This window comes from Pseudonaja textilis, chromosome 13, assembly GCF_049901715.1.
Source record: "Pseudonaja textilis isolate UNSWEBS1 chromosome 13, rPseTex1.2, whole genome shotgun sequence".
NCBI classification, from domain to species: Eukaryota; Metazoa; Chordata; class Lepidosauria; order Squamata; family Elapidae; genus Pseudonaja; species Pseudonaja textilis.
The window spans coordinates 12,336,231-12,624,588 of record NC_142002.1 but is presented as its reverse complement, the minus strand read 5'-3'; the positions used below and the strand labels follow the sequence as shown (position 1 = coordinate 12,624,588).

Below are 288,358 nucleotides of genomic sequence, written 5' to 3'. Positions count from 1 at the left end.
CTTTCAGGGTAGGTCATATTTTCGGTGAAACAGGATATCTATCTATCTATCTATCTATCTATCTATCTATCTATCTATCTATCTATCTATCTATCTATCTATTGCAGCCTCGCCAAATGTTTATTGCTTCCTACTTGGATCGGTTTACGTGGTCCTCACCTTTGCGATTTCCACCACAGCCGTGAGAGACATGACTTCGTGCTCTTGATGTTCATTATTCTTGCTATTGGAGGGTGTCACTGGAACACAGCAAGTAATGCAATATAGTTCCTTCTCTTGGTAGGACCGTTGGCTTGCTTCCTTATCCTCAAGAAGATCACTGTCGCTCTTCTCATTATTTTCTTTTGCATGGTCTGTGGGTTGCTGGTCCCGATCCTCCACATGTGGTGGATGTTGCTCCTCTACATCTTGGGTTGCCTTCTTTTCATGTGGAGAGAGATCTCGCCTTCGAAATGGTTCCTCAGGAAATAAATTTTCAAGGGAGTCATAAAGTTCCAAATGATAAAACCTGGGACTGTCTGGCTCATCCTTTTTCAATGGTGCATCCATAGTGGAGAAGGAATATTGGACACCAAGTCAACAGGCCCAAGGTCTTGCGTGCTGCCTCCTACCTTTCTGCTAAGAACAATAAAAGTACAACATGCAATGGAATTTATGCTTAACCTCTCAAAAAGCTAAGAAGGTTCAAGTTGAGGAGCACCAGGAGACCCCGAGGAAATCCAACGAGACTGGTAATATTGGAAACTGGAGATGACATTTAGAAACATCCACCCACTTCCATTCTCTTGCCAAGAAAAATGCATAGGTGTACTTTGAAGTTATCAGGATGCACCATGGAAGAATTAGAGGCCTAGGACAGGGCTCGCCAACCTTTTGGACCTCGGGGACCACCAAATTCATAATTTTAAATCCCACGGACCAGAGAGCCTGGGAAAATCCCCCCAAAAGTCTGCAGGAGAATTCCCCACTCCATTTTCCTACCGATCGATCATTATTTATTTGGGATCGCAGGATTCGGTCTCCAGCTCCATTCTCACAGAGAGAGAGAGAGGTGGGGGGAGGGAGGGAGAGAGAGAGACTTTTGGCTTGATGCAAAGGAAAGCAGCAGAAGCAGCAAAGTCTTTCTTTCTCTCCCCCAAACTCCACCAGAAATGAGACTTTGTGAGATTTGTTTTTCTGGTGCAGCCTCTCGGAGCAGGATGCCTTGCAGGGTCCCAAAGACTCATTTCTGGCGGAGTTTGGGGGAGAGAAAGAAAGACTTTTGCTGCTTTCCTTGCTTGCAGCCAAAAGCAGAATAAGAAAGAAGCAGCCCAGTGGCACAAGGGTGAGTGGGGCAAGTTCTCCCCTTCTGCCCTTTCCACCCTCCCCTCACTAGCTCATGTTCACAATGCAAGCGACGCAAGCCTTGTGTTCCCGTGGGCCATGTGGGCAGCGCAGCCTTGTGTTCCCATGCAGCCTGGATTAATTGCTTTGGGGGTGCTTTGGAGATGACATTTCTCTGCGGACTACCAAAATTTTCTCACAGACCACCAGTGGTCCCCGGCCCACCGGTTGGCAACCACTGGCCTAGGAAACAGATAATAAGGAACAAAAAAAATGCAGAAACCCCAGTTAATTTCCTGATAGTCAGAGGTTGCTGGGTTGGAACAATGATTTTATGTGGGTGAAGTTCTATCATATAAGCAGATGGACTTCGTATTTTTTAGCCCCTTTCCTTTTATGGTTAATTTCCTTTCCTTTAAAAAAAAATACATCATTTTGGGCTTCCAGTGTAGCTTTTCTCTTTCAGAAAAACCAGGCTACCAGTTTTAAGCCAATATGGTCTATGGGGCCTCAGAACTTGGTTTGCTCTTAAGGGTTTCAAGGAAAGTCTTTGGCCAACTTTTCCTTTTGACTGAACTTTGTATAATAATAGTGTGACAAAGACAAAGGCCTGAGACCTTTGAATGCATACTCCTAGGACTCATGTCCCTGCTCAGTCCAAGGGGAAAGAATGCCCAATAAGAGTAAATAACAACAGCAAGGGACAGAATCCAACAATTTGGACCTTTAAAACCGGTTCTAATTTAAATAGAGAGCAAAATTTCTATTTTTCTCGTAGCCTTCCATTGAAGGTTGCTCCTATCAGGCAGTCAAAGAAACACTAAACGCCATTATATACTATAAAGCCAAGCATTAGCTTCAGTTTGATTTATAGAACATAAACCCCGTGGAGATTTCAAACGTTTTTCCTACAGGCATTTGGAAAAATACGTTTGTGTGTCTAGAGCATTGTAAAGGAACACACTGCTGTTCAATGGCCCCTGATTGAAATCGATCAGCAATGAGATCTTAAGGAAAAATTGTGCACTGGGACCAACTACATGCAAACGCAGCGGCAGCACTTTTAAGCAGCTTAACTTGAAAAATTTGCATCCTTTTTAAAGTGAGGAATTATGTTCTTAAAAAGAATACTTGCCTCTTGTGTTAAGGATCCATAATTTCTTCTTAGGGTCAAATGATCGTGATGCACTTCGGTTCCTCCATATCCAAACTTGATTTTCCAAACCTTGCCATCTTTCTGTAACTGAAAACCTAGTGCTGTAACATTAGACAAGGGTTTTCCCTCCCCTCCCCCATGAATTGCATGCCAGGGAGCAAAGATAGACCAGCACCTGACACTAAAGCTCCCTTAAATGTCATGGCAGAAAATGTCACATCCAAATCCTACTGAAAACATCGAGGCCTGAAAACTTTGAATCCCAGACCCTAACCCTAACCCTAACCCTTTGAAAACGTCTTCTTTAAACCCTCTGGATGAAAGAGTGTATAAGTAGCATCCATTGCCAATGCTGAAGATGGAGAGAATTAGGAATTCGTACACTCCGTATTTTGGGGAAAAAGTCAGATTGGCAGTTTCACAGAATGCCATCTATGTATTAGCAAAACATCTACTGTGGTAGAGTTGCTAAAGAACATTAAAGGAAAGAATACCTCAAAATAGTCAATCTCTTAGCAGGAACAAATCTGAATATGAGTAATTTTGAATTTGCCTCCCAGGGTCTCTCAACAGTGAGATGGATGGCATACAAATTGAATAACTAAATAAATAAAAATATTTTTGGTTCCCCAGAGGGTGTCGTTTCTCCAGTAAAGCACAGCTTTTTTTAAGAATCTGAAGCATAGCTATTATATCCAAAAACTGTAAAAATAAAGAAAGTGTAGAATACTGTACATTCATGCTTAGTGATATGCATGGTTTATATCTGAATAATAAATGATGTTTGTCATTATCATTATCTTTCATGCAATGCTGCCAATGAAACTGTGGGAAAAAATCTGGTCCAAAGTTCCAGCCTTTAATTTCCTTTTGCTCCCATGTTCAATTTTCTTTTTCTTTCTTTCTTTCTTTCTTTCTTTCTTTCTTTCTTTCTTTCTTTCTTTCTTTCTTTCTTTCTTTCTTTCTTTCTTTCTTTCTTTCTTTCTTTCTTCCTTCTTTTCTTTCTTTCTTTTCTTCTTTCTTTCTTTCTTTCCTGCCTGCCTGTCTATCTCTCTCTATCTACAACTATCTATCTATATCTACAACTATCTATCTATCTAATCTATATCTACCTATATCTACAAAAATCTTCTATTTATTCATGTAGTAGGGCTGTAATGCTATTTATCCTTCTTAACTTTCCTGTTACCTTCTCTAGTTGGTATCTTATGATTTATCACTTTGTTTTTGCGTCTCGTGATTTATTATTGTATTTTAGGATTTATGATTTATCACTTTGTTGTTTGAATGTACACTGAGAATGTATGCACTGAAGGCAAATTCCAATCACACTTGGCCAATAAAGAAGAATTCTATTTGTGGGCAACTAGCAAAAATCAACAATTTTATATTTGTATTAACACCAGCTTGAGCTACCTGTGTCTGATCTTGAGCAAACACAACCCTTCCCCCGAGAAGCTATAAAAGTATCACAAACCTCAGTGTAAAACTTGTATCTCTAATTCGATTGGGCTTTGAAGAGCTATTATTGTTTGCTTGTTTTCTATGTTTCAATCTTACTAGCCTTGTTTACCATTTACAAACCATTTGAGGGACAATGTTTAAAATCCCCTAGAGGTGAAAAACTTAACATTTTCTTTTTCACACTTATTTTTATTTTATTTTATTTTAAATACAAACCATTCATCTTCCATTTAATGCTGTGTCACCTGGGTACAAATATCTTGTGCAATAACAATTAAAATTTACAGCCATATTCATTACTTTGGTATTCATTCTCTATTCTTATCTTATTCTTATCTTATTCATATACATCATATCTCTATCACTACAACACTCCCCTTCTTAACATATTTAATCCTATTAACGTATTTTCTATATTTCACAAATCTATTAGCTATTTCTAGCCTTCATATTTTTTTCTCTAGCCATCGATAAAACAGCATTTTCTAACATTGGAAAATCGAGCTGCTTGGTATTATGAACAAAATCCAAAATGAGTATTACTATTTTTTTACAGCCAGGGAGGGATGCACCCGTGACAGCCCAGCACATTAAAAGCACAGTGTGTTTCTTTTCTGATTTATTCAGCACGGCCCTTTGCAATTAGGGAGATATTCTTCCTTTTCCTGCCAGTCTGATCCAAGACACAATGGAACCAATTTTCATGTGAGCATTACATACTTAGCAAAGCATGAAAAACCTCTGCTTTCCAGTTCTTCACAATTTTGGGGGTTGTTGTTAACGGAGGTAGAATATAGAATAACAGAGTTGAGAGGGACCTTGGAGGTCTTCTAGCCCAGTGGTCGCCAACCAGTGGGCCGGGGACCACTGGGGGTCTGCGAGAAAATTTTGGTGGTCCGCAGAGAAATGTCCCTCGCCAAAGCAATTAATCCAGGCTGCACAGGAACACAAGGCTGAGCCACCCACATGGCCTTGGTGGAACACAGGGCTTGCATTGCGAACAACATGAGGTAGTGAGGGGAGGGGGGAAAGGGAAGAGAGGGGGCACTTGCCCCACATGCCTGGCCTGGCCACCGGGCTGCTTCTTTCCGCTTCTTTCTTCTTCTGCTTTTGGCTGCATGCAAGGAAAGCAGCCAAAGTCTTTCTTTCTCTCCCCCAAACTCTTCCAGAAATGAGTCTTTGGGACCCTGCAAGGCCTCCTGCTCCAAGAGGCTGCGCTGATGCGACAAGTGTCACAAAGACTTATTTTGGGGAAAGAGAAAGAAAGACTTTTGCTGCTTCTGCTGCTTTTCTTGCATGAAGCCAAAAGTCTCTCTCTCTTTCTGCCCCTGGGAACCGAGCTGGAGATGGTATCCAGCGATCCCAAATAAAGAATGATTGATCGGTAGGAAAACGGGGTGGGGAATTTTCCTGAAGACTTTTTGGGGGATTTTCCCAGGGTCTCAGGTCCACGGGATTTAAAATGACGAGTTTGTTGGTCTCCGAGGTCCAAAAGGTTCTTGTCCAACCCACTGCCCAAGCAAGAGACCCTGCACCACTTCTGACAAATGGTTAAGATCCTTCTCCCTCCTAAAAAAAAAAAAAATCACAGCCGGGTGGGGCGGGGGGGGGAGAGAAAGAGGCGTTTTTGGCAGTCCTCCCGAAAGGCCGAGCTCCAGTTTGCTGACCAAATGCGGACTGGCAGCCAAGCGTCCCCGCGAGTTCAGAGCTCGCTTCCCTCCACCCTCCCGAAGCTGCCTAGCCAATGAAAGAGTCCAGACGGACGCGCGTGACGTCAAGCAGGAGGAAGCCAACCAAGGGGACTCGCTGCTGTCATCTTGGACACTTTCTCTTTCGTTCGAGGGGTAGCAAAGTTTTCCGGGCGTTCCAGACCGCTGGGAGACCCGCCGCCGCCGCCGCCGCGCGCTTTGAAGGCCCCCCCGTCCCCCGGGCGCGCGTGGGAAAGCGCCTTTTGTCCCCGCCCCCACCGCTGAAGGGGTCGCCCATGGAGCTGGAGGAGGAGGAGATGCAGCCGGACAGCCTGGAAGGGTGGGTGGCCATCAAGGAGAACCTTTTCGGCCAGCCCGAGCCGCCCCACAAGCTGCGCTTCTTGGTGGCTTGGAACGCCGTGGAGAGCAAGTTCGCGGTGACTTGTCACAACCGGACTTTGCAAGAACGAGCCGGCGGGGAGAAGGAGGGAAAGGAGGAGGAGGAGGAGGAGGAAGACGAAGAAGAAGGGGAGGCCGGCGATGAGCAGCGGCTGAGCTGGGCCGGCTTGTACTCCCCGCAGGCCTTGGCGGGCGTCCACCGGCAGCTGGCGGCTTTGAACCAGCAGCTGGAGCCCTGCTTCCCCGCGCTGCCCCCCGCGCTGAGCGGTCCCAGCGGGTTCTGGGCGCTGCTGTTCCCCAGCTGCCCGGTGTTGGGGGAGACGGAGCTGGAGACCCTGTGCCGGCGCTTGGAAGTCTACTTTGGCTGGGCCTTGGAAGTCTGCGGACGGAAGACGCTCCTGGATGCGCTCTTCGCCCACGACCAGGAGGAGGAAGAGGAGTATTTCGAAAACTTGCAGGAGTTCCGGAGGAAAAGTCTCAAGGGGCGGCTGACGGCGGCCAAGGAGACCTTGAGAGGGGTACGGCATTGAAGGACGAGGAGGGAGGGAGGGAGGGAGGGACGGGTCACTGCACAACGCATCCCTCGCAAAAAGGGGCGGCGGGGGGTAAGGAGGAGGCTTGTAGTAAGAGGGGCTCTGGGGGGGCTTTTGTTTCCCTACCCAGATGGGCTAAAAAGCAACCCACCCTGAAAGTTAATCCAGATCTGGGGGCTCCAACCTTGGCAACTTTAAGACTTGTGGACTTCAACTCCCAGAGTTCCTCAGCCAAAATTCTGGGAGTTGAAGTCCACACATGTCTTAAAATTGCCAAGTTTGGAGACCTCTGATTTAAAGTTTGGTTCTTTCAAGCTTTGCTGGCTGAAGAACTCTGGGAGTTGAAGTCCACAAGCCTTAAAGTTGCCAAGGTTGGAGAGCCCTGATCCAGATTGTTGCGTGAGTCCAGCTGCACAGGAGTACAGTTGTTTTCCCCGCCTGTGAACTACAGTTCCCAGCATCTTTAGGAATAGTGAGTAATACTGAGAGACGCCAGCAGTTGTAGCTCAGCAACTGTGGCGTGCTACCAGTTGCCCTTTTCTTGCCAAGGGGTTTCTCAGCTTTGGGACGTCTATGAGGAATGGACTTCAATGCCCAGAATTCCCCCAGCTGGTGGTGGAAGTTGGAAGTCCGTCCTTCTTAAAATCCCTAAGCTTGAGAAACACAACAATGGGTCTTTAAACTACCTTTATGAAGCAGACGCTCCTGAGCCAAAGCAAAAGAAAGCACAGGACTTTAACCCTGACAAAGTCTTTCGTTAAGAGCACAGTCTGGCCTCCCTGACTGACAGGTTCCTTTTCGACTTCCATTCCTCTTCATCTGTATCCCATGCATTTGTGGCGAGAGCGTAGCCCATCGGCAGATGGGCTTCACCTCAACCAAATCTGGCAGAAGGTTGGTTTGGATGTGGGGATGTTTTGAACATCTAGAACAGTTAACATTTCTTTGGAGCTTCGTGGTCTGGTGACATGCTGCTCTCGAACATGGAACCCTATAAATTAGGAGTCTCCAACCTTGGCAACTTTAGTTTAGTTTAGTTTACTTTATTGTCACTGCACCTACAACAAAATCAAGCACCATCTTCAGTGCACATCATGACCATGAAAATAAACACAAACATACATCCTTCACACTTCACACATTGAATTGAAAACCCCTGACATCGCACCAACACTGCACTATACAGCAGAATTCAAGAGAGCTACTGCCCTGGGATAGAAACTGTTTTTCAGCCTATTTGTCCTTGTTTTTATTATTCTGCACCGTCTGCCAGATGGTAATTGTTCAAAAAAAGGGTTCCCAGGATGAGGTGGATCTTTGAGAATGTTTTGAACTTTCTTAAGGCAGCGGGAGCTATAAAGCTCTTCCAAAGAGGGGAGAGGGCAACCAGTGATCTTCTGGGCAATGTCATTAACCTCTGGAGTGCTGTCCTATCTGCCCCTGTGCAATTGGCAAACCATACACAGGTGCAGTAGTTAAAACGCTCTCTATGGTGCAGCAGTAGAAGGTCACCAGCAGTTTCTCATTCAGTTGTTGTTTTCTGAGAAGTCTCAGGTAGTATAATCTCTGCTGGGCCCTTTTGATCAGGGCTGCAATGTGGGCACCCCAGGTCAAGTCCTCTTTTAGGGTAACACCCAGAAACTTAAAACTGGCCACTTGCTCCACTCGGTCTCTACTGATAAGCAAGGGCTGGATGTCTGATCTGTTCCTTCTATAATCCACTATAAACTCCTTGGTCTTATTGGTGTTGAGGACCAAGTTGTTGTCTCCATACCACGAAAGCAACTGGTCCACCTCATCTCGGTAGGCAGACTTATTCCCCCCCACCCCCCAGAGATAAGTCCCACCACTGTTGTATCATCTGCAAATTTAGCAATAGTATTACTAACATGAGTCATGCAGGCAGTCATGCACATAAAGAGTATAGAGTAAGGGATTCAGCACGCAACCCTGTGGTGTACCAGTGTTAAGAATAAGGGCTGAAGAGGTATGATGACCTAATCTGACCCTCTGTGAGCGGCCAGACAGGAAATCCATAATCCAAAGGCAGATTGGAATTCTGGGACTTGAAGTCCACAAGTCTTCAAGTTGCCAAGGTTGGAGACCCCTGCTATAAACCATGAACATCACCTGTTCTTTCAGTGGGCAGTCCCTTTGCTGGCTCATGTCAAAAGATTTTACAGTCTGGAGTCTCTTGCCAGTTTTCGACACAGCGGCAACATTCTCAGAGAAGGGGTAAGAGAGAACAAAGGAAAAACTTTTACTTTGTGCATAGCTTTATTTAAACTTCTATGGTATCTTATTCTCCCTGTTAGATTTTCCATGCCTGTGAAAAGTTAGCAAGGCAGGAAGAACAGAGTATACTGTCTTCTCCTTAAAAAAAAAACAACCTCAGTATCCAGTCTCCCTTGCAAAAAGGAGAACTGCTGGTTGATTCTCAAATAAATTCTCTTTATTATCGTCTTGGTAGGTTCTCCATAAGCACAAAGATGCTGATAAGCTGGTAGATTTAATGGAGCTGTACAAGGAGGAAGATGAAGCTTATTGGGAGCTGGTGACCGTGGCAACCGAATTCTATCAATATTTATTGCTACCGTTCCGAGACATGAGAGAACTGGCCACGTTATACAGACTTGAGATTCTGGTAAGTTTCTTTTTCTACTCTTTCAAAAAAACCCACCATATTCCAAGACTTAAGGAGGTACATACTTAGAATAGAATATAATAACAAAGTTGGACGGGACCTTGGAGGCCTTCTAGTCCAACCCCCTGCTTAGGCAGGAAACCCTACACTGCTTCAGACAAATGGTTGTCCAAACTCTTCTTAAAAACTTCCAGTGTTGGAGCATTCACAACTTCTGGAGGCAAGTTGTTCCATTGACTAATTGTTGATTTCTCCTTAAGTTGCTTCTCTCCTTGATTAGATTCCACCCATTGCTTCTTGTCCTGCCCTCAGGAGCTTTGGAGAATAGATTGACTCCCTCTTCTTTGGGGCAGCCCCTGAGATACTGGGACATTTCCATCATGTCACCCCTAGTCCTTCTTTTCACTGGACTAGACATACCAGGATTTCAACAGTATAGCTTTTCATATAAAATATCCCTCCAGAAATTTGGGTTTTTGTACAAAAGATAATAATGCAAGAAAATTTATATCACCTTTTCATCTAGATGTTCTGCTTTTGAGTTTTTGAGTTTCTTCATCTGGCAAAATTAAAAATCCAAGGTAGATGTGAGAAAAAGAACTGGGGCTTAAAATGCACCAGCACCAAATAAAAGTTTGGTCTGGGGGTAGGGAGTCTATGGCCCTCCATGTTTTGTCAATCATTCCCCTGGAGATCAATTTCTGGTGGTCCTACCATCCATGAAGTCAAGCTCTGCTGATAGAGTTAGAAATCTCATGGGAAACAAGCCCATTTGTCTGTGAGAAAACTAAATTTTGTTTCTTGAAGCTGAACATATACACGTTGACTTCAAACAATAAACTTTTCTAGGATAAGCCATTCAACTGTAATATATGGGCCACAAGAATCTGAACAGATCTCCCAAGCTTGTCCCAAGAGGCAACTGGACTTTCTTGGCCTTTTTTTTTTCCTTGAAAACATTTCACTTGTGATCCAAGAACCTTCTTCAGTTCTGACTGACTCTGAGGATACCAATAAACCCCCCAATGGCCTCAACAGCTCCCAGAGAGCTGACAGCCAACCTTCAGAGTGCTAGCAACCAGATGACTGCAAAGAATGTAACTCCTTTCATCCCTCACCATTCAGTCAGAGCTGTTCTGACCCAAACCTGGTTCCAAGAGAGCAAACACAAGACAAAGGCAGCAGCACAACCTTTTAATGTTTCATCTGAATTTTGTTTCTTCACAGATAAAAGGCTGCTTCCAACTAATTAGCTCTGACAAGAAAGAGCCTTGCCAAGTTTTTGCAAGGCTGCCATAAAAACAACAGAGAAGAAATAGTTTACAACACAAGAGACTTCAAATAGCAACTGTAATGTCCACAAGGCTGAGTTTCAAAACGTCTTTGCTTCCTGCAAAGAACATTTGCTTCACAGCTGGCTTTTATCCTCTTGAGGGAGAGGCCATTACCTTGCAGCCTTACTCCTGAGTCACCCATGCAGCTGCTCTTTGCTGCGAGCAATCCTGAGTGCACGCACACTTGGCACAGGCTCCTCGGGAATCTTCTCATTGCTGCTGCAATCTCTGAAGGCAGCAGTCCACTCCCTAATGGTCCTGGCCCCTCATCTGAGTCTTCGCTCTCCTCAGCCGTCCGCACCTGCTGCCGACTAACCACAACAAGAACTGAAGAAGCTTCTTGGATGAGAAGCGAAATGTTTTCAAGGAAAAAAAACAACCCCCTAGAAAATCTAGGGGCCTTTTGGAAAAGCACTTTGGGACACCCATGAGCATTGGATGATTGAGAATCTTCGGAGACACGTCTCAGCCTTGAAACCTGCTTTCCTTTTGCATAGGGCACAAGTGCTGAATGGAGCTGTATTCATAGATGAATGCAGGTTCTAAGTGGAGGCTCTTGGTTTTGGGGAATTGACGGTCAACACCGCTTTGAACAGAGGTGTTAAAATGTCTATCCTTGCAGAAATCCTTGCAGGCCAACCGTCTGGGCCCCAAGAGGATAGAAGCTTTGCAGAAAGAAGCCAAGGAGTGGACAGACCAGGCTGAGGAAGCCGTGTGCTCCATTCGAAACATCACAGTTGGCTACTTCAAAGAAACCGTGACGGCGCTCGCAGGTGAGACAGAAAGAAGCAAAACAGACTTTCATCAACAACAAAAAATCTATAGTGGTGGCCCTGGTGGCAGTGTAGGCCGGGGTAGGAGAGTAGGCACAACCCAAAATATGGTATATGGAAAAACCGGTGCATTTTGAATCTGTTGCTAACCGTCTCCTAAATACAGTATATTAAAAACAAGAGATGCTCCATTCATTAGCAATTTGTAATAATTTATTTCCTCAGCAACTCTTAGTTTCCTAGTTGTTTCTCTTCCTCCTTCTCCTCCTCCTCCTCCCCCGCCCTCCTCCTCCTCCTCTCCTCCTCCTCCTCCTCCTCCTCCTCCTCCTCCTCCTCCTCCTCCTCCTCCAATACAAAATTCTGATTCTTGCCTTTCTTGTGATTGTTAATCGATGCTGTTGTAGTGTCTCTTTGATCTTTGTCTTTCCATCTTCTCCTGGGTCTGCCTCCCGTTCTTTGACCTTCTCTTTTTGTCTATTCCATTCCTAACCAATGTTTAAAATGAATTCTTAAGAGTCGTTTAGTTATTGGGCCATATCCTCTCCTGTTTTATATAGCTCAAAAATTCTTTCCTTTGTCCAGAGAAGGGAGTGCAAGATTCTTCTTAGTCACCTTGAAACTTACTTCAGTTTTGTCTCTTATTTGCCCACCAGCGATGCACAAACAGATGGAGCAAGATCAGAAGCGATTTGGCCAAGCTGCCTGGGCCTCTGCTTCTCCAAGATTAGAAAACTTAAAATATCTGCTAGCAAAAGAAACCCTTCAGCACATGAGAGCCAGAGAATTGGGCCTGAAGCACAAAACAGTTGATATCAGAAAGCAGGTAAGGCTGTTTCTCCCACTCCCCTCCGTCATATGCATCCATCATCATCGTCGTCTTTTAATGACCCCATAATCCCTTGCGGGGTGGAGTCTGGGCAACTGAATGGACCTAGGTTTTTACTGACCAGATGCCTTTCCTGTCACCGATGTGGAGGTTTTTTTTTCAGTAGATATATTCTCATTGTGCCCAGAGAGAGAAATATCTGCCTCTACCTAGGATCGAACTCACAGCCTCCTGATTGTAAGGCGAGAACTCCACCTTTAGGCCACTGCACCACTCTGTCATGTGCATCCATACTCTGGCCAATCCAACAGGCTTTGTGACAGACAGAGTGTCCAGTTGCTGTAACGGCATCGAAACTGGAAAAAATGGGCAGAACACCAATACAATGACATGCTTGCTAGACTAAAATTAATTGCTCAGGAAAAGTTTGTTCAGATGCTTTCTTGAGGATACTGTACATTCAGATTTATGTATTTATGGTCATGGACCAAAATCCAATATAAAACATCCACAACAACCAGTGCAGTAAAATATTAGAAAAGTACATCTCGAGTAATACAACTAACCTTAATTACTCAGACTTTCTTTATTGCATTTTCATGATAGATTAATATCTCGCCAACTTCTTGGAAGTTTCTGGGGATTTATTGCCTAATAATGAGCGATCTTCTTGAAACCCAATAGGAAGGTCAATCTGATTTCCATCAGGAGACTTATTTCAGAGCACCTCTTCCCACAACCTAGAATTGCAATATAAATTTGAGGATCATCATCACATTCCTACATGCCAGATGACCTCCCCTTATACAGGTGTTAAAAGGAGGGGGGAGGAAGACCAACTCTCGGAGACTCCAAATTTCAAGTCCTACCAGCTAAACCTCTCATCCCCCATTCCCTTGCAGCTGAAACTGATCTCAAGGAAGAGTCATTACAAATTCCAACCCGCCAGGCAGTCCAGCAAGATATGATGCTTGATAGTATCAAAAATCATCAAGAGGTCTAAAAGGACCAGAAGAAATGTCCTACCTCCATCTAGGTCCCAACAATGTCATCTAGGACAGCGGTCACCAGCCTTTTGGACCTCAGGGACCACCAAACTCATAATTTTAAATCCCACGGACCACTAATATGAATTTTGACTGACGGGTGGCTTGCTGACATTGGTAGGAAAGTTGGTCCCATATCCCAGAGCTGCATTAGTCACAGGACTGGCCCTTTGGTCATCCCAGAGTAGAAAAAGCAGAAGCAGCAGAGACCCTGGAAAATCCCCCCAAAAGTCTGCAGGAAAATTCCCCACCCCGTTTTCCTACCGATTGATCATTCTTTATTTGGGATCTCAGAATATCGTCTCCAGCTCCGTTCTCAGGGGGAGGAGAGAGAGAGAGAGAGATGTTTGGCTTCATGCAAGGAAAGCAGCAGAAGTCTTCCTTTCTCTCCCCCAAACTCCACCAGAAATGAGTCTTTATGAGACTTGTCACACCGGGGCAGCCTCTTGGAGCAGGAGGCCTTGCAGGGTCCCAAAGATTCATTTCTGGCAGAGTTTGGGGGAGAGAAAGAAAGACTTTTGCTGCTTTCCTTGCGTGCAGCCAAAAGCAGAATAAGAAAGAAGCGGAAAGAAGCAGCCCGGTGGCCAGGCGAGACATGTGGGGCAAGTTCCCCCCCTCCGCCCTTTCCCCCCTCCCCTCAGTACCTCGTGTTGTTTGCAATGCAAGGGACACAAGCTTTGTATCCCTTGCATTGCGGGCCAGGTGGGCAGTGCAGTCTTGTGTTCCCGCACAGCCTGGATTAACCACTTTGCGGGGTGCTTTGGAGATGACATTTCTCTGCGGACCACCAAAATTTTCTCACGGACCACCAACGGTCCCCGGCCCACCGGTTGGTGACCACTGGTCTAGGACAGCACCCAAAGCCACTTCTGTCCTGAGTCTAATTCCTTACTGTAAAGGATCCCGTAACCTCATTTCTTCTCGAGTGCTATAAAGTTGTCCGCCATTATTATCTTCACCTTCTTTCCTCCCAGTGCCTCATTTTGCATGTAATATTTGTGGCCTTAATAACATTTCCTGTTTTGTTTGGAAACTTCCCAAGATGGAGATGCTCAGTGAGCAGAAAAATGATGTGGCTCAAGTGGAAAAACTGGAACTAGAATATTACGAAACCCAGTTGGAGCTGTATGAGGTACAGTTTGAAATACTGAAGAATGAAGAAATGTTGCTGGTTACGCAGCTGGAGACGTTGAAGAGGCAAATCAAAGGTGAGGACTGAAGACAGGATATATTTATTGCCTGCGCTTTGCATTTTAATCTGAACCGGGCTATTTCTTGTTGGCACTGGAACTAAAACAGGAGGATTTGCTTCCTTTGCTGCATTTCTCCAAGTTCTACAATGCAATAAATGTATTTATTGAGGAGAGAGGATAAAAGTTTGAAAAAAAAACATGTCAGAGAAAATTGCAGTGGGAAATAGATCACATTTACCTATAGAATCTACCATTTAAATCTGACTGTTCTGAGTTTAAAGAATTCTTTTTAAAAATCATAGTAAAGAAACTACAAAAAAAGGAGGTTTTTAATTTTTCAGTCTGCTAATTGTGGCCCAGCCTTAAATCACTGAAATATCTAATTCCTCAAGTCCCAAAATGCTTTTCCAAAAGATAATTGGATTTCTTGGGTTTTTTTTCCTTTGAAAACATTTCGCTTCTCATCCTGAAGTTTCTACAGTTCCTCAAAACTGAAGAAGCTTCTTGGATGAGAAGTGAAAAGTTCTTAAGAAAAAAAAAATCCAAGAAAATCCAGTTGCCTTTTGGAAAAGCACTTTTGCAACAACCATGATCTGGATGACTGAGAATCTCTATAGACATAATTCCCCAGGTATTACTGATACAATCAGAATGTAGCAACAAACAAAATAGATCTTCCTCCAGCAGCATGAATGAAAGAGGTTGAAACAGGAGAGATAAGGATGAAATGTCACAATGCAAGCCCCGCCCCTTTTGTAAATATATCACGATTGTACCCACCCTTCGCAGTTGCCACTGTCTCCAGTTACAGTGGATGCAAATGGAAAACCAGTCATTACTCCTGGTATTGATCCAGTAAAGGTAAAGGTTCCCCCCGCACATACGTGCTAGTCGTTTCAACTCTAGAGAGCGGAGCTCCTCTCCGTTACAAAGCTGAAGAGCCAGCGCTGTCCGAAGACGTCTCCGTGGTCATGTGGCTGGTATGACTAAACGCCAAAGGCGCACGGAACACTGTTACCTTCCCACCAAAGTGGTCCCTATTTTTCTACTTGCATTTTTTCATGCTTTCAAACTGCTAGGTTGGCAGAAGCTGGGACAAATAATGGGAACTTACTCCGTTACGCGGCGCTAGGGATTCGAACTGCCGAGCTACCAACCTTCCTGATTGACAAGCTCAGCATCTGAGCCACCGCGTCCCTCTCATTGATCCATTAGGCACTAGATATTCTATTAGTGGATCTTGCTCTTGAAGACTTCTGGTTGCTTACCTTTCACCCCAGGTTTTCAACTGACATTTCTCCCAAGAGTTGGGGGCAATAGGTTGACTCTGTAAACCACTTAGTGAGGGCTTTAAAACACTATAAAGTGGTATATAAGTCTAAGTGCTATTGCTATTGCTAACAATGAGGACAATCAACCAGTGGAACAGAAGTTATGGGTGCTTCATTACTGGAGGTTTTTAAGAAAAGACTGGACAACCACCTCTCTGAAATGATAAAGGGTTTCCTGCTTGAGCAGGTGATTGGACTAGAAGACCTCCAAGGTCCCTTCTAACTCTGTTCTGATTGATTGAGCTAAAGGACAACAACTATCAGCAAATGTCTGAGTTTTCTAGTAAGGCAGCAAAGCTGGTAGGAGACGCGGGGTTGCATATTTTACTCATTGAAATCCTTGCCCCTTCCATAGAGATCCAGGATGAAGTAATTTACTATGACACCTGTGAAAACTCTGAGGAGTTAGAAGCCATGGATCGGGCCCTGGAATCAAGCAGTGCCTCTTCTTCTGAAGTGGCACAGCTCCGGCAGAAGACCCAGCAGCTGGAGACCAAACGAGGGATTATTTGCGCCAGGAGAGCTTATCTCAGGAACAAGAAGGTAACTAGTCCAGAAAAATCTTTTATGAGTTGGTGTGCACTGCATTGTTATAGGCCACCTCAGCCGGCCTCGGAAACCATTCCGAGGGGAGAAGGTCTACCTCTCTACCAAATACTTAAAAACTAAAACTGCCATGCAAGAAACTAGGTGCTAAGTTTTTAAGACCATTCCCCATTGTGAGAATCATCAACCTGGTCTCAGCGGAATTGAAGCTTCAGCTAAAGTCATTTCGAGAGTTGACAAAACCTTTGACAAATCTAGAAAATGTGTTGAGACTTGGGATGTGTCATGCCCCTGTCGGAGTCTGAATCCGAGGAGGAAGACAAACAGCTGACAGGGAGTGGGAGTGTGGCTCCGTTGGCTGTGGAGGAAACTGGGGAAGGGCAAAGTCCGGCTGGGCAGAGATAGAACAAGGGAGAGGGAGTTCAGAGGAAGACCCAGGCCCACCCCCACTTCATCCTAGGGCATGCAGGGAGGAACGGAGAAGAGAGCAACGTGGGTTGCATGGCTTATGGGGAAGGAAAGGGCCCTGGTTCCCTTCATCAGTCACAGCTGGGAAGAGAGTTTAAAAGAGATGCATACTGAGTGTGGCAGCTGCTGGGAGCAAGAATTCCAAACTGTGTTGAGTTATTGCCGTGCCTTCAGGTCTGGAATTCTTGCTCTTGCAATTACCTCATTTTTGCCTTGATTGGACTTATAGTTACAGTTTTTGTTGACCATGTTTTGGACTTGATTCTCTTGAGCCAAAGGCTGCTCCTGGGAGTGAGGTTTTCTCCAACAAGAAGGTAACCAGGACATTTGGGGCAAAGTTGGAGCTAATAAAGGGATTCTTATTATCTGACTGTGTTGCTTTTGTGCCACACCCCGGGTAATCACAGGATGCTTCTAGATTCTTCTTGAAAAGCAGAATTTAAGATTCCATCTCTGCTGTGGATTTCCTTCCTTGGGAAGACAGCATCTCCTAGACATAGCATCTCTAAACTATAGGTAGTTCAGATGTTGTTGAACTACAACTCCTAGTGTAATCATCCATATTGTCATGAAGGAAAGTTCTCGGGAACCAAACCAATCAAAAGGATTGGAGGATCACAGGCTGTTTGAGGATGGCTGAATTTGGATCCCTGTTACCCATATCACCAGGATTTCAGACCCTGTAGCTCGTGTTGTTGTGTTGTTGTTTTTAAATGTGTGTAAATCAAATACTAGGACCATAATTCATATATTAGAAAATGGTCTAAAAATATGGACTTGGGAATTGTTGGTTCTTTTTGAACGGAATCTGCACAGCTGTAATGTATGTGTTCTGCAAAAGAAGGCTTGTTGGACTTCTCTTAGCCTGGTATTGGGGATGGTTGCACAATTATTCCTTTAATTAAGAAATAATTATTAAGCAAAGTGGGGGCAGAGGGACAGCATCTCCCTTGGGTCAGGAGAGAGGATCAAAGGCTTCAAGGAGTCCTTTGTTAACCTACTGCTGATAAACAGGGGCTAAAGTACATATAACCAGTTAGCAAGAGTCTGTATGTAATCTAACTTCTTTCCCCATGCAATAAATCTAACTAATGAGAATGAGTTGAGAATCTGTTTTTCTTGGTTGGAAGTCACCATTAGACTCCAGCTTTAAGACTTGTGGACTTCAACTCCCAGAATTCCTCCTCCAGTCATGTTAGCTCAGGAATTCTGGGAGTTGGAATCCACAAGTCTTAAACTTGCCAAGTTTGAAGACCCTTGCATTAGAGGTTCCGTAGAAATTCCCACCCACCCCCAACATGACGCTGACCTACCAAGCTCCTGATTATCATCAGTTGGGAGAAATTCTCCAGAATTGCAAAGAAAGATTTTCTTTCAACCCAACCTGCAGAAGGCAGGTCTTAGGGCTGGAACAACTTTGTGCTAAGTTACGTCTTTTCCCCACAATCCTTTGCATGGGGGCTTGAATTGTATTTTTTAGAAAGTTCAGTAGGAAGTGAATAGAAAAGCTATGAACCCAATATTCTGATTCAATGGATTTAATTTCTGCCTGAATCTTCAGATTCCGGCTAGTGGAATTTTTGCACTGGTTTCTTTCCTCATAGGACCAATGTGAAGAGAGCCGGCGTTTGAGGCTCCAGCAGGCCCAGGAGACCACACGCTACTTCCAACAGCATCACAACATCCAGATTGTACGTATTAAGAAGTAAAGAGAGAGAGCATTCTGTTTCCAGTAATAACAGTGTGGGTCGATAAAATGTGGAATTGTTCTTCTGAAGGCAGTCTAGGTAGCCCTCATACTACAGGATGGCTACTGCTATTCCAAAACCAGAAAGACACCTATTAGGTGGAAGCTGTACTACCCCACAAATTAATGGGGTGTAGATGTGGTATAGATTGGTATATATGGGGTATAGATTGGCATGATGGCTCAGTGGTGAAAGATGCTGAGCTTGTCTGGAACTGGCAGCCCAGGTTCAAGACCCGAGCACTGCATGACGGGGTGAGCTTCCGTTCCTTGATCTTGCTCACCTAGCAGTTCGAATGCATGCAAATGCGAGTAGATAAATAGGTACCACTTTGGTGGGAAGGCAACAGCATTCTGCACACTTTAGAGTATAGTCATGCTGGTCACATGACCACAGAAATGTTTTCGGATAATGCTGGCTCCCTCAGCCAAGAAATGGAGATGAGGTCCATACCTTAGAGTTGGACACAACTGCACAGGGAAAACCTTTATCTTTTTAGATTGATTCCATTTATATGTTGCTCTTAGTTATAGACTTTTGAGTTTCCTGGAGCTAAGAACACAATCTTACTTTGTCCATTTGTAAGCAAGTTTCATTGTGGGCACTTTGGTTTTTTTCAAGCGAATACACACTGAGTGTGCTTATGAGTGGGTGAATATCATGGGAAATTCTAACACAACCATCATCATAATATTTATTTATGGTCCCAGACCAATAAATGAGAATCTAAACAAGGTAAACAACTGTTAAAGGAAGAGATATTTATATAGACTCGTAATGAACTGTATATAAATTCTAGGGCTGGACAGCACTTATTTTTTTAAAAAAACGTTTTATGCAAAATTGCAAATATAGCAACTGTCTATAACTCTTTAAAACAGCCACACCTTTTCCTGGGATTGCACATCTACCTTTCACAGCTGCTTTCAGGTGTGGCACATGGGTTGAGGTGTGGCACACTGGAGTTGAGACTCCAGAGCAGTTTTTGGAAATTAGATCAATACTCTTAATTTCCTCTTCTCTTCGCTTCTCTTCTCTTCTCTTCTCTTCTCTTCTCTTCTCTTCTCTTCTCTTCTCTTCTCTTCCCTTCCCTTCCCTTCCCTTCTCCTCTCCTCTCCTCTCCTCTTCCCTCCTTCTCTCCTTCCTCTCTCCCTTCCTCTTCCATAATTTAGGCAATCTGTTATCAGGCCCCCAACCATTTTGCAATGTTTGAAACTATTTAGTTGCACTGGAAACAGAGTCCTATATGTGTGCATTAAGGGTTGTCATTCAAACTGCAGAAAAGAGAGAAGAGAAAAGAAGATGAGAAAAAGAAAAAGGCCTGGATAAAGGAAGAGCGCCAGAAAACTCTGGAGAGGCTCAAATCATTCAAGGAGGCAAGTATCACCATTTATCTTGTCCCTCAGCACCCTCGCAGAATATTTTGCTTTGGAAAACAGAAACAAGGACTGATTATTATTGATCCAGCCTGGTCAGCCACAAGGACAGCATCCATCATGAGATAACAACTCTGGATTTAGGAACCGCCAGGAGGGCACCAGGAGGTTTTTGCACAGAATTTAATCAGCGTCACCTTGACGCAACTCTGCTCCTGTGGTCTGGAAGAGAATGAAAGCATAATGGCCTGTACAGGAAGACGATGAAGCTCCAGTTTCTACAAAAACTGCTGCTTTATTATCACAGCGGTGGGGGGAAATGAGCTCTTTACTACTAGTTGTTGCAGGGTTACCGTCACGCCCTCTAGATATAAATCTGAGTAAGAGACTTGCTAGAACAGATTGAAGCTCCACTACTGTTATGTACACCAAGTCATAAACTAAAGGGACAGGCAGAGATGGCATTCAGCAGGTTCTGACCAGTTATGGAGAACCAGTAGCGGAAATTTTGAGGAGTTCGAAGAACCGGCCAATCCCACCTCTGACTGGCCCCGCCAACCCCATCTCTTCTCTCCTCCCGAGTCCCAGCTGATCGGCTGGTCTTCTTTGGTTGCCCTGAACAGGAGAATGGAGCTGGAAAGCAGGTTAGTGGGGTGGGGAGGGAATGGGGATTTTGCAGTATCCTTCCCCTACCACGCCTACCCAGCCACGCCCACAGAACCGGTAGTAAAAAAAACATAAGTCCCACCACTGGAGATGAGGCTGGGTTGAAAGAGTCACAGAAGCCAGAGAGAACTCTCTCCAAGGTTAACACTCATCCAGCTTCACGTGTTGAAACAAACGACGCTGTTCAGCCTTTCACTGAGCTGGTTGGACATGTTATGGGAAGCCCACCATGACTCTTAGAACACTATGGGATACGGAAAACATGTCTATGGGTTTGTCTATTGAGATACTCCAGGTGATGGTTGTCCCATTGGTGCTTTTCCAAAAGGCAACTGGACTTTCTTTTGGGTTTTTTTTCTTTTTCTATATCTACTATGCATAATATATTGTTGTAACCATCCCCTTCTTAACTCCTTTCCCTCTATATTCATATGTTCATATATGTTTTATATATATATATATCTTCTGTGTTCGTATGCTTAATTTCTAATTTCTGTTTTTCTTTTCCAACCATTGATAAAATAATCCCCGTATCACATAATATTCAGTTGGTTCTTTTTTTCTTTAATTGCCAACGTTAATCTATTCATTTCTGCACATTCTAATATTTTCCTGATCACATTCTCTTCTATCAGAATCTTTTCACGTTTTTTCCCTTGAAAACATTTCGCTTCTCACCCAAGTTGCTTCTTCAGTTCTTAAGTCTTCAGTTCATGAAGAATCCTCTTGGATGAGAAGCAAAATGTTTTCAAGGGGGGAAAAAAACCCAGATAGTCCAATTGCCTTTTTGAAAAGCACCTTTGGGATATCCAAGGGTTTGATGGCCACCGTGGATCAATTGCAGTCGGCTCTCACCTGCTGTTTTCAAAATGGATGCCTTCTCACCTTGCAGAAATGCCCTGCGCAGTTGGTGCTGAAGACCTCCCGCTCTCAGCCCATCAACTCCAAGCAGGCTGGACCACGACGACCTCCAGCGGTTCCCCCACAAGCTGGTCCACCAAGAAAAGGTCCAGCTGCCAAGCAATCCAGGAGTGTCCATCCAACACAAGTCAGGACTTCCAAAGCAGCATCTCGGAAGCCTCCCAGAGATGTTCCCGTCCAGATTTTTGTATCCCCGCAGGGGCCAGAACCTCCCAAGGAAGGTGTGGGGGCACCACTACCTGTGCCCCCACCTCCACCTCCTCTTCCACCACCCCCACCTCCGCCCCCACCCCCAAGCATCCAGACTGTTGGCCTAAAAAGCCCAGGAGCCCAAGAAAAACCACGGCCTCTTGTGTGTGAAGGCTCCGCTAAAGAATGTACTTCTTTGGAGAAAGCAGATGCTGAATCCAGAGGCCCAACCAAGAATTACACAGGTAAAGAGAGAGAGTGCTCTTTTTCTTACACACACACACATACACACACACACACACCATGCAGTCCTCAACGTATAACCACAACTGAGCCCCAACATTTATCGTTTTTAACTTGTTCTACCTCAGGAACCATGGATGAGGTCTTGGCTTCCCTCAAGCGCGGTGAAGTCCTCCTTCGCAAAGTAGACCTGACCCAACAGCAAAGTAGACCTGACCTCAACGACAGCATTCTCGCCGCCATTAGGCAGGGGGTAAAACTACGGAAGGTCAACCCAGAGCCCAAGGAAGGCGTTGCGAAAGGTTCGTGCAGTGAACTGGAGCAGAGCATCAAGGCAGCCATCCAGAGGATTAAGAAGGTCTCCGCTGACTCCGACGACGATGAAAACGGAGACTGCAGCGGTGAAGAGTGGAACAGTTAGTCGAGCCGTTGGCCGGTCCAGAGCTCCTCAGAAGCTCCCGAGGGATTCTTCGGTGAGAAGACAGCTAACCGTAAAGGAGTGCCAAAAAAACGGAAGAGCGGTCTGGAGCCCAGCAAGCTGGTGAACGTCCCGCACGAATCGGGCATCCCAGAATTCTTAGCAACACTCTGGAGTTTGGGGAGCCGCTGAAAGAAGTGTGGGAAATGCTCCTTGATCAATGCCAGAAGGTTCCAAGCAGACAAGTAAATGTAGGACGAGTCCTTTACTGACACCGAGTTTTATGCTTTGAAGTTTGCACATTTTCTTTCCTTCTCTCTCTCTCTCTTTTTTTTTGCAAGGGAATCGGCGCTCCTTTGGGCTCTGGGCTGCGAGGGGTTTGCAACTGGGCCGTGGAAATGGCCAGGCGTGTATCCTCATTTGCACAAGCAGTGGGTGAGTGTGTGTGCCACTCACCAAATGCAACCGTGTGCATACACACATGCTTGCACGAACCATGCCTTCCCTTCTCCCCCCCCTCCAGTCCACAATGCTGAACCATTGGGGAACCGTGGCCTAGGGGATTAGGGATCGTGACAATTTAATTTAAAAAACCCTCTTGATTCCACCCCAAAAGTACACTACTGTATGGAAACAACATGCTTTTGAGTAAGCCTGTTCCAAAACCATTATTAAAATTGTCCCAGGGGAATGAATTACTCCACGGAAATTGCTCCTCAGGCGCATGGGACAGAGATAAATTATCTCCACAGGACACATTTGGAAAATAAAAAAAACCTTTTTGAGTATTCTTAGATCAGTGAAAGGTGAGTACTTTGAATACCCTTTTCTATGAAACTATGGTTTAAATAGAAATGGTTTCATTACACACAGCCAAGACAGGGAGATCTGAGTTGGTAGTAATATATGTGGGAAGGATTGGGTGCCCTTGTCAACCACAGGAAAATATGAGCCAGCAGGATGATCATTATTAATTTTAACGACCCCATAATCCCTTGATGGGTGGAACCTAGGCAACTGAATGGAGCTAGCAGAGTGTTTACTGGCCGGATGCCCTTCCTGTCACCAATGCAGAGTTTTGTTCAGCAGGTATATTCTCAGTATGCCCAGAGAGAGAAATATCTGCCTCTACCTAGGATCTACATCCGTAAAAAGAAAAATACTGATTTGTCTCAGCACAAAGTTCAGATCATGAAAAAGAATAGATCAGAGGAGAGCTATCAAGAGGATGAATTCTCGGAGCCTCTTGGGCTGCTGAGAGCAAGGCATCCTGAGCTGGGTGATGCACCTGGATGTTACCATGCCAGGAACCCCTGCTGGAAGTGTCTACACATTAAACGTGACCTCCTCATTGAAGGAAAAGGGTCTTATTTGCATCAGGCTTATTGCATTTGCCAGATTCCATTTTCATTACCTTCACCGCCATCTCACTGACTAGGAATATTGGCTGAGATAAGAAATAATGTTATTATTTAATGTTTGCTTTGTCTGCCATGGCCAGAGTCTTAAACTGAACTTCAACTTCAGTCCATGTCAGAAGAGATGGTAGACCTCATCTCTTTTACCATGTGTCACATTTCTGTATATTTCTTGTGGCCCCACCAGTGTGCCAAACATGAAATCTCTTTTATTTGGTTAAATATACTCTTGGTCTGTGTCAGGATGTTCCTAACATGATTGAGTCAAGACTTTTCTTCAGGATCTGTTGTTTTCCATGTGTTTGCAATGCCAGTGTTACGTTGTACCAGAAGGCTTAAAACGGATTTTTAATCTTTTTAAAATTAGCAGTACAGTATTTCTAATGCATCCCGAAAGGCAGTGATTGTGAAACTAATCAACAGAGTGTTATAACACAGGTCTATTTGTATCCACCAAGTATTCTAATCTATAAGAGGGACTATGAATCTCTAGACCTTGAGATGGTTTTCAACTGTAGCTCTCATAATCTCTTTTGCTAAAAATGTGGAGACAGCAATACCGGGGAAAAAATTCTCTTTGACCACTTTCTAAAACAGACATGGGATTTAAAGTTAATTTTAAAGGATTTGTCTTGTAACAAATATTTAGCTTTCCAATTTAACTTGGATAGAAAATCCTTTCAGATCTTTACAAATGTAAACTTTTTCCCTGTTCATAATGTGAAGGATAATGTATTTGTTTGTAAATTTACAAAAAAATGTACACCAATAATCAATTGTAAGATGCAATATGGTTAAAACCTATTAATTGGATGGTCTTTCGCATTGTCAGTGATAAACTTTCATCTTTGAAGACCCTGGAATAATGTATTGTTATGTTATTCTCAGCATAATAGTTTTCAAATATGATGCTCAGATGAAGAACTACTCAAGAGTAAGCACTACCAAACATCTTGGAAATTGTTGGCAACTGTGCAGTCATTTTAGCACTTAGACTTATATATAGCTTCACAGGGCTTTACAGCCTTCTCTAAGCAGTTTACAGAGTCAGCCTATTGCCCCTAACAGTCTGGCTCCTCATTTTACCAACCTTGGAAGGATGGAAGGCTGAGCATTTTACTTGTTGCATGTACCATTCTCAACGTACATTATTCAACGTATGCTATTTTTCATGGTGGCTTACCTTCATTATCGGTCCAAGAATCGGTCCAAAGATTTGGGGGGGGGTTGGATTAGATGACCTACAAGGTCTCTTTCAACTCTGTTAATCTGTTTTAATCTGTTAAATCTGTTAAGGCAGCAGAGAAGGTTGCAAATGGTGATCACAGAAATCATAATTGGCAGATGGTTGTTGAGTGCTCAATGGCAATCCTGACTTCAGGGATGCTGCAACTTTCACAGGTTTACAGACCCATCGTAAGTTGCCCGGTGTACCTTCAAATGCTAACTGAATGAGTAGCCCTAACCTGAGGACCATAACCTGTAAGCAACAAGAACTAAATTGTTCTGTGGGGTTTACATACCTATTTTTCAATCAGGCCATGGGCACCTCTGATTTTAATTGTTAAAAAGACAGATCTGAAAGAACCCTGGAGTGATTATGTATATTTCATATATAATTACATACATACATACATACATACATACATATTCATCGATTTTCACGGGTCCAGGTATGTAGGTCTAGGTGTGTTCGGGTCTTTTCTTGTGTAAGATTGAGAGTATCTTGGTGATGTTTTGGCGAGGTCCCACTCGCCATCCTCAGGCTGGTGCTTTCAGTTTGTGTGCCAGTAGCAGTATGTGATCGGAGCTGCCGATCACATACTGCTTGCACTGGCACGAAGCCGAAAGCACAAGCCTGAGGATAGCGAGTGGGACCTCGCCAAAACATCACCAAGATACTCTTAATCTTACATGGGAAAAGACCTGAACACACCTAGACCTACATACCTGGACCCGTGAAAATCGATGAAAACATATATATATATACATATACATATATATGTGTGTGTGTGTGTGTGTGTTAAGTTTTCACAGGTATTTATGTGTATGGTATTCAGCTTTGTTCGGGTATTTTCCCACGTCATTATAGTTGTGCTTTTAAAGTTGTAGCGAGATATGTATATGTATATGTATGTGTGTGTGTGTGTGTATATATATATATATATATAGATAGATAGATAGATAGATAGATAGATAGATACTTCGAATCTTACGCGGGAGAAAACCCGAACAACCAAAGATCCTCTCTATATATATATAATTACACACACACGCATATATATATATATATATATATATATATATATATATATATATATATATATATACACACTGCTATATATATATATATATATATATATACACACTGCTCAAAAAATAAAGGGAACACAAAAATAAGACATCCTAGATCTGAATGAATGAAATATTCTTATTAAATACTTTATTCATTACATGGTTGAATGTGCTGACAACAAAATTTCACAAAAATTATCAATGGAAATCAAATTTAGCAACCCATGGAGGTCTGGATTTGGAGTTACATTCAAAACTAAAGTGGAAAAAAACACTACAGGCTGATCCAACTTTGATGTAATGTCCTTAAAACAAGTCAAAATGAGGCTCAGTAGTGTGTGTGGCCTCCACGTGCCTGTATGACCTCCCTACAATGCCTGGGCATGTTCCTGATGAGGTGGCGGATGGTCTCCTGAGGGATCTCCTCCCTAGACTAAAGCTTCTCCCAACTCTTGGACAGTCCGTGGTACAACGTGGCATTGGTGGATGGAGCGAGGTCTGGGGAACGGGCAGGCTAGTCCATAGCATCAATGCCTTCGTCTTGCAGGAACTGCTGACACACTCCAGCCACATGAGGTCTAGCATTGCTGTGCATTAGGAGGAACCCAGGGCCAACTGCACCACTATATGGTCTCACAAGGGGTCTGAGGATCTCATCTTGGTACCTAATGGCAGTCAGGCTGACTCTAGCAAGACATGGAGGGCTGTGCGGCCCCCTAAAGAAATGCCACCCCACACCATTACTGACCCACTGCCAAACCGGTCATGCTGGAGGATGTTGCAGGCAGCAGAACGTTCTCCACGGCGTCTCCAGACCCTGTCATGTCTGTCACATGTGCTCAGTGTGAACCTGCTTTCATCTGTGAAGAGCACAGGGCGCCAGTGGCGAATTTGCCAATCTTGGTGTTCTCTGGCAAATGCTAAACATCCTGGACAGTGTTGAGCTGTAAGCACAACCCCCACCTTTGGACGTCGGGCCCTCATACCGCCCTCATGGAGTCTGTTTCTGACCGTTTGAGCAGCCGCATACACATTTGTGGCCTGCTGGAGGTCATTTTGCAGGGCTCTGGCAGTGCTCCTCCTGTCCCTCCTTGCATAAAGGCGGAGGTAGCGGTCCTGGTGCTGGGTTGTTGCCCTCCTATGGCCTCTTCCACGTCTCCTGATGTACTGGCCTGTCTCCTGGTAACGCCTTCATGCTCTGGACACTACGCTGACAGACACAGCAAACCTTCTTGCCACAGCTTGCAATGATGTGCCATCCTGGATGAGCTGCACTACCTGAGCCACTTGTGTGGGTTGTAGACTCTGTCTCATGCTAGCACTAGAGTGAAAGCATCGCCAGCATTCAAAAGTGATCAAACCATCAGCCAGAAAGCATAGGAACTGAGAAGCGGTCTGTGGTCACCACCTGCAGAACCACTCCTTTATTGGGGAAGTCTTGCTAACTGCCTCTGCTTCCCACCTGCTGTCTATTCCATTTGTACAGCAGCATGTGAAATTGATTGTCAATCAGTGTTGCTACCTAAATGGACAGTTTGATTTCACAGAAGTGTGATTGACTTGGAGTTACATTGTGTTGTTTAAGTGTTCCCTTTATTTTTGTGAACAGTGTATAATTACACACACACACACACACACACACACACACACACACACACACAGATGAGAAAAAATAGGCTCCGGTTTGCTCCATTGCAAATCTTTTGTATTCATCAAACTGCTGCCGCTTGCTGGTTTTTCTTTTCAGAACTCGGAGATGGAATACCTCTAAAGGCATTTTATTCACTCACTTTGGCAAGTTCGGTGATGCATTCACAAGATTTTCCTTGCACCGCTGTTGGTCTACATCCATCCATCCTTCTTGCTTTGCTTGTCGGGGATTTTGGTTCAGAGAAATGAGTGCTTAATACAATTTTCTAAAAGGATGGCAGAGACAGAAGTAAAGTGCTGAGGTTATTTAAGTTGAGGGTTTAAAATAGAAGCGAGACAGCCTTAAAAGTCATTGGTAGAAACCCAGGATGGGTTGAAACTCCAGCAGCTACTTGGAATAACAGAATTATGGAGTTGGAAGGGACCTTGGAGGTCTTCTAGTCCAACCCCCTGCTCAAGCAGGAGACTCTATAACTGTGATGCCGAACCTATGGCACACGTGCCACAGGTGGCACACAGAGCCATTTGTGCCAGCATGTGAGCTGCAGGCAAACTTACCTCACTGCGCATGCATGTGCCTAACAGCTGATTTTCAGCTGGTTTGCCTCCCAAAGGCTTGAGGAAGGCTTCTGCAGGCATCTGCAGGCTTTGCAGGCCGAAAACTAGCCCCGTTTCATCACTTCTGATATTTCCGTGCATTGCCTTCTGGGTGCTGGCACATGAGCACAAGCGTGCAAGCGCACACAAAATTTTTGGCACAGGAGCCCAGAAAGGTTAGCCATCACTGCCCTATACCATTTCAGACAAATGATTGTCCAATCTCATCTTTAAAACTTCCAGGGTTGGAGCATCCACAACTTCTGGAAGCAAGTCATTCCAGAATTGTTATCACTGTCAGGAAATTTCTCATTTCTAAATTGCTTCTCTCCTTGATTAGTTTCCATCCATTGTTTCTTGTCCTGCCTTCAGGTGCTTTCGAAAACAGGTTGACTTTCTCTTCTTTGTGGCAGCTCCTCAGACATTGGAAGACTCCTATCATGTCAATCTGAGCCCTTCTTTTCATTAAACTAGACATGCCCAATTCCTGCAACCATTGTTCATATGTTTTAGCCTTCAGTCCCCTAATCATCTTCATTGCTCTTCTCTGCACTTAGAGAAAAGTCTGTTTCCATATAAAAAGTCATTTTACTACAGAAAGTTGTTTCCTTCTTTGGGATCCCTAAAACCCTGCAGAGGGACAGTAAAAAAAAGTCTTATATGCTGATGGAAGATTGGTGTTTTTTTTAAATTCAGTGGCAACCTAGGGAGGATAGAATATAAATCATTTCTCCAACTCGGGCTGGGGGGTGGGGGTGGGGAACCAGTTTGTTAAGAAACCCATCATAGCCAAAACAGAGAATACAGAACAAACTGTAGCCTTATTTAACCTTCTGTTGACAGAAGCAAAAATACTGAATTAATCATACAGGAGACAGACAAAGGAATATGAGCATTAAAGCATTTTTTTTAAAAAAAGCAATTTTGTTCCATACTTTTTGGATGACTATTAGGATTTCAACCCCAGCATTTTCCTGAATATATATTTGGTCAAGAAATACTTATACTGGAGCTCTTAATAAGAGGTGGAATGATTTAAAAATGCTGTAATTCCCCAGTACAGTGTCATCTGAAGAAAAACCAATGTCTGCATAGGTTATCATTGTTTTTATTATTTCATGAAACATCACATCCATTCTGAGCTCCAAATCATGGCTTCAAATGCAGCTTCTGAATAATGGCTACCATGACTATTAATTTTTTATTATTACTTATTAAATTTATATGCCTCCCATTAGCATTTCGAGGCAACCCCAAGTGGCTTTGAGTAATGCTAGAATAAAGCACGGGAATCTAAACTGAAACCTAAAGGATGAAAATAATTCTGAAAAACCAAACCACTGCCAGAACATTTCACAAAGATGTTGGTCTCATCAATAAAACATTTGATTAAGCTTGGAAAGTCTTCATCTAATTGCTAAAACTAGATGTGGGTCTTATGAATATGACTCCATTGGCAGTCATTTCTGGAAATCTTTATTGGCCAAGTGTGATTGCACACACACACACACACACACACACACACACAAGGAATTTGTCTCCAGTGCATAAGCTCTCAGTGTACACACAAGCAACAGGTGATCATAAAATACATCGTAAATCATAGATACAACACTCAGTCCTAGGATACTAAAGCAATCAACATAAATCATGAGTTACAACAAATTATAAGGATCTAAGGACATAGGTAATAGGACAGGTGAGAAGGATAATAAGTAACACAGCCCTACTAGGTGGTTTGATATCCCAGGGCATAGACAGAAGTCTGTAAAGATTCTCAAGATGCTTTTTCAGGAGGCAGTTGGACTTTTTTCTTTTTTCTTTGAAGACATTTTGCTTCTCATCCAAGAAGCTTCTTCAGTTCTGACAGGATAGCGGGAATAAATAAAGTATAAATTCTTCCATTCCCCTACTATCCTGTCAGAGCTGAAGAAGCTTCTGGATGAGAAGCGAAATGTCTTCAAGGAAAACAGGTAAGTCCAGTTGCCTCCTGAAAAAGCACCTTTGGGACAGGATGTAGACAGTGTTGCGGGAATTAGTTGTTTAACAGAGCGATAGCCTTGGAGGGGGGTTGTCTTTGTGTCTGGTTGTTTCTTATTCCAGAATAAGAGAGTTGGAAGGGACATTGAAGATCTTCTAATCCAAGCCCTACACCATTTCAGACAGGTGATTGTCCCGTCTCTTCTTAGAACCCTCCAGTCACGGGGCATCCACAACTTCTGAAGGCAACCCACCAGATAACCACCTGCCAAACTCCATGGGAATCTGCATCAAAATGGAGGATAAAAAGATTCCGAGGGCTCGTTCCTGTCGCATGTCTTAGAAATAGCTAAGGCAGGATTAGAAATAGCTCCTCACAGTGAGAATGGATTAGCAGTGAAACAGGCTGCCTGCTCAGGGGGAAGAAAATATGTCTTGAAAGTGAAAGCGCGTATCGATTCACAAAGAGAATAGCTTTGGAGTAAAAGGGTAAATGGGGTGAATTCTTACAGCCTGTGAACTCAGTGAGCACCTCAGAGCCACCTAGAGAGCAATAGGAATCCAACAGGAGGAAGAGACGAAGCCTCGTTTCTGCAAGAAAACAGAAACAAATAGTTGTTGTTTGTCGTGTAATGACCCCATAATCCCTTGTGGGGTGGAGTCTAGGCAACAAGAACTGGCCAACAGTCGCAGGCCAACCGGCCAATATATTTCCTTCCTCTCCTTTCTGCATTTCTAGGACGACGTCTTTTGTAAACCATCTGAAATCGAATTCTCCTAATTCATTTTAATCTGAGCAGAGCATAGAAACATGGAGATGTCATCAACACGACTATGCTCTTTTGTGTCACTCTGGCTGCCTTTTTTTTTTTTTTTGCAGAAGGTTAGAATTTATGTTATGTACTTTGTATGTGTCATCATCATCTTCATTTCCAGAATTCGTTCTATGCATCATTTCTTTTAATGACCCCATAATCCCTTACATCGGGGTGGAGTCAGGGCAACTGAATGGAGCTGAGCGTTTACTGGCCGGATGCCCTTCCTGTCATCAATGTGGAGGTTTTTTTTTTCAGCAGATATATTCTCACTGTGCCCAGAGAAAGAAATATCAGCCTCTATCCTAGGATCAAACTCACAGCCTCCTGACTGTGAGGCGAGAGATCCACCTCTAGGGCCACCATACCACTCAACAAAACAGAAGCAAATAACCTGATAAAATGAACCGCTTATCACAAAAGCTCTAATAATCCAGAAGGTTTATTAATCCAGAAGGAGTGACTCGATTTGGTGCTTACCCAAGAAAACAATCCTACTCAAATCATCAAGCAGACTCGGGGAAACTGTTCAGTTGGGCTCCAAAGTGGGAGGAAGAGATTTTGAGTCCTGTCAGATAGGGAACCCAATCTTCCCTGCTCTTCATTACAAAGCTACAGCTGGCACTAGTTCCAGTCGATATTATTAAGGGTGAGTCATGGCAGCCTTGTCTTCCCCTTCAGAATGGCTCTAATAAGGATACCCAAGAGCGGTAGAAGAAGCAACTGCAAATTATCAGCTCCCCTGCTCTCACCAACACAGCCCCTTCCACCTCCTCTTCCCAATAAGCCAATTAAAACTAGCATTGGAGTACACAGTGAGAAGGCCATTTCTAAAGAGCTATAATCGATTGAGAGGCACAGAACAATCTGAATATCGTTTGGTTTGGAGTTCTTCTTTTTCCCCCTGAAATGCTTGTATGCAAGCTAGGAAATCTGTGATCTCTAGGACAGTGGTTGCCAACCAGTGGGCCGGGGACCACTGGTGGTCCATGAGAGAATTTTGGTGGTCCCCCCAAAACACCTCCCCCAAAGCAATTAATCCAGGCTGCGCAGGAATACAAGGCTGCGCCACCCACATGGCCCGCGGGAACACAAGGCTTGCGTCGCTTTCATTGAAAACAACACGAGGTAGTGATGGGAGGGGGTAAGGGCCCCATGTGACTCGTTTGGCCACTGGGCTGCTTCTTTCTGCTTCTTTCTTCTTCTGCTTTTGGCCGCATGCAAGGAAAGCAGCAAAAGTCTTTCTTCCTCTTCCCCCAAACTCCGCCAGAAATGAGTCTTTGGGACCCTCCAAGAGGCTGTGCCGGTGTGACAAGTCACAAAAAGACTCATTGCTGGCGGAGTTTGGGGGAGAGAAAGAAAGACTTCTGCTGCTTCTGCTGCTTTCCTTGCATGAAGCCAAAAGTCTCTCTCCCCCCCACCCCCATCTGAGAACGGAGCTGGAGATAGTATCCTGCCATCCCAAATAAAGAATGATCAATCGGTAGGAAAACAGGGTGGGGAATTTTCCTGCAGACTTTTTTTGGAATTTTCCCAGGGTCTCTGTTCCGTGGGATTTAAAAGTATGAATTTGGTGGTCCCTGGGGTCCAAAAGGTTGGCAACCCCTGTTCTAGAGCTAGGATGCGTCTTGATTAGAACCGTGGACTGAAGTCCATTTTTAGACCTTGACTCTCAATGGCTAGTATAGGCCCACTTCTTCTGTATCACCATAGCTCTTGGGTCTTCTCCAAATGCTGCTTACATTCTGTGGCAAGGATGGGAAAAAGACATGTCCCCTTCAGAGAGGAAAAACAGCCCAGGAGAAGCATAGTTTTGCAAAGGGTTTTTTTTTTTGGGGGGTGTCTGGCCATATGGCTCTTGGGCCTTCTCCAAGGACACATCCATTTCATCAAAGATGTGAGTGGTTTGGAGAGCATGGCTTCTCCCCTGCGGTCTGTTTAGCCTTTCCAAGGAAGAGACTTCTGCCTGTCAAACTTCCTGAATAGCTGTTGTTCTGAGGGGGTGATTTGGCATCCTATAATTAGGAGACCATTTCAGAACTGTTCCTCAGGCCTACACCCTCACCCAGTAGGGTGTAGCCATAGCAACAGTGGTTGCCTGGATTCCTCCTGCAACACTCTCCAACTGGAACCCTTTAGGGGGTTCTTCCTGAGGCAGCGTTTCCCCCAAGGCGATTTCTGGCTTGGTGACAGCAGCGAGAAGAAACTGGATGCTAGAGAAGAGACCAGCAGGCACCAAGTAAGGGAAAAAAGCACCTCCAACTCTCTTTCCTCATCACACCTAGGCAAGTGATGGGCAAACCCCACTGTTTCATCCAGATGTGCATGCAGCACTTGGGGATGCCAAGATGGCAACTCTCAACATTGGACCTTGGAGTTCTCACATCGAATGATCTAAGTGCCAAAGCTCACTACAACAGTATTGCCCAAAAGGCTTTAAGAGTTGTAAATTTAATTTAATGAAGCTTCTCCTCTGGTAATACTGATTTGCTAACTAGGGCATTCAAAACCTTTGCTAGACCAATACTTGAATTCAGCTCTGCTCTCTGGAATCCGCATTGTATATCTGACATAAATACAATTGAGCGAGTGTATTTTACCAGAAGTACTACATTCCTCTGTTCACAACAGAATACCGTACAGCACTAGACTTGAGACAATCTTGAACTATGCCGACTAAGATTAGACTTAAGCATAGTACATAAAATCATATGTTACAACATCTTACCAGTTAATGAATATTTCAGCTTTAACAACAACAACACTGGAGTGCACAACAGGTATAAACTATATGTAAACCACTCCAAACTTGATTGCAGGAAGTATGATTTCAGCAACAGAGTGCTCAATGTCTAGAACTCTCTACCTGATTCTGTTGTCACCTGCTCAAACCCCCACACCCCTTTACCCTCAAAGTAACCCTCTGTTGACCTCACCCCATTCCTAAGAGGTCTGTAAGGGGTGTGCATAAGCACACAATTGTGCCTATGGTCCCTATCCTATTGTCCCCAATTATTAGTTCCTATTTCTTGTATTTAAACTTAAGTTTATTCTTGTTTCTGTTATATTGTAAGCTTTTGACAAATAAATACAAATAAAATAAAGAAAGAAAGAAAGAAAGAAACATTTGGCAGGGAGAAATGGCAGAGAATGGCTTCCAGGATGCTCTAAGGGCCACATCATATTTACAGGGAAGGCCTGTGTGAACACAGACAACTACACACTGCTGACATAAGGTTGACGACCAGCCTGTCAAGTGCAAATAACCAGACTCACTTTGTGAATAGTTTATTGCTGATCACCTATTTTATAAGAATCTTGTCAGACTGTCTGCTTTCACTTGGGAAATGATAGATGTAGGCCTAATGGTTTGACCTCAGACATTTGCTTTCCTAAACCAACTCTAAGCTAGGATGCCTCTTTACTCTCCCTAGAGGGGCTCCTTCTCCTCGAGTTGGTGGTTCCACCACATAGCCAGATATACCAGATTAAAATTTCCAGCCTTAGTACTGGGCAAAAGTTTGGCGAATGAGGCAATCCTCTGTTGTGAAACACACACTGTCCTTGCATACGTGGGATGAAATTTGAAAGCACTTTCCAGCACACATCACCTTGGCAAGGATTTTATTTCTCCAAAGGAATGATCTTCAGGTAAATGTTAAGGTTTGGGGACACAATGCATCCATCCCCTTTCTCCCTGACATTGCTGAAGAATACAACTTTCAGCTACCCAGCCAGCAAGAAGGATAGTACCAGGTGCTGGGAAATGTAGTTCTATTACCTTTGAAGGGCTTGGGGGTACACCTGTTCTTTTTCCACAGACACAAGCGAAACTATGTCAGATCAAGAAATAAATGTCTGTGTTCCCAAATCAAAACTAGGCAATCAGATCTCAACCCACTCATTTAGGAAGACCTCTGATTTATTGCCAAGGAATGTTTCTAGAAAAAAAACCATATCAGTAGGAATGAGAAGAGGCTATGAAATTACAAGGAAATACACCTAATAGTAAATAATTCACAGAACTGGCCCAGTGCAATATGCCAGCTTACTTACATTACCACTGACCATCATAACTATTTTACCATTGATTATCAAAGCAGCAAGTTGTCCTTTCAGCTTTGTTGATAAATGAAAAAAAAATGTAGTTCAGGGTATGAAACTCTTTTGCCTGCATTTACAAGAGAAAACCTTTATTGTGGGATTTAGACATAACTTAATAAAAACACCCCCCCCATAAAATAAAACAGTAAGCTATGATGTCAAAAAGCAGCAGCAACGTAGTAATTCCATTGTATACTTTTTCACAAAAGGCCTTGGATTGTAGATTTTCACACAATGATTGTTTTAGATCCTAAAAGACACGTGGTCCAGATATAGGCATATATACCACTAATTAGAACTTGATCCAAGAACATGACAGAACCACACCTTTTGTATATCTATGATACACCTTGTTTGGACAATCTCAAAACTCACCAAAGATCTGGTTCCCTGTTGCAATCTAATTTCACAGTGGTGCAAACCAGAGGTAGAATTCTGCCGGTTCTGACGGGGTCTGGAGAACCAGTAGCGGAAATTTTGAGTAGTTTGGAAAACCGGCAAATGTCACCTCTGACTGGCCCCACCGACCCCATCTTTTCTCTGCCTCCCATTGAGTCCCAGCTGATCGGCTGGTCTTCTTTTGTTGCCCTGCACAGGAGAATGGAGCTGGAAAGCAGGTTAGTGGGGTGGGGAGGGAAGGGGGATTTTACAGTATCCTTCCCCTGCCATGCCCACCAAGCCATGCCCACCAAGCCACGCCCACAAAAATGGTAGTAAAAGCTTTTGAATCCCACCACTGGTGCAAACGGTTGTGAAATATGGTGCAATTGTGTCTGGGGCCCTACAGTTTGGGGAGAAAAGTGTGCTCCGAATGAAATTTTAGCCAATAAAAAACATGGTACTTACCGCACCAAATCCAATCTCTCCCCCTGACAACTGTTTTTCTGCAAATCTAACTTCCAGCCACTTCTACGTTGATGTGTCTTCGGCGCACAGCCCACATGATAGGATTCTTGAATAACATCTTCATTTGCTAGGAAACTTCAGGGACGGGAAGGAGAACTCAAAAGATTTTATGCCATAATTAATTAAAACAACACTTTCCGCCTCAGCTCAGAGAATTTCCTGCATAGACAAGCAGCCTGCTAAAATAATTTGGGCTAAGAAAAACAGGGGGCTCCTTGATAATCTTAAATACTGCAGGGCTAAACAGATAGACCCACCTCCACGACAGGCTTCTGTCTGTGGACTGACAACAGGCTGCAGCATGCCAGAAATTGGGCCATGCAAACAAATGAAGTCCCATCTGCGGGATGCAGGCAGTTCACAAAACCACGACCCCTCTGGGGGTCCATGGAAAAAACTCTCTCCACGGAAGTTGGGGGGCATAATTGCTTTACAAGGAAGATGGGTGGTTAAGAAGTTTGATTGATAGATGTTTACCAGAAAACATTTTTCCTATGAGTAGTGGGAAAATACTACTAGTAGTAGGAAAATACCACTACTAGTAGTAGGCTGGGCTCAAAACAAAATACAATTGACCTAAAGCTTCATGAGCTTCCATGGTTGAAGAAGGACCTGAACCTTGTCCTCTGAGATCTTATTCTACTACATCATCTGACAGAGAAGGATGTTGTGCAAAGTAGTAAAACAAAGCAATGGAAACAACTGAGACATCTTAAAAAGTCACTTTGGACAGCAAGATGGGCAGCATGTAAATTAAATAAATAAAGAGTCCTTGGAGTTATCTGAACGTGGTTATTTGCTTGCTTGGGGAGCATGAAGGATCCTACTGTTCAACCCCGGGCTACAAATATTCTCTTCCTTTGAAATAAATAAATAAATAAAAACACTAAGCCAACTTCAACCATGAACAAATCAACTTCGGCTCATTTTCTGACTCTGACTCAAGATATGGGGTTCCTGAAAAAGTTTTAAGGACATCTTGAACCTCAAATCTGCTCCACAGTGTTTTCTGTCCTTGAGCAAACATAAAAGATGAAAACAGAAAAATGAATTCATTCTGTCCGTAGATTCTCTTTCAGACATTAGATAAAGCTCTTCTTACAGACATCATACAAACTTATACCAACAGCGAGGAGTCAATGGTCCTCTAAAATATTGTTTGGTGACTGCAGTGATTGGACCTTGTTGCATTCCAGATGTTGAAGAAATAGAACTTGGCCATGTGTCCTAAAGTTGCTGAGGTATCTAATGTTGCCTTCATTTGGCTGTCATCATCAACTAGAAGGTACATTAGAAGGTGCTTTGGGGAATCCACCAACATGAAGAAAGCACTCTGCATTACTCATTATACTATTTTGTCAGATGAAGGCAGATTGAAATCTTGTATTTGAACCAACAAATATTATTTATTATTCTGCAGATGTTTACTTTATCAGATCCTACTCTTCATTCAGGAGTTCATCTTGATGTATATACCTCTTCTAACAAGAACCTTGTGAGGTAGGTTGAGATGAGAGGGAGCAAAATCATTCAGGGAGCTTCCAAAGTGGATTAGAACTTGGATCTCCTCGCTACCTCAATCTAGTTTTGAGGCCGAAAGAGCAATTAGATGCAAAACCATCCTGGAGTTTCTGCAGCTAAGAGTGGAACCCAGGACTTCTCTCTCCTGGCTTAAGACCTTCATCACTACACCAACCTGGCTAGTGAATGGGATTGAGAAAAACCCAATTCTATGGCTGAGAGTAAACTATAATGTGGCTCTCCCTCTTATGCCTTCCCCATGTCAGAAGTCCCAGATTAACATCTGCCTCTAACAAAAAGATGGACAAAACCATATAGCTAGCTTTAATTTACCTTTTGCCTTTTTGCCTATAAGAACCGTGCAGTGGTTAGAATGTAGTATTGGAGCCCAATTCTGCCCAGTGGCAGCAGTTCGATCCTAACCGGTCAAGGTTGACTCAGCCTTCCGTCCTTCCGAGTTTGGTAAAATGAGGATTGTTGGGGATGAGATACTGACTCTGTAAACTGCTTAGAGAGGTCTGTAAAGCATTGTGAAGTGGCATATAAGTGTTAAGAGCTCTTGCTATTTTCATTTTGCCTATCATATACAGATGATCCTCAACTCACAGCCACTCCTTTAGTGACTTTTCTAAATTAAAATGGCACTGAAACAGCTGAATTATGACCAGTTCTTGCAATAATGATTGGTGCCGCATCCCAATGGTCACCTGATCAAAATTCAAGCACTTGGTAATTACCATGTATTTATGACGGTTGAAATGTCCCAGGATCACATGATCTTCATTTGGGATTCCCCTTAGCTGACTTCAGATCAATGGGGAAATATTCTTCACAACTGCTTTGCTTATCAATGCAAGTTCTGGTCTCAATCGTCTATGGAGATTCTCTGTCATCCAGGTCAGAGTTGTCTCAAAGGTGCTTTTTCAAGAGGCAACGGGACTTTCTGGTTTTTCTTTGAAGGCGTTTTGCTTCTCATCCAAGAAGCTTCTTCGGCTAGACTTGAAGAAGCTTCTTGGATGAGAAGCGAAATGTCTTCAAAGAAAAACCAGAAAGTCCAGTTGCCTCTTGGAAAAAAAAGCACCTTTGGGCCTCAACTGTAGTTCTAAGTCAAGGGCTATCTGTGTAACAGACTGGATAATCCACATTAACAGATTAATTTGAATTGGAAGGGATCTTATAGGTCATCTAGTCCAAACCTCCACCCAAGCAGGAGACCCTACACCATTTCTGACAAATGGCAGTCCAGTCTATTGTTGAAAGCTTCCAGTGATGAAGCTCCCACAATTTCCAAAGGCAACTTCTGTTCCATGGATTGATTGTTCTCACTGTCAGAAAATATCTCCTTATTTCCAGGTTGAATCTCTCCTTGTTCAGTTTCCATCCATTATTCTTTGTCTGGCCTTAGGGTGCCTTGGAAAATAGTTTGACCCCCTCCTCCTCTCTGTGGCAGCCCCTCAAATATTGGAAGACTGCTCTCATGTCTACCCTGGTCCTTCTCTTCCCTAGACTAGCCATCAGATATCCACAGCCTGGATCAAATAGAAAGGTCTTCCTTATAAAAGCTCCTTCCAACAAATGTTATTTTCCTACTAAGGAGTTGTTTATGGCAAAGAATATTTCCAGGGGGAAAAATGCAGCAGTCGTATCTATGAAGGTGTGTTCTATATTATAGCACCTGTTTAAACCCTAATTTAGATTTCCTAATAAGAAAAGAGAGAATTTCCCAACTTGCATTAAACCAAGAATGTGTAATTCAGGAAACCGAAGTGATGAAAGCAGGACAGAATAAATATGAGAGTTTTGGGTTTTTTTTTTAACTTAAACTATATAGATATATATTTACATAAACAACTATAATACAATAAAATCAGATAAAAATCACATAAGGTTTTTTTTTTCTTAAATTTTGCTTTTCAAATATATAAAATCTCAGGATTTACTGCTACCGTAGGAAATTCAAAGATCAGCCTGTGCTCAAAATTAATTAATTTCCATAATTAATAATATGGAATAGAAACCCCCCTGTGTTTACAACAAACAGATAACAAGGTAAGACAATTTCACTCCAATAAACCTGAAATAATTTCTTCAGGTTGATTAATTATCTTTTATATACCTGGATAAAAATACACTTTATTCAATAGTATTTCCCCTTACAATCGGTTAATTTGCTATTGACTAAACTTTATTCTGAACATTAAAAAGTAAATAAAGCATGTTCCAAATTGATTACTAAAGTTATATACAGGGAGTCGTTGACTTACATCCATTCATTTAGTGCCTGAACAGAATAAGAGAGTTGGAAGGGACCTTGGAGGTCATCTAGCGATTCTAGTCCAACGTCCTGCTGAAGTAGGAAACCCTATACCATTTCAGATAAATGGTCGTCCAAGCTCTTCTTAAAACTGGCACAGTGGTTAGAAAGCAGTATTGTAGGCTAACTCACTGCCCACTGCCAGGAGTTCGATCCTGATCTGCTCAAGCTTCCATCCTGCCGAGATGGGTAAAATGAGGAGCCAGATTGTTGGGGCAAATATGCTGACTCTGTAAATTGCTTAGAGAGGGCTGTAAAGCACCGTGAAGCGGTATATAAGTTGACGTGCTATTGTTATGTCTTAGCAATAATTATTCCAGTCCAAACTGCAGTTGTAAGTCAAAAACTACATGTAAATAACTTCTAAACACCTTTGGGAATCATCTTAAAATATCCCCATCTTTGTGAATTACCGGGAAAGGATACAGCTGATTTCTTAACCTGATGTGCTATATAGGAAAACACAATTTTAAAATATACAAAAAGATGGAAGTACTTGTTTTTCCAGGATTCTGACCGCACTGCCATTCACGAAGCTTACTCAAGACAATTTGTGCAGGATTGAGAATTCAGCCTGCACCTTATTGTTCCCGACAACCCTGTCTTCTTGGATAAACATATGGCTAAATAAAATTATTGCTGACCAGTTTTAGAAAATAAGGTGATTGATCCCCCGCACGTGTCTAAATCATAGAAGCCACCCCACAATTTAAACTGAGTCAAGCGGGTGATCCGGATCATCCAATATCCCATTGACGCATATAACTCACTTTACCAACGTCTCAACAGCAGACATTTCGGGATCAATTGTGGTCGTATGTCGAGGACTAGCTGTACACATAAACATTTTTCAGTGATTAGGCACCTTGTTTTTAAAAGCTGCTTTCCTATCAGCCTGGTTTGATCACCAGAATATGTCAAACGATAAAATTATTCTGTGATCTATGAGGATATTGAAATAAGCAGCTTAGAGTCTCTTTTCCCCCCTCTGCAGACTGACTATTATTAGCTGCATTTTCGGATGCCTCATTGTACCATTTCTCACCTCTGATATTTTATTACTCCTCAATGTATCATAAATATTTAAGACAACTTTATAAATAATCTGACCAGATTACAAGCCTATAAAGCCAATCCATGTGACAAACTCCCGTCTCTCAAAGAAAGAGTCTATATTTCCATTGTAAGTCCAGATACCTAATCATGAGAGAAAGTCTACGAAGGCTGAGACAATTAATGAGAAAGTGTTTTTTTTAAAAAAAAGAAACAGCTTTAAAAAAAACTTTCTTCAGCTTCAGCTGAACCTTATTTATAATTGCTTTCAAAGGAACATGCCTAGTTGACATTTTCAAAGGAAAAAATAGGAGGGGAAAAAAAATCATTGGTTTCAAACACCTCCACAAAAGTGCTTTTAATATAGATTGTTTCAAGAAGAGCTGGGAATCAATCCAAGGAAAAGAGGATGGATAAGAAGCAAATGTATAATCCTAGTAGGAAGACAATGTAGGAGATGACTAGACTGAGCCTGAGGGAGAGGTCAAACATGTCATCAAATATGAGTCCTTTCGCACCCACAAGAGATTTAAATCCAACCCATATTGGATTCCTTCTACCCTTATCTCCCGCTAATTTCCCTTGGCTGTTACTAGTTCGGATTCTTATAGAGAGGTTAAGCTTACAAAAAAACAACCTTTATACCCACTTGAACTATCTGGATCTCCTGATTTTCCTGATTGACCCAAAGACAATATGTTATTTCCTAAAGAGGGCACAAATCATGACACCGTCCGCAGCTAACACTTCTTCATCAGTTGGTGGGTCTCTCAAGCCACTGTGGGGCTGCTCATTTGCCACCTCAATAGACTTTCATAGTGTTTTCAAACAAGTTCACCTGTTGGTGCTCTGTTCGGTCAGAGAGAAGTCTCCTGTTCGACAAATTCTCTACATACGAGAAGGTCTTGAGGCCAAGGGGAAGAACTTGGAAGATGGAATTGAATCTGTTGATGAACTTGGAGATCATGCAGTTGCAAGAAGACCAGGTTTTGAAGGTCTGTCCTCCAAAGGGAAAAATTTGGCTCTTCCTACCATAGAAAGCTAGGTAGCCAGAGATAGAAAGATAGAAAGATAGAAAGAAAGAAAGAAAGAAAGAAAGAAAGAAAGATAGATAGATAGATAGATAGATAGATAGATAGATAGATAGATAGATAGATGATAGATAGATATCAGGGGTCTTCAAACTTGACAGCTTTAAGACTTTTGGACTTCAACTCCCAGAATTCCTCCTCCAGTCATGTTAGCTTAGGAATTCTAGGAGTTGAAGTCTACAAGTTTTAAACTTGCCAAGTTTGAAGACCCTCGATATAGATAGATGGAATTGAATCTTACATGTTACATCTTCAAAACATATGTTCTGTTAAGAAACTCCAGTTTCTTACTCTAGCCACACAGATGCTATACTTTATGGTTATTCAGTGTGGAGAACAAGATTTTCCACCTTAATTTCCCTGGCTCCTATCATGTCGCTATGATGTTTATTATAGAGTATATTTTAGATCATCATGATTGTTACAAGCCAGGCAGATAATAAATGTTCTAAAATAAATGTATCTATCCTGAATACAAAAAAATCTTGTGATAGACAGTGGCTACCGGACCATTCCTGAAGAGCACCTATTGGTCCCACCTTCACTGTTTTTGGGGGGGTGTTAAAAGAAGTCCCAACTTCTCTATGCTGTAATAGCTAAAATATCATCCACACTTCTTAAAAAATTCACCGATGGCATCATAAAGTACACATTCATTTGCCAAAAATGACAGGGGAACCTTCACTTAATACGTTGCAAACTAAAACATATGGGTTTTAAGTGCACCTTTGTTGAACATGGCAAATCCTCTAGAAAAGGCATCGCAGGTATTTGAAGGAGGAGGAGGAGGGACAGTAGTACTAGGAGGAGGAGGAGGGGAAGAAGAAGAAGAAGAAGAAGAAGAAGAAGAAGAAGAAGAAGAAGAAGAAGAAGAAGAAGAAGAAGAAGAAGAAGAAGAAGAAGAAGAAGAAGAAGAAGAAGAAGAAGAAGAAGAAGAAGAAGAAGAAGAAGAAGAAGAAGAAGAAGAAGAAGAAGAAGGGGTGGGGAGGAGGAGAAAGATGTTGCAATATGGACATTTTTGAATGTGGCTTTTCTCATTTGTTCCTTAAGGCTCGGAAGATCTAGTTGCTACTCTAGGGTTGCTCCTAAAATCTCTGTTCCATCTTTACCGCTGCTCTGCACTATAAAATGAGGCATAAATCAGCAGCGGCTGAGCATTTTGGGAAATGTCTTCATTCTACAGTTGCAGCACGCCTTTAAACCAGTCTCCATACAACACCCACTGCAACTGCAACTTTACCTTAAGGTAAATTGAGGTTCAGATCTCCTGAGACAAGAAAATCCCCCCCGTTTGTTTATATAAACCCAGAATGGGCTAGAGCAGTAAGATTTTTAAAAATGGTCACCTCTTTCTTAAAGAAAGGAAGGAAGAAGCAAGGAGAAATTTTTAGAATGGGGGGGTGGGTGGGAAAGGAGTGGAAAAAAATATCTTTAGCCTCTATGTACAAATCCCATTGTAAGGAAGAACACCCATCTTTTCACTTTTTGTAGAAACATATACCTAGGTTTAGAATACATACACATACACATACGCCAAATATTTTGGGGTGGGGGGAAATGGCTGTCCCCTTAATTGTCGACCCCCAGTTTCGAGAGGCCTTGACGAAAATCCTGCAATTCATCTATCTTTCCATCGAGTACATCTAAAAAAGTTTGTAACTCCATCTTCAAGTGACTCTGCCTGTGTTTGCTCTCTTCTACTTCCGTCCGCAGAGCTCTGACTTTCTCTTCCAGGTCTTTATTTCTTTTCTCAGCTGCCTGCAAAACAGAAAGTTTGTTTGAAGAACAGGCCAACAGTCGCAGGCCAACCGGCCAATATATCGCCTTTCACTCCTTTCTGCATTTCTAGGATGACGTCTTTTATAAACCATCTGCATTCGAATTCCCCTAGCTTATTTTAATCTGAGCAGAGCATAGAAACATGGAGATGTCATCAACACAACTATCCTCTTTGCAGGGAATTGTCACTCTGGCTGCATTTTTTTTTTTTTTGCAGTAGGTTAGAATTTATGTCATGCACTCTGCATGTGTCATTATCATCATTATCATTTCCAGAATTTGTTCTATGCATCATTTTTTTTTGTCTTTTAATGACCCCATAATCCCTTCATCAAGGTGGAGTCAGGGCAACTGAATGGAGGAAAGCATTTACTGGCCAGATGCCCTTCCTATCACCAATGCAGAGTTTTGCTCAGCAGATACATTCTAAGTGTGTCCACAGAGAGAAATATCTGCCACTACCTAAGATCGAACTCACAGCCTCCTCATTGTGAGGCGAGAGCTCCACCCCTAAGCCACCGCACCACTATTCATCTATACATCATATACACTATACATCATTTGAACGTATTAAATTGCCTTCCCAATTCTGGCAGGCTCCAGGTGTGCTTTGGAACGGCTGAGATGGGAACTGCTCCTCAACTTTTAAACCCTCCAAGCTCAGGGAAGGTACATTAAAATCTAGATTTCTTTTACTTCTCTTGCAAAGCTCACACAGTATCTATGAGCCAATGTGTCTTGTTTGTGAATTCAATTTTTTAAAATTAAACATCAATACACCTAAAGTTTTATTGGCTAATATGAATAAAGGCAGTGGTGCAAGTTAAAGTTCTCCTTCAAGGCAAATCTACACTCAAGCATTTTGCCTCTGTGGGTCCAATTCCACCTATTCCTAAGGCAAGGTGAATAAAAATATCTATTCCTGAAGTCCTTCCAAAATTGAAAAACAAAGTGTGCATTCTACAGAATGAACTATTCTTAAACTGAAGTCATCAGCTTTCAGTAGGTACAAAGTTGGAATGAAGGTGCATTGTTTTATTAATTTTTTTAACACAATGAATATATAAACTAAACAAAAGATACTGGACAAAATACCTCTAAGGAAAGAGGAAATATACAGGGACTATCAAAAGAATGGGAGTAAAATCGTAACAAATAAGGACAAGACTGAATGCACATTATTGTGTGTTGTCTATGGAGATTCTTAGCCATCCAGCTTGTGGTTGTTCCAAAGGTGCTTTTTTGAAAAGGAATTGGACTTTGTTTTTCCTTAAAGATGTTTCGCTTCTAATCCAAGAAGCTTCTTCAGTTCTTCAGAAGGCAACTGGACTTTGTTTTTCCTTGGAGATGTTTTGCTTCTCATCTAAGAAGCTTCTTCAGTTCTGATAATGATGGAGAATGGAAGGATTTATATTCCTTGCAGTCATCTAGTTGTGAGCACATTTTCTGAGAGTTGTTGAGGCCAGTTGGAGGTTTATCTGTTTCCCCACCTGTGTTGTAAATAGACTCCTCTCAACAGTTCCAAGAAAGTTCCACACCCATTTGCACTACTCAAGAGAGCCCGAGGGCTCTTCAAGTGGCCTCAACAGCTCTAATGACCAGATGACTGCAAGGAATTTAAATCCTTCCATTCTCCCCCATTCAGTCAGAACTGAAGAAGTTTCTTGGATGAGAAGTGAAATGTCTTCAAGGAAAAAAACTAAATCTCATTTCCTTTTGAAAAAGGAATTATCGGGTGTTGGTTTTGGATGGCTGAGCTACAAATGCCACTGATGATTATACAACACAGCCTTATTGCCTTGTGACTTTATGGTTGGTATGGTTTCCAATCAAGAATGGGAAGAACATTTTCAAATCATAAATGGGAAGAATAGTTTATACGTATAAACGAGATGAACATATTGTAGCTACATCTTCTTACAGAGATTAGGAATCTATAGAGATGAGGAATATGTAGGTAGCCAGCCCTCTAGATATCACCGAATGACAAGCAGCTACCATCAGCCACAACCCGTAATGGTGCTAATGGTGGGCGATGATGGGAGTTCTAGCCATGCCTGGAGGGCTACCTAGTCTCAATCTTTACCCATGGAGATGGCTTCACTGAGAGCCTATTTCATTTTCCTGACGTATCAGAATGAATCACAGCCGTTGTCCCTGTTTCCTGCTTATAAAAAAAAAAAGATATTGGCTGAAGATTTGAAGCAATATTTAATTTAAACCGCAAAATGTTTTACCAAAGACTAATAAGTATTCCTACCTGCAGTTTCTGAGAAACCGTTTCACATTCTGTCATGAGCTGAGGTATAATTTCACCCTGTTTCCGTAGATCTTCCAATTCCTGGAGAAATATGCATGCCATGAAATTATAATCACATACATCCTCACCTCTCCCACTTTCTTAAATATATATTTTAAGACATTAGAAGAAAGCATTAGCACCTGAATGCTCGGGGAACTTTCCACTTGTCAAAGGAAATGAATCATTAAAATGTTAACTTAAAGGGGAAACATGTCTTCTTGCTGGGCTTTGCCTGCAAACTTAGCAATAATTTCAACATATAATGATACCTTCTGCTTTAATAAATAGTCCAAATACACAGATCTATTTGTACATTAAAATGTTGGGTTATCCTTGGGTGGCGCGGGGGAAGAGAATGTATTAAAATAGCAGCATCCATTGCAAGCGAAGATTTTGCTAAAAAATAGGGTGATTCTTAGCCTTCAAGGCAATATCTTGAAGAAGAAAACCAGAATGGTTGGGGAAGGGATTTCATTAAAAAGTTGTTCCATTACCAATGGGACAATGTTTGGATGGACTGGCCCCAGAGAAGCTCTTTCCAAAAATAGCAAATCAGCACCAGCCAAATGGATAGCGCCAACTAGCTGATAGGGGAATAAAGTGCATTCTAAAGTGCAAGGTAGAAGATAGCATTTTTAAATGGCTGGCTGGGAAATACTCTTTTTATTTATTTATATCCTGCCTTTATTATTTTTATAAACAGCTCAAGGCAGCTAACATCTCCAACACACATTCCCCACCGCAACAATCCCGGTGGGTTGGGTTGAGAGAGGGACTAGCCCAAAGTCACCCAGCTGGCTTTGATGAGTAAAGTGGGACTAGAATTCACAGTCTCCTGGTGGTTGGCTCAAAGTCACCCAGCTGGCTTTCATGGTGATGGTGGGACTAGAATGCACAGTCTTCTGGTGATTGGCCCAAGGTTGCTCAGTTGGCTTTCGTGGCTAACTAAGGTGGGACTGGAACTCACAGTCTCCTGGTGATTGGCCCAAGGTCACTCACTGCCTTTCATGGCTAAGGCAGGAATAGAACTCAGGCGTCTCTGGCTTTCCAGCCTGATGCCTTAACCACTAGGTCAAACTGGCTCTGGGTATTCTTTTAAGTGGCCACTAAGGGAGGGAAATAATAAAGCCAATTTATTAGTAGAGCAAGGATTTCTTGATTTAGGAAAGGGAGCATTTTGCTAGTCCTATATTGCTGCTTATTAATTTCTGCTTCCTGTAAGAGGTGTTTTTGTATGTACAAGGGGGACGCAAAACCCTCCGGTTGTTGCCCATCTTGCCTGCCAGAGATACTCATGCCACTACAACATATAAAAAGTCTGCACCCGAAAAGGAAAGCCAATGTTTTCTCCTTTTCCTGATGCCCCCACCCCCCACCCCCCACCCCTCTGGCGTTGCATTCCCACTCCGGAAGTGCAGGTTTTGCAAAGGTGCTCCTCCCGCCCTGGCACACATTCGGAAGGGAATTCACACGGACTGGGTTTGTCTTGCAAAGGCAAAATTAGCTTTCCGTCTGGCACTTGCTGGGGCTTGCTGAGGCCAGGGTGCTGCCTGAGAAGCAGGCGCAAGGCCAAACCCTCGCCCACAAACGAAAAGGCAGCTCGTCAGATTTACGAGCCTTGAAAGTTACAAAATGCTACGATGGATGCTATTATCCATGGCGAAGGCTGGGTGAAAAAGGCTCGGTTGTTGTTGTGTTTTTTTCCCCCTTTGAAGCTTATTGGCAGAAGATGTTTGGAACCGGGCATTCACGTGTCTGAACTGATTGTGTGTCCAGGTAGTCCTCGCCTTATGACCACAACTGAGCCCAACATTTCTGTTGCTAAGTGAAACACTCGTTAAGTGTGGGGGTTTTGGCCCCATTTTTTGCCCTTTCTTGCTACGGTTGTTAAGTGAATCACTGCAGCTGTGAAGTTAGTAACGCGGCTGTTAAGTGAATCTGCCTTCCCCATGGACCTTGCTGGTCAGAAGGTTGCAAAAGTGGGTCATGTGACTCCCTAGGACGCTGCAACTGTCATAAATATGAGTCAGGGGCCAAGCGCCTGAATTTGGATCACGTGACCATGGAGATGCTGCAAAAGTATGAAAAATGGTCCTAACTCACTTTTTTCAGGGCCGCTGTAAGTTCAAACGGAAACTAAACGAAAACTGTCATAAGTCAGATAACAGATAACAGATGATCAGAGTTGGAAAAGACCTTGTAGGTCATCTAGTCCAACCCCCTGCCCAAGCAGGAGACCCTACACCCTTGATGATGAGCCTATGGCACGTGTGCCACAGGTGGCACGTAGAGCCCTCTCTGCGGGTATGCCAGCCATCGCCCCAGCCCAGCTCCATCGCGCATGCGTGGGCGCCTCCTGCCAGCCAGTCTCTTTTGGGGGGCAATAGGGGCTCCAGACTGATGATGTGCTTGACCCCACTCTCAAGCTCAGCCTGGTCATCTCCTACAGGAGGGTGACCAGCAGAACTTCAAATCCAGGGTGTAACTATGGGCCGTGATGGTACAGTGGTTAGAATGCAGTACTGCAGGCTACTTCTGCTGACTGCCGGCTGCCAGCAGTTCGATTCTGACGGACTCAAGGTTGACTCAGCCTTCCATCCTTCTGAGGTTGGTAAAAATGAGGACCCAGATTCTTGGGGGTAATACGCTGACTCTGTAAGCCACTTAGAGAGGGCTGTAAAAACACTATGAAGTGGTATATAAGGGCTATTGCTGCCCCTAGGCAGATTCATCATAATTTCCAACAGTCATTAAGTGACCATCATATTGTAACTCAAGGACTACCTGTATAATCAAAGCCAGCCAGCCTGCTTGGCTCTCCCTCCCTCCCTCTCTCTCTCTCTCCTTCCCTCCCTCCCTCCCTCCCTCCCTCCCACCCTTGATCCCCCTCTCTCTTTCTCTCTCTTTCTCTTACTGGAAGGCTATGAGTCAGTCATTCACTCTCTTAACCAAAGCTACCTCACAGGCTGGTTGATGTGGAGATAAACCTGAGAGAGAAAATATGTCTATTGTGAGCTTCTGAAGGCAAAGCCAAGCAGATACGAAGGAATCAATGCCTGGATGAGAATGACCCAATGCAGTAATTCTTCCCCCAATAATCTTACCTTTGCGTCTCTACTGTCCCAAAGATTTGTTTTGACCAAGCGTACAACTCTCATAGCTCTTTCCTTCCATCCACAGCTTTACTTACCAGCTCTTTATCCTGAAGTTCCGTTTCCAGGTCCTGAAGACGCCTGCTAAGCTGTGTGTTCCGGTCACGCTCCTTATCAATTTCGTTGCACTGTTCTTCCAGCTCCTCGATCTGAAAGAAAGAAAACACATGGCCTCTTTAACTTTGTCCTTGAAGTAGACTCTTGGCTGGAGTAACAGTTCATGTCAAGCGCCATTGTTCTCATGGCGCTTGACGTGAACTGTAAAAACTATAGATCCCTTCTAATAAGGCCTGCCTGTTGGTGCAGGGGTTAGAAATACAGCATTACAGGCAAACTCTGCCCACAGCCCGGAGTTTAATCCTGACTGGCTCAAGGTTGACCTTCTATCCTACCAAGGTCAGTAAAATGAGGATCCAAATTTTGGGGGTCAAGATGCCGACATTTTTAACTGCTCAGAGAGTGCTGAGCAGAGAGTAAAGTCTAAGTGCTACTGCTATTACTAATGAAATAAACTATCTGTCAACTCATAAAACATTCCTATGCCTGTTTTAGTAGTTGCCATAAAAAAAAGGGGGGGGGAATCTGAAAGAGTAGTGCAGCAGTTTGAAAGCAAAAGTACATTCCAACTCTTATCTTTAAAAGATTGTGACTAAAATACCAGAACTTTTGCCCACAAATATATTTAATTGGAGAACGTGAATGATGACACGTAGCCCATGAACATGCTCAATTGGAGAATTTGGTTTATGAGATACCCAGGGGGGAAACACGGTCATAGGTGACTATAAATTATGTATGCCAGAGTTGGTTTCATACAGGGCAGGGCCAGTATGTCGCCTCTAATAAATCCTTTGAAGTTGGTTGAAGTTTGGCTCGAGAATCATGGTTTAACTAGAGCAATTGCTGGAATCCTGACACTATTATTATCCCTCCAATTTTGATGGACACCTTAAGAAAAGCAACCTCCGTCTTTAAAGTGTTTTAAGCTCTTCACCCTCCACGGATTTAATGAGGATCTTAGCAATAAATAGCAAAAACAGACGCTTTCATTGATGGCATCCCATACCTTACTCCGCAGCTGATCATTTTCGTCTTTGCTAATGGAAAACTGCTTTTTCCAGTGCTCTATGCTGGCCGCGGATTCCTGGAGAGCCGTGGTGAGCCTTGCATTGCTCTCTCTAAGTGCCTGCAATTCTGTTTCCCATTTCTTGACATTGGAGGTACTAAAGATGAGAAAACATGCACAGGCACTTTTGAAATTTGTTGATACAAGCTGAATTGTGATTTTTTTTTTCTTCAACAGGAGCAAAAGAGCAATGCCCCCTCCCTATTCCACCTTTGCAATTAACGTTTTTTTCAGGGTAAACAAAATAAATTAGTGTTATGCATCGTGACGAGGTTCCTCGTTTTCACTGCATTCCTATACTCTTGCAAATTAAAAGAGGGCATTCTCATGATTATTTGATATTGTTTAGTCCCCTCAAGCTGCAAAAAAAATATAATCATAATCAGCATTATCCAAACTTGTCTACAATTTGCCTTATGCATTGTTAGTTAATTTACATCCGTCTGGCTGAAAAGAATTCTTGTAAAAGGGATATTATAAATTTGCCCTAATCGGTATAAATCTGGTATGAAACAAAATGTGTGAATCTGTTCAGTATTTTACATGACTCTTCCCCGAGAGCAAAAATTGAAAACAAACTGAAAAACACTTCGTTATGTTGGGTTTGTCTAGCACCATATGTGGCCACCAGATGCTGGGTGTTCTTTGGTCCTCAAAAGCTCTTGGAACAGACAGAATTTTTTTCAGTTCAGAACATGCTCACATCATGGAGATACAGTTATAAACTATCTCCCTGCAACGGTGGCACTGGAAGCAAAAATGGATACATCCCAATTGTGCCATTTTATTTGATTTTAGGATTGTCCCAGTAATCCATTCCTGCAAGAGGAAATGTCCTCTCTCCACAGTGGAGAAACCAATCATGAAGTTAGTAGAACTTGCAAAAAGAAAAAAGGCTGCCTTGACTTGTTTGATTAGGGATAGAAAAACTACAATTACTTTTATGAAAGACTGGAAATCCTTTTTGGATTTTTTTTTGTGAAGATGGATAAGAATGAACTGGTGATTTCCAAACTGATCATTGAAAAGGGAATGTGTATGGGAAAAAGGGAATACATTATGTAATTTTGAGAGAGGAAAATGATATTGCCTATAAATGCAATAAAGTCACTTCTTTAAATGTTTATTTTTCTTTTTCTTTTTTTAATGTTTTTCCTTTCCTTTCCTTCCCTTTTCCTTTCCTTTTCCTTTCCTCTTCCTTAACTTCTTAACTTACTTAACTTCCCCCTTTTCCCCTTCCCTTCCTTTCCCTTCCTTCCTTCCTTCCTTCCTTCCTTCCTTCCTTCCTTCCTTTCTTCCTTCCTTTCTCCCTTCCTTCCCACATTTTTCTTTTAAATTTGCAAAGCATTTCTTTTCTAAAATTTTATTTGTTTGTTTAATGGATATACCGCTTATCTCATTGTTTGGGTGACTCTTATATACACATAAAAAAGAAGGAAATGTACTCTTGCTCAGCAATATTCAAGGGATGTACCCTCAGCCAAGAAGAAGCAACCATTAACCAGGCCAGCAATGAAAAAAAAAAACCCACCATCATCATTCCCCTAAACTTTACAAAAGAGAAAATAACTCTTTACATGTCTTTAAACAGAGGACAAATTTGCTGGTGCAAAGAACTGGGAGCTTTCTACTCCTCCTTCTTCTTTTTAATTTTTCTCAGCATCTACTTCTGTCCTACTACCGTAGCACCATTGAGAGTGTCCTGACACACAGCATTCTTGTATGGTACGGGAGCAGCTCTGTAGCGGACAGAGAAGCTCTACAAAGAATCATTAAAACTGCCCAGAATATCATCAGGCTCCAGCTATCAGCCCTGGATGACATCTTCGCTTCTCGCTGTTTGAGGAAGTTGCACAACATTGTCAGAGACTCTTCCCATTCTGCTCACAATCTTGTGAACTGTTGCCTTCTGGCAGAACATACAGAACAATGAAAACTTGGATCGCACGTTTTCTGAACAGTTTTTATCCCAGAGCTATAATTGCACCTAACAATAAACGTAAGGACCACCATCAGTGAGCCGTTGGACAGTATTACTTGGTCTGTTGTGTGAATGCTTGTGTGTTTTAGGGGGAGTGGAATTTTGGTGGGTGGAGGGAGTGTTTGGGGATTGTCATGTGTGTGCGCGTGTTGGGTCTGGTCTCTGGGTGTTATGTGAATTTCGTTGTATGTGTATACTGTGTATATATGTAGAATGACAATAAAGAATTCAATTCAATATATGCTTTTTTATGTCACAAGAGTCACCCATAGTTCATGGCATGATGTGAAAACTGCTTCACCTCTGGGCCAGAGCAATCTTAAGTTTGTCATTTTCCATTTTTAGCTGCGCATCCACAGGAACCCCGTGTGAGATTTTGTCCTCATCCGTTCCATTCACACTGGACGTTCGAGTAGAACAGGGAGTTTCACGGCCCGATTCCTGCAGGATAAGATTTCAAGAGGGCAGAAGAAGAAGCACATAAGCAAGGCATTCGCTTCTCGACATGTTAGATCCGGTTGCAAAACACACAATAACACCCCTACAATAACACCCCATCTTTGGAATCAGCTAATGCTTACCATCAAGGTTGACACCTTCCCCGCTATTCCAGAAAAACTTCAGTATTAAATTGTAATACTTTAATATTTAGAATAGAATAAATTAACAGAGTTGGAAGAGACCTTGGAGGTCTTCTAGTCTAACCCCTACTTAGGCAGGAAACCCTATACCATTTCAGACAAATAATCTCTTCTTAAAAACTTCCAGTGCTGGGGCATTCATAATCTCTGGAGGCAAGTTAATTGTTCTAACTTGTCAGGAAATTCCTCCTTAGTTCTAGGTTGCTTCTCTCCTTGATTAGTTTCCATCCGTTGCTTCTTGTCCTGCCCTCAGGTGCTTTGGAGAATAGCTCTTCTTTGTGGCAGTCCCTGAGATATTGAAACACTGCTATCATGTCACCCTGAGTCCTTCTTTTCATTAAATTAGACATACCCAATTCCGGTAACCGTTCTTTATATGTTTTAACCTCCAGTCCCCCTAATCATCTTTCGTTGCTCTTCTCTGCACTCTTTCTAGAGTCTCAACATCTTTTTTACATTGTGGCGACTAAAACTGGATGCAGTATTCCAAGTGTGGCTGGTAACTAATTTATTTATTTAAAATAACTTTTTAAAATCTCCATTATTAAATTTAAAAGCTGCCCGTTTCACTGTCCAGTGACTCTGAATAGCTTACAACATTGTAAATGCACATATAAACCAATGAAGATATTTCAACAGTAAGAATTAAAACATTAATAATGGACACAAAATGACATAAAAAGGACCAAAGCATTAATGAGGTGAAGGTGGAATCTTTTCCTGATCAGCTAACCCTCTCCAGAGTAGATGACCTCATAGGGACCCAGGTCCATTTGGCAGAAGCAGGTTTTCAGGCACTTTCAGAAGACCAAGAGGGTGAGGGCAGATAGGGGCCTTCAAAGAACTTTTTGGGTTTTTTGCATTCACAGGTTTCTTAATTGAAAACTTTTTCTCCCAAGCATTTAGAATCGATACAATATGTTCAAAAAATAGTCTTGTCAATGCAAACTGATCCCTTAGCAAAATCATAGGTTGCATTCATGGCAACTTAGTACCCAAGAGAAGGTGTGACAGGTTTTTTAAAAAAATTCCTAGTATATAAAGAAATGCAAATGACAAGGAGGACAGATTAAGAATCTTTTTCTCAGGAAGTGTTAACTTTTTTTTTTAATATGGGGAGAATTAAATCTGAGATGGGAGGATTAAAACAGTTCAATATGATCCCCCTCTTTCTAATCAAAAGGATGCAAAATATCTGTAGCTTGGGGTTGAAATGAGGGGGTCCTTGGTGCTCTCTGAGCTTGGTTTTGTTTTTCTTGCAAACATTTTGTTACCTAACTGAGTAACGTCATCAGTTCTAGTAAGGAGTGCAGTTTGCTCTCAAGCCTTACTAGCACCTATGACGTTACCTAGTTTGGCTAATGAAACAGGTGCAAGAAAATGAGCAAGCTCAGAGACCACCAAGGATCCCTCATTTTTACATAAGTTGAAGCCTCGCCTTCAGTTCTGACAACCAGAAGTCAAAGGCTGCATTCACAAACAGAGCAGTAAATCACAATTTGCTAATGAAACAACAGATTAGCTTGGCCCAATGTTTAAACTATGGAGTAGAAAGTTGGTCTCTGACAGGAAGCCACTTGAAGAGACTAGAAGCATTTGGAATGTGGATTGACAGGCAGCTGTTATGTATAAGCTGGGTTGACAAAATCAGAAATGAGGAGGTGAGAAGCCACCTGGGAAAGCCAAGGGAAAAAAACATAAAAAAGAGAAAGTTAGAATATTTCAGACATGGGATGTGACACCCGGAAAAATACGGCCTACTTCACTTAATCCTCCAGGAAAAGATAGAAGACAAATGAGGTCCAGGCAGCAGAAGAACACGTGGCTTCAAAATCTAAGGGACCGGTTTGGACAAAACTCAGCAGCACTTTTCGTGCAGCTGTTGATAAAAATAGGATGATTAATAATAATAGGACAGCCAGGATGATTAGGGGACTGCAGACTAAAACATATAAAGAACGGTTACAGGAACTGGGCATGGCTAGTCTAGTGAGTAGAAGGACCAAGGGAGACAGGATAGCAGTGTTCCAGTATTTGAGGGGCTGCCACAGGGAGGAGGAAGGGGTCAAGCTATTTTCAAAAGCACCTGAAGGCCAGGCAAGGAATAATGGATGGAAACTGAACAAGGAGAGATTTAACCTGGAAATAAGGAGAAATTTTCTGACAGTGAGAACAATCAACTAATGGAACAGAAGTTGCCCTTGAAAGTTGTGGGGGCGTCATCACTTGAGACTTTCAAGAAGAAATTGGACTCCCATCTGTCAGAAATGGTATAGGGTCTCATGCTTGGGCAAGGGGTTGGACTAGATGACCTACAAGGTCCTTTCCAATTCTGATTATCTGTTAAGCAATCTGTTAAGGACTGCCAACATGATCGCCAACGTCTGATGATGGGTATGGCACAACAACAAAAAGAAGAAAGTTTAAACTCAACCAATCTACAGGAAATCATTTTTTTCTCAGCCAATGCTTTATTTTAAATTCATTTCAAGATCTTAAAGCTTTCAGTCAAAACTTGCCTCTTTGCCTTTTGCAAGCTTGACATGACAAGTCAGTCATTCCCTCATCCTTGAATTAAAGAACAGATCATGACTTACTTGTGAATGGTTACTGGAAGTTTCCATTTTTTCTTGTGACCGGTCTCTGGCCAGTCGAGCGGCTTCTTTCACCTCCTGGAACTTCTCAGCAAACTAAACAGGGACACAAGGATCAAAACATTGCCTTAATTTTTGGATTTTAGAGCTATGTAAGTGGGAAAATGCATTTTACATTGGGGTGTGTCTTGGTCTCATAGGTGGCTGGTCACAAATTGCAATAAACTTAGACATACATAAGACTTATTAAACTTAGTAGACATATTAACTTGCTCCAATTCAGAATTCATCTCCATGAATAAAAAAGAGTAGGAAAGAGAAAAGAAGTACTCAACCATTGGAAAAACAGTAGATAAATGCACTTTCTGTTCCTCTGTAGAAAGTGTCCTAAACAGCACCTTAGAACTATTTTAACATAGCATTTGCTGGCTCTTAAGAATTCACCCAACAAGTTAATCCATCATTCAGTTTTTGCTTAGCTTGCGGCTTGCAAACCATGGTTTATGGTTTAGTATATGCAAAAACACCTGTAGTTATTCAGCAAATCCTGATTTCCCACCCCTGCCCTGAAAATCTATAAACCATGCAGTTCATTACCATCTTATTTTCTTTTTCAGTTGTTGGCATGTGGTAAGGAGCAACACTGCCCCCTCACCCCGTATGAATGAAAGCAGTACCTTTGATTCCAGAGTAACTGGAGTATCATTTTTTGCCATAAGATTTTATGCCAATAAGTACAGGGTTGCTGAAAGATAAAATTTGGATGCAAACTGGTGCCAAACCATTTGAATGCGAAGTCCAAGAACCACATCTTCAGCTGCATTCTAATGGATACCAGTGGGTCTCTGTTTTGCCACAAGACTGAATAATTCTAATTTTAAGAATATTAAGAGAGGCAAAAACAAGTGTGCAGTACATTGCTGAACTGAATTTCAAGCTTCTTAAAAGGAGGAGGAGAAGGAGAAGGAGGAGAAGGAGGAGAAATCCTTAGTGCTGTCTCAGCTTGCTTGTTTTTTTTTGCAGATGTTTCATTACTGGAACTAGGTAACGTCATCAGTAAAGGAAAAAGGAAAAAAGGAAAAGAAAGAAAAGAGAGGAAGAGAGGAAGGAAAAAATTAAGGGAGGGAGGAGGAAAGAGAGGAAGGGAAAGGAGAAGGAGAAAGAAGAGATGAAGGTGAAAATGAATTGCAAGGAGGAAAAAGAAAGGAGGGGGAGGAAGAGAAGGAGAAGAAAGAAGAAGCAGAGAGAGGAAGATGGAAGAAATGAAGGTAAAAATAAAGGGGAGAGGAAGAAAGAAAGGAGGAGGATGAAGAAGGAAAGGGACAGGAAGCTGAAAATAAAGAGGAAGAAGAGGAAACAGAGGAAGGAAAGGAAAAAGAAGAGGAAGAGATGAGGTGAAAATGAAAAGGAGGAAGGGGAAAGAGAAATACATAGAACAAATACAAAGGAAGCAATATTTAATCCACTGCCCATCATTTTATGATCACCCACACACTAACCTACAATTAGTGTCAGAGGGAGTGGGGGAGAGAAAGAAGGGCAATAAAAGAGCAGATAAAATGTAGAAAGGAAACAAAAAAGATGTTTTTTGTTTCAGCTGAAGTGCAAATACTCATTATTTTCCCCCTCCCTTTGATCGTGGCCCTCTTCCAACTCTCCAATTTTCCACCAAAGCATCCTTTTATTGGCTATAACAGGACAGGGTGAAAATGGGAATAAATATTCATTTGAAAGCAGAGTTATAAATCCTGGCTGTGAATATAATTTGTCAGTTAGCCTTATAGTAACCCTGTGGCTGAGATCACATTTAAAACTTAGATTTGTGTCATCCATCACTAAAAGTTATTGCTAGATTTGAGGAGAGGAAAAGGAAACAAATATCCTGTTTTTCCACCACCATTATCTCTGCAAAAACTGACTGAAATGGATGCTGCATCATAGCAATCCTCTTTGCTGTTTCAATACAATTAAAATGAAATGAAACTAGTACATTAAGGACATTATTACATTTTCCTAGGTTTGATCATTTTCCTTCTGGGTCCTCTTAAACATACATTGGTGACATTTGACAACTGTAGGAAGACAAGCAGAGGTGGTACTTAGCAGGTTCTGACCAGTTCAGGAGAACCGGTAGCGGAAATTTTGAGTAGTTCAGAATCCCACCTCTGACTGGCGCCCTGCCCCCGTTCCTTGATTAGTTTCCACCCATTGAAAATTCCAGATTTTTTTTTTTAAAAAAACCATTTTCACTGCTCTCTCACAAAATGCAAGGTGCATCACCCCTCCTCTGCAATCCAGATAGGAGACACAACTAGATGGATTCATTCTTGTTTATTGGAAAGCTACTTTAGCAGAATCTTGCGAGTCAGAAGGGACAGACTTCTCATCATCCCCTTTAACCCTCTGACCTATTAGGGAGGGTCCTTCCTAGCTTTCAATGCAGTGATTGGGACATCTGTCATAGAAGGCCGTTCATTTCCTTATTCCAGCAGGACTCTTTTTAAAGCTATATCTGTGCTCAGTTTTTCTTGGCCCCTTTCCCAAACACTTAGACCAAGGATCCATAACTCCCTCAAAGGAAGAACATACTTGAACCTTGAATGGGGCTTTTCTTCAGAGTACCATGCACAGGGTTGCTTCACTAGCCATAGTTAATTAGTTAGTTTACTTTATTGTCATTGCACCTCGTACAATGAAATTAAATGCCATTTTCAGTGTACATTATACATAAAAGAAATGAAAACACAAACACACATCCTTCGCGTTCTACATAATTGAATTGAAACCCCTGATATTGCATTAATATTGCACTATACAGCAGAATTCAAAAGAGCTACTGCCTTGGGATAGAAACTGTTTTTCAGCCTATTTGTCCTTGTTTTTATTATCCTGTACCGTCTGCCAGATGATTCAAAAAAAGGGGTGCCCAGGATGAGATGGATCTTTGAGAATGTTTTGAACTTTCTTAAGGCAGCAGGAGCTCTAAAGCTCTTCCAAAGAGGGGAGAGGGCAACCAATGATCCTCTGAACAATGATGTTAACAGTAGAGGGGTTGCCAGCAAATTGGCCATGCCAGATGGTAGGAACTCACTTGGAAAAGTACCGTGATCCATCTTAGAAGAATCGGGAAGCCTTGTTTAGGCTTTTCAGAGGAAAAACAAAACCTGGAGAGGTTATCTATCTTTCCAATCCATCTCAGGTGGAGGAGAATGACAGAAAAAAATAGTGCAGTGGTTCTGATTAAGGATCTAAGAGAATTAGTTGTGAATACCATTAATTCTAAGAAGAATTAGTTGCGAATGTATCTTTTCTTTTATGTATACTGAGAGTATTTACACCAAGACAAATTGCTTGTGTGTCCAATCACACTTGGCCAATAAAGTATTCTATTCTATTCTATTCTATTCTATTCTATTCTATTCTATTCTATTCTATTCTATTCTATTCTATTCTATTCTATTCTATTTTATTCACATGCCTCAAATCTAAATAGAAAAGCCATTTACAATGAAAAAAAATATAGAAACAACGTTGTAGGGCAGTCCAAACTGGCTTCATAAATATGTACAAGCACCCATCCCTGAATCACAGGCCTGCATTTCAATGACCCCAAGACATTCTCTGACAGACATCCAATTAAAAGACTGATTAACTCCACTTCTTCAGAGAACATCCAAGACTTCTGTTCAGCAACCACAAAATAGCCAACTATGAAATTATTCAACAGCTTTCCCCAAGCTGATATATTGGAACATTCATCTTCATTAGTGGGGCTGATGGGAGTTGAAGTCCACCATCTTGAGATAGAATTCTCGGGGACCGAATACCCTGAAGAAAAATCCTGCTTTCCCACCCACTTTGAAGAATTCTCACTTTTCCTAAGGAATCCTGGAAGCTGCTACCTCTCAACCGTTTTGAGAATTCTCCAATACTAGTAGAAAAGAATATTTGTAGTTCAAGGTTTCTCTCATCAGCATGAGATTATCCTCTGTACATATTGAAGGGTGTCTTGTGAGATGGTTTAGAATGAATAACAGAGTTGGAATGGACCTTGGAGGTCTTATAGTCCAACCCCCTGCCTAGGCAGGAAACCCTACACCACTTCAGACAAATGATTATCCAATCTCTTCTTAAAAACTTCCAGTGTTGGAGCATTCACAACTTCGGGAGGCAAATTGTTCCACTGATTTGTTTGTTCTCCACATTCACACTGAGTGTCTTCTAAGCCTCATTTTCTTGGATTGTCCTTTGATCTCCCCACTTCAGCTCAGTCTTGAATGTTATATGTCTACAGTTTATAGGTATTTCTGATACAAATAAAGAGAAGGCTCAAGATTGAACCATGGAGTCCTTGGTGCTCTCTAAATCTACCGCAGTTGGGTAAAATTGGGGCAATGAAATGTCAGCAAGAAGATAACCCAGCTCAGAAGGCATCAAGGACTCCACAATTTTCCATTAGACATCCCATAGTCCTTTCCCGCCTGTTTCAGTAAGACTAAAGCAGGCCCAATCCAAAAGCAAACATGGATTCTCCTAGTAAATATTTCTTTTTTTTTGCATTTCAAATTGCTTCTGGTCTTTGGCTGTTTGGAATGCCTAGGGTAGGGTCTTCTGGGAGATATTACCCAATGGCCACACTTCTCTTATTGGAAGGGGGAGAAATCTATAAATATAAAAACGAAAGACCAATCATGCATCATCACATCAACCTTAAAGCCTACAAACTTGAAATTTAGCACGCATTAGTAGAGCATTAGTATTTCCTATATTATTATTAATGCTCTGATGCTAAGGAGTTCTACTCCCCCTCCTCACCTGAAAAAACATCTGTTCCAAATGCACAACACAAGCAGAGGAGAGGTTTTAGTTTCATGGCAGCAACCAGCTTTAGTACAGAACAGTTGAGCTAAGCCACGCCCAGGCTCCTTGCTGTCTCTGTCTTGCTCACACAGCAAATACTGTTTCACTTTCCAAACAGCCCTCAACTCTCTCACACACTGACAAGACACTAGCCAGATGAATAGAGATGGATGCTGGTAGACAGAGGCAGAATCCCCCCTTTATTTTCCTCCCCCAAAACTAAGCCCAACCACATAGTTTTGTAGCGAAGCACTGGTATCAAGCTAGTAATTAACTATGCCATGGATTTAATGTTTAATGACATCAAAACAAGAAGTGTAAATGTGAATGAAGTCAACTACAGTTTACGACACAGGCACCAGCCTCCCCCATCACAGCTGAAGGTGGAGAAATGTTGCCTGGGGAACATTATACATTCAGCCACAAAATTAGTCCCCTGTTTCTAATTAAGAAAAAAGAAGAAGAAGGAAGTCTGGGGCACACAAGGGCAGAGTCACACACAGAAAGGCTGCAAACTCCATAAAGGTTTGGCTTGTGCAGCAACCAGGCTTCCCCTCCCGCTTAGGGAAGGGAGGTGGCAGCTGAACTGGCTGGCAACGTGGCCTCTGCTCTAATGCCTCGTAGCCTTTCAAGCTTTCAGGGTTGAGAAGGGCATGATTAACAGGGACTTCTTAGAAGGCTCAAGGGCATTTCATCCAGGGAGCCAATGCAATCTCAGGCTGTTAATGGCTGAATGCTTTGCATTTTTTACAGGACCTGTTTGCTCTGTGTCAAGATAAGTGCCTTTTTTAGAGCAGAGACCAGCACTATGATTATTTGCCCCGAGTTTTGCTTCAAGACAGAAAGGAAAGCTTATTCCTGATTCTTCGTTATTAAACTGCTGCTTACCAAACAATCACTTGGCTTGGTTACAGCAATCTTTCTTCTACAACTTTTGCCAACACTCAAAAAGGTTACAGTCACACAACCACCAATACACCGTCCTTGTTCCCTCCTGCTTAAACAGCAAAGAGAAGCTTAGACATGTCTCTTCTCTTGCCAATTTACCTGCCACTTGTTGCCTTATCCCAATCCCACAGATAATGGTCAATTCCCTCAACACTTGTCAAACTATTTACTAAGTCTGCATTACTATTACTATTAATCCTCCCATCCTTCCTTTCACCCATCTCCTCCCACTTATGACTGTAACTTTATTGCTTGTATCCTAACAATTTTATCGACTGTTTCCTAGTATAACTTGATTGCTTATTTGTACCCTATAACTATATTAAGTGTTGTACCTTATGATTCTTGATGAATGTATCTTTTCTTTTATGTACACTGAGAGCATTTGCACCAAGACAGATTCCTTGTGTGTCCAATCACACTTGGTCAATAAAGAATTCTACTCTATTCTACTCTATTAATATCAATTCGCATTGGTTTCAGTGCATCATCTTTAAATGATGATTGGTGAAGCTAAGCTATGAGGGTTTTGTTGTTGTTGTTGTTGTTGGTGGTGGTGGTGGTCCAGTTGGAGTTTCGAGATATTCTGTGTGGTGGCTGAGCCCAGCCAATTATGCAAAACACACAGGGAGGCAGGGAAGCATGGCTAAAGATAGAATGTCCAGGGACAACGTTTCAGTCCAATGTATTTCACAGGGTTGGCTTTCAGGAGATAAACCTCACCAAGGAAGTATCTGGAGTTCCTAGAAGACAGACAGACTAGGGAACTAACTAAAAGAATTTATTTTTTTTATTTGTATTCATTTGATTTGTCAACCGCTTACAAGATAATAAGTATAAACATGAGTAAGAATACAGGAAATAGATACGAATAAATGGGGACAATAGGACAGGGACAGTAGGCACGATTGTGCACTTATGCACGCCCCTTGCAGACCTCTTAATGGATGAATCTGTAATTATCTCCTTCCTTTGATGAGTAAGGCTACTTGATAGTTTTCTATTGATAGTCACTGAAGGGAGAAGAATTTAAAAATCAAATCTACCCCAATGAAACCGTCTTGGGATGGTCTAGAGAAATAAAGGTTCCCACATACAGTGATTTGCAGGGGCATATTATCACAAAGTAGGGGTACAGCATCAGGCATTCCCCAAAACAATTAAAATAGAAAAAAAGATAATTAGCACCACCCACAAGCTACTTCCCACCAGCTAATTATAGGAAATTAATCACCTTCCCAGGGAGAAGTTGCTTGTTAATTAAGAAAAAAAATGGAACAAGTTCCAATTTATCAAGTAAGACTCCCACTGGATCCATATGCCTCTTCTTTTAATTTGGTGAGATTATTGCAGAGCTTACCAAAAAGAAATAAAAACTACCCTGACAACAACCACCGCCTCCAAACACATGCAAAAGTAAACTCCAATTTACCTACCTTTGTCAGCTGCTGTTCAGAAGAAAAACCCAGGCCGAAGACGGTGTTGGCTCTGCTATCAGCCCACTGGCCAAACTTCTGGGAGGTTTTTGTGAAAGTCATGTTAGGTGTGATGGTGCTATTTATAATCACCTGAAAAAGAAGACACATAACATACAAAGAGCATGTTATTTGAACGTGAACATTAGGCCTGCAATGCTATCACGGAAGCAAAGAGTTGATTGCAAAGCGTAAATATTCAAATGAATTTTGCACACTCTTGATTGAGGCATTTTTCAATCCTGAATTACAAAGATGAAAATTCTTGGCATCCAGCTGGACTGCAAATTCACAGCCCCTTAATCTTGCTGTTGTTAAACTGGGGTCTATTTTGCCCCCATCCAAATCTCCCCAGCAACAGACGATGAGCACTTGAGTATCGTCATTTAGTTAGCCAGGGGTTGAGATGGATCACTGAGCATTATCAATGTACTGATGATATTTACCGTGAGTATGGGAAAATATACTTGCACGACAAACAGAAGCTTACAAAGAACACAGAATAATAAAGTTGGAAGGGACCTTGGAGGTCTTCTAGTCCAACCCCCTGCTCAAGCAGGAGACCCTAGACCATTCCAAACAAATGGCTTTCCAATCTCTTCTTGAAAACCTCCAGTGTTGGAGTATTCGCAACTTATGGAGGCAAGTTGTTCCACTGGTTAATTGTTCTCACTGTCAGGAAATTTCTTCTCAGTTCTAGGTTGGCTCTCTCTTTAATGTGATTCAAACTAAGCAGAAATTAAGGCAAACAACAGGGACTCAATTTGAACTTGAGAGATATTCAGTCCTGTCCATCAGATATTGGAAAAGAGCTTTGCCTTGTTATTACGATATAATAAGGGAAGAAAGAAAATGCTTTAAGGCGATAGTATGTCAACTCATCAGGAGCAGGACATCCCATGGCTATGGAAAGCACATCCATCTAGCTTGACCTAACTCCCTTTACTTCAACTAAGTCTCAATTAACTAACTCAGTTCTCTATTTAATCTGCACACCAATTCTCTTTGCCATAGTCATTCAGAGAAGGACTAACTGCTGTAAGGCATTATACAAGTATTCCAAAAAATTGCACATAATTCTCTTTAATACACCTCCCATGTTGCCAACAGATGTGCAAAGCCTGAATCGGAACCAATATTCCAGGAAGACATCAAAAGTAAGTACTGTATATTGCCTCGCCCAGCTGCTGTAATAATTTCTGTACTTCTCCTGATGTGTTTCAAATGACTGCAGTATTGGATGTTTTTCAGTTTTATTGAAAACAAAGGCAATTGCTTCATGGCAGTTTGGATTCTACAGGTGTATGTTTCTTTGATGTGTGTGTGTGTGTGTGTGTGTGTGTGTGTGTGTTTGTAAAGCCTTGCAGCATTTTTAACATTTTTCTTTCTTTTTGGGGGTAGAAATTAGGTTTTTAATGTCCTCTTCTGCTTCTTTCAGTCTTCATCAAAGGAGACTAAAATCATTTGAAATGGAGAATAAAATGCAGAAACCATTATACAGTGAAATTGAAACTGGATGACCTAAAATAGAAGGAAGAGAAGTGTGGAATCTCCACTAATTTCATTTTTTATAATCTTTATGTAAATTTTATATAAATTACATAAGATATATGAATTCAGATTTGGCCTGTTCCATCTGAAATCTACTTAACCAGTGTGAACTTTTGTGTGTGGGGGGGATAGAGAGAGATAAAATCAAGGTTTTAGGTTACTGAGAATTCTAGGAACTGTCTACACTTATGGAGAAGATCAGTGACAGCAAAGATTATTTTTGAGCAGTGTTTCTCAAACTTAGCAATTTTAAGATGTGTGGACTTCCACTCCCAGAATTCCCCAGCCAACGTGTTCCAGAGCCTAGAAGACAAACCCTATGCATATATAAAATATTTGGCCCATTTAATGCAGAGATATTTCACAGAAAATGACCACCACATTTGACTATGGAGATTTTCAACCATCCAAGTCATGGTTGTTCCAATGGTGCTTTTTCTAAAAGCTTCAAAATTGTTTTGCCTCTCATCCAAGAAACTTACTCCAATTCTTAAATTGGAGAACTTCTTAAGAACTGAAGATGCTCCTTGGATGAGAAGCTAAATATTTTCAAACAAAAAAAAAACCAAGACAATCCATCGGCCTTTTGGAAAAAGCACCTTTGGGTCTATCATACTTCCAAGCAATAAACTTAAGAACCGTGGTGGTGCAATAGTTAAAATGTGGTATTCCAGGCTAACTCTGCTGACTTCCAAGAGTTTGATCCTGACCAGTTCAAGGTTAATTTAGCCTTCTATCCTTCTGTAAAATGCTTAGAGAGGCTGCAAAGCATTGTGAAGCGAAGCGGCATATAAGTTTAAGTGCTATTGCTATTTTTCCTTATTTAATATTCTAGAAAATATCCTCCAGGTTGCCAAACTAATGCCTAGCACTGAAGGCAGAAACACTTCCCATGCTTGGTGACAGTTGTGTGAAATTCCAGATTGGCTAATATATTATCCATATGAGTATACAAAATAATGGCATATTTTTATTCGTTGCCAAAGGAAGACACCAATAAATCTTTTTCAGAGTGTACGACAAAGAGGCATTTCCAACAAACCCACATTATATTCAGCAAAGTAGAACTCTTCCCCTCCCACCTATTCTGGGGCTTAATACAGTTGATAAATGACAAAAGAGTTCAGGTTAGAATTTATCAGATTTTCACATCCATCTCCCGTTTCCCAGATGTATTGCCAGTTATTGCTCTGGAAGTTCCTGGCACAGTGGAGTTCCAATTATCAAGGAAAGATTTAGCAGGATTTGTTCCGCTTTTGATATCTGGGTATCTTCTTACAAAGGGGAGTTTCAGTCCAAAAGTCCATTATCACAATGAATATGATGTGGTTTCAGATTCCCTGGGAGTTTTTAAATTGCGGGTGAATTGGAAATCATTTATCAATGTAGATCATGCCTTCCTACTTTGAGTGGTTAAGAAGGCCCATGTCACCTGAAATAAAAGAATATATAATTACACAGAGGATAACTAACATATCATTTGCGGAAACAGCAGTATCAGTTAAAGAGCCAAATCAGCCAGAAATGTGCACGAAAGGCCAAAATTCCTCCTGAATAAATACCTTTGTGTTTGATGAAAGAAGTACAAGCAAAAATGTAATTAACTAGGCAACCCTTGGCTGAGAGTCCCAAATTTTGGAAACAGCTCCTGGAAAATATAAGTTGTTTCAATTCAAATTTCACCTCCAGCTATTCTCCCATGAAATGACCTTTGCTTTGGTAAGAACCTATTTTTAGTAGGATGACCTGTAATACATATAAAACTCCATCCTTCTTTGCAGGTTTGTATGCCATCTATGCAAACACTCAAAACCATTGTCCAAATAACAATTATTATTAGTGAAGAATCAGCAGTGAGAAGATTGCTGGAAGCATTATAGAAGTTATACTTGAAATGAATATACAAGTAGTACCTGCAGCAATTTGAAAATGAAAGGCAAATACCAATTTCCAGAAATCTGCTAAAACATAAAAAAAGAAAGAAATAACTGTAACTATACTGCAATAACTATTTAGCAGAAGATCTTGTATCCGTAACACAAGACCAACAAATACGAAGATGCTCTATGACATGAAGAAAGAACGAATTAAAAATTCAAAGATAACAAGATGCAAAATTAGAGAGAGGTAATTACAGTGGCAAAGCAACCCATATTAATGGTCAAGGTGTTCAGCTTTCCTGATCAACCATGTATTCATCTGGAGAAAGTGGGGGAAGGAAGTCAAGATAGCAGATGGCTAACCACAACATCTGCTGCTTCTTCCCCGAATGCCATCTTAAGACTAACTAAATATAGCGACTCAAAAATCAAGCCAGCTTCCCACCCACACCAACATGCTTAATATCTGACTTGAAGAATCAGATCTGAAGAAGTTGGAGGTTTTGTTCTGTGGCTCCATGGAATTCGGATTGGTTCCAATGAAATGTCCAGCCATTAAGCTTGGAGATCAAGTCACACTCTTTGCTCACCTAAATCAAGTCATAACTACAGAGACGCCCGTACTGTGCTCCAGCCCAAAGAACAGTCTACATAAGCAATCACAGAAGCTACAAGGAAGGGGAAAGTGTTCCTGGCTTGACCTTTTGAAATCTAACTAATATACATTTGTTTTTCCTGGCATCCTTCTGTGAAACTGAATGAAGGCAAAAGAAAGGTGGAATTTACAAATGGCTTTCATTCTTTGAGATAGACGTTGACAAGTGATCTGGCACCAAACCAACCAGAATGCATCTGTTTGGCCAAATTTCAGCACCTGCTTGGATAGAACATATACTCATTGCTTCATCGAGTTCCTGCAGTATGGGCTGAGAAAATGCAAGGCTGCAAGTCAAAATATACCCATTTCCCAGAAGAGGAATTGATGAGGTTTGCTTTCTGCCACCCATTTTTACTTCTGTTATTGTTTTGGTTTCTTTTGGTGGGGGCATCCTTCTGCACTACAGCCAGCCAGCATGGTTATTTTCCAAAATTGCCTCTGAAGACTTAAGCGGAGGTTAAGAGGTATGCTTGGAATAGCTTTCTGTTTTATCTATGTGTTAACAAATTTATTGACCATTAAAAAAAATGAGAATCAAATAAAATAGAAAGCCTAGCTCCTGCTCTGATTTATAGTATAAATATTTTAGGTCTTGTGAAAAATGGCATGACAAGAAGATTTGATTAGTACGAGAAGCAGTTTGCTTAACCACAATTTATTAAATACATTAGACCCCCAACTGACTGGCTTGCATAATAAATTAAGTCACAAACTTTGATTTATCAACCACATTGATTAAGTTCAAATATATATCACTGCATTAAGCTGCAAAAAGCAGATGATGATCAAATCAGCCTGTAACTCAGAGCAATATTTCTCAATATTTCCTAAGATGTGTGGACTTCAGCTTCCAGAATTCCCCATGGTGGCTGGGAATTCTGGGAGTTGAAGTCCACCCAATTTAAAGTTGTTGGGATTGAGAAATTATGACTTTGTAAAAAAAATTATTAAGTAAACATTAAAAACAGTTGAACACAGTGGGACTTTCTTGGCCATCATTTCGGCCATTCATACTATAGCATAGAAATAGATATAACATATAAAAATAACATATAAAAAAGAGAGAAATTATGACTTAGAACAATGTGTGAACCGGAATTTATTACAGTTATCTAGAAAATATGACTTCCATGTAGAAAGGAAGCAGGTACACATATGAAGTTCAACTCCCTGGTGGATAATTGGTCTTTCTTTGAAGGAAACTACAGAGAAGAACCTTAATAAATGGTTTATCAAAGGAAACAAATGGATTGATTTAGAAATTAAGTATCTTTTTTAGAAGATGCTTTACCTTGCTTTGTTGTCATACAAATTGATGAAAATCTTATCCTCAAATGTTCGTCATGAAATTGTCACTCAGTTTGAGCTACACCACCACAAAACATTTATTTTATCATTACTGATGACTTTTTTCCCCCAGAAATGTTATCTTATTTGCTTGCTACTGCTAAACACTCTTGAGACAGAAGAAAAGCTGGTAATTTTAAACAGTAATCATCTTGTTGCTCAGTTAGCACCTAGGAAATTCATTACTGTAGCAGCATTCAAAATTTAAGAGCACTGCAGGATTCTTCATTTATTTTATATTGTACCTTACTACGTGTGACTGGTTCAGCAACTCTCTCTCTCTCTCTCTCAGAAAACCCCTAAATATCAGCTGGACAGACCACTGGGAAATACGCAACATAATGAGAAACAGGTAGCATCACATCGGGCTGCGTGAAGAGCTGAAGAGGTCACTTTTGCTCTTGTAAAGCTCAGACCATGGCACAAAATTAGCTTTGTTCAATAAAAATCTCATAAGTCAACCTGACCAGCATTCCTTCCTCATTCTGTCTATCATCACCAATAACTCTTCAGGATCATCAACATGCTGCCATTTTGATTCAGGGCAAAGAAAGGGCCTCTTTGAAGGCAACTCAAGGTTGTATGGTGGGGTGGTTTTGCTAAAGGAGGCCTGAATTCTGGAATAAATCTTTAGATTTGAGTTCTGGAAGTTGCTGTCTGCGGAGCAACACGAGGCTATCGGAGAGGAAAAGAGTCAATCATTCTCTCCACCACACATTCTTCCTGTTACTTTGTCCACTTTCTTCCAAACGAGGATGCAAAGTTTCCAAGTTTGCAGATGTATTTGTGCCAAGCCAATGTTGAAAATGGGGCATAATATAAGGTGTCCCCTCACCCACTGAAAAACCACCATCCATTTCTCCCTCCATTGAGCCTTTATTAAAACTTGCATTAAAACAAAAGGGCCCTTGTTCTGTTGCACAAATATCAAAGGATAATGACAATACAGTCCAAACAAAACAAAAACCTTCCAGCCCAAATCTAATGCATTAAATGACTAGTATATATTTTTATTAATACAGAACAGAGACAGCCTATTTCTCTTTCCTTCTTTTCCTCCCTTTCCTCTTCCCTCTCCTCTTCTCCTTCCTTCCTGCCTTCCTTTCCTCTCTTCCCTCTTCCCTTCTCCTCTCTTCCTTCCTTTCTTCCCTTCCCTTCCCTTTTTCCTTTTCCCCTTCCTTCCTTCCTTCCCTCCCTCCCTCCTTCTTTCCTTCCTTCCTTCCTTTTCATCCTCATAAGAGATGGACTTTACATGTTCAGGCTATACAGCCAGAGGGAACAGTCAGACACAAAAGGAGTCAGGACCACAAAGACCAGCCTGGACTCTCTTTTGTGGGCTGATAAAAAAAGACAATTAAGGATCAGAAGTGGTATGTTCAGATTTTGTTCTTTATTTTGACCCCCTCCTAAAAATAGGAACATTGATGCCATCTAAGCAGCCTGTTGTTCATATTATCCACCCCTGTAATCTAAAGTACCTATCAAGGAACACACAAGTCCATAAAATTAGATCAGGTGGTTTCAAAGTCTTTCAGATCTTCACACACTCAGCTTCTGAAACCATGGTTTCACATAAGCCTAGTTTCACCCTTTAGAGTTCTTGAGTCTCTTTCTCTCTCTTTGGGAAAATAAAACACACAAAGCCAGCATGGACCAAGAAGAGTCACCCAGGGATGTTTTGCATGGCTGCCAGGTGATTTGGAGAACGCCAACATCTGCTTTTCCACCCCCACCCCCCAAAGTTGCTTCCCAAGTGGTTTGGCCAAGATACAGAAGGAGCTTTTAAAAGATTTCCCGTGGGTTGCAAAAGGAAGAAATTCAAAAATTCAGGGCAGGGAAACTAATTTAGCAAGTGGGGAAGGGGGGCGGGGAAGCAGAAGAAGCAAAATCAACACCTATTCTTGTAATTATGAGCAATAGCTACAGACTGTAGTCAAAAGCAATCAACGTTTGAACTCAAAAGGGGAAGAAATCAAGATTTTTGTAGATTGGTGATAATGGAAGGGACAACAACAGATTCAATGGGTGTGAATAACTTCTCAGCATCCAAGGGCCACACGTGACTTATTTTGGGGTGTGTGGAGGCCACATTGGACAAGATAGCCATGCAAAATAGGTGGGCCAAATCACACACAAATCAAATTTCTGCTTGATTTCTGGATGGTGGATAGGCAGCTGTATCTTTGTTGACTTGGTTCAACTTATTTTAGAACACACTGTAATTCGTGTCCTCAAATAAGAGATCATGCTCTGATTAGGTAATTGTGATTGGAGGACAATCCAGAGACTATAAAAGAGAGAATGAGGCCACATCTATTCCCAAAGCTTAGGCTGCTGTCCAGAATTTGATTAGTCCTGGATGATTAAGCATTGTACAGAGATATTTCATGAGAAGAGTCCTCCGCTCCTCTACTCACAACAGAATACCTTATGCCAACAGACTTGAAATTTTACGCTTAGACAACCTAGAACTACACCGCCTTCAGTCCAACCTAAGTGTAGTACATAAATTATCTATTGCAATGTCCAACCCATCAGTGACTACCTCAGCTTCAACCACAACAATACACGAGCACACAATAGATACAAACTCAAGGTAAACCGCAACAAATTCGATTGCAGGAAATACGACTTCAGCAACAGAGTGGTCAATGCCTGGAATACTCTACCTGACTCTGTAGTTTCTTCCCCAAACCCCCAAAACTTTAACCTTAGACTGTCTACTGTTGATCTCACCCGATTCCTAAGAGGTTTGTAAGGGGCGTGCATAAGCGCACCAATGTGCCTACCGTCCCTGTCCTAATGTTCCTTCTTATTCATATCCATTTCATGTGTTCATAATCATGTTTATACTTATACGTTATCTAATACATGCTTGACAAACAAACAAAAAAATAAATAAAAATAAATAAATAAAAACTGAATGGATTAGAAGCAATACCCAGCCACAATTCTTGGCTATAAGGTTTATCTGGCTTCCAGAAGTCCTGCTGACTTTCAGCCATGTGGGTGAAAGGAAAATAACATCAATAAACGTTGTTTTCAGACAATAAATATCAATGTGAATTCTCTGGATAGGTTTTCAGTTAGCATGCTGTGCAAATGCAAACTGTTGTAACTACTAAAACCAAAAGTATGGTTGTTGAACACATCTTTGCAGCTACTTCCATGTACAGGTTGCCCTCAACATATGGCCCAGGGTTGGGATTCAATTTTTTTAACAACCGGTTCTGTGGGCGTGGCTTAGTTGGTGGGCATGGCTTGGTGGTCATGTGACTGGGTGGGCGTGGCCAACTCAACATCACTCACATTGAGGCACACATCTCCTCACCTGGCCTCTCATGACAGTGGGAATGCTGCAATGGTCATAAGTCACTTTTTTCAGTGCCATTGTAACTTTGAATGGTCACCAGTTTTAGACCAAAATTTAGAAAGGGTATGTAAACTCACATTTGAATGTCAATCTTTCTAGCTGGCCAAGAAGCCTTGCCGAATGTCACTCATCTTGGTTCCTTGTCATTAAAAGCTTCTTTCCGGCAGCTCTGCTTCAGTATTCAATTATTTCTTCAAAGTGCTGATCCCGGCTGGAAGAACTCCAACAGGGGAGTATTTCCTCCCAACAGCAGTGTAAAAAGCTTAAAACAACCCTTTCCCGTTAAGAAAGTATCAAGAAAGAAAGAAAAAACCTCCTTTGGAGACAGTAAGTCTAGGCATACTGCCAAGAATGTAATATGGGTGGAAAAAATAAAAGATTTTTTTTCTCAACAACCGGTTCTCCAAACTGCTTAGAAAGTGAACAACCGGTTCTAGAGAATCGGTGAGAACCAGTAGAACCCTACCCCTGGTATGGCCACATCTGAGGCCCCAAATTGATGCGGCTAAGCGAGGAATATGTTAAGTGAGTTTTGCCCCATTTCACGACTTTTCTTGCCACAGTTGTCAAGTGAATCACTGCAGTTGTTAAATTAGTAATATGGTTGTTAAGTCAATCTGATTTCCCCACTGACTTTGCTTGCAAAAGACATGACTCCGGGACACTCCAACCGTCATAAATGTGAGTCAGGTGCCAAGCATCTGAATGTAAAACCACATGGCCATGGGGATGCTGCAACGTGTGAAAAATGGTCATAAGTCACTTTTTTCAGTGCCGTTGTGTTCTGACCCAAATCTTGTTCCAAGTAAGCAGACACCAAACAGAGATAAAAGCAAAACCTTTTAATGCTTCTCTGAGAATTCCGTTAATGCACGGTTAAAAGGCTATTAAAACTAATTATCCCAGATAAGAACAAGACTTGTCAAGGTTGTGCAAGGCTGCCATGAACACTAGATAAAGCTACTAAGAAATATTTCAAACAGGAGTCTCCAAACACAAACCAGGATAGTCCGAACTTCCACAAGACTTGAAGTGCAAGAACTTCCTTGTTTCCTGCAAAGAATCCCACCTCTGAGGGCTGGCTTTTATCCCTTAAGGGAGGGGCCATCACCTTGCAGCCTTACTCCTGGATCGCCTGTGCTGCTGCAGCTGCTCTTTTCTTTGAGAAGCCCTGTGCACACGCGCACTAGGCACAGGCTCCTCGGGATCCTCTTCCTCGCTGCTGCCAGCTTCCACAATCTCCGAAGGCAGCACCCCACTCTCCGATAATCCTGGCCCCATCCCTGCATCACCCGCAGGCCCCTCATCTGAGTCCTCGCTCTCCGAGACCTCAGCCATCAGCACCTGATGCTGGCAAACCACAACACACTGTAACTTTGAATGGTCACTAAGCAAACTGTTGTAACTACCTGTGCTATTTAAACCAAATTAAGTCTTAGTGCAATGGATGAATTCAACGAATGTTCATGACAAGGACACAGCATACATATATCAATTTTAAAAATGCACATATCGGTATCTCCTTCTTCTCCAACACCATTGGACCAGTGTCTGTTCTCAAACACTCAGCAACTATCTATTTATACCCACATTTGAAGCACATCTATTCTTCGATTAGGAAAATATGTGGCAAACAACAACAAAAAACTGAGAAAAACTATTTGCGGATTTGACAGCCTTTTTTTCTTTTAAGTTGCACTAGGGATCCCGCCCAAGAACTAGACTCTGTCACAACTGCTTTAATGTGCCAATATGATGATTAGGTTTTCTTTATTTCTGATTCCACTCGACCAAACGAGAGAGCAGGTCAACTCCTACGTTGGTGAGTTTGCCAATTGGCCATGCTGACTGGGGATGTGTTCTAACCTAGGCTTCCCCAACAGCGCGAAGCCAACTCCTCGTCCCGATAAACCTCTTTTATTTAGTTTACAGTGAATTCTTCTCCAGCAATGTCTCAGCCAACAGACTTGCAAGATATTTCACAATTACAGACCTTTATCAGGCTTGGAGAGTTGCCAGGCTGTTATCTTTTAGATGCCACAATAATTAGCAAGAATGCAGGAAGAGATCTTCATCCGAATGAACTAATTGTCTCCTGCAAAACTTTACTCTCCTTTCGCTCCTCTTTTATTCCCTCTGGGAGGGGCCATCCACCATCCACCTGTGGCTTTACTCCCAAGTTGACCCTTGTTCCTTAGCTGTTCCCTTCTCCTGGCAGCTCTGCGCAGAGTGCCTGGAGACCATCAGCTTGGGGAAGGCTGAACTGGAGTTCTATAGCAGTACATATTCATTGTTTTTAAAAATCCTCAAAATCGAGAACAAATTAAGGACAATGTAAGAGGAGGATTGAAGCCATATTGAACTCCAGCCAAATAGAGTTAATCAACTAAAATAAGATAAAATTTAATTTAAAAAAAATCTATCGATAGAATATATACACAGAGCAGGATTGTGTTCCTTCTTTAGGCTGTAAATTGGTGGAAGAGAAAGAACAGAAGCCTCCCAGCATCCCCAAAGAATCTGTTCATGACACAAATAAATGAAATGAAGTCATTAAAAGCCAAGGAAACCTTAGACTGGTGATATGTCACTATGGATCCCTGGAATAGATATTCATGGCCACTGGAAGGGAGAATACACATTCAGGTAAGTCCTGACCCCATGAGCATCATGGGTACTAGAACTTCCATTGCTAAGTGAGGCAATTATTGAGTGATTTTGCAACATTTTTGCTGCAGTTGTTAAGTGAATCCCCATGACTGTTAAGCAAATCATTGAATCTTTAACCCAAGGGTCTTCAAACTTGGCAAGTTTAAGACTTGTGGACTTCAACTCCCAGAATTCCTGAGCTAACATGACTGGAGGAGGAACTTAACTTAAGTTTGAAGACCTCCTGCTTTAACCAAACAAAACTCCTCCTATTGACTTAACTTGTAGGAACCTCCATGAGAAGGTCACAAATGCCCTCCAGACATTGCAACCTTTGTATGGTGCTTGCCGGTTGCCAAGCGCCTGGCTTTTGGTCACATGACCACAGGCGTAAGTGTGAGGACAGGTCACAAGTCACTTTTTTCCAGCACCATTGTAACTTGGAATGCTTGTTAAACCAACAGCCATAAGTCGAGCACTATCTGTAACCGCATCAAGCCAGCCAAGCTGCAGAACTGTGGGTGGCCCATTACAATCTTCCTTGGAAAGGAATAAAATATGCATGTCATCCCCTGAGCCTTCACACATTTGCTGCAAGTCAAACTCCCTGAAATTCACGGATGTAGAGGCATTAACAGAATAACAAAGTTGGAAGGAACCTGGGAGGTCTTCTAGTCCAACCCCCTGCTTAAGTAGGAGACCCTATGCCATTCCACACAAATGTCTGTCCAATCTCTTCTTAAAAACCTCCAGTGTTGGAGCACCCATAATTCCTGGAGGAAAACTATTCCACTAGTTAATTGTTCCCACTGTAAGGACTTTCTCCTTAGTTCTAGGTTGCTTCTCTCCTTGATTAGTTTCCACCCGTTGCTTCTTGTCCTGCCTTCAGCTGCTTTGGAGAATAGCTTGACTCCCTCTTCTTTGGGGCAGCCCCTGAGATATTGGAACTGTTATGTCCTCGGGACTGACACAAGTTCCCCATCCGGTCCGTTCATCCTGCGGGGGCGTTTGCAGCCCCCATTGGCTGGCTCCCTTCGACAGCCGGCTATAAAAGCTGGCTGCTAGGTCGAGCCAGCCGCTGTTCGCTGGAAGGTCTGCTTGTTAGCATGCAGACACGACAGCCCCCTTTATTCCCTGAATAAAGCGTGTTATTGATATGCTCTGGTGTGGCCTCCCCTTTTTCTCGAACTTAACATTGGCGACGAGGATGGGATCTGGCCAACCAGCAGCAAATATCAAAAGAGCTGAAAAACACACACCGAAACGCTGAACCGTAGCCGCGCCTGCCGTTGAGAGCTCGGTCAGTCGTAATTCGGAAGTGAAAGTGGAGCGTGTACGCTCAGTTAAAAAAGCTACGTGAGAAGTAGGGCACTGAGAACCTCAGCCGCCCAGCATTAGAGCACAGAATTCAACCGCTGCTGTTCGGATTCTGTTGTTAGCGAAACTCGCGCTGCGCTCACAGCCGCCAGAACACATTAGGCGCCAATTTGAATAGCTGTCAGCACGACGCTGCAGCTATAGCCGCCACGCCCTTGTAAGGGCGCGAAATTCAAACTGAAGTCAGTTACGGCGCTACAGCCATAGCCACATAGAGCGTGTAACCCAGAGAGATCCTCTAAGAGCTGAAGCAGCACTGCGAGCTGCAGTTGCCACACCTACCAGGGCCTTGTATTCCCAGTGAGATTGGTCAGTCTACCAACAGGCTGAACACCCAATATGAATTCAAATCCGGCATTTCCACCATTTAAGCCTGATGAAGACAAGTGGGACTTTTACAGAAACCGCTTCAATCACTACCTTGATGCCATCGGTCTGGCCGACGCTACAGAGAACAGGAAGAAATCGTACTTCCTGAGTTACTGCAGGGCCACAGTATTCGATACCGCCACAGCGCTACTCGCCCCAAGAGAATTAAAGAACGTCCCTTGGTCCGAGCTGTTGGAGACACTCTCCAACCATTATTCCCCAAAGCCATCGCAGATAGCGAGACGTTTTGCCTTTCGTATGAGGAAACAAACAGATGGAGAATCTATCAATCAGTATATGGCCGCCCTGAGAACCGCAGCTCTCCACTGCGAATTTAAAAATTACCTAGACGACATGCTCCTGGATCAACTCATCTGTGGAGTCAGAGATGTAAGGTTACAGAGGCGGTTGCTGGCCAGAAAAGATCTCAACCTCACCCAGGCGATCGAGGAAGCCTTGGCCGCAGAACTAGCGACCCAGTCGGCCGCTGAAATACAAGGAAGCGCAGCCAAACCCAGTCCGGTCACTGTTCATTCCGAGGAAGCAGTGAGCGAAGAAGTCCCCACCGAACACTTAGAAGTGCATCGCCTCAAACCCTTCAAGCAGCCACAGGTAGGAGCTAGGCCTAAAAACGGCAACGTGCCTAAACACATCCTGTTGTGCCTCTCCTGCGGGGGGTCCCATGCCAGAACGACTTGCAGGTTCAGGAACACCACCTGCAACAATTGCGACAAGAAAGGCCACATCGCCAGGGCCTGCCAGGCAACGCACGCGGCTCCACAAAAGTCATCGTCCCCTTACTCCCCTCCGGGGCCACCCAGGCAAGTAGAAAATTGTTATACGTGCTACCAAGCTAACCACACTTTTTTGACACCTGTCAGCCTCAAGATCTCTTCGGGTACCCCAACTATTATCCTTTATTTCTCCCTTAGTATCTCTACTACTAGGCTTACTTCTTCGGCTGTCATTAGCAACGGGGGAGGGGTAATTGTGGGGGAGAGAGCTGGAGGTGTTTTGCATTCTTTTACTGTGGGCAGAAGAAGGGGGATTTCTTCTTTCCAATTTTCCATTTCTTTCCTAGCCTCTATCCTTTTGCGCAGCTGCGAGGTCTTATCAAAATATGTCAAGGTCAACGGACAGAGGCCTCATCACTACCTGAAGATGCTCACATGATCATATTCAGAACTTTTAATTGGCAGAGACTTCTGGACTTTGGGGGTGGGAACAATTCCATTTCTTTGTATGTGTGATCTGCGCTTAAATTCTCACTTTCGAATTCCATTTGTAGCTTCCTTTTCATCTTCCAGTAAAAGAAGAACTTTGCTCTGAACCATGGAGTCTGAGTATTTCTTTCTTGGATTTTGAAAGGAGCACATACCGACATTATTCCGAAAGTCCCCATCAGCCCACCGGAGAAAACACCAATTTTTCTTCCGAGGGGTTTTCACATCATGTCATCTCCAGCCAGCGAGGAGGATGAGCAGGGAGCTGTGGGGGCAGCAAATGCTGTTACCAGAGATGCCAGCCACCGATTTGTTAGCTGACCTTACACTGGAAGAAACTCCAACCGAGATGCCCAGATGGTCGTTAGGAGTTGGATGGAAAAATCCGGAAGACCCCCCCTCCTGGAATCACTGTAAGTCGAAGAGGTGCGAGGGAACGGCTGTGGCAGGGGGGAGGAGATGGAATGCAGGCTGGATCAAGCGGGAAAAGCTTTAAGGATGCTTCTGAGAAACCCGGCAGGGCTCCAACATATGAGGGGGAAGAGAGAGCGAGTTCAGCCTGGGAAGTCGGGCTGCCACCACCCCCTGGCCCATCCCACGCCGGGCGCAACCACCAGCTCCCGTCTGGGAGCCCCAGCAGCGGGGTAATGCCTAGAAGACGCCACCCGCCCTCCTTAGATGTGAAGTTTGGAGGAAATCCCAAGGACTTGGGGTTTTTCCTGGTGCAGGTTGGAAGCTATGGCAGAATATGAAAGGGAGTTCACCTCTGAAGCAGCCAAAGTAAGATGTGTTACCAGAACCCTGGAGGGGATGGCAGCTGACTGGGTGGTGACTCTGTATAATGATAACTCCCCAACTGCGAAGCCTTGATGTTTTATGACTGCCTTGAGGAGGAGGTTTGAAGACCCTCTGGCAGAGAGAAGGGCCAGGATCAGGATGAAAACCATAACTCAAGGGGGAAGATCAGTTGCTGACTACACCCAAGAGTTCAGACAGCTGGCATATCGCATTCGAGGCTGGTCCCAGGAAGCTCTAATAGAAGCCTACAAGATGGCCTAAATGAAGAGGTATACCACATGTGCATCTCCAGAAGGGATCCCCATGACTTGCAGTTGTGGTACCTGTTAGCGGAAGAGGTGGAAATAGATCTAGCCGAAGTAGACGCAGAGGAGGCTCCGCATGGAGCACCATGCTCCCTCCTCGGCCCGAGAGATCCCTAAGCCCGGAAGGGAGGGGTGATGACAAGGGCCAAATCCACTGCCTGTTTCCGTTGTGGGAAGGAAGGCCACCGAATTGCGGTTGTCGAGTCAAACCAGATCCAAAAAAAAGACGGGGCCCTGGAAGGAAGCCCGAATCCTCCCCAACCAGGCCTCGAACCGGGCTAACAATAGGGAGGTTGTAGAAGTCACCCCCAGCGGAAAAGAGCTGGGACCCCGACTCCTCCCGGACGAGAGTGAGACCGACTCGGAAGATGACGTCTCGGTAAGTCCTAACCGGGACCCCTACCATTCCAATTAAATTAAGGGTGCCCACCTCGGTACTGAGGGGAAATGCTGGCCTTATTGGACTCGGGTGCACGAGGTGCCTAATTAGCATGAAAGTAGTTAAAGGCATGGGCATTGGACTGAGAAATTTGAAAACGCCCATATCCTTTTACCAATTAGATGGGTCTGAAGCGGGGGTTGCCCTGCACGGTTTATAACGGAGCCCTTAGAGATGACCATGGGAACCCACAGCGAGACCTTGTGCTTTATTGTGGCTCCCGGGATGGAACACTCCCTAATCTTGGGATTGCCCTGGCTTCGGAAATGGAATCCCCAAGTAAACTGGAGAAAGGGGTGGATACGGATTCGTACTGACCAACCTCCAGGGAGGGAGGAGCAAACCCCCTTAAACCGGGGAGAATCCCCATCCCAAGCCCCAAACCCCTGCTGAGACAGCTTCCACAGGGGCGAACGCATAGAAGGGGAGGAGAAAATCCAAAGAGTACTGGGACCTAAGAGAAGTTTTTAGCGAAGAGGCCTCCGATGAGCTCTCCCCATCGGTCAACCGATTGCAGCATTGAATTTCTACCGGGGTGACACTACGAAACCAAAGATGTATTCGATGACCCCAAAGGAGTTAGAGGAATTGAGGTCGTTTATCGACAAGAATTTGAAACGAGGGTTCATCCAACCTGCCAGACCTCGAGTGGCGGCCCCTGTGATGTTCCGCGAGAAGAAAGATGGCTCCAAGCGCTTGGTGGTGGACTACCGAAATTTGAACGCGGTATCCGTGGAAAATGTGTACCCCCTCCCTCTAATGAAGGACATGTTGGCTCACCTGGCCAAGGGGAAGATCTTCCACGAAACTGGACTTGAGGGAGGCCTATTACCGAATCCGAATTAAAGAGGGAGACGAGTGGAAAACTGCATTCAATTGCCCAATAGGTTGCTTCCAATTCAATGTTCTCCCGTTTGGCCTACAGGGGCACCAGCTGTCTTCATGCAATTGATCAACCAAGTGCTCCACGAACATTTATACAAGGGGTTTTGGTCTACCTTGACGATATCCTTATCTACTCGGAGACCAGAGACCAACATGTGAAACTGGTACGGTCCGTGCTGCACAAATTGCGCGCTGCCAAATTGTACGCCAAATTGTCCAAATGTGAGTTCCATCAAGAAAAGATTGACTACCTGGGATATCGTATCTCACCGAGGGTCTTGAGATGGACCCGGAGAAGGTACGAGCCGTATTAGAGTGGGCCCCACCAAGAACCCGAAAACAACTTCAAAGTTTCTTGGATTTCTAACTTTTACCGGCAATTCATCCCATGTTTTGCTAAAATAGCCATGCCTATCACCAACCTCCTAAAAACAAAGGGAGAAGCGAAGCCAAAGCCTAGCCAGCCGTTGAATTGGTCTATGGAGTGCCAAGCCGCTTTTGAGAAGCTAAAAAGACTATTTGCTGCCGAGCCAGTGCTAAAGCATCCGGACATGGATGTCCCCTTCGTGATCCAAGCTGATGCAAGTGATGTAGCGGTAGGAGCGGTCTTACTTCAATTAAACGAGAAGGGGACACTACAACCGTGTGCTTACACATCCCGTAAATTAACTGACACTGAACGTAGATGGGCTGTCTGGGAGAAAGAAGCTTTTGCAGTCTGCTGGGCTCTAATGACCTGGAGGCATTTTCTGGAAGGCGCGAGGTACCCATTTGAAGTTTGGACTGATCATAAAAACCTGGAGGCCTTAAAAACGCCTGGAAACTATCTCCTAAGCAAGTTAGGTGGGCCCAGTACTTCAAACGATTCAATTTCTTTCTGAAGTACATCCCAGGAGGAAAGAATTTTATGGCGGATGCTTTATCTAGGATGCCACAATACAACAGTGTTCGAAAAGAAGTGATAAGTCCGATTGTGCCCACCACACAGCTGGCAGCACCGGTGGTCACCAGGGCGCAAAAGAAGAAACAAGAGGCAGATCTGTCCAATGATTTGATCGAACAATTTAAAGAAGCTTTGAAAACAGATGAATGGTTCCAGGCAAATGCAAATAACTGCACTGTTAGAGATGGGTTAGCCTGGATGGGAGCGAAGCTGTATGTACCTAAAACACTGAGGAGCCAAGTATTACAACAAACTCATGATTCCAAGGCAGCGGGTCACTTTGGTTTCGTGAAGACCTTACACCTAGTGAAGCGGCAGTTCTGGTGGCCCTCTTTGAAAAAGACATTGAAACTTATGTAGCAAGCTGCCCAGTTTGCGCCTCAGCTAAGAGACCTCCCGGTAAGCCGCCAGGTCTGTTGCAAAATGTGGCCAGGCCAACTGCCCCTTGGAAGGAAATCTCTATGGACTTTATAGTAGATTTACCTGAGAGTGCTGGGCACCACGGTGATCTGGGTGGTGACCGACTTGTTTTCCAAACAGGCACATTTCATACCTTGCACCAAGATTCCTCGGCAAGTCGTTAGCCAAACTGTTCATTATACACGTCTACAGACTGCATGGTGTTCCTGAGCGTATAATATCAGATCGAGGAGTTCAATTTACCTCGAACTTCTGGAGGAATTTTTGAAGTTGATAGGCTCCACCCAAGGGTTAAGCTCGCCCACCACCCCCAAACTAATGGGGCCTGCGAGAGGACTAACGGGGTGCTAGAGCAATATCTCCCGATGTTACATAAATTATCAGCAAGACAACTGGGTGGACCTGCTACCTTTTGCAGTAGCGTATAACAACTCCGTTCACAGCAGCACTGGTTTTACCCCGTTCAAAGTGGCCACGGGACAAGATTTTGTACCCATACCTGAACTTCCTCGCGAGAAACCCAATATCCAGTCATTGGATGACTGGATATCTCAACTACAACTCAATTGGCCAGTCGCTGCAAAGCTCTGGACGAGCGCATCAATCCCACTAAGAAATTTGCAGACAAGAAAAGAGCCCCACAACAGTCGTATCAAGTAGGCGACAAAGTATTCCTCTCAACCAAGTATCTGCAAACCACTCAGAGATCAAGAAGTTAGGCCCTAAGTATGTGGGGCCCTTCCCTATTGAGCTAATTGTGAATCCCGTGACAGTTCAATTGCGCTACCAAAGACTCTTCGTCGCATTCATCCTGTTTTCCATGTCAGCCTGCTAAAACCCGAACACACCTGTACATTGAGACCGACCCAGACTGATCCCCCGTCCCATTGTTGATTGAGGGTGAACAACATTTTGAAGTTAAAGAGATTTTAGACTCTCGAAAAAGGAGGGTCGCCACAATATCTTGTAGCCTGAAACATTTCCCCCTCTCATGCTGAGTGGGTGAGCAAGAAAAGACGTTAGGGCTCCTGACCTGCTAAAGAAATTTTATACTAAGTATCCTGATAAACCATAAGAATGTATGCAATGCTTAACATATTTTTATTCTCTCTTACAGGGACTAATGTCCTTTTTCTAGGGGGTCCGAATGTCAGCCTCAAGATCTCTTCGGGTACCCCAACTATTATCCTTTATTTCTCCCTTAGTATCTCTACTACTAGGCTTACTTCTTTCGGCTGTCATTAGCACGGGGAGGGGTAATTGTGGGGGGAGAGAGCTGGAGGTGTTTTGCATTCTTTTACTGTGGGCAGAAGAAGGGGGGATTTCTTCTTTCCAATTTTCCATTTCTTTCCTAGCCTCTATCCTTTTGCGCAGCTGCGAGGTCTTATCAAAATATGTCAAGGTCAACGGACAGAGGCCTCATCACTACCTGAAGATGCTCACATGATCATATTCAGAACTTTTAATTGGCAGAGACTTCTGGACTTTGGGGGTGGGAACAATTCCATTTCTTTGTATGTGTGATCTGCGCCCAAATTCTCACTTCGAATTCCATTTGTAGCTTCCTTTTCATCTTCCAGTAAAGAAGAACTTTGCTCTGAACCATGGAGTCTGAGTATTTCTTTCTTGGATTTTGAAAGGAGCACATACCGACAACACCTAATAAAATTACCCTCTCTATTCATTTAGAAGGTAAACCCTGTCTTATGGAAGTCGATACCGGGTCAGCGCTCTCGATCATCTCATGGAGCACACTTAAGAAAATACGACCCAGCCTGTCCAGGAAGCAACTCCAGAAGAGTCGTCTCACCTTGAGGGATTATCAAGGGAAGAATATTCCCGTACTCGGAACAGGCAAGTTCCTCGTTAGATTCAAATCCTTTAAAGGCCATCTGCCTTTAGTGGTGGTAGATGGTACCCTCCCTAGCCTTTTGGGGTTGGATTGGTTCCCCTATCTCGGCCTTAGCTTAACGGGAGTACATGCTGTCTCACCTTCCGATATCGACTCACTATTTTCAGACTATGCTGATGTGTTCAGCAATGAATTGGGTTGTTATAACGGTACGCCCATTTCCTTTTCGGTAGACCCCCAAGCAGTTCCCGTCCGTTTAAAACCGCGCAGAGTACCATTTGCTCTGCGCGCTAAGCTGGATGCAGAACTGGACAAATTGCTCCAACAGGGGGTGATCGAGCCCACGGATTTTGCTAAATGGGAGACTCCAATTGTCACACCCCTTAAAAAAGATGGTAGTATCAGAATGTGTTCTGACTATAAAACCACAATTAACCGCTATCTACAGACTAGCGCATACCCAGTCCCAGTAATCCAACACTTACTACACACATTTGAGCCGGGAACCATATTCGCCAAATTGGATATGTCACAGGCTTATCAGCAATTTCCTGTTGACAGCCAAACGGCCGAATTACAAACTATTGTCACTCACAGAGGGGCATTCCGATGCAAGCGCCTCCAATTTGGCATTAGCGTCGCCCCAGGCATCTTTCAGTCATTAATGGAACGGATACTTCAAGGCCTCCCTGGCGTGGTTCCGTACTTTGATGACATTTTAATTTCAGCCAGGGACAGACCCCAACTCTTCCACAGAGTCAGAGCGGTATTGGATAGGTTCAGGCAGCATGGCCTCAAACTAAAAAGGGAGAAGTGTGCCATCGCCACTAGGCAGGTGGACTTTCTTGGGTATAAAATAGACGCCTCTGGCATCCACCCGGTGGAGTCTAAAGTCAAAGCCATTCACGAGGCACCCACTCCGTCTTCCAAGTCAGAATTACAAGCTTTCCTGGGTTTGCTAAACTTCTATGCATCGTTCCTACCCCACAAAGCGTCAGTAGCTGAACCGTTGCATAGACTTCTAGACAAAAACACTCCATGGCATTGGGGACCCAAAGAGGAATACGCCTTTAAGGCAGTCAAATTGTTACTCACTTCGGACGCTGTCCTGATACAATTTGACCAGCACCTTCCTCTAGTCTTAGCTGCAGATGCCTCACCTTTCGGGATTGGGGCTGTCTTAAGCCACAGACTTCCCAACGGCTCCGAAGCGCCAATCGCATTCTTTTCTAGAACCTTGTCAACAACCGAGCGTAATTATAGCCAAATTGACAAAGAGGCCCTAGCCGCCGTTGCTGCGGTCAAAAAATTCCATGAATTTCTTTTTGGTCACAACTTCGAACTTGTCACAGATCACAAACCACTGTTGGGGCTCCTCTCAGGAGAAAAACAAACACCGCAAGTCTTGTCCCCCAGGATGACTAGGTGGACCCTATTCCTGGCGGCTTACTCGTACAAACTGGTTCACCGCCCAGGAAAAAACCTCAGCCACGCCGACGCCCTCAGCCGCTGCCCGTTGCCAGCACCCGTGGAGGACCCGGCCCCGGGCCATGCCATTTTCGATGCCAGTGAGTTCGACATCCCAGTCACCGCTGGCGACATCGCCCTCCACTCCAAAAAAGATAAACTTATCGCCCAGGTTCTGGACTGGGTACGGAGGGGGTGGCCGGGCAGTAATCTCTCAACTGAATTCTCACCGTTTAAAACCCGCCAGCAAGAACTTTCCAGTTTACAGGGCTGCCTGTTATGGGGGACCAGAGTTGTCATTCCAAAACCGCTGCGCACACCCGTCCTGAAGGCGTTACACGAGGGGCACCTGGCATCGTCCGGATGAAAGCGTTGGCTCGGAGTTACGTCTGGTGGCCGGGCATGGACGACGAGATCACGAAATGGGTAAGCTCCTGCCGCCCCTGTCAAGAATCCAGGCCAGCACCACCGATCACCACCCCAACCAAATGGGAAAGTGCCAACGCACCGTGGTCACGGTTGCACATTGACTTGGCCGGGCCCTTCCACGGCAAGACCTTCCTGGTGGTCGTGGATTCGTTCTCCAAATGGATCGATGTGGCTCTCCTACCCACAACCACCACCCGAGCAATTGCCCAGGCTCTGACCCACTTATTTGTTACACACGGTCTGCCTGACACCATAGTCTCAGACAATGGCCCCCAATTTACGTCCACAGAATTCAGCCAGTATGCCACCAACCTGGGCATCCGGCATATCCTAACGGCCCCTTTTCATCCCGCTAGCAATGGGTTGGCGGAGAGAGCCGTTAGGTCAGCAAAAGAGGCGTTGGCAAGATTCACTCAAGACGACTGGCACTCCAGACTCTCTTGCTTTCTTTTAAGCCAACACTCGACCCCATGTACTGTCACAAACAAGTCCCCAGCCGAATTACTGATGGGCAGACGTCTAAGGACAGTGCTAGATAGACTTCATCCCCACTATTGCCCAGACACACCAATTGGTTCTAACACTAGGGCCAGGAGTTTTGTATTACAGGACCAAGTTTTTGTCAGGAACTACGCAGGCGATCCCCTGTGGGTACCTGGGGAAATCGTGGCCATCACCGGTCCAAGGTCATACCGCATCCAGTTGGGGGACGGGCGGATCTGGCGGAGGCATCTGGACCAGATAAGGAGTCGCCGGGGCGAACATGCCAACGCTGACCCAGGGACTCCAGTGACTCTCCAATCGCCGCACCCGAATCCTAGCTGGGACCTCCAGAGTGACCAGTCTCCACCAGCCGAGTCGAGGGAACGGACGGTAGACCGGGACCGTCCTACAGAGTCATCAGCTGTACCACCTGACGACACCACCGGGTTGCGTGACAATGACAATTTAACAATCCAACCCGAGGACTGTGACCACTCCCAGACTCCAGACCGGACCCCAGATCGACCCTGTTGTCCGGCAAAGCCAGTTCCTGACTCCCAGAACTCTATGCCACTTTGTGCATCGCCAGAATTGCGCCGGTCACACAAACCACCCGCTTACTTAAAGGACTATTCATGTTCATATCTAGGGGGAAGGGGTGTTATGTCCTCGGGACTGACACAAGTTCCCCATCCGGTCCGTTCATCCTGCGGGGGCGTTTGCAGCCCCCATTGGCTGGCTCCCTTCGACAGCCGGCTATAAAAGCCGGCTGCTAGGTCGAGCCAGCCGCTGTTCGCTGGAAGGTCTGTTGTTAGCATGCAGACGCAACAGCCCCCTTTATTCCCTGAATAAAGCGTGTTATTGATATGCTCTGGTGTGGCCTCCCCTTTTTCTCGAACTTAACAGGAACACTGCTGTCATGTCACCCCTAGTCCTTCTTTTCATTAAACCAGACATACAAGTAGTAGGATTCAAAAGTTTTTACTACTGGTTCTGTGAGCATGGCTTGGTGGGCGTGGAGTGGTAGGCATGGCAGGGGAAGGATACTGTAAAATCTCCATTCCCTCCATATTTATTTATTTATTTATTTATATTTGATTTGTCAATCACTTATAAGATAATAGGTATAAGTATAAACATGAGTAAGAATACAGGAAATAGGTACGAATAAATGGGGACAATAGGACAGGGACGGTAGGCATTATGGTGCACTTATACACGCCCCTTAACATCCCTTAACCTTAACCTTAACATCCCACTAACCTGCTTTCCAGTTCCGTTCTCCTGTGCAGGGCAACGAAAAAAGACCTAACCGATCAACTGGGACTCAGGAGGCAGAGAATAGATGGGGGCGGGGCCAGTCAGAGGTGAGATTTGCTGGTTCTCTGAACTACTCAAAATTTCCGCTACCGGTTCTACAGAACTGGTCAGAACGTGCTGAATACCACATCCGAGACATACCCAATTCCTGCCACCGTTCTTCATATGCTTTAGCCTTCAGTCCCCTCATCATCTTTGTTCCTCTTCTCTGTACTCTTTCTAGTCTCAACATTAATATCACACATCTTAATATGCTGACTTCTAGCAAGGGCCATTATGGGTTGAAAATCAGGGGACTTTTCCCACAGCGCAATTACAGTGAGTTAATAGCAGTGAACAAGGAACATCTTTGCAGAAGAAAAGAATATTCCAGAACTTCCTCCATCATCTGGAGAAATGAGATACTGTGGCTGGTGTTCAAAGTGAGAGGGAGGAGGGGAGGAAAGGAGAGTCAGATCTCACAAGTACAAACTCAATCTAGGAAGTGATGCATCTGATCCGTCAAAGGTCTTCACACATTCTCACTTGGCACATCCCAGGCCTGCCAACTCAACACCCTCTATCCGCTGCAACTGTACAGCAGAGTACAAAGACACACCCTTTGGATATGACTTTGCAAAGAGATTTATACCGTGCCTCCTTTTCAAAATAGCATTAGCAATAGACTTTTATACTTTACAGCCCTCTCTAAGTGATTTACAGCAGGAATCCCCAACCCCTGGTTTGTGGGCCGGCATCGGTCCACAGCATGCCAGAAACCGGTCTGTGCAAACAAGCAAAGCCCCATCCGTGGGATGCAGGTAGCATGTGAAACCACACTCCTCCAGTCTACGGACAAAACTTTCCCCATGGAACCAGTTCCTGGTATCCCAAAGGTTGGGAATAGTGTTGGGATTCAGCTGGTTCACACCAGTTCAGGTGAGCTGGTTGTTAAATTACCCACCCACCCCTGCTATCAAAGTAGATCCTGGGCGCTGCGCTGCCATGGAGAAACGGGCAATGGAGCAGCCGGTGTGAGGGATGGAAAAAGCCACTTTCCCTCTTTCTTCTCCCTGCTCCTTCTCTCTTCCTCCTGCTGGCTACTCCGTTGCCCATTTCTCTATTACACTGCAACATCCAGGATCCATTTTGATATCAGGGAGTGGGTAATTTAACAACTGGTTCGCCCAGGGCCAGGTTGGCCATCATGGGAGGCATGTGTGGCAGAGCTGGAGGATGGGGATGGGCCTCACCTCCCACGACAGCCAACCTGGGCAAATTGGTTGTTAAATTATTTGAATCCCACCACTGGTTGGGGGACACTGGTTTACTGTGTCAGAGTATTGCCCCCAACAATCTGGATCTTCATTTTACCAACCTCGGAAGGTTAGAAGGCTGAATCAACCTTAAACTAGTCAGGCAGAAGGAGCCTGCAATACTGCATTCTAACCACTGCGCCACCACATCTTCTAAACTAAAGCGCACCCCAAAAAAGAGTCAAGGCCCCACACTCCCTACACTCTTCAGCTTTGCAAGTTGCTTATTTCAACAGAAAGAGAAGCTTCTGCAAAGTCCAACCTTTGCATTCCTCTCGAGGGAACAAGAACAGAATTGCCGATGCTCTGTCAACCTTCATTCTTTTGGGTCACCATTATTCTGGAGGGATACCAATCTAGGTTAATTGTAATGAGCTGATCTGTACTTTTCTCTTAGCATCATGCAGTAATTGTCATGATTGGGTACTTTCATACACCCAGTGCTATCTCCCAGTTAGCTTTTTTTTTTAAAAAAAATGCAAACCTATATAACTCCTTTTTCTGGCCCTTGTTGAAATTCTACCAGGAGGAAGACGTACAGAAGGATCTTGGCTTGTGCAAACACAGCTCTGCATTTTGCCCTACCGCTGCGTATTTCTAACCAACGACCTAGGGGTGAGATTATTAAAGGCAACATGCAAATTAGTCCTGAGGCTTTTTTCTTCCTCTCTGAGGCTAATAAGAAAAGGGCAAGAATGCTTCCTTCAGGACCACAGCTGGTGAAAGGAGGATTAAACCACCCTTTACAGCCCCAATGAAAAACCAGACATTATTCATGTATTTATTTAACAGATTTCTAGACCACCAAACAGCCACAGCTTCCTGGTGGGTAAATGAATTCATTAAAAATAGACACACTAATATCAAACGTTATAAATAATAAAAGCAAGCAGTGTGAGAGAATTTTTTTTTAAAAAAGCCACAAGTACAGATCACAAATAAAGCAGATATAATAAAATGGGCAACAGAGAAAACATTTATTTGCTTAGCAATGGCTTCCAAATACTTTTGGGGAAATGGAGAAATCTTTACATGGGGCTAGAAACACCCCAATGTATAGCTGTCAGCATTCCAACTAATCAACTCCAAACCATTTAACTTCGAGACAAGCATTCCCTCAAAGTTCCATTTTATTAGAGTTGTCATATTGGCACATCTGGGGAAAATCCGAATTTGAGAGTTCCAGGTTTTCCCTTCACAAAAGAAAATCAAATCCCCTACACCCACCATCCATCACATCGCCCAATCAAACATAGTCCCAAACTGGAGCCATCCATCTAGACACTCCTCTCCAGGTGTAGGGAAGCTTGTCCTTGACTCTCTGAGAAAGAGTGTTATTGAGTCTAATCTTCCACCTCTCTATGAAATCCCCCCCTTCCCAAATTCCCAGGCCCTGAATGTGGAAACCTCCAAGCTTCCAAGGGAAATATGGCTTCCAAGGCTGACAATATTAAGGGTCAAGTGAGCCTTTTGGGAGCAGGTACTCCCCGAATAGGCCAACCCCATCACAAAGCTCCTTTTTCATGGGGAAATTCACCTTGCCTTGCTAGAGATAGAACTTGAAGAAAGTACTTTCTCCACTGAGATAAGAGCTAAGGATCATAGCTGTGTTTCTAACTGCTGTAATCCCTTGATTTATGACCACAAATGAGCCCAACACTTCCCTTGCTAAGCAAGAGTGAGTTTTGCCTCATTTTACGATCTTTCTTGCCACAGGGATTCATTGCAGTTATTAAAAAGTTAGTAACACATTTCATTAAGTGAACCAGACTTCCCCATTGACTTGGATTGTCAGAAGATAGAATAGATAGAATTCTTTGTTGGCCAAATCTGATTGGACACAAAAGGAATTTGTCTTGGTGTAAATGCTCTCAGTGTCCATAAAAGAAAAGATACATTCGTCAAGAGTCAAGACTCATCAGGTACAACACTTAATAACAGTCATAGGGTACAATAAGTGATCAAATCATATTAGGAAACAGTCAGTATAAATCATAAGGATACAAATGACAAAGTTATAGTCATACAGCCACAAGTGGGAGGGGATGGGTGATAAGAAGTGATGAGAAGGTTAACAGTAATAGTAGTACAGACTTTGTAAATAGTTTGACAGTGTTGAGGGAATTATTTGTTTAGCAGAGTGATGGCATTCAGGAAAAAACTGTTTTTGTGTTTAGTTGTTCTGGTGTACAATGCTCTGTAGCGTCATTTTGAGGAAAGGAGTTGAATCAGTTTATGTCCGGGATGTGAGGGGTCTGTAAATATTTTCATAGCCCTCTTTTGGACTCGTGCAGGATACAAGTCCTCAAAGGAAGGCAGGTTGGTAGCAATTGTTTTTTTTTTGCAGTCCTAATTACTCTCTGAAGTCTGTGTCTGTCTTGTTGGGTTGCAGAGCCAAACCAGAAGGTCGCAAAAGGGATTACATGACCCGGGGCACTGCAACCATCATAAACATGAACCAGTTGCCAAGTCTCTGAATTTTGATCATGTGACCATAGGGATGCTGCAATGATCATGTGAAAAACGGCCATGTTTTCATGCCGTTGCAACTTTGAATGGTCACTAAACAAACCAATGTAAGTCCAGGACTACCCGTATGCTGTCTTATATCATATATATCGAATGCAGAAAGTGGATTTTCAAACTTGTCTCTACCTCTGAGTTTCTTCCTCTTATCTTTTTTTTTTCAGTTGCTTTAGTCAATGTAAGCACATGTATACATTTATTCACTGGCTGCGTGGCTTCTTTCCATATTCCATATTTTATTCAACGGTCCATCCATCAATATTCTGACTCCATACTTCTACTGAGGCCGGAGAACTGCTCATAAAGAAGAAAATGCCATTCATTTTTCCACAACTGGTAGGAAGTTGCTCTGAAACCATTAAAATTAAATATAACCTTATTCAGTTTTTTCCTTATAGCCAGAAGCCAATTTAAACACACATATCTACAGCAACAAGAAACAACTCTGTTCTCCAAAATCAAGAAAGCAACATTCTTATTTAATCCTTCCCTGTATCACTGCTTTTACCAGACTGATTCCGGCTGCCAAAGTACACGGAGAACAATTATTTTGCTTTAAGAGATTGCCTACCGGTTGCATCATTTGGTTAGCCAAAGGTAACCTGGAAACTGATCCTCAACCTATTTGCTCCCCAGGTTGGAAACAAAATAGTCCAGAAGAAAAATAACTATCGTCCAAAACTTGAACACACTACAATAAAAAAATCATCTGGTGAACTGTGTCCTGTGTTCCACATTTCTCCCTAAATCCCATAATCCTGGTGTCACTGGATTCAGCAATGGGAAAATTATGGTTGCAAACCACACTCAGAGATCTTGCCAAGAGCACTGCTCTAAATTGTTGGTCCTGCATTTTTTACATTGTATGAATTTATCACGTTTGTTTATTGATTCGTTAATTTCATATGCCATCATATTCACACAAGACTCCCAACGGTATAAGTCATAATAATCAAAGAACCCACACACACATGAATACTCTAAAACCTTCCACGTACAATACAATGATAGCATAATCTAAATAATCTAGCCCACTATTATCATTCTTAGAAAGCAACTCTATCTTTATCCACTTTCAGAAAACCTCTAGATTAAGAAAAAAACCATTACTACCAACCTGGCTTTCATCGAGGACCTGTATATTGCATGAGTCAAAGAGGACTGTGAAAATATTTAGACCCCTCACATCCTGGACATAAACTGTCCCTCAAAACGACGCTATAGAGCCCGGCACACCAGAACAACTTGACACAGGAAGAGTTTCCCCCCGAATGCCATCACTCTGCTAAACAAATAATTCCCTCAACACTGTCCAACTATTTACAAAGTCTGCACTACTATTACTATTAATCTTCTCACCACTCCTTATCACCCATCCCCTCCCACTTGTGACCGTATGACTGTAACTTTGTCGCTTGTATCCTTACGATCTATATTGACTGTTTCCTAGTATGATTTGATTGCTTATTGTACCCTATGACTATCATTAAGTGTTGCACCTGATGATTCTTGACTCTTGACGAATGTATCTTTTCTTTTATGGACACTAAGAGCATTTGCACCAGAACGAATTCCTTGTGTGTCCAATCACACTTGACCAATAAAAGAATTGTCTTCTCCAAGCTCCAGGAAAACCAGGAGATCCAGACAGTTCAAATAGGTATAAAGATTTATTGCAAACTTACTAGCAATAAATGCTTGCTCTCTACAAGGACCTGAAGTACAGATAGTCCTTGACTCATGACCTCAATTCGGTGCAACATTTCTGTTGTTAGGTGAGACATTTGTTAAGTGAGTTTTGCCCCATTTTACAACCTTCCTTGCCACCATTGTTAAGTGAATCACTGTGGTTGATAAGTTAGTAACACGGTTGTAAAGTGAATCTGGCTTCCCCCATGGAGTTTGCTGACCAGAAGATCGCAAAAGCAGATCACGTGACCCTGGGGTACTGCCACTGTCATAAATATGAACCAGCTGCCAAACATCTGAATTTTGATCAAGTGACCATGGGGATGCTACAACAGTCTTAAGTGGGGAAAATGATCTTTGGAGAACAGGTTGACCCGCTCTTCTTTGGGGCAGCCCCTTAGAGAACACTGTTAACATGTCACCCCTAGTTCTTCTTATCATTAAATGAGATATACCCAATTCTTTAAAGGATTCTTCATATGTTTTAGCCTCCAGTCCCTTATTAACAGTTGTTGCTCTTCTCTGCACTCTTTTTTTTAGATTAACAGAGTTGGAAGGGACCTTGTAGGTCATCTAGTCCAACCCCCACCCAAGCAGGAGACCCAATACCATTTCTGACAAATGGCAGTCCGATCTCTTCTTGAAAGTCTCCAGTGATGAAGCTCCCACAACATCCAAAGGCAACTTCTGTTCCATGGGTTGATTGCTCTCACTGTCAGAAAATTTCTCCTTATTTACAGGTTAAATCTCTCTCTGGTCAGCTTCCATCCATTATTCCTTGTCTGGCCTTCAGGTGCTTTGGAAAATAGCTTGACACCACCACCCCTCCTCTCTGTGGCAGCCCCTCAAATATTGGAAGACTGCTATCATGTCTTCCCTGGTCCTTCTCTTCACTAGACTAGCTGTCTCAACATCTTTTTTACATCATGGCAACCAAGACTGGATGCGGTATTCCCTTATAAAGAGGTTTTAACACGTCACGTGAGCTGGATAATATCCCTCTGTTAATGCAGCCTAGGACATACAACTCCCATTATGTACAAGTGGCCCCCAACCAAGGGGTATCCCCAGTTCTACAAAGCATGCCGGGGGTTATCTGGTTTACCTTGGTTCCATCCACACTGATTATCCGATAGCTGTTCCTTGTGCCATCATAGAAGTAGGAAACCGTAACAGCTTGCTTGCTTGCAGGGACCCAGTTCTTCTTGGTGGTGGGGTCAATTTGGAAGACGTGTGCTCTGGTGGTGAAGATGGGCTGTTCTCTGGAAGAGGGAGGGACAGGAGAAATGGAATGCAGAATGAGTTTGTGACAGATGAAAATGTCTGCAGTCCAACGGTGGGATTCAATTTTTTTTTTTACTACCGGTTCTGTGGGCATGGCTTGGTGGGCATGGCAGGGGAAGGATACTGCAAAATCCCCATTCCCTCCCCACCCCGCTAACCTGCTTTCCAGCTCCATTCTCCTGTGCAGGGCAACCAAAGAAGACCCAGCCGATCAGGTGGGACTCAATGGGAGGCAGAGAATAGATGGAGGCAGGGCCATTCAGAGGTGGTATTTGCCGGTTCTCCAAACTACTCAAAATTCCCACTACCGGTTCTTCAAAAATAGTCAGAACCTGCTGAATACCCACCTCTACTGCAGTCCTACCCCCTGAACAAGGAATGTGGGTTACATCAAGCCTAAAATATGGGAGGGAGACAATGAAATAAAAACTCAGGAGTAAAAGCAAAAGAGCCAATGATTTAACAGATAGTCCTTGACTTAAGCTGTTCATTTAATGACTGCTCGAAGTCACAACAGTGCTGAAAAAGTGACTTATGACCATTTTTCACACCTATGGCCATTGCAGGATCACCATGGTCATGTGATTAAAATTCAGGCACTTGGCAACTGACTCATATTTGTGACAGTTGCAGTGCCCCCAGGGTCACGTGATATCCTTTTGCAACCTTCTGGCAAACAAAGTCAACAGATTCACTTAAGCTTGTTACTAACTTAACAACTGAAGATGTCTGTGGGGATTCTCTGTCCTCCAGGTCATGGTTTGTCCCAAAAGTGCTTTTTCAAGAGGCAACTGGACTTTCTGGTTTTTCTTTACAGACGTTTTGCTTCTCATCCAAGAAGCTTCTTCAGTTCTTCATCCAAGGAGCTTCTTGGATGAAAATCAGAACATCTTCAAAGAAAAAGAAGGAAGTCCAGTTGCCTCTTGAAAAAGCACCTTTGGGTTAACAACTGCAGTGATTCACTTAACGACGGTATCAAGAAAAGTCATAAATTGGAGCAAAAGCTACTTAACAAATGCCTCATTTAGCAACAGAAATTTTGGGGCTCAATTGTGGTCGTAAGTTGAGGACTACCTGCATTTTGAGTCATCATCAAAGACTTTGGTTCTGTGATGACCCAGGGTGGGATACAAAATAAACACAGTCACAAAAACAGGTGAAGCCCTTTTATTCCTTCACTTTGCTTCAAAGCTCCAAAGATATTTATCCTTGACAGGAGACAAAAAACTCCACCACAAGCAGTTATGAAAAGGAGAAAATGCCTGTAAATTATAAAGAGTAAAAACAACACAAACCACACTGAAGCAATTCAGGGAACCAGGCAAGATAAGGGCTTGAAGACGTCTACAGATATGGGAACACACACTGGGAAGGATGCCAAACTCAGAGAGGAACAACAGACTAGAGATATTTCCACTCTTTGTTTCCAGCACTGGCCCATACGCATGTCTGTCCTTTTAACCAGTTCTCACAGCTGCAGCCCATGAAGAGGATCAAGGCCCTTTCCTCCCACATAGACCACACCATTCACGTCTCTCCCTTCTCCCTGCGTGCCCTAGGGTGGAGAGGGGATGGGCCTGGGTCTTCCTCTGACTTCCCAGCCGGCCTCTGCCCTTCCTCAGCCTCCTCCACAACCTCCGGAGCCACACTTCCACTCCCTGTCAGCTGTTCCTCCTCTTGCTCAGAGTCAGTCTTCACCATGGGCATGACAAGTTCCTTCTAGGACATGCCCACACCTGAGACTCCTATGCTTCTGTATTTTTTTAAATATTTCCCACGAGATTAAGAAAAACCAAATGCCACAGACAAATATGTCACCTGTCTCTCTCTTATTTCAAACTCCCAGCTGTTTATGAATTCACAATTTCTTTGAACTGCAACTATCCTCCTTCTCCCTTACTTGTATAAGATTATCTTCGTTAATTTCTAAGGCTTACAATGAATGCAGCTTTGGTCTTCTCTTAGCTTTCACCATGCAAATAAGCTCACACATCCAGCTAGCCAAAGGTGGTGTTTTTTTGAAGTGTCTATCTTTAGAATCTGTCCAGTAAATACGTGGCACTGCCTGTACAGTACCATAAAACTCACTATATCACTCTACTGGGCATGTCACAACACCCAGCATCCATGCCCTCGTGAATTTTTGTACCGATCATTTCAGGACTCTGTACTACATGAGTATACATTTCAGGCTGCATCCCAAATTCCTGTTTGAGGATGCCAATGAGATCTTTTATGAAAATTGCATCGCTGTTTCTTATCTTAGAATAGAATAACAGAGTTGGGAGGGACCTTGGAGGTCTTCTAGTCCAACCCACTCTGCTCAGGCAGGAACCCTACAGCACTTCAGACAAATGGTTGTCCAATCTCTCTTAAAAACTTCCAGTGTTGGAGCATTTACAATCTCTGGAGGCAAGTTGTTCCACTGATTAATTATTCTAACTGTCAGTAAATTTCTCCTTAGTTCTACGTTTCTTCTCTCCTTGATTAGTTTCCATCAATTGCTTCTTGTTCTGCCCTCAGGTGTTTTGGAGAATAGCTTGACTCCCTCTTCTATGTGGCAGCCCCTCAAATATTGGAACACTGTCATCATGTCACCCCTAGTCCTTTTCATCAAACTAGACATACCCAGTTCTAGCAATCATTCTCTATATGTTTTAGCCTTCAGTCCCCTAATCATCTTTGTTGCTCTTCTCTGCACTCTTTCTAGAGTCTCAACATCTTTTTTTACACTGTGGTGACCAAAACTGGCTCGCAATATTCCAAGTGTGGCCTTACCAAGGCATTATAAAGTGGTATTGACACTTCCCGTGATCTTGATTCTATCCCTCTGTTTATGTAGCCTAGAACTGTGTTGGCTTTTTATCTTCTTACAGAAGGAAACTTTGAGACTTCCCAACCACAGAAATGATCAGCTTCACACATGCTTACTAAACCTGGATGGGGTGTTGATCAAACTAAAGAGGAAACTTTCATCTATCACCCTAAACAATAATGAACAATTTACATAAGACAGTACATTAAAAGGAAGCCATATTCTGCTTTTTTATATAGTGTGACCCAGGCCATCGTGAAAGCTACTGTCCCAGAGGGGGTATTCAGCAGGTTCTAGCCGGTTCTGGAGAACTGGTAGCGGAAATTTTGAGTAGTTCAGAGAAACGGCAAATGCCACCTCTGACTGCCCCAACCACCCAATCTATTCTCTGCCTCCCACTGAGTCCCAGCCGATCGGCTGGGCCTTTGGTTGCCCTGCACAGGAGAACGGAGCTGGAAAGCAGGTTAGTGGGGTGGGGAGGGAATGAGGATTTTGCGGTGTCCTTCCCCTGCCACGCCCACCAAACCACACCCACAGAACTGGTAGGAAATATTTTTGAATCCCACCACTGTACTCTCCCAATACACCAAAGCTTCAGGAATTCACTCTCCGTCACCCCAGAGTAGAAATAAGCTCTCTCAAATCTGCATAGGAAGGAGGGAGATAGGAAAATAAAATCTGAAGACAGTAGTTTAGGGTGAAAAAAAAATGAAAATTTTATTCCTTCACAGGGAGATATATAGCAAGCCTGACTGGAGCTCCAGACTTGTGGAGGAGACGCCTGGAGTCACAAATTCTCACTGGATGATTCCCTAAGCTAGACACATTTGTCAGCCTAAACTAAGTCATTGCGTGGTTGTTGGGGGGGGGAAATGAAATAAAATGAGACTCGCAGAGTTCCTTCGAAGGATGGCAATGTAATAAATATGTCAAAAACATTTAGGATCAAAAAACATGAGGCTTCTACAACCGTTATTTTTCAGGCCCAACCATCTGAGAGACGGGAGGAATTCCAGAAGAGTTTAAGAAGCCCCAATTGCAAATACAGTACATCAACAAAATGATGCCCTCCCCAAATCTTTAGGAACACCCCATTAAAGTATCCAGAGTCCATGTGGCCCAAAAGATCTGGAGGCAACCCACGCCAAGCTCTTCCACCAAAGCTGCCACCGAATTACAATCTGGGGACAACTTTGGAATGTGTCGGAAGGAGGAGATTACTCCTAGAATAATTAACAGGATGTGTCCCTGTTAATGGCATTTAATTCATGTGATTTAATTCAATCTAAATGCAAATTAAACTACACCCCTGGCCCTTTCCCAGCACAATCCTTGGCAAACTTCTTTGGAGATAACTGGACCCTTGGCCCAAAAAGTTGTTGACTGCGGAACTATCTCAGACGACTCGCAGGCCTCTGCAGAGTTAAGCAAAACCAAACCATTTCGGAAGAAAGGGACATCTCTGTTTATTCGCCTCAGACATTTCTGGATAGGTAGCTGCAAAAGCAAAACGGAGACTGCAGGATGCCAAATTATGGCAAAGGCCAAACAAGCAGCCATTTTGCTAAAGGATGCGGTCATCCCTTCACCCCCATTTTCTCCTGTGGACCCCCAAGTTAGATTAGGAAGAGGAATCTACTGTACACCTTTCCTGTAGCCATCTTTTGCTCTTTTGTTTTTTTGTTTTTATTTACTCTGTCATCTGAATGAGGCCAGTTCCTGTGTTTGCACAATACACTAAACCAGGAACCGCCAAACTTAGCAACTTTAAGACATGTGGACTTCAAATCCCAGAAGTCTGTTATGAATTCAGGTAATGGCTGTTATGGCTGGGGAATTCGGGGGGTTGAAGTACACACATCTTAAAATTGCCAGGATTAGGCACCCTTGCACCAAACCATAAATGAATCCTATGGGACAGCTTCCCTCAACGGGCTAACCCTCCTTCCCCAAACTGACAAAGATTGAGGCTATCCAACCTCAGCATTTTGATAGACGTGCAGCTGCTAAATCTTTCAGTGGTCTGAGTAAACGGGTTGTATAAATGCAGACAAAGAGAAGTGTCAGAAAGATCTGATTGTCGTACCAAAGGGATCTGAAAGTAGTCAGCGTGACATCAAATGACAATGCGTGTAGCATGACATCATCCCACGAATGATGATAAAGAAATTTACATCAGTGGTCAGATAATTGCCTGAGGTTCTGATGCAAATATGTCGTGTAAATTATTTCAACATTTCATTATTTTTGCAATATGCTGGTGCCATTTGCTCCCCTATAAGCCAGTACACATTTATCTCCTTTCACTGCTTGTTTTAGCTCACCATGGCCATCTTGACATCTGAAAGATTATCCCCCAAGAGATTGAGACAAGTGGGGGGAGGGGGAATCACCTGTATCTACTCTTGATTTACACCAACTGGTAAAGTGCTCCCTAAGGTGCCTGGTTTTCATTGTTCTATTCTTCCCTGGAGAGGCCAGAGAGTGTGACCTTCAGCAAGCAAACTGCACCTCTGAGCAATCGCCTTCTCCCCATGTTTAGCTGTGGAACAAGAGGCTAAATTTAGAACCGTTTGCCCATTACGAAGCTATGAAAACACACAAAGACCTATACAACGTCCTGATGTTAGCCGCTTAATGGATGAATCTTAAGCTTTGATTTGTACATGACAGGGTTCTGGTTCATCGAACTAGAGCAAAGGGGTAAAGAGTAGCTTTTTATTATTGGTTTTTAGCTCTCTTTCTCCGAAATATTGTTCCTTATAGGTGAAGACAGACAGACAGATCTGTTCAACCCTTCTTCTTACCAGCAAGACACCAACCCCAGGGATGCAGATAACGCCTCTTACAAATGAATCCGAGAGACTAACGACATTTCAAACTCTCAGAACAACCTTACCACAATTTCCTACAGCCCCTGAAGGAAAAGTTCAACGCAGGACCCCCTCCAGAAAAGTCTTGTTAAGAAAAGGTTGTGGAGAACTTAGCCAAAGACCAACCTGAGACACGGAAAGTGTCCCTCTTCTTCCTTCCTTTTCCACCCCCTTTTTTCAGTATTAGTAATCAGCCAAAGGGGAGGAATCCCAAGATAGTTGTACGATACCCGGAGCACGTCACCCTTTTCCTTGTAGCAACAGGTTTCAGATCATTCCTGATCACCTGTTTGCTTGGTTCAGTGCTTCAGCTTATCTAAAGCTAGGGCTTAGTCACCTGCATGAAAGGTTGGGTTGGGTTGGGTTGGGTTGAGTAGGGCAGGGTAGGTAGAGTACAATAGAATAGAATAGAATGTATTGGAATGAAGAATAGAATAGAATAGAATAGAATAGAATAGAATAGAATAGAATAGAATAGAATAGAATAGAATAGAATAGAATAGAATAGAATTCTTTTGTTGGCCAAGTGTCAGGTACCCCACTTGTCCCGACACTGAGGCAGAAACACCTATGGGGAGAGATTTTCTCTGCAATAGGAACCATGTTAAATCAGGCTATCTGTTCATCTTACACAGAGAAGTATGGGATTCTAAGATAGTCTGGTAGGAAGCTGCAAAAATATCAAGTCATATCAACAGAACAGTGTAACAGAATTGGATGGGACCTTGGAGGTCTTCTAGTAGTCTAACCCCCTACTCAAGAGGAAACTCTATACCATTTCAGACAAATGGTTGTCCAATGTTGTCTTAAAAACTTCCAGTGTTGGAGCATTCAAAACTTCTGGAGGCAAATTGTTCCATTGGTTAATTGTTCTAACTGTCAAGAAATTTCTCCTTCGTTCTAGGTTGGTTCTCTCCTTGATTAGCTTCCATCCATTGTTTTTTGTCCTGCCCTCAGGTGCTTTGGAGAATAGCTTGACTCCCTCTTCTTTGTGGCAGCCCCTGAGATATTGGAACACTGCTATCTAAGGGGTTGCCCCAAAGAAGAGGGGGGTCAACCTATTATCCAATATTGTTCAATATCCCTCCTTCTCTATCTCAGTGGTTCAGAAAAGGTCACCTTCCATTTTAAAAAGGGTGGAAACTGCTTATATAAATTTGCAAGTAGCTGCCAAGCTGGGCACAAGTGGCTTCTACAGGCCTTAATCTGGGAGATGAGGAGTCAGGAGGAAGAGTATTTTCCCACTGCTGCCTTCTCTCCTTGGGACAAGCCCCCACCCCAAATCTTCCCTTCAAATCATCTTCCGGAAAACTGCTAAAACATGGCTGTTCTAACAAGCCTTGGAAGTTAATATCTGTGCTTCTCCTGCCATCTGTTTTGGCCGTATGCTTTCCTCATTTTCTGTTCTTTGTAACCAGCATCTCAATGAGGATTTGGGGCTTGGCTCTTTTTAAGACTTCGGCTTGGGGACGGCTAAGAAAGTGATGGCTATGAAGTAAGCAAATCCTTTCCCTAAATGCAAGGTGAGCTGCAACTCCAGTACATCTGGAAACCCATCAGCTGAGAGGGGGCTGAGATTCGCATTCATCCCCATTTCTGCAGTCAAATAAGGCTGGGAGGTGCTTTAAAATATGCTGAAGCTGTTTTGACTGCAGAAAAGGACGAAGAACGAAAGCCTGTATGCTCTAAAAGGGTGTTTCTTAAGTTTGGCAACTTGAAGGTGTCTGGACTTCAACTCCCAGAATTCCCTGGGAGTTGCGGGAAGGGAATTCTGGGAGTTGAAGCTTACACAAGTGGCCATCAACCTTTTGGGCACCTGGGACCGGTTCTGTGGAGAAAGGTTTTTCTGTGGACCGGAGAGGGTGTGGTTTCACGTATTGCCTGCCATGGATGGGGCTTCGATTGTTTGCGTGGCCTGGTTTCTGGCATCCATGCAGGGCTGGGCTGCTGGGGGTTCGCAGCTAAGATTCTGTGCAGTTCAGAGAACCCACAAATCTCACTCCTGGCTGGCCCTGCCCACCCCACTCCGCCCCTCCCAGGCCCATTTTGGGTGCAGTTAAGTACAGGGTGCGCTCAGAGGCTTGGGGAGGCTGAAAAATGGGCCACCCAGAAGTTCAGGAAGGCCGGAAGAGGGCCTGTTTCTGGCCTCCAGAGCCTGAGGAGGCTGTTTTTGCCCTCCCGGAGGCCTCCCGGAGGCTCAAGGAAAGCCTCCAGAGCCCAGGGAGGGCAAAAAGGTCCCACCGGTGTGGTGCAGGAGGTCGACTAGGCCACGTCCACCATGGCCACGCCCACCCAGCAACCAGGCCGAGAACCCGTTGCTAAATTTTTTGAAGCCCACCCATGCATCTGTGGCCTGGTACTGGTCCATGGATTGAGGGTTGTGGACCCCTGGACTACACCTCTTCAGGTTGTCTGGGTTAAGAAACAGTACTGTCCCAGACAGATTCAAAATGTGTTTAACTTCCAGCGGTTAAACATTTAACTTCCGCTACCGTTGCAAGTGATTTGAGAGACCGAGGGGAAATAACCAGGTTCAAGAACTTACTGCTATTATTACTACTACTACTGATGGTTTCTCAAACAGCCAGCCAGATGTTTAGACTGGATTTGGCATTTCTGTCCACCTATCGAGTCCTTCCGGCAAAGGTGGTTCTTCGATAATGGTGTTACAGATATCATCGCAGGATGTAAGCGATCTCGAGTAAATCCGTAAACGGTGTTCAAGTGGTGTTCTAACGGGAAATCTGGGAATGTTAAGGATCACTGAAAAGTAAACCCTACAAAGTGAATGAAGGCGAATATACGTGTCCCAGGATCACGTTGCAAGATCCAATCTGCATTGGTCACTGGGATCAGAAATTTTGTCTTCCGAGTGACCGATCCAGATTGGACCCTACAAAATGAATTCATTTCAAAGAAAATACCCTTTAAGTTTTACTCACACTAGGGGTGTGTGTGTGTGAAGATGTTCATATTAGGGAACTTACACCCTACAGAGCAGAGGTGGTATTCAGCAAATTCTGACCAGTTCTGGAGAACTGGTAGCAGAAATTTTGAGTGGTTCAGAGAACCGGCAAATACAATCTCTGATTGGCCCCGCCCCCATCTCTCCTCTGCCTCCCGAGTCCCAGCTGATTGGCTGGGTTTTCTTTGGTTGCCCTGCACAGGAGAACGGAGCTGGAAAGTAGGCTGGTGGGGTGGGGAGGGAATGGGATTTTGCAGTAACCTTCCCCCAGGAATGGGATAGGAATGGAGATTTTACAGTATCCTTCCCCTGCCATGCCCACCAAGCTACGCCCACAGAACTCAGTAGTAAAAATTTTGAATCCCACCACTGCTAGAGGCCTTAACTTGAGAGAACAATGAGTAGGTGAATGTGGGTGGAGACTAATGGTGGGCAGAGCGAAAGATGATGCGGTGGTGGAAATGGCAAACCCTACCTTCTTCTTAAACTTTGCCCAACCGCTGTCCTAATCTACTCCCAATTCCACTCTCCTCCATCCTATCTAGCCCTAACAGCACAAAGTTTTAATTTTAATTTGCTGAACTGAAAGGGGAAGCAGCTGAAGTGTGGGTTGAACGAATGAGCAAAAAACACTTTTGAGGGCTGGATCTGATTCTCCGACCACAGATTGTGCACCAGGGCTCTATTTCTCAATAGAAAAATGACAATTCCTGCATATGCTGTAGAGTTCAGAAGTCTTACCCAAGTTTAACTTGACATTTCAATATGCCACAAATTTCTCATGCTTTCTTTTTCTTGTACACTTTTTTTTTATAAAATTAGTAGTATAGATTAGGTATTCAGATGTGTACTCTTTGAAGCCAAGAACATCTGTTCTTTTTTATATATGGATGCATTCTGATGATTGAAAAACTGGAAAAATAATTAGAACAGTAAAATGTTTCTTTACTGAGAGCGAGCTGGGTTCCGTGTTCTATTATCTGCGCAAGGGTGATATTAGGATACACCATCAATCAATGGGAACTGAGCTGGAAGGGACCCTGGAGGTCTTCTATTCCAACCCCCTGCTCAATTCAGACAAGTGACTGTCCAGTCTCTTAAAAACCTCCAGTGATGAAGTGCCCACAACTTCTGAAGGCAAGCTGTTCCATGGGTTGATTGCTCTCACCATCTCCTCAATTCCAGGTTGCTTCTCTCCTTGATTCGTTTCCATCCATTATTTCTTGTCCTGCCCTCTGGTGCTTTGGAAAATAGGTTGATCTTTTCTTTTTTTGTGGCAGCCCCTCAAATACCGGAATACTGTTATCATGTCCTTCTACCTAGTCCTTCTTTTTCTCTAGACTAGCCAAGCCCAAATTATGCAACCGTTCTTCATATGTTTTACTCTCCAGGCCTTTAATCATGTTAGTTGCAGTTCAATTTCATAGTTGATTAACCAGTTAAGTTTTACATGTTTCATGACCCTGAGAAGGTTATGTGGAGCGATCAAAGCGAAATTGCCAGCTTTAAGGAAAGTTCTTCAAAGAAATAAACAAACACTTCATTTCTAACAACTACCTATCTCAAGTTCTTGCACAAACCAAGTGTTGGGAGTGCTGACTATGTTTTAAACTTGGAAGGCTTCGCTGCCATTATACTATGTGCACGCAAGTTTTTTTTTTTTTAAAGAAGATGTGAGGTGTTTTATTTATAACTCAGTGCTCTTTCTGTTTAATGCCAAGATCGCCTCATCTTCACCCACTTTTCTTATTTGGATATAGACAAAGAATGAATGCAATATTGGACTAAGAACCCGGCAAGATGCCAAAAATGCTTACCAGTACATTTGCATTTCCATAGCAACCCTTCACATGAAGAATGTACAGAACGGTGAAGTTTTTAAAAATAACCCTGCACTCCGCCCAAATATGCATATGCATATACATATACATATTTTGTTTTGTGTTTTTAAATGAATTGACATGAGCAATCCTTCTTATCCTCTTCCACTGTTGCTGATATTCCAACCAATGACGGCCAGGACAAGGCAACATCTAGATAAGGTCAGAATGGAAACCGTTGCATGAGACTGAGAACGAATGGATGATGTTGACCTTGAAGAAGGGGTTGGTGGGCTTTCTGAAGACATCGGGCTGATTCATACAATTACAAGTAGTCCTCAGCCTGTGGCAGTTCATTTAGTGACCATTCAAAGTTACACAACGGCACTGAAAAATGTGACTCACGGCCATTTTTGTGAAATCCTCATGGTCGCACCATTAAAATTCAGGTGCTTGGGAATTGACTCGTATTTAGAATCGAATAGAATAACAGAGTTGGAAGGGACCTTGGAGGTCTTCTAGTCCAACCCCCTGCCTAGGCAGAAAACCCTACACCTCTTCAGACAGAAGGTTATCCAACATCTTCTTAAAAACTTCCAGTGTTGGAGCATTTACAACTTCTGGAGGCAAGTTGTTCCACTGATTAATTGTTCTAACTGTCAGGAAATTTCTCTTTAGTTCTAGGTTGCTTCTTCCCTTGATTAGTTTCCATCCATTGTTTCTTGTCCTGCCTTCTGGTGCTTTGGAGAATAGCTTGACTCCCTCTTCTTTGTGGCAGCCCTTGAGATACTGGAACACTGCTATCATGTCTCCCCTAGACCTTCTTTTCATCAGACTAGACATACCCAGTATCAACTAAAAATACTTCTTTGGTCTTTTTAGTGGTCAGCAGAATGGGAATAGGGGAAAGCAGTGCATTCCTTAAATGCTTGAGATAATCGCTTTGGCAACCGAAGCTTCTGGCACACAAAATTATTACTGGAGAGCATGATTGATGATTCTTGGCTATGGACGTGTCTCATTGGAGAATAGACACCCAGGGGGTGGGGGGAAGATCAGGGTCAAGGGTGAAATGAATAATGTGTCAGAGTCGGCTGCAACCGGGAAACACTGACATGTCAACTCCTAATAAATCAATCTTTTTTACTCTGAGAGATGCGGCTAGAGACTTGTGATTTGAATGGGGATGTATGTTGGAGTCCTGATACCCAGTTCCTGCAACCGTTCTTCATATGTTTCAGCCTCCAGTCCCCTAATCATCTTTGTTGCTCTTCTAGGGAGTCTTTCTAAAGTCTCAACGTCTTTTTTACATCCAACCAAATTAGAATGTGGTATTCCAAGTGTGGCCTTACCAAGGCCTTGTAAAGTGGTATTAACACTTCCCATGATCTTGATTCTATCCCTCTGTTTATGCTGCCAACACAGTTTATAACGGTGTCCTGTGGATCCTGTGATCCTCTTTAGTGACCTTCTGATGAGGGAAGTCCATGGGGAAACCCTATTCACTTAACAATCGGGTTGCTAACCGAACAGCCGCAAGGCTTCACTTAACACCTGGGTCAAGGAAAGCTGTAAAATGGGGCAAAATTCACTGAAGAAACATCTCACTGAGTCACAGAGATGCTGGGCTCCATTGCGGTCACAAGTCGGGGACTATCTATCTAGTGTTGGAAACAGATGAAGCAACATTCCTATGGAGATTCTCAATCATCCAGCTCATAGTTTGCCCCAAAGATGCTTTTTTTTTTTCTTTTCCCAAAAGGCAACTGGACTTTTTTGTTTCTCTTTGAAAACATTTCGCTTTCCATCCTGAAAACTGAAGAAGTTTCTTGGGAAAAGCGTCTCGGAGATGAAGCAGCAACAATATCACAAGACGAAGCAAACAGAAGACGTGACAAAAGTTATTACTGAGGACCCCATTCAGGGGTGGGATTCTACCAGTTCAGACTGGTTGGAGCGAACCAGATGTGAAATTGACATCTGGTTCGCTGAACCGGTAGTTGAACCAACTGGCTGGCCCCACCCACTGCCCTGCTCCTCCCGGGAGTCTCCACATGGCCCATTTTGGCTGCAGTAAGTGCAGGGTCCATGCAGAGACTCTGGGTGGTGAAAAATGGCCAAACCAGAAGATCCAGATATCTGGAAACAGGCCTGTTCCCGGCTTCTGGAGGCCCTCCAGAGCCCGGGGGAGGCTGTTTCCGGGGAAACCTCCAAAGCCCTGGGGAAGCCTCCAGACCCTGGGGAAGGTAAAAACAGCCCTCCCGGAAGTTCTGGTAGGCCATGCCCACCATGGCCACGCCCACCCATCAACCGGGCAGCGAACCAGTTGCTGGGATTTTTGAATCCCACCCCTGACCCCATCATCAGTTAGCCCAAACGTGTGGGAGAAATACCAGCTTTAAGGCTGTTTTAAAGACAGGTAGGGTGAAATGGGGAGGGGAGGGGGAGCCACGAGCCTAAGGGGAATGTTGTTCCAGTTGTGTAGAGCACTGTCAGAGGAGATTGTCTCATGCCAGAGAATGAGTTACGTCTCAGGGCTTTGCCTGAAAAACTGTCAGCTTTTAATCAATGTCCCGGATCCCTGGTCAATTTCATGCAAAGCCAGACTGACAAGAAGCAGGCATGACTCATTTCTTAAAACAAATGTCTGCGAACCATCACAACCTCCACAACTTCACCCTTGCTGACTAGGAGTCATGTCCGCTGTAATGCCACCCATTACAAAGGCTGCAGGAAGCTTCCATACGTTCCTCTTCTCCAGCAAGGACCTGTTCTGACCCAGCTCTCTAAACACGACAAACCCTCTGAAGTGAACTCAAAGATTCCTTTGTTAGGAGCACTGGCAGTCCCGCCGAAAAGTTCCTCTCTTACCGCAGGCTAACAAGTCCATCTGGCAGGGAGATGAATAGTTGTCTGCCACATCTACCCATCTCCAACCCCTGCCTTTTATCCCCGGAGCTAGGGTGGGGCTTCACTAGCAGTGCTGGCTCTTCCATCCCAAGGACCGGCCCATAGATTTCCACTGCTCTCCTCTCCTCTGTGCATCCGCACATCAGGCACTGGACCCAGCTCATCAGCCACCTCCAGACCTGGGGGCTGTTGACATTCATCTGAGGCAGCCCAGGCTCCGTCTCTGTCTCTTTCTCTCTGCCATCTCCATTCCTTGCCTTGATGCTGGCCCTGACTCTCATGCCGCCTCCTCCTCCTCCTCCTCCTCCTCCTCTGATTTGGCTGCTGGAGGGGCTGGCAGCCAACAAGCACAACAGGTCCACCTAGCCCAGGGGAACCCAAACCCAAATCCATGGACCGATACCGGCCCACAGCATGCCAGAAACTGGGCCACACAAACAAGCAGAAGCCCCATCGGTGGGATGCAGGCAGCGCATGAAACCAACCCCCTCTGGTCCATAGAAAAACCTCTCTCCACAGAACCCGTCTCCGGGGCCTGAAAGGTTGGGGCCCGCTGACCTAACTTAGGTCAGCAGAGCCCCCCAAAACACAAGGCAGACATATTTCTAAGTTGTGAAGCTGCCTGTGGCTGAGAGGAAGAACCTGCAGGGCTGTATTTATAATTCAGAGGCAAATCTCTTAGGGCTCTTCGCAGAGCCAGGCGCATTGACACGAAATCACTGGTAAGGTACCAGCCCCACCTGAGACCCAAGAGAAAGACAGCGTGAGCAGGGAAAAAAGGTAGAAGTCTGAACTACGAGCAAAGATCAGAATCAAGCCGTTGCTTGGAAAGATGCTCCTTTTGCTTTGCAATACCAGGGATTAAAAAAAAAAACTGCTTGTTTTAGGAAGTTGCTTATTTTAGGATGGATGTAACTCTGAACAGCGTGGAGACCCGGAATAAATAATGTAAACCTCAGATCATAAAACCCACCAAGGAAGGCAGCTGTTGTTTGAAGAGCACAAGTACGTATGTATGCATGTACTTAATTATTTATTTAAGGAACTGAACTGGGAACAAGAAAAAAAGTTGTTTGAAGAGATGCATGTATGTAGAGCAGGGCCCCCCAAACTTGGCAACTTTAAGACTTGTGGACTTCAAGTCCCAGAATTCTGGCTGGAACTTGAAATCCACAAGTCTTAAAGTTGCCAAGTTTGGAGATCCTTGATGTAGAGGGACGTGGTGGCTCAAGGGCTAAGATGCTGAGCTTGTTGATCAGAAAGGTTGGCAGTTCGGCGGTTCGAATCTCTAGTGTCGCATAACAGAGTGAGCTCCCGTTACTTGTCCCAGCTTCTGCCAACCTAGCAGTTCGAAAGCATGTAAAAAATGCAAGTAGAAAAATAGGGACCACTTTGGTGGGAAGGTCACAGCGTTCCGTGCATCTTTGGCCTTTAGTCGTGCCAGCCACATGACCACGGAGATGTCTTCAGACAGTGCTGGTTCTTCGGCTTTGTAATGAGCACCTTTACCTGTATGTCTGTCTGTATGCATGTATGTATTAAATAATCGGTGTGAGGTATTGTCAATGTGGTATGTTTAAGGGACTGAACTGGGCACAATAAAAAAAAAGTTCAGGAGAAATCCATTTCAACCTTGGGTGATGAGTAGACCCATACCGTCAGGCTATTATAGCATTCATTTCCTTTAGCCTGAGGGCCTTCCAATCAATCACTGGCTTGATTCATTGTGCTAAGCCATGGTCTGTTCCAGCTATGGTTGGTTGAGTGTGCCACAACTGGCTGGGTTTAGGCATGACGGTAAGACAGAAACTGGCAGTTGACAGATCACAAGAGTCCACACATTGTCCGAACGCAAAGCCGTCCCTCCCGCTGCGGTGATCCTTTGAAGAAGAACCAACATGGCTGCTGAAACCTACTTGGCAGTTTCACAAGCTGCCCAATCTGATGAAATTTCAGCATTCTTCTACGAGTCCCTTGGAATTTCATAGCACAAAATCACTGCAATCTGGTGAAATCTGAACATCTCAAGAAATTCCAGGACGTTTCAGAGAAAAAAGCAACGACCTCCATCATCCTCAATTGGCTAGAAGTACCTATCTTGGTTTCTTCTGAAGGCCAACCCGTAAACCTTCTGAATGCCTCCACAACGCTACAGACTCACCATGTTCTCCGTCACCTGAAGGTCTGAAAGATAGGACATTCAGGGACTTAGACCAATCAAGATGGTTTTGCCCACTCAACATGTGTCACTGGAAAGAGGAACATTGGTGCTTTCAAATGATAAAGCCCCTTACACGTCTCCCTCGAGGAAGAGACTGTTTCCTTCTTCAAATCCTGGAAAGTGACTCTAATTCAACTGCCAAAGGAAAATGTCACGAGGAAGTCATCCGGATTGTCAACCTGCCATGTTCCTTTGGCGCAGAATTCTGCTCTGGAGTATGTCTCCTTTGGCTCAAAACTGGGTTATTTTCCGGAGAACAGAACTGGCAAGGTGAAGATGTATGTTGAGTAGCGTTCCAAACCAAGGGATGCATTGTAGCAATCTCACTTTGCACACAAAAGATCCATCCAGTCCTCCGTTGTTTCCAGCCTTCCTAAAACCCAGGAGAACCAAAGGGATACAGGTAGTCCTCAACTTACAACAGTTTGTTTAGGGACCGTTCAAAGAGTGTCATGTCCCTGTTGGAATCTGATTCCGAGGGAGAGGTCGAGCAAATGACAGGGAGTGGGATTGTAGCTTCGGTGACTGTGGAAGGGCACAGTCCGGCTGGGCCTTCAGAGGAAGACCCAGGGCCACCTCCTCTTCATCCTAGGGTATGCAGGGAGGAATGGAGAAGGGAGCAACATGGGTTACAGGGGAGAAAAGGGCCCTGATTCCCTTCATTAGCTGCAGCTAGGAAAACAGGATTTTAAAAGGGAGCTTGCACACAGCACCTTGCTGGAAGCAAAGCATGAATTATCTTTGTTTGTCAAGTCTTATCTGGGTTCCAGCATCCTTCCAACTGTGTGTGTTTCATTATCTTCTGGAAGTCTGCAATTCCTTATCCTGCCCTGCCTTGTTAATTGCTGCAGTGTAGTTTGTGTTGGTTTTTATTTATAATCGATATGTGCTTTGGGTTCGGACTGAATTTCTTCCCTTTAAAAACTGTTCTTGGGAGAGTGTTTTCTCCAGCCTATGATAACTGGACATCGGGGGCTGAGTTGGAGGAATTAAAGGGAATTTACCTACTTTCATGACTTCGTTGCTTTTGTGCTACGCCCCTTTGGGTCATCACAAAGGGACTTATGACCAGTTTTCACACTTATGGCCATTGCAGCATCCCCATGGTCACGTGATCAAAATTCAGACACTTGGCAACTGGCTTGTATTTATGACCGTTGCAGTGTCCCGGGGTCACGTGATCTCCTTTTGTCAACAAGCAAAATCAATGGGGAAGCCAGATTCACTTAACAACCGTGTTGCTAACTTAACCGCTGCAATGTTTCACTTAGCAACGGTGGCAAGAAAGGCCGCAAAATGAGGCAAAACTCACTTAATGAATGCCTGACTTAGCAACAGAGATGTTTGTGATTGTAAAATAAGGACCGCCTGTATTAACTCATCAACCAGCTTTCCCCCTAATATCTCCTCTGAAAATGCCACATTCCCAATGCTTCACAAAGCGTAATAGGCATGACACTCTCCACCGGCTCTTTGTGCATTAAGTCTTTTCCCCCCACCCTCAAAATACCACAAGCTAAATGCTTCTTGCCTTAGGCAAAGGCCAAAACTTCTTGTCCTGCCACATTCAGAAATATAATTACATGCCAGACATTTTCAGGGTACAATAGCATTTCAACTATAGCAAACTAACAACATTCCTTTTTCTCGCACCTTTAGCAAATCCAGACTACTTGCGACCTAACCAAATAGCAGTAGCACTTAGACATTTATACTGATTCACCATGTTTTGCAGCCCTTTCTAAGAGTTTTACTGAGTCAGCATATTGCTCCCAACAATCTGGGTCATCGGTTTTACCGACCTCAGCAGGATGGAAGGCCAAATCAACCTGGAGCCGGTGAGAATCAAACTGCTGGTAGTGGGCAGAATTAGCCTGCAATGCTGCATTCTAACCACTGCACCACCATGGCTCTTTGCAAAAGGAGGTGTTTAGGGGGAACCCTTGTTTTATGTGTAACACGAAGACCCTCGTTGAGTGGGGGACCCACATGTAAACATTCAAAGTCACAGAAATGGGATGAAAAGCAGAACTCATCCATTCACACAGAAACGCCAATGTCAAACCAAGCTGCTGGACTTATACACTGGGCAAAAATACCTTTTGCCTTTTGGACCAGTTCAAATCAAATCAAATCACACCTTCATTTACGATCAAAAGCTACTCAAAACACAAGCAATATACAGATACGACCAATTTCAATGGAGATGACATAACTTGCAAGAAGGAAAGTTTCACTTCTTTATAAACTTACTCTGAGAAAACAGCTCCAAATTGTTGCAGAACTAAAGCCTGCTGCTCTGTTTTATTTCTAGCAGTGAAATGAGATTTCCAAGAAAGTTTGAAAACAAAAGCAAGTTAAAGTTTTGCTTATCAAAGTTAAAGGTTTCTTATTTGTTTAGCTTCAGCAGAAATAAAAGCAAGCAATCCCATAGCTTCACAGTAGACCCGAGCCCTCCAACCACAAGCCTTTATTTAAGACCTTGTTCCCCTTCTTCGAACTAGTCAACTGACCTCCTTTTAAAAATCAAATACTCCTTTTTCAGCTCAACATTCTTCAATCTCTCTTTCCTTCAACTCCTGGAATGCCACCTTTCTGCCCAACAACTAGCATAAGGGCTGTTCACAACTCAACTTTATTTTATTGATTAGCCCTTGAGCCATATCAAAGTGCAAAGTTCCAGAAACAAATTATTACTAAAATTTGATAAAAGCAGTTTAAAATGGAATTGGATAAAATACAGTTTAAAATGAAATTGAAATAAAATAGAATGAAGTCTAGAATGAAGCTGGAACAGAATACATTAATTTAAGATATAGATAAAATGTGATAAAATTATATTTCAGTGTCACCCCTGCAATCTACCCCGATCAGTCCCAAATATGCCGATCTCAACCGAACCATTTTGATTAAGTCCTGTGCTGTGTTAAATGTCATTTTCAGATTCTGGCCACACATAAGGTAAGTTGGTTTGATACGGGGATCCCAAAGGGTCATTCGTTTGGTATGTAGACCAAGGTGCCTGCCTCTCACCCTCTGATACAGGCAACAATCAAATAGGATGTGAGCCAGGTTTTCTACTTCTGCCACTCCACAAACGCGGATACCTCAATTGTAGGGTATAGAAGGGAATTTCCCATATCTGTCCATTGTGTCGAGCTGTTTGAAACTCACTCGGGTAAGTATCTCCCATAAGGGCTGTTCCAGAGGTGGCCTTCAGCAGGTTCTGACCAGTTCTGGAGAACCAGTTGCAGAAATTTGCAGTAGTTCAGAGAACGGGCAAATTCCACCTCTGACTGGTCCTGCCCCCACCTATTCTCTGCCTCCCGAGTCCCAGCTGATTGGCTGGGTCTTCTTTTGTTGCCCTGCACAGGAGAACAGAGCTGGAAAGCAGGTTGTTAGTGGGGCGGGGAGGGAATGGGGATTTTGCAGTATATCCTTCCCCAGCCTTGCCCACCAAGCCATGCTCACAGAACCGGTAGTAAAAAAATTTGAATCCCACCACTGGGCTGTTCCATTTCAATGGTCATATCAAAGGCATTATTGAATACCATCCTTCAAAGACATACAGGAAAGAAAAAACACTGCCAGCCACGGGTTTCTAATAGGCATTCCTGAATTTACAAATCTGCTGGGTCACACTCACCTTTATAGGTTCCTAGGAACAGGAATAATGGTGTTTGTGTCACACACAAAATACCATGTGCAGAGCAGCTGTGAAAGACGGCAGAGGCTACTCCTGGTGAACATCCAGTCCTAAAAGCTAATTTTGTCACCTAGAGTGGAACTTAATTCAGATTAATTAAGCTTGAAGCTTTCCTAAAAACCTCGGGTTAAAATCATCATCATCCTCATCATTATCATCATCCCTGGAAGATGTAAATCCGAATTCTGATTACTTGCATGCAAATAGCTCTTGCAACCAACTGTCCAAATGCAACAATTAGCTAATATGAACTAAGTAATTAAAGCACAGAGGGAACTGGAAATAAATCCGCAGCTTCCAAGTTGCTTTTAAATATGCAGAAGGATTATCCCTGTACGACATTTTACATTATCAGCTTGTCAGGGTGTGTGTGCATGTGGGGTTTTGTTTTTTAAATAATTCATCTCAGGGACACATGTTAATAAAGCCAGGGATGTTGTTTAAGGATTTACCCATCTGGAGTAAGTTTATATTCATTAGGCTTCGTTCCAATCAGTGGTGGGATTCAAATTTTTTTACTACTGGTTCTGTGGGCACGGCTTGGTGGACGTGGCATGGCTTGGTGGGTATGGCAGGGGAAGGATACTACAAAATCCCTATTCCCTCCCCACTCTTGCGGGAAGGTTACTGCAAAATCCCCATTCCCTCCTCACCCCACTAACCTGCTTTCCAGCTCCATTCTCCTGTGCAAGGCAACCAAAGAAGACCCAGCCGATCAGATGGGACTCGGGAGGCAGAGAATAGATTGGGGCAGGGCCAGTCAGAGGTGGTATTTGCTTGTTCCCTGACCTACTCAAAATTTCCCATACCGATTCTCCAGAACTGGTCAGAACCGGCTGAATACCTATATAGTTCCAGTATAGTTGGATGGTGACAGACACACATTAAACTTATCATTAAAGTGTTTTGAGCTTTACAGGTTACAGGTCTGTTCATTTAGGGACCATTCAAAGTAATGACGGACTGAAAAATGTGACTTATGACCATTTTTCACAGTTATGACCTTTGCAGCATTCCTGTGATCACATGATCAAAATTCTTTTTTTTTTATGAAAACAGTTTTATTAATTTTAACAACAAACAAAAACACATATAACATAAAGACATCATCCTTTCCTTCATGAGTTTACAGACAGTGTATCGGTTGGTTTATCACTTTTTTTGTGCATCCATTTCATAGTCTCCATTGTAGTTATATTGCATAATAACTCGTATTATCAATCAACAATTATATAGCCTGATATCATTATTAAACAATCATTTGACTATAATTTTATTAATTCATTCTTTAGCGAGATAACTATAGTTAACTTAATTTATTTTATAGCAAATCATCAATGGTTAGATAATAAAATATAATAATAGAATATTTAGAACCTTAGGAAACAATGAACACATATTTCCTTTTTTTCTATGATATTATCTTTATAAAATTTTATTATGATAGATTTGCTATGACATGATCAAAATTCTGAGGCTTGGCAACGGGTTCATATGTATGGCTGTGGCTGGGTTCCCAAGGTCATGTGATCCCCTTTTGCAACCTTTTGACCAGCAGAGTCAATGGTGGAGCCAGGTGCAGTGATTCACATAACTGTGACCCAAAAGGTCATAAAATGGGGCAAAGCTCACTTAACACATGTCTTACTTAACAACATAAATTTTGGGCACACGTGTGGTCGTAAGTGGAAGACAACCTATATTTTTTAATCTATATGCTTACTTTGGAAGAACTCAAAGGACAGACAGACATACGAACACTAGGCAAAAGTTGCATTTAGCGATAGCACTGAGACTTATGTACTGCTTTATAGTGCTTTATAGCCCTCTCTAAGCGGTTTACGGGGGGCACGGTGGCTCAGTGGCTAAGATGCTGAGCTTGTTGATCAGAAAGTTTGGCAGTTCGGCGGTTCAAATCCCTAGTGCTGCATAACGGAGTGAGCTCCTGTTACTTGTCCCAACTTCTGCCAACCTAGCAGTTCGAAAGCATGTAAAACAAATGCAAGTAGAAAAACAGGGACCACTTTGGTGGGAAGGTAACAGCGTTCCGTGCGCCTTCGCCGTTTAGTCATGCTGCCCACATGACCACAGAGACGTCTTCGGACAGTGCTGGCTGAAGAGCTTTGTAACGGAGATGAGCACCGGCCCCTAGAACCAGAAACAACTAGGACGGATATATGAGGGGAACCTTTACTTTTTAAGTGGTTTACAGAGTCAGCCTCTTGCCCCCAACAATCTGGGTCCTCATTTTACCGACCCCAGAAGGATGGAAGGCTGAGTCAACCCTCAGCCTGGTGACATTCAAACTGCCAAACGGGGAAAGAGGGATCCATGACACCCCAAAGTCCACTAATTTGCAAAGTTTATGCTTTTTTCTTTCCCTTCCCAGATATTGACCAAAGAGACATCCTTCTTGGAACCAGCTTTGTTCAACTCTCCCTTTTTTTGACCAATTACTCTGACAGGTTGGAAGCATTTGTAAGGACAAATGAGAAGCTGTGGGGACTCTGGGAAGGAATGGAAGCAGAGGAGATATAAATAATCAAGAGATAAAAAGGCAAGTCTGTTAGCGCTTATCTTAGAAATAGCAACTTAGCTCAAGTGACAAGAAAACCGTGAAGAAGCCTTGCAGATTCTAAGGAAACTCCACCTTAATGGAATTAATTATATATAAAAAAAACCCTTTTACGACTCTTATTCAGTCACTAATTCAGGGGTGACTGGAAGGAGCTGAGTGTTTACTGGCCGGATGCTCTTCCTCACACCACGTGGAGTTCACAGCAGATTTTTTTCTCTCTTTGTGCCCAGGGAGAGAGGAACATCTGCTGCTACCTAGGATTGAACTGCCAACCTTCCGAACGGGAGGCGATTAGCTTCACCGCTAGGCCACCACGATGCTCTATGGACTTAACTACAAAGAAGGGTTGGAACTTTTTCTTAACAGGTTTTCAGGAAAAGTCATAAAATGGGGCAAAACTCACTTAGCAAATGTTTCACTTAGCAACGGAAATGTAAATAATGCCTTTTATTGTAACAAGCTAAAACAAAAAATTTTGAAATCCTGTTTGCGTATCTCTCTGTCCCACCTTATACTAAGCAAAAGCAAAACAGGGCTGTTCTCACCCTTTTTTTTTTCATTTGGGATTTTGTCGTCTTTTCTCCAAATCCGAAGGTCAGATCTGTATTCTTTCAGACATTAAGAAAAATGGTGGAAGGAAGACGAGAAATCCCTGCTAAACCATCCCACTGAGTTACCACGATACTGTTTTTAATTGTGTGCAAAACGTTAGAAACCCAACCGTTCCAAATTCAAAACATCCCGTTCTTCATTGCAAAGTTCCTGCTTTGCACCCAAAATGGGAATTCAACTCCAGCTTGGGTGGTTTCATAAACAAAACCAGAGGTGGTGAATTCAGCAGGTTCTGAGCAGTTCTGGAGAACCAGGAGCAGAAATCTTGATTAGTTTGGAGAACCGGCAAATCCCACCTCTGACTGGCTATTCTATATTCTATATCCCCATCTATTCTCTGCCTCCCGAGTCCCAGCTGATTGGCTGGGTCTTCTTTGGTTGCCCTGCACAGGAGAACGGAGCTGGAAATCAGGTTAGTGGGGTGGGGAGGGAATGTGGGTTTTGCAGTAAACTTCCCCCAGAAGTGGGGAGGGAATGGGGATTTTGCAGTATCCTTCCTCTGGCATGCCCACCAAGCCACGCCCACCAAGCCACATCACGCCCACCAAGCCACACCCACCAAGCCACACCCACAGATGATTGGCTGGGTCTTCTTTTGTTGCCCTGCACAGGAGAACGGAGCTGGAAATCAGGTTAGTGGGGTGGGGAGGGAATGGAGATTTTGCAGTATCCTTCCCCTGCCATGCCCACCAAGCCACGCCCACAGAACCAGTAGTAAAAAAAAATGAATCCCACCACTGCCCAAAACCTTTGTTTGTTTTAACTGTTCTGCTTGTTTCGAGGCTAGGGGAAAAATTTATTGATTCTGCATCAATTTGCCTTTGAAAGCAGAGGTATAGGAAGCAGCAAAGTAATGAGAAATCACAAGGTCTCCTTGGGCACCCCAATAACAATGCATTCAACCAGCCAGAAAAAAACAAGCCATCCAATTATCTGAAGAGCCATTGACTTCCACCTCAAGGATCCATATTTGAGAGACCTTTTTTTTTTAGCCCTGGGAACCAATTCAGCCCAAACACAAACACATGCCTGTACTTGACAAAATAACACAAACTGCAACTGGCCAGTCATTTTTATTATTATAATCAAGGGATATTTATTTTAGAAAACCTGCCATAAAACAAAAGATGATTGCCATTATCCTGATGGGTTAGTTAGTCTGATCCAAAAAGAAGTGGAAATGCAATCAGGGGAATCCAAATATTTGTCAGCTGCCCCTTATTAAGTTACGTTTATGTTCCAGGAGCTCCGCGCAGAAATAGATTAGGCTGAGATCTCAGCTCTAAAGCCCCTAGAGAGCAGGTATTACGCACCACACACTGAGTCATGAGGTTTTGATAAACAAACCACAATACCTGGAACCATGCAACACCTTAAACCACAGCTCAGCAAATGAAATGGGTTCAGCAGTCAGCCAAAGTCCATCAACAAAAGCCTTAGGCTGAGCCAGGGGTTTGAACCAGCATCTCCCCAGTCTTAGTTCAGCGCAACATTAAAGGCAACATTAAAACATTAAGTGCAAGGGTGTCAAATTCAAGGCCTGGGGGTCAGATCTGGTCCACGGGGTGTTGAGATCTGGCCCATGGGGCTGCCCTGGAAACAGCAAAGGACCCACCTGTGATGCCTCTGTCAGCGAAAATGCGCCCCCCCGAGCTCTGTTTTCATTGGCAGAGGGTTGCAGGAGGCCGTCCCAGCAGAAAACGGAGCTCTGGAGCCCATTTTCTCTGGCAGAGCATGTGGGCCACAGGCACCCCTGACATGAGTGATGTCAAGCTGGCCACGCCCACCCTGGCCACGCCCACCCTGGTCCCTCGAGTTCAGATACAACCCTGATGTGGCCCTCAATGAAATCGAGTTTGGCATCCCTAGCTAGTGTCTCCCAGTTCATAGCTCTAAAACTTCCTTAAATCCTTGTCTGGAGCAAGATGAGATTTCTGATGAGAGAGACAGCAGGGGTAACAATGAAGGATCATAAGATCTGAGAAGTTCCTACCTGGATATAATTACCTGGGATATAATTCCTACAACCCTAATTGCTATTCAAGTACACTTGGCTAAATTCATATCTTTTTTTTAATTGCACATGTATGGACAGACAAACACATATACTTCTGCAAGCTACTGTGAAAAGTTTGGGAACTGCATTGCTTAGATTGGACAAAACAGTCAGTTGGGAAAGAGAGACTCTAATGAGAACTAATGCTTTTAATGTTTTGTTCGTTGCACTTTTATGCCACTGTAAGCTACCCAGAATCATTTTGGATAGGGAAGCAGATGGCACATAATTTAATAAATAAACTTGAGAGTTAACAGTCTGCCATTAGTTTTTGTCCAGCACAATGCACAGTTCCTTCGTATGCCTGCTTATTTGGAAACATATCAAGCTGCATTCAAGGGCTACTCCAAGTCAAATAGGCTCAGCAGCCTTTAACAAGCTGGCATTCTTAAAAGACATGAGGACGCATGCAATTCTGGCAACCCGTAGCCAGCTTTGCAAATCCTGGCTTGCCATACCGGAACTGGCAGCCTGATCTCACAAATTCGCTAGGATTGGTAAACAGATACTGTAACAGGGAGCTGCGGTGCTAAATTGGAAGTTGCAGAAAGACGTTGCCTCAGAGGAGACACCAACCATGGGTGGGGAGTTACAAAGGAAGGATTCAGTCATCAGCCCTGCCAGGACAGAGAGCTAGTAGGGGCTCCCCAAATCTCCTCCTATTTAAAACTGACAGGGCGAATTCAGACCAGTGATGGGCGCTTAGCCTATAGTCCATTTTACAAAGGCACTGTGGGAATAATATCTACCCAGGGAAGAAAGAGGGAAAATGATATACCCCTAATGCATCAATATTTTAATGTGAGATTCCTGACTATGCCCGCTATCCCTATTTCACCCGGCATCTACTCAATTTGTCCTCTTCCACCCTTTCTTATTTAAAGGATGCCCACCAGGGCTTAATCATTGCATAAAGTCAGCAGATTCTAGCAAGGCTTTGACTGCTGACTTATGTGTGGTACAACTAAAGGAATTTGATCTGATGACGCCTGTAATGGGGGGGCTGTGGGAGAGATCCCACCCTTTCAGTGACAGCCCTTTTTCCACCCTTGTTTCAGCTGTAAGGGAAGCAGCCGCTCGTCTTCTTCCCAGCTCCTTTCCAAGCCCTAAGCATAAAAAACAACAAGCCCTGGTTGAAGGAAGAGTCCTGTTTTAACCCCTGAGAAAGTTGAAATCTGTGGGAGAAGGGCAGGGGGGCACACAGCCCCAGAGACCAAGCCCTGAACTCTGGGTTGGCGCGCTGCCGCCCCAAGAGTGCTCCAGCACAGCCTCAGCCTTGGAGAGCTTGCCTTGCCAGAGGCGAACAGCAGCTGGCAACCCCGCAAACCATCTTTTCTAAAGTTTCTCTGTTGCTAACCAAGGCATGTCTCCCCCCCCTCCCCCCCTCTCCCCCACACACCTGAGGACACCTCATTTCTTCCAGAGAATGTTTCAGCACCAGGGACTCTGCCAGGCGGAGCGGTCGGCGCCCTCCTTCCCCCAGATGTCGATGACCTTCAAGCCCAGCATCTCTTCCGGGAGTTACCAGCGAGGGTGGCACAACATCTGGAGGGCCGCCGCCGCCGCCGCTGCCTTACCGTCTCCCACCCGTCTCCCGGGATCGAGGATTTGGCTCCATCGGCGGCAACCCAAGAAACGCGCTCTTGGAACCGAACGGGAGGTCCGGTGTACTTTCAGGGCTGGATGATGGGAGTTGTAGTGGAAGGAGCTCTGGAAAGCAGAGTCCGCTGGCTGGGGAGGGCGGTCTAAGCGGACTAAGGGAAGGACGGGCAGGGGAGCCCGCGGGGTCCCTGGAGGGCACCGGCTTGGGGAAGGCAGCCTCCTGCCAACTCCGACGGAAGTCTCCTCCCGGAGGGTGGCTCAGCCGGGGAGGCTACCCGCTGCCGCCCAGCCTTGAGACACCGCTCCAGGGTCTGCGCCCCAAGCCGGGCGGCCGAGGAAGGGGCCAGCCCAGCGGTTCCCGCCGACGCGCTCCGGCTCACACTCACCCCATCTCCCGGCACTTGTCTCCGGCCGCGAAGCTGGGCGGCGAGAGCGCGCTGGCCGGCGGGGTCTCCTCGCCCCCTCGCTCGCCAGCCGCCAGCGCGGGCCGCGTCCCGATCTCGCACATCCAGCTGTCCGAAGAGCGCGCCTCCTTGCCGCTGGGTCCCCGGGCTCGCCAAGGAGGCGCCCGCCCGCCCGCCGGCCTGGCTAGACTCTGCTCCGCGCGCTTGCCCTCCTCGAAGCGCCTCGGCGGTCACCGCCTGCCGGGGGCCCCGGGGAGCCCGCGCCGTCGGGAAGGGCCGGTCCGGCCAGGGAAAGAAGCAGGCAGGCAGCGGCTCCAGCGGCGAGTCCCACCTGCTTCGCCCGCAGCCGCCTCCCACTCGCGGGGCGGGGAGAAGCCGGCAGCACGCGGCGGGCAGGCGGAGTCAGAGGCGGGCAGTCCACGCCGGGTACCGCCGCCCAACCGGGCGCTCTGGCTGCGCTCGATCCAGAACCCCCCCACTCCCCCACCCACCCTGCCGCCGTGCAGCTGCTTGGCAAGTTCCCAGCGGTGGGGCGAAGACGGCGCTGCTGCGTTGGGATCCGGGGGGGTTTCCTTCCTCGGGGCGTCGCGCGAGGACAGATTTTCCTTCGGGTGGCAGGAAACGCTGTTGGGGGCTAATCATGTTAGAACAAATCCAGTTTGTAAGATGAAGGTTTAACAAGGAGAGGTGCGTTTTATCTTTTTCTGCCCTCCTCTCCGCCCGCGCAGTTTTTAAAAATGCATCTTGAAAGCAACATCTTTTTTTAAAAAAACCCAAATCGTAGCAGGATAGTGGAGTGGAGCACCGAGCCCTCTACCTTTTCCCAAGATTTCTCCCCAAGATTTCTCTCAACTGAGCGCGCAGGGCTGCAGGAGACCCGACCCCTGGCCAGTGGGATTCTCCTCCCTCCTCCTCCTCCTCCTCCTCCTCCTCCTCCTCTTCTTCTTCTTCTTCTTCTTCTTCTTCTTCTTCTTCTTCTTCTTCTTCTTCTTCTTCTTCTTCTTCTTCTTCTTCTTCTTCCTCCTCCTCCTCCTCCTCCTCCTCCTCCTCCTCCTCCTCTTCTTCTTCTTCTTACGTTGTTGTTGTCGTTGTTGTTGTCGTTGTCCTCCACCTCCTCCTCCTCCTCCTCCTCATCAGAGTTGGAAGGGACCTTGTAGGTCGTCTAGTCCAACCCACCCACCCAAGCAGGAGACCCTACACCATTTCAATCTCTTCTTGAAAGCCTCCAGGGATGAAGCTCCCACAACTTCTGAATGCAACTTCTGTTCCATGGGTTGATTGTTCTCACTGTCAGAAAGTTTCTCCTTATTTCCAGGTTGAATCTCTCCTTGTTCAGTTTCCATCCATTATTCCTTGTCTGGCCTTCAGGTGCTTTAGAAAATAGCCTGACCCCTTCCTCCTCTCTGCGGCAGCCCCTCAAATATTGGAACGCTGCTCTCCTGTCTCCCCTGGTCCTTCTCTTCCCTAGACTAGCCAGGCCCAGTTCCTGCAACCGTTCATTGTATGTTTTAGCCACCTGTCCCCTAATCGTTCTGGCTGCTCTTCTCTGTACTTTTTCTAGCGTCTCAGCATCTTTTCTTATAGTGTGGTGACCAAAATTGCATTCAGCTTGGTTCCCACAGCGCGGCCAACTTCGACTTTCCCCTTGCTTAGCTATGAAAGCTCTTGGGTTCTTGATTCTGGATCAGGATTTCTTTATTATATCGCTTTCTACTTCATGACCGTAATGATACTTGGTTATTGCCTGGCTTTCTGTAAACCCCAATATAGGCAGGCCTCAACTTACAACAGTTTGTTTACTGACCCTTCAATGTTAGATTGGCACTGAAAAAAGTGACTAATGACCATTTTTTCACACTTATGACTGTTGCAGCATCCCCATGGTCACGTGATCCAAAATTCAGAAGCATGGCAATTGGTTCATATTTGTGATGGAAGGGGGTCACGTGATCCCCTTCTATGGCCTTCTGACAAGCAAAGTGGACAGGGAAGCTAGATTCACTTAACAATGGTGTGACTCCTTTAACAACAGCAGTGATCCGCTTAACAAACAGGGCCAGAAAAGATAGTAAAATGGGACAAAAGTCGCTTAACCAATGCCTCACTTAGCAACAGAAATTTTGGGCACAATTGTGGTCGTAAGTCAAGGGCTAACTATAGAAGAGGATATTTGTAGCTCGGGGTTGAATCGTGGGGTCCTTGGCGCTCTCTGAGCTTGGCTGTTGGCTTGCAGAAGTTTCATGACCCAATTAGCTAACATCATCTTAAATCAATCCCACCTGCATTGTGGTTTAGAGCTTGGAGCGACCCCCCAAAGGGATCTTAATGGCCTCAAACCGGTAGTGGGATTCAAATTTTTTTACTACCGGTTCTGTGGGCATGGCTTGGTGGGCGTGGTGTGGATTGGAGGGCGTGGCATGGCTTGGTGGGTGTGGCTTGGTGGGCATGGCAGGGGAAGGATACTGCAAAATCCCCATTCCTTCCCCACCCCACTAACCTGCTTTCCAGCTCTGTTCTCCTGTGCAGGGCAATGAAAGGAGACCCAGCCGATCAGCTGGGACTCAATGAGAGGCAGAGAAGAGGGTGGGCGGGGCCAGTCAGAGATGGTTCTCCAAACTACTCAAAATTTCAACTACCAGTTCTCCAGAACTGGTCAGAACCTGCTGAAGACCACCTTAAACCCCTTTTAATCATTCTTGTAGGAGCTTAAAAGAACAGAAGGCGCACTTGCCAAGATTCTTCATCTTTCTTCCCGAGGGCTAACAGATTCAGATGGTGGAAATGGGGGGAGCTGGTTTGGTCCTTTGAAAAATCTTAGAAGAACCGGGGATCCAGTTAGGAATATATGGTTGGGAGATCTGATGCTCTAAGTCAGAGGTCTTCAAACATGACAGGTTTAAGACTTGTGACTTCAACTCCCAGAATTCCTCCTCCCAGTCATGTTAGCTCAGGAATTCTGGGAGTTGACAAGTCTTAAAAGTTGCCAAGGTTGGAGGCCCCTGCTCTAAGTCATTAAACCAGCAGACTGTGTGGACAATGAAAGTAGCAGAACATGGTGGTTCTTGTTTAGATCCGGAAGATAAGCAGGATTGGGCTTGATTAGAATTGGGATGGGAGATTGTCAGGTTGCTGTAGGCTAGAGTGGAAAGCCAACAAAAACAAATAAAACTGAGAATTTCTAAAGCATTTCCACGTTGTTGCCAAGAAAACTGCACTGACTTGTTGGTGAGGTCAGCAGGAATCCAGCTTGACTTGAAGGAGACTGAGGTGCTCGACAAAATTATCAAGGTATTAAAAATATTTTTCCCCCTTGGTGTAATTCTAAACATTACAACAATCCGTGTGCATTCCTGGCACTCCAAAACTTCTCACACTTCAGCAGTTCGGTGCGGTGGCAGCACTGGATGCACAAAACCAACTTTCAAAGAGAAACCCATTTTTCAGCAAATCACGTCTTTATAAGTAAGATTGCTTTAAATTCAATTTTCGGTAGGAACCCGTTGCAATAAAAAAGAATCTCTCGTGGCGACACACAAGGAACACACAAACAAAATCAATACAAAATCATGTTGCAGTAAAACAATAAACCAAGCTGTAGTTAAAGGCAGCAGCTGTGCAAGGAAAATTTAGAAATGCCACAGCCATATAAAGCTATTTAAAATTTGACATCTCGGAAGAAAAAAGTGTGAGACAAAATTATTTCTGCCTATGAGGAAACTGTAATCTGCCAGGCCAAAGTGCATTTGCTAAATCTGTTTTCTCCACCTCAGCAATTTTAATATATGTGGACCTCAACTCCCAGAATTCTCCAGCCAGCATATTTAAACCATACTGTAATTTAACTGTATTGCAAACACAACCTGTGTAAAATAATAGGAGTGCTTTGCTTTAAAAGCCCATGACCTTTATATCTGAGCTTAATTTATGCAGGGCCTCAAGCAGCAGTTTCAGAGTATAGAAAGAGTTGTTACTAGGATTACATTTTTGAAGATAACAGATAAACAGATAATCAGAGTTGGAAGGGATCTTATAGGTCATCTAGTCCAACCCCCTGGCCAAGCGGGAGACCCTGCACCATTTCTGACAAATGGCAGTCCAGTCTCTTCTTGAAAGCTTCAAGTGATGGCGCTCCCACAACTTCCGAGGGCAACTTCTGTTCCATGGGTTGATTGTTCTCACTGTCAGAAAGTTTCTCCTTATTTCCAGATTGAATCTCTCCTTGTTCAGTTTCCATCCATTGTTCCTTGTCTGGCCTTCAGGTGCTTTGGAAAATAGCTTGACTCCCTCTTCTTTTGGGGCAGCCCCTCAAATATTGGAAGACTGCTGTCCTGTCTCCCCTGGCCCTTCTCTTTCCTAGACTAGCCATGCCCAGTTCCTGCAACTGTATGTTTTAGCGTCCAGTCCCCTAATCATTCTGGTTGCTCTTCTCTGTAGTTTTTCTAGAGCCTCAGCATCTTTTTTTATAGTGTGGTGAACAAAACAGAATGCAGTACTCTAGGTGTGGAAGAATCCAGGCTATCTGGCAGAACAGATTCTAGTTCAGAAAAACTTTAAATGTTCAATCCTCAAAGAATTCCAAGATTTTTCTCATTTTGAGGGTGGTGTTTTTTTTTTTTCTTTTGAAGACATTTCACTTCTCATCTGAGAAGCCTCTTCAGCTCTGAGGGCAAACTTGTAACAAGTCAATTCCTCAAATAGCTAAGAGGGAGCCAGTTTAAGTGATGGTGTCAGAAGGCTTCTCAGGCACAGCCGAAGGGGACTTTTTCATGATGACCATCCGAATAATTGTCTTCTGCCTTCCAGCAAAATCCTTTCTACGACTTCTAAATGCATAAAATCACACTTGTGGCCAGCAGGCACGTGGCACCTTAAACAGAAGGATTACAGATATTCTGCTCGCAGTGCAACTTAAAAGTGAAATTCTATCCCAGGCATGATATCACAGTCCACCTCAGGGGACGTTCAGCCGTGTTTCATATCACCGGTGCCACCGATGTAATTACATCCCCTCCTCTGGTTATAAAACCTTCAGACGTTTCAAGCCTTACTGTGAAGCGCAGTTTGGAACTGACATATCTAGTTAAAACCATGAAAAGCATCTAAGACAAGCAGTTACATTGTTCTACATTTGGGGCAAATGAGACCTTGACGTACGACCACAATCAAGCCTAACATTTCTGTTGTTAAGCAAGACATTTGTCAAGTGAGCTTTGCCCTATTTTAAGACCTTTCTTGCCGCAGTTGTTAAGTGAATCACTGCAGCTGGTAAGTTAGTGAACCGGTCGTTGAGTGAATCTGGCTCCCCCGTTGACTTTGCTGGTCAAAAGGTCGTAAAAGGGGATCACATGACCTTGGGAAACCAGCAACGGTCATAAATTTGAACCAGTTGCCAAGCCTCTGAATTTTGATCACATGGTCATAGGGATGTTGCGAAGGTCGTAATTGTGAGAAATGGTCATAAGTCACATTCCTCAGTGCCGTTGTAATTTTGAACAGTCACCAAATGGAATTGTGTGGATTTTCTCTCCTAAGGATTATAAGTCCTTTCATAAGCTGATGGCTCTCCTTTCCACTGATATTTGCAAATTCTGCTCTACCTATTGAAGGAGATTGGAAGGCCAGATCCTCAGACCATATTTCTCCTTCTCTCTTGAAGTTCTGCCTTTTTTATGAGATTCTATCCCACACAAGAGGCAGGTTGTTGTGTTGCAGCGTAACCCTATGGAGCATCTTCTCACAACATGCAATCATACAGCAAGCAAACTCTGGAATTTGCTATCACCTGATACGGTGGTAGCTACCAGCTTGGTTGGCTCCCAAAAAGGGATAGACCAATTTATGGAAATCATGGACATCTGTGGTTATTAGTATTGGTGGCTGTGGGATTACCTCTGAAGGCCATCTGTTGAACACTAGCACAGATGGTCAGTCCCTGTGAGAATGGACTAGATAGGTCTGATCCAACAGGGCACAATATAGTTCTTTTGAGGTTCTTATAACACCAGCCGTGTTTGCAGATAACATTAAATCAAGACTCATTTTAGTCATGATTTTTTACTAAACCAAAGTTAAGCCAGGTTTCATATTCTGCACTAAACCATCATCTGCTTAATCACGCTTCATTCAGTCAGCTAGATTCAACAATTCTATTGCAAACAATCCCAGGATCACACACAATGCTAAACCTAAAATCAAATTGCATTACAGTTTAATTTCAACACGAGTTCATGCATTACATGAAGCCATAGTTCATTAAACCCTGATTTATCAAAGGAAAGCCATTTGGTGGGAGGCATATAATATGCCAAGATGCAATCAAGGAGATCATATTATAACTCAGCTGTGGGAATTCAGTAGGTTTCCACACAGGAAGGTATTCCTTAAGAGCCCTTCCAATTTCTCGAGCCTATGTATTATCCAGAATGTTGTGACAGACAAAGCAACAAACAGCAGAAGAACAAAATAGAATATAAAGGAAAAGCGACATGGTGCGATTTTGGAAGAAGCCAGCCTCATTTCCAAGCTAATTAAATCACAAAATCATTTCATTCTGCAAAAGTATTTTTTCTCTCTCACATACGCCTGTAATTTGGGTGTTTTGAAATCTCAGCGTCTTGTCACTCAAATCCTCATGCCTGAGAAAAATTGTAGACATCTGCTTAAAATATCCATCTCTGTGTCATCAGAGATTCATAATCCAAACTCATTTAATGAACAGAGGGCCTATATTTCAAACCCAACTAGGCAGTTTAACATTTTAACGCTTCCTGTTTCAATTCCGGTGGACATCATTGTACAGCACATGGGCAAAAGCCTGTGTACTGCAAATTGAAATGCTACAGATTAATTTTTAATACCGATTCATTAATTATCTTTATCAGTTTACATCCCAGCCCTGGCTTGTGTCTGAGGCTGACCTACGTTCTCCATGACAATAATAAATCTATAAAGACCACATAATGAAAACAAAACAGGGGGAAAAAAAACCCAGAATCCAGAAGAAGGATGGACAAATCTAGAGCTGTCCAAAGACAAAACTCACCCCAGATCAAATGCTTGGAAAAAACAACAACAGATCTTTGCTTTCCAAAATGGTCACCTAGAGTCAGGGGCTGATGTTATTCCAGGCCATGAGAAAAGTGTGAGAGAAAATCTACTTCCTGGGTCCTGCCAGATGACATCGCCAAACAGCAAGTCTAAAAGTTTCATCTTTGATCCTTCTGGATCAAAACTTTGATCCTGTTGGATGGGTAGATGTCATTGGAGGTAGATTGTCTTACAAATAATGTGACCCTGAGCCATGAAGGCCTTTGCAGTTCCAAGAAAAAGACCTCGAGTTGCAGCCCAAAATGCACTAATACAGCTTGCACGAGACATTATGTGGATGGACTTTGATATATATATATCTGCATAAAATATGTCTGCATATATAATTTGCATGCACTGTTATATTCTGGATCAGTTGAAGTTTTGGGGTGGTTGCCAAGGGGAGTCCCCTGTAAAGAGCACTGCAGTAATCCAAGCACAAGGTGACTATAACATGGGTGACTATATGTAAGAGGCAACTGCTGAAGTTACCCCTTCAAGAACTAGGAAATGCAAGTTAGGCTTCCATGTCTAAGTAGAATAGAATAGAATTACAGAGTCAGAAAGGACCTTGGAGGTCTTCTAGTCTAACCTCCTGCTCAAGTATAATATTCCAGACAAGTGGCTGTCTAGACTCATATATAAGGATTATATGATGAGTCTATCTTGTATGTATTGTGTTTCTTCCTCTCTCTCTCTCTCTCTTTCCCTCCCTCCCTCCCTCTCCCTCTCCCTCTCCCCCTCTCTCTCACAACTGTCACTGTCTGGTTTATTTTTTTCAATTGGGTTGAGGATAAGTTAGTTCGATTTTTGTTCACCGAGTAGGAAAGTAATGTTCACTCAATTCTTTAAATATGTCCAAGTCCATCTGGTATGTACTTGGCTCAGCTTTCCCGTTGTTTTGTCCATCTGTTTTAAATGTACTTCCAAAATGCCTCATGACTTTTTCCCCCCTTATACACACAGTCAACATCAGTTACCTTCAACCTGTCATTTTCCAGATATGTCTGGACAGTAACGCTGAGAAATTATTGTTCCAAAATATGGTAAGGACATCACGTTAAAGACAGTTGTTCTTGATGGGGAAAAATTGCATGAATTTGGCTCATGCATTTCCAGGTCCACAATGAGATTCTACATGGATTTTTAAAAGTTTTATTCCTATCCTGCCTTTATTATTTTTTCTATACATACTGGAAGCTGGTGAACATATCTAAATCATCTTCCTCCTCCCATCCCATCATATCTAGATGCCACAGTTCTTATGATTTACTTCTTTATATATTGAGTGCGATTCTCAGGCTGAGCCTTAAGTACCTTTGACACTATACTTGGGTTTGCCCCCAGTGGGATTTTCCCATGTATTTTATAAGGAAAGGTAGATAGGGTGGACTCAAAAAGTCAGCACCCTCTTAAGCATACCGATAATGCTACGAAACCATTGGTGACATTCTTTATAGTATTTCTATAGCAAGAATCGCACAAAAACAACAACAACAACAATAATAGAAAAAGAACTAGAAAAAATTATGAAATATCATGACCTGGCCATCAAAACTACACGGTTATAGATGAAACATGTAACAGTGATACCCATTGTCACTTGGTACCATGTCCAGGAATTTTATAAAACACATCAAGAAATTGTAGCTTCCTGCCATAACACCAGTGGAACTGCAAAAAAAGCTACTCGAAATTGTATATTTTAAGAAGATACTTGGTTAATACCTAGGACACTGACAGCAACCCGTGTGAACCATTAGCACCAGTCAGTGGAATTTGTGATGCATTTTTAAATGTTCAGTTGACTGAGTTTCATGTTCAATGAATAAAAGAAAATTATTATTGTTGTTGTTGTTGTTGTTATTCACTGGAAACTGTGCCAAAAGTTTGGATTTGAGTATAGTAACAACTACTGGGAACATCAGGTTGAAAGGTTCTGGAGAATGAAAAAGTCAAGATCTTGTGGGACTTCAGAATTCAGAATGACAGGTACTTGGCCTACAACACACCTGACATAACAATAGCTGAAAAGAAAAAGGGCCGGTTTATTGACATTGCAATACCTGGTGATGCATGAATTGAAAACACGCAGCAAGAAAAAAATCACAAAATATCGGGACTTACAAATTGAAGTTGAGCGACTTTGGAAAAAGAAATCATGTGTTATCCCAATTGTAATTGGAGCCCTTGGAGCAATACCTAAAGGGCTGCCTCGCTATTTGGAAATCCTGAACTTATCAGACTTGAATAACCTGATTCTACAAAAAAACACCCTACTTGGAATAGCTTATAGGACTCGAACTGTTGAGCTACCAACCAGCCCCAAAGGCTGTGAATCTCACTGAAGATTTAACAACAACAACAGTAATAATAATAATAATAATAATAATAATAATAATAATAATAATAATAATAATAATAATAATAATATCATCCTTTGCTTAGCAGATCATCCTCAGAATATTCTACTTTAACTTTGGGCCCTGAGCCTACATTCAGAAATCAAACATATCATTGCTTACTTAAACCCTGAATGAGGGCTTGGACTGACAGGTGTAAATCTCTTATAAAGCATCATCTGTTTAGTGAAGCATCTTTGTTCTACACTGAAAAATCCTACAATGTCAAAACAACATCCAGAGAGCATCCAGAGTATACAACTCATAGACTTAAATCTTTCCTTCTAATGGTGAGATGCTATATATTTTTCAACGTATCATTTACTAAAACAAGGAATCAACAAAGTGCAAGGACTGTAACAACAATTATGTTGGGCAGACAGGCGGGAAACCAACTCAGAACATCCATGAATTCAAACAATCAAAAGACATGAGAATTTATTATGTTTGCAACACTCGGACAGTCTCAAGCACAGTTTCAGCTGAGAAGTTGTGAGCATTCTAGACTGAGCTAAATCCAAGAATTTCAGAGAATTCCTGGAATCTCGGCACCCAGACAAATTATCCATCTACAGACATAGAGATAAAGCAGATTTACACACTATTCAAAGAAGAAAATAAAAAATCTAAGGAGGAACAAGAAATCAGAATGCATCTTCTCCAGCAGCCTGCTGCAGCCTTTTTATGTCACTTTTGAATGGCTTGTAAATCTGATTTATCTCTGTCTATTGATGGATAATTTGTCTGGGTGCCGAGATTCCATGAATTCCTTGTTTTGGATTTGACTTTATCATGGTGTGACTGACATCAGTTAATCATGATAAGTCAAATCCAAAAAAATGTACCTAAATCAGCAAGAGTAAGAATATTGCAATCTAGAGTGATCTGAATTAGAGTTGTTGGCCAACTATTAGGTTCTCCAAGTTTTCTGGTTCAAAGCACTATGTGGGGAAATGATATGCCAATTTAATAATGCTGTCCCCAGCGGGGAAAATATTATCACTATAAGGGAGGAAACAGGTACTATTAAGAAAGCAGAGGGAAAGGGAAGAATTATATGATTACGGAAGGGTGAATCCCATCTCTAAAAACAAAGGTTCTAGAAATGCATTTTAAAAATGTCTGCTATTTAACATAAAAACAACTTTTAAAAAAGCACAGGAAGTTAACATTTAAAGGTCAGGGTTAAGAAGGGCCCTTCTAATAGGTATTGTTTGGAAATTCAGTCCATCAGACTGGGAATTATTTTTGTTTGTTTGTTTCAAAGTGTCAATTTAAAAGATATTGTAACAGTCCCAGTCTCTACACATAATGTCAATTGTGTGATGATGAAATATATTGATTCCAGACAGAGCTACCTGGTAAGGAGAACAATGAAGCCTAAAAGCTTGTTCTGAGAATATAACTTAATACAAGTAGTCCACAATTTAAGAAAATTTATTTAGTGACCGTTCAAAGTTAGAATGGCGCTGAAAAAAGGGGATTTATGACCATTTTTTCACTACCATTGCAGCATCCCCAAGGTCATATGACTAAAATTCAGATGCTTGGCAACTGACTCATATTTATGATGGTGACATTTGCAACCTTCTGACCAGCAAAGTCAACTGAGAAGCCAAATTCACTTAGCAATCGTATTACTAACAACTGCAGTTAACGTGGCAAGAAAGGTCGTAAAAATGGGGCAATGCTCACTGAAAAAATGTCTCACTTAGCAACAGGCATATATTGGGCTCAATTGTGGTTGTAAGTTGAGGACTACCTCTAGGGAGACAAGACTTCCAAGGATTTATCCCAGATTGTGTTAGCATTTTTACTGTGTACGGTGTCCAGTCCTAGGACATGAGGGGTCTTTGGTGCTCTCCGAGCTTTTTATTTATTTATTTTATCAAATGCTTACAATATAATAGAAATAATAATAAATATAAGTTTAAATATAAGAAATAGGAACTAATAATTGGGGAGAATAGGACGGGGGATGGTAGGCACGATTGTGCGCTTATTTTCTTGCAGACATCTCATTACCCAACCGCCCAATGCATTATAGGGATTCCACTTCCTGCCATTGTGGACATTCAGAGGAAACAATGTCTGCGTAGAGCCCACAGCATCATTAAGGACCCCTTCCATCCAGCCCACAAACTCTTTACTCTTCTTCCATCTGGGAGGAGGTTCAGGTGCCTGCAGTCTAACACCAGCAGGCTAGGGAACAACTTTTACCACACAGCGGTTTCCTTGCTGAACTACTCAGTTCGTTTGTCCCCACACATATGCTGATGCTTCCCTTGATAATATATTATGTATTTTGTATAATTCTCTGTGCATTTGTATTTATATTCAATGTGTCCATAAACATTTTATACAGTTGTATATGTTCATATATGTGCAGTCACACTTATCTTTGTGTGCTCATGTACATACATTTTGTTGTGTTTTCCATTGACATATTCATAGATGCCTTGCATATTTGCATACATATATTTATATTTTACTGTTGTTTTGCACTTCTGGTTGGATGCTAACTGCATTTCATTGCCTGTATCCATGGCAATGACAATAAAGTTAAATCTAATCTAATTACCAAAAATAGATAACATCATCAGTGCTAAGTAAGGAGTGGGATTTGCTCTGTTTATATTCTGGTCGCTTACCCTGTCAGTGTTTGGGGCTGCAATCTTACAAGGTCTTTGGTTAGGCCAGAGATCTTCAAACTTGACAGCTTTTAAGACTTGTAAACTTCAACTCCCAGAATTCCTCCTCTAGTCATGTTAGCTCAGGAATTCTGGGAGTTGAAGTCCACAACTCTTAAATTTGCCAAGTTTGAAGACCCTTGGGTTAGGCTGAGTACTGTTACCTTATTTGGCCACTCCTTAGTTGGGAACTGTTTACTTCTTGACTGTTGATTCGATGTTAATCTTGGAATTCATCCATGCTCATCTGGTTATGTTGATTGCTGGTATTAATAATAATATCATCCTTTGCTTAGATCATCCCCAGAATATTCTACTTTAACTGTGGGCCCTGAGCCTACATTCAGAAATCAAACATATTATTACTTACTTAAACCCTGAATGAGGGCTTGGACTGACAGGTGTAAATCCTACAATATCAAAACAACATCCAGAAAGCATCCAGAGTATACAACTCATAGACTTAAATCTTTTCTTCTACTGGTGAGATGCTATATATTTTTCAACGTATCATTCACTAAAACAAGGAATCAACAAACACATATAGTGCAAGGTCTGTAACAACAATTATGTTGGGCAGACAGGCAGGAAACCAACTCAGAACATCCATTTGGCTTGTTAATTGTCTCTTTTGCACAGTAAGTAGATTTTGTTCATGTCTAAGTGTGTACATGTTAAGCCTTCCCTGAATGCACTGGCTCATAAAGTCAACCATTACTGCTTTTTTTCCCTTTGTTGTTGTTGAACTTTTCAGAAGTCTTTTTAATTTTAGCAGCCCAGGACCAGAGCAAAAGACTCAGCTTTAGCTTAGAGCCAAGTCCTGCCAATCGGGCTTCTCAGAGGACATTGCTATCCTTTTTTCTAATTTTAATAGAGGTGTCGGATGAACTCCAGGCACCAATCCAGGAAAGCAATTCCTGTAAGTTTTACAAAGCTAACTTGCTCAGGGGGCTGAGGAATATACTTCTCAACTGCCTAAATAAATTGATAGAGGGAACCTAATTCTATCTCTCCGCTGGAACTGAGACTTAATCCCTTCCAATTTAAAAAGCAAAACAACGCAACTACAACCCACCACAATCCACCCAAATGAAACGCTCCTGTGAGGCGAGGCTGCCTTTTATACAGCGCCGAAGCCACGCCTACCGGTCCGCCCCACCCCACGCCTCGAGGCCGGCCTCCAGGAGGCGGGGCGAAGCGGAACCGGAAGTGCGAGAAGGAACGGGCGGAAGGGAGGGAGGGGCCTCCTGGCACTGGATTGAAGGCGCGGGGCGTCTCTTCCCTTTGCCTCGCTTTGTGGGTAATGAGATGCAATGATGATGATGATGATGATGATAATAGTAATAATTGCTTGTTTTAAAGCCTGGGGGGGCGGCGATTTTTAAAAACAGCCTTCCCGCCATTCACTGGAGTCTCCTCTCCCCCCACCTTACCTGGATTGTTTTGATTTTTGCATCAGGGAGCTAGTCCTCTGGATCTTGCAAGGATTCTGCAGCCCCCCACCTCTCCTCCCCCAGGACCGTTTGGAAGGGGAAAGGACAGGGTGGAGCGGGATCTAGATCAGATCAGATCAGGGAGGTTTTTTTTCCCCCTCCCTCTGATCCTAAACCCCACCACCACTCGTTGTGTAATTATGTGATGATGACACAAATACCCGTTGTGTAATTTTGGATCTACAGCAGGGGGTGGGAGAAAGCAAAGACAGAAGGCAACCACTTGCTGCCACTTCTCTTCCTTTTGCGGTTGCTTAAAGAGCCCAGGTGCCTCATTTGTCTGGAATTTTATAGGGTCTCCTGCTTGAGCAGAGGGTTAGACTAGAAGACCTCCAAGGTCCCTTTCCAACTTTATTATTCTGTGTGTTCTTGATGGCAGAAATTACAAGAAATATCCCTAAGGTTTAGGGGCCATCAAGGCTTTTCCCAGAATTACACCTGTAACAGAAACTTTTTTTTTATGACTAGAGACTCCATAGGTTTTATGTAGAGGTGAGTGCAGGCCTTCCTTCGAGTTTGCTTTTGACTAGTCCCTGCCATTTTCACAACAAAGTTTTTTTGGTTTGCCCTTGCTTGCTTTCTAGGGCTGAATGGGAGTGACTGGCTGAGGGTCACTCACCTGTCTTGATCCCCAAAGCAGGAGGAGTACAACTCACATCCTTCTGGTTTCCAGCCTGATGCCTTAACCATCCTTTTAAAAGAGAAGATATTTGCTGGATATTTGCAAGGAGAGGGGACTTCCTGCTCTCTTATGAGCAACTGTAAATATTTCCCTTGCCCTTCTGAACTTTAGTCCTGATCAGATTTACTCAAAAATGAATGGGCTTCTGGTAAACTCATCCCCAAGGCAACAGACCTCAAGAATTGTCTCCATGGCTATAGTTGACGCAGAAAATGAAGGATTTTGTGTTGGCTCAAAAGCTGCGTTTCTTTTGAGCCCGAGTATTCTGTTCTATTTCTTCTCTGCTTTGATTCAAATGCTTTTCTTGGGGTTGACTGTTACTTTCAGGGTTTTTTTTGTTGGACATCTGTGACAATCTGATCGTTTACCTTCTACAATGCCTCTTAAGATTGTCCTGATATCCCCTTGCAACAATGTGTCTGAAGATGTAAATACATATTTTATGGGCTCACAGTACTTAAAGGACAGCTATCACTTAATATAGAAAAGAGAAGCTTGCTTATGTTAAACTGGTTTTGTATGGCCAGATTGTCGACAATTATCAAATTTAACATTTACACAGGTGTTTTGTTTTCAGGAAATAACAGATGGTGGGATTCTTTTATGTATTTTTTCAGGAATTCCAGAATGGCTTCTACTAATGACGTGGTTCAGAATTATCAAAGTATGTTTGCTTATCGATACACTACAGAGGATAAAGAATACCAAAAATACCTCCAGAGTTCTGCCAATCCACCTCCTATAATTGAAGACTGGATGAACAGGTCTGTCTGTTAACATTTTCCTTATCTCAAAATTTTGTTGGATGACTGTGGGCAGTCACAATTATGCAGTGTGTGCCGTAAAGGCAAAATCCTAAACCAAGATAACAGAATGCAGAACAAGCCACAAATCCTAAATATAGCTAGCTCCACAGTGGCTAAGGAACATTTATTTTAAATGACTGTGCTTGTATGTTTCAGGATTAAATATATTTGTTTTTGTGCTTTATAGATCAAAATGCAAATTCCTTCCACATTTTCCTCGATAAGAATGTGGTTATGTACTGTTACCTATGTTAATGGTTTACAGATGTGGTATGATGAGAATTTTATAAAAGTTTTTCTGGCCATGTTAGTCTGTTTACTCAGGTGCATAAAGATATTATGTTTAAGATTAGAGAGACAATTCCCAGTAATTGAATTGACTGCCACAGAGTATTTGCTACATCCTGACCTGTATAATGGGTATAATAACAACTTGTTTTATTTATAGTGCCTTTAAGATGTTTACCACAATGGCTGTTGCTTCCCTGTCCCTGTTTATACATTTCAGCTACTTTTTAAAAAAATTCATTTTAATTGTAAGCTGCTTTTCAAATCTTGTAGTTTTAAGAACACAGGATTTCCATAAGGAAAATTGAAAAACTTTTATATAAATGGTAATTTTAATAAAATTGTAAACAGCTGGTAGATGTTTATGGATTCCCTATGGCTTATTTATCTGCGATTTTTGAATAAACTAATATAGTATAGCTTTGCAAACAGATTAATGGTTTAAGATCAAGATAGTTAAGTTTATACAATATATGGGCATAACCAGACAAGCAACATTAGGTCTAGTGGGTTAAGGCACCAGATTAGAAAGCAGGAGACTGAGTTCTAATCCCACTTTAGACGTGAAAGCCAGCTGGGTGACATTGGACCAAGTACCTCTCTGTCTCAGCCCAACTCACCTCACAGGGTTGTTGTTTGGGGGAAAATAGGAGGAAAATGTGTTGGATATGTTTGCCGACTTATTTGTAAAAATAATAAAGGTGAGATATAAATGAAAACATGAATAAACAAACATGCAATAAATATATCTGCATGAATACCAACCAAAATGTACCAATAAAGGAGAATATTTGTAGCTCAGGGTAGAAATGAGGGGTACTTGGTGCTCTCTGAGGTTGTTTTCTTGCAGACATTTCATTACCCAGCTAGGTAATATCATCAGTGCTAGTAAGGAATGCAATTTGCTGTCAGTTTATATTCTGGTGTCTTGTCTGTCTGTCCACCCCTACCCACATAGACAAGCAAGATACCAGATTATAAAACTGACAGCAAACTCCACTCCTTACTAGCACTGATGATGTTACTTAGTTAGGGTAATGAAACGTCTGCAAGAAAATAAGCTCAGAGAGCACCAAGGATCCCTCAGCCAAAATGTATTTGAAATATATTAGCTTACCTTGGAAATTTATCACGAGGATGAGTGTACAAGATCACAAAAAGCTAAAAACAGCTGAATGATCAGAACATGCTTTAGAAATAACCTAGAGATTACAACCTGGTTGGTCACAAACTGGCATAGTAACCTTGTTTTCTAGGAAAATCTTTCTTTAGCAGTTGTATAAATAGCCTGTCCATAATTGCTGAAATCCTCTGACTTTGTTGAAAGCTGCAGAAGATTAAATGTCAAACATGTCAACTGACTCCCTGTGACTCGAAGCACAGAAATACATTTTAGATTGTGTGTGGGGGTTTTTCTGTTCCATTTCTATGTTGAATCCATCAGGCTTTCAAGGAGACTGAAATGCTGTAACTAATTGCCAAACCTAGTTTACCGCAGCAAGAACAAAACTGCATACTATAGATTGGCTTTAAGAAAAGCAGATAAAATACTCGGAAGATTGATAGAGCTGGCTTATTTCAACCCGATGGATCAGAGATTGTACAGTTTTCATTCTGTGTGATTTATTTATTTATTTATTTATTTGATTTGATTTGATTTGATAATCACTTACAAGATAATAGTAAGTAAGTAAGAATATGGGAAATAGATACGAATAAATGGGGACAACTGGATAGGGATGGTAGGCATGATTGTGTGCTTATGCAGGCCCCTGACAGACCTCTTAGGAATCAGGTTAGGTCAACAGTAGACAGTCTAAGGTTAACATTTTGGGGGGTTAGAGGATGTAACAGCAGAGTCAGGTAGTACATTCCATGCATTGACCACTCTCTTGCTGAAGTTGTACTTTCTGCAATCAAGTTTGGAACAGTTTACTTTGAGTTTGTATCTATTGTTTGCCCGTGTGTTATTGCGGTTGAAGCTGAAGTAGTCATTTTTTTAAAAAACAAACTTTATTGATTACAAAACCAAAATATCAAACAAACACAACACACAGAAGAAGAAAAAAAGAAATAGAAAAAAAGAAAATGATTAAAAGCTAACTTGTTGATAGACACGTGGAGGAAATTAAACCCTGAGAAAAAGCAATTTACATTTTACTCCAACCCTCACCAGTCATGGACACGAATCAATATGGTGTGGATGAATGGTGAATTAGTAAATGAATTAAGAGATTGAAATTTTACCAAACAAATGGGCAGATCACAACCCGATTCAGATAGTGTGGAAAGGCAGGAAGAAACCAAGGAAAAGGTGGACCTTAAATACACAGTTAATTAAAGAGAAAGAATTTATGAATAAACTTGATGAAGAATTAAACTATTTTTTAAAAGAAAATAATAATGAGGCAACTATGAAACAGAATATTTGGGATACAATGAAGGCAATAATAAGAGGCATAATGATACACTGCTAAAAGAAATAAAGAAAAATATGCCCAACAAAATAAATTAGAACAAAGAATCGAAGAATTAGAAATTCAGCTGCAAAACACCCCAAAAGATCGCAAATTGAAAAAACAGATGATAATAAACAAACATAAATTTAATTGAACAAGAAGGAATGGTCTCAAAGTTAAATACAGCTAGACAGATATTTTTTGAACAGGCCAATAAACCAGGAAGGTGGTTGGCCTATAAACTTATAAAAGAAAAACAAAAAAGATTGATCTACCAATTAATAGATGAAAACGGGGATGCCCAACAAGTTATAGAACAGAAAAAAGAAATTGCATGTAAATTTTTTGAAGATCTTTATAAAAAGAAGAAGGTAAATGAGGATATGATAAGAAACTATTTGTGTATTACTAAAGACAAAATAATTAAGGAGGAGATGAAGGAAATGTTAATTAGAGATATTACGTGGCCCAAGTTAAAAGCAGCAATAGAAAACCAAAAGAACAATAAAACCCCAGGCCCCGACATGATACCAGGGGAACTTTATAAAAAAAATAGGAGAACAAATAAGACCTCTCATGGTGGAAGTATATAATGAGGTCCTACTAGCAGCAAGAATGCCGGATTCATGGAAGGAGACATTGATATCCTTGATTCTGAAAGAAGATTCAGATTTACGACATATACAAAATTATAGACCAATTTCCCTGTCAAATACTGATTATTAAATATTCACTACAATTATAGCAAATAGATTGAAAAAAAAATGAATGAATATATACATAAAGATCAAAACAGATTTCTTCCTAAAGAACAAATCAGAAATAATTTAAGGATAGTATTAAATGTTTTCGAATACTACGAAGCCCATCCGGAAAAACAAACAGTCCTTGTATTCTTGGATGCACAAAAGGCCTTTGACAATTTAAATTGGCAATTCCTAATTCAACAAATTTACAATATGAATCAAGGCACTAAGTTTGAAAACATCATGACTACAATTTATGATTCACAAACAGCAAATATTATAATTAATGGAGAGTACACGCGCTCAATAAAAATAGAGAAAGGAGTCAGGCAGGGATGTCCATTATCTCCCCTGCTCTTCATATTATCTTTGGAAACATTGCTTACACGAATTAGACAGAACCCAGGAATAAAAGGACTAAATATTAAAAAAGAAGAATATAAACTCCAGTCATTTGTGGATGATATGGTATTTTTCATAGAGGAACCAATTGAAACAGGTCAAGAATTACTGAAAGAGTTAGATCAATTTGGGGAAGCTGCAGGACTTAAAATTAATAGGGAAAAAATGAAATTGATAACTAAAAATTTAACAGAAAAACAAAAACTAAAATTGGAAAGGATAATGGGATTACAAATAGTAAAAAAAGTTAAATACCTAGGAATTTGGTTGACGGCTCAATGCAAAACTCTAATGGAAAATAATTATAATAAACTATTACAGCAAGTTAAGAAAGATTTAGAGATATGGGTTAAATTGCAGATCTCCTTATTAGGGAGGATTGCCACTATAAAAATGAATATTCTGCCCAAATTTATTTACTTATTCCAAACAATACCAATAAAAATACATAAAAATTACTTCATGGAACTTAACAAGATAATCACCAAATTTATCTGGCAAGGGAAAAAACCGAGGATAAACCTAAAGGCAATGCAAGATATGAAGAGCAGGGGAAGCATGGCACTCCCAAATTGGGAATTATACTATAGTGCACCCTCCTTACTCTGGTTGAAAAAGTGGGTAAATCTGTCGAATAAAAGGATCTTATTTTTAGAAGGCCATGATTTACAGAGGGGATGGCATGCATTTTTATGGGACATTGGGAAAATTAAGCAGAAGTATTTCCACAGTCATATAATTCGAGATTCCTTATTGGCTAATTGGAACAAAATAAAAAAAAGATTATTTAAAAATCCCAATTTGGATCTCAACGATGGAGGCGATGATACATCCAAATAATCTAGATCTTAATAAAATGATAAAATGCAAAGACCTTCTTGATGCGCAAGGAACTTTAAAATCATGGCAAGATCTCCAAGAACAGGGGCTACAAGTAGACCGGTGGGCTTACTTGCAAATTCAAAATAGATATAGCCAGGACAAGAAAATTTTTGGAATTTATACTAAAGCACAACAAATAGATAAAATTTTATTTGGTCCAGATAAAAAAAATATAACTAAATTTTATAATTATTTACTAGAGACAGAAGAGGAAGTAGTCAAAGGCAACATGATAGCTTGGAGCAGAAATAGGACGTAGCATTACATTATTAGAATGGGAAAAGGTTTGGACAAGGAATAATAAAATTACAAGATCAGCAGCATATAAAGAAAATGCCTATAAAATGTTTTATAGATGGCATCTCTCACCCTTGAGAATAGCGAAAATGTCTCCTAACATGAATCTGAATTGCTGGAAATGTAAAAAGAAACAGGGAACATTTTTTCATATGTGGTGGTCCTGCACTGAAGCCCAAAGATACTGGCATAGAATAAAAAAATGCTTAGAGGAAATAATGGTGGAGCAAATTGAATTAAAACCAGAATTCTTCCTATTGGGATATTTAATAGACAAATTCCTAACAATGTCAAATATAGTGCATATTCTTACTGCAGCCAGAACAACCTTTGCACAGTGTTGGAAACAAACAGATATTCCAACAGAGGAGATGGTTATACAGAAGATAACAGCCTGTGCAGAGATGGACAAGTTAACATTAGCACTTAAGGAAAAAGAAACATCAGAATATTATAGAAGCTGGGAATGCTGGTATGACTGGATAGAACAAAAATAGAAAATATATTAGTAAATAACGTAAAATGTAAATCATAATTATATATTCGCAATAAGATGTATTTGTAAATGTATCACCAATATTGATAACAAACAACGAACTGTAGACTGTCGATAGTAGAATTGTTTGTTTTTTAATCATTTTCTTTTCTTCTTTTTTCTTCTTCTGTGTGTTGTGTTTGTTTGATATTTTGGTTTTGTAATCAGTAAAGTTTTTTTTTTTAAAAAAAAAAGCTGAAGTAGTCATTGACAGGTGGGACATTGTAGCAGATAATTTTGTGTACTCCGCTTAAGTTCAACTGTAGGGGGCATAGTTCAAGGTTGTCCAAGCCCAAAATCTCAAGCCTGGTGGTGTAGGGTATTTTGTTGTGAGCAGAGGAGTGTAGTACTCTTCTCATGAAATACTTCTGGACTCGCTCAATTGTATTAATGTCCGATATACAGTGAGGATTCTAGACAGATGAGCTGTATTTGAGTATTGGTCTGGCAAAAGTTTTGTCTGCCCTAGTTAGCTGCCGCACTGCTTTCAAACCCCTCCCCCCTCCCTTTTTGTTGGCAACTCTAAAAAAACACATAGAAATATTTTATGAGTTGACACCCAGTTTGTCCCAGTAACTTTAATTTCTTTTCTTTTTATGAGAGCATATGCACTGAGGACAAATTCCTTGTGTGTCTAATCACACTTGGCCAATAAAGAATTCATTCATTCACTCATTCACTTTTACAGACGTTTCATGAGATCCTTTTTAACCTTGCAGAGAACCAAGTGCACCCTCTGTGTCGGAGATCCTCCAGAATTACGAAAATAAGTTTGCCCATCGATTCACTTCCGAAGATGAGGAGTACCAGAAGTATGTTCAACGCCCTGCTGATCCGCCTCCCTTACTAGAAGACTGGCGAAATAGATCGGGTGGTAACCAGCGTTACAGAGATCGGTATTACAGCTGCTTTTTTTCTTTTTTAAAAAAAAGTTTTTATTGTATGGATGGGGAAAAAATGTGAACACTGTACAGGTAGTCCTTGGCTTACGACCACAGTTGAGGCCAAGACTTTTGTTGCTCAGTGAAACGTTTGTTAAGTGAGCTTTTTTCTTGGGGGGGCGGGCATTTTACAACCTTCCTTGCCACCGTTGTGAAGTGGATCCCTGCACTTGTTAAATTAATAACATGAGCAATGCAGTCCTTTTGGCTTTTCTGAGAAGATTACACACCTCTGATTCGGGCAACCCTGAGGTCGCAAGTAAAAACCCCAAGCATTTTCAATGGCTCTCAAGAAAGTGTGAAAGACTGAGCCACAGTGTCACAGTGGTTAGAGTGCAGTACTGCAGGCTACTTCTGCTGACTGCCGGCTGCCTGCAATTTGGCAGTTCGAATCTCAGCAGGCTCAAGGTTGACTCAACCTTCCATCCTTCTGAGGTGGGTAAATGAGGACCCAGATTGTTGGGGGCAAGAGGCTGACTCTGTAAACCGCTTAGAGAGGGCTGGAAAGCACTGTGAAGTGGTATATAAGACTAACTGCTATTGCTAAGTAGGAAGGAAGGAAGGAAGGTGAAGGAAAGAAGGAAGAGGCATTGTGATGCAGTGGTTACAATACAGTACTGCAAACTAACTGCCCACTGCCAGCAGTTCCTGATCCTGATTGGCTCAAAGTTGACTCAGCCTTCCATCCTTCCGAGGTGGGTCAAATGAGGACCCATATTGTTGGGGGCAAGATGCTGGTTCTCTAAACCGCTTAGAGAGGGCTGTAAAGCACTGTGAAGTGGTATATAAGACTAACTGCTATTGCTAAGTGGGAAGGAAGGAAGGAAGGAAGGAAGGAAGGAAGGAAGGAAGGAAGGAAGGAAGGAAGGAAGGAAGGAAGGAAGGAAGGAAGGAAGGAAGGAAGGAAGGAAGGAAGGAAGGAAAGAAGGAAGAGCCATTGTAATGCAGTGGTTACAATACAGTACTGTAAACTAACTCTGCCCACTGCCAGCAGTTCCTGATCCTGATTGGCTCAAGGCTGACTCATCCTTCCATCCTTCCGAGGTGGGTCAAATGAGGACCCGGATTCTTGGGAGCAATATGCTGACTCTGTAAACTGCTTAGAGAGGGCTGTAAAACACTGTGAAGCAGCCTATAAGTGCTATTGCTATTGCTAAAACCAGATGACTGCAGAGAAACACAGTCTTTCCATTCCCCCTCCCACCATCCTGTCAGCACCTATCCTTCCACCCCCCGACCCCCACCCCCCAACTAATCACAACTATTGGTAACCATCCTTCCATCTCTCCCATTGCCTGTTAGAACTGATGAAGCTTCCTGGACTGGAAGTGAATTGTCTTCTTCTTGTTCTTCCTAAAAAAAAATTCAGTCCAGTTGGCTGTTTAAAAAAAGAAAGAAAGAAAACCTTTGAGACTTGGAACCTTTCTTTAACTGACATTGCCTGCAGTGTCACAAGTGATGCAAAACGAAGAGCTTCTCGGGCTAAGAGGAATGAACTGAAACTTTTGAAAACACGGCACCAATAGTTTACCGGTGGTGAAGTAGGATGTTTTTGGCAGAGACAAGAATTCCAGGCTGTTTCTGACCTGTCAAATAACTTGGCAGGGTTATTTAACAACCCCCCACCCCACCCCCACCCCCAAAAAAGGGAATTGTGCTGAGCAACAGATTTTTTTTTTCCTGGTTGTCAAAGGAACACCACCATCCTCATTTTTAAATAATCGAGTTTGATCTTTTTAGAATAGAATAGAGGTGGAAGAGATCTTGGAGGACTTCTGGTCCCGCCGTCTGCTGAAGCAGGAGAGCCTATCCAATCTCAAACAAGCGACTGTCCAGTCTCTTCTTAAAAACCTCAACCCTAACTTCTGGAGGCAACTTCTTTTTTTTTTAAACAAATTTTATTGATTTTACAAAACAATACACAAAACAAACAAAACATAAAGTATAATGACATAAGAAATCTTTTTCTAAAAAAACCAATACAACATCTTATTTAAAGACAGAATTATTCCAAGTTATCACATTTCCAAACAAACACAATTTAATATATATATTTACCTTATCTGTTCATCTTCATATCTTATCCCGAACTTCTCTTTATTACTTCCTTTCCTTCTATTTATTCAAATTATATCTCTTTAACTTTAGATTGTATACATTTTTTATATCCATCTGTCTTATACATTTTCATTATTCTCTTCCAATACAAAAACAAACAAGACATAAAACATAAAAACATAAAACATCTTTTCTGATCCCGGGTTAAAACTCATCGTACAGACACCACTTCAAAAATCATGTTCCTTTTATATATCATTCCATATCTTATTACCGTTTTCCATTTTCTATATAGCTTCTTCCTTTTTTTAACTCTCTTAGTTTTATTCTACTTATCTCAGTTCAAGTCATAATACTTATCATTCTTTGTCTGTTCTCAACTATCCATTCATTTTTTCTCTTTAAACAAAACCTCTCCTGTACACTAATTGGAGTATGACGCCTTTAACTCTTTCCCCTAACCTAATAATACTTAATATCACACATAACTTGTATTGGGATTCTGTTTAGCACATCCTAAAGTCACACAATATATTATATAGAGAGAAAAAGAAAAAAGAAAGAAAGAACAACAATAACAAAGAAACAAATTTATAAATATATAATATAGCTAGTACCCCTGTCAAAACCATTTTAATCATACCTATTAATACTCATTTATATCTTAAACATTTTATTCTAAAAATGCCTATAATAATACAATCTTATGTACCTTACAGAATCCCTTTTTCAATTAAATTTACCCATTGTCTCTAAATAAATTTTGTTTCTTTAAATCTTGCTTCCCATCGTTGAGACTTCTCACCCCTTCCTTTCTCCCTTGCTTATTCTTCTCCTTGCCCTTTTTACCCCTTTGTCTCTCCACCTCCCTTTTCTTCTTCTGCTTTCCCCCTTCCTGTTGTTTTCTAACCTTATATCCACCTTTCAACTCATTTTTATCTTTTTTGGTTGTTTTTTTAGGTTTTAAAATCCCTTTTTCCTTTTCCTCTTTCTTCTTCTCCCCCAATAGGATCACATGTTCATCAAAAATACTTTCTTCTTTGTCCCAATTATCCTGCTGCGCAATCAATTCTCCATAGGAACGCACCGCCATTTCTAGAGATTGAAAAAGAATGTCCAAAGTATCTTTCCAGTCTTGTTCTTCCTTTTTATATTTTGGATATTCAGTTTTAAATTCATCCAAGGATGATGCCATTATAAAGAGGAAAAAATTTTCCCAAAACAACCACCCGAGTGTTTTTAAACAAAGAAAAAATTTTTCCCAAAAGATCCAAAGTCACCAAACAATCCAGATAGACTATTTCTTTTAGCACTTTTTCCCTTCTTCCATTTCTTTTTCTGGGGTTGCTATTAAATCACAAAATTCCAATTAAAATATGTCTTTTTGAAGTCTTATTAATGTTCAAATGGCTCTTTAAAATTCTAGGCAGTCTGCTCCTTATTTTCAACTTCTACTTCAATTTTTTTCCTCTCCCTTCCCACTCACAGCAAAAGAAAAAAATTTCTTTAAATATTTAGAAATCCATATCCCTTTGGCATTAGCATAGTCTTTAGCATTTAGCATACCTTCAATGCGGGTTCTCCGATTTCTCTCAGAGCTGTTCCGTTTGGAAGGAGAGTGAAAAGAGAAAAAGTTTTCCCTTTAATATCCATTCGCTGCTTACTCAGTCTGGGAACAATGTGTCTTTAGTAGGTGTTAAATACCAGGATACTTTCACTATTCCTTTGTCCCTGTCAGCAAAATCACTTTCAGTTCTTCACAAGCTCCTCCAGCACTTTCTTTTTCCGGCTGAGCTCTTCTATGTGGCGGCCATTACAGACCGCCGCTCAGCTGCCTTCGGAGAGGGAGATTTAGCCGGCTAGGGAAGAGAGATGCGATGTCTCTCGTCCCTGCCAGAACCCCCCAGTCTTCACCACCTTCTACAAAGGTGGCTTAGCCCCGAAGCCAAATGGCTTGGGGCACTCAGGCAGTGAACACAGGCAGAGACGGCGCACAGTCGTGGATTCCTGCCTGCACCGAAGCACCACAAGCCGGAAGTGGCTTCTGGAGGCAACTTCTGTTCCACTGATTAATTGTCCTCCTTGTGAGGAAGTTTCTCCTTAATTCCAGATTGCTTCTCTCTTTGATTAGTTTCCAACCACTGTTTCTTGTCCTGCCCTTTGGGGCTTTGGAGAATAATTTGACTGCCCCTCTTCTTTGTGGCAGCCCCTCAAATACCGGAATATACTGCTATTATGTCACCCCTAATTCTTCTTTTCTTTAGACTAGCCCCAAACCTGCAACCGTTCTTCCTATGGTTCTCCAGGCCTTTGCTCATCTTAGTTGCTCTTCTCTGAACTTTTTCCAAAGTCTCAACATCTTTTTTTGTGGTATGGTCACCAAAAGTGATCTTCACTATTTTCTGATTCTTGGCAACAGCTGAACATGCACTTTTCTGCTCTTTCCCCCCAGACACCTAAGATTTTATGTCTCACAGACATTATTTGATCCTTTTCCTCTTGGCTTCAGATTCCGGCTCTGACCTTAGCTTGAACTTAAAATTGGCAGTTGGCATTTGCAAAAGGAGAAAATTCTGGGCTTTAGACTGCATGCTGTGATGCTCATACTGAATCTCAGGGTGTTAGGAAAAGAGGTAAAAAAAATAACCCTTAGGACAAGCAGGGAGAGAGAAACATAGAAAGGGCAACATGTCCTTGGCAAGTGATCCTTGTTTTACATCTTAGAATAGCTGAAGCAGAAATAGGGCACTAAGTTAAAGGAGCCATGGCGGCGTAGTGGTTAGAATGGCTCTGCCCACTGCCAGCAGTTCGATCCTGACCAGCTAAAGGTTGACTCAGCCTTCCATCCTTCTGAGGTTGGTAAAATGAGAACCCAGGTGGTTGAGGGCAAGAGGCTGATTCCATAAACTGTTTAGAGAGGGCTGGGAAGCACTGGGAAGCAGTATATAACTCTTTAAGTGCTCTTCCTTCCTTCCTTCCTTCCTTCCTTCCTTCCTTCCTTCCTTCCCTCCCTCCCTCCCTCCCTCCCTCCCTCCCTCCCTGTGATTAGTACTGCAGGCTAACTCTGCACACTGCCAGCAGTTTGATCCTGGCCAGCTTAAGTTGACTCAGCCTTCCATCCAGATTGTTGGGGGCAATAGGCTGACTCTGTAAACCACTTAGAGAGGTCTGTAAAAGCACCGTGCAGTGGTATATAAGTCTAAAGCAGACAGACGAAAGGAAAAACCAAGCAATTAATGTGATTTATGGTTTGGATTCCAAATTCCCAACCATTGTTTTAATTAGTCAGGGTTGTTTTGAAGGGGAGTCTCAAGAAATCTCGAAAAGAGAAACTGTCTCTCTTTTCTTTCACCTCCCTTTCTTAAAAAAAGAAAGGAAAAAAAGAGAGATTTCTAATTCTCTCACAGGGAAGAATTGCTTTCTTTTGGAAAACTGCTTTGTTGTGCTTCAGAATGTAACGGAGATAGTTTAGAGTGATATGAAGAAGGTAGATGATGCCAGCCAAGAAGTGGCATGGAGTCTTCAGAACAACTTGTCTCTTGGCTTTGTCTCTCTACAAACAAGGGTGGACAAGGTGTGGCCCTTCAGCAGTTGATAGTGTTTTATACCATTTTTGTCTGTTAGCCAGACTAGCTTTTCTTGTAGAGAGAGACGAGATATGAAGAAGATCCTAACAAGTTGGGATCTGCCAGAGTTAATGCACCAGCCCTGCCCAGCAACGCTTCCCGAGGTTGTTTGAATTTAACTGCCTTTTCTGCCTCGGATGGCTGTCTCGGATGGCAAGAATGTAGAAAAATAGGGTTGGAACAACAATTTGGGTCCTCATTTTACCCACCTCAGAAGGATGGAAGGCTGAGTCAACCTTGAGCCAATCAGGATCGAACTCCTAACAGTGGGCAGAGTTAGCCTGCAATGCTGCTTGTAGCTACTGCATCACCATGGCTCTAACTAACTTCCTTTCCTTTTCCTTTTCCTTTTCCTTTTCCTTTTCCTTTTCCTTTCCCCTTTCCCTTCCCTTCCTTCCTTAGCAATAGCACTTAGACTTATATACCGCTTCACAGTGCTTCGCAGCCCCCTCTAAGCGGTTTACAGGGTCAGCATGTTGCTCTCAACAATCTGGGTCCTCATTTTACCTACCTTGGAAGGATGGAAGGCTGAGGTTTGGCAGGGACCTTGGAGGCCTTCTAGCCTAATCCTCTCCCCAGGGCAGGAGATCCTATAGCATTCCATACAAATGACCATCCCATCCCTTCTTGAGAACTTCCAATGTTGGAGAATTCACAGCTTCTGTAGACTAGTTGTTCCACTGATTAATTGTTCTGTCAGGAAATTTCTCCTTAGTTGTAGGTTGGATCTCTCTTTAATGATCATCCATTGCCCTACCCCTTAGGTGCTTTGCAGAATCAGTTGACTCCCTTTTCTTTGTGATAACCCTTCAGGTTCTGGAAGACAGCTATCATATCACCCCTAGTCCTTCTCTTTGTTAGACTGGAACAGAACTAGTTCCCTCAGTCATTCATCGGATGGTTTAGCTTCCAGACTCCTTACCAGAACCAGGAAAAAGAAGTTAAATTTTGTCCTACCACTGGCTTGTGCTAATTCCCCACTTTTTCTTTGCTGTCTCCTTCCCTCTTTAACTGAGGTCTTCTCTGGGTGGTGTTCTGACCAAGTCTTCCTGAGACACCAACAAACACACATAAAATCCAAAGCCCTTTTATTTTAGTTCAGTGGCTGTGAATTATCATCATTCACAGCCCGGAATGAGTTTCAACCAGTTATAAATAGTCCCAGGAACGTCTGCCAAAGTTATTTGGAAGAATTCTGATAAGAACGCACCTTATCTGACTTGAAGTGCTGCCAACGACTAAAGTCCCAATTAGTCTTTCAAAACCAAAATGGAGAACAAATTAAACACGGAGCTTTCAGAGTCCAGACTGATCAGAGTGAACGACTTTGCTTCCTGCAAAAGTTTCTCTACCTTTGCACTTCCTTTATTCCTTATGGGCAGGGCAATCGCCTCCCAGCCTTACTCCCGAGTTGCCCCTTTTGTCTTAACTGCTCTTGCCTTCAGGCAGCTCTGTGCAGACACACACTGGGAACAGGCTCCCCTTGTTCCTCTGCCTCATTGCTGCCAGGCTCCAGAGTCAGCACCCCATTCCCAGATGGTCCTGGCCCCATCTCTGCATCAGACGCAGGACCCTCATCCGAGTCCTCCCCAGACTCCTGGACTGGTCCCCGTTCTTCCCCACAGTCCGATTCTGCTGGCGAACCACAACAGGTGGGGAGGACTAGACCCCGCCCTCAATTCCAGTCGGGAGAGATAAGAACAATAGTGGAGCTACCCAGAGCGACACCAGGTTAAATTACTTGAAAAAAGGGATGGGGGAAGCTCTTCAAAGGTTTCCTAAATCAGAGGTCTCCAACCTTGGCAACTTTAAGACTTGTGGACTTCAGCTCCCAGAATTCTACTCACAAATCATTTTCCATTTATCTTCTTTCTTCAATTCTCTGAAATGTAGCTTTCGTGAATTTGTACAACACCTGGAATAATATGCAAATCCAGCTTGGTTTAATCTGGTAGGCCAGGATCCCCAAACTTGGCAATTTTAAGACTTGTGGTCTTCAGCTCCTAGAATTGTCCAGTCTGGACTTCAATTCCTAGAATTCTTCAGCTATACTGGCTGGAGAATTTTAGGAGTTGAAGTCCACAAGTCTTAAAGTTGCTAAGTTTGGGGACCCCTTACAGAGACAATGAAATTGTTGCTCTTTCCTTATATAGTTAAAAAAAAATGCAAAAAAGAGAGAAGGAAACTGCAGCGATTCACTTAACAGATGTGCCAAGAAAGATCATAAAATGGGGCCCAACCCACCTAACCAATGTTTCACGCAGCGACATAAACGCTGGGCTCAATGTTTTGTAAGTCAAGTTCTATCTCTTAACACTTTTCTTCTTCAAAATGGATGTGCTGTGCTGGGATAATGCCAGGGATGTAACTCTGAAAATGAACCTTGTGTGTTCAGCATGCCATGTTTCCCTTTGCACAGATTCAGAGACAGCCGGCAATTCCGAAACAGGGGACCCCGATACGACCACCCGGGAGGCTACAGGTCCGAGCAGTGGCACGAGAAAGGCTACGGCACTAGATATCAGCCGCACCAATACGGACAGTCGTCCTATCCTCAACATGGCTGGCCGCAGCGCGGCTACGGATCCTATTTCCAGGAGCCGCGATATGGCCGCTACTAGCACGCCAGCCGGCCTTGGCATTTCAGTGTAACCGAGCGCAGCTCTCAGGGGTTCCAAAGAGGAACCTTCATTTTATTGTATTTCAGACGTTTCATACATCACGTAGAAATATTTTGTGTATTTATATGCAATGGGTTCAACCCCAAAGACAAGAGGTGGTGATGTTGGAAGGGAGCAGGTAAGCTGTGAGTTTGTTGCTCTGCTGTTTTTTTAATCTTGACGTCTATAATTTGCTAAAAAGGAAACTGGGGGCCGTTAGGAGCATCTGATTTTGGCCAAGAGGAGTTGATCTTTCTCCTGACTTATGCAGTGTTGTTACCAATGAGGAACACTATGAGGAATATCAGTAATATGTCACGATGGGGGAAAAAAAAAATCGGGTTGCATTTGTGGGTTTTATTTTGTTTATGCTGTGTTTATCTGTGCAGGGCGATTACCCTTCCAGTTTTAATTTGCAAGCGATTAAGCTAAAATGTCACATAAACAGGGAGATGATTGTAAAACGTGCTGCATTGAAGGCCTGTTTTGTTTCTGCATTAAAGCAACATTTGTTGTAATTAAATGGCATCCCGTTGTATCTGTGCTCGGATTTCGGCAAAGTGGGTGATTATCATACATGCAATAATATACAACGAAGGGCTGGGTTTATTTTTTTATTTGACATATAACCAGGGGTGGGCTTCAAAAATTTTAGCAAAGGGTTGACTGCCCAGTTGTTGGGTGGGCGTGGCCACGGTGAGCATAGCCTAGCCGGCCTCCTGCACCATGGCAAGGAGGGGAGCGTTTTTGCCATCTCTGGGCTCTTGTTTAATGGATCAACTTCATAATACATTTTTTTTAGTACAGCATCAATTACACACCTTAAGGCGGGGGTCCCCAAACTTGGCAACTTTAAGACTTGTGGACTTCAACTCCCAGAATTGAAGTTGAAGTCCACAAGTCTCAAAGTTGCCAAGTTTGGGGACCCCCACCTTAAGGGTTAGCCTGTCTTGATACAACATGCTAATTCAGAGTTAAACTAAACTGTGGATCGGTGAAATACGCAAACTGCCAAACTCCATTAACACATTCAAATATAAACTCGTCCTACTGATTGAGCTTGTGTGTGACACACTGAGCCATGATGGTATTGCAAACATAAGTTTTTTTTAATTTATAACCTTTTCTTAGAATAAAATACAAGAAAATTAAAAGCAAATAATAGGACACCAGAGGGGAGGAGAATTTTTTTTTTAATTGACTTCTGACTCCCTTTCTTGCAGTAACATCAAACCTCAACTTTGTACTTTTCCATAATAATATAAGCCAGTTGTTTCTATAACAACAAATCAATCTAATCCGTAAAACCCAAAATCAAAGCTTCATTTTTTTCCCCACCTCAAGAGCAAAATCCATAAGTGGTCGCAAACATATCCTTGAAACCGTAACTCTTACAAGATGCTCAACGTCTCATTAAGCTGTAGTTTGCTGTACTGTGGTTACTGAATAAACCACAATGACCTCGTGCAATATGCTGTGGCTTATTAACTACATTGTCTTGTTTCACATCAAGCCACAAACAAAGAACATTTTGTTTCCCTGTATTGCATTCTGTGCAGGGATGGGCTGCTGGGGGTTCGCACGGGTTTGGGAGAGCTCTCAAACTAAGATTCTGTGCAGTGTAGAGAACTCCCAAATCCCGCTCCTGGCTGGCCCGGCCCAGCCCACGCGTCCCCATGTGGCCCATTTTGGATGCAGGTAAGTGCAGGGCACTCATGGAGGGTCGGGAAGGGTGAAAAACAGGCCTCCCAGAAGTTTGGGAAGGTCGGAAATGGGCCTGTTTCCAGCTTCCAGAAAGTCTCCGGAGCCCAGAGAAGCCATTTTCAACCTCCCAGAGGCTCAAGGAAAGCCTCCGGAGCCCTGGGAGGCCAAATCCCCCCCACCATGGTGCAGGAGGCCAACTAGGCCACGCCCACCGTGGCCACGCCCACCTAGCAACCAGGCAGAGAACCCATTGCTAAAAATTTTGAAGCCCACCCCTGATTCTGTGTTTCATTTTTTTTATTGATAAATAACTCAAGACAGCAAACGTACCTACTTGTCAGGGTTCCAAGTAACATCTGCAACAGCATCAAAACTCCAAGGCAGGCATGTTCCTCAAAGTACAGATTTATTTGGCATGTCTCTAGTGCTGACAATAACACTGTTTCTTCCTCCTATATTCCCTATAACAGCATCCCTGTGAGATGGATTGGGCTGAGAAAGAGAGGGACAGGCCCAAAGTCACCCAGCTGGCTTTCATGCCTAAGGCAGGACTAGAACTCACCCTCTCCTAGTTTCTAAATGAGATGGGCATTGGTTTCAGATGCTAGAAGTTATATGTAGACACACTGGTTCTTCATGTGTCCCATTAAATCACAACGTGGGGTGTTGGAGTGATGAGTTGTTTAAACCCCAATGGGTTATCTTGCAAATTCTGCTTGGTGGCTTACAATGGTCGTACTCCAGTGATTTATTTAATAAAGCAAAATGGACGAACCGCGAGTCTGTTTGGCATACGAGGCAGAAAATCCCCTTCACAGTTCTGCCTTGAAATAAAAATATAATCCACCACAGAACAACGGAAATTGCCTTTTTGTACGACATCCAAATTCAGTGGCTAACTAAAAGGGCCTGACGGATATACAAGACCGTGATTTAAGCTGGCAGAGAGTTAAGTCTTACCTGCCTTACTATCAAGGGATGCCTAGAAACCCTTCGGTTTCACAGCCGATCTGATAAGCTCCATTAGTGTAGGAAGAACGGGGCCTTTTAATGCCATTTGATTAAGTTCCTCAGCAGGATGCATCACAAACAGATTTGCCGGGCCCCGAATATAAATATCACGATGTACTGCTGTTACAGCAAGAGAAGGGTAAAGAAAAAAAAAGGCTGCTGTTATAAACAAGAGAAGATGGGAAACACAACCTGCCTTTATAAAAGAATGACTAAAAAAGCTTTTCGTTACAAGTCACGATATGTTTATGAGATGCATGCGCTGTTAAAAAGAGCATACAGAAGCTGGGAGCTGTGGGTTTTGTTTTAACATGTGATCTTCTCTTGCCACAGATCTCAGCTTGTCTCATCTAGATCAGGGGTGTCAAACTCAAGGCCCGTGGCATGGGTCAGATTTGGCCCACTGGGTACTTAAAACTGGCCTGCAGGGCCGTCCTGAAAACAATGAAGGACCAGTTCACGGTGCCTCTGCCAGCGAAAACAGAGCTCGTGAGGGCCAGGCAGCACCCTCCCAAGCTCTGTTTTTGCTGGCAGAAGGTTGCAAGAGGCCATCGCAGCCGAAAACAGAACATCCGCACATCAGGCCCTGGACCCAGCTCTTCCTCCTCTTCCTCCTCAGCCACCTCCAGACCTGGGGGTTGTTGACTCCCCCTCTGAGGGCTGATAGATGGCCCAGGCTCTGCCTCTGTCTCTCTCTCTCTGTCCTCTTTCTGTCTCTCTCTCTCTCTGCCAGCTCCATTCCCTTTTCCCCTTCAGAGCTCTCAGGTTGCCCTGATGCCCTGACCCTGACTCCCAAACCTCCCCTTCCTCTAATTTGGCTGCTGGAGGGGCCGGCGGCCGACAGGCCACAACAAGACGTCCTCCTGCCACCTGTCTTTTACAAACAGCTTTTCCCGAAATCCTAAATTTTGGTCAGACAGGGCACAGAAGCCAGCGTGGTATCACAATGGCATTCCACAAGGCAAATTGTTTTTAAAAGGCAATAAAGATTATGGAGCAGTGGCTTCCTTTCAAGTTATCGGACAGCTGGGGTTGTCCGAATTCGTGCTCACAATTACCTTAAAAGTGGTTTGGCTGAGCCACAGTGACTGGACCAGCGAATGACGTAGTTTTCTTCCCATTACCCAGGCTGAAGGCTATCTATTTCTGCAATAATGCCTTTTAACCACAAGGAAAAGTAGGATGTTCTGTTTTCTTCATTTTTCTACCCTTTAGAACCCAAAGAGACAAATTAAAACCTTTAGGAGAGAGCAGGCACTGGTCCTTCCCACATGCCTGGAATTGCCCTTACCAGCTATATATAATTATATGCAAATGAGTGCTAAATTAGGATACTCATTCCAAGCACTTCCATCCTGAATGGGTGGTGTGTGTGTGTGTGTGTGTGTGTGTGTTTTAAGAAGCCGGTGCCAAGAAACTCATTTCCTCTCTCTAACCTCTTTCCATTATTTCAAAAACATGTAGAACCTACACAGCATCTTATTCAAACATCCAATTAAGATATTTCTATCTCATGTTCTATTTTTAAAGGCAGTCAAAGTGGTTTTCTGGGCACTGACCTTCAGAGACCAGAGGAGCAGAGTTCCTTTTGACAACAATGAAAAAGGAAAAGTAAAATTTATTTTGTGAACTCAGAATGTTGGAAAACAAACCAATGGGCCATCCATCAAATCAAAACACAGTTCTCACTTGAGGCATATATTACCAGGCTCAAATTATCCCACTCCAGACAAAGACCGAATTCTTTGGAGAAAGCTCTAATGCTGAGATAGACAGAGGAGGAAAGAGAATAGAAGATGACCAGCAGCAGAGTTTAAATAATGACGAATGGATCTTTGGAAGAGCCAGAAGGAACAAAGTGGGCCAGAAACTAATGGCACGTTATCAAATCAAATCATATGTAATCCCCTTGCCATGGCTGTGTATCCTGCACCATCAACTATTACACAAAACAACAAGCTATCAGACATCACTCAAAAGCTAAAAAGAGACAATCAAAGGTTTTTGCAACATTCCTCCCAGTTTGGATCCTGAATTGCTGGTTTTTCCTCTGACTTCTGAGATTTTAGCCATCAAAAGAAGGAAAATTCGGGATGATTTACTTCTGTCAGCTGAGCTGACGTGGAACCAGCAGAGAGGGACCCCAGGGAAGGACAAGGACAGGAGGCCTAGCACATTTAGGCATTTTAAATGGGTACTAGAATAAATAATTAATGCACTGTTTTATTTTTATCCGTATCCATTGTTTGCTTCGCTCCTTGGATAGATTTGCTGCTGAAAGGCGGCTTATAAATATTTCATTAGCACAATGTACACAGTGTTGTTAAACCTCTTCTACCTTCTGAATAAGTGAGCAAGAGAAGGTCACCTTCAAAGGCACAGGCCACGAGACAAGAAAAATTACAGAACAACATGTAGGGGGAGTTGTAAAACAACTGCGGCTTTTAAATAACTGTTTAAAAAAAAACAACCACCGTCAGCATGTAAGTGCAGAGAATAAAGTAAATGAAGATTAGACATTTGTAACAAAGAAAGAAAAGCCTGAAATTGTCAGGCTGGCAAGTTGTGTGTCGGTTGTCCATTGTTTGCTCTTCTACTCTCACCAGAGGTGGGATTCTACTGGTTCAGCCCGGTTTAGCCGAACCGGTAGCTTCAAAGATCAGCTGAGAGGGAACCGGTTTGTTCCAACGATCTTCTGTTCTTTTGTTTGGACCACCTGCCCAGCCGCCCGGGCTCTAGGCTGTCCTTTATTTCCTGCTTTTTCAACCTCAGCTGCTTTGTGCGGCACAGCTCATTGCAGGAGATGATTTTCAAACATTGCGCATGCTGTGCAAAGCGTATGCTCACCGAACCAGTTATTACATCGGTTGAATCCCACCCCCGAGTCTCACCCACTGTATCCCGATTCAGTCTTTAAATAACTTATTTTCTTTTTACAGGTAGTCCTCGACTTACAATCACAATTGAGCCCCAAATTTCTCCTGTTAAGTGAGACAAGTGAGTTTTGCCCCATTTTACAGCATTTTTTTGACACAGTGGATAAGTGAATAACATGGTTGTTCAATGAATCTGGCTTCCCCATGGATTTTGCTTGTCAGAAGGTCGCAAAAGGCTATCACGTGACCTTGGGACATAGCAACCATTATAAATAGAATCCAGTCTCTGAATTTTGATCACGTGACCATGGGGATATTGCAAAGATCATAACTGTGAAAAACAGTCATAAGTCACATTTTTCAGTACCGTTGTAACTTTGAACGCTCACTAAATGAACTCTTATAAACCGAGGGCTACCTGTATTTCCCAAAAGTGCCCCCGCCCCAAAAAGGCTTTGCAGCAAGAGATTTAAAATTTCAAAGAAGCAGACTTCCTATTTATAAAGATCTGAGAAAAGAAGAAGTTAGGAAGATGCAGGTGGAAAACTCCAAATCTGCTGATGCAATCACCTGCCAACGTTAAGTTGATTTTTTTTCCTAATAAAAACCTCCAGAAAGAGCAGCTAGTGAGAAAAATGGTGCGCTATGTAATAAAAGCACAATCCGCCTTTGGGGCATAGCAATATAAAGGGGTCATCTACGTGTAGTTGCTGCCATTTGTAGCAGGGAAGCGATTCTTAAATTAGGAGCAAACAAGAAGAAATCAGCCTGGGGGGATAACATCAAGAATATCAGAGATAGCACAAATGACAGGCCAAGAGAATGATTTGGAAAAAGATACTCGATTGGACGTATAAAAGAAACTAACTGAAACTTTAAAAATCAAAAGAGAAATACAAATGACAAACCAGGAGAATGGAACTGGAAAATGTTTCCTTATTGAAACTACAAGAGGCTTGTTAAATGTTTGGAGACAAAGAAGAACCGAAGGGAAATTCAACCCTGTGACAATATTTGATTGAGTTAAAGATTAAGACTTTTAGAAGGAAAAGGAACAAATATAAAGTTGGTTTATTTGATCAAGATTAAAAGAAATTTTTTTGCAAAGTTCTGCCAATCCTTTATGGCAGTGGTGGCTAACCTTTTTGGGCTCCTGGGCCAAAAATTGTGCATGAGTGCTCGCATGCCAGTACTCAAAAGGCAATGCGCGCAGCCACCCCATACTCCTTGTGCACGCACAATTCCCCCCCTCCACGCCACCCCCTTACCTGCACTGCACCTCCCAGCTGATTTTTAGGGCTATTTGAGGCCTATTACAGCCTGCCAGAGTCTTGAGGAAAGCCTCTTTGCAGGCTGAAAAATGGGCCCATTTCGTCACTTCCAGTATTTCCCGAAATACAGGAAGTAGATGAAACGGGCCTATTTTTCATCCTGCAAAGCCTGCAGAGGCTTCCCTCAAGACTCTGGCAGGCTGAAAAAGGCCTGAAAATCAGCTGGGAGGCGCACACATGCGCAGTGAGGTACGTTTGCCTGGGGCTCACCTGCCCGCACAAATGCCTCTGCGTGCCACCTGTGGCATGCCTGCCATAGGTTCGCCATCACGGCTTTATGGACTTTTTTTTGCTGACACCTGGGTTGAAAAATGGATGTTTTATGCATTTGCGTAGAGACAAAGGATGAGACACAGGATCAAGAGATATCTGTCTGTAACCTGACAATGGGTACAGAGCTACTAAATTTCTTTATACAGATAGTCCTCGACTTACAACACTTCAGTGACCATTCAAAGTTACAATGGCACTGAAAAAAGTGACTTGTGGACGTTTTTCATGGTTACGACCTTTTGCAGCATCCCCGTGATCATGGGATCAGAATTCAGATGCTTGGCAGTTGACTCATACTTATGATGGGGTCACGTGAAAAGTTCATTTAGTGAGCGTTCTGACGAGCAAAGTCCATGGACAAGCCAGATTCATTTAACAACCGGGTTACTAACTTATCAGCTGCATGGATTCACTTAACAATGGTGGCAAGAAAGGTCGTAAATCTCACTTTAACAAATTCTCACTTAACAACATAAATCTTGGGCTCAATTGTGGTCATAAGTCGAGGACTGCCTCTACTTGTGATATAGAAGGTGGGAAGTCACTTCTTCAAATATTTGTTTTCTTTTTCTTTATTATATCTTTTCTTTTTTCCTAGCCTCTTCTCTAAGCTCAGATTGCATTGGTTTTTGTTGATGTAATCAACATTCCTAATGAAAAAAACTACATTTTATCATTTTATATAAAAAAGGGATTTTGGAGAGGGCTTTTTTTAAAAATGAAAATCTTTTGCTCAGAACAACCAGCAGGGTTTTTTTAATGAGTCTCTCCTTTACACCAAGGAAGTAGCACGAACAATAAGGGAAATAAAAAGGAGGGTGGGAAGAGAATGAAATCCTATTTCAAAGCCAAAACAGTGGATGAGAGCTTAAAATAAAAAGGCGGGAGTCAATTTTCCCTTGGCAAAAAAACACAACACAGATTGCCTGCGTTTGTCACAAGAAGCTGCTTCGCAGCGTCACTCTTCTTAGTATACATTTCCAGTATCAGGGATAATCATCGTCATCATCATTATATTGTGGGTTTTTTTCCCATTGGACAGCCTTTTCTTTTTACCTGCAGAGCCCCTTATTCTCCAAAACATCTCAGCCAGTACATCTGTACATAACCCCAGGCTCTTAGTCTCAGAAGCCAAGACAATTACAAATGTTAAAACAGATCTGGATCGTGGCTGTGTAAATCTACTAGGGGGGGAAAATCTGTTGGAATTTCTCCTGGAAATGGAGACATCCAGGAGCATCTTCTGAAGCAACTACAGATGCTTGGAAGAAGAATAACATAATTAACAGAATAACAGAGTTGGAAGGGACCTTGGAGGTCTTCTAGTCCAACCCCCTGCTCAGCCAGGAAACCCTACACCATTTCAGACAATTGTTGTCCAATCTCTTCTTAAAAACTTCCAGTGTTGGAGCATCCAGAGTTTCTGGAGGCAAGTCATTCCACTGATTAATTAATATTAGAAGTCTTTATTGGCCAAGTGTGATTAGACGCCCAAGAAATTTGTCTCCGATACATAAGCTCTCAGGGTACATACAACAATAGTGATAGGATAATAGCGCTGCAAGGGATCTTGGAGATCATCTAGTTCAACACCACCACCACCCTGCTCAGGCAGGAAACCCTATATCATTCCAGACATGTGATTGTCCAATTTCTTCTTAAAAACCTACAATATTAGAGCACCCACGATTTTTGGAGGCAAGTCATTCCATTGATTAATTGTTCTGTCAGGAAATTTCTCCTTAGTTCTAGTTGGTTCCCTTTTTGATTACTTGATTTCTTGAGTTTCCACCCAAGATGTTTCCAAAATGTGGTTGCTTTCATGATTCAGAAAGAGGCCTTTATGTGCATCCTTGTGAATTCTTCTTTCAAGAGCTTTGCACAGTCTAAGGCTGATGGAACATTTTCAGGTTCTCTAATTTCCTGGTTAGGTTTTTGGCCACATTGAAGTTTGAACCAAGAACCCCTTTGGCTTCTGTTGGTTCCCTGCCACCAAACCCTTCTCTCCACTCTACACCTTCCGTCTGCCTTTCCATTACTTCATCCATGGGATTTGCTCCGATGATGCAAATGTGGCTCTTTTGTTGCTAACAAGACGACTCTTGAAGGGGGAAGGGAAGAAATGCTTAAAATAAACTCTCCTTTCCCAAAGAAAAATCTCTAGTAAACAATCTGATGTAACACGCTTCTCCAGAGAAATCCCTGGTGCTTTTTCCAGACCAAATGGAGAAAATCTCAGCCACTTTCTGCTCACAAGTCCCCAATGTGGAACTTAACTCTTGCTAAAGCAAAATTACCGGGCACAAAACTGTCCTTCAACTATTCTTCTTGCATTATGAAGTTCCTAAAAGTAAAGTTTCCCTTCTCACCTACATGCTAGTCATTTCTGGCTTCAGGGGGTGGTGCTCATCTCTGTTACAAAGCCAAGAGCTAGCACTGTCCAAAGATGTCTCCGTGGTCATGTGGCCGGCATGACTAAATGCTGAAGGCGCATGGAACGCTGTTACTAGAGTTGGTATGCAGCAGGTTCTGACCAGTTCTGGAGAACCGGTAGCGGAAATTTTGAGTAGTTTGGAGAACTGGCAAATACCCCCTCTGACTGGCCCTGCCCCCATCTATTCTCTGCCTCCTGAATCCCAGCTGATTGGCTGGGTCTTCTTTGGTTGCCCTACACAGGAGAACGGAGCTGGAAAGCAGGTTAGTGGGACTTTCCCCCAGGAGTGGGAAGGGAATGGGAATTCCCTTGCCACGCCCACCAAGCCACGCCCACAGAACCAGTTGTAAAAAATTTTTTGAATCCGACCACTGGCTGTTACCTTCCCACTGAGGTGGTCCCTATTTTTTTACTTTCATTTTTTACATGCTTTCGAACTGCTAGGTTGGCAGAAGCTGGGACAAGGAACGGGAGCTCACTCCGTTATGTGGCATTAGGGATTTGAACCGCCGAACTGCCAAACTTTCTGATCAACAAGCTCAGTCTTAGCCACTGAGCCACCGCATCCCTCCTATGAAGTTCCCTATTTAAATAATCATACCTCAGGATAGCCAATCTGTTATATAGGTTCCCAAATTGCTTCCTCACTCCTTAAGCTCTCATCGGGGAACACTGATTGATTTGCGATCACAATTGGGTCCACAATTTCCATTGCTTCAGCGTGACAGTTGTTCAGTGAGGTTTGACCCATTTCATGACCTTTCTTGTTTTGATTCAACTAAGTTGAATCGCAGCCAGTTGCTAAGTTAGTAACACAGTTAAGTGAATCTGGGTTCCCCCACTGACTTTGCTTGTCAGATGGTCACAAAAGGGGACCATGTGACTCCAGGGATCAGAGGTGGTGAATTCAGCAGGTTCTGACCAGTTCTGGAGAACCGGTAGCAGAAATTTTGAGTAGTTTGGAGAACCGGCAAATACCGCCTCCGACTGATTCCGCCCCCATCTATTCTCTGCCTCCCATTGAGTCCCAGTTGATCGGCTGGGTCTTCTTTTATTATTTATTGATTTGATTTGTCAATTGCTTGCAAGATAATAGGTATAAGTATAAACATGAGTAAGAATACGCGAAATAGGTACAAATAAATGGGGACAATAGGACAGGGACAGTAAGCACGATTGTGCACTTATGCACGCCCCTTGCAGACCTCTTAGGAATGGGGTGAGGTTAACAGTGGATAGTTTGAGGTTAAAGGAGTGGGGGTTAGAGAGTGTAACAACAGAGTCAGGTAGTGCATTCCAGGCATTGACCACTCTGTTGCTGAAGTCCTACTTTCTGCAATCAAGTTTGGAGCAGTTTACATTGAGTTTGTATCTATTGGGTGCTCTTGTGTTGTTGCAGTTGAAGCTGGAGTAGTCATTGACCGGTAGGACATTGTAGCAGGTAATTTTGTGTGCTACGCTTAAGTCCAACCGTAGGTGGCGTAGTTCAAGGTTGTCCAAACCCAAAACCTCAAGCCTGGTGATGTAGGGTATTTTGATGCAAGCAGAGCAGTGTAGTACTCTTCCCATGAAATACTTTGGTTGCCCTGCTCAGGAGAAGGGAGCTGGAAAGCAGGTTAGTGGGGTGGGGAGGGAATGGGGATTTTGCAGCATCCTTCCCCTGCCACGCCCACCAAGCCATGCCCACAGAACCGCTAGTAAAAAAAAAATTTGAATTCCACCACTGCTCCAAAACTCTCCTTGAGAAAGGCCCGACAGATGCGACCACGTCCATTACAAGCTCCAGTAATTCGGAGTGATTCCACTTCATGGCACTGCCTAGAAACCAACCCCGGATGCGGTTCAGGTATCCCTGGCTGAATTGTGTTCCCAGAGCGAAAGGCTTCATGCTCTCTCCGAACTGGAGTTAGCAATTTAGCACCATGGGAATCGCAGGAAGTTTCCCAACCCTTGGCATCCGCCTTTGCCAAGAGCCTGTCTTCTCCCTCCCCCTTCGCGCTCTCCGCGGCTTGCTTGGCTGGAAGAGCACAGGGACTCTGCCAGCTTCTCACAGTAATTACAGGGTGTTAGTTTTGCCTCGCTGCAGAAGATAACAATTCCCCCACACATCGGGGAACATGATTAGGGCTTGCAAACACCAAGAGCATTGGATGAATCAAGTAAGATAGTGCTGGATGTAGGGGCGGGGGTGTGTGTGTGGGAATGACAGAAGAAGGGTGGAATTCTGGAGAAAGGGCCTCCTTTAACGGAGTAACCTATGCCCTCTTCTTCTGCCCTAGATTCTATAATCTAGAGTAGATTATAATTTACTTTACACAAGTATTTAATATCATTTGGATAGAATAAAAGAGAAGAGAAGAGAAGAGTTGGAAGGGACCTTGGAGATCTTCTAGTCCAACCCACTCTGCTCAGGCAGGAACCCTACAGCACTTCAGACAAATGGTTGTCCAATCTCTTCTTAAAAACTTCCAGTGTTGGAGCATTTGCAACTTCTGGAGGCAAATTGTTCCACTGGTTAATTGTTCTGACTGTCAGGAAATTTCTCCTTCGTTCTACGTTGGTTCTCTCCTTCATTAGTTTCCATCCATTGCTTCTTGTCCTGCCCTCAGGTGCTTTGGAGAATAGCTTGACCCCCTCTTCTTTGGGGCAGCCTCTCAAATATTGGAACACTGCCATCATGTCACCCTTAGTCCTTCTTTTCATCAAACTAGATCTATCCAGTTCCTGCAACCATTCTTCATGTTTTAGCCTCCAGTCTCCTCATCATCTTTGTTGCTCTTATTTGCACTCTTTCTAGAATGTCAACATCTTTTTTACATCGTGATGACCAAAACTGGATGTAGTATTCCAAGAGTGGCCTTTCCAAGGCATTATAAAGTGGTATTATAAAGTAGGGAAGCCATGGAAAATGTTTTGCTGCCTGTCCATGGACCAGGGGTTGTGAACTAGACAGAGTGAGATGCCATAAAGTCTGTGAAATTTCTCTCAAAAGTGCTAACCGTAATTGCAAAAGGGCTCAATGAACTGAGAGCTATAGAAGGTTTTGTACAGTTTAATTTAAGCACAGCAGGGTTTTTATCTCTTTGCTTCTCAGGGTGTAGATAAATCTACTTATTTGCTGTTCCAGATCTCTCTCTCACGGCAGGGAAGCCAAAGCAGTGACATCAACTTCACAGTCTCTCATTGAGCTTAAGAACTTTTTATCCTGGAAAGACATACGTTACATCATCTTTTAAAAACTTGGGTGATGCAAGTAGTCCTTGACTTAACAATCATTCGTTTAAAATGGCACTGAAAAAGGGGACTTACGAACGTTTTCCACACTTAAGGGAGCCGCGGTGGTGCAGTGGTTAGAATGCGGCATTGCAGGCTAATTCTGCCAACTGCCAGCAGTTCGATTCTGACCAGCTCAAGGTTGACTCAGCCTTAATTGTAAGTGTTAGTCTATCCATGTCTGCACATTCTAATATTCTTTTAATCACACTAACACTTACAATTAAGGAAAAGGAAGAAACTGTATACTTTTTAACATGGCACTTATTTTATCAATGACTAGCTAATAAAAACAGAAGTTAGAAATATGTAGATGAAAAAAAGGACTAATGATATAAGGGAGTTTGTTAAAATGGATAACAATTATTATTATTATGACAGCATACACAGCAAATGAGATAACTATGCTGGGTTTTGTATCACAAATCACTAGTCGAACACTTCCCAAGCATTTAGGACTTCATGATGTATTGGTGGATTATGCGAGCAGATCCCAGTAAGGTGGCCTTCTGCAGCTGACCAATAGTGATCTTGTCAGCACCAATTGTTTTTAAGTGCTTGCCTAGGTCTTAGGCACAGCACCCAGTGTGCCAAGTACCACTGGAACCACCTGCACTGGTTTATGCCAGAGTCTCTGCAGTTTGATTCTCAAGTCTTGATATCTGGTGATTTTTTCAAGTTGTTTTTCATCGATTCTGCTGTCACCAGGTATGGCAATGCTGATGATCCACACTTTTTTCCTCTCCACAATTGTGATAGTTATTATTATTATTATTATTATTATTACTACTACTACTACTACTACTATTATTAGTAGTATTATTATTAGTATTAGTATTACTACTATTACCCTGTTTCTCCAACAATACGGCCTCCCCCAATAGGAAGTCCCAGCATGTTTTATAGGCATGAAATGAAATTAAGCCCCTCCCCCCAAATTAAGGCCTATATTAAAACATGCGAAATTGGGGGGAATGGTGGAGGGGCTTGCTGTTAGGAAGTACTTTTGTTGCACACCCGGATATGGTGCTGCCTGCGTTGACCCCAATATGAAGTGCCCCACCAACGCCGAGGTCAACATCCAAGCCATTGTTACCTGCCTGCCCGAAGATGCAAGGGGAGGGGGGAATTAAGTCACCCCCGAAAAGACAGCCTAGCCATTTTTCGGGGCTCAAAAAATAAAAAATAAGACCCGGCCTTATTATATGAGAAACACGGTAGTATTATTCCTATTACTACTACTACTACTATTATACTATTATTATTACTATTAGTATTATTAGTATTACTATTATTGTTGTTGCTATAAAACCAATGTAGTGAATATTGTTGTAAACACTTTGATTATTTCCTAAAAATATTCGCTCTAATTAAATCATGATTCCCGAGCCAAACTTCAAAAACCTTCAAAGGATTCATTAGAGGTGACATACTGGCACTGCCCTGTAGGAAGAACACAGCAGAACACAGCAAACTCCAAGACCAATAAACACAGACCAAGACTCCCAACCAATTAGGATGAAGGAAAAACCATTCTGGCACAGCAGTAGGCTAGCACCAAATTTAAAACAGAAACGGCTGTGAAAGACTGACTCACAGACGAACACAATACACAAGCCCAATGATGGCAGATGAGATTCTGTCAAAATGTCACGATAACTTTAAAAGCACAACTATAATGACGTGGGAAAATACCTGAACAAAGCTAAATACCATACATACCATACCAGTGTAAGCACGAAGCCAAAAGCACCAGCCTGAGGATGGTGAGTGGGACCTCGCCGAAACGTCGCCAAGATACTCTTAATCTTACACGGGAAAAGACCCGAACATACCTAGACCTACATACTTGTACCCGTGAAAATCTACAAAAACATATATAATAATATAATATATTTTATATATGTATGTGTATATGTGTGTGTGTGTGTGTGTGTGTGTATTCTTAAAATATATATATATATATATATATATATATATATATATATATATATATATATATATATATATATATATATATATATATAAGTTGACTCAGCCTTCCCTCCTTCCAAGGTCCAAGTTAAGCCAAATGCTTTAATACGGGGTTAAGTATCTGGAAAGCTGAGTTACTGCTCAGCCTCAGCCCACTTCCCTCCTCAACCTGTTGGCTCATGTTGAAAGAGTAATTCAGTACTTATTGCTACATCTACCCACAGAGACTCACGGGCAACTTTTATTGAATCAGATATCTCCTCCCGTCTTCATTCATGAGGATGCCCAAGCATCTACCCTCCCTGCCTGACAAGAGGCCTCTAAGGAGACCGATGATCTGCAAAGATTAGCACGGAAAGGTGTTGTTATTCGGGAGGCAAGATCAAGCAGGCTGGGGAAGAGAAATGTTCCCCGTGATCCTGACTTTGCTGTGCCACCCATTCCGAGCATGCCCTGACATCTTCAGGTGGCTGTGGGATAGGTTCTTAAAGGAAAATAGGAGGAATCCTTTGCCTGGGAAAGAGATCCAACTGTCAATCCTGCCAGATAATGCCATCAGTGGGTACTCTGTTTACTTTACTTTATTGTCATTGCACCTCGTACAACGAAATCAAACACCCTCTTCAGGGCACATCATGACCATGAAAATAAACACAAACACACATCCTTCACACTCCACACATTGCACTGAAAACCCCCGACACCGCACCAACACTGCACTATACAGTAGAATAAGCTCTGTAAGCTCTTGCTAGATTCCTTGCTCAATCTGTATCAGGTGTGAAGAATCAAGACCACACACGTTAAGCTTTTGGGCTCAATTATGGCCACAGGTTGAGGGTTACCTGTATTCTTACTGCCCCCTAAAGTGGTTCTAGAAAATTGATTGGTTCCAAAGCACCAGAAAAAGCAAGAGAAGAAACAATGGTTGGAAACTGATCAAGGAGAGAAGCAACCTGGAATTAAGGAGACAATTACCCAGTGGAACGGCTTTGCCTTCAGAAGTTGTGGGTGCTTCATCACTGGAGGCTTTTAAGAAAAGACTGGACAGCCATCTCTCTGAAATGGTACATAGGATCTCCTTCTTGGGCAGGGGGTTGGACTAGAAGACCTCCAAGGTTCCTTCCAGCTCTATTCTGATTGATTTGATACCCCAAACTGGAATTAAGGAGAAATTTCCTAACAGTGAGAACAATTGAACAGTAGTACGGCTTGCCTTCAAAAGTTGTGCGTGCTCCATTACTGGAGGGTTTTAAGAAGAAACTGGACAGCCAGCCACTTTGTCTCAAATTGTATAGGGTTGGACTAGAAGACCTCCAAGGTTCCTTCCAGCTCTATTCTGATGGATTGATGGGTTAACATATTTTGTAAACCCAGCCTCTGTCGTCTTCTCAAAGAGTGACGATGAGCAATAGGCATGGAACCATCATCAACAGCCATATTTGATTGGAAAAAATGTATTTTTCCTTTTCCTTAACATCTGGATGCAGGTCGGATAAGATTTCCTTCAGAAAGCTGAATGCTGTTTCCAGGCCATCTGGCTGCTTTCCACCTCGGATAATGTCTTCGTTAGAAAGTGGAGTCAGACTTTTAGATGCCCTTGGGCTGGAAATAGCTTTGCGGGAGTTGTAACCTAATTTCTGAAGCAAGGTAAACGGGCTAAAATGGAGCAATCTGATTAAGCAGAAATTAGCTAGATCCAGTCTGGTGGCTCCAGGAGGCCCCTTCACTATCATGTCCTTCAAGACTGTAGCCTACCTAGGTTTCAAACCTAATTTGGAAGCCCTCTTGCTCTTAAATAAGAGTATACCGCTAGATCAGGGATGTCCAACTCAACGCCCGGGGCCCGGATCCAGCCTGCAAGGTGCTTACACTGGCCTGCAGGGCTGCCCTGGGAACAGCAAAGGACCGGCCTGCAGTGTCCTTGCCAGTGAAAATGGAGCTTGGGAGGCCAGCAGGAGGCCCTCCCAAGCTCCGTTTTCGCTGGCAGGGGGTTGCAGGAGGCCGTCGCACCTGAAAACAGAGCTCGGGAACCCGTTTTCGCTGGCAGAGCACTTGGGCCACCACAGGCACCCCCAACATGAGTGACTTCGAGCTGGCCACGCCCCCTGGCCCCTCCAAGGTCAAACACAACCCTGATGCGGCCCTCAATGAAATTGAGTTTGGCACCCCTGGGTTAGAAGAACAGCCCTGATGATTGAGCAATGCATCATCTTATGTAAAGGGGGGGAAAAACACGAACCCATGAGAACAAGAAACCGGAACAAGACAGAGCTCATGGACACAAAGTGAGACTAATGAGGGGGAAGGAAGAACCAAAGGCAAAGCTTTTTGTTGTTGTGCTGCTGCTGCTGCTGTTGCTGGCGCCTGGGGAAATTATGGCTGCATTCCTGAAAAGGCTTTTATCCCTTGGAATGATTTGAATTTATGAGCACGGAGGGCTCACGGGTGCGTCCTGAGAATGGAGAAGCAAGACCGAGAGGAAGAGTGCGGGGAGGAAATGAACAATTTCTTTTAATTTGCCAAGGACTGAAATGCAAATCTAGGGCCTTAAGATAAATTACACAGGAAGAAGAGAAGAAGCACAATGAGGAGGAACGAACAGAGTTTAAGTCAAAACAACAACATTGAACATTCCCTGGGTTTAATAACAGAATGTTTTCTCTCCCTGCCACTAATACCACAACTGGCAATGAAACCAATGGGCTTCCAGTGATATGAACGGGAGTCTTGCAACCACAGGTCAACAGTCGCTTTGCCAGACGGGCAGCGATATCAATGGAATAAAATAATTGAAATAAAAATCATAAAATCCAGTGGACAAAATATCAGCCAGGTTTATTTTAAAAGGAGCGAGGCATTTTGTCAAGCATAGGGACAAAAAACAACAATAACACAGTGAGAAGGAGAGATTTAAAGGACCCCAAATGTCTCCTTTTCAAGACCTGAGCTCCATGTTCCGAGATGACCTCCCGTCTTCGCCCCAACTCCTACCTACCTAGCAGTTCGAAAGCATGCAAATGCGAGTAGATAAAGAAGTACCACTTTAGTGGGAAGATAACAGTGCTCTGTGATGTCATAGCAATAGTATTTAGACCTATATACCACTTTATACTGATTTACAGCCCTCTAAGCAGTTTACAGAGTTAGCATATTGCCCCCAACAATTTGGGTCCCCATTTTACCCACAGCAGAAGGATGGAAGGCTATGTCAACCTTGAATCTGGTGGGATTTGAACTGCCAACTTGCAGTTATCTCTCTCTCTCCCTCCCTCCCTCCTATATATTATCATGCTGGACTAGCAGAGTGAAATCTGCAGGAACTTTTTTATTTCTAAATGTTTAAGTCAACATTCCTCCTGGGAAACGAGGGGGAGATGCAGGGGCAGGCTGTTGCAAAACCAGAATTCAGACTGCCTTAAAAACCTTTCTCTAATTCAAGGGGGAGGCACATTATTGTTTCTTCCCTGTGATGGAAACAAATTAATGGACCAATGGTTTAACAAATACAAATATAAAACTGAAGACACATTTTCTGCATCCAACAATACAAAGCTCAGATTTTGCTACAGGAGCAACTGTAGGGAAAAAAACACACTGTACCTAACAAAGTCAAAACAGATTTTTCACGTATTGTCTAAGCACTTTACTGACAAAAGTATCTGAACATGAAAAATGGTGCCCTGCATTTTTTAATTAACTCATAATGATCTCTGGTTATAGAGGTGAGCAATAACCCACCAAGCCTGTTTACCAAAGTTTCATATAGATGAGATATCTATCACAGCTACATGATGCCTTTCTTGTATCACCTTTGATGCAGTGAAAATGACTATTGCCTTCCTGACCAGTTAAACAAACTAAGTTACTTGAAAAGAATGTCAAGATGGACTGAGGAAGGTTATCTTCAGGGTCCAGTGGGGTTCTTTCAAATAACTCTGCACCTTGTTAATATGAGGCTAAAATAACCAAACCCTTTTTTGCATCTTATAGCCGTGTACACATTTTTTGTTGGGTTCTCCACCACTTGTACTTGTGAGCTCTCATGCACCTAAATGAAGTCATCCTTTGCGCCTGGAGAAATAGCTTCAGCTGGAACTCTCTTTCCTCAGCTTGTCTAAAACATCCTCTGGAGTCAGCGGGGCCAAAATTTTCACAACTTTTTCTCGAGATTTACTCCCCTGTTTCAAAAACACAAGCAGGGATTAGGGATTCTGAAATGGATTCTTTCCCCATTGACTTGCAGAGGAAGGTTCAAGAGCCCAAGTTGAATAGTGTACCTTCTCCAGCACCACATCACTCTTCTTGACTTCGAGGACTTTAGAGAGGTAGCGACAGAGCTCTGCATTGGCTTCCCCTTCGGATGGAGGGGCTGCGATGGCCACGCTAACTGCATCAGTGGTCAGATCTGCAACAAGTATTTTAGGAGGTAAGCCATCACTTCTGTTAAACTGCTACCCTAAAATGCCTCTTTGGAATCTCTCACCTATATGTAACATCAACATTAGTATAGATATTTATAGACATAGCTGTGGAGTAGTTTAGCTGAAGCTTCTCTTAACCCACGCTCTTAAATGCCTCCCATACATAAAGACCAACATCACCATTTCAAGTGTTTCTATTATCTAAAGTAGAGTGAAAAAAAACCTCTCCTGTAGCTATTTATTGCAATAAGCAAACTGTTTGGATTCATTCAGACAACCCTCATTCTCAAATTATTTCTTTGAGGAAATCTTGCTGGGCCACAGGGCAAGACCTCTACCCAAAACCCTGTTGATGTTGCGTTATGTACTTATGCTCTAACTTACCTGTTACAGCATTTTGTTTAGATACTGGTTTGGCATGAACAGAGATAACAACAGAACCATTTTTATCCGTTGTCACTGGAACTGGGAGAACAGAAGGCTTTACAAAGTCCTTGGTCTGTGCTTTCCCCTTAAATCAAAACACAAAATGAGTCCTTGACAGTGAGATGGGCATATAAGTTTAATTAATAAACAACCATCTTTCCCACCCAACATCCCTCCCTCCCTCTCATTTATTTGCTGCCAGGGCTGTTTGATCATGGAGAAAGTCAACATATGGGGTGGCTTGGAGTTGAAAATGATGTGATGGCACATAACTATGGTGACCTTATTGTTTTGAAAAGGGGCATTTGGGCAAACCTGAAAGAGAAGCAAATCTGAAAGAGGTTCCCAAAGATTTAAAAAAAAACCCTGCTTTGCTTTACAAAAGAAAATTCAAGAGCAAAACCCAGAAAGTCATTAAATTAAATAAATCTAAAGGACTGGCCTTTATAATAAAGGATGCATGGTCACTGTACATATAATAATCATTGTTTGAGGGCACTCAGTGTTCCATCCATTCGAGGTGGGTAAAATGAGGACCCAGATTGTTGGGGGGAATAACAGGTTAACTCTGTAAACTGCTTAGAGACTGTTGTAAAAGCACTGTGAAGCTGTATGTAAGTGCTATTGCTATTCCTTCCTTCCTTCCTTCCTTCCTTTTTAGCTCACTCTCTTATTCCCTTTCTCATTCTCCTTCCTGGTGGCACAGTACTTAGTGTCATATTGCAATCTAACTCTGTCCACTGTCAGGAGTTCGATCCTAAATGGCTCAAGGTTGACTCAGCCTTCCCAGGTAGGTAAAAGGAGGGCCCAGATTGTTGGGGGGGGGTCAATATCCTGACTCTGTAACCGCTTAGAGAGGGCTGTAAAGCAGCATATAAGTCTAAATGCTATTGCGCAAAAGAAACGCGAAGTCACTTTTTTCCAGCTCCCATGGAAAACGGGGTGCCTCTGCAGACACCCCCCAACCCTGAGCAGGAGCAAAGGCTGCCTCCCCCCCATTGCATTGGGCCCCTCAATTATCCCAAGGGCCCGTCCTCCCCAAAGGGACGGGTTCCGCCCCTTTGCGCTCATCTTGGCTGTGGGTCACTCCAAACCCGGAAGAGCAGCGTCTCCAGGACTGCCAGACTACAACTCCCATCATCCCTCCAAGGGGGAAGCAAGGTAGGAGACGAAGGGGCTTGTAGTTCAAGCGCCCGTGCGAGGCCTGCAGCCTTTTCAGCGGCGTCCCCACTCCGGGCCTGACCTTCCGGGGCATCGCATATCCCTGTCCCGCGGCAGCCCAAACCGGAGACCCCGAACGGCGACAGAAAGCCGGAAAAGCCCAACCCAGCATCGCGGGGGTCTGCGTCACTTCCGCCTGTTCTTTCCGATCGGCCCTGCTCTTGAGAGATAGAAAAAAGTAGAGGCGCTTCCCGAATGCTTTCAGCTGCGGGATAGCTTTTAGCAAAAGCTGCGGAGGAAGCGAGCGGTTTTTAAGAGCACCAAGCTCGGATGGGTATCCAAGTTTGGCCATTAAAAAAAAAGATTCCTACGACTAGGTGAATTAAATTAATTAAATTTGTAAATTAATTAAATTTAAATAGTCTTGAGAGCTGAGTGCAAGGAATTTCATTTTCATGGATCCCGATTAATGTAAATTTAAAGTGACAATGTTATTCTATTCTATGATAATGATCACTATTGTATGTACACGGAGAGCTTGTGCACTGGAGACAAATTCCTCGTGGGTCTAAACGCACTTGGCCAATAAAGAATTCTAATTCTATTGTTCTAAATTACATTTATAAAGCAGGTCTAGATTTTCAGCGTCTGGGCATCTTCACACTGCACATAGAGTCATTTCAAAATCTAACAGAAAATTCAGAGCTAGTTCAGCAGTGTGAACTTAGAATTAAAAGGCTGGAGGTGGGATATTGGTTTAGGATGATGTATTGGCCATGCCCATTGGCCTTAGTTCAATTTTTCTCAAACTTGAAAACTTTTCAAAAGATGGGTAAACTTCAATTCCGCCTGGCTGGGGAATTTTGGAAGTTGAAGTTCACACATCTTAAAAAGTTATCAAGTAGGACAAACACCGGATTAGTTGATGGCTCAATGTGTTGTACAAACTGAAAAAGGATTTAGTCTCAAGTGCGTTGGGTAAGGCTACCCTAACCTGCCAAAAAAGAAAATGTATTCCTGTAGCCATTAATTCTCACATTCAGAGGGAGTCCTTAAATAATAGCTGAGTTTGAAGATTTGCCCACTCAACTATCCAGAGTGTTAAAGTAGCCTTCCACAAGAATGTCCTTCCTGTTAAGACCACAATGCCCATCATTGGACAATGGAAGATTTAATTTAATGCACACTGTATAAAGGGCCATTGCTGCCTTACGTGCTTTGAATTTCACTAAGTCTGCACCTAGAATTCCAATACATTCCTAGGTATCCCGGGGCCTGTGTATTTTGATTATAACTTATTTTTATTGTTTCTTCAGTCATGTATTTTTGTGCTTCTGAATCTAGTTACATTTTGAATACTTATGGCCTGCCACGTAAGCAGATCTAGAATCAGAAACCAGTTATATTACTGCAGGCAGGATTAAGATCATTGTAATCATAGCCAAAAGCTTCTATAGGATAGTTAGAATCCAAAACTGATAATTAGTATTAGGGATGAGGGTTTGCAATTGAATAATTTTGACTCCCAAGCATCATCTATAGCAAATGTGCTTTTCAGTTTCACCTCTTCAAATATATCCAGTATTTTCAAGTAACTTTACATGCCAGCTAGAATATCCTAGCAGAAAACCCTCAGCAAAGTTAACTTTATAAGCAGAAACTGAGACTTAAGGGTTTAAGACTGCATGAACTGGTAAGTAGTAAGCAAAATCTGAGCCATAATTATCCCAATCATCAGGAAATAATCCTCCAGTACCCCAAGAGGTCTTGAGATTTTCTTCTGAGTAGGCATGTATAATTGCATTATCACCCATCTCCTCCAACAATTTATCATTTGAGAAAACCAGGACTTGATTAATAGTTCTTTGAAAAATGCCCAATTTCCTTAAAAACTGCGTATTTACCGCAGTTTCCTTACAAACTGAAAATATTCAAGATCTCTGCAAGTACTCAAAAAGATACTTCATTTCATCCACACTTCACTTTATAATTAAAGAATAGCTTCATACAACTGACTTCTGGATAACATTTCTTTTCCAATACACAACAAAACTAGTTAAGTTTATATACAGGCATTCAATACTATTACGGATGAAATTTGTATCACCCTTAATTCTAATTCATGGTTAGTTTTAAGAATGACAACTCAGTTTAACGTGTTGCACTGTACAGGAGCACAATCACAATATCCACAGATATGTAATCTGCCGCAAATGTATTTCAGGGGAAAAAGTGCTCTTTCCCAGCTTCCAGATTATGGTTAGCACATTTTAAATGACCATGTTTAAGTACTTATGTACAGATAAGTATATTTTAGTTCAAGAAAGTTTGGCATTGTAGGTAGAGAATACTAGTGCTTGCTACCCTCCGTGTACAACACTTCAGTTTTATAACACATCTGAGATTATGTATTTACAAAAATTCACAGTATTTTATGTTTCCCTTCTGTTCGTGTTCAAAGCAATTTTTCTTTTGCTCCATCTCCGTTTTCTGAAGTTACGTATAAAATATAATTTCAGGTATTTGTCCGTCTTCTATTGATGTTCCATTGTTGTTACCCGGTGAGCTAAAAAAGAAAAAGCACGTTTTGCTTGAAGTTGGAGATTCATGGATCACTTTCTTCAAACCCTTTGTGCCATAATGCGAATCAGGGCCCTAAACAAAAGCACAAATTCATTATTGTAGCACTCTTCACAATTGGGATAAGTAAACTTGAAATGCACCCTAGGCTATGAGAAATTCTAAGCAAAGCATTATGATTTTATAGGAGACATCCTATAGCAAACAGAACTTAAGTTTTAAAAAAGCATTTCCTAGATTATTATTATTTTTAGAAGTATACAGGGAATTCTTGACTTACGACCACATTTGAGCCCAGAATTTCTGTTGCTAAGCGAGACAGTTAAGTGAGCTTTGTCCCCATTTGATGACCTTTCTGGCCACCGTTGTTAAGTGAATCACTGCAGTTGTTAAGTTAGGAACATAGTTGTTAAATGAATCTGGCTTCCCCATTGTCAGAAGGTCACAAAAGACACTTGCAACCGTTATAATATAGGAGTCAGTTGCCAAGAATCTGAATTTTGATCATGTGACCACGGGGATGCCGCAACAGTCGTAAGTGTGAAAAATGGTCAAACGATCCAAATGCCATTTCAGTGCCATTGTAACTTCAAATGGTCATTAAATGAACTGTTGTAAGTCAAAGACTACCTTGGTCTTCACATCGTTTGTTCATTGCTTTATAGTTACTATTTCCCACAATTTCAAAAAGGGCCTTACTTTTAAGGTTGCACAAGCAGTGTAACACACGGTTGGCAAAATCTCTATTGGTTCTTTGAACATAACTCTGAAGGTACTGGCTGTTCCATCGCAGCTAAATCCAGTGTCATTTTGCCCTAGAGTCTGGTTTTTCTCATATTCAATTATCTGTAGGAAAAAAGTGATGCAAATTTTTTTTTTATTCTTGTAGGAACGTATTTTCTAAGCTTAAGCAAAGCATAGCCAGAACTATTGAAGCCTGTTTATCTTATCCAGTTCCACACCCAAATGTTAGCCTGAGGCGCTAACAAACAAAACTTTCAGAAATTGTGGTGAAATTAGACCTTCAACTGGAAAGTGTGATTAATGTCCTTGCTTACAAAGCAGGCGCCCCTAATTCTTGAGAACCAATGGGCACATCTGAACTGCCTCTGGGGCCTTGTAGATTCCCAGTAACATCCTAGGAAGTAAATATTATCACTCGAAGATAATACTTCGTAACATATAAACTTCACTTTTACCAACAACATTTAATAAAGGCAGGGAGCTAAGTCAGCATCAAGGAATAAATTGGTGGAGACATCTGCTCCTAACCAATATTGGAAGAACGATATCAGCTCTTGCTATGGTAACACCTTGGCTGGTCTCAACTAACAGCACACCAGTTTTGTACTGTTGCCAAAAGAAAAAAAAAGAAAAAGGTAGATATACAGTTCAAAATGAAGGAATATTAACTTCCCACTCCTGCCTTTATGCCAGTTATTTACTATTTCTGGGCACAGCTCATAATGTTTACTAATCATTGTAGAAATTCTCTAGCTATCTTCATTCCCAAACGGCAACCAAGGAGACACGATGTACACAACGGAACACAATACTTCCCTTTATTCTGATCACTGACATGCTGTCTGATTGCTTTTAATGGCAGCTGCTGATTCAATCCTTTGCATGTTGTTTTATAGACTGGTGATAGATTAAAACAATTCAAATGTGTATCATGTTATTTGCATCATCCTGTGAGACATGTTCTCAGGTGAAGGTGAGGTGTGATTTAATTAAAACAGAATGGCATATTGCTTCTAAGAAGAGGTTTAAAAACCTGTTAACTTCTCCATAATTATGGGCATAATGCATTTCTAATTATTCAAGCAAATAACTTTATTTCCATCACAGACCTAAACTATCACCAAAACATTCAACCTTTATTTCTTGGCTGGAAAGCACCTACAAGCCGATTATTTATATTTAAAGAAGCTATGGTTTTGAAAGAAGTTCATTTCCAGATTGACAGTTGTACTTTAAATCACCTATGAAATTAAATGTATTCAATTAGCTTGTAAAGCATTGTTCATGAATTCTTTAATTAAAGCATGGTAAAGGTCAAATGAATTTGTTTCAAAGTCAGATCTTTCCATTACTAAATGCTGAATGGCTCATTCAGAGAGAGAAAATTGATAATGAAGCATTTTTCATTCATGCTTACAAAATACATTTTTCTCTTTAGAATACTCACCTACTTGTTAATAGTAATAATTAATATTGCCATTACTTAAATATTTACCTCCTGTTAAAATAATTGTGTAACAACATTTGAAACAGATATCTTTTCCCAGTTTCCTCTTAACCTAACGTGAGCCATCCTAAGTGATACATTGTTAGAATATTAATGCACTGATCATGCTACCTAGTTAGGTAATGAAATGTCTGCAAACAACCGAGCTCAGTGTTTCCCAATAGTAGAATATCCCTGAATTCAGTTCAACAAACGTCACTCATTATAAACTTGAAAAACAAATGTACCTGTATATTAACTTGATAATCTGTGGGACCATGAATAGAACCATATAATCCAAATCCTACAATTGAAATTCTTCTATTAACTGTGAACCTTAAAAAGAGAGAGAAACAGACTATTAACTGAATCTGCTATTTCAGCAAACTAGAAGCTTTTTTAAAAATTTTTTGCTAATAGCTCATTTCAGTTGCAAATGTATGGACCCATTCATCAACTTAACCAGATAACTATTTTCCAGGGGAAGTTTTGCCAATCTTATTATGAGTCATAAGAAAATCCCTCTATTCCACAGCTCAACATATGGCAGCTAAAAACTAATCTGATGCCAGTTCTTTAGATAAACTGGTCTAACCTTCATTCTTAAGACTTTTGATCCCTGCAAAAAAAAAAAAAAACCTTTCTGACATGCTTCCTTCTTTGATGCATCATGGATGCATCTAAGCTTTTCTGCTAAATTCAAAGCTTCACCAGTCTGCACACCCACCTTATTTTAATGGTCCTCTGCTGTTTGATAGGCATGTAGCCTTTTAAGTGTTACACCGAATGATATTTTATTGCTTTTATTATTGTGTATTTATAATGGGCCACCACAGGATTCATCAGTGGTAAGAGGAGAAAATTAATATATTTTCTTTCCAACTAGTCACTACATTTCTTGCTGTGTGGTGTTTTGGAAACGTCTCAACTCAAACCACTATGATGGTCTTATTACTGGAAAAAAAAATGGGACCCATACCTGATCCGGTCACTTGTTCCACTGTAACCCCACCGACTCTCCACTTGTTGGAATCTGTTTATGCTGCACTCCTTCCCTCTAAGACAGCATCTTGGTCGGTCAATATAGTCAACTCTAGGTTTAGGGTTGACAGTAAAATGTAGGAAAAGATTGACTACTTCCCGATCTGACAAAATACCAGACTGAGCAGGACCTGGGGGGGAAAAATGGAAGGAATGCAACTGAGCTGAACATATTCTGTACCAGAAAAACAACTGGGGGGAAAACTTCTTATATAGAGATAAGTCTATTTATATATTTATTCCACTCCTAGATTATAGCTATTAACAGCAATATTTGGCCCTGCAAGAGGAAAAAAACACAAATACAATCTTTCTAAGAAATCTGACAAGAAAAAAAGAAGTTGGTATTCAGAGAGAGTTTGTGGTTTACGCTGGCTATCAACATAAGCTCTGAAGTTTTCTAAAACTGTAAGGAATATTTACATATATGTAAAGCAGGGCCTTGCCTAAATAATAGACTGGGTAACCTCAAAAAGCTAACCTAACAAAATTCATACACAAGGGTTTGTCCATTAATTAAAAGTACATATTGCCAAGCTTTCCACCAGCAACCGAATTAGAAGATTTTTTTTTAATGGCCTAGCTGCATTGTATGATGCAGTCTTTTTCAACATGTACAACAAGCACCATTCTGTGGGCGATCAAGGAAATTAAATGGGCCCAAATATAGAAATTTAGATGTGTATGATTTAAAACAAAATATATCAAGTTAGAATGTAAAATGCAAAGCAGAGTTTTATGCGGCCACAAAGTTTAACAGAGGCACAATAAAATGTTGGTTTTATAAAACTTCACATGATCAAATAAGCATACATGTTCATATACCCAAGTCCTTGTTCTTAGAGGTGCAAAAATTTCAAATAAATGTAATATTTTAGGTGAAATAATTTGGTTTATTTTCAGCATGTGGCCAACATTTCCCATGTGGCATCACTAAATGCTCCAAGTGAAATCCTACTGAAAGGATCCTGAATATATTCATCTGTGAATATAGGTCCCATGCTTATTTTGAAGCAAGCAACTATCTGGGATTTCACTGCAGGGTTATCACAAAATTGCTAGGCTGCTGAACAGTTTAAGGAGGAGTGAAAACATGGTGCACTTTCACCTTGCTTTTTAAACACATTGGTGAATACAATGCCCGAGGCAAAAAAGAGATAAAATAGGTCCTTTGTCATAAGATAGAAGCGTTAACAGGTTTTTCTATTTAACTTTGGTGTAACTTTTACAACGACAAAGCCAATCAGAAAAGTTACCTGCTGCAAACTCTTCAATTGTCATGAGTGGAAAACGGATTAAAGAGAGAGCTTTGCCAAGTACTTTCTGCTTATTTGCAGAGGTGACTGGTAACTGCTGCCTCTGACATTCTGCTTCGGCCCAACGCACAACGGCTCCAAAGAGCCGGCTCTCTCGAATACTGAGGGTATCTCTTTCCAGGACTGCACACAATGTGTCTGAAGAAGAAGATTGGAGTTTATTGCACACTTTTGCATAGATCAAATAAGATTGCGATACATGCAAGTCTGACCTTCACGCACAATTCCAGCTAAGCTGGTTTTGGACAGATGTCCCTTCCCTGATGAAAACAAGACATGAATCATTCTTCTAATGGTAAACCACTTCTGCGTACTGAAGAATGAATCAGAACTGCCGTTGCATAAAATGACTTCTAGCTATCAAAGTAATCGCCCTGCACCAAAATAGTTTGATGCTGCCGTAATTCTAGTCACACCTTAATGAAAAATTCATCCAAAGTAGTAATTCATCCAGAATCTTTAAGCATAAAAGACAAATAATTATGCTGTTAAAATCAGCATAAGATAATGCTTCAAAGCCTAATGAGCAAACAAAACCTAACACAAAAAAAAACCCCATAGCAAATCTCTTATTAATGGGAGGTATATATGAAAACTGCTTTTTTAAGGAACGGGGAATCTAGTGCTCTTTGGATGTTGTGGGATTCTGATTCCAATCCGTGATTAGGACTGATGGGAACTGAACACCAACATCATCTGGATGGCCGCAGATTGCCAATGCAATGTAAACACATTCATGTTTAGGAGCTACTTACCTATATCAATATCCGTAAAGCCTTCTGCACTTATTGCATCCATAGTACTTTTGTCTATTGTATCAAGACAGAGACTGGCCAGTTGGGGTTCATCAAATAAACGAGCCTGTCCAAAAATATTTGTCCAGAATTATGTTAATTTTAGCTTACAACTAACAGAAATAGTTTTAATGTTTACTTTTTTACTTATCAAATTTAGAAACCATCTCACTCAAATTTAGAAACTATCTCACTCTCAGCAAGTGACATTTGAACATTCAATAATAAAAGTCATGGTTATTTTAAATGAAGGAAACTTAAGCAAAGTTTGCTGCTTTTAAGGAACCTTTAATTTAATGTTCCTTTCCCAAACTTTCTCAGATTTAGTTCTTACTACAAGAAAGAATTGCATAGTAAGAAATAAAAGACCAACAATGTAACTTATTCTATAACATTTAACTACATTTAAAGACAACTCTGCACTATACAAGTCTAATGGACACAAGTTGCAATCTTCTTTCAATTTTGTTTCAGAAAATATTTGATAATCTCCAAGCCCCCTTTAAAGTCTAGCCCTGGAGGCTTGAATTCAATAAAAAAGTTTTGAAACAAACAACTTCAACAAAACAGTTGGATTTACCTGAGTAAGCAGCATAAAAGCATTATCTGCCCGAAGGTGCTTAGTGAGAAATTCTACACAATGAGCTTCCAGGGCAGGGACAGCATACTTCTTAGCAGTATAGAGAGTGGTCATAACAGTTTCAGGACCAATCTGAACTTCATCTGAATATAAAAATCTAAAAAAAAATCAAAGAGGATAAATTTAAGAAAACTACTTGATACATTTTAAACTCATGCCACTTGGTCTTAGTAACTTCTTTACGCTCTTCATTTGATGACCTAAAGCTGATTTTACAATAGGCATATAACCAAACCTTCCACTAATATCTGCAAAAAGTCAATCAATCACCTTCCAAACTCAAAAAATAAGAGATTGCCTCTGGCCTAACACAACAAGAGATGCTGCATTCCTAGAAGTCCAGTTCAAAATTCCCTTATCTACCTTATCAAGTTCAAATACTTCGACTTGCACCTCTCACTTCCAAGTCTCTACGTCAAAATCTCCAATAATCCACATGATTCGGCAATGAATGAGCAGCCAAACCTATTTTCTGGGAGCCCACAATTTCCCCAAGGGACACAACCTTGTTTCCACAATATGCAATATGACAGCATTTTGCACAATAAATGGAAATATCTTTTTTATATACCTTTAAGATGACCTTTTGAACTCATCTTGACAATAGGCATAATCCACATCATCATGACAAATACCTTTTAAAGTATAAGCAAAGGTGGGGGTTTTTTTAAATAGAAAGGTGATGGCCAAATTCACTGTACCATCCTGACTTAACCAGGATTCATCTCTTTGTGCCAATGCAGCCATCCTGATTTAACCACCACTATGGACGGCTTAGCAGTGGTTTCTAATTATTTCATCCAATTACTCCTTTTGAGTCCTTGGTGCTCTCTGATTGACTGCTTCATACATTTCATTATCCCATATAGGCAATCAGCACTGATGATGTTACCTAGCTAGGTAATAAAACATCTGCAACAGACATCCAATCAGAGAATGCCAAGATCATCACAATTCAATTCTTAGCTACATATATTCTCTTCTATTGAAATTACTGCTTTTCCTGGCCACAAATTATTTTTTATACATACCACAAAGCAGCAAAACAACTTAGTTCACTTGCCTCCTATTTTCTCCACCACCACAATCCTGTGAGGTGGATTGGGCTAAGGGAGACTAAGTATCCCATAGTTATCCACGAAGTTTCCATACTTAAGGTAGTATTAAAACTCCCTGTCCCTGGTTTCTAGGCCAGCATCTTCACCGGTTTTTATGTCTCCATATCTCTAACTTATTAGAGCCATTGGCCAGCATATATCTCTCTATAACTCATGACATTACCTTCCCACCACAACAGAAAAAAGAGCCAAGTAAAATATTTATTGCTAATAAAGAATATTTGTAGCTGAGGCTTGACATGAACTATCCTTGATGCTCTCTGAGCTTGCTTGTTATGGTAATGAAACATCTGCAAGAAAATGTAAGGAAAATATATAAACTGTTAAAAAACATCTGCAAGAAAACAAGCAAACTCAGAGAGTACCAAGGACCCTTCAAATATTTATTATGGTCATAAACCAGCACATTTCTCTATGTAAACTATGTCATTACCCCTTAGATAAAACAGCCAAATCAAATCTTTATAAGTCATAGACCAGCATAATCAATTTAAATATTCACACACACCCCACTACTACTAAAAAAAGCAAAAGCAAACCTTTATTACAGCTACAGACAAGCATATCTATTTAAATCATGTCATTCATTCCCGCATTATTAGCCAAAAAAAGCCAAATCAAATCTTTACTAACCCTAGACCAGCATAATTCCTTTATATAAACCATGCCATTACTCCCCTTACCAACAAATCAAATATTTAAGGACCAGCACACAGGTAGACCTCGATTTACAACAGTTCACTTAGTAACTGTTTGGTTACAACAGCACTGGGGAAAAATGACATTTTTTCACGCTTATGACCATTGCAACATCCCCTGTGGTCACATGATTTACATGCAGATGCTTGACAACTGGCTCATATTTATGACAATTGCACTGTCCTGGGGTCACACAATCCACTTTTGTGACCTTCTGACCAGCAAAGTCAACTGGAAACCAAATTCACTTAACAACCTGTGTAACTAATTTAACAACTGCCATGATTCACTTACCAAGCGTGGCAAGGAAAGTCGAAAAATGGGGCAAAACAAATGTCTCACTTAGCAACTTTATTAAAGCTATAGACCAGTATACATAAAGCATGCCATTATTGGCCCCCAAGCCAAACCAAGTCTTTTATGTCACAGGCCAGCATGTATTTTGTTATAACCCATGCCGTTATTCCCACCCACCCCAAAAAGCCAAATCAAATATTTATTAAGGACATAGACCAGCATATATCTTTTATATAAAAACCACCACCCCTCCCAAACAAAGCCAAATGAAATCTTTGTAGTCACAGATCAGCATGTACTTTGTTATAACCCATGCTGTTATTCTCCCCCCGCCCGCCCCCCCAAAAAACAAATCAAATCTTTATTAAGGCCATAGACCAGCATATACCTCTAAATAAAACATGCCATTATCCCTCCCCCAAACAAAGCCAAATCAAATCTTCACTAGTCCTAGACCAGCATATATCTTTATATAAACCATGCAGGCCATTATCACCACCAAATCAAATCTTATATTTAGCCCACCGACCCAAATCTCTCCTTCCTGCCATTGCTTCCTCCCCCACGCCCCCCGAAAAAGCAGAGCTGGGTTTTTTTATCCTCACCAGCAGCTCCAAACTGGATCCTGGACACCCCAAACTCAGGAATTGCCTCTCTATCCCCCAGTGATGCCCTAAAGATAGCCCCCCGCCCCCTCCCGGCGTGTGGAAGGCAGGCGCCCACCCCCTCAGGCCTCCGCCTCGGACCTGAGCAGGGCCAGGAAGGCGGCGGGCTCCACGTCGGGCAGCTCGATCTCGGCCGAGGTGGTGGCCATGCCGCCGTTGAACATGGCGTCGAAGACGGCGCTGCCCGCCGCCAGCACGAAGCGGTGCGCGGGGATGCGCTGCTGTCCCGGCCCGGGCGCCCCTCCGCCGCCGGCCCGAGAGCCGCCTTTGCCCACCACGAAGCGCACGTCGCTCAGCAGCTCGTTGGCGAAGAGGAAGGCGAAGCGCTCCCTCAGCGACCGCTTCGTGGCCTGCCAGTTGTAGGCCGGCTCGCGCTGCACCATCACCGGGGGCGCGGGCGCCGGCACCCCCGCCACGCCGGCCGGGACTTCGTTGCCCGCGGCGGTGGCCAAACCCGCCTCAAGGCCGCCCGCGGCCGCCATTGCCAGCCCTCCTCCTCCTCCTCCTCCTCCGGCCCGCGCAAGCGCTCTCGTCCCTTCTCTCTCTTTCGCCTCACAATCCGCCCGGCGCCTCCCGGGAGCTGTCTGCGCAGGCGCGACGTCGCTCATGGAACGCCAACGTGCGACCTGAGTCTCTCTGCGTCTTCCTACAACCACCCACGCCGGCGGCTAGCCGAGCGCGGCTGCGCGCGCATCTCCTCCAGGCTCGTAGAGGTAATAATGGAAGAGGAGACCGCCGCGGTTTAAGCACGTCTTCTGGGCTCGCGTTTGTGTCATGGTCGACCAAAAATGCTCCTTTTTCCCCCTCTCCATCGGTGGAGAAAATCGCGAGAAGCTCCACAGACTTCCCCCCAGTCAAAATTGCAAGGGAAAATGGGGCTTTTTGCTGTTTTGGTTTGGGGTGCAGATTATGTTTAGGTTCTTGGGGATAGGGGAATCATAAAAGGGAGCAAAAATATTGAGAAATTTGAGAAAAATCTTGAGCAAAACTGAAAGAGGCTCTTAAATATTTTTTTAAAAAAAACCTTATGCTTATTACTTTGCTTTACAAAGAAAAAGTCAAGAATAAAAGCAAGAAAATAAATACATGGAAAGGGATGCTTTCTGAAATAAAGAACTGAGCTTTATATCAAAGGAGGTGTGGCCGCTGTAGATTTGTGATGCCCTCTGAATGAAATCACCAGTGTATTTTAAGAATGCGTACAGTATGCTTTTTTTTTAAAGAAATGTGAATGTGGGAGCTTAACAAATGTTGATTTCCAACTCTAAGTTTCTATCTGAATTGCCTTTTCTCATCAATATGAGGAGCACAGTTGCCATGTGAAGAATGTTTGTGAATTCCATGGGGATGATACAATGATGCCAGACAGGGATACAGTATAATATTTCTAAATCTATTAGGAAGTCTTTCATTTATAAATGAAACAAGGAAACATTAATGTTTATCTTCCTTCTTAGGACATGGTTCGTTGCAGCAGTCAAAATATTGCAACTGTTGAAATAATGGCAGAAGAGGCACCAGCAGGTCCTTTGAAGATGCATTACAATGTAATCGAAAATATAAATGAAAATGTGTATGGCTAGAACAAAGATTTTCCTGTCATAATTCCCATGAATAAGCAGATAAAAAGCACCTTTATTTTTTAGTTCAGATGCACTTTTTCTCTCTACAGGGTTTCGTTCAATGTACTGAAAGAAAAAAGTGTTAATTCAGTTCTTCATGTGTGTATTGTGTTGTAACCAAGGGATATGGATAAATGTCTAATCTTTCCTTACATAAATATCCTGTAGCTTTGCTGCTTTCCCATGGTTCAATTAAATCCCAAGGGAAGACTGGAGGTGGGATTTTTGTCCCTTTGAGGACAGTCAGGGGTCTGTAATTAGAATAATGTGCAGCTATCTTCAGGGAGGTGGTTTAAACAGTCAAAATGGCAGTTGTGGCTGTACAATAGAAACTCTGACTCTTCTTTTCCATTCCCCACCATCCAGTCAGAGCTGAAGAAGCTTCTTGGATGAGAAGCTAAATGTCTTCAAAGAAAAACCAGAAAGTCCAGTTGTCTCCTGAAAAAGCACCTTTGGTACAACTATGACCTGGATGACTGAGAATCTCCATAGACATCTTGCCTCTTCTAAACCTACATCATGCTTGCTGGGGAATTCTGGGCAATAGATCACCTGCAGAAACAGACTGCAATGTACAAACATATTCAGCATCACAGAGGAATCTACAACAGAGACATGTAGCTGCACATGCAAGCATGCCTAATAATATACATGTTAGGAAACGTACATTGTTAGGAACCACATATGCAAACACATGTGTCATAGCAGCAGGTGTCTCTATGAAAACACATCAGGGGATCTGTGTTGCATTTGTACATATAAAACTATGCTGTAAAAACAGCTGAACTTGGCTTGGTTTAGCTCTCCGATCCCAGCATGATTTTATCTATATAAAGATACCACACACATATTAAAAACTAAGTTTGATCTCAACCTGACCTAAACAGTGCAAACTCCATGCCTTAGATATCATCGATTGCAAAACAACTTGAGACAGATTTTTAGCACCATGACAACACTACAGAATTGTTGCATGTCCATCATTACTGAGAAAGAAATAGCTGGATGTTAAACTTAGCTTCAAATCTTTGCCTGCTGTCTTGAGGGGCGGGGGAGAAGGCTATAAAGGTGGGGAGGAAGCAGGTCAGATATCCAAGTTCTGGAATTAAGATTTCAGGCCTGCCTCCTTGGCAGATTGCCTATTGGTCTGGAGAAAGAAAGAAGTCCACACAAGATGTATGGCAAAACCTACAATGATGTTGGGCATGTCATGATGCAATCATGTTGTTTTCCTCTCCTAGGAAAATAAAATATTTTGGGATATATTAAAAAGGCAGAATATTTTCCCTAAAAGAGAAGTAGAAACTCAGAGAGGCAGAAACTCAGTCCTACCACATTTGTTAATGGGCCATGAAGGCCTAGGCCAGTCTATTCTACACAACAAAGATCTACCTCCTTCAGGCAGAGCCATTTAATTGCCCTTCATCACACCATCCATCAAGTTTCAACCAAACTTAGCACACAGACAACCTACAGAGCTAGCCATGAGCTCTGACAGCAACCAATCAGGATGCTCTTCCTGTGCCCCAGAAGTTCAAAGCCAGAGAGGGTAGAAAATCCAGGGATTCTCAACATCTCTTCCCCTTTTCTTTGCCCAAGAGCTCCAAAGCATGTGGTCCTGTCCACCATTAAACCATCTTTCCAAACAGTGTCTCTGCCCACTTGGAACTGAACCCAGATGGACATTTCTTCCAACAATGTAAAAGACATAGAGTCTATAGTTGGCACAATGATGTCGTATGAGCAATATAAGAGAGTGTAACACAGTAGATGAAGGTTTTCCAAGGTGAAATTACAATAAAATTGAAACAAACAAACTTAAGTGACCTCACTGAAATGTAAGGCTCCAATCTTGATCTTGCAAAGTTTATGCCTTAAATTGGTTTTTGAAAAAGACAAAAACTGGATGAATGTGTAAATTGTAATTGCTATTGCTGATTCCTGCCCTGCCTCTATTGCCACTGTTCTCAGCCACTGGCTCCCTACAAAATGAACAAAAAGTCCATTTGGAAGCTAAGCTTGGATGGCATGAAAAGGTTTTTGCACCACAGCATGTATAAGGATCATTTAGGCCTATAATGAGAAGAGAGAATGACAACCAGATGGGGAGACTATAGAAATAATAGGTCGCCAGGAAGTGTTTATGACATTGTTAAGTGCAAATGGAAGGGGTGGGATAAGATTTACTCATTTATTTACAAATCAAATTATCCTTTATTGCACTCATTAAACAGCAGATTGTATTTATATTCCACCTCCCTCCCAAAACTCCAGTTTATTTGCAATAGAACCAGCAGTCTATTAACACAAGTAAGGAAGTAAATACTCAGTGGCTGCTTAAGTGAGGTTTCCAGAAAGCTTCATAGAAAATCAAACCTTTAGGAACCATGCTAGTCTTTCCCTGAAGATGACATCTATAGAAATCCTAGTGCAAGTCCTTAACTTATGACCCCAACTGAGCCCAAAACTGTTCCTAAGCGAGACAGTTGTTAAGTGAGTTTCCCCCCATTTTCTCATCTTATGATTAGATTTATTTATCTAGGCAAAATAATGGAACCTCTCCGTTGGGTTGAACATCTCTTGGCAACTTGATGGACACCTCTATATTGTTTCTGAAGCAGCCATTCCAAGTGATTTGCCGCTGCTTTTTTCTGTGGTGATTTTGGATCTTTCCCTCTGGACTACAGTCTCTGGGGTTTCTTAGGGTCCCACCAAGAGCTAACCAGGTCCTGCATAGCCTTCTGCGATCAACCAGGGTTGTCCAAGGGCTCCTAAAGGAGTGTGAGAGAACCTGAAGTAGATTGGTTCTCATCCGCTGTTCCACTTTCCTATAATCATTTTTCCTGGACAAGGAACACTGGCAGCTTCCACCTCTGGGAAACAGCTGGATTGGACCTAAGAAACTAACCAGTGGGCAGGTGAGGGTTTTGCTGAAGATCCCAGGTCTGGAGGCCAGCATTGGCTGAATGCTGAATTCTTGTCTGAATCCTGAGCAGCCCCGTGAAAGCTGGCTGCGCAATGCCTTGACTGAGCACCCCGATGTCTTAGGTTGCCTCTCCGGCTTGTCTAGGTATTCCTGCCCAGAGATGGGCTGGGGAGGAGAGGGAGGAGGAGGAGGAGGAGGGACCCCAATAAACCCACCCGCTTTTGCCTGATCTGATCGGGCGGCGGCGTTTCTCTGGCCATGGGAGCCTTTGGGCGCCCGTTCCGCTCCAACAGCGGCACCAGGAGCGCACAAGGGCGCACCGGCTTGGCGAGAGGAGGGCTGGAGAACGAGGTGGCAGCCCTCCCCACGCATCAGTCGGCCGGGCTGCAAGCCGCAACGCCCGGGAGCCTGCAGAGTCGGCCAGCCCGGAACGCATGGAGCAACTGGCCAGGCAGCTCTGAAGCCCAGCGCCGGAGCCGGGAGCGCCATGCCGCCGGTTTAGTTCCTTCGAGCCCGTCTCCGAGGCCAGGCGAGGAGGGGGAAGAGGAAGAAGAGGAGGAGGAGGAAGAAGAAGAAGAAGAAGAAGCGGGCCAACTGCTGGGATGAGCGCCGCGGCCGCCACCGGGGTCTTCGTGTTATCCCTCTGCGCCATCCCCGTCACCTACCTCTTCAACGCTTCGGTTGTCACCGGCAGGTGAGCCAAGGGGGCAGGTGCGGGCGTTTTCTCACGTGCGCGCTGCCAAGCGGGGCCGGCGTAACGTGGGAAAGGGGCTCGCGGAGGCGAAGAAGAGGAAAGGGGGCGCAAAAGTGGCAAGAGCATTGAGAGAGGCGCGCGCAAAGAGCGGAGCTTCGTCCCAGGTGGAAAAGCGGTCAGGGTGCCTTGGAGGCAGCCCCCGTTTCTCTGGCCGCCCGGCCCGATGCACCCCAAAGACCAGGAGGGGAGCGCTTTGCAGGATTGGGGAGAATTCGTGTGGGGGGGGCGGTTTTCAGGAAGCTGCATTTGCACCTGCTGGTCATTGCTTCTGAGCCAACACGGATCTGTGTGACTGCTGTCGTGTGCATAGTGCCTTAAGGATACGGTACCTTGGATTCGACTAGCTCTGCTTAGGGATGAGTGATTGTTGCGGAAGTATGTATTGGGTTGTGGGGAGGTGAGGGAAAGGGGCTTGAATAAATAGAACGGCATCATGGGCCATAGTTTGTCTCCCCTACCTCAGCTGTTTGCTTTCTGGCAACTTCCCCCAAATGCCACAAGGGAGAATATTAAGTCCATGGGTTTTTCAAATTGCATACTTTTTATTTGTTGTGTTTGGTTAGTCACACTAGGCCAGAAGTCGCCCATCATGATGCATTCAGATCCAACCAACCACTTTAGAACTGGGATAGAAACTGCAGCCTAATTTGGGAATAAGACTGATTTATAAATTCACACGCGGTACACTTGAGTAAGCCCAAAATAGCCAAGTTCACACATAACTGTTGCAAATGAGGTGTACAAAGCAGAGTTGCGGTGTTGCTTGCATTCCAAGCCGCCTCACCCAATTAAATTGCCTGGGAACAGCAGGTTTGCTCAGGGCTAACTTATCCTTAATTAAAAGAATCAGGTCTCTGCATTTGCCAAACAACAAAGTATCACTTAAGTCATAAATGACCTGCACCAACAAGATTGACAGGACCATAGACACAGCATGAGAGGTCAGGGGAAGGCCATTCTGTAGAATCCCTGCTGAATAGGGAAGTGTTTACCCACCAAAACTAAAAGGCAGGATATATTGCAAGGATGTCCATCTGATGGGACCACAAAAAGGACCTTCTCAGTGGTGGCCCCTTTCTTTATGAAACATCCTCCTCCTCAGTGTATGATTAGCCTCCAGCCTGTTGCTTTTCCTAAAGGCCCTAAAGGTATAGTTTTATCAGTAGGTTTGAGGTCCCCAAATAGAGCCGATCAAGGGATTAATTTGACCGTGTTGCTTGTTGCCTTTGGGTGGAATTGAGTAGATTTTATTATCAGATCAATCTGATTTGATATCCTTGACCACAGCCAAGTACTGTTCCGCACTTTGCAAAATAGTGTTTATCCTTGTTTAGATCTTTTAGAATAGCAATAGCACTTAGACTTATATACCACTTCATAGTGCTTTACAGCCCTCTCTAAGCAGTTTAGAGAGTCAGCCTATCACCCCAACAATCTGGTTCCTCATTTAACTCATCTCGGAAGGACGGAAGGCTGAGTCAACCTTAAGCTGGTCAGGATCAAACTCCAGACTGTGGACAGTGCCAGCTTGCAACATTGCATTCTTAACCACTGCACCACCATGCCATATATACACACACACACACACACACACACACACACACACACACACACACACACATACATATATAGATAGATAGATAGATATACATAGATAGATAGATATAGATATAGATATGTTTTCTTTTCGCAGATACTTACATGTATTCAGCTTTGTTCGGGTATTTTCCCACGCTTTTAAAGTTGTAGCAACATTTCAGCAATATATATATATATATATATATATATATATATATATATATATATATATATATATATATATATATATATATATATATATATATATATCTTCATTTTTTCCTTTTATCTTAAAATGAATTGTGATTTGTGTTTGTTTTTTTAATTTGATGGTCCATGACCAAATAAAAGTTTGATTTGATTGTGTTGCTGCTGCTACCGCACAGGGTGAGGTTTTTACCTTGTGGGCTTTTAATGTTGTAAGCCACCTCGAGTTACCTGTGTGTGACTTGGGCAACCATATAGGTTTGTTTCACAATAATAAAACTTGTGCAGAAAACACTCCCTTCCTCTTCTAGTCCTGGCTTTCCCCAGTCTGGCCATCAGAAAGGCACCGACTCGGGTTCATTTTGTGTGCCCAGTTGGCTGTTTTGTTGTGGCTGGGATGTCCTTTGCCCCTGGAACAATACCTGGAGTTTGCACAGATTGTGTTTCAAGTTATATAAAGGGGGGACATGCTGAACAGGCTGTTGTTGATGTAATGGCTTAGAAGGTACCCAGGGGAGGGCCAGGCCAGGCCAAGAACAAGAGCAGGAAGGCCTGGCTCTTTGGTCACTTTCCTAAGCTGGGCTGGTATTTTTAGAAGCTGCCCTGCCCTCGGCTGCCTGCGCTGACATGTTGTGGAAAGGGGCACAACAATAACCAGCAGCTGCTTTCTGCAGAAGAAATGCCAGAGGTTCATTTGTCAAGAGAGAAGTGGCAGGCTTGGCCTGAGTGCAATTGTTTTCTCCCTACAGCCCATGTTCCCCAGCTCAGCACACAGAGAGAGTGTGACTCACCATCAGAATTAGCATCCCTGGACATCTGCTCTTCGTTCCTTAGCGCACTTCTTTTCTTGACGTAAATGCAACGTTTTCTTCCAATTTCCCTCCATCGCAATGCTTTTTAAAGCAGCAGCCTCCAACCTTTTGAGCACTGGGGAGAAAGGTTTTTGCGTGGCCCGGAGGAGATGTGGTTTTGCGTGCTGCCTGCCTCCCAGAGATGGGGCTTTGCTTGTTTGCGTGGCCCGGTTTCTCGCATGCCGTGGCCCAGTGCTGGTCCACGGACCAGGGGGTTGAAGACTCCTGCTTTAATGTAATGGAGAGAAAGAAACTATTTTCACCTTGCATGGATAAGGTAAAGGTAAAGGTTCCCTCACACATCCGTGCTAGTTGTTTCCATCTCTAAGGGGCGGAGAGGAGCCAGCGTTGTCCGAGGACGTCTCCGTGTTCATGTGGCCGGCAGGACTAAAGGCCTTCAAAGGCGCACGGAACACTGTTCCCCTCCCAGCAAAGGGGTCCCTATTTTTCTACTTGCATTTTTACATGCTTTCGAACTGCTAGGTTGGCAGAAGCTGGGATAAGTAATGGGAGCTCACTCCATGACGTGGTGCTAGGGATTCAAACCGCCGACCTGCTGACCTTTCTGATTGACAAGCCACCGTCTTAGCCACTGAGTCACCGCATGCATGGATAGCAGAGTCGAAAGTCTGGATCTCCCTACTCTGTGTGTGTGTGTGTGTGTGTGTGTGTGTGTGTGTGTGTGTTCATGTTAATTTATGATTCTTGGTGAGTCCCTGGATAAGTCCTTGCACGTTTTCTTGGCAAGATTTCAGAAGTGGTTTGCCATTACCTCCTTCCTGGGGCTGAAAGAGAGCAAGTGGCCTAAGGTCACCCACCTGGCTTTGTGCCTAAGGTAGGACTAGAACTCACAGTCTCCTGGTTTCTAGCCTGATGTCTTAACCACTGCACCAAATGAGCTCTCAAATGAATATCTCTGCTTTTACATCAGACTTGACTCTTGGTAGCTGTCTGGACTGATCTTTGCTGTTTTCTTGGGAAGATTTTTGGAAGTGGCTTGCCATTGTCTTCTTCTTCCTAGGGCAGGGAGAGAGAGAGGGACTGGTCCAAGGCCCCCCGGTTGGCTTTGTGCCTAAGGCGGGACAAGAATTTACAGTCTCCTGGTTTCTGGCCTGATACTTTGACCACTACATCATGGAATACAACACAATGCTGACTCCCTATTTATAGTCCAGCCCAGCAGTGGGATTCACTTTTTTTTACTACCAGTTCTGTGGGCGTGGCTTGGTGGGCATGGCAGGGGAAGGATGCTGCAAAATCCCCTTTCCCTCCCCACCCCACTAACCTGCTTTCCAGCTCCGTTCTCCTGTGCAGGGCAACAAAAGAAGACCCAGCCAATCAGCTGGGACTCTGGAGGCAGAGAAGAGATGGGGGCAGGGCCAGTCAGAGGTGGTATTTGCTGGTTCTCCGAACTCTTCAAAATTTCTGCTACTGGTTCTCCAGAACTGGTCAGAACTAACTGAATACCACCTCTGGTCCACCCCTTTAACCACTACACAATAGATCTCATAGCCAAGGCTAACAGAGCCATTCAGCTATTGCTTCTCCATTTTCTTCTTCCTTGTTGCCCTTTGCTTGCTCCCTCCAAGGATATCAGCGGCACTCAGGAACCAGGAACCAGGGGTGGGATTCAAAATGTTTAACAACCAGTTCTGTGAGCGTGCCTTAGTTGGTGGGCGTGGCTTGGTGGTCATGTGACTGGGTGGGCATGGCTTAGTGGTCATGTTATTGGCTGGGTGTGGCCAACTCAATATCACTCACATTGAGGCACGCATCTCCTCGCCTGGCCTCTCATGACTTTGGGGATGCTGCAACAGTCATAAGTGTGAAAAACGGTCATAAGTCACTTATTTCAGTGCCATTGCAACTTTGAATGGTCACCCCACACAAGCAAAGTACCAGCAAAGGAAGGGAAAAAAACTCCAGAGAAGTTCCTGAGACAGGCAGTCTAGTCCTGCCAAGAATGTAATCAGGGTTAAGGGAGAGGCAGTTTCTGTAAGCAACACCAGAATGTTTCCTTCCTGCCTTCCTTACAGGATTAGGCCAGTAATTTCTTCTAACAACTGGTTCTCCAAACTGCTTAGAATGTTAACAACCGGTTCTAGTGAATAGGTGCAAACTGGTAGAATCCCAGCCCTGTCAGGAACACAGAAGACAACATTCAGCCCATCTAGCCTCATCCTCAACACTGCAGTTAGTAGGGGGATGTGAACTTTGCTGCAGGAACTGAAGTTTGGAAACTGTTAGGCTAATGTCGATAGCCATGACAAACATACCTTTGCTCCTAAAGGGTTCGTTCATCATTTTAGATCACCACTGGGTTAAATAGGGTTTATGGCAAACTTGATGATATTAGCTTGGAGTATCATGCAAGCCAGGTCTTTGGCTCTCACAACTGGCTTTGTCAGAAGAAGGCCAGCTAACAGTTGGAGCATCTCATAGAACTGAAGCTGTCTTCTTAAACCTCTCCCCCCACCCCCGCCGCCATCTTAATTAAGCCAGTGAAATACAACAAAAATCCAACAGTACTGTTTTTGTGGCTTGTGGCTTCTGAGGAAGGAAAAGGAAATGACTTGCAAGTGTGCTCCCCACTGAAGTTTCATAGTTCCTTTAACGATTGACTTGCAGAAGGCTAAGCTGCATTTGTCAAAGAAAAAGAGTTCTCATTATTTGTTGTGGTTCTCATTTATAAATATCTGAAGCTGCTTACAGTCCAATTCTGCACTGCCAAAGATCAGCAAAAATTTATCCCACAGGGAAAATTATTCACCGTTCCAGATTTTCCAACACAGAGCTATCAGTAATGATTTCCCATGTGTGTTGGGATGCTCTGAACTACAGAATTGGAAGGGGGGAAAAGCACTGGGTGAAATTAGCATTTCTCTTTTCCTTCGGTTTTATTTGAGGAAGTGAAGGGTAAAAATATGTTAAGATGACTTTTTTCCTCTTCTGGTTTCTCACTTTTGGTTTTATTTCCTGCAGCTCTTGGGTCATTGTAATAGCTGGATTGTTAATTCTGGTCTTGGTGGGCTTGGCAGCTCGGTTTCTAGTGAAAAGGAGACCACCAAGCGATCCACTTTTCTATGGTATGTATTGGTGCATTGTTGGACAAAGTAAACTGGAGTGGCCAATCGATAATTCAAATCACACCATAGTAAACCGTAGTTTGACTAAAGTTCATTGTACTCACTGAAATTGACTGAATTTAAATGAATGCTAAGTAATAATGTTAAGCCAAAGTCTAACACTATGCTTTAATGGCTTGTTAGTATTAATTGTGGCTGAATGCATTCATATTCTGAATTTGCATAATGTAATAAATGAAAATTTTTAGATCTTCTCCAGGTCCGGTTTAGTATGTTGTGCAAAGACAATTGTTGCATATTATTAATTATTGATTCGAGAAATTAAGATTTCTTGATATAAGAACAAGTTGTGATAAGTCTGAGACAGTGGCCTCATTCAGATGCTGCACTAAACCATAATGTATTTATTTTTGACTTGGTACAATTCACAACCCCACCCATGATTTAGCATGAAGCACCAGCTAAGGCCTTGTAGCTAATTAAAAACAAATTATAATAAAAATAATTGTGGCTTAATATAATAGGTAAAAGCAGCCAGTGGTTGCTTTTCACAGCTCAGTCAGTTGGTAGCAAAAGCTTTATTCCACGTTTCCATTTGTAACTCTCCTCCCGCAAGAAAAGTACAGGTGAAAATAAGAGGGCTGCAAATAGAGAATGGCACTGATGACATTTGAACATCACAGTGAAAGATAAAAGTCTGTGAAGGAGGCCAGACAGTTGCAGAAAAACAACTTGTGCAATAATAAATTTGAAAGTTTTGAAAAGACCGGTGGTTTCACTTGTAATTAGAAAATGCTTCTCCTTTTTTTCCCCCTGTAGTTTACGCTGTGTTCGCTTTTACTAGCATCGTGAACCTAATCATTGGGCTGGAACACGATGGGATAATTGATGGATTCATGACTTATTACTTGAAAGAGGTAAATAATTACAGCTCGTTAGGGGTGGAGGAAGTGGGTAGACAGCTGGGAGCCCTGGTGTCACAGTGGTTAGAATGCAGTATTGCAGGCTGACTCTGCCCACAGCCAGGAGTTCGATCCGGATGGAGCTCAAGGTTGACTCTGCCTTCCACCCAGATTGCCAGGGGCAAGATGCTGACTGTCAACCATTTAGAGAGCACCGTAAAGCACCGTGAAGTGGTATATCAGTCTTAAGTGCTCTGGCTATTTCTATTTTCTCCTGGAATACTCGAATAGAGAGCAGTGAGGTTCGGTACAGTCCTTGCAAAAGATCATTCACTTCTGCATTCTTCATGCTGGTGTGCTGGAGGCTCGCCAACGGATTCTGAGAATTTTATGATCGGGAAGCAAACCACAGTCTCCACTAGCTGCAGATTCTCAGAATTGCAGGCTTAGGATATTAGGAAAGATTGCTGGAAAGAACAATTGACTTCTACAATTTAATCTTTCATTTGAAGAGATCAGAAAGTACGCAACTCATCTTTTTGGGGGTGCCTGTGTGTGTGTGTGTGTGTGTGTGTGTGTGTGATCCATTAAAGTGATGATTGGATCATGTACGGTTTGCATGTTCCTCTGATTTTTACTATCTCCTTCCTGCCTGCAAGCTGGATGTACATGCTTGATGCTGCAGTGAAGTTATGAGTCGCCAAAGGTCAAAAATACAACAACGGCATAGACATTTCCTCCTTTTGCACAGACTTTGTCCAAAGGTGACAGTCCGTAAATTGGACAACATTCTTACGTTTCCTTTGGAGCAATACACAGCCTCCAGACACAGATTGTAGAGGGCTAGCAGCATGCTTCACTTCATTTGTATTCATTTCTATTCTTAACCTCTTTTCCACCAAGTTGATCTGAATGATTCTTCCAGGTACAAAACCACAGAAGATCTTTTCTCTTTACCATCAGCAGAAAACTAGATTCAACAATGAGAAAGGATCTGGATTCATCTGAGGATAAAAAGGGAACTACTTTTATGTCTCAGAGCATTGTGTGGGTCTGGCGTTTACAACAGAGCCTGTTGACAACCCTGAGTTATTGGGTTGTTAACCACAGTTGAGCACTGGGGCAGCATGTTTATCAGGCCCTGGTGGCTTTGAATAAGCTTTTACACGAAGATTTAAAATTGGAATTAGGTTTTTTTTTTTTAAATCTCTATCACACACGATGCATTGATTGCTAAACTTGCCAAACCACTTTTTAAATCTACAATAGAGGTCCCCAAACTTGGCAAGTTGAAGACTTGTGGACTTCAACTCCCAGAATTCCTCCTCCAGTCATGTTAGCTCAGGAATTCTGGAAGTTGAAGTCCACAAGTCTTCAACTTGCCAAGTTTTAAGACCCTTGTACTAGCACTAGTATGGGTAGTCCTTGGACTTACAACAGTCCAAGGTCTTAAAAGTTGCCAAGTTTGGGGATCCCTGGTCTACCAGATTAAACCAAGGTGGATTTGCATATTATTCCAGGTTTTGTACAAATTCAGGAAAGCTACATTTCATGAGAATGGAAGAAAAATTATCAATGGAAAATGATTTGTGAGTAGAAGCGCTAGAAGGGAGTGAGGTTTACTCCGATTATATACTAGTGTGGTATTTTACCACAGGTTGAGAACCACTGCACTGTATACTAGCACAGGGGGCTTCAAACTCGATAGCTTTAAGACTTGTGGACTTCAACTTCCAGAATTCCTCCTCCAGTCATGTTAGCTCAGGAATTCTGGGAGTTGAAGTTCTCAAGTCTTAAACTTGCCAAGTTTGAAAACCCTTGTACTAGCATTAGTATGGGTAGTCCTTGGACTTACAACAGTTCATTTAGTGACCGTTCAAAGTTACAACAGCATTGAAAAAGGTGACTTATATGACCATTTTTCACACTTAGGACCATGGCAGCATCCCCGAGGGTCACATGATTCATATTCGGTTGCTTGGCAACCGATTCATATTTATGACGGTTGCAGCATCCCAGGGTCAGGTATGATCTGCTTTTGCAACCTTCTGACAAGCAAAGTCAATGGGGAAGCCAGGTTCACTTAACAGTAATTTAACAATGGTAATGATTCACTTAACAAACGGGGCAAGAAAAGTTTTAAAATGGGGCAAAGCGCACTTAACACATATCTCACTTAGCAGCATTAATTTTGACCTCAGTTGTGGTCATAAGTCAAGGACTATCTGTATATCTAGCTGTGATGTCCTCCCAGAGTGGTCTGTGAAGGCTTGAAGAAATGTTATGATTTAAATCTTGATTTAAGTCTTGGGGGTCTGTGGCTACGAAAGGTATTTAAAGGGAGGCCGTGGTGAACAAAAGATTAAGAACCCCCCTACGAATGGTTTTTCCTGTCAGTATTACTGGGAGTATTCTTGGTGGTCCCTTGATTAGGCTGTTGCTTATTGTTTAATTGTTTGTCCTAGTTGGTAGTTCATTGATTACCATATTGGAGTAATGTCCCAAAGGTGGTTTTTTTTTCAGGAGTTTCTTGTTTTTCTTTGAAGACATTTCGCTTCTCATCCAAGAAGCTTCTTCAGCTCTGACTGAATAGTGTGGAAGCTAAAGAAGCTTCTTGGATGAGAAGCAAAACATCTTCAAGGAAAAATCAGAACTGAAGAAGCTTCTTGGATGAGAAGCGAAATGTCTTCAAAGAAAAACAAGGAAGTCCAGTTGCCTTCTGAAAAAAGCACGGCTGGGACAACTACTACCTGGATGACTGAGAATCTCTATAGATATTTAAGTAATAAAATGTCTGCGAGGAAACCACCAAGCTCTGAGACCACCAAGGACCCCCCGGTTCAACCCCGAGCTGCAAATATTCTCTTCGGTTGGAGAAAGATCCGCCAATCTCTGTTGGATAATTAAATTCATTGCAAAGACAACCAAGGCTATCATTATGCCACATTTTATCTCCAGCGGGGTTAAACTCAAACAACTCTTTTTTGTTGTTGTTTCAGCTGAAACTGTTATGTAGCCTTATCTTCTTTGTCATTCAATTACTCTTACGCTTATTTCCCTAGGGTGAGCCTTATCTGAACACCGCTTACAGCCACATGATTTGCTACTGGGATGGCTCCATTCATTATCTGATGTATCTTCTGATGGTCGCAGCCATTGCCTGGGAGTACGTAAGCATGACCTTTGGGGAGCTAAGCATGACCTTTGGGGGGAGGGGCTAAGCATGATATGAGCCCTGGTGGCGCAGTGGTTAGTATGCAGTATTGCAGGCTACTTCTGCTGACTGCTGGCTGCCATCAGTTGGGCAGTTCGATTCTCACTAGCTCAAGGTTGATTCAGCCTTCCATCTTTCTAAGGTCAGTAAAATGAGGACTCAGATTGAATCCTCAAAATATACAGCTCTCTTTTCTCCCAATGTGATCTTCACAAAAACATCCCTATGATGTAATCAGGGCAGAGAGATCTTCCAACGACGTGGCTGAAGATTATTCTGAACCCAAATCTTCCTGGTCATGCTCCCACCCTCTGAACCCAACAAACTACACAGCCACAGTGATTCTATTCCCATTTAGATGGGATATTTTCTTTTCTTCACCTGGCAAATACGTCTTACCTTTTGCCGCCTCCACCCTATAGGGCTGAGTATTTTAAAAACGGTCCCATTAATGTTTTAAACGAATGCAATGATTTAGTGCAAGTGATGCATTCACTGATTATAAATATATAGGCACGTGTAGTTTAATTGTACCTCCAGAAAGAGGACATGCATCACAGTGGTATCTGAAAGCAAGGTCTTCTATTTTCTCTGGCAGGGAAAATTATCGGATGATTGGCTTGTACTGGCTGGGATCCATCACAATGAGCATAATTGTCTTTATCCCCGGAAATATTGTGGGTAAGGAAATATTAAGAATACACTTTGCTTTGGGGCTTTAATAATTGACCTCTTTTCAAAGTTTTGGATAATTAACCTCTTTTCAGATTGTTGCATTTTCAAGGCAGTGAGATTAGTGGTGACCAATGAACTGCATATTATATAGTATCATAGAGCAGGTTGGGAGCATTTAGCTAACTTTGGCCAATCTCAAAAGCCAAGCAGTCTGAGATATGTTTAGTGCTGCGATGGGAGATTGGATAACCCAGAATTGCACACTAGCTGGAAAGTCAAAAATGACAACGTGCATGACAACGTGCCACGGCCAATTCACTGCAGCCAGCTTGCCATGGCCAACTCACCGTGGCCAACTTGCCACAACAACTTGCTGCGGGAGAAGAGTTACACTAATATCAAAGAAATAGGGGACTAGAATCATTAAAGGATGCCCAGGGAGAGACAACATGAAATGCGAATGACAAGAATTAAAATATTTTAAAAAATTATTTTAAACAATTAAATTGAATTGTTGAATTGTTGTCCTGCAGTGAGCTGTCCCATGGTGAGGCCGCCATGGCAAGTTCTCCCATGGTGAGTTGACCATGGCATGTTGGCTATGGTTAATTGGCTGCAGTCAGTTGTCAGTTGTCCTATTCTGAGCTGCAACAAAGCAGTGATTAATCCCTTTTGTTGTTTTTTTCAAGAAAACTGTATGAAATCATCAGGAGTTGAACCCTACTAGAAGGAGACTCTCCTACTGTTGAACTAATAAAACAAATAAGTCACAATTCAGTAAACCGAAAGCAAATTGCATTGTCGCACCATATCCTACACCTGATATAAGCTCAGATTTATATTTGACACCTTCTGGAGGAAAATAAAAAACGAAGTAGAATATTTGTGGTGCCTTTCCTCCCCCTTTTTTTCTCCATTTCCTGGAATAAATGTCAACCAGGATGGAGTTGATCATGTAAATTGTGAATTTTGAGAGTTGTAATCTAACACATCTGGAGATCACCATACTTAGCTCCCTCCAGATGTGCTTGAATATAACTGCTAGTTCCCAGACAGAATATCTGGATATTAGGAACGTTTACATGATATTAGCTGTATCTTCATGACAAGAGAATATTACTGTAAGTATTGTGGTTCACCGGCAGCCGAATCCGACAGTGAGGAAGAAAGGGGAGGGAGTCTGGGGAGGACTCGGAAGGGGGTCCTGCGTCCGATGCAGAGATGGGGCCAGGACCATCTGGGAGTGGAGTGCTGACTCCGGAGCCTCCAGAGTCCGGCAGCAGCGAGGCAGAGGACCGAGGGGAGCCTGTTCCTACTGTGCGTGTGCACAGAGCTGCTAGAAGGCGAGAGCAGCTGAGACAAAAGGGGTGACTCAGGAGTAAGGCTGGGAGGTGATTGCCCCTCCCATAAGGGATAAAAGCCAGACCTAAATGACGAAACCTTTGCAGGAAGCAAAGTAGTTTGATCGGTTTTGAGTCATCCTTCAGCTCTGTGTACTTTGGTTGGTTTTTTTTCTTATACTTCGGTTGGTTTCTTTTATAGTTAATTAGATACTTCTGTTTTCGGCAGCATTCCACAGAACTGAAAGGTGTATCTTGGGGGACTGTTTAAGATTAGTTCCGGCTGGGAATTAAAACAATTCCCAGTGTTGCAATAAAATAGGTTTTGCTTTTAAAACAAGTTTGTGATTAATTACGTTTGACAAAGCCTGGGTCAGAACAGAAAGATAGTCTGATATATGAGCCCAGCTAGGGAGCTTATCTCATGTTTGAATGCATTGTATGAAACTTTGAAAGTGAGATACCTGAATAAACCAGGATTCAAATAACCCAGTTAATCTTGTCATGCAAACAAGATCAGTAAACTGCACTGGATTCCTTGTGATTTTCATCTGAATAAGCATGCAAAAGATTTGCGCTGTTCAACCTGTCATTAACCATCCTTAATTCATGTTTTCCCTGTTGCCAAATAGGAAAATATGGAACAAGAATGTGTCCTGTATCTTTGTTAAGCGTGCCGTATATTTGCCTCCCAATATGGGCTGGTTTCAAAATCTATAATCAACCATCAGCAGCTGCCAATTTTCCAACAAAGGTATTCTTCTTGTTACTGTTGTCATTATGGAAAGGAGAAGGAAAAAGGCTTGAATTTCAAAAGAATAGAATGAGAATCCCCATTTCCTGATTTTTCTGAATGTGTGGTGACTTGCCAGTATCCTTCTTAAAATGTGGCAGCCAGTTTGCAAGACACTGGGGCTGAATTCACCTCACGCTCAGCCAAAAACGAATAAATTACATTGCAACTCCGAAGGCCTGAGACATGTCATTTCATCCTAGGTGAAGACATATTCCTGCTTACTTTCCCCATGCATAGAAACACAGTCTTCACGTGTACAGGTAGTCAGTCCTTGGACTCACAACAGTTTGTTTAGTGTCTCTATAGAGATTCTCAGTCATCCAGGTCACGGTCATCCCAAAGGTGCTTTTTCCTAAGGCAACTGGACTTCATTTTTCCTTGAAGATGTTTTACTTCTCATCCAAGAAGCTTCTTCAGTTCCGAGCCAGAACTGAAGGAGCTTCTTGGATGAGAAGCGAAACATCTTCAAGGAAAAATAAAGTCCAGTTGCCTTTGGAAAAAGCACCTTTGGGACGGGTTTGTTTAGTGACAAGTGACAACGGTACTGAAAAAAGTGACTCTTATCTTTTTTCAACACTTATGGGTCTAGCGACAACCCCATGGTCACATGATCCAATCCAGACACTTGTCAACTGATTTTTGCCTCATAATGAGGCAAAATTCAGTTGACAAGTGTCTGGATTGGATCATGTGACCATGGGGTTGACTCATATTTATGATGGATGCTGCAACTGTCAAGCCAACTCAATGGGGAAGCCAGATTCACTTAACAACCATGTTACTAGCTTAACAATTGCAGCGATTCCCTTAACAACTGTGGAATTGTCACGGTGCGGCAAGAAAGGTTGTAAAATGGGCCCAAAACTCACGGAACAAATGTCTCCCTTAGCAACATAAATTTTGGGCTCAAATCCAGTCGTAAATCGAGGACTACCTGCCTCGAGGGAAATGTTCTGAGCCTCAGCAACATCTTACCTTAAGGGGAAATGGATGTGGGTTTTGTTTTGAAGGCAGGTGAAAGTGACAAAACAAGTCTATGAACTAAACATAATTTGGTTTCCAACTCTGCTGCTGCCTCCGTTTAAAAAAGGGTTCTTCAAACAACCTCATGAGGCTAAATCTTTTCAACAACAAAAAAAAAGCCTGTTTTTTCTTGTGGTTTTCCTTCTGCTTTTTTGTTATGTCTTCTTGTTGTAAGAGCTACAGTAAATGGCAATGCAATGACTTAGGTTGGCTCGACTCCAAACAGTTAGTACTCCAGAAGCAGTCAGGAAATGTTTTTTTCTGTTTCTTGAAAAACATTTTCTTCTAGGATTTTAGAATAGAATAGAATAGAACAGAACAGAACAGAATAGAATATTGGAATAGAATAGAATAGAATAGAATATTGGAATAGAGTAGAATAGAATAGAATAGGATAGAATAGAATAGAATAGAATATTGGAATAAAGAATAAAGTAGAATAGAAATAGAATAGAATAGAATAGCATAGAATAGAATAGAAATGGAGTAGAGTGGAAGAGGAAGAGGAGGAAGAGGATAGGAATAGAATAGAATTAGAATAGAATAGAATAGAATAGAATAGAATAGAATAGAATAGAATAGAATAGAATAGAACAGAACAGAACAGAATAGAAACGAAACGGAGTAGAGTGGAAGAGGAGGAAGAGGATAGGAATAGAATAGAATTAGAATAGGATAGAATAGGATAGAATAGAATAGAATAACAGAGTTGGAAGGGAACTTGGAGGTCTTCTAGTCCAACCCCCTCTCAGGCAGGAAACACTATACATTGCAGACAAATGGTTGTCCAATCTCTTCTTAAAAACTTCCAGGGTTGGAGCAGTGTTTTGTTTTGTTTTGTTGGGAGGGGGAGTAAAAGACTTTTGGGTGTCACACTCTGTAAATGCTAAGCCACAGTTTGTTTCACTTTGAATTATGGAATTTGGCATCATTGAATAAGTTTGCACAATTGTTAAATTATAATAGTACCATTTGGCTGGGTTGATAAACCATAAATCATGGATTGGGAAGCAAAGTTGCTGAGGCCTCCTAGGATACTTGGCCCAAACTCAACAGACCACATGATTTGGCAGGTGATATCAATGAAGTCTGCGCCTTGTTTTCCAAACTGTTTTGACACTTTGGCCCTGCCAAAAAGTTCCTGCTCAATTGCAGACGCAAGGCCCCTCCTAAAAAACATCTGGCACAGGGTACAAAGTATATTGTTTTGCAGAGATGCTACACCACACCCTTTGCTGCTTTTGGCGCGAACTTCTAACAGGGCTTCCATCCCCGTTGCAGATCATTAAAGAAGTTCAGAAGCAGAATCTTCTGAGAAGACCGACCGACTTTCTCTTGGCTTCCTATTTCATTTTTGCAACAGGATTTTGCCTCTTCAGGGGCATGGTAAGTTGCCTTTTTGAAGAATAGAAACCAGAATCTTACAACACAAGGTGCGTGTCATACAAACTTTGTGGAAAGTGTTACATTTGCATTGAAATGTGTTTAAGTTTGCTGCTATGTTTATACTTCAGCACGGGGCAGGAAAAGGAAAGGTCCAGGCATGGACATCCATAGGGGGAGGCAAGTGTGATAAGATTTATGAATTGCTGCCTAATGCGGCATTGCAAAACCAGAAGGATGGAGTGTATCACATAGTGTCACAACAATGCATGTTTTGTAACTTTGCATGCTGTGGGCGATGACCAGGCTAAACCTGAGGGAGGGATCAAATGCATCATAAGTCATGAATCCCCTGCACACTTGTAAGAGATCCAAGTCCACCCCACTGTGAATGCTGTCTTATTCCCTCTCATTTCCCTGGACCGTTCGCAGCTCAGATTTTTGTAGAGAGCTTAAGCTTGCAATAATTTTTTAATATTCGTTTGGACTGCCTGAATCTTCTGATTTTCCTGGCACTTGACATCCATCCATCCATCCACTGTAGAAGATGACCAGGCGCCCACCAGAGACCCAAGTCCAGCCCAGCTTGAATGCCTCTCTTATCTCCTGCTCACTTCCCTTGACTGCTAGTTGGCCAAATTGTTTTTCTCTTCATACCCTTACATACCTAGGGAGATGGTACAGTAGTTGGAACAAGATTTTCACCAGGGATTTCCTAAGTTGTAGTTTATTGCACAGAAATTATGATCCAAATATTATGATCCTTTTTTTTTTCTTTAGATTGTTTTGGACTGTCCAGGTGAACTGTGTCGACTTTACAGCCAACTTCATGAGCCATACCTCAAGGACCCTGCTGCCTATCCAAAGCTTCAGGTGCCCCAGCTGAGACACTCGCATTGTGATTCACACATAACATTTGGAAGCTGCGCTTACGCATTTCAAGAAGCCAGAATGATGACTTTAATTCGTGAGGCTAAGCCAAAATTGAATGGATATGGTTATGGTTTAGTTCCACAAAGTTTCCAGCTTTGTGGACCAGCAGGATGGGGAGAAATGTCCCTGCAAATGCAGCTGGCAAGTGTATGCACGTACAGCTTCATTTGTGCAAGTGCTGAGCATGCATGCCTGCCGCTCGCTTAAATAGAGCGCATGCGCTCGCCTGCCATTTCCGTGGCCCGGTTGCAAACCTCTCATGGCCCACAAGTTGGGGAGCCCTTGTTTAGACTTCTGTGTAAATCTAAATATTAGGATGGGATACTGTTGATTGTTGGCATATGAATCCAGCAAAGGGTTTCTTCAGCAATTGTGGTTTAGCCTGAGGTGTGATGACAAATCATGCTAATTATCAACATTTTTAGACTAAGACCTTATTGGCTGGCTTTGTACTACAACCAGGTCACAATTTTCAAGCCTTAATAGAGTAGCAGGGTTCATATTTTGCATGAATTAAAAAAAATCAACTATGGCTTGACCAGATTGTACCCAACTATTATGGTTCATAAACCACAATTTATGGATTAGATGACATCATTTACAAAATTGTACAGGGAGACTTCACACATAAACAAATGGCTCCTGTTTTGAAGGTGCAAAGACCAATTCTCATCTCTTCTAACATTGCAGATGTTGGTCTATATGTTCTACTCAGTGCCATACTACATAATTTCACTCTATGGTCTGCTTGTACCTGGGTGCACCTGGATGCTCGATTTAACTCTTATTCATGCCGGAGGACTAGCTCAGGTAAGACCAGAACATTTTTAATGATCTCGTATGGAAGGCATGGTTTTTCTCTGTCCCACTTCCACGTTCAAAGGGGGACAAGCAGCTATGAACCAGAACATAGAAAGCCTACTGACTTGGAAGGGATCTTGTAGAGCACTTCTAGTCCAACCCCCTGCTCAGGTAGGAGACACTATACCATTTCAGACAAATGGTTTTCCAATCTTTTCTTTGGAATTTCCAGTGTTGGAATACCCATAACTTCTGGAGACAAGCTGTTCTATGGATTAATTGTTCTGCCAGGAAATTTCTCCTTAGATCTAGGTTGCTTCTCTCCTTGATTAGTTTCCATGCATTCCTTCTTTTCCTACCTTCTGGTGCTTTGGAGAATAAGTTGACCACCACCACTCTTCTTTGTGGCAGCCTCTCAAATATTGGAACAGTGCTAACAGTGTCCCCCTGGTCCTTCTTCTCACTAGACTAGCCATACATACTTAATTCTTGCAACTGTTCTTCATAACCATTCATCCTAAGCTATAGTTTACTGAATAAAGCAGAGTTTGGTATCATGGAGAAGGTGCTGGCCTAGAAACTGGAGATGAGGAGTTCTAGGTCCCCTTAGCCATTCAAAGCCAACTGAATTACTGTGGACTTCCTCTCTTTCAGCCAACCCATCTCAAAAGCTTTGTGGCGAAAAGAGGAGGAAGAGGAAGGAGCATTAGGCATGTTTGCTGCTTTGCATTGGCCAAAATACAGTATATACACAGTGGAATAAAATCATCAACGCCATCCGAGTTCACATACCACCCAAGCCATTAAAAATGGTTTGCCAACTCCAACGGCTAGCTTCACGTGCTTAAGTCAAAACTAAGTTAACCACAAGGGCTGGATTTGATCAACCTACTAACCTAAAATGAACGGTTAGCTAATTTGTGGCTTGCAGACATGTTCAAATTCAGCCAATGTTCTTCATTTCTGGTTAATATGTTGGATAAACTCAGGCAACTGTATTAATCAAATAAAGATGGTTCAGTTAGCATGCTGTCCGAACACAGGCCTCATAGCTTAACATAATAAACTCAACTGTTCAATCACTGTTCAGAAGGGATAAAGCTACCTATTCAATTTTTTCTGCTGTTGTTTGCGCATGGGGAAATCGGAATGTTGTTACTATCCAGGCAGAAGTACTGTTGCCACTGGAGATATTATCCTGTTTAGAGCCCCACCCAGTATGTATTCAGCATGGATGAAGAGCTTGCAAAGAGGCTAAAGACAGCAAGATTAAAGAAAGCAGACAGATGGATCAGTAATGGAAATAGCTGGGTTTTTTGCACCATTGAGATCAAGATTCTGAATTTAGCAAAGGTGAAACAGCAGAACTGAATAAGCTTCTTGAAGGAGAAGTGAAACATCTTCAGGGAAAAACAAAAACAGTCCAGTTGCCTCTTGAAAAAGCACCTTTGGGACAACCATGACCTAGATGGCTGAGAATCTCCATAGACAGGTAGAAGGAACAGCTCCAGAAACTCATCCAAGAAATAGCTGGAACAACACACCCAAAACAATTTCAGGATATTCATCCACCAGCCACACCTTCAGACCAGATACAATTAATCCAGATTGCTAAGTGTGCTACTCACAAGGAGAATTGCTACTGCTAAACAAATAAACATCAGGTCGTTTTCTGGGTTTACAATCTTTAATATCTAGAATTCCAGCCCTCTGTGTTCATCAGAGTGGAGGGTTTCTCATATCTGATTCTTCCTCAAAAGAAGAGTTACTTGATTATTTACTTCTTTAACTCTTCAAATACAAAAAATAAAAAAAAATGCCCAAGGTGGTTAATGGCAGGAAAAAAGATTTCAAACCCAACAATATCAACAATGTTAAAAAAAAACAAAACCTGAACCTTCTTTATTTGATTAATAGTTTTTTAAAAAAGAACAAACTTTCTCAGTTTTCCATGTTTGCCTAAATTGGAGAAACAGGACAGCAGACAGATTTTCTTGGAGAGGACTTCCACAATTGTGGAGCCACCACCAAGAAGATCCTGTGCTACCTTTCCCCAACAGCAGAAAATCTCCACAGCCACTCAGCTTAAACATGGAGATATACCTTTCTTGTAACACCAGATCTCTGAGGCCATTATTACACAAACAGAACTACTGTTGCCACTGGAGATACTTCCTCATCTGGCCATCCTTCTCTGTCTTCTTGTCATAGGATGCAGACTAATATTGAGACCTCTCCACGGATCAGCCCTATTCCCATAAAAACTCAAGTTGTCTAAAGCATGACTTGATCAGCCCTTCCTCTGCAGATGAGGGTCAGGGATCATTTAGAAGAAACCCTCCTATACTACCACCTCTTCCAATACTAGACAGCACAGTATCAACAGCAGAGACCTTCAAATTTCTAGGTTCTGCTATATCACATGACCTAAAATGGACACCTAACATCAAAAACATCATCAAAAAAGCACAACAAAGAATGTTCTTTCTGAGCCAACTCAGGAAGCTCAAACTGCCCAAGGAGCTGCTGATCCAGTTCTACAGAACAATGATTGTGTCTGTCACCTGCACCTCTTAACTGTCTGGTTTGGTTCTGCAACCCAACAGGACAGACACAGACTTTAGAGAGTAATTAGGACTGCAGAAAAAACAATGACTACCAACCTGCCTTCCACCAAGGACCTGTATACTGCATGAGTCAAAAAGAGGGCTGTGAAAATATCTACAGACCCCTCAGATCCTGGACATAAACTGTTTCAACTCCTACCCTCAAAACGACACTACAGAGCCCTGCACACCAGAACAACTAGACACAAGAACAGTTTTTTCCCGAAAGTCATCACCCTGCTAAACAAATAATTCCCTCAACACTGTTCAACTATTTACAAGTGTACACTACTATTACTGTTAATCTTCTCACCACTCCTTATCACCCTCTCACTTGACTGTTTCCTAGTATGATTTGATTGTTGATTGTACCCTATGACTATCATTAAGTGTTGTACATTATGATTCTTGATCCTTAACGAATGTCCCTTTTCTTTATGTATACTGAGAGTATTTATACCAAGACAAATTCCTTATGTGTCCAATCACACTTGGCCAATAAAGAATTCTATTCTATTCTATCTATTCAGATTAATCATCAACATTGCTAATACACAAATGAACCACTGCTCAAAACAGAGGATAACAGATGAAAGACAAAGCACAATCCTGAGCTATCCTAGTTGCTTCTATCTTTACGTGTTTGTTTTATGCTAAAAATATTCTTTGGCTCGGCTCTTGCTCATAACCTTCGATGTAAGTTTACGGTATGCTCCAGAAAACCCAATCAGCAACAGCTTCTTCTCTTGAAACTAAACGAAAGCCTTGCTCTTAGCAAAGAAAACAGCAAATTACTCTATTTTTTTTTTCAATTAACTTTTTATCGAGCAGCAGATCAGGTCCAGCACTTGGGAAAGGCTACATACCATTGTGTCAAAGTTCAAAGCAGGAAAACTCTAGTGGATGTCCCGATTTTATGCCAAGAGCTGACAGAGAGAGATATGGATCCTCTCCAGAACATTCTGGTTTCTCAAAGCAGAATAACAGGATATCTAGTATGTGCCAACTTTTGATTGATGCTGTGCTTAAAATAACAAGCAAGTTAATGGAAAGGGGATGCATATTGAATTAGCCCTAATAATGGGTTGTTTTCCTCTGGTTTAGTCTGGTGGTTAAGCCCAATCAGCTTTGGTTCAAACTTAAATGGTTTGCTTAATCAGGCTAGCTGGTTGACTAAGCCACTGCTGGTTAGCTTCAGTGTTCCCACTAAATCAAATCATTGTTTTACAGATACTTTGCTGATTTCCCAATGGTGACAAACGAAGCAAACAAAATTATATCTGTAATCTAAACGTACGCTTATAATTATTTTAATTTTATATTTCATGTTTTATATTTTTTATCTCTTGTAATGTTTTTTATTGAAATGTGGTGTGAACGGGCCATATGATAAATGTTTTTCGAGCTTGGTTTGCCCAAGATGCAAAGCTACAAACCACTGAAGGGGATTGTATTTTGGAGATGGCATACATAATGATTTCAAGATAAGGGGATGCATTTGAACTTGGGAGGGTATGTTGGAGGGATGCTGTTCACCCCGTTCCCCTAAAATGCATGGGTCCAGAACAAAGAGGTGGGTAGAGGGAGTCTCATTTAAAAACCCATAGCACATGGGCTCTGGGATTTCCAAAAGCGATGGGTCATGGTTCTCTGATTGAAGGAAATGTCTTAATGCATCCAGTAATTAAGGGGGCTGTTAACACTGATTCCTACAGAAATGACAACTCGAAATCCATTCCTTCTGCTTTCCAGGCTCAGTTCTCACACATTGGTGCTTCCATACATGCCAGAACGCCCTACATCTACAGAGTCCCTGATGAAGGGAAGCTGTGGTTTTTCATTCTCAATGTGATCCATGGAGTCCTCCCGCAGCTGTTTGTGTATCGCTGTATCCGCAGCCCTGAGTTTTTCATGAAAGCCCAGCTGGAAGAGAAGGTGGACTAAGAAGATGGCATCAAAACTGTGGGGTGTTGCAAGGAAGGGGTTGCCAGTTGGAACAAAAGTGTACTGAAAATAAAAGACTTCTGTCTTTCATAATATTTCTCAAGAGCTTGCTTCCAGATTCTGTGGGAATCTCTTTCTCCAAATAGAATCGGTTTAGTTTGGGACTTACCCCATGAGGTAGTGATGGGGGGTGATGTTTAAATCATTCAAGAAAGCAGCCCCTTCGCTCCCCCAGGCAACTAACGCTTCTGGTGTTGTCCGAACTCTTGTTAATAAAACTCCCTCATCCATTTTTCTAATCTCCCTCTGTACCAATTTCATTTTCAACCACACAGGTGATTTAAATGGTTTCAGGAATGAATAGCAGGACATTTTTCCTCAGGTGGGGTCAGTTTTGACTGACCCACTGGATTTTTAAAAAAAATTCCCAAGGGGACGTATTAAAGACAAAACAAGAGAAAAGTAGGAGCTTTCAGTCTTAGCTGGAAAATGATGTTCGAAGACCAATACAACCATCCTAGAAATTTTGCCACATCTTGCTGACAGTGAATATGCTGTTTTGTTATTATTGAGAACTACTGGGGAAACTACGTCTGCACAGAATGGTAACCATGGTTTCTTAACCTATGATTATTGACTGAATCCAATAATCTTGGCTCGTACAATACCAAGTCCCAAGTTTAAGCCTTCAACTTAGCACACTCTAACGAATGGAGCAGCCATGATGAGGCGCTGCCTTCTTCAGCTCTGCACCCTCTCAGTGCTTCCTACAAAATCAATGGGGGGAGCTGGATTTGCTTTGGCAAACAATTGCAGTGATTTGCTTAACAACCATGGCCTCAAAGATCACAAATTGAGGCATGATTTACTTAACAACTCCCCTGCTTTGTCAATGGAAATTCTAGACCCCACTGTGGTACATTGAGGGCCACCTATAGGCAATGTTGGCTGCAATCATATACTAGTAGTAAAGGCTATTTAGCTTTGGTGGCCCAAATAAGTAGTGATTTGCTATTGCTTTTTTTTTTCTCCAGGATTTTGTTTTTAGCTCCCCACTTTCCTTATTTCCTAGAAGTCTCTCATCCAAATATTAACCATGCCTGACTTTGCTTAGCCGAAACTGGCTAGGCACCACCTAGTAGGCAGTGATCAAAGAGCCCTATCGATGCTCATGTGATGTGAAAATTTAGCATAGCAATAGCATTTAGACTTATATACTGCTCCACGGTGCTTTATAATCCTCTCTAAGCAGTTTACAGAGTCAGAATAGTTGCCCCCAACAATCTGTGTCCTCATTTTATCAACCTCAGAAGGGATGGAAGGCCGAGTCAACCTTCAGCCCTGTCGGGATTGAGGGAATTGAACTTCTGGCAACGTGAGCCTGAAGTACCACATTCTAACCACTGCGCCACCCTGGTTTGTGGGCCCTTTGCAGAGAGCCATGGATTGGTCTAGTCCTTCCAATATCAGATTCAGCACAACCGACACAAATCAAAGCCATGGGACACACACAAGGAAGCTTTCCCCTGCATTGGTGTTCTATTATAACCAACTCAAGCGTTAACAGAATGCGTTGCTTTAATACTCGAGTTACATGAATACCTCACATTACACGTTATGAAGCCAAATATGACGCTAACTCAGCTGCTTACAACCTCAAACCTTACTCCCAATACACATTCCAATAAATTTATTCTGTAAAAACAATAGTTTTTTTTGTTTTTTGATTTTTTTCTTTTTTTTGTACAGTAAACTTTTCAACTACAAACCTTGAGTACGCAGAGAGATGGTCCAAGGACGAGCATAACAAGGGTCGATAAAACCGGACTAAACCCATATGTCTTCACAATAAAAGCTGGCCTTAAAAAATAAATAAAATTCTCTATTCTCACAATAGCAACAATAATGTACACAGAATAATGGATTCTGGAATGCTTACCTACCTAGTCTAGATCTAGTTTTGAGAGTAGAAAACAAAACAAAAAAAACAGAAAAATGACAGGGTTTATTTCCCCCTCTTTTTGTTGTTTTTTAAGCTTTTCAGTATAACTGTTATTCTTATACTTTAATTGGATGTTTTGGCTTTGTTTCCCGTTGGCCTTTCAGTAATCACAATTAAGCTTAAAAGTGGAAGGCGTCCCCAAAACACAGTAAGCTCCAATTTGTATTGGCCCCCCCCAAAAAAGTTCCTTGTTATTCATCTAGAGAAACACAAAAGACTTTTTACTAACTCCACATATAGGAACTAAGTTAGAGAAACTTACATTACGTCATGATCTTGAAAAGGATTAAGAGTATAGCTAAGCTAGAGTGTTCTAATAAGGAAAGGTACTTTCTTACAATTATTGACTTTTTGTTATAATGGTAATAAATCAAGTACATTTTCTTGTGAGGTTTTAAAAACAGAGATGGCCAACTTCTGTACTCCTGGTGGGTAGGAAACAATTGAATTTTCCAGACAGAAGTTAAAAAATGGACTGCAGGAATATTTTTGCCATGGTGAATTCAATGAGCTATAAATGTGATGGAATCTTGATCTGGGGTTTCAAAATTTGGAATTCCGTGTTGCTTTACATACAAAATATGTACATTTACATAATGCATACAAAATCCAAGGAGAGATGGCTGATCTTTTTCTTACAAGCTGAAAATACGTTTTCCCCCCCTCCCCATTTCCTTAAAAAATGAAAATGCGAGCAAATCTGCTAAAAACACAGCCGGATGTCAGCGAAGAGAAAATTACTCAAGACAACCAGCATTCCTAAGTTGCTAGTTGGCCATGTTTGTTTTTAAACCCCCTTTAAAAAAAAAACCCCGCAAAACAACAAATGGATAAAGGGCTAATTTAAAACGTAATGATTTGTTAAGCAGAATAAAGATCCTTGTGACTTGTTAGGAGAGGGCATGTATTTCTAAGTGTTTAAAGGCAGTTTTTAAAGATTCGTTTTAAAATTTAAGAGATGTTGCCCTTCTTTTTCTGTAAAAAAAAAAGTAGTAGTAGTTATCTAAAAATGGCCGTTGTCGGTGTGGGTCTTGCTTGAAAAAGAGACTTTTTGGGCAATTAAATAAAAGGACATTTAGAAAAGGACCTGGTGGGGTGTCAATGGGGGGTGGGGGGGTATGATGTTGAAAGTTGCTGCTGAGAACAGAATGGGCAGGAATGTGGCTAAATGTGCATACAAACATATATGCTGCTGATGGACAGATGTGCTGACTTTAATCAAATCCAAGAATATTAAACAACCAAACATGTCACTTTCTTGTGTCTTCCCTTAATATGCAGCAGTCAATATGTTGGTTAAGTCTAGGGAGAGATAAAAAAACAAAGAAGGATCACTTTTTCAGATTGAAACGATTCCGTCAACATTAGAGGCATTCATACAAAAGAAAACTGAACTTGTTAAACAAGTTAGGAACAAGCCATCCTAAAGGTGTTTTTTCCAAGAGGCAACTGGACTTTCTTTGTTCTTCCTTGGAAGAGGTTTCACTTCTTATCCAAGAAGCTTTCTTCTGTTCTGACTGAATGAAGGGCAATGGAAGGATGTGTATCCCTTGCAGTCATCTGGTCGTTAGCACTCTTTCTGAGAGTCGTTGAGGCCACTTGGAGGTTTATCTGTGCCCACAGGGTCATCTGAATAGCGCAAATGGATGCGGAACTTTCTTGGAGCTGCTGAAAGGATTGCGTTGTAAATGGGAGACAGGCGGTGTGGTATCTCTCCCCCTCTGTTGAGAAAGGGCCGTTCAATTTTGACATTAGAAGTGAAGAAACTTCTTGGAGGAGAAGCGAAATGTCTTCGAGGAAAAACAAAGGAAGTCCAGTTGCCTCTTGAAAAAGCTCACTTGGGAGAACCATGATCTGGGTGACTTGAGAATCTCTTTAGACATTCAGGAACAAGCCAGAATCCATATTGCGGACAGCAAAGCACCTATGGCTTGCTTGACTCAATTCCAGGCTCATTTTCCCTCATTCCTTCTAATGGCACCCAGCAGAGATGGGGAGAATACAAAGCAATCCCGTCTAAGCCCATTCAAATATAAAAGGCCATGGTTAATACAAGCCATGCTTTGTAACACAAAAAACAAAACATAAAACAGCTAGCCAGGTTTAAGTAGATTAATTAAAGTGAGCAACTAAGAAAAACACCAAGTGCACCAGGGAAATATCTAGAACTCAATTTTTAAGAAGTAGGGAGAAGCTACTGAGAGAGGACTCTCAAATGCCCATGTACAGAGTTTCAAGAACAGCCAATGCAACTGTGTGCAATGGCATGTTCAGAAATTATTCGGGACTCCTGGACATTCCTCTTAATGGGTTAAAACAAAGGACCCCTTGACCAGTTCACCCAGAGATCATGGCTGAGAGGCTGAAAATGTTCTTCAGCCTGGGGGGTGGCTTCTGGAAGTTAAAAACTATTCAATAAAGTGAAGTTTCTGAAACGTAGTCCGTTTTAACAAATCTAGTTAAACAAAACTACGGGGAAAATCTTGCTTTTGAACATATCACTGTCAAACTAGATGCTACCCTGCTCTGGCACTGAGGCCAGAACACTGCCTGCCTTTCTATCTTGCCTAGCTCAGGGTTTCTAGGATGAGTTGAGGTTGCCCTTTTAGATGGACCAAGTGGTATGTCCAACAGTTCGGCTGGCTGCAGAATTTGGGGATTACAGGTGGATCCCACCCCCCACCCCCCCATGTATCTATTTAAAATCACGCAGCTTCGGAAGGAATCCTAAGGCCTTACCCCTTCACTAGTTTTCTGCAAGTCTGAAGAAGTGTTTCGTGTGTCGTTGCCTGCTTCACCGGCATCAGAGCTACTCTTATTTTCTTCCTCTTTGCAATCCTTATCATCTTCGTCTTCGGGAGATTTCCTTGATTGCTTGGAAGATTTCTAGGGGCATCCATCAAGAAAAACAAAACAAAACGTGAAACCAAAGCTATTTTCCCAAGCTATATAGCTTAGTATTAGTAAATTGTTAAGTTCTGGTTAAGAGTATTAAGGTGACTATTCTTGGGTTTAATTACAAATGCATCAGCTTGTTTCCTGGGGTAGAAAGGAGTTTTATTCTTAATCGTTTCATCCTTTCCCTTCCCAAACAGCAATAGCACTTACACTTATATACCACTTCACAGTGCTTTACATCCTGCTCTAAGTGGTTTATAGAGTCAGCCTCTTGACCCCAACAATCTGGGTCCTCATTTGATCCACCTTGGAAGGATGGAAGGCTGAGTCAACCTTGAGCCAGTCAGGATCAAACTATTATCAGTGGACAAAATTAGCCTGTGATCCTGCATTCTAACCACTGCGCCACCACGGCTTCCTTCTTCTTGTTTCCCTTCCTTCCTTCTTTCCTTCCTTCCCTCCTTCTCTTCCTGTCCCTCCCTACCTCCTTCCTTCCTATTAGCACTTAGACTTATATATACCACTTCACAGTACTTTACAGTCCTCTCTAAGCAGTTTACCGAGTCAGCCTCTTGCCCCCAACAATCTGGGTCCTCATTTTACCGACCTTGGAAGGATGGAGGGGCTGAGTCAATCTTGAGCCTAGTGAGATTTGAACTGCCAAATTGAAGGCAGCTGGCAGTCAGCAGAAGTAGCTTGTAGTACTGATTCTAACCACTGCGCCACCATGCAAATGTCTTCCCTCCACTTAGATTTACAGATCTGGGTGTTCCTTTTCAAACACCATGGCATATTTATATATCATTGCCCTTACTCTTTCCTAAAATAAGAAACTCTGAATAATTGTGTGTGTTACAAAGGGAGGGAGGTGAGGATTTGGATGAATTAGGATTGTGAAGTGGCCAACCTTAACTTTGATCGTATTTTATTTTTTTCTGTCGTCACAGACAAACATTACCCACTTCAGTATGTTGAAGAACAATTCTGAAAAGCAGATTTTAAAAAAATTCATCCTTGACTTAAAGGCAGCCAGGAAACATTCTCCAGATCAGGGGTCTCCAACCATGGCAACTTTAAGACTTGTGGACTTCAACTCCCAGCATGGCTGGCTGAGGAATTCTCGAAGTTGAAGTCCGTTAAGTCATAAAGTTGCCAGGATTGGAGACTCCTGCTATAAATCAAAACAGCTCCAGATCGTCAGTGAGAGCTTCATGAATTACCTTTGAAGTGTAAGATTTTTTCCGTTTTGAGCCCGCTTTTTCGTTCTTCCTTTTGCCCTTTCCATCTTCTTCTACCCGATCCCCTTCTTCCTCGCTGCTAGCATCTGCCGTGTTCCCTCCTTCACCTTCGGTTTCTGAGGAGCTCTGTTGCTGAATAGCCTTGGGAATAAAGCCAACAATTAGACCTCAAACTAGGTTAGTTTGGTAACAGTCCGTGCAATAGTTGATGTCAGCCCTGAAGCTGGCCTGACTGAGGCCATTTTGAGACTTTAATGCTGACACACACACACTGGAGCAGAGGGATAGGGAGGGGGACATAGAGATAGTTGAGGTTTGTCAAAATAAAATACTTTCCCTTGGGAACCAAGGACATTTCTGCAGGTGCTTGGAAGGAGGGGAATGAAGTCACCTAGCAACTGGACCAAATGACTGATTGTTTTGAGAAAGTGAAAAACTTATACTTTTAATTAGGTGAAAACCATGGGAATACTCAGAGACAGTTTTCACCAGCCTGTGCCAATATGACATATCCAATAAACGTATTCTTTTGAGGAATTTACCTGCCTCGGAGTTTTGTTTGCTACAGGTATGTTACTTGGAACCCTCTCAGTTGATCACATGTCCTAAAGTCATTTTGATCACGTGACCACAGGAAGATTGCAATAGTCTTAAGTGTGAAAAATGGTCATACATCGCTTTTTTCATCACCGTAGTAATTTCAAGTGGTCATTAAGTAAATGGTTGTTAAGTTGAAGACTACCTGTCTACCCATGCTATAACATGAAGAATGTGCCATGCTTTCCTTCTGATCACAACTCAGCAAGGATCCTTACTCACTGGAGGGTAGACAGCATCATGCCCGGTAGACCAGCATCATCCTTTCTCCAGTTGTATAAAATCCTACTTAGTCATCTTTGTGACTTTGCTTAGGCAAAATCTCACAAGAGAAGGGATCCAAAACCAACAGTTCTGGCTACACAAGTTTTGCCTTCAGTCCTCGCTATCACACATTGGCAAAAGGAAGGGGTGATGGGTTGGGTGGTAAAAGATAGAAAAAGGAAGTCCATTTTTACCTGGTATCCACTAAACTTGACACCTGGGTTGTTTTCGATTTCCCACAGGCCTTCATTAAACCCTTTTCGTTTGTTTGATTTTCCAAACTTGTCTTTATATTCTTTGTAAGGGAAGAGGTCTTTGGGCCCCAGAAATGCCCTGCAGTTGAAGAAAGGAAAGGGTCAAATGACAGATGGAATTATAATCCGTATTCTTTACAGACGTACTATTCATTAACTTGCGAAAAATGGCACCTAAATCCCCTTTCGTTGGATAGGCCAGCTGTGGCTCGGTTCAGATACCACATCAAACTGTGGCATGTGAACCTCATCACTTAATCCGTGGTTAGAGCTTTGAAAGATGAGCCACTTGGTGGCCTTTGGAGGAAAATTATAACATCTGCCACTGATTTTTTTTCCCATTCAGAAATTGCAGTTATGCAGCATTTTCCCACTTTGCACATTCCAGACATATTATGTGACACACACACACCCATCCAACATGGCCATGTTGACTGGAGAATTCTGGGCGATTTATAATATCAGCTTGTACAAGGATACTCCACTGAAGAAGACCAAAGGATACCTGTCCATATTTAGAACATCAGTGGGATGGGAAAGACAACCTGAGCTTGATTCTTGGTGGTTACAGGAACACATTCTTGTAGATTTTGGGAGTCATTATATTAAAGGGGTTTGCCACTGTTTTCTTCCACAATTGCAGGCTTGAGATTCAGGCACCAACCAGCCATAACTTGGGGATTAGCCAACATTCTGTGATCCCAGTTTATAAGTGGCTGCAATCTTCATTGAGGGTAAAGCTTATCTACTTAACTATCGTTGTTCTCCAAACTATGCCAAGCCCACAAAGAGAGCCCAGTTCTCTAGAGCAGCATTTCAAAGCCCTGGGGCCCCCTGCTTACACATTTTTTAAAAAATCATTTACACAATTGCTAACTTCTGGTATTAAACAATTTAATTTGGCCCTGTCACCAATTTACTCATGTCACCCCATTAACACAGGCGAATGACTCATTTAGCCCTTGCTACTGTAAATGTTGCTGATGTAGGACAGGGGTGTCAAACTCAAGGCCCATCTGATGTGGTCAGATCCAGCCCATGGGACCATCCTGGAAAATATAAGGGGCCAGTTCGCGTCGCTTTGGCCTGGTCTATCCAGTGCAAAGAGGAAACATGCCAGTAGTTTGGGGAGTGGCATCATGCTGGCCATGCCCACCCAGTTGGCCACACCCACCCAGTCGGCCATGCCCGGCCACCCCGCCCTCTCGAGATCAACCACAACCCTGATGCGGCCCTCCATGAAATTGATTTTTAACACCACTGATGACCAAACTGAGGGAGAGGTTAAGCATGTTATCAGTTTGGAATCCCTTCATGCCCACAAGAGCTATAACTCTGGTCCACCTTGAATTTGTTGACTCCTATCTACTGTCAATTTCCTTTGATCTTGGGTAGTTCACATTCTTGTAGAGAGCTAGCATGAAATAAACTTGTTCTCATTTGAACAGCCTTGATTCCTGATTTCTTGAGCAGCTGAGAGCTGAGTTGCAAAGACATTTTTGGCAGGACATTTGTTTATCCCCAAATTTTGCACATTGTGTCTTGGGGGACATGAATTGATCTTACATTTTGGGTTACTGCACCATTTGTGGTACATTAGCTCCCCTGGCGTGATTCAGCCACACTTTTCTCTGTGGTTAGTTCATCTCTCTCTGCTGCCACCAGGCAATGTTACTGAATGGCTGACATCTTAGCTATTAGCCAGGAGTGCTCCAAAAGGCAGAAGAAATGTGCTCTAATTGTCAAAGTATGCTCTCATCAACTTAACGGAGAGAAAATGATGCATTTCCTAAATAAGGAAGGAATTACGTGTTCAGGGTTTCTTTTCCTGTAAACAACTGCAGTTCTTTTATGGTTAAAAGTTTAGGAGGATCTGCCCTCCTGTGGTGAAGAGACATAAAAAGCACTTGCCAACTCATTGCAACATGCTGGTCCATCGCATAACGTTGCGTTCATGTCACCACTTTGGCTAGGAAGACACAGGTGATTTCTCCTGCAGTTATTCATCAGTGAAAGAAGACACCATCTATATATATATTCCGAAACCTCTCTTCTCTGTACATTTTTAGAAGACAGAAAAAAGGGAAGTGATCCCACCCTCTTCAATCAAGATTGATTGTCTAAGTATGGCTTGGTTGCATACATGGTTTTTTTTCTATAACTCTGGTTAATTTAAGCATCCGGCATGCAGTCCAGCTGGTTTCTCATAATCTAAACTAAAGCAGGGGTCTCCAACCTTGGCAACTTTAAGACTTGTGGACTTCAACTCCCACAGCTTTGCTGGCTGAGGAATTCTGGGAGTTGAAGTCCACAAGTCTTAAAGTTGCCAAGGTTGGAGACCCCTGCTCTAAAGGAAACCAGGATCTGACATATTGATTTACGATGGCTGTTTAGTTTCACACACAGGGAGTGAAGGAGACCAGGAGCTGCAGAGAAGCAACATCTGGAGAGCTCCAAGTTTTGCACTCTAGTTTATTGTTGCTGCTTCCTCCCCCGATTTAGGATTATTCACTAGAACTTATTCTTGGCTTCTTATGAATTGTTTGGGTTTTTCTCTCTCTCCCTTGTATTCAATCATGTCCAATTCTCAGGAACTGCTTGGAGAAGTCCCTGCACTTTTCTTGGCAAGATTTTTCAGAAGTGGTTTGCCATTTCCTCCTCCTTCATAGGGCTGAGAGAAACTGACTGGTCCAAGGTGACTCCGCTGGCTTCATGCCTAAGGCAGGACTAGAACTCAAGAATCTCCCGGTTTCTAGCCTGATGCCTTCACAGCTACCCCACACTGGTTCTCTCGGCTTCTTGCAGGCTTTTTGAAATCCTACATTCTGATAAATTTGTTCAGCTACAGATCAAAGAGGGCCCACAAAAGCAATCGCAATGATAGAACTCTATGGAATCCTTGTTTACTCAACCTGGCCTTGTGAACGTTTCTTGGTGGTTCTGTGAGAAATTGGAATGATGCTTCTTCAGAGGAGCAGCAGAGAAAAATAGCAAGAGCAATAGCGCATAGACTTATAGACTGCTTCATGGTGCTTCACAGCGCTCTCTAAGCAGTTTACAGAGTCAGCCTACTGCCCGCAACAATTTTGGGTCTTCATTTTACCCACCTGGGAAGGATGGAAGGCTGAATCAACCTTGAGCCTGGTGAGATTCGAACTGCCAAATTGCATGTAGCTGGCAGAAGTCAGCAGAAGTAGCCTGCAGTACTGCACTCTAACCACTGCACCACCGAGGCTCATCTCACTTCTGAGATCAAGCAAGGGCAACGTCCAGTTGGGAGGATGTCAACAACCAGAATCCTCTGGCTTTTTGCAACTGCTGCTGAGAATTTTTGGCAGGGCTCATGTCTAGAAGTCCACCCAGGCCGAGGAAACTTACGGCAGCTCCATCAAATTGACAGTATTTAATCTGGATGGTACTGCAATGTGTGAGCGGTGTTTATCCGGTGACTCATGAAACATAGTCCACCCTTGCCAATCAAGTCCTCTACGACAGTGTCTCCTAAAACCACTGCCAAGGAAACAGCCGTGACTCCGCAGGCAGAGAGCTGCAGCAAAGCCATCGACGCTGCAGAGAGCAGAACCCTGGTTGATGCTGTGCTCGGAGACTATCCTGTCTCTGACCTTTTCCTTTAGCTGCGGGGTATTTTTACGGCAGGCTACAGCGAGGGCTGCTTTCTCTTTTTTTTCACTTCTGAACTGCTGTAATTTTAGGAGGAAGGCAGTCTTCTCTGGTAGCAAAACGCAAGAGCCTGATAGCATCTTTTTCTGAGTAAGCCCTCTTATGAAAAGGCGTCAGCTCACTTCATCAGATGCAGTCGAAGGGTTGAGAAGGCATGCTTTTTCCTTAAGTGACGTGGATGACCAATACCTTTCTACACTGTTTAGTGCAGAATGAATTAAATTAAATTTCCTGGATTTAAAGGTCTGACCCGCTGAATGAATGCATACCTTCTTAATTTGCTCTCTGTCTTTTCAGATAAGGGAGAACTGAAGGGGCTGTAATTACAGGTTTCCTTGCAATTTTTTTTTCATTTTTTGCTTTTCATATGTTGCCATAAGAAATGCAAACTGAAAAATACTGCCACTGTAGGAAACAGATCATTAAAACCATCTCCCTTTTGAGAAGAGAAATGCCCCCATCACAATTAAGAAAAGATTATTCAAGGGGGCAATTAGGCAACTAATAATCACAACCCTTCCTCCCAACCCTTAGAAAACAGCAAAAAAAAAAAAAAAGCACGAAACTCTTGACGCAGCTGCAATCCAGTCTGAGATCACAGCAAAAAAAGAAACCTTCGTAAGCAGGCAGATCTGCAAATTATTTTTGAATGTGAAATCTTTCAAGCTTATTTGTGCTCAAAGCAGCTGTTATTACCTCTGATGGTTTTTCAACGAGGCTGGAAGAATTCTGGATGCTGTTAGACTCTTGGATGACTTCTGAGACCAATGACATTTCCAATAATACCAGAAGAGCCCTTTTCAGCATGTGCAAAACATATAAGTACTTCTTGGCTTATGACTCTAAAGGAGCCCATCCATTATGGTCATAAGTCATGACAGCTGTAAAGCAGCTTACCCGTGTGACCCATTTTATAACCATTTCTGCAGTGATTGTTAAGCAAATGCCATGGACAGTTAAGCAAAACCAATTATCCAATTGTTTGCCATGGGCTGGTTTTGCTGAAAACCAGAAATAAATAGCACTAGCACTTAGACTTTACAGTCCTCTCTAAGTGGTTTACAGAGTCAGCCTCTTGCCCCCAACAATCTGGGTCCTCATTTTACCCACCTCGGAAGGACAGAAGGCGGAGTCAACTTTGAGTTGGTCAGGATCGAACTGCTGGCAGTGGGCAAAATTAGCCTGTGATCCTGCATTCTAACCACTGTGCCACTACGGCTTCCTTCTTCTCATTTCCCTTTCTTCCTTCTCATCTTCCTTCCTTCCTTCCTTCCTTCTCTTCCCGTCCCTCCCTCCCGTCCGTCCCTCCGTCCCTCCCTTCCTTCCTTCCTTCCTAATAGCACTTAGATTTATATATACCACTTCACAGTACTTTACAGCCCTCTCTAAGCAGGCTGAGTCAACCTTGAGCCTGGTGAGATTCAAACCGTCAAATTGCAGACAGCCGGCAGTCAGCAGAAGTAGCCTGCAGTACTGCACTCTAAGCACTGTGCCACCATGACTCATAAATGCTGGTTTTCAGCAAAACATCAGTTAAGCAGTCATGTGATCATAGGATGCATCAAATGGTCATAATTGCAAGTCAGTGCTGTTGGAACTTTGGAACTTGGTTATTAAGTATCACTGAGGAGGTTCTTTGTAACTTCAAAAGGCCTGTAAGCAACCAATTATAAACTGAGGAGTACTTGTATTCAAGACGTTTTGCACATCCTAATAGGTTTCGAAATGAGATGGGCAGCAAATAAATCTAATAAATAAATAAGTAGATGCTTAAACACCAAAGCCTTTTAAAAGGTCTACTATGGAATTTGCTCACTTACGTTTCATGAGTCCCAAAAAAGAAGATGGGATATTTATTTGCTGGAGGCTTCACAGCTCCTTCAGGGAGTTCATCGATCTGTCAGTCAAAGAGAAAGAACGATCCATCAATAAATGTCCAATAAAAGGAATCACGTGACTCAAAGAGCATAGAGCAATGGACAATGGGAAGGGCTATTCAAGTCCAGGGTCAGACCCTGAGATTGAGAGTCAGTTGGGTGTGGCAGCAAAGGCCCTGGGCTAAAACTGGGAGACTGTAACGTCTAGGCCATCCTTAGGAGCAAAAGCCAGTTGGGTGACTTTGGGTCAGTCCGTCTCTCTCAGTCCAACCTACATCACAAGGAAATTGTTGTGAGAAAACAGGAATGCAATAGCAATTAGACCCATGATTCTGAACCTATGGCATGTGTGCCACAGATGGCACGCAGCGCCATTTGTGCAGGCACACGAGCCCCAGCCAAACTTACTTGCACTGCGCATGCAGGTGCCTTCCAGCTGATTTTCGGTCCGTTCCTGGGGGCTCGAGAGAAGCCTCTGCAGCCTTTGGAGGCCGAAAAACAGGCCTTCCGGAAATACCGGATGTGCCGAAACCGGAAGTGCCAAATGGGCCCATTTTTCAGCCCCCAAAGGCTGCAGAAGCTTCCCTCGAGCCCCCGGGAGGGCGAAAACATCTTCAAACAGGCCGAAAATCAGCTGGGAGGCGCGCGCTGTGCAGTGCAGGAAAGGGGAGGTTGCACACTTATGCAGGGGGTGTGTGTGGCTCATTGCATTGTGGGTGCTGACACACACACACACACGCTTTCAGCACACCACAATGAAAAGGTTCTCCATCACTGGCTTAGACTTATATATGCTTCATAGTGCTGTACAGCCCTCTCTAGGCGATTTACAGAGTAAGCCTATTGCCCCCAACAATCTGGGTCCTCATTTTAGCAACCTCGGAAGGATGGAAGGCAGAGTCAACACGCATTGGTCAGGATCAAACTCCTGGCAGTGAGCAGAGTTAGCCTGCAATACTGTATTCTAACTAGTAAGCTACCACGGCTCTTTGCCATTTTGAGTTGACCAAGAAAGAAAGGCAAATTGAATAAATAAAGAAGAGTCTATTATTCTCCCCTAAAACAGTGCTTGGAATCCCCACCATGGCTGTTTTGTGACTCGGTCTACTTCGCAACGTCTTGTCTCCTCTGAACTGTTCCTGCCTGCCTTGAACAGACCTTCTCTTGATGTCTTAACAGAAGGAAGAGATTCTGCTTGGATACAGGATTCCTTAAGGCAACCTCCTCTACACTGTATAGTCCAGTTCAAACTTGTAGACTTCAACTCTCATAATTTCCTAGCCAGTACTGGGAATTGAAGGCAACCCATCTTAAAGTTGCCAAGTTTGTAAAACACTAATGCAGTGTACATCTTTATAGGTAGTAATCAGAAGTATGAATTGCGCCTAGAAGCCTTCAAGAGAAAAAAAATGTCCAAACCTTCTACAAATAAAAGTCTTTCTGCAGGATAAGTTTTTTTTTTTAAAAAAGAGGTCTATTTATATTTATAAGCCTCCATTCCATTCTTTTCTTCTAAAATATAATCCCAGAACAAGGTACAGTTGAACCTCTGGTCACAAATGCTTCTGACCACGACCAAATCGAGTTCCAACCCCCAAAAAATCATGTCTTTGAATCTGGTCACAAACACGTATTTAGATGGCGATCAAACACGACTCCTGACCCAGAAATTCCTTAAGACAAAACATTAGAAGACAAAGAAATCGCCAAAGTTCTGGAATGAATTACGGTCATGACCAGAGGTTCTACTGTATCTCAAGATTCATACTTGTCTATTTCTCCAACCTGACAACTCTGGACAGCTCCTATGGGGTCTTCCCATAATTTTATCTCCCACAATTCCAAGAATATGTGATGCAAGAGTTACAAGACTCACTGATGAATCACAGCTGACCCATCACAAGTCCCTCACTTGACACACCCACGCCTGAAACCCTTATAAAAGAAGAACACAGAAATCCCCTAAATTCTGCTGAAGATGTTTATTAGCCTGGTAATGAAACTTTTGGAAACCAACCCACTGTCAACTCATAAAATATTTCTATGATCTTTTTAGAGTTTCCAAGGGAGGGGGGAGCAGTGCAGCACCTTGCAAAACCAAAACTGCATTCCATAAATGTTTTCAAAGATAGTAACTAGGTGACCAAAGTTTCTTATGCACAAAATTCTAACTGAAGAGCATGACTGATGACTCTTGGCTATGGATGTCTCCCATTGGAGAATATGAATTACGATACACTCAGAGGGTGGGGGAAAACCAGGGTCAAGGGTGACAATGAATGACGTGTCTCAGAGTCGGCTACACCCAGGCAGTGCCAGACATGTTAACTCCCAATAAATCCTTTTTGGAAGTTTTGGAAGTTTGGCTCAAGACTCATGATTTAAATGGGGGTAACTGCCAGAATTCTGACACCCACAAGCTTGGAGAACAAACCTCCACTCTCAAGAGCTACAGTTTCAGACGGGACTAGGAAGACCTGGTTCGAACATCCCATTAAACTTGACACTTTGAACAAACTACTACCTTTTGAATTCATACACCCCATTAGGTTGAAGCTTGAGGGACAGGGATCCACAGACCTCTTGTGAAAAAAGCTAAAATAAATATACAATTGCTAGGAAATGATTAAAAACCAGCAATGTGTTTGCAGCATGTTGTTTACTCTCAAAGATGAAAAGAATTGCTTAAGCATCAAAGGGTGTTGTTTTTTTTTAAAGGAGAGGAAGTTTTCCATGGTTGGGTGTTTTTTTTTAAAAGGTCTTTTGTTACAAACAGCCATTTGCTCACTAGTATGGTATAACAATACTATAATATGATTGCTTAACAACACAACACTTCATCCACAACTACACTCAAAAAAGTAAGTGAGAAGTCTCCCAAGCAAAGGCTAGAATTTTGCTATTAAAAAAAACAAAAAACCAGCCCAGAGTCCAAAGATGCAACTAAAATGCCTTTTGCAAAATTGGAATTTTATTCCATTTTTAAAGTGGAACACAGCTCCTCTTTTTTTTCCCACTTGGCAGATTCACTTAAGAAGGTTCCCTTCGAAAATAATGTTTTTAATAAGCAGATCCACCCTTACTAAATTGGCTCATTGTTTATTTATTTAAAAGATCTGTGTAAGCCAGAGTGGCTCGTAAGCACAAAACAATAAAGACAGTAAAAAGCATCAAAAACCACCCCCCCACCACCAAATTAACTAAAAACAAACAAGCAAACAAACCCTTCCTGGTTCCCAAACACAACACATCTCCACATACCCAACAAATTGTACAGAAATGAATATTTGTAGCTCAGAGTTGAAGAGGCCCTCGGTGCTCTCTGGGCTTGGCTATTTTCTTGCAGACATTTTATTATCCAATTAGGTAGCATCAGAAAGAGGTAGGCTATGCTCTTTGTTTATAACCCCCCCCCCCCAAGGTGTTACCTAGTTGGATAATGAAGCATTTGCAAGAAAACAGCCAAGTTTAGAGAGCATCAAGAACTCTTCAAACTCCAGAGTTTCCAGCCTTATACTAACCCATGATTTGTGGGAAAAACTAGATGTTTAAAGCTTTTTGGAAACAGGAGAACAGGGTCGAGCCAGTGTTTTGTGTGTGTGTGTGTGTGTGTGTGTGTGTGTGTGTGAGAGAGAGAGAGAGAGAGAGAGAGAGAGAGACAGACAGACAGACAGACAGACAGACAGAGACAGAGAGATGTGTTACAAAGGGCAGAGATTGTTGGGGCAGCGGGAGAGAAACTACACCAATCTTATTGGGATTAATATTTAAGTAAACATCTATCAGGAGCACAGTTTACTCTGGTTCATTTGGGAAGTGGGGTACCAATTTCAACAACCCTGAAGGATGAAGCATCAGCTTCCTTTAAATTATGTTGTTCCTGACATTAGAAAAGACCACAGTCCTGCCATATTCTGCAACAGAAGACAAGACAGTAACGTGTGTCAATGTCATTAGGCAAAAGACACGCCATTTGTCTCTTCACTGCCTCTTCGTGACGGTCTGGAATTTCCAGGTTCAGGATTCCCAGTTCAATGTTGTTCGGGAATTCCAGTCTCATAAGATTCAGGGCCAGGCTGGAGAATACGGTTCTCTCCACCCTTCCCCCCACCCTTCCCGTTGTGGTTAAATGGTGTGTGCAGGAAAAGGCAAAGATAGCTGATGTCCCTTTGTATCAGTGACACTGGAAACTGGAGGAGGGGAGGGGAGTGTGTGATGGAGGGTGGTGGAACTGCCAATCAATGCAGAGCAATGCAAGACTCCTCCTCTTCTGGAATATAAATTTGGAGGAGGGGCCCTCTGCATTGTCACCATTGGATTGACATTTCCCCCGCCCAATCATTGCAGAAAAGCAACCTGGCAGACACAAGCACTGATGCCTTGTAAAATGGGAAAAAAACCTATTCAAGCCTGGACACGGCTGGCTCGCTGTCTGTCCTCTGTGGCGAGCTGTGTCCTTTCAAGCACAAAGAGTATGGGATTAATTCCCCTTGGAACCAGCTAGGGTGAGAGAGAAAAAATGGAAACAACTAGGACACACGCAGCCTTGGCCAGATTAGGTGACAATCTTGGCAGCCCCTCTGCCCCAACGCCAAGTTATTCTCCTGCAGCCGTCATTTTCCCGAGGCTGCGTTGGCAATTCTTCTCCACTGCCTGCAGGACCCAAAGGGGGAAAGAAAGAGGGGGGGGGGGAGTTGCCCACTCAGCCTTCTCCAACACTGAGACACAGGAACAAAGGAGGGACAGGCGAATGTCTGTGTTCACCCCTGCCGCACGACAACCTCCACACTCCTGGCTGCTTTGAGAAAGAAAACAAACTACTGCCCAAGTGCCGGCTGTAACACAACCCCACCAGCAGGCTAGAGATTCGGCGATTAGCAGCAAAATTCTCTTTGTTGGTTCTCTTCCCCTTGTGCATCAACCCTCCCACTGTCTAGGAAAATAATAGCCTTCATCTAACCAGAGGCTGAAGATTATGGAGAAATAGATCTTATGTTGCTGTTAAGATTGATGCTCGAATTAGGAGAATTGGGAAGGAAGGGCAGTTCATGGAACCCTTAGCACGATCAGGATTTAGCTCTTGCCCGGGTTGTTCTAGTAAGTCAGTGGCTCCCAAATTTGGGGGCACCAGGGACTGGTTCCATGGAGAGAGGTTTTCCTGTGGACCAGAGGGGGCCTGGTTTTGCATGGTGCCTGCATTCCACGGACGGGGCTTTGCTTGTTTGCAGGGCTGGGTTGCTGGCATGCCCTGGACCGGTACTTGTCCATGGACCGTTGAGGTCCCCTGCCAGTAAGAGACAGTGTGGGCAGCAATATCATCATCCTGGGGACCCTTTTTTTGAACTGTTACCATCTGGCAGATGTTTCAGGATAATAAAAACAAGGACAAATAGGCTGAAAAACAGCTTCTATACCAGGGCAGTAGCTCTTTTGGATTCTACCGTATAGTACACTGAAGATGGTATTTAATTTTGTTGTATGATGTGCAATGACAATAAAGTAAACTAAACTATGCAAGAGACACCTCTGCCTGACCTGGCTGAAACCTTTCTAGATGGCAGCAGAGAGTCAAGGTGTTTGCAACCTTTTGCAGCCATCTCTTGGTCAACTGCATTTTAGGGTTGAGCCTCACTCAGTAATAAAGCAACATACAATGTAAAGGTCTATAACGTAGGCAATAGGAATGAAATGAAACAGGAATTGGTATTCAGGGTTATCCTGACCTTTCTACACTTATGATAGAAGTGTCTTATACAGACTGTACAGTAATCCGTTTGGTATAGTGGTGAAGGCATCCGGCTAGAGACTGGGAGACTGGGAGTTCTAGTCCCATGTTAGACACAAAGCAAGCTGGGTGACCTTGAACCAGTCTTTTTTCCCCCTCAGTCCTAGAAGGAAGATAATGGTGAAACTCTTCCAGAAATCTTGCTAAGGAAACTGCTGAGAGGAGTTCAGGCAATTGCCAGGAGTCAACAACTGACTTCAAAGCACGCCCACCCACATATAGTAGCCATATGTAGAGGAGACAGAGATGACCCTGGAGAAAAGATGTTGGGGCTCTAGAAAAAGAGCAGAGAAGAGCAACCAAGATGATTAGGGGCAGGGAGGCTAAAACATACGATGAACGGTTGCAGGAATTGGGCATGGCTAATCTAGGGAAGAGAAGGCCCAGGGGAGATATGATAGCAGTCCTCCAATATTTGAGGGGCTGCCAAAGAGAGGAGGAAGGGGTCAAGCTATTTTCCAAAGCTCCTGAAGGCCAGACAAGGAATAATGGATGGAAACTGACCAAGGAGAGATTCAACCTGGAAATAAGGAGAAACTTTCTGACAGTGAGAGCAATCAACCAATGGAACAGAAGTTGACTTCGGAAGTTGTGGAAGCGCCATCACGTGAGACTTTCAAGAAGAGGCTGGACTGCCATTTATCAGAAATGGTGTAGGGTCTCCTGCTTGGGCGGGAGGTTGGACTAGGTGACCTACAAGGTCCCTTCCAAGTCTGTTAATCTAAACTAAGCAGCAACTGTTAGTAAAGCATGAACAGGAAAGTGTGAGAAAGTAACTTCAGATTTCCCTGCCTTGATTCTCTTCTGTATAGGGAAGCAAGAATAAATGCTGGTAGGTTTTCAACATTCTTACAATATAGGCTGTACAGTTAGATTCTGTGCTCTGAGCTCCAATTCTCAGTTTCAAAATTCAATCAAGCCTGCGTGAATCTTGATCTCTTAAGTGTGCTTCACACTGGAGTTCACTCTTTCCCACCACCACTGTATCATCCTGAGCCCAGCTTTGAAAATGTCCAAATTCTCTCTAAAAACAAAAAATACACAGGCTACAATTTAAGAACCCATGGGCCAGAGTTCTGACAGTGACATCCATTCTTCCAAAAGAGAAATCATAGTTCAGTGTTTCCCCCCCAAAATAATTAAAGGCTGGATCCACTTTTAACTGTTCAACATTTGAAGGTGAGCAGTTGGTAAACACTGCGGCAAGAATCTTTCCTTTGGGGCAAAACCATAACTTTCAGCTCTTTGGCACAATTATATCCCGGTTGGTTTTTCTCCTTTTCTGAATATTTCATACAATCTCTTTTAATGTGATATTGTTTACAAAGGTACAAAAGATTCCCGTTTATAATTAAAGCAGGGGTCGCCAACCTTTTGGACCTCAGGGACCACCAAACTCATAATTTTAGATCCCAGGGACCACTAACTGGTTCTGTGAGCATGGCCTAATTTGTGGGTATGGCTTGGTGGTCATGTGACTGGGTGGGCATGGCTTGTATGTAAATATTATAAATATGTATATAAATATTGAATTTTTGATTAAAAAAAGAGCAGCTTTTACCCAAAATCAGGCAAAGCAGGCAGGCAGATTGAGTTGCTCACAGAATCACAGATTCATTCAGAGATCTATCTATCTGCCATTGGCTATCTCAGTCTCTCAAATTTGCTTGCTGTGAGTCTGCACTGAATTTGCTTGCAAGCAAACCTTCAGTCCTAAGGGAGGTTCAGCTGTGCTGAGCCGAAGATCTAAAGACTAGCTAGAGAGCAAGAAATCCAACCATTTCCTGCTTCCTAGCTAATCTAAATCTCCTGGCAGAGCAGAACAGATGATGGTCGGAAAAAGGAAAAATAGCAACTTAGCAGAAAAATTTGCTGGGTAAGGAGTGAGTGGGCAGGGAGGGTTTCCGTGGGCCATGTGGGCGGCACAGCCTTGTGTTTCTGCACAGCCTGGATTAATTGCTTTGGGGGGGGTGCTCTGGGGGTGAGATTTCTCTGCGGCCCACCAAAATTTTCTCACAGCCCACCTGTTGGCGACCGCTGAACTAGAGGACCGAAGTGGAATTATAACTGTGGTTGCCCTTAAGGCGTAAGTTTTGGGATTTCCAATTCTACTAGTTTGGCCACTTATTGTTTATTATTGCTTCAATTATTCAGAGTGACCATGAAGTAATAGTTATTAATATTGTAGGACTTGGGTGGCCAATAAATTTAACTAATAATTACTACTAATAATAGTTTATATGGAGCAGGTGTTTCTCTGCTAAAATTCTACATAAATGTTTAGGTGTTTTTTGCTTTTGATTCATTGTCCTTAATTTTGAAACAGAAAAAAATGTACTTTTTTTAAAAAAAATCAATGACTAAATATATAAGATTGCTAATTCCCAGCAACCCTTACTCTCACTTATTTCTTAAATGGCCTCAGATTTATTGATGTAACTTTCTTTATCATTTACTCGCACAATTTCCTGTTATATTTCTCTATGAAAGGAAACATTAGGCCTGCTAGATTAATCAGCTAAAGTACTGTGATTAGTTAGAACCAATTGATCAGTGAGGCTGAATAATTAAAAACAGGGTAGACAATATGCATTCTGTTGTGTTACTGCAACTTCAGAGTTAACAAACACAATATTTTCTTGTAACAACAAATAGCCTCTTTGGCTGAATACAGCACAAGTTGTATTTCCTCAGTGTAGCTGGGGAGCGATACGGCTATTTATATGGATCTAACGGAACAAGTAATTAGCTGATTTAAAAGAGAGATGAGTAGCTAACCACAGTGTATATCCTGCTTCAGGTGTGGGTTTGAAAGTCCCAGACTAATCTGAGAGAACAGCAGTAAAGGCTGGTGGTACATTGGAGTTGGCTCAAGCTTATATTCTGACCTCTTCTGAGTGAGGTGGCTCACTAAACTCTATGGAAGGAGCTGTGATGGCACGGTGGTTAGAATGCAGTATTGCAGGTTGACTCTGCCCACAGTCTGGAGCTCGATCCTAATGGGGCTCAAGGTTGACTCAGCCTTCCATCCTTCTGAGATCGGTAAAATGAGGACCCAGATTGTAGGAAGCAATACGCTGACATTGTAAACCACTCAGAGAGTGATGTAAATAAAGCACCATGGAGCGGTATATAAGTCTAAGTGCTATTGCTATTTCCCCTTTAGGCTGTTCTTTGATGTGCATAACAAAGATCCACCTTGAAAAACAACTTCTCTGAATGTTCGGTCAACCTAGATATGGATACATACACAGAATGTAGTAGAACAGGCAAAGCCAAGATGCGGAGAAGTCAAGAGAGGAATTACCTTGGAGTCGTTACATCCCCACAAGTGGTCTAAATCCAACCTCTCTTGAATTCTGTCTCTAGAGTCAATTTAAGACTGACCATTAGTTGATTAGATTCTTGCATATAGGCACAAGCAATAAATCAGCTTAACTAGAATGTATTGTGTGGTCCTGATTCTTTGCTGACACAGAAGCATCAAATAATCTTCTTTATTAGCACCAGCTACCTTTGTCTACACTTAACTTTGCCACTTTAGAACCTCAAATGGGAGTTTATTTATTCTGATAGCAACACTGAACACTTATTCTCTGAATAAATTTTAAAAGCTTAAAAAGAGCTTTAAAAAGAACAAATACAAAACCAGAATTCACAGCACTGGAATTCTAATTTCTGGAAACCTACCATAGCCTTCTCCCCAGTCTGTTAAATTATGTCTTGTCAAGCGAGCAATGGCCATGCTATCTATATACGAATATTCAAAATTTTATTCCCTGCAAATGCAGTCACAAAATTAGAGAAGCTTTGACACAGATTTTGTAGGTTGTTCTTTACAATCCACAACAATGAAAGTGAACTTTGAAGTTAGTTTTTTCACTATCTCAAAGTTTTTTTTAATTTGCCTTAAATCTGACTCATTCAAAACTTTACAAAATCCAGCAAAACAGGCACAGAAAGCTTAAAAAAAAACCAAATAAAATTCTGCCTCACTTCCCTTTTATAGAACTCTCTTTTTGTTCATTGGACTCTGAATGCTTTACAATCTAATGTTTATTATTGAAACTCCTCAGCTGTACTAGTTTCTGGAGACTTTCATGCATATTCCAATCTGCACTACTAAGTGATTTACTATTAGATGTCTTGCCAACATTTTTTATTACAAGACATGCGGATAACCCAAGCCTTGTTGCGCTTGATTTGCATGAGACCAAGAGAAAAAAGGCCATTAGATCAAGCAGTTTTGTTTCAGGAGTTGAATTCACTAGAATAGATTACCCACCATTTCTGGAGGAAAGTTGTTCCACTGATTAATTGTTCTGTCAGGAAATTTCTTCTTAAGTCTAGGTTGCTTCTCTCCTCGATTAGTTTAGTTTAGATTAGATTAGCTTTGTCTTTGGGGGAAGGTGGATGCATTTGGGCGATCTGATGGGTTTGGAACTCAATCCCCATCAGCCTCCAAAATAGCTTTAGCAAGAGACCGATGTCCAAAATATGTGGAAAGCATCAGGCACCTTTCGAAGTACCTCTAAGGCCAGGAGAGAACAATCTCCAAGATTTCTAACCAGTTGGTTTTCTGGACCAAAGCCCAGAAAAGGCTTTTCAAGATTGCTCTTCCGTTTGTGTGTTTAAGCAGTTGCTCTGAACTTCTGCCCTGCAAATTGGAGCAAAATTAAGTAACAGCTTTCATTTAGAAAAGAGAAGGCGGCATATTCCTACCGTTAAAATTCCAAATAAATAAATAAATTAAAGAGCACAGGCCAACATAGGACAGAAATCACATCTAAGCTATTACAGCTGTGCTCTGAATAAAGTACTCAAATCTTGAGCTTGCCCTCTGGTTAATGCATGACTTACTGAATCAACTGTGCTTCATGGACAATCATGGCTAAGTTCTTGCAATATTGCTAAGGCAAAGAAACAAAGTTATGGCTTAGGGGAAAACCAAAACCAAAAGAGAGGGACGTTTTGTCATGATAACGAAATGCAGGTGAATCCTGCCAACACTGCCCATAGGTACAAACATTGCCAAAAGTTCAAAGACAGGAATCAGTCCACAGTTCCTGGCTGGAGGTCATGCTTTCAATGCAGAAAATCCCAAGTTTTATCACTGGCATTTTCAGACAAAAGATTCAACAAGCGGTACTGGGAAAACATTTTATGATACTGAAGAAGACAGGATTTGGCCACTTGTAACAGTGATGTGTCACCACTGAAGGCAGCTTCAGAAGACATTATAATCCATATAATATGCCTCCAATAACCATCTACGCACACTTCTGTAGAATACATGACTGCTGTATGAGTGCATCATGACATACCAAAACAAGGGAGGGTGAAACCAACAGCTGGTTCTTTGCAAAAATCCTGGGGGTAGCAAAAACAGCTTGCATTTTCCATGAGGTCAAAATTACTAGTTGAATTCTGAAACTTTGGAGGGAAAGGATAGGAAAAATAACCAGAAACATACACCTTATCCTGGCTACTCAAGTCTCTTTTCCAATTTGTCACTCAGTCCAGCAAAGAGTCACTTCTCCATGCTCTAGTTGCGCCCCTTTCAACCTGCCTCTGTTGGAAGATACAATTAACCCTGAAGATTTCTAAAGTACACCACACATAACATTCTCCTTTCCTACTCATCCTACCAAGTTACCGGAAGTTCAGAAAGGACCCCAGGACTGAAAATTAACTGGAACAGATCAAAAGAAATCAATATGTTTAAGCTTGAGAAAATAACATTCTTATGGTCATAGGCTTCAAATATTTAAAGACATGACATGGAAGAAGGTACAACTTGTTCTCTATCACCCCTGATGGTGAGACACCGGGCTATGGTCCTATGCTTCAGAAAGGCAGCCTAAAATCTCCCCATCTCATCCCCGACAATAAATATCTTAGGAAAAAGAGCCTAACACAAATACAACCATGTTTTTAATATTGCTTCTACTGGTGGGGTTGTATACACAAAGAACGGATGTTCCAATTTGCTATACATAAAGATTATGGGGAACATGTTTGCATAGCATCACAATTTGTTACAGCTGATAAAACTAAACCCCCTTCTGCTGGATGATGGCTGTGCTGTACATGATGAATGGATTTATATTTGCTTGCCAACCTGCCAGAGCGCCTTTCAAAATTATGGTGAGTTCACCCCAGCATTCACAATCCTATCCAATACGTTGATTCTTAAAAACACATTGAAGCATCTCAGTATGTTTTTTTAAGAGTCAACATATTGGATAGGATCTGGAATCTTATTGTTCTGAAATCTAAGGTCACAATTGTTCCAGATGTTCTAGACTTCAATTTCCATCTCATCCATCTCAAGACAGTTTGGGGTCAAGATTTGTGGAAGCACTTATCCCATTCAACTGATGGGCAGCAGATTTTGCCACACAGCAATTATTGCCACAAGAAAAAAAGAAAAGTGGTTTTCATACTTGAAACTCAGCGAAGGGAGAACATTTTAGTTGCTGTAGGTTTGTTTAAAAGGTTTGGACAGGAAGACACAGGCAAAAACCTAAAACAAAAGCTGTTATTACAGATGATCATTTGGCTTGACGGAGATGTTGGTTCAGAATATCAAAGTAGCATTGCCCATTCAGCTGCAATTTAAAAAAAATAAGTATCAAAACTCTTCCATCTGTGAAGACACATTAGTTTCATCAGTGCCAGCAGAATGATGATCAAGCTTACAGATCAAAGTCCACTCAACTGCAGAATTAGACTGAATTATAGTCAATAGTTCAAAGGGATATAATTATACATAACCACCATTAACTGGAAAAAACGAACTTTCTACTCTCGATCCATCCACTATGGACTGTTGACACTGGAAGTTGATTTTCAGGCTTTCGTTGTCCTGCTACTACCTGGAGAAGCTGAGACTGAACTTAAGAGCCTCCTGGTAGAAAAGAAATAATATTTCTACCATACTGTAATGGTCTTTCTTTCAAGGTAGTCCTTGACTTAGAACCACAATTGATCCCAAAGGGAGGCAGTTATTAAGTGAGTTTTGCTCCACTTTATGACCTTTTATGCTGCTGTTGTTAGGTGAATCACTGCAGTCTTTAAGTTAGTAACACTTGTTAAGTTTGGGGATAGCTGTAAGTGTGAAAACAGTCACACATCACCTTTTTCAGTGCCAGTGTAACTTTGAACCATCACTAAACGAATGGTTGTAAGTCAGGGATGAACTTTAAAGAAGGCTTTGCCAATCTTTGCCCTGCAGATGAGGCATGAAACTGTCCACATTCTCAACCACGATGGGCAGCAGTTTCAAAAGAAATGCTCACAGAATTTTTCTGATAATTCAAAGAACCAGCTCCAATATCCTTGGAACAACCTTCTCTAGTTGAACACAATGAATAGCATCAGTCAAGGTTCTTCCCTCATATGACAGCCGAAGATTCGATTCGATCTGATTAACAAAGTTGGAAAGGACCTCAGAGGTCATCTAATCCAACGCCCTGCCCAAGCAGGAGACCTTACACCATTTCTGACAGATGGCAGTCCAATCTCTTCTTGAAAGCCTCCAGTGATGAAGCTCCCACAACTTCCGATGGCAACTTCTGTTCCATTGGTTGATTGTTCTCACTGTTAGAAAATTTATCCTTATTTCTAGGTTGAACCTCTCCTTGATCAGTTTCTATCCATTATTCCTTGTTTGGCCTTCGGATGCCTTGGAAAATAGCTTGTGACAGCCCCTCAAATATTGAAATACTGCTATCCTGTCTCCCCTGGTCCTTCTCTTCATTAGACTAGCCAGGCCCAGTTCCTGCCACCGTTCTTTATGTTTTAGTCTCCAGTCCTCTCATCATCCTGGTTGCTCTTCTCTGCACTCTTTCTAGAGTCTCAACATTTTTTTAATAGTGTGGTGACCAAAACTGGATGCCGTACTCTTAAGTGTGGTCTTACTAGGGCTTTCTAGAGCAGTATTAGAACCTCACTTGATCCTGACTGTATCCCTCTGTTAATGCAATTGAGATCACATCTTTTCTCCAGGGTCACAAAGTGGCTTATAAAAGGATCTGTTTTCAATTTATTCCAGCTACAGTCCATGGACCTGGGTAGGGCTGAGGATCGAAGGTCAATCTAGGTCTCTCTCTCTCTACTGTGGTTTGATTCCTGGCAACCTTGGTTTGGCTTGAAGTCCACCTCTAGCGTGTTCTTTTCTCTTCTGAATTGTTTCTTCCAGATTCCTCATTATAAGAATGCTGTGACTGTTTGAACGGTTGCCAAATGCAGGCTTTTTCTTCTTTCTCCATTTATTCCCCTTTTAGACCAAATAAATTTTTAAAACTGAATCTTAACTCAGTCTCTTTGGCAGCCACAAAAAGGAAATGAAAGAAATCCATGTATAAATTGGGAAGCCAATACTTGAAGAGATGAGCTGATCTAAAGTAAAAGGACAAATTTCTAGCTGAGCTGAGCTAAGACTTGAAATTTAACTTCATGGACTTTATCACACTGAGAACTTAAAGAGGAGCCCCAAAAGGTTCGTTACTACATTTCTAAGGAGGTTATAAACAGGGATAAACAAATGCAACAATCCTTCTTAACTACTAGAATAGAGAGGTAAGAGGTATCTTTAAACCATATCAAATCATTTATTCTAACAGGAACACAAGATGGGGAGTGTGTGTGTGTGTGTGTGTGTGTGTGTGTGTGTGTGTGTATATATATATATATATATATATATATATATATATATATATATATATATATATATATATATTTTCTGAGGTTCTCATGGTATTTGTATGTGGATCTTTGGTTGTTCGGGTTTTCTCCCGCGTAAGTTTCAAGTATCTAGGCAACGTTTCGATGAAGTCTCATTCATCATCTTCAGGCTTCTGTCTCCGGCTCTGTACTTCTCAGAGTATATATATATATATATATATATATATATATATATATATATATATATATATATATATATAATTAAGATGTATTTATTAAATTTGTAGGTTCACCCAACTTCCAACAACTCAAGTAAACAACCCTTTAAAAAGACACAATCAGGTCTTAAATAAGGAATAAAGATAGCAAGATGATAAAAACTAGAGTGGAATGGGGAAAATAAAAGAATCCCAGGGGGCTTTACTCACTCTTGTAAAAAGCTCAGGAGAAGAGCCAGGTCTTCCAGCACCTTTGAAACACCATAGGGCAGTAGTCTCAAGGGGCACCTCATTCTACAGGGCAGGCATTACTACAGGAAAGGTATCATTCCAGGGTCTCAATAGATATGTTTCATTGAAGAAACCTCAAGTAGGCCAACCCTACCAGACCAAATCCAAACCAGATACTATGGGAGACACATGATCCCTCAAATAACCAGACTCCATACAAGATTCTCCAAACTTGGCAACTTTTAAGACTTGTGGACTTCAACTCCCCAAATTTCCTAGCCAGCATGGCTGGCTGGGCAATTCTGGGAGTTGGAAGTCTGTAAGTCTTAAAGTTGCCAAATTTAGAGAGGTATGCTCTATGCCACAAAGGTCTTGATAGCTACGCCCACAAAATTGAAGCCCTGCCCCCATTATATCTATGCTGCATGCTAACCTGATATCTCCTCCCTATTTCTTGATAGATTCAACACAAGAATACAGTATAAACAGAAAGGTTTAAATTAAATGCACTATGGTATTCCTCTATTAGAGAAGAAAATGGTATCAAGGTTCTTTCCTTCATAAGGATATTCAGTGGCTAGTACTTTTGCCGATACCAGATATAGTAACCAGGTAATACAGAGAAAACAACAGATGTATAGGAGCTGTCTTGATATTGTTGGAAGTGCAAACCAAACATCTGAAAGGGACTAAGTTGGGAAAAATTGGACAAGATACTTCTCCAAGGACATCTGATGGATGCCAATTGCTTGCTTGTATATTAAGGACAGTCCTGGAACTGTCATTTTTGGAGGAAGGAAAGTCAAACCTGTGATAGCTCCTACTGATTCCAAAACCACACCTTACTAGGATCTCAGAAGTCTTCCAGATCTATGAAGTAAAGGCTTGTGAAGTCAACTTTCCAACCTGTTTTTTTCTTTTTCTTTTAGAGGTGTGGAGATACAACAGTCAACCCTGGAGGGAATTTTAGTTGCTAGGTAAACATCCTTGGAAGCATCAGCTTGGAGAAGGCAGTTATAAATAATTGCATTTGGAATTCTGTTAAACCAAAGATAACCAAAGGCCATATATCTTCTGTTTATGCTGAGGATGTTGCAAGATCTGATATTGAACCCAACTTTGATCCATCCATCCCTAACTGCGTGCAGCTGAAAGTAACTAAGAGGTTGGATAGAATACTGGACACCAAATTAAATTATGTCAAAATGTTTGGACTATACCGCTCTTTCTAGCAACATCACTCCAATATTTCAGGTAGAAAGAGACCTTTCCTACAGAATCCAGTCCAAATTAGATCCTTTCAACAGCACGTTCTACCACAGGTTTATGGTCCTTCCTCAAAGCAACTATGTGCCTTAGTGAGCATCTGTTGTTGTGCTTTACACCTTCACATTTTTCACTGTTCAACATAGAAGTTGAAGACCTTCACTAGGGATCTAGATATCTTTTGGATGTGCCATACATGCTCCTCCAAAGTCAAAAAAAATTGTCCAACCTCCAACACACAGAAACCTTGCCACTTCAATAAAGCCATGTTAAGTGGATGCATATTGTATTCATGTCTTCCACTCCCTCCAAGAGATGGCTTGTTATTAATTATTTATTTCTTATATTATGGGATCCACCACGAACAGCAATTATTAGGTGTTGCAGAACTTGGGGAAACAAAATTGGTCTCCAACTTATGCAGAGATTACTCTAGATTTTTATATAGTAACTGAAGACAAATCTGCAAGTCTTGTAGGTTGTGGGCCTATGAAGATCAACTACATAGACCTAAATATGCAATGACCCATTGTTTTCTTCCACAACTAAAGGCCAGTTAAGCAATTTCCTTCAGTTGTCTCTTCGAATTGGCCACACTCTTAGAGGAGAGGGACCTTCTCTAGAACCCCAAGGATTCCTTAACACAAAACCACACTCTTAGAGAAGAAGGACATTCTCTTGGGCCTACAACCACCAAGGATTATCTACACAAAGCCACACTCTTAGAGAAGAGGAAACTTCTCTTGGGCCTACAACCACCAAGGATTCTCTACCAGAAAGTCACACACTTAGGGACCTTCTCTTGGCCCTACAACCACCAGGGATTCTCTATCACAAAGCTACACTCTTAGAGATGAGGGACCTTCCCTTGAGCCTACAACCACCAAGGATTCTCTACACAAAGCCAAACTCTTAGAGAAGATGGACCTGCTCTTGGGCCGATAACCACCAAGGATTCTCTACCAAAAAGCTATACTCTTAGAGAAGAGGGACCTTCTCTCGGGCCTACAACAACCAAGGATTCTCTACCACAAAGTTACACTCTTAGAGAAGAGGAACCTTCTCTTGGGCCGATAACCACAAAGGATTCTCTACCAAAAAGCTATACTCTTAGAGAAGAGGGACCTTCTCTCGGGCCTACAACAACCAAGGATTCTCTACCACAAAGCCATACTCTTAGAGAAGAGGGACCTTCTCTTGGGCCGATAACCACCAAGGATTCTCTACCAAAAAGCTATACTCTTAGAGAAGAGGGACCTTCTCTCGGGCCTACAACAACCAAGGATTCTCTACCACAAAGTTATACTCTTAGAGAAGAAGGACCTTCTCTTGGGCCTACAATCACCAAAGATTCTCTACCACAAAGCCACACTCTTAGAGAAAAAGGACCTTCTCTTGGCCCTACAACCACCAAGGATTCTCTACCACAAAGCCACACTCTTAGAGAAGAAGGACCTTCTCTTGGGCCTACAACCACCAAGGATTCTCTACCACAAAGCCATACACTTAGAGAAGAGGGATCTTTTTTTGGGACTACAACCACCAAGGATTCTCTACCACAAAGCTACACTGTTAGAGAAGGGGGACCTTCGTTCAGGCCTACAACCCCCAAGGATTCTCTACCATAAAGCCATGCTCTTAGAGAAGAAGGACCTTCTCTTGTGCCTACAACCACCAAGGATTCTCTACAACAAAGCCATACACTTAGAGAAGAGGGATCTTTTTTTGGGACTATAACCACCAAGGATTCTCTACCACAAAGCTACACTGTTAGAGAAGGGGGACCTTCTCTTGGGCCTACAACCACCAGGATTCTCTACCACAAAGCTACACTCTTAGAGATGAGGGACCTTCTCTTGGGCCTACAACCACCAAGGATTCTCTACCACAAAGCTATACTCTTAGAGAAGAGGGACCTTCTCTTGGGCCTACAACCGCCAAGGATTCTCTACCACAAAGCTATACTCTTAGAGAAGAGGGACCTTCTCTTGGGACTACAGCCATCAAGGATTATCTACCACAAAGCCATACTCTTAGAGAAGAGGGACCTTCTCTTGGGCCTACAACCACCAAGGATTCTCTACCACAAAGCCATACCCTTAGAGAAGGGGGACCTTTTCTTGGAACTACAGCCACAAAGAAATTCTCTACCATAAAGCCATAGAGAATGGGGACCTTCTCTTGGGCCTACAATCACCAAAGATTCTCTAACACAAAGCTATATTCTTAGAGAAAAAGGACCTTTTCTTGGGCCTACAACCACCAAGGATTCTCTACCACAAAGCTATACTCTTAGAGAAGAGGGACCTTCTCTTGGGCCTACAACCACCAAGGATTCTCTACCACAAAGCTATACTCTTAGAGGAGAGGGACCTTTTCTTGGGCCTACAACCACCAAGGATTCTTTACCACAAAGCCATACCCTTAGAGAAGGAGGACCTTCTCTTGGGCCTACAACCAGCGAGGATTCCTTACCACAAAGCTATACTCTTAGAGAAGAGGGACCTTCCCTTGGGATGACAACCACCAAGGATTCTCTACCATAAAGCCACACTCTTAGAGAAGAAGGACCTTCCCTTGGGACGACAACCACCAAGGATTCTCTACCACAAAGACACACTCTTAGAGAACCTTCTCTTGGCCCTAAAACCCCCAAGGATTCTCTACCACAAAGCCACACACTCAGAGAAGAAGGACCTTTTCTTGGGCCTACAACCACCAAGGATTCTTTACCACAAAGCCATACCCTTAGAGAAGGAGGACCTTCTCTTGGGCCTACAACCAGCGAGGATTCCTTACCACAAAGCTATACTCTTAGAGAAGAGGGACCTTCCCTTGGGATGACAACCACCAAGGATTCTCTACCATAAAGCCACACTCTTAGAGAAGAAGGACCTTCCCTTGGGACGACAACCACCAAGGATTCTCTACCACAAAGACACACTCTTAGAGAACCTTCTCTTGGCCCTAAAACCCCAAGGATTCTCTACCACAAAGCCACACACTCAGAGAAGAAGGACCTTCTCTTGGGACTACAACCACCAAGGATTCTCAACCACAAAACTACACTCTTAGAGAAGAAGGAACTTCTCTTGTGCCTACAACCACCAAGGATACTCTACCACAAAGCTATACTCTTAGAGAAGAGGGACCTTTTCTTGGGACTACAGCCACCAAGGATTCTCTACCACAAAGCTACACTCTTAGAGAAGAGGGACCTTCTCTTGGGCCTACAACTGCCAAGGATTCTCTATCACAAAGCTATACGCTTAGAGAAGAGGGACCTTCTCTTGGTACTACAGCCACCAAGGATTATCTACCAAAAAGCTATACTCTTAGAGAAGGGGGACCTTTTCTTGGGACTACAGCCACCAAGGATTCTCTACAACAAAGCCATACACTTAGAGAAGAGGGATCTTTTTTTGGGACTATAACCACCAAGGATTCTCTACCACAAAGCTACACTGTTAGAGAAGGGGACCTTCTCTTGGGCCTACAACCACCAGGATTCTCTACCACAAAGCTACACTCTTAGAGATGAGGGACCTTCTCTTGGGCCTACAACCACCAAGGATTCTCTACCACAAAGCTATACTCTTAGAGAAGAGGGACCTTCTCTTGGGCCTACAACCGCCAAGGATTCTCTACCACAAAGCTATACTCTTAGAGAAGAGGGACCTTCTCTTGGGACTACAGCCATCAAGGATTATCTACCACAAAGCCATACTCTTAGAGAAGAGGGACCTTCTCTTGGGCCTACAATCACCAAGGATTCTCTACCACAAAGCCATACCCTTAGAGAAGGGGGACCTTTTCTTGGAACTACAGCCACCAAGAAATTCTCTACCATAAAGCCATAGAGAATGGGGACCTTCTCTTGGGCCTACAATCACCAAAGATTCTCTAACACAAAGCTATATTCTTAGAGAAAAAGGACCTTTTCTTGGGCCTACAACCACCAAGGATTCTCTACCACAAAGCTATACTCTTAGAGAAGAGGGACCTTCTCTTGGGCCTACAACCACCAAGGATTCTCTACCACAAAGCTATACTCTTAGAGAAGAGGGACCTTTTCTTGGGCCTACAACCACCAAGGATTCTTTACCACAAAGCCATACCCTTAGAGAAGGAGGACCTTCTCTTGGGCCTACAACCAGCGAGGATTCCTTACCACAAAGCTATACTCTTAGAGAAGAGGGACCTTCCCTTGGGATGACAACCACCAAGGATTCTCTACCATAAAGCCACACTCTTAGAGAAGAAGGACCTTCCCTTGGGACGACAACCACCAAGGATTCTCTACCACAAAGACACACTCTTAGAGAACCTTCTCTTGGCCCTAAAACCCCCAAGGATTCTCTACCACAAAGCCACACACTCAGAGAAGAAGGACCTTCTCTTGGGACTACAACCACCAAGGATTCTCAACCACAAAACTACACTCTTAGAGAAGAAGGAACTTCTCTTGTGCCTACAACCACCAAGGATACTCTACCACAAAGCTATACTCTTAGAGAAGAGGGACCTTTTCTTGGGACTACAGCCACCAAGGATTCTCTACCACAAAGCTACACTCTTAGAGAAGAGGGACCTTCTCTTGGGCCTACAACTGCCAAGGATTCTCTATCACAAAGCTATACGCTTAGAGAAGAGAGACCTTCTCTTGGTACTACAGCCACCAAGGATTATCTACCAAAAAGATATACTCTTAGAGAAGAGGGACATTCTCTTGGTACTACAGCCACCAAGGATTATCTACCAAAAAGCTATACTCTTAGAGAAGGGGGACCTTTTCTTGGGACTACAGCCACCAAGGATTCTCTACCACAAAGCCATACTCTTAGAGAAGAGGGACCTTTCCTTGGGCCTACAACCACCAAGGATTCTCTACCACAAAGCTATACGCTTAGAGAAGAGGGACCTTCTCTTGGTACTACAGCCACCAAGGATTATCTACCAAAAAGATATACTCTTAGAGAAGAGGGACATTCTCTTGGTACTACAGCCACCAAGGATTAACTACCAAAAAGCTATACTCTTAGAGAAGGGGGACCTTTTCTTGGGATTACAGCCACCAAGGATTCTCTACCACAAAGCCATACTCTTAGAGAAGAGGGACCTTTCCTTGGGCCTACAACCACCAAGGATTTTCTACCACAAAGCCACACTGTTAGAGAAGAGGGACCTTTTTTTGGGCCTACAACCACCCGGGATTCTCTACCACAAAGCTATACTCTTAGAGAAGAGGGACCTTTTCTTATGCCTACAACCAGCGAGGGTTCCTTACCACAAAGCTATACTCTTAGAGAAGGGGGACCTTCTTTCGGGCCTACAACCCCCCAAGGATTCTCTACCACAAAGCTATACTCTTAGAGAAGAGGGACCTTTTCTTGGGACTACAGCCACCAAGGATTCTCTACCACAAAGCCTCACTCTTAGAGAAGAAGGAACTTCTCTTGTGCCTACAACCACCAAGGATACTCTACCACAAAGGTACACCTTAGAGAAGAGGGACCTTCTCTTGGGCCTACAACCAAAAAGGATTCTCTACCACAAAGCCAAATTCTTAGAGAAGAGGGACCTTCTCTTGGGCCTACAACAACCATGGGTTATCCCCACAAAGCCACACTCTTAAAGAAGGGGGACCTTCTTTTGGGCTTACAACCCCCCAGTGATTCTCTACCACAAAGCCATACTCTTAGAGAAGAGGGACCTTCTCTTGGTACTACAGCCACCAAGGATTATCTACCAAAAAGCTATACTCTTAGAGAAGAGGGACCTTTTCTTGGGCCTACAATCACCAAGGATTCTCTACCACAAAGCCACACTCTTAGAGAAGGGGGACCTTTTCTTGGGACTACAGCCACCAAGGATTCTCTACCACAAAGCCATACTCTTAGAGAAGAGGGATCTTTCCTTAGGACTACAACCACCAAGGATTCTCTACCACAAAGCCACACTGTTAGAGAAGGTGGACCTTCTCTTGTGCCTACAACCACCAAGGATTCCTTACCTCTTAGAGAAGAGGTAATTTCTTTTGGGCCTACAGCCACCAAGGATTCTCTACCACAAAGCTATACTCTTAGAGAAGAAGGACCTTCTCTTGTGCCTACAACCAGTGAGGATTCCTTACTACAAAGCTATACTCTTAGAGAAGAGGGACCTTTCCTTGGGCCTACAACCACCAAGGATTCTCTACCGCAAAGCCACACTGTTAGAGAAGAGGGACCTTCTTTCGGGCCTACAACCACCAGGGATTCTCTACCACAAAGCTACACTCTTAGAGAAGAAGGACTTTCTCTTGGGCCTATAACCCCCAAGGATTCTCTACTACCACAAAGCCATACTCTTACAGAAGGAGGACCTTCTCTTGTGCCTACAACCAGCGTGGATTCCTTACCACAAAGCTTTACTCTTCGAGAAGACCTTATTTGTTTTGGGCCTACAACCCCCAAGGATTCTCTACCACAAAGCCACACTCTTAAAGAAGAGGTTATTTCTTTTGGGCCTACAACCCCCAAGGATTCTCTACCACAAAGCTATACTCTTAGAGAAGAGGGACCTTCTCTTGGGCCTACTACAGCCACCAAAGATTCTACCACAAAGCCCTCCAAAGATGACCAGCTCAGTAGATCTCTGGAACAGAAGGCAGAAATAGAAGGATGCTTATCAGTTCTACTTGGTTTCAGTTGCAAGCAAAAGAAATACAGGTGGTTGTTTCCTTGACGTACAACCAACCACAATTGGGACGAGAATTTCCATTGCTAAGCAACGGGGGGGGGGGAGGCATTATTATGTGAGTTATATCCCACCCCTTGACCTTTTTAAAAAAAGCATGGTTGTTAAGTAAATCACCGCAGTTTAGTGAATCATGCCATCATTAAACAAATCTGAGTCTTCTTGTTGACTTTGTCACCGGCTCACTGGGAAAACCTGTAAATCAGGGGTCCCCAAACTTGGCAACTTTAAGACTTGTGTACTTCCAATTCCCAGAATACCTGGGAGTTGAAGTCCACAAGTCTTAAAGTTGCCAAGTTTGGAGACTTCTGTTGTAAATGGTCATCAGGTGACCCAGAGAGGTGCCAACTCTTCTAAATAAATGCTGGTTGCCAAGCATGCACATTTTAAGTATTTGACCGGAGGTGTGTTGTATGTTGTAAGGAACAGTCCTAAATCACTTTTTTTCAGGGCTGTTGTAACAGACACTAAATGAATGTCTGTAAGTCAAGAACTATCTTTTCTGGCACTACAGATACGGAAGCCCAGAGGCCCATGCTCAGGCTCAAGGGTTCAAATTATCTTCCCAAATTCCTGTGCCTCAGAAGCAGGGAGAGGGGAATTGAATGCAACCCTCTCAACCCCTGGTTGGCTCCAATCACATGTGTTTTATTACCCTACTTTCTCAGATCTTCTGCATCCAATACAGGCAGTCCTCAACTTACAAAAGTTTGTTTAGTGACCCTTTCAAAGTTATGACCCTGAAAAAAAGTGACACGGCCCATTTTTCACACTTATGGCCGTTGTGGCACCCTCTATGGCCATGTGTTCAGGCATTCTGACTCCTCTTTATGATGGTTTGCAGTGTCCCGAGGAGTCATGTGATCCAATTTTGTGACCTTCTGACAAGCAAAGTCCATAAGGAAGCCAGATTCACCTAGTGACCAAGTTACTGACTTAATTGCAGCGACCCACTTAACAACTGTGGCAAGCAAAACAGGGCAAAACTCGCTTAACAAACCTCTCAGCCACATAAATTCTGCGCTCCATTGTGGTCGTAGAAGTCAAGGACTGTCTGCACTTCTAAAGAACAGGAAAGCTTCCATTTGCCTTTCAGGCTGTTTTAGTTTCCCAAAACAAATACAAACCAGCCCCTTTTCCTCTTTCTTCCTCCTCTTCCTCAATAGACTCGGAACACAGGCCCTATCCAACAAAACGAAAATTCACCAACGTCTCACTTAGCAACGCAAATCTCCAGCTCCACTGTGGTTGCAGCCTGAGGACGACCTGTGTTAAGGGAACCACCTGCCCCCCAAAATCTTAAGGTCTCTTGGCCTCAAAGCCTTGCCAAGCCCCACCAGCACCAACCTGCTTCTGCCCGTTTTGCAGGTAGGGCCTCCACCTCCAACCTCACACGCCCAAGATTGAGGCCATGGAGCTAAAGAACAGCCCCCTCCCCAAAGCTTCTTCCCCTCCCCCAAAGAGATCTATCTGGCTTTCCTCTATTCAAGGCTTCTTCTGGAGACCTGGATGGATCTCTCTCTCTCTCTGTGTGTGTGCAAGAGGGCAGCCTCTCTTCAACCGGAGGGGCCTTCCAGAAAGAGGCCCAGAAATTGTGGCTGTGGGGAAAGGGGGGGTGGGGGTGGAATACGGTTTTTTCCCCCTTCCCCTCCTCCATCTCTCCTGCTCGCAACCAGGAAGGGGGCGAGGCAGAGGATGGCAGGGAATTTAAGGGGTGTGTGTGTGTGTGTGTGTGTGTGTGTGTGATGGTGGAAGGACAATAAACCCGTGGTGATCAGGCTGACCAGCCTACCCGGCTTTCTCCCTTCTGCAGCCTTTAATAAAACAAAAAAAAACCTACAACCGCTCCGCGCCCACCACCATCTTCTCCCGTCCCGCCCGTTTCCCGCCCCCAATTCCAACGACCCGGGGGTTGTGGCTGCTTTGAAGAGGCCCTGGGAGCGATCCAGAGGAAGAAAGGGGTGTGTGCGCGCGCGTGCGTGCCTGCGTGGGGAGAGGGGGATCCCATCGGAGAAAGAGCCGGGAAACCCCCCCCCCCCCCCAGTTGCTGAATGGTCCCATTTTAACGGGGTGGGGGGGGGGGCGTGTTAGAGTCAGAGAGAAGAATGGAAGGATGGAGGCGGCCTTCTTTCTCTCTCTTTCTCTCTCTCTCTCTCCCTCCTTTTTTTGTGGCTCGCCCTCCTCCATCCCCGCGCTGCCAACACAAAGGCTCCATCCAGAGGCGAGCGGAACGGCGAAGCGGCAGCCAACCCTTTGCGGCAACGGGGAGGGGAAGGGATGGGCCTGGCTTGGGTGGGTGGGAAGTTCTTCCCCAGGCCTTCGATACCCCCCGCCCTTTTCTCTCTCTCTCTCTCCCCCGGTGCAAGGCGCCCCCTCCCTCCCTCCCTCCCTCCTCTCCCCTTTCCTGCTTGGTACTCACCCGGGCCGGCCAGTGCGGGTAGCCTTTCATTTTGGCGAATACCAGATCCCCGGCTTTGTATTCGCGGGGCCTGGGACGAGCCATCGGGTCCGAGTCCAGCTTTGCCCGCCCCGTCTCTGCGTCCGAGGCCACCCCCAGCACCGCTCCCAGGCCTTGCCCCCGATCCACCGAGCTGGGGGAGGGGAGAGGGAGGAAGAGAGAGAGAGAGGCCGGGTTTGGAGGGAGGGAGGGCGGGCAAGGATGGAAGATGCGAGGGAGCGCTGCCCCTCCTTCCCTCCCGTCACCGGGGGAGGAAGGCGAATCGGTTCCGGAGGGAAGGAAAGGCCTCGGGCGGAGCGGCGGCAGGAGGAGGAGGCGGCGGCGGCGGTGGCGGCGGTGATGGAAGAAGAAGAAGAAGAGGAGGAGGAGGAGGAGGAGCAAGGGAAGAAAAGGAAAGCGGAGAGAGAGAAAGAAAGAGATGGAAAGAAGGAGAAAGAGAGAGAGAGCCTACGTCCGTGTGTGAGTGTGTGTATGAGAGCGAGAGTGAGGGTGCCTACGTCCGTGCGCGCGCTCGTGTCTGCATGTATGTATGTATGTGTGTGTGTGTGTGCGCGCGCGTGCAAAAGGGGGGAAGCGAAGGCCCCGGGCTGGGCACTAGCAATCTTAGTGTCCCCCCCACCAAACGCTTAAGCCGCTTTGCGGGGGGGTCCCGGCCAAGGCGAGGGCTGCGGAGTGGGAGGGGGCGGATGCAAAAAGGGAAGGGTGTGTGTGTGTGGGGGGGCTTTTTTCCAGGCGGGGATCCCCTCCCCCAGCCCTGCCTTGGGAACAAGGTTGGCCCGAAGACCGTCGCCGCCTGAGCTGCGCTGCGTTGCGCTGCGCTACGCTCTCCCTCCTACAAGGAAGCTTCGCCCATCCTGGATCTCCTCGCCGCCGCCGCTGCAGCGAGAAAGGGGGGAGGGAAATCCCTTCTCTTCCCGACGCTTTCCCGGGCACTACGGGGAAACCTGGATGCTCCCCCCACCTCCGCTCCTTCCTTTCTTCCTTCCCGCCCACCCCCTCTTTATTTTTTGGAGAGGTGGTGGGAGAATCGATAGCTCGCTCGCCCTCCGCCTCCTTTCCCTTCCCGCTCTTCCCCGGGGACGCCAGGTGGAGGTGGGTGGGAGGGTTTCCACGCGCACGGAAAGGCGCCCCCGCCACCCCCGCCGGCCAGAAGGCCGCCTTTCTCCTCGCCATGGCGCTGCGCGGGGACGGACACCTCGGCGCGAGCGCGCAAGGCGGGAGGAAAGGCCCTTTCTTCGCCCGTGGGGCTGGCTGGCTGGGAGAAGGACCGGCCGAGCGGGCAGAGAAAGAGGGAGAATCTGGCGCCGTTTTGTATTTCGGTGCCTTTTCTCTGCGGCCGAAACGCCGCGGGGAGTTCCCGGCTGCGCAAAGCAGAAGGGCCCGAAAGAGCGCGCTGGACGGCCCGGAGGAGCGAGAGGGGTCCCTTCCGAGGAGCTGTAGAAATTGGGGAGGGGGGGGTCTGCTTGTGAGCTGAGGGTGCAAAAATCCAGGAAGAAAACAAAAGAAAACGCCCCGCCGGTTAGATTTTGTGGGGTTGGTGAAGCTGAATTGGATCCAAAGCTAAAGCTAGATTTTTAGCTGCTTGGGTGAAAGGGTCAAATCTTGGACAGAGGTTTTCCATGGGGAGGGGGGCGGGTTGAAGAAGAGGAGGAAGAAAAAAAAAACAAAAGTCGTGTTTGTTCATTGCACGGTTTTTTAAAAAAAAATTATTTATTTTTGTGGCTAGCTTTCTGTATTTCCTCAATGGTTTAGTAACTGTCTTAAGTCTTGTATCAACAACAAAAAAATGAGATCTGACATCAGGAATAAATAAAACAAATGGCAGCAACTCGCTTCCTGTTGAAATCTGTTACATGCAATGAAATGTATTAATATAGGTTTTTAAAAGCCCCAGAGTGGGCCTTCTCCCAAGATGAAGATTTGTTCCCATTTTCCTGGCTACTAGTGTTAAAATCTCAAGTTCAAAATGTTTTGATTAGGAAACATAGTCAATTGGTGAGATTTCCTTGGGATTGTGGTGTGAGTAACTAAATTCGTGGAGGTGATTGTCAACCATTGATAGCTAGTCTTCACCCTAAATCATTCGGCAGGAATGAAAGCACAAAACAACTAAAATAAGCAGATGTAACCTACTTGTATGTAAAACTCATCAGTCAGTGGGCAAAAAGCCAACACGGTTCTAGGCTGTATTAACATGTGATGGACTTGTGTTAAAGCAACAAAAAAAAAAAATGGGCAAAAATACATAAAAGATGCTAGAAAAACGTGTAGATTTTAAACCTGAACTGTTTTTATTAGGTATAACATCAGAAAAACTTGATAAACAAAGTATATATTTAATATTGCATGCCTTAATAGCAGCGAGGATTATATTTGCACAACACTGAAAAAATGGAGAAACATCACAAGACAAAGAAATAATTAGGAAGATATTAGATTGTGCAGAAATGGACAGACTTATGCTGTCCAAAAAAGACGCAGAATATTATTAGACCTGGATTTTATTATACCGGTGGTTGGAAAACAAGAGGTGAAGATTAAGAACATAATCTGTATTCTTAAGCAAATTAACTAACCCAGACAACACGATGTTTATTAAGCACTGACAAAATGTAAACAACAGAAAAATCAATAATTTTTTTTTTTTAAAAAAATGAAGTTAGGCAAGTATTTCCAATCAGGTCATATTTCTTCCAGGATATGGAAGAAATAATCCAGTTCTTGTTTTCTTCTTAACATGGGACAATTTCATGATTGAGAAAGTTTTAATCTCTGGCTGACAGCTCCTAGGTTAAATATAGAAAGATTTAAGAGTGGCCAGACAAGTTCCAAGAAGACCAGCTTGTGACCAGAAACTTACAATGGTGTCTCTGACATCCTATCCTACCTGAGTTTTAAAAGGATTGTTTTAATAGAAAAAAGTTTTCATGAATAGCTCAGTATGATCTCAGATCTGAGTGGTTAGAGTCACTGCATTGTTTTTGAAATAGGACTGAAAATTCTCAGGTCCTTGTATGCAAATCCCATCTTGTTTTAATTTTTTTGAATAATTGTTTTAAATTTTCAAACAGTTAAACGTTTTTTTCTTTTGAGGGGCCTTTGCTCCATTTATATTCTACGTTAAGCATTTATAATCCATAAGGATACCAAGCATTTAGAAAAATCAATACCTTTTGTGACTTATAGGGCCAATGTGGTAGCCACAACAATGTCATATTCTATCTGTGGCAACATTTGATTAATAACATCTGTCATCACCTCTACATTATTTCCTCCAATTTTTTAAACTCCCCCCCCCCCCAAATCTCTTAATTTTACTATTTTCAAAGATTGTTGTTGTTATTGTTCAGTTCTATATCATGTCCAACTCTTTGGGATCCTATGAACACCAATTTTCAAAGGTACTTTCATCCAAAGAATAAATGTTTTCTAAAAACTATTTTAGAAAATATTTCTAAAATGACTAGTTTCTAAAATTATTTTTCCCTCTGCAGGTTTAAATTTATCTTGAATCACAATCTTGTTAAGCTTTTGCTTTTAAATTAAAATAATTTCAGTTAATGTTCTCCATTCTTAATTCCCAAAATAAGGCAACTCATTGTGTGTCTTTGTTCTTTCCAGCCACTCAGAATATCTCTAATTGTAAAAAAATTATATCCAAAGGTGTTCGGCTTGTGCAGTTCAGTTTTAAAAAGAAACATTTAAGTTAAAGATACTTGCAAATGTCCTGGTGTTAATGTTGGAAGATCTCCTAGATGGAGTAGAAATGTTAATGGGAAAATTAAACAACTTTGGTATGCTAGCAGGTTTTAAGATTAACAATCAAAAGATGAAGATAATAACAAACAAAAAATACAAAATTAAAAGATCAAATAGAGCTGATGGAGAAAGCTGGTTTCAGGTTTGAGAAAAAAGTAAATATTTAGGTATTACTATGACAAATTGGAATTGTATGTTATTTCAAGATAATTAGATGAAGATGTGGAATGAAAGTAAGGACGTTGGAATGGGAAGACTTTAGATTGTCATTACTGGGAAGAATTTCTGTAATAAAAATGAATGTTTTTTCTAGAAGGGTCTTTGTGCTTCAGAAAATATTTCTGATAAGTGAGACACCCAATTTAGACAATGGCCAATTTGTATGGCAAGAGGAAAAAAAAATCACGAGTTAAATATAAAGTATTTAGATGTATGCTAAAGATGTAAAAGAAAGAGGATTGGCTTTACAGGATTTGTCTGAATTTGAACCAATCTCTCAGGGAGGTATAGGGCTAGACTACATCCAAGTAGAAGCGCAGAGGCCAGCTAAATGGCATTGGGCCAGTCACTTTCTTGTAAGGCAATTTAGGGTACTAGGTTGCTATTACAGGAGTAAAAATTGAGAGTTATTTTAAGCTCCATTTTCCTTTATATTTTTAAAGATTTTTTTCTATCCTGCCTTTATTATTTTTTAATAAATAAGTCAAGACCTAATATTCCTCCCTCTTCTTATTTTCCCTATAACAACAACTGAGAGATGGATTGGACTGAGAGAGAAGGACTGGCCAAAAGTCACCCAGTCTCCTTTTGTGCCTAAACTGGGACTAGAACTCACAGTCGCCTGGTTGGGTTTAATTTAAGCTTTTGACGTTTTGAAAAAAAGAGAAGAGATGACATATTAATTTCTAAAAGAAATTAACTCACAAATAATAATAAGGGAGGAAAGAAGGGGAGAAAACCCAGTATGTTTGAACACATGGCAAGTTAAGAACATTAGGAGATTTTAACATCAGTCTTCCTCCACTAAGAGCATTTTAGATACCTGGACAACAACTCCAGAGATACAGGTATTTCTCAACTCATGAACATTCATTTTGTGACTGAAGCTATGACAGTGTTGAATGACTGATCTGTGCAGCAGATGTGCAACACCTGGTGGTTACATGAATAAAATTTGGTGCCTGGCAACTAAACTAGACCTCTCACATCCCGGACATAAACTGTTTCAACTCCTTCCCTCAAAACAACACTATAGAGCATTGCACACCAGAACAACTAGACACAAGAACAGTTTTCCCCCCAAAGCCATCACTCTGCTAAAGAAATAATTCCCTCAACACTGTTCAACTATTTACAAAGTCTGCACTACTATTACTATTAACCTTCTCGTCACTCCTTATCGCTCATCCTCTCCCACTTGTGATTGTAGGTAGGACTGTAACTTTGTCGCTTGCATCCTTATGATTTATATTGACTGTTTCCTAGTATATATGATTGTTTATTGTATCCTATGGCTATCATTAAATGTTGTACCTGATGATTCTTGACTCTTGACAAATGTATCTTTTCTTTATGTACACTGAGAGCATTTGCACCAAGACGAATTCCTTGTGTGTCCAATCACAAGAATTATATTCTATTCTAAACATGTATGTACAATGGTTGCAGCATTCCAGGGCCAAATGAATCCCATTTGCGAAGTTCCAAGCCGGCTTCTCGCAAGGAAACTCAATGTGGGGAAAGCCAGATTTGCTGAAGGACCATGGCAAAATTGATTGCAAAATTGGGCACAATTCACTTAAAAACCGTCTCACTCGGTGACAGAAGTTCTGGTCCCAATTGTGTCGTATGTTTGACTGGAAATGAGGGAATGTGTAATCAAACGTATTATGTAGTGTAGATTTAAGAAAGGCTAATTTATATAAAGAAGAGAACAGAGTAACAGAGCTAGAAGGGACCCTGGAGGTCTTCTAGTCCAACCCCTGCTCAAGCAGGAGACCCTATACCAGGGGTGGGATGCTAATGGTTCTGCCCGGTTCTATAGACCCGGTAGTCCTGAAGAGCAGCAAACACAGGACCGATTCTGCATTTGCTGCTGTTTGGCCCACCTGCCCGCCTGGGCTCCTACCTGACCTTTATTTCCTGCTTTTTCAACCTCAGCTGCTTTGCGTGGCACAGCTGAGGTTGAAAAAGCAGGAAAAAAGAGGCTTTTCAACCGCTGTGCACCCATGCGCAGCGCTTTTCAGCTGTCCGGGCAGCACAGCCTAAGGTTATTTTACACACGCGCGTGCAAAACGTAGTCACCAAACCAGTAGGAACACTGGCTGAATCCCATCCCTGCCCTATATACCATTCCAGACAAGTGGCTGTCTAGCCTTCTTCTTAAAAACCTCCAGGGTGAAGCACCCACAACTTCTGAAGGAAAGCTGTTCCACCGGTTGATTGTTCTCACTGTCAGGAAATCTCTCCTTAATTCTAGTTGCTTCACTCCTTTAGTTTCCATCCATTGTTTCTTGCCTTGCCCTCAGGTGCTTTGGAAAATAGATTGACCCCCTCTTCTCAAACATGATCTTTCAAAATTCCCTTTAAGCATTAATTAGCACTTAGCACTTACATACCACTTTATAGTGCTTTACAGTCCTCCCTAAGCAGTTTTACAGAGTCAGCCTATTGCCCCCAACAATCTGGGTCCTCATTTTATATCCACCTCAGAAGGATGAGTCATCCTAGAGCCTGGTGGGATTTGAATTGCCAAACTACAGGCAGCTGACAGCAGAAGTGGCCTGCAGTACAGCACTCTAACCACTGCGCCACGGAGGCTCTTATTGAACCTAGAAGCATAGTCATAATTCCCTTTAAGAATTAATTGAATTTGGAGTTATATTTTGTTTTCCCGTAGTGATGAATGGATTCCAGCAGAGGTCTCTCTTGACCATCAAGTATATTCTATTGAGCAGCTGGAAAAGTGAAATCTGCCTTCAATTCTTTATTGGCATGAAGTTGGCTTAAGCAATTTTCCAGCAAGGAAGGTTAACGGGCTGAACTATCTGGGTCTTTTACAGATGGTCTGGAGGAGGGCAAAGAACTTTAGAATAGGAACAAGAAAGGGAGAGGAATTGCTTGAGTAGCGTTTGCCTGCCTTTTAAAGTCTAGAAGACCAAGCTTGCTCTGTTCTTCTCATGGACTGTTAACTTCAGAGATCAAGATAGACAGTCTGATATAGTGGTTAAGGCACCGGGCTAGAAACTGGGAAGCCATGAGTTCTAGTCCCACCTTAGGTGTTAAATCAGGCTGGGTGGCTTTGAGCCAGTCACTCTCTCTTAGCCTTAGGAAGAAAGCGGTGGCACATCGCTTCTAAAATCTTGCCAAGATGTCTGCAGGGACATATACAGATAGTTTCCAGGTGGCAAAAACTGACTCAAAAGTACCCCCCACCCCAAAAAGAAAGAATCAGTCTTTGAAGGGGTCTTGCATTCTTCAGAAGCTGTTTTTCTACAAAGACCTGTATTTCAGCGTGCCTCAAAGTTCAATCAATCAATCAGAATAGAGTTGGAAGAGACCTTAGATGTCTTCTAGCCCAGGAGTTGCCAACCAGTGGGCTGGGGACCACCGGTGGTCTGTGAGAACATTTTGGTGGTCCACCAAGAAATGTCACCTCCAAAGCTCCCCCCAAAGCAATTAATCCAGGCTGCGTGGCTGCTCCGCCCACATGGCCCATGGGAACACAAGGCTTGCGTCGCTTTCATTGTGAACAACAAGAGGGAGTGAGGGGAAGGGGGTAAATTTGCCCCACTCATCCCACATGCCTGGCCTGGCCACTAGGCAGCTTCTTTCTGCTTCTTTCTTCTTCTGCTTTTGGCTGCACACAAGGAAAGCAGCAAAAGTCTTTCTTTCTCTCCCTCAAACTCTACCAGAAATGAATCCTTGGGACCCTGAAAGGCCTCCTGCTCCAAGAGGCTGCGCCTGTGCGACCAGTCTCACAAAGACCCGTTTCTGTGCTCTCTTTCTCTCTCACTCTCTCTCTCCCTCCCTCCCTCCCCCCCCCTCTCTCTCCCTGAGAACGGAGCTGGAGATGGTATCCTGCAATCCCAAATAAATAATGATCGACCAGTGGGAAGACGGGGTGGGGAATTTTCCTGCGGACTTTTGGGGGGGATTTTCCTAGGGTGTCTGGTCCGCGGGATCTAAAATTACGAGTTTGGTGGTCCCTGAGGTCCCAAAGGTTGGCGGCCTCTGTTCTAGTCAACCCTCTGCTCAGGCAGGAGATCCTATACAATTTGAGACAAGTGGCTGTCCAGGCTCTTCTTGAAAACCTCCAGAGATGAAGCAGCCACAATGTCTGGAGGCAAATCCTTCCACTGGTTAATTATTCTCACCGTTAGAAAGTTTCTCCTTAATTCCAGGTTGTTTTTCTTCTTGATTAGTTTCCACTCACTGTTTCTTGCCTTGCCTTTTGCTGTTTTGGAGAATAAGTTGACCCCCCGCCCTTCTTCGTGGCAGCAGCTCAAATACTGGAATACTGCTACCTTGCACACACACACACACACACATACACACACAGAGTCCTCCTTTTCTCTGAGTTAACCATACCCAGTTCCTGCAACTGTTCAGACTGTAGTTGGGCAGGAAAAGAAAGGGTTAAATCTATTTCCAACCATTGTATTTACCATTATACAGTGGCTAAGAAATCGAACAACTCCTGTGAATTTCCCTTTTTATTTACTGGGGGTGGGGGTGGGGGGGTGGGAAAGAAGCTACAAAAGCAAACTCTTTGTGGGTACCAGGAAAGAATGTTTGCTTTTGTCAGGAGGAGGAAGAAAAAGGAAGGAATTGTAAAACAAGGAGCCGTGGAGTTTTGGACATAGCTGGACATGTGTAAGACAAGAGCTGCAGAAACATGGAAGAAATGCTCAGGGATATTTAGGGTTTTCCTGGTCAGATCTGAGCTGACGAAATAGATTTTCTCTGAGCATCCATTTTTGGAACTGCCATCCCAAAAAGGATGCAGATTAGAATACAGGTAGTCCTTGACATACAATGGTTCATTTAAGGACAAATAAAGGAGACTATTTGTAACTCAGGGTTGAAATGAGGGGTCCTTGGTGCTCCCTGAGTTTGGTGCTTTTCTCGCAGACCTTTCATTACCCAAACTAGGTAACATCATCAGTGCTAGTAAGGAGCGCTGTTAGCCGCGGTGTTCAGTCCACATTCTCTTTGCATTGTTCTTCTCAGACGTTCTAAGCCCCCTAGAAATTCTTTTCTTCTGCCTGACATTTAATTCAATCCTAACCTTGTATGCAGAAAAATAAAATATAATTTCTGTCCGCAATGCAGCTGCCAACTCTGCTTTGGAATGTAAAGAATTTATGCAATCCTTTCTTTACTGCATGGTACCCCCCTACCCCCATTTTTCATACCCTCCCCCTCCTAAATTTTCAGCCAGAAACTGTCGCAAGGAAATGAAACTGACAGGGATAAGGTGGAGCTGGGAGGCTGGAGGAGAAATGGTGTTCCTGTGTTTAATCGTGCAAGCTAACCTCTAGGATGAGCATGGCAGCAGGCAACGTTCTACAGGCCATTACTTGAGTGAATAGTCATCTGGTGAAACTGGATTGCAAACATTCCCATGTAAATCCAAGCAGCCAACACATGTTGCAATGAATTAGGAGTGTCTTGTGTCATATATAAGCTAAATAAGAATAGGACAAGAAAATCCCACTGATCATGTTACCTAGTCTGGTCATGAAAAGTTCAGAAACTAAACTCAATCAGACTTGGAGAGTAAACCACTGCCAAAATATAAAACCCGAACTTACAAGTCTTTTCTGTTATTTAAACAGATTAACAAATATGTTGTCTTTCATAGACAACTACATCTTCCTTTCCAAAGGGGTAATCAAAACAGACATGGGACACATGATGTTATATTACACCCTGGTCCTCTTGTTTCATTGCCAAAGTAAATATTACGGACCCCTGAATTATAGGGTAGTTATCTGTTTTTGGCAGGACTTCACTGGGAGAAATTTTTCAGCTCTCCCAACAGAACATTTTTATCTTTATGCCTTAGGATTTTTCTTTGATCTGAAAGGAGAAAGCAGGGCACCTGTTCTCATTATGAATCAGTTATGTTTTTCCCCCTGAGTTTGGGAAACGCCACTGGATTGACTTTTTAATTACCAGGGAGAACAGAGTTGAATAAAATAAATAACTGAATAGTCACTCCTTGGAGGAAAATAATCATCCCTCCATCCAAGCTGTTTCCTTTCACAAGATTAGGAGTGTTAATGCTTTTGTAACAGAAACAGGCAAGAATTGGTTTTATTCGGGAAGGGGAGGTCTACATATACCAGTTCAGTTTCTATTCCTAGATATCCATATCCATATTAGATTCACGCACCATTATTCATGTATGGTTTATGCATGTTTGAATCTAGCCCAGGATTGTCCAACTCAATTTCATTGAGGGCCACATCAGGGCTGTGGTTGACCTTGGTGTGTGTGTGGTTGACTGGGTGGCCAGCTTCACACCACTCCCCAAACTGCTGGCATGTTTCCTGCTCGCTCTGGTTAGACCGGGCCGAAGCTACGCCGGGCCATTCTTTCCTCTTCGCATTGGGTAGACGAGGCCCTTAGGGCTTGAGTTTGATATCCCTGATCTAGCCGCTATAGTTTCTTAATTATTTTATGGCTGAGCAGTTTGTGTGAACCAACCAATTGTGCTTTATTCAACAAAGTGATGGTTAAGCAAATGTAGAATATAAGCTTACTCATAGGTTCTTTCCCCCTTCTCAGTGAAGGCTGGCTGGCTGGAAGACTGGAGTGAATTGGTGAACCATTTATCTACCTAACATAATGGTCTTCACCTTGTTTTGGAGAAGAATGTGTTTTCCTAAAGGTTAGGTCTGAAGTTTGAGCCATGTTTGAGCCAAGAGGCAGAGACTGGCCCTACTTCTCTGTCAACTGGTAACCTCCAGATGGTTTCTTCAATGTCCTTTGAAGATGCTTCAGAAATTTCCATTACCTCAGAATATAGTTCCTGCTTGTTTGTTAACTGGGATTGGATGTTCCAAAAGCGTCCTCAAATAGAATTGAAACTAAAAAGCAATCTTCTGGTGTTTAGGTTCAATTCTGTTTGAAGACACTTTTGGAACAATTCAATTCTTCACCTTTGGAACAATTCTATTTTAGGTTCAATTCTATTTAAAAAAAAACACCTTTGAAGGCAATTTCTAAATGCTAAACACCTAAAGATCTTACTAGCTTTAAACCAAAGGATTACCTCTTTCTATTCCATTTTACTTGGCTCTCTAGATCAGGGATCGACAAAGTTGAAAACTCGTGGACTTGAAATCCCAAAATTCCTCAGCAGTACTATCAAAATTCTGGGAGTTGGAAGTCCACAAGTTGCCAAGTTTGGAGATTCCTAGATACTAATTTGATAAGCCATTCTGTTCTTTTTCTCACTCACTAAGATGCAGAGGCCACCTATTAGAAAATACTTCGGCTTCAACCATAACAATACAAGAGCAAATAATAGATACAAACTCAAGGTTAATTGCACCAAAGTTGATTGCAGGAAATACGACTTCAGCAACAGAGTGGTCAATGACTGGAATACTCTACCTGACTCTGTGGTTTCTTCCCCAAACCCCAAAAACTTTAACCTTAGAGTTTCTACTATTGACCTCACCCCTTTCCTAAGAGGTCTGTAGGGGGCGTGCATAAGCGCACCAATGTGCCTACCGTCCCTGTCCTATTGTTTCTTTTATTTTTCTTAAATGTATCCATGTATTCATAACTATGTTTTTACTTATACCTATTATCTTGTAAGCGATTGACAAACCAAATAAAATAAAATAAATAAATAAATAGAAAGGACCTTCTTGATAGTATCTCCCAACATGTGGACCACCTTGTGAACAATATTCACCCATGTCCCTCACTTCTATTTGCAATGTGGCTCGAGTCTGGCTAGGATCAACTGAGAGACAGTGTTATACATTTTTATTAACACATAAAATTTCTGGAGAAATACAAAACAGCATTACTTTGGCAGAATAGTAAGAAAATGTAAGATGGGAGCAGTACAATTTTCACTTACAACACTCATTTCTTTCATTGCATTAAAAAAAAGTAAGCACGTTTACAACAACATCAACAACAAGGGAAATTAAAAAGGAGACTTGAAATCTATGGAAAAAGATATGGTGGGCTTGAATTCTGTGTCTAGCTACCTTGACCTCAGTTGGGTGGTGTACATATTAGTGCAATATGGTCATTAGAAGTTGCAGCATGGGAGTTGGGGTCCCAATCCTCTTTAGAGTGTGATTCAGTAAGGCTGGAATAAAGGAGAAAGTTTTACTTTTAATCATGAAACCACATGGGATTAGATTGCCCTAACTTGTCTTCCAACCAAAAGTCATACCCTGAAAAAGGGAATCCAACCCTGAAATGAATACCTATGTTTGTATACAACAAAACTAAATAGAGTGTTTAATTGTTCAGATTGATCCTGTTCCTAGTTTTTTCTCTGGGTGATTTTGATCCCATTTGTCCCACCATCAACCTAGGAGAACAATGCAGGTTGAAGCTGTCCAACTCCTTTTCAGTGCTAGGGACAAACTCAAAACTACGCTTTGAGTATGTCGTTACACTCAACTTACACTGTTTTCTTAGATCTGTAATTCCCTAGGGCTGTTGTGTTGAGTATCTGCTAAAGCAACATTTCTCCACAAAAGGATCACCCCAAATCCCCTTTTCAGAGGTTGAGAATTGCCAAATAGTTTTGCGTGTGTGGATTATCTTCCTCTCGACAATGAGCTGTTTCCCTGAGGTTTTTTTTTAGGTACACTTGGTGTATGGCACCACTACACCGCTATTTACAAGTGTTATCTGGGCTTGCTTTATTTAGTCTGTGAGCATTGATGAAACATCTGGGCATAGCTTGGCATATTTAAACATAGGAATGGCATCAATCTGGCCCGTTCTATTCAGACTGGTTTACTACATCTCCACACCACTTTTTAGTAATGCTGTCAAAGTTTATGAACAGGATGAGCTTTCCTGAGTAACTTCTGAGACCTCCTTTTGTTCTCCTGCAGGAGGAGAAAGTCTGAAATGCTAAAGAATCCACAGTATTCAGCATCTGCTCCTTTTAAAAATATGTTCTTATTTATAACAAAAAACGCAGGAATGGGAAAGAGACTTGCCAATTTTATTAACCCTGTTGCAAGTCACAAGTCTTGTCTTCTGCTAACCTGGCTTACTCACTCATTCCATTCAACCTTCATATAAATATCAATGCTGCTACAGCATTATGATCTTCCAAGTCGTGGATGAATTTCCATCCAAAACACACAAAACAGTCTTTGTATTTAAACGTATTGGGTCTCCATGATAAAGTAGGAGTATCCAACCATTGCCACTTTAAGACTTATGGACTTCATTTCTCAGAATTCCCTAACCAGCCCAGGTAATTCTGGGAGTTGAAGTCCATAAGTCTTGAGTAGAGTAGAGTAGAGTAGAGTAGAGTAGAGTAGAGTAGAGTAGAGCCGGGGAGGGGAGGAAGAGAGGAGAAGAGAAGAGATTCTAAAATTGCCAAGGTTGGACATCCCTGCTCTAAACCTTTGTTCTCTCTTATCTAGTCTTCAAAATCCCATTTTGGAATCAGTGCACAAATCCAATTTGGTTTGAAGGAGTCAGTTTATAATTGATGATTTCTTTGGAAATAGCTCAGCTGGTGATATAAATGGTCCCCTCCCTTATGAACCTGGACCCCCCACTCAATCTAACTGTTGATTAACCTTTAAAAAAATATCTTAAGAATCTAGCAATAATAAGGATCTGCAACCTTTACACCTCAGAGTAACAATAATGCAACTTAGTGCAACTGGGTTTTATGGGATAGTACTCATTCTCTGGCTTAGAATAAATTAATCACTGAGTATCCAAGATATATAGCTTGCCTTGTTTATCTTAAATGCAGTGTAAAAAAACTATTTTTGTTTAACTTAATATTATTCAGACATTACACAACAGCAACAACAAATTACAAGACTTTCAAATGTAGCCAACTGGAAGGAGGAGAGAGATCCCATGTCAAAGAAACAAACAAACAAACAATTTTTTGAATCATTTTGGTATTATATATATAGTTAATTAATGTGCCCTTGGCTTCATGCTTGCTGAATACAATGGATCAACCTATGATATCAATATATATCATTCAAAGGATTAGTGATTTAAAAAAAATGTTGAATTGCTTTCACTGCTCATAGTTATTTCACCAAACATATTTGCACATGGCAGCCATAACCACAGTAATGCAATCACCTGATTGAAAGTTAAATGGAACGAAAATGTTCTTTAAATAAAATGTAAGACCAATTCCAATGTCATTAAGTGCATAAGACATAACACCATACTGATATGCATAATGACCAGGATGCGGAATATTATTCATTTAAACTAAATAATGTGCTAATACAAAACAGAAACATCATCAAAGTCAGTGGACAATTCTGATTAAAGTTGTAATAAAATATCGGTCTTCTTCCCAGCTCACCATTGTACATCAACACAATAGGCAGATTTCATATTCATCGATCTTCCCTCTTTTGCGTCACTTCCTGCCAAATTTTGGAAAATGTGGAATACATTTTTCCCCTAAGATTTAATTTTTCTCAACGTAGCAATAAAAAAAGTGCAGTAAAACTATAGATTGCATTTCAAAATGTCCTACTTGTGGTTCAAAATGTTCGAATGCATCTCAGGTTTCGTTGATCCCGTATATAATTCATCTAATCCCCTCAAAAGTCAATGGAAAGTCTATCCAATTTTTTTTTTTTTAAAAAAAATAGAACTTGCATTGTTGGTTTCCTTGCAAAGGAAAATACGGGGTTGCTTGGAAGTAAGTTTCAAGAGACACCCAAGAACTGCTGAGTGGCTTTAGCATCTGGCAGTTCATAGGTCCATCTTGAAGCCAACTCTGTTCTTCAGAGAGAGAAGAAAACCTGTGGAATTCTCCTGTTTTCAAATGTGCTGAGAACAGTATTCAAGCCACGGAGCAGAAAACCACCCAACAATGGGTCTTCAAACCGAATTTCTACTGTCCCCAAGAACTCCAGAATCAAATGCTACAGTTTTTCTTAAATCTGCCACCTATCTGTTCCCAAGGCATACAATAATAAGTTACGGGGAAACCGCCACATGAATTTAATACTGTCAAGTCAACTGAAGGGAGGAGCTACACATTAAAACAAGGACAGGACTGGTTCTGATAATGGTTATCTGGATGTCAAAATGCAAAACATCGGTGTCACAAGCTGGACCTCGCTTTATAACAGAAGAGAAGAGTGAAGAGGAAAAAAAAAATCTGACTTGAGGGATATCATTTTCTAGGCCGGCTTTGCATCTATTACATTGGCGTCAATGTTTAATGTTTACAGTAGGAAAAGCCTAACCCATTGGCTGGGTGCATGGGAACGAGAGTGGAATCGCACCTCGTATTTTGAACAGGGTGTAAGGAAAAGCAAATGAAATTGTGCCTCTTTCTAATACTTAATAAGGGGGGTCGGGTGGGGAAGAAGAAGGAGAAGCTGAAATGATAAATACAACACAACAGCAACTGAAATACTCTGAAATCCTGAGCTATTACAGGGGGCTGTAGGATGACCTGCTTAAGCTCTTGTGTAAATTGGGATTTTGGCTATGGCGGTTCCGGCTGCGAACGGAAGAAAACATGGTGTCGCAGCCCGGGATTTTGCACTTGTGCAGCTGACGGAGGTGCACGGTTTTGTAATGGGCTCGGAACGTCCCTTTATTACTGTAGCTTTTCTGGCAGAGGTGACAGGTGATCGGCAAGCCGGAAGGTGCGGTTGGGAAATTCGGGTTAGGGACCTCTGCCGGGCAACAGTCTTGGTAAAGCTCTTCATTGGGCGTCCAGCAAATACTTTCACAGCTTTCGTTGCTGTCCTCCAAAGGGCTTCCTTCGCTGCTTCCATCCGAATCCCAAGAGGAGTGAGTTCCGCTCTCGGATTTAACATTAGATGTGGTGCTCAAATCCAGCACGGCTCCCTCAATGGGGTCGTGCCTGCAGCTCTTGGGACAGGCTTGTGCGATCGTGCTCATTGGGAAAACCAAGCTGCCAGTCCGGTTGGTGCTTTTGAAAATGACCGAGGTGTGTTGCTCCAGATGTCCTTTCAAGCAGGCTTCTGGGCAAACGTCTTTGGCCATGTCCTTCAAGAGATTGATGGTGTTGAAATGGTTCTTGTTGATGTCCAAAGGATCTTTCGTTAAAAGTTTATGGTGAAGGTTTAAATTGGAGCTGTGCCTGGAGAAAAAAAGAGAAATATCTAGAATAAAAAAAAGAGGAACAGGGAAACTTCCTGTTTGGGGGGGAATAACAAAGCAGTGATGGAATTCAAATTTTTTACTACCGGTTCTGTGAATGTGGCTTGGTGGGGGTGACTTGGTGGGTGTGGCAGGGGAAGCTTACTGCAAAATCCCATTCCCTCCCCACCCCACTAACCTGCTTTCCAGCTCCGTTCTCCTGTGCAGGGCAACAAAAGAAGACCAGCCGATCAGCTGGGACTCAATGGGAGGCAGAGAAGAGATGGGGTTGGCGGGGCCAGTCAGAGGCGGTATTTGCTGGTTCTCCAAACTACTCAATTTTTTTGCTACCGGTTCTCTAGAACTGGTCAGGACCTGCTGAATGCCACCTCTGAGTTAAAAAGTTGTTAAATATTAAATGGGACTGGAGGCTAAAACATATGAAGAACAGTTGCAGGAACTGGGCATGGCTAGTCTAGTGAAAAGGAATGCGGTGGCTCAGTGGCTGAGACGCTGAGCTTGTCGATCAGAAAGGTCAGCAGTTTGGAGGTTCGAATCCCTAGTGCCACATAACAAGGTGAGCTCCTGTTCCTTGTCCCAGCTTCTGCCAACCTAGCAGTTCAAAAGCATGTAAAAAATACAAGTAGAAAAATAGGGACCCCTTTGATGGGAAGGTAACAGTGTTCCGTGCACCTTCGGTGTTTAGTCCTGCTGGCCACATGACCAAAGAGACATCTTCAGACAGCGCTGGCTCTTCAGCTTTGTAATGGAGATGAGCAGCGCCCCCTAGAGCTGGAAACGACTAGCACATATGTGCAGGGGAACCTTTACTTTTATCATTTTTAGTCTAGTGAAGAGAAGGAATCTTCTACTGTGATTTCTAGAGGGCTTAAGACATTATTATTCAGCCTTACTTTATAATATGGAGAGGAAATCTGGCAAGGAAAAAACAACCCCCATAAAAAATTGGTTCCCAATAATTTTTCTTTTTAAAAAAGGTGGAATATGAAGCAGTACTTAACCCACTTAATCTGTCTTAAAAATTGATTTCTTTTCCATTCTGATCATCTACCAGCTATAAGATCTCCTCTTCGCCTTCTGAAAAGCAGAGTTTAGTTCAATGGATTTTCGTTTTAATACTCTTCTGACAAAAGAGTGCAATGGGCCAGTAAAGCAGGCGTGACAGATTGTTGCATCCCTCCCCCAAAACATAAAAGAAGCCCTCTGGTGTGCACCCATTTATTTTAAACACAAAGGGGTACACAGTGATTTTGCCCAAATCCATCCTTACCTGTCTCGGCTTCTACGTGAGGGAAACGCGGCATTGCAACCCTCCACAACGCAAGCGTGCATTTCTTTTAGATGCACGTTTTTAAAATGCATTTTTACGCTGTAAGGGTTTTTAAAGGTCTTCAGGCAGATGTCGCAACGAAAGCGGGCATCCTCCTGTGGAAGGCCCAGCGCCTGTGGAGAGCCGTGGTCCATCTCTTTACACGCTTCAAACTCAGGAAAAGCCACACTCCGGTTGGATAGCGTGCTGAAACCGCTTCCACTCAGCAAGTGGTAATGCAGTTCGGGCCAGTTGTTCATTGGGATCCTGTAATTCAACGGTTCTCTAAGGTAGCTGTTATAGGGCTCAGATGCTGCTTTGGTCACATTGTGGTGTTCATTGGGTGCATGTTCACAAGAGGCTATTCTTAGCGATTTGTCTTGGTCTGGCTTATGCAATTTGTCCATTGTGGTGCACTGGTTATCTGTCTCTACAGCCTGCACAGTTTTGAGCCCTCCAACCTTGGAAACGGGCGTCCCCAACGCCTCTGAGTGAGATTGCTTTTCCATGAGATGATTGGTATTTTCTCCTATCCTAGACACCCCCATCTCCACAGGCCCTTCACTTACCGCCTTTGGAGTCCCATCATCTTCTGAACCGGCCACTTCATTAGCTGGGCTAGTGGCGTCGACATCTTCTGCCTCTATCTTGATCGGCATGCTAGACTTACGGGATTTTTTCTTAGGCAATGGGTCAAAGGGCAACTCGCCGGACCCCTGCGGTTCAGGTACAGATGAGGAAACCAGAGGTAGAGAAGGAAGTGTACCTGGTGTGTTTGCTATTTCGGCTGGGGTAACCGGGCTGCGGTTGAAAGGAAGCACTGGTTGCACTGTCTTCAAGTTGGGGAAGAGGACACCGTTGTGTCCGCTATGGTGAAAACCTGGTTGGATTTTGGCATCGATACCAGAACTCCCATAGATAGGAACCGATCTGTGATCAGGAGGCAAGAGGGTAAAATCAGTCCTTTTGTTCTCCTCCAGACCTCGGATGGACAACCCATTGCGGAGATCTTTATCCCGGTTGTTTCGGTTCATGGGCATGTGAAGTCTTGGGTTGGGGTTGGCACTGTGACGGTTTCGGCTCCTCAACGAGCTGAACACCATGTTGCAGCCTTCAATGGTGCATTTATGCTTGATTTTCAGATGGACAGCATTGTAGTGGATCTTCAGAGTGCCCTTATCATAAAAAGTCTTCTCACAGGCCGTACAGAAAACGCGCCCTTTCCTTATTCCGGCACCATTTCTGTCCACTGACTTCATCTTCGTTTCTTGAGATACCTGGCGTGCTTCCAGCTTGGAGGACACGGTCTGAGTTTTCAAACCACTTGGTGACACGTCCTCTTTCGGTTTCAAAGTGAGGTCTGGGCTGATGACTCCCTTCTCTTTTTCTGGTTGAAATGATGGGTTGGAAGTTAAGAAACTGTTTTCAGCAAACGGCACGTAGTCGTCTTGTTTTAAGTCAGGGCTGTGATTTTGAGAGGACTCCATCAAGAGCCTCTCCGGGAGCGAACCAATCAGAGGTGGAGGAACGGGGCTATAAAACTGAAAGGGCAGCATAAACGCCATGTTATTGACCACATTTTCGAAGTGATGGACGTGGATGGGGTGCATTTTGTCTAAAGAGGCAGAAAGGTTTGAGTTTCTCTGATTGCAGCTTTCGATGAAGGCTCTAATATCCATACTGGCTGTGGTTGTTGGGACAGTAATGGATTGCCCTTCTTTCTCCTGAATGGCCATCAGCTCCACAATGGACTTGGTTTCCCCAAAACGTAGAAATTGCTGCAAGGTAGCCAGCTCTTCTTCGCTGGTCATGATACTCCAGTGATCCAGGACCTTTCCTGACGCATCCTTCAGAAAGACAAATAATAATAACAATACACTTGAAAGGGCAACATACCAGCCTCAAAAGAAAAGAAGATTAGTTCATTGAATTGGGTTGACTCCAGAGTGACTGAAGGGAGAAATGTTCTGTTTAGTTTCTAACAATTAAAGCACTCTCCATTGCCCTGTAAAAGAGGAGAGAGTCTAGATGTTGGTCTTATATGCAAGCTGCTCTTCTTCATTTCTCTGGTCTACTTGCTGTCCAAAATATCTGTCTCTCAGAGTACAGCAGAAAGAGAAGTGGAGACAAATTGGGAGATCATGAGAAATAATTGGGAGTGCTTCAACAACCCTCTAAAAGGATGCAAATGACCAGCTGTCCGCAAGGAATATAAATCCTTCCATTCCGCACCATCCAATCAAAGCTGAAGAAGCTTCTTGGATAAGAAATTAAACATCTTCAAAGAAAAACAAGAAAGTCCAGTTGCCTTCCTGAAGAAGCACTTTTGGGACAACCATGACCTGGATGAGTGAGAATCTCTACAGTATTTAAAATTGGGAGACCTTTTCTCTTTTTTCAATGGGAAACTTAAATAGCAATAGCAACTTAGACTTATATACCTCTTCACAGGGCTTTACAGCCTTCTCTAAGTGGTTTACAGAGTCAGCATATTGCCCCCAACAATCTGGACCCTCATTTTACCAACTTTGGAAGGATAGAAGGCTGAGTCAATCTTGAATCGAACTGCCAAACTGCCGGCAGTCAGCAGGGTTAGCCTGCAATATTGCATTCTAACCACTGCACCACCACAGCTCTGAAAATCCTCGGGCTGGGATCAAAATGGCAAGATGGGGACTTTAAAATATGCCCCCCCAAATGTGGAAATTACATTTTGCTCTTCTTTCTTTTTTTCTGCTTCCTTTTCCTTTTCAATCATGACTTTTTTTTTAAAAAAAAATCAAGCTGCAAAGTGCTTTGGAAGCCTTTCTTTGTATATAGATTTGTTCCACTCAAGCTGTTTCAAGAAATCCAGCAGGAAAGGAAGAAAATGCTACCAGCCAGGCCCGATCAAAAAAAGCACCCTGTCCTAGGAGCAATTTGGCCTCTGCTAGTTGCTGACCTCAGCTTTTTGAGACATCAGGGCTTCTGCCTAGCGAAATCCACATAATTGATATACCTGTGGAGAGGTTGCCAGCACATCTTTACAGCCCTGCTATTCTTGGTTTTCAGTCACCTTCAGTTCTTTCTAAAAGACACTCTAACAGATGATTGGAAAGTGTTTTGCGATAATCCCAATAATGTTAGGATATGTGCCGGTGGAACAAAACCCAAGTACAAAGCAACAGACTGGAGCAACCAAAGGTAGATTTAGCCTCCACTTCTAAGTTGAGTATTCTTTCTCCGCAATTTTAATCATATTCTGTGCTAAGATCAGACAACAAATGAACCTGAATCGATCCTTCTCTGGTTCACAGAGCACAGCTGTAATTACACTAGAGTGTTGGAGTTCTTTCAAACTCCAACCTCTACCAAACTTTCCCCAATAACTACAATAAATATTTTATGACAGAACATGTATTTGATAGCCTACTGAGAAATTTCACTGGGCACGCAAGAGGTTTTCTAAGACGAACGCATCGTCATCAATTTTTCATGCAAAAGAGATTCAAGGTAATTGAGCCTGTTTTTTTTTTCTTCATCTTAACACTAAAAAGCAAGATTATCAAGTGGCATTAAATATTTATTGGGGACATAATGTAAATCATACTTTACATTAAAGGAAGGAAGCACAACGAGCAGAGAGGTGGGCAATGGGTATGGTGTAGAGTGGACGTCTATCCTTGATGCAGGTCAAACCTAAGAGGAGGGTGCCACTTGGATCGGTAATTAGGCAGTGAATGACATTTGGTCATGAAGCCTTTGCCGTCCTTGGTTATTGTGGCTCTGATGCCCTCAAAGAATATTCACGGACTCTGCACCAGTTCAGCAAGCAAAAATGCTAAAACTTTGCAACAGAACATCTGTCAAGGAAGAAAAAAATCACCAACGCAAGGTTGTAAGTCAAGACGGTCGCATAGCAGTCACCCATGTGACGATCCAATTTTATGATCTTATTAATGGCAGTCGTTAAGCGAAGCCATTGTTCACTATGGGGTGTTGTTTTTGCCAAAAATGGAGACACTGGTTTTCAATGAAAAAAGTCAAATATTGGAAACATCGTTTTCACCCCATCACCTCGCAGAATACACATCATCTGTAGCTCCATTAACTCCTTGCGCCAATCGTATATATGTATCCCAAAGGTGCTTTTTTCAGGAGGCAACTGGACTTTCTTGTTTTTTCTTTGAAGACGTTTCTCTTCTCATCTAAGAAGCTTCTTCAGCTCTGACTGGATGGTGAACGAATGGAAGGATTTATATTCCTTGCAGACAGCTGGTCATTTGCATCCTTTTGCAGGGTTGTTGAAGCACTTGGAGGTTTATCTGTGTCTTCAGGGTCACCTGAGTAGTGCCCATGGTTTCTGTAGTCTGCATTTTTTTCTGGAAATCCCTTCATATTCCCACACCATTTAAAGGTTGTTCATGGGAGTAGGAAGGGATTTTCAGGAGAAAAAAAAAGCAGACTACAGGAACCATCAGCACCACTCAGGTGACCCTGAAGACGCAGATAAAGCTCCAAGTGGCCTCAATGATTCTCTAAAGAGAATGCAAATGACCAGCTGTTTGCAAGGAATATAAATCCTTCCATCTTGTCAGAGCTGAAGAAGCTTCTTGGATGAGAAGCGAAGCGTCTTCAGAGAAAAACAAGAAAGTCCTATTGCCTCCTGAAAAAAAGCACATGTGGAACAACTATGACCTGGATGACTGAGAATCTCTACAGACACTCTCTATATATTCAACTGGCTAGTGTCCTGTCAGTGCGTGAGAGAGTTAAGGGCTGTTTGGAAACCAAAAAAGTATTTGCTGTGTGAGCAAGAAGGAGACCACAAGGAGCCTGGGCGTGGCTTAGCTCAACTGTTCTGTACTAAAGCTGCTTGGTGCTCTGAAACTGAAACTGAAACTCCTCTCCTCTGCTTGTGTTTTGCATTTGGAACAGAATTCTTTTCAGGTGGGGAGGGGGAGCAGAACTCCTTAGCATCAGAGCATGTTAATAATAATATACGAAATACTAAAGCTCTGATGGTCATTTTGAAAAATCCTTTCTTAGTGAGCACCTAGAAGCCAAGAGGAACATACATGCCAAATTTCAAGTTTGTAGGCTCTATGGTTCTGGAGATTTTGTGATGCGCTTTTATATATATAGACTCCAATGGCTCCATGCTTCCTCCCTTTCTATCTGCCCTTTTTGTCTGTTAGGAAGAACCATGAATTTGACGCTTACCTGTAAAACATAACCCCGTATGTAGTCCTGAAGGGTCCAATCCAGAGCATGGAGGATGTGTATGACCTCTTCTTGCTTCAAGACACTGAAAAGACGATCTAGGAGGATTTTGAGACGGACAGGAACGGCCTGAGTTCCATACAGCATGAGGCTGCTTATATCAAAGACTAAATTGGATTGGACTATTTCCACTTGGCTGGTTGGATATAGGTTTGGGATCCTTAGTTTACTTAAAGCTGAAACAATGAAAAGAAAATGAAGGCACCTATGAATAACTGGGTACAAAATAACCCACATGAGCAATAGCGGCTCAGCAACTAGGAATTGTTATCCATCTGATCGTTCAGTAATTAATGCTTTAACAGCCATTCCAACATCATTCTTTATGGCCTGACAAATTAGAAACATCTGATCAATAAGCAAGTGATTTGGTCTTCCTGCTATTGCAAAAATAAAAATTCCCAGCAACTCCAGGAAATGGCTAATGACAAGGGAAACAGAGATATAGTACTGTGACATCTGGGTCCACAGATTGCTCATCCTTGCAATAAATCAGGTGCTATAATCTTTAGAGTTTAGCAACAGCACATGGATTTATATACCGCTTCACAGTGCTTTTACAGCCCTCTCTAATTGGTTTAAAGAGTCAGCATATTGTCCCCAACAATCTGGGTCCTCATTTTACCAACCTGGATGGAAATATACATAGAAATATGTAGAAACCTACAGGATTTAAATCAGGTTTGCATGTAACCCCCCAAAAAACCTGATAGTTTTTTTAAAAAAAATCAATCAGAAGTGAAAATTTGGAATGCTTGGGAGACAGAAGTCTTAGACCAATCGTCTCTTTTTCAATCCACAGTTTCACTTGTAAGAGTTAATTCAGCACATGTTGATTTGCAAAGCAGATTAATACCATATAGCATTTTTCCTCAAATGAAACAACACCAAAACAAATTACAAATAAGAAATGTTCCAGGTTTTTATTTCTTATTCTTATCATCAGCTTTGGCATGTAAAATGAGGACTAGATTTATATATTTATCTAATTGTACAACTAGCTGACAGTTGGACAATAGAGGTGTACAAATCAGAGGTGTACAAATTAAATCAAAATTTGATTTAATTTGGAAAGTAGATCTGACTCCATTCAGTCATCTTAATCCAGTTTTCACACTGAAGTTATTCAATTCAGATTTTTAAATAAGTTTAGGGAAAAAAACCCTGTACATGCTTAAGAGGCAAAACTCATTCCGAAAGATCAATTGTACTGCTCAATTATTCAAACAGATTGGCTAATTTGCTTCAGACAACCGGTTTGTAGATCTAATTGAGTTGACTTTAAATTAACACCACAAATGAAGCTTTCTCACAAACACATCAAAGCCATTGCAAAGAATTTCAGTGCATCGTAATATACTACCTACCATGAGCAACCCATCCATGCCGACACTGGTCACACTGCCGTTGGTTTATTTTTCCAGTCTTAAAACACTGGCAGCTACAATTTACCAGAGTGCATCGGATGGCCTGCAAGAAGAAAACATGTGCAAAAATCAAGAGTTTAGTAAAGATCTCATCAGGGCTCCACCCAGCGCAGAGCAGCAAATCTCTGTCTAGAAATTCAACCAATACTTGAGGGTCAATAGAAGAGTTGAAGACAAGATTCAGATGTAGCTGTAAAAGAAGCACGTACAGACCTCCATCCCTATAAGTTTTCAAAAGTAGACTGGACAACCATTTGACCAGGATGGAATAAGGTCTCCTGCCTTGAGCACGGGGTTGACTAGATCTCCAAGGTCCCTTCCAGCCCTATGGTTCTTTAAACAAGTTCCTTCAAACCTACTTCAAAATTCAGGAATCTAGCATATAACAAAGCCAGGATTTATACCTTACACTATTTTATCCAGCCTTTATAGGAATATGGGATTCTGGTGTCTCACTTCTTATTCTTAACACAGAAGGCATCTCAACATGTTTTGATAATGATTCTGGCCTTGCAAGCTTCAGTCCTTGAAGATCCAGCCTCCAACCTGAAGCCCTCCCGTATCTCTATCCCAGCTTGTAAAACAGCATGAATTGGCTATCTAGCTTAGCAGATTATCTGTGTCATGAAACAAGATACGCTACTGTATTTAATGAAAAATAAATCATTAGTACCTTAATATATCATAATTACATTTTTAACTGTCACCAAGGAATCTGGTGTGCTTTTCTGCATCAAGTGCAAAACAAAAAAAATCCAGCCTTAAAAATCCATCCTTGACGTGGGGAGGAAGTAGGAACACCCTTTGTAACTTTGCTCGAGGCAGCAATATTTCTCAAGTTGGCCTGCCCCTTCTCATAATAATTATTAGATTATATTATTCTTGCTGTATTGTGTGTTTTAATTCCAAGAGATTCAATGAAGCCTTCGGGCTTCCTATATTCATCCTCATGACAAATTTGCTAGGGATTTTACCGAAAAGTTGCTAAGCTGTCTTCCAGTACTTCAGGATCTATCACAAAGAAGAGCGGGGTTGACTTATTCTCTAAGACAGGGATCCCCAACCCTAGTGGTGGGATTCTGCCAGCTCACACCACTTTGGGAGAACCGGTTGTTAACTTTCTGAGCAATTTGGTGAACTGGCTGTTGGAAGAAATCATTAGGGCAGGGAACCGGTTGTTAAATTATTTGAATCCCACCACTGCCCCAACCCCAGTAGCACCAGTCCACAGCACTTCAGCAACTAACAACATAGCAGTAGTAACATCATGTATTTCTCCCTTTTGACCTTTCCAAATGAGATTCTCACTTGTGTGTGATGGAATGTTGTCAGGATTCTCAAGAGGGTGGGTGGGTGTGCATTATAGAGAAGCAAGAGACAACTCAGTTCTGATAGTTTGTGTGAGAGAAAGAGGGTGAAGATGGCTCTTCTTAGTAGTTCCCTTAATATATGCTCTATGGGGATGTTAGCATGCTTTAGTTTGGCAAGATTCTGTCTATAGGCAAGGAACAGTAAAGATATTGAGCCTCTCTTGATTTTTGGAACCTAACACTGAGCTTCACATGTGCTTGTAACAACATGAGATTTTATGCACAGGTGGCTCTCTTTCTCTCTCTCTCGATAACGCTGGCCCACCCTGCCTTCAAGGAACAAGACACCCTTAGAAAAAGGCAAGCGAATTTCACCATCCGCAACCGCATTTCCCAGGGCCCTAAGACATGAAATATCTCAGCAGGGAGAAGTACAAATGTTGTAAAATAGATTACATCAAAAGTTGCGAGATAGGATTAGCACAGTTGGTTTATTCATTGGGCGAATTTGCACAGAATGCTAAGCCAGGATGTTTTGTTTTTTTTTACTTATGATTTATTGAACAAGCCATTAAGTGGCTTACTTTGCAGCAGAATGTTAAATCCAAACAGGGGTTTTGTATATCCTACTGTGCCAAAAACTTACACATTTGTTCCCAAGCCAAGAGATTCAAAGGCCTCTACGTGGTATTCTATGGGTATATTTCCTTGAAATAGTAGGTGGATGCAGCCAGGGCAAAAATGGAATTTCATTCATGACTGATTTCCTTTATATTGTAATCAGATAGAATTATAACGGTTATTCTTCTTCAATTGTGTATTTTGGAATATTTCTCTTCTTAAATATTGCAATGAGGAATAATCCAACTTGTTCAGACATCATATACCCATCTAAGATAGTAAGTACATCTTGGATTTGAAGAGGAATTAAGGGGGAAAAAAAAGATGAATTATGGAAAGGAAAACTGGTTTGGGGAAAGATTATTGATCATCTCTGACTTGTCCATCAACTTTTCCAGAGATAGCAGAAATAAACAAAGCACAAAGCATCTCAAGAAATTATATTTCTCTGCCCCTTCAAGTTAGTGTTAAAGCAAGAAATTTCCAGCAAGCAAGGCTGCCTCTATATAGAAGTAGGATCTTTCTGATTTAAACTTCAAAGAACTGAATATTCTTTCACAAATTATTGGTCTACGTCTCTTTTTAATATGATTCCATAAACAAAGAAAGAATAATCCAAAGCAAAGCTTTAAGAGCTGAAGCTAAGCTTTTGACTTTCAGAAATGGATTTGGGTTTGGGTTATACTGTATTTTTTCCTCTTGTGATAATAAATCTCTACCATTTCAGGAGGCTAAAACAGTTGCTGTCTTTTTGGTTGGTTTGGAGCCAGATTTATATGCTCTTCAGCTGGTGCCCTTTTCAATGTTGTAAAAAGAGATTTTATTATCTATGCAGAAAACTCTTGCTTAATTATTCCTTTTCATTTTTATAGTGTCTGGCTGCTTCTTTATTATTTTGTACTTTTGCTACTGAATGTATTGATTAGTATGTTTGTTTTATTTCATTTTTGAAGCCGATTAACTCCCACTTTTATGATATGTAGGCGGAAGCACTCAGCATTCCAAATGCAGAGTATATAGCAATTATTTGATTACTCTTGCTACTTTTTCTTCATTTCAACTGGCTGTTTCTGAGAATTAGTTTGGTATGTAATATTTATCTGAATTGTTTTGATATAGTTATTTAACTAGATAGAGTTTGCAAACATCACATGCTGAAAAAGAATATGAAATGCATCTGGAGTTGACAAGAGAGTCGCAATAAAAAGTAAGAAAGAATGCTGTAATCCTCTAAGTCAAGAACCACACAACATTTGGGGATTTTTCATCCCATTATATTTGCCTCATTACCACCCAGTTTGCAGTTCCTCCCTACCATAGTGAAAGATTCTGTCAAGTTGAGTTCAACTCCTAGTAAAGGGCATGGACACAACATTCTGTTTTGCAAGTGGCTTCTTCAGGGATTTACTCCCTAGCCCATTTTATAACCCCAGGATTTCGTAGACAATCTCCATCCAATTATTTTTGTTTGGGTAATTTAATTGAATTAATTAAATTAATGATTTAAGTAAAGTTTTAAACAAATACAGGAAGTTCTCAACTTATGACCAAAATTGAGCCCAAAATTTATGTCACTAAGTCAGAGAGTTGTTAAGTGAGTTTTGCCCCATTTTATGACTTTTCTTGACACAATTGTTAAGTGAATCGCTGAAACTGTTAAGCTACGGTTGTAAGTATGAAAAATGGCCATAAGTAACTTTTTTCAGTACTGTTGTAACTTTGAACAGTCACTAAATGAACTGTTGTAAGTTGAGGACTACTTGTGTAGTAAAAACTAATGCAAACTATTTCAGCAAAAAGTCCATTAGGTGTTACCAGAAATATCAAAACAAATCCTTTATCTCTGGTCAAATAATCCAACTTTACATTCCTTCGTTTTGCTCTGCACAATCTTGACTTTTAAATCATTCCTGTAGCATCGCAGGATTTAATATTTCATCACTCTTTGGTATTTAAAAGGAGTCACTTTCATCAGCCTACTTTATAAATCCCACCCCAAAAAAGAACAGCAAGGATTTCTTCTCACAGCTACTCCATGTACAGATGTTTTTTTTTTATTTGTCTTTTGTATTTCCATTTTGGAAATCTCAAGTTTGTTGTCTTCCATGCCTCAAATTCTATAATGTACATGTCAGGTAAAAATTCTCCAGCTTTTAATAGTTTATCCATTGAAATCTATATCTTTTCTTAGATATAAGTTATCAGTATCTCAGTCTAGTTTTCAAAGATATTTAAGCACAAGAAAAAAATGATAGCTGGCTTAGTAATTCTTTTCTGTCTGGTCCTTTAGTTTCCTCTAGTGCCCATTTGCAACCTTTATTTAAACCTCAGTTTTTGATAGCATTTAGTTCCATTTCAGTAATTTCTCAAGATTATAATATACTTGTTTTAGAGCAAAAATAATCAATATCCCAAAACTTCCTGGTTTCCAAATCTATTTCAAACTTTCTTAAATCATTTTGTTTATGGTTTTTGTCAGTTGAATATTATTTTAGATTCTTTAGGCTGTTTAAAAAATTTTAACTCTAAAGAAGGCAAAACTTACCAGGTATCAAATCAAACTCACTGTTTTGAAAGTCTCTAATGTCCATAAAGTGATTAAATGGAGCATGTGATTAGAAAGTCAGTTTGGCTGGGAACAAAGATATATGTTTCCCATTTCCCCCACCTCCTAGTGCTGTTTTACAGTCTCCTCATGAGAAGCTATGATTCTGAATATTCATGGGTGATCTCCCAATCTCTCCTTCTCTAGAGAGATTTTGAAGGACTTCCTCTCCAAAGCCAGTCTTTCATTCTTCACAGTGGGTCATTATCTCTCTTATTTATGGAGATGTCTTCAGTCAGCCATGACTCACACTGGAACCCCCAGGTATTCTATCCAAGTATTGACCAGATACAAGACCAACTGCGGATGTTGGACACTCTACAAGCAGCCTATGGCCTTGGAAGCAAAGTTCATCAAGGTAGCTCAATACAAGAAAATTCTGGAAGTGACAGTCCAGCAGCAATCTGGAAGGAGGGCATCAAATTGTCAATATTAATCTAGGAGAACCTCTCCAATTCGCCATTGTAATATATTCATCTTACATTGTCAAATCATTAGACATGATCGGTTGGCTAAGCCACAAGGGGCTAGGCCGACACAATGTATCCAGTCATAAAACATAAGTGATCAATCATTAATATCTAGACTCTCACAACCGAAATTTACCACAATGTACAAACACACTTATTTTTGTGATTTGGGGAGTTTTATTAGTTATGATAAGTTTATTGATGGAGCTTGTTTTATCTGCCGGGTTGTTTAATGTTCCCTTTTATATCTCTTAATTTTAAAGGATGACTAAAATTCTGCCTTATTTTATTTTCATGCGCTATATTTTGTTTGCTTCTTGGACTTGATTCAGAAAGTGTGATAAATATTTGAACAAAATACAATCATGGGTTTATTTTAAAAGTGGTTGTAGTGAAAACTGCGTAGGCCCCTTTACTTCATAAATTTCACCGCTCCCAACAGTGCAACACCCTTACAGTGACCAAATGAAAATTGGCCTGAAGAAGTGAAAAAGCAGAAGGATTTACCAAAACTCCTCATAAGAAAGTTGCAGACAAACTTTTGAAGAAGGGAACACTTCAGATATCTTCAGGCTGGATAGTAAGGAAAAAAAGCAGATCCAGAATTGCTCATCTTTATCTTGTGGGAAAGAGGGGGCACATTTTCAGCTTGTGCAGCAACTCCATTTTCCCCACCAGTCTTTCAATATTTCTCCTATTTCTTTAAAAAAACAAACAATAACCAAAAGAAGAAGAATGTAACTCAAAAAACCTGTCTATTATCCGAGGTTTGGTTGGCCCTAAGGAAAACTTCACATGTGTCTGCTGATTTTGCATGAACATCTTGCAGTGTTTTAAAAGTCATGTCTAGAGGATGGACAATCAATCAGCCTATCGATCCTGAGCTCTACACAAAAGTGAAGCACCTGGAGTAATAAGTAGCTTTGCCCACATTTCTCACTGGCTAGTAAAGCAGTTTAATCCTCTGAACCGGGGGTCCAAACCACCAAAATCATAATTTTAAATCCCCTGGACCAGAGACCCTGGGAAAATCCCCCAAAAAGACTGCAGGAAAATTCCCCACCCCGTTTTCCTACTGATCATTTGATCGTTCTTTATTTGGGATTGCAGGATAGTCTCCAGCTCCATTCTCAGGGGGAGAGAGAGAGAGAGAGAGAGAGAGAGACTTTGGGCTTCATGCAAGGAAAGCAGCAGAAGCAGCAGAAGCAGCAGAAGTCTTCCTTTCTCTCCCTCAAATTCCACCAGAAATGAGTCGCGACAGCGTAGCCTCTTGGAGCAGGAGGCCTTGCAGGGTCCCAAAGACTCATTTCTGGTGGAGTTTGGGGGAGAGAAAGAAAGACTTTTGCTGGTTTCCTTGTGTGCAGCCAAAAGCAGAAGCGGGAAGAAGCAGCCCAGAGGCCAGGCGAGGCACACCTCCCCCCCTCCCCTCACTGCCTCATGCTGTTCACACTGCAAGAGACGCAAGCAAGCCTTGTGTTCCTGCGGGCCATGTGGGCAGTGCAGCCTTGTGTTCCCATAGAGCCTGGATTAATTGCTTTGGGGGTGACATTTCTCTGCAGACCACCAAAGTTTTCTTGTGGACCACCAGTGATCCCTGGCCCACTGGTTGGCGACCACTGCTCTGAACAATAAGAAACATACTGGTTTCTTCCAGCCATTAGGAATGAAACATCAGGAAAGTCTTCCCATTGGCTTGGTAATTGTTCTACGTAGCCCATGGGGAAGCCATTAACCCAACTTCTTCCTTGTTGGTTCATTTGTTAGACTGATCTTCCCTCACTTTGGGATTCAGACTTCAGAAGACCCATTCAAAATGTCTATGGAGATTCTCAATCATTCAGGTCATGGTTGTCCCAAAGGTGCTTTTCCAAAAGACAATGGGACTTTCTTGGGATTTTTTTTCCTTGAAAATGTTTTGCTTCTCACCCAAGAAGTTTCTTCATTTCTTCACTTCTCTGATGCGAATGAGAAGCAAAATATTTTCAAGAGGGAAAAAAACCCAAGAAAATCTATAGTTAATAAGCACCTTTGGGACATCCATCCAAAATATGGCTCAGAAGCTGAAATGGTCTGAGGAAGGGTTCAAGAGACACCAGCCAGACGATTAGAAGAATCCCAAGTCTCATTTTAGATTTCCTCATGGAGCATTTTATTTTCCCACTTCCTGTTTTGTTAATTTCCATGGGTAAAAAAGGGAAGGATATGGGAAAGTAGATAAGCAAAGGAGTGAAAAAGGAAAAAAACAAAACAGAAGGAACCCTCCCAATGAAGATTCAGCCTCCCAAGCCTTGCAGAGCATGAATAGAAGTTGATGAATAGAAGTTGATGAACAGTTTATTACCGGCATGTCAGTCCTATTTTAATAATGCATTTTCTAAGTGCTCTTTATTTCTTATGGGGTTTTTTTTAATCGATGTTCTTCCAGTGACAGAGATGAGAAGTAGAAAAAAACAACAAGGACCTAACCATTGCATGCACCTTATCTAATTCCTTTTTTTCCTCCCCATTCTTTTTCCTATGGATACTCAGGAAGGAACCCGGTAACCCAACAGTGGTCTAGTTCTCAGCAAATCTTTGAGAAACTTTGAAACAACGCTTTCCTGAAAACAATCTTCATGACAGGCTTGTTTCACACCTGATTGAAATTGAAAAGAGGAGATTGCTTTGCAGTTCAGTTCCACATTCAAGAAGTAAATATTCCAACTGTACAATTGGCAGATTAGGAGGACATGCGGTGGGAAATAGATTTGTATAAAGATCCATCCAGGTTCTGGATTAAGACCAAAATTTTCTTCACTACGTGCAATTTAAATCATTAGAATAACTAAATGTAAAATCCTTTATTTCTGCATGCAGCCAATGGAATGGCTGTGGAATCTCTTTTTGACTCTCTGTGTCTCGCTCTCTGCCTGAAATTATTAAGTAACTTTAGGGAGAGAGGGTAAATATAAATTACTGGAAGTCACTTCTTTAGTCACTTTCCTTTCCTTTCCCTTCCCCTTTCTCTTTCCTTTTTTGATATTTCACTTTCCTATTAGCTTTCCTTATTCTTGCATTCAAACTTGGTACTGTTTTTAATTCTGTTGAAAAACTAGTTCAGTCAAAATTTTAAAAACACTCAAAATCTAGTATTTCCCATGAAGTTGAAATATAGACTTTACAAAGAAAATTCCAAATTTGAAATATAGAACAAATCCATGTATTCAGTTGAGTCCAGGAACAGTTTCTAATTTTGCTTTTAAGATTTGAAGCTATTCTGAACATCAAAGCAAACTCTCACAGCTTGTTTAACCATTCTTCTAAAGACTAAGGAATCAAACATGAAGACAAACATTCTTCCAGTAATATGTTCATATTTCCAGAAATAGAAATAGTTTTGTAGCCAAGCTTAGGTTTGGGGAAAATGGAATAAATTTCCAAGAAGAAAAGTACTTCCTCTAAGTTTTTCTCAATTTTCTCTTAAATTTTTATGAACCTTTCCAGTTTATCCCTGCAACTAATTTCCAATGCTCCTTATTTTTAAAAAGCACATTTTTATTTTTTTCTATTAGGTCCATGCCTCTTGATCCCTGGTCAAAATTCACATGTTCTAAACAGTTCTACAGATACCGTAGTTTAAACCTGTGATGATTTCTATACAAATAGTGCTGAGCCATAAACTTTCTCAAAATATAAAACATTAAAAAAATAGAAAAAAGGGACAAAAGCCTAATTCTAGCTGGATCATAGATTCCTGAGATCAAGCAAGATAATATTTAACAATTTCCTTTAAGGATTTTTACATACAACAATTACTGGAAGGGTTGTGTTCAAAGTAGAATCAGAAGTAATTCAAAGTCAAGGTCTTTGCTAAATATTTTGTGGCATGCAGAATTATATATTTACAAGTAACATTATTTGTTTGAGAAAAGTTTGAAGCGGGGTGAATTAATTTGGAGCTAATAATATGAACAGTAGAAAACAGATTTAGGAGACAAAAAACTAGAACAAAACTTATTCTTTGATCTATATCCACAAAATTCATTTCAGGTCACCTGGTGACCACAGCAATCATGAGCAGTTGGAATATATTGATGGTGAAATTAGCCATCATAATTCAGGGCAAAAAAACCCCCACAATTTACCACCAGTTTGTCAGCTAGACCTACAGGTTTCTTCTCAAGATGTTCCAAATTGATTCAGATTTGGGAGGAAGCTGAGGAGAAACACCTGAATTCCAAATAGACTGATCACTTTATAGGCTGATCACCTGTAAGGTCATCCAGTCCAACCCCCTGCCCAAGCACTACCCATGCCAATTTATATTTCACTGGGATGTCCTTTGACCTCCATGGCTGCTCCAAGAATGGGAAAACCTCAGTACACTAGAATCTTTTGAACCTTTAAACCATAGTCCGAATCTTGCCTTCATCGTGACAGCCAAAGGACAGCATGCTTGCCCAAAGATGTAAATATCTCGCTTGTCATTCTGAGACGGCTGTTTGTGGGTACATTGGGAGAGACAAGGTGTGCAGGCTAGCTAAATGAGCAAGGACAGTCCTCTATTTCAAGAGCTGTCTGAAACCATACACAAATTAAAGATAAGAAGGGAAAACTGCTGGGAATCTTGAAAATTTGCTCATCAAATATTAGCATCCTTGATAAGTATTGATAAATTGCTGTCTTCTATATCACAATGAAGCAGTTTGCATTTTAAATAAAATGACCATACCTGTAGATTGTCCAGATTTGAAACAAATGCATTCTTGTTTCAAGCTTTTTATTTTTAAAATGGGCCAAAGCGTTTCCTCTCCTCCCCTAGCATCTCAGAGCAGATTATTTCACCTGTGTGAGATTTACAGTGTGTGTTTCTCTAGACTGCAGTCTATTGAGTGTTAGATTAACTATTTCTCAAAACTCACCAAAGTAGCGGGAATGTAAGCTTTGAAGAAGTTTCCGGAGTCAAATGAAAAAAAACCTCTTGGATGTTTTTGAACTTATATAAATCAAATCTTTATTACAGCCAGAGACCAGCGTAATATATATATATGTCCAGCTTTGAATATCTGTGGAGATTCTCAGTTATCCAGGTCATGGTTGCCCCAAAGGTGCTTTTTCAAGAGACAACTGGACTCTCAGAGTTGAAGAAGCTTCTTGGATGAGAAGTGAAACAGTCTTGAAAAAAAACCCCAGAAAGTCCAGTTGCGTCTTGAAAACGCACCTTTGGGACATCCAGATTTAAAATATCACGAAATCTCCCTACAAACCTCAAAAGATTCCCAAACTATTTCTAAAATGGCAAACTGCAAATGTTTTAATGCCAGAGGTTTCCAACTAGGGAGCCATCATTGTAATACTTCAGTTCTCCCAACCTTCAAATCTAGCATTCGGAGAGGTGCTCTGATTTAAAGTGTTCTGAGAAGGCACAAACTTATCCATAGTCCAGTTAAGTTCAATGTTAACAGGAAAGAAAGCATTTCATGGATGCATCTGTCAAATGATAGGATGTTAAGGGGGGGAAATCACTTCAGATGGGGTCATTTTTCTAATCAAATCAATTGTGATTGCAATAAAACCTGCAGTTCGTTGCTGAAATCAGCATCTACAGATGCTTCCTTTATCTGGCCACCTCCAGGTATGTTAGGTTACCCATCAAACTGCAACTAGTTTTGGTCAATGGTTCTGTTGGTTGGGGGACAATGGGATTTGCCCTCCACGATTGCTAAAAAAAAAAAAAAAGCATCTGGAATTTACAGGTTTACATCCTTCATAAAGAGGAATTGAAATAAGGACTGGGTTGGGATATTTGTTGCTCTAACCTAACTGTGAACAGAGTATGCTAAACTAATTGGCTGAACTAATTGACTCTGGAGGTAGATGTGGAAATGGTTGGTCATCTCCTCTTATTTATCTCCTCTATCTAGCAGCCTCGGTTGGAGTGCTCCTGAACCCTGAAGAGCTACTCAACCAGCCTTGTTGACAATCCTTTTGTCAATCTGTCTTTCTTCTCTATGAACTGTTTTTTTGGTCCCTGGCAACCTAGACTTCCTCCTGTAATTTTACGCAGGTCAGTCTGGGAGGAGGGTGTGAAAATAAATAGTAAATTTTAACCGTTCTAAAAGAGGATAGACCTTTTCTCTTTTTACCTGTAGGCTCAATTCATCCGAAAATGACAACTTTGATTCTGTATCCTACTGTCAATCAGGGAGACACCTAATTGAACATAGCAAAGGAAGGTAACCAGCCTGAGAGATGGCTGGATTCAGAGTAAAGGTTAAATTGCACCAAACAGCCTGTCAGATGCTATCCCCATTGCAAGAGATCCTTTCTGGATGGTGGATCCCACCACCACTTTTCAACAGCCAAGGAAGAGTGAAGGGTTTGCAGAAATTGTCCCAAATCCTGAAAATCCATCCAAAGAAGATGGGAAGATCTCCTGGAAGATACAGATCTCCTGTATCCTGATCCTAACAGTGGATAAAAACAGTGGGCTTTTTCTGGCTGGAACCAAGACACCAGGACTTTCAGAAAAACCTATATATTCCACCTTTGAGTGGCAGCAATCTGTATTTTTAAGGAGGGGGAGGAATAGAGAGAACCAGGGCAACTCTTCTCTCCTCCCCTCCCCCTCCCCCCCCAAACTTTCATCTTTGGAGAATTAAACATGATTAGCTGGCACCCTCTCCAACTGTTGGAAGTGCACAGTGGCATATCTGTAGCCACAAAAGGAGTGCGCTTCGATGTGAAGAACATGTTTCTACACTGCATTTGAGAAAGTTTGGCTCCGAGCTATGCACTGATTAATATCAGATCTCTTCCTTGACTCGCTCCTTGATCTTGTCACATCTGGCTGACAAATCCTTACAAGCTTTTCCAAACCAGGGCAGCCTCGTCATGCTTGAGGAGTCGCTGGAAGGAAGTGACAAGACCAGCCGAGCGCTGATGTGCCATCACTGAAACTAATGAAGTTGACTTTTTTGCTTCCAGGCTCCCGGAAAGTTTTTATTTTTTTAAAAAAATAAAATAAATAAAATAAAGGCAACACAACACGCCTCAAGGTTTTGCAACACGGAACAGCTCACCAGAAGATAAGACAAACGATCCACCTCCCAAAAATTCACGCTGCCAAGCTATTGCATGATCTTTAAAAAAAAAAAAAGCTTTTTTCTAAACTCCTTACGGGGATAATCTGAACCAAAACAGCACCTCCAGTATGCATAATTAAAATGAAAAGAGAAAAGAAATAGCTGAATTATTTAAAAATCTATTCTTCCCTTTTTGGAGAGGATGGTTTCCTTTCTTTGCATTTGCATTTTCTTTTCCTTTCTCTCTTTGTAAAAGTTTGTAGAGTGTAATGTTGGATGCTTTTAAAGATATTTTGTTTTCATTTTCTCCCTCACTCTTAAGATGTTCTTTATATCCTCTTATGCCACATAGACTAATCTCACTCATACACACACACACCCCAATGTATTTTTAATATCTCAAAAACAGAAGAAGTTATCCACAGGTTTACTTCTTTAGAAAACACCTTTCCCCCCCAATCTGTTACCTTCAGTACTTATCAAAACCGTGCAGACAAAAACATGCAGAGAACACATGGTGTGCATCAATGTACATTATACATGCACCCACATATCATGTAAAGAGAGGATGTGCTTGGTCTGTTATCTGAAGCATGGTGAATAAAACATTTTTTTTAAAAAAACCCTATGTCTTGAACTTTTTAAAAAACTATATCAACAAATAACATCCGGGATCACATTTTTGAGGCAGGATAAAGGGCAGAATTCCCCACCCCATCCTCAAATTGATGTGGCCAGATCACTTTTGTCCGGTCTCAATATCACACAACATCACACAACTGTATCACCACTACCGGCGTGTTATCTGCCTAGAGCCGTCCACTCAGAACATGTGGGAGACACAAATCATGCATTTCGTATGGACTAAATTAAATTGCTCGTGCAAAACTTGGTAGGGATTAAACGCTGCCAAGCTCGTCACAATTTACAGGTGCTTCTTCTTCTTCTCCGGCAACAGGGACCGGAGAAACTTGAGCGAAACGGGTTTCCAACCACCTGGAAGCAAAAAAACCGAAGATGTACCTCTTTTTCGAACCCAAGTTTGCACCCCTCAAAAAATCAAAACCCGTTTTCTTGGCCATCCGTGCCTTTGAAACAAACCCGATATTTATTTATTTTTCTCCCCAGCAAAGAATGAGAAGGCTGCGACTCCCGACAAATTATTCTGCAAAACCTGGTCCCGCAGCAAAATCCACCGGTGCATTGCAGGACAAGAATCTGCCTGAAATCTATTTGCTTGCTAGTCCGGGACACTCAAGCTATGGCCAGGAAGGCGAAGAAGGGGAGCAAGGGAGAGAGAGAGAGAGAGAGAGAGAGAGAATCTGGAAGAGGTGTAGGGACAGCGTCCCCCTCCGAATCCATGCACGGACAGGTTTTTTTTTTTTTTAAAAAACACAACTTTCCTTACCTCCGACATTCTTACGCGGCATATGTTTGGAGAGCTATACAAGTATTTCCCATCCCCTCCGCTGTGAGTTATACAAAGAGCCACCAGGAAACATTCTTGTCTGTACAAGTAAAAGAGGCAGAGTCATCCTTAGCCTTTGGTCTCTCACCCTCGTCTGAAGCGGTGCACCTCCACGCCTGTGTATGCTCAACACAGGGGAGTGAAATCCAACACCACTCCGCCTCCCCCCCACCCCCACCCCACTCCTGGCTCTGCTTCTAGGGAGCCCACAGTCTGAAGTTGGGACTGCTCTCTCTTGCTCTCCCTTCCTTCCTTCCTTCCTTCCCCCCTCTCTTTTCCTTGTTCCTCTCGCTTCTCTCTTCCCCCTCACTTTCTCTTTCTCTCTCCCCCTTCCTCTCTCTCTCTCTCTCTTTTCTCTCCCCCTCTCTCTCTCTCTTCTTTCTCCCTTCCTCTAGCTTCTCTCTCCTTCCCTCTTCTTTTTCTCTCTCTCTCTCTCTCTGTCTCTCTTTCCCTCTCTTCTCTCTTTCTCTTTCTCCCTCCTTCTAGCTCTCTTCTCTCTCCCTTTCTCTCTTCTTTCTGTGTCTTTCTCTTCTCTTCTCTCTCCCCCTTTCTCTTTCTCCCTCCCTCTAGCTCTTTTCTCTCTTTCCCTCCTTCCCTCCCTCTCTTCTCTCTCTCTTCCCGTTTCTCTCTTCCTCTCTTTTCTCTCTCCCTCCCTCTCCCTTTCTCTCTTTGTCTTTCTCATCTCTCTTCCCCCTTTCTCTGTCCCTCTAGCTCTCTTTTCTCTCTTTCCCTCCTTCCCTCCCTGTCCCTCTTGTCTCTCTCTTCCCCTCTTTCTCCCTTCCTCTAGCTCTTCTCTCTCTCTTTCTCTCCCTCCCTCCCTTTCTCTTCTCTCTCTCTCTCTCTCCCCTCTCCTCTCCAGGATGCTCCCACCTCAGTTGCAGCCCCTGCAGCCAGAATTCAGACCCCTCACAGCTGGCTAGAAAAAGGGCACGACACTCATCTTTCACACAGGTTGGATCAAAAGGAGACCTGAGCAAACCCCCCACCCCCCCTGCAGCTCTGAATGCTGCTGCGTGTGGAGAGAGAAACCCCATCGCTCCTCCAGACCACAAAGCCGTTCGGTCAATGAAGCTAACCTAAGGCCCAAGCTACCTTCCCCCACCTCTTTTGGGGCAAGGGGGGGATTTTGCAAGAATCCCTAGATCTCTCTTCAAAGTTCTGTGGGAGGACGAGGAGGAAGATGATGATAAAATGATGACAATGAAGAGAATTCTTGTTTTTTTTCCCCTCTGAGCAAGAAGGCGAGCTTTTGTTGAAGTACATCAAATGACTTCATTTCTAAATAGAATAAAATAGAATAGAATTCTTTATTGGCCAAGTGTGTTGGGACACACAAGGATTTTGTCTTGGTGCAAATACTCTCTATATTCAAGAGCCCCAACTGTATCGGTAAGGAAAAGTGAAATAAAACAGAGGATATCAATCCTCAAGTAGCTCACACACCTCCTGCTTTATGTTTTATTTTTTTAAGTTCAGCAAGACGATTTAAAGGAAAAAAGAGAGAAGGAATGCAAGGAAAGCATCTGCCTCAGAACTGATCCAATTTTGGGATGATGGTTTATTGCATGCATGTATCAATTAAAAGGGGGGGGGGAAACGAGTAGGTAAACTCAGCTATGGTGCCCCAGAACACAAATCTCTACCCTATACAGGGTTAAAAATGATTTTCCAATGAAAGAGAGAGGCAGTTTCATTATCTCAGATGAAACCTGGATCCACTTAAGACCCCCCCCTCCCCATTTAGGCATATGAGGCTGTGACGGTGTTTCTGCATTAAAGTCTTCAATTCTGCTTTCATGCCTTGAGACTCAAAATGTTTTAGGAATAGAAAGAGGGATGTCGCTCAGCAATAAAACCCAGGCTTTGTGGTCTAATATCCCAGGTTCAAATCCGTAGCCTCTCTAGAGAAGGATGGGAAAAAGAAGCGTTTACCAGTGAAGGCTGCCATTCTGTTTGTCTTCGAGTCTGTCTTGACTCCTAGTGACTGCATGAAGGAGTCCCTGTAGTTGTCTTGGCAAGCTATTTCTGGATGTGTTTTGCTGTTGCCTTCTTCCTAGGACAGAGAGTGTGGTTGGCCAAGGTCACCCAGCCAGCTTTTGTACCTAAGAGCTGTGGTGGCACAGTGGTTAGAATGCAGCATTGCAGGCTAACTCTGCCGACTGCCAGCAGTTCGATCCTGACTGGCTCAAGGTTGACTCGTCCTTCCGTCCTTCTGAGGTTGGTAAAATGAGGACCCAGATTGTTGGGAGCAATAGGCTGACTGTGTAAACCACTTAGGGCTATAAAGCATTTTGAAGTGGTATAAAAGTCTAAGTGCTATTGCCTATTCTATTCTATTCTATTCTATTCTATTCTTTGTATTCTATTCATCCAATCTAATTCTATTCTGCATTCTATTCCATTTCATTCCACTTGGTGGCACAATGATTAGAATGCAGAATTGCAGGTTAATTCTGCCCACTGCCAGCAGTTCAATCCTGACTGGCTCAAAGTTGACTCAACCTTCCATCTTTCCGAGGTCAGTAAAACGAGGACCTGGATTGTTGGGGACAATATGGTGACTCTGTAAGCCACTTAGAGTGGGCCGTAAAACTCTGTGAAGTGGTATATAAGCCTACGTGCTATTGCTATACTTCCAAGAGTTAAGGCAGGGCTACAACTCACTGTCTACCAGCTTCTAGCCTAGTACCTTAACCACCAGACCACACTTTAGAGTACCTTTATGATGTACACAACCCCCAGAGTCACTTGTTGTGACAGGCAACTATAGAAATCAGACCAGGACATAAAATAAAATAAAATAATAATAAAATAATATAATAATATAATAATAAAATAAAATAAAATAATAAAATAAAATAAAATAAAATAAAATAAATAAAATAAAATAAAATAAAATAAAATAAAATAAAATAAAATAAAATAAATAAAATAAAATAAAATAAAATAAAATAAATAAAAAATAAATCAAATCAAATCAATGCAATGCAATGCAATGCAATGCAATGCAATGCAATGCAATGCAATGCAATGCAATACAATACAATAAATACAATACAATACAATAAAATAAATAAATACTGGCTTTCCAAAAGAGTCTAAGCAGAGATCTATGCACTAGTGGCCCAATACAGAGATTCTCAGTTTCCTAGGTTCCCAAGCCTCTCCAGCACAATTACTTTATTTTGTTAGATGCGCATCCCAACTTCCATGCAGGATTTCAAGACAATGTACTAAGCACTCCAGCTTCTCATTTTGTCCAGCCATCATCAACAACCCTATGCTTTGAGAGAAAGTGGCCCACCCAAAGCTATTTCCTCATTTTCCATGGTTGGGCATAGACTTGAGTCCCCCCCCTTCTAGTCCAACAGCTTCACCACAATGGGCTGTAATAGTAAAGCCAGCATGCACACAGTTTAGGGTATGTAAAACAACGAGGCATCAAAGCAGTCTACAAATAATTTTGCATGCATCTACGGTACAGTCATTTCACCGAGTGTGAATAATTATAGAGATAACAAGATAGAGATATTTCTATGTTT

At 42.6% G+C, this 288,358-nt stretch overlaps 9 protein-coding genes across 19 annotated transcripts in view; 3 read left to right on the top strand and 6 right to left on the bottom strand.

The window, feature by feature from the left end:
- FSD2 (fibronectin type III and SPRY domain containing 2) overlaps positions 1-2,568 on the bottom strand; it is a 25,307-nt gene extending 22,739 nt beyond the window's left edge. Inside the window, exons 1-2 of one of the 2 annotated variants that reach the window (XM_087941397.1) lie at positions 2,455-2,568; positions 160-611 (exon numbers count right to left, since the gene is read on the bottom strand). In XM_087941397.1, the coding sequence (XP_087797523.1) occupies positions 160-549 (390 nt within the window). In that variant the 5' untranslated portion in view covers positions 550-611; positions 2,455-2,568. Of the gene's footprint in view, positions 1-159; positions 625-2,454 lie in introns of those variants that run through there. The other variant, XM_026709871.2, reaches the window with a different exon arrangement.
- A 3,153-nt stretch (positions 2,569-5,721) lies between these two features.
- WHAMM (WASP homolog associated with actin, golgi membranes and microtubules) lies at positions 5,722-24,558 on the top strand. Its single transcript, XM_026709503.2, has 10 exons — positions 5,722-6,548; positions 9,034-9,207; positions 11,164-11,314; positions 11,968-12,137; positions 14,229-14,394; positions 16,066-16,253; positions 18,329-18,415; positions 19,753-19,848; positions 21,407-21,869; positions 21,996-24,558. Exons 1-10 carry the CDS (start codon positions 5,928-5,930, stop codon positions 22,286-22,288), a joined length of 2,409 nt encoding a protein of 802 aa, XP_026565288.2. The 5' UTR covers positions 5,722-5,927; the 3' UTR covers positions 22,289-24,558.
- A 14,811-nt stretch (positions 24,559-39,369) lies between these two features.
- Positions 39,370-120,377, bottom strand: HOMER2 (homer scaffold protein 2). Its single transcript, XM_026709505.2, has 9 exons — positions 119,994-120,377; positions 93,271-93,427; positions 62,849-62,980; positions 55,608-55,700; positions 52,671-52,810; positions 50,329-50,485; positions 49,301-49,411; positions 46,069-46,149; positions 39,370-43,787 (listed from the first exon to the last, which is right to left on the bottom strand). Exons 1-9 carry the CDS (start codon positions 120,113-120,115, stop codon positions 43,599-43,601), a joined length of 1,182 nt encoding a protein of 393 aa, XP_026565290.1. The 5' UTR covers positions 120,116-120,377; the 3' UTR covers positions 39,370-43,598.
- A 12,988-nt stretch (positions 120,378-133,365) lies between these two features.
- Positions 133,366-150,587, top strand: RAMAC (RNA guanine-7 methyltransferase activating subunit). 3 transcript variants are annotated; one of them, XM_026709827.2, is made up of 4 exons: positions 133,366-133,489; positions 134,982-135,128; positions 141,499-141,675; positions 149,824-150,587. In XM_026709827.2, the coding sequence occupies exons 2-4, from the start codon at positions 134,992-134,994 to the stop codon at positions 150,023-150,025; spliced, it is 516 nt and encodes a 171-aa protein (XP_026565612.1). In that variant the 5' UTR covers positions 133,366-133,489; positions 134,982-134,991; the 3' UTR covers positions 150,026-150,587. The 3 variants fall into 3 exon arrangements, with proteins under 3 accessions (XP_026565612.1, XP_026565613.1, XP_087797522.1); XM_026709828.2 differs by having other exon boundaries at positions 133,386-133,485; XM_087941396.1 differs by having other exon boundaries at positions 133,419-133,529.
- Positions 150,588-162,729: 12,142 nt separating this feature from the next.
- Positions 162,730-171,177, bottom strand: C13H15orf40 (chromosome 13 C15orf40 homolog). 3 transcript variants are annotated; one of them, XM_087941391.1, is made up of 5 exons: positions 171,034-171,177; positions 169,749-169,875; positions 169,221-169,348; positions 168,992-169,121; positions 162,730-162,898 (listed from the first exon to the last, which is right to left on the bottom strand). In XM_087941391.1, exons 1-4 carry the CDS (start codon positions 171,121-171,123, stop codon positions 169,029-169,031), a joined length of 438 nt encoding a protein of 145 aa, XP_087797517.1. In that variant the 5' UTR covers positions 171,124-171,177; the 3' UTR covers positions 162,730-162,898; positions 168,992-169,028. The 3 variants fall into 3 exon arrangements, with proteins under 3 accessions (XP_087797517.1, XP_087797518.1, XP_026565575.1); XM_087941392.1 differs by lacking the exon at positions 168,992-169,121; XM_026709790.2 differs by lacking the exon at positions 162,730-162,898 and having other exon boundaries at positions 167,758-169,121.
- Positions 171,178-172,917: 1,740 nt separating this feature from the next.
- BTBD1 (BTB domain containing 1) lies at positions 172,918-182,834 on the bottom strand. The gene is made up of 8 exons (XM_026709646.2): positions 182,413-182,834; positions 179,493-179,649; positions 178,874-178,979; positions 178,059-178,256; positions 176,741-176,933; positions 176,010-176,097; positions 174,231-174,377; positions 172,918-173,606 (listed from the first exon to the last, which is right to left on the bottom strand). Exons 1-8 carry the CDS (start codon positions 182,811-182,813, stop codon positions 173,448-173,450), a joined length of 1,449 nt encoding a protein of 482 aa, XP_026565431.1. The 5' UTR covers positions 182,814-182,834; the 3' UTR covers positions 172,918-173,447.
- A 4,279-nt stretch (positions 182,835-187,113) lies between these two features.
- Positions 187,114-209,062, top strand: TM6SF1 (transmembrane 6 superfamily member 1). Of its 5 annotated transcripts, none has more exons than XM_087941386.1 (11): positions 187,114-187,573; positions 193,252-193,355; positions 194,175-194,272; positions 196,190-196,282; positions 197,320-197,423; positions 198,070-198,152; positions 200,119-200,240; positions 202,587-202,691; positions 203,469-203,561; positions 204,312-204,431; positions 208,781-209,062. In XM_087941386.1, the coding sequence occupies exons 1-11, from the start codon at positions 187,482-187,484 to the stop codon at positions 208,970-208,972; spliced, it is 1,206 nt and encodes a 401-aa protein (XP_087797512.1). In that variant the 5' UTR covers positions 187,114-187,481; the 3' UTR covers positions 208,973-209,062. The 5 variants fall into 5 exon arrangements, with proteins under 5 accessions (XP_087797512.1, XP_087797513.1, XP_087797514.1 ...); XM_087941387.1 differs by lacking the exon at positions 208,781-209,062 and adding an exon at positions 205,077-205,446; XM_087941388.1 differs by lacking the exon at positions 196,190-196,282.
- Positions 209,063-210,532: 1,470 nt separating this feature from the next.
- HDGFL3 (HDGF like 3) lies at positions 210,533-247,839 on the bottom strand. Its single transcript, XM_026709762.2, has 6 exons — positions 247,129-247,839; positions 221,727-221,803; positions 216,166-216,304; positions 215,093-215,251; positions 213,714-213,860; positions 210,533-212,276 (listed from the first exon to the last, which is right to left on the bottom strand). Exons 1-6 carry the CDS (start codon positions 247,210-247,212, stop codon positions 212,271-212,273), a joined length of 612 nt encoding a protein of 203 aa, XP_026565547.1. The 5' UTR covers positions 247,213-247,839; the 3' UTR covers positions 210,533-212,270.
- An 11,077-nt stretch (positions 247,840-258,916) lies between these two features.
- On the bottom strand, positions 258,917-284,957 carry BNC1 (basonuclin zinc finger protein 1). 2 transcript variants are annotated; one of them, XM_026709698.2, is made up of 5 exons: positions 284,757-284,957; positions 271,219-271,321; positions 269,792-270,027; positions 264,551-266,436; positions 258,917-263,260 (listed from the first exon to the last, which is right to left on the bottom strand). In XM_026709698.2, the coding sequence occupies exons 1-5, from the start codon at positions 284,763-284,765 to the stop codon at positions 262,582-262,584; spliced, it is 2,913 nt and encodes a 970-aa protein (XP_026565483.1). In that variant the 5' UTR covers positions 284,766-284,957; the 3' UTR covers positions 258,917-262,581. The 2 variants fall into 2 exon arrangements, with proteins under 2 accessions (XP_026565483.1, XP_087797511.1); XM_087941385.1 differs by lacking the exon at positions 284,757-284,957 and adding an exon at positions 275,755-276,212.
- Positions 284,958-288,358: the final 3,401 nt, after the last annotated feature.

Excerpts from the sequence above, each read along its gene's own strand:
- WHAMM (XM_026709503.2), top strand. The coding sequence starts at position 5,928 with ATGGAGCTGGAGGAGGAGGAGATGCAGCCGGACAGCCTGGAAGGGTGG. Across the intron at positions 14,395-16,065 it reads GTTGAAGAGGCAAATCAAAG|AGATCCAGGATGAAGTAATT; the intron begins GTGAGGACTGAA and ends CCCCTTCCATAG. Across the intron at positions 19,849-21,406 it reads GGCTCAAATCATTCAAGGAG|AAATGCCCTGCGCAGTTGGT; the intron begins GCAAGTATCACC and ends CTCACCTTGCAG.
- HOMER2 (XM_026709505.2), bottom strand. The coding sequence starts at position 120,115 with ATGTGCGAGATCGGGACGCGGCCCGCGCTGGCGGCTGGCGAGCGAGGG. Across the intron at positions 62,981-93,270 it reads TCAGTGTGGATGGAACCAAG|GTGATTATAAATAGCACCAT; the intron begins GTAAACCAGATA and ends CTTCTTTTTCAG. Across the intron at positions 50,486-52,670 it reads AAGATTGCTCTGGCCCAGAG|TACCTCCAATGTCAAGAAAT; the intron begins GTGAAGCAGTTT and ends TCTCATCTTTAG.
- RAMAC (XM_026709827.2), top strand. The coding sequence starts at position 134,992 with ATGGCTTCTACTAATGACGTGGTTCAGAATTATCAAAGTATGTTTGCT. Across the intron at positions 135,129-141,498 it reads ATTGAAGACTGGATGAACAG|AGAACCAAGTGCACCCTCTG; the intron begins GTCTGTCTGTTA and ends TTAACCTTGCAG. Across the intron at positions 141,676-149,823 it reads AACCAGCGTTACAGAGATCG|ATTCAGAGACAGCCGGCAAT; the intron begins GTATTACAGCTG and ends CCCTTTGCACAG.
- C13H15orf40 (XM_087941391.1), bottom strand. The coding sequence starts at position 171,123 with ATGCTGGGTTGGGCTTTTCCGGCTTTCTGTCGCCGTTCGGGGTCTCCG. Across the intron at positions 169,349-169,748 it reads TAAACAAAATGCTGTAACAG|ATCTGACCACTGATGCAGTT; the intron begins GTAAGTTAGAGC and ends TACTTGTTGCAG. Across the intron at positions 169,122-169,220 it reads GTGATGTGGTGCTGGAGAAG|GGGAGTAAATCTCGAGAAAA; the intron begins GTACACTATTCA and ends TTTTTGAAACAG.
- BTBD1 (XM_026709646.2), bottom strand. The coding sequence starts at position 182,813 with ATGGCGGCCGCGGGCGGCCTTGAGGCGGGTTTGGCCACCGCCGCGGGC. Across the intron at positions 176,934-178,058 it reads AATTGAAGAGTTTGCAGCAG|GTCCTGCTCAGTCTGGTATT; the intron begins GTAACTTTTCTG and ends TTTCCCCCCCAG. Across the intron at positions 174,378-176,009 it reads ATTATCAAGTTAATATACAG|ATAATTGAATATGAGAAAAA; the intron begins GTACATTTGTTT and ends TTTTTCCTACAG.
- TM6SF1 (XM_087941386.1), top strand. The coding sequence starts at position 187,482 with ATGAGCGCCGCGGCCGCCACCGGGGTCTTCGTGTTATCCCTCTGCGCC. Across the intron at positions 187,574-193,251 it reads GCTTCGGTTGTCACCGGCAG|CTCTTGGGTCATTGTAATAG; the intron begins GTGAGCCAAGGG and ends TATTTCCTGCAG. Across the intron at positions 197,424-198,069 it reads GTCGCAGCCATTGCCTGGGA|GGAAAATTATCGGATGATTG; the intron begins GTACGTAAGCAT and ends TTTCTCTGGCAG.
- HDGFL3 (XM_026709762.2), bottom strand. The coding sequence starts at position 247,212 with ATGGCTCGTCCCAGGCCCCGCGAATACAAAGCCGGGGATCTGGTATTC. Across the intron at positions 221,804-247,128 it reads ACCCGCACTGGCCGGCCCGG|ATCGATGAACTCCCTGAAGG; the intron begins GTGAGTACCAAG and ends TTTGACTGACAG. Across the intron at positions 216,305-221,726 it reads TTTTTTGGGACTCATGAAAC|GGCATTTCTGGGGCCCAAAG; the intron begins GTAAGTGAGCAA and ends CTTCAACTGCAG.
- BNC1 (XM_026709698.2), bottom strand. Across the intron at positions 266,437-269,791 it reads TACGGGGTTATGTTTTACAG|GATGCGTCAGGAAAGGTCCT; the intron begins GTAAGCGTCAAA and ends GTCTTTCTGAAG. Across the intron at positions 263,261-264,550 it reads TCACGTAGAAGCCGAGACAG|GCACAGCTCCAATTTAAACC; the intron begins GTAAGGATGGAT and ends TTTTTTCTCCAG.